We start from the raw sequence: 211,517 nt of genomic DNA, 5'->3' as shown, positions 1-211,517 counted from the left end.
AAATTCTTGTTACTTGAATCCCCAGTCTGAAATAAATGCTGATTCAAGATTTTTAATTGCATTTGAGACTCGAGCTGCTAGCTACCGCCTGCCAAAGAAATCTTGTTTATAGAAGACAAAGAATCATGAGGGAACGGAGAGCATGAAAGTCATAAATACATGAACCTGAAACTGGTTTCTTCACGTTAAAAGTCTGAAGAGGAACAACGATAGCTTCTGCGCATGTTCCTTCCCAGACACAGGTTTCCAGCCATGTCAGTGGCACTTCAATTGCAATTACAGATTATATGTATAAATAAAGACTGCCAGGATCAAGGTTTTCATTTAAACTTACTTTTCTGGTGTTAGAAGTAATTTAACAACACAGGATTTTATTGGCATTTTAAAATACATAGGGAAGATGTATTTTCTCCGTTGACCTCCATTTAGTATGTAAATCACCTGCCCAGCGAGCCGGGCGCTGAAATGCCAGAGCCTCCCGCGATGCTGGCAGGGCGGCGTGCTGACCACGGCAGACAGCGAACCTTCAAAAACCGCTACGCTGCCATACTTCAGACCAATCTGCAAGTCCCTTTTTTGCCTTTGGTTCTAACAGAATAACGAAACGGGGCAAAACTGAGCAGTTACTGTGACAACTGTCTATCATGTCCTCCACAGCACAGATGGATTCTCACTCTATGTTACTATTTTGTATTATTTACAAAGCACAGCTCCAATCAATTCACTTAATAAGTGTTATCAAAATAATAACAACTTTCTGGTGCCGCAAATACAACATTTGCTGTCCTCTTCACTGACATACATGCGCTGGAACAGAAAACAGCTGAGGGCTTGCTTCTAGTCCCACTTGTTTACCATCCTGCCTCTACCAATGGCTGCTGCCTTGATGCCCCAGAGAAAAAAACAAAAATATATGTTCATATGTATTTGGCACTACCTTAGAGATGGTGCCCCTGGCTAAAGGTATGCCGTTATTGCTCGGAGGAAAAATGCCTTCGCTTTCCTCTAGTTCAGAAAACAAACTAAGAAAAACAGAACAGTGGTAAAACATATATTTTTTAAAAAGGCCTTCTATAAATTGCTTAGGCATAATTCGTGGGGTCCACTTCCCAGCATGGCTTTCCTGCCGGCAGTGGCACAGGGACAGCCCCGAGAGCAAGTCCCGGAGAGCGCCGGCGCGGCCCTGCGCCCGGGAGAGGCTCTTTGCAGGGAAGAGCTTTGCGAGGGGCTGGGAGGACTGACGTGCTCTCTTGCCTCTAAAAAGGTCTTCTGTTGGTCTGTTTTCTTCCCCTCCTATGCGGTTGCAAACCAGCCTTTTGAACACAGGCATCCAGCACCTCAGTCCGACAGCTGAGTGCCTGAGCCTGGTCGCGGGATAAGGCGCGAGTACTTCACAGCCGGAGGAGAATAATGCCATTAATACCGCACAGGGATCTGGATGCATTAGCTACACCCAGGAGAGGGCTCGCACTGCCGAGCTTACGGATCTGAGACAGCAGATGGAAAAGCAGGACAGGGACGGGTTTGACAAGCATGTCTCTGGTCTCTGCTCCACTTAGAAAAGCTTTGCATCACGTAGGCACAAAAACGAGGGAGATGTCTCAGCCCCAAGTAGCACTCCCCCGGCGAGGCAGGGCTGCGCGAGCTGGCCTCCCCGGCCGGCGCTAGCTGAGAGAACATTATTCCTTCAACGGTGGAAGTAACAGAGATTGTCCAGCCCGACAATGGTGGCCCCGTCCTTGCACAGCAGCTATTCAGCACGAGCGCTGCAAAAAAGCTAACAGGAAGGATTTTACCTGCCAGGTGCAAAGCCCAGTAGTGCAGGCCAGAGGGAAACTCTGAAGAAGAGATATGCTCTCAGACAAACAGCCAGGTTGAACCTCCATCCTGCCCTGACCTTGTCCTCCTGCAGGAGATCTGAGCAAAACGTGAGGAATTGCCCAGTGCAACACGCACACCCAGAGGCCGCCCAGCCCTGCAAGCAGTCCCTGCCGCGGACAGCCGTGCTCCGGCACCTTCCTGCTCTATCACAGATGTTGGCAACCCCACGTAATTCTTCCCTTCTGGAGCAATACGCTGAGTCACATAGATGTGGGAAGCAGGAAAACACAGAGTGAGCCATCATCTTCATCATCTTCTATCAAAACGTCAGAATTGAGGCAAGTTGAAACTTTAGGCCTTGCCTCTAAAACGGCTTGTTTCAGGGTTAGAAATCACTGCTTTGTAACGATTCATCTGAAGCTTTGTCGTATTTCCATCCATAGCTGAAGTGAACAATATGTATAAGGAGAATAAATATATTCCATACATGTTACATACCTCACATTTTTGCAGAATACAGGAGCCATTTGCACACTATACATCAGTGTCGTGTATGCGTCATTTGGTTTGCATCTCATCTTGTCTTTAAAGAAGAGAAGCAGCGTACTAGTTATTGCTTGAGAAAGGACCATAAAGAGCATATTGCTAAGAGGTTTCTCATTAGTAGTAGAGAGCTGGAGATTGTATGATTCATCATTCCCTTTTGGAAAGCTTGCAGAGTATCAAAACAGCACAAATACAATTCCAGTTGCAACAAAACACCATGTCTTTAAACATTAGCTTTGCTGGGCAGTAATAATCATCTCCATTTATTTTATTTAATCCTTTAAGTGCACAAATGTAAAATGGTTCTGTAAGTAGCTAAAGCATAAATGAGGTTAAAACACTCATAGGCTGTAGAATCAAGTGAGGCTCACGCTGGTGTTTCGTACATTCAGCCCCTATCATTTTTGCCAGAACCATTACTAAGCAATCAGCTTTAAACATTTCAGACCTCGGTGGCAGGGCTTCTGCGTAAATTGTCTGTCTGCTTTTACTAAAATCCAACTCTTCGTTATGAAAGAGCTGCACAGAAAAGATAAATGTAACAAACATACCTCACTGTGGTATAATTGCCCTAGAGTGGCAGGTTTTTGGGAAAGAGACTTATTTTCTCAGAGCTCAGGAACGACAGATCTGCACTCAACTGCAAGCCTCTCTGGGTCGCAGCTGCAGCTGGTTTAAGTCACCATGGCTTCAAATCAGATATATGTGTACAGCAAGAGATGCCGGAGATGCGTGCACAGACAGTTACAGAGAGCTAGAACTGACTGATATGATGCTGGCCTGCAAATGCTGAACATCTCAGAAGAGCTGAAGAGGGGAAACTGAAGGCATAATATGGAGGAAGAAAAGAGACGCAGTGATTTCGGTTACTCTTTCTCCCTGGTTGCAGGAGAGTTGTTAGGCCTGGACCGCTGCCACTGTGAAGGAGAGATCTGAAACCTCAGAAAGTTTTTAAACACACACAGACACCCACATAGATTCATTGCAGTCACCCTCTTAATGTAAATGTACAATATGAAAACTAGGAATAATTTAACTTCTAGAAAAGGAAAAGATGAAATAAAAGCTTAAAATCCTTGGCAGTCACTTTGAAAGCAAAGGAAACGTCACAGCTCTTTTTAACTGCATCTTTATTTTTGCAGGCAAATTGGAAGTGCGCAGGTTCAGAAGCGTTTTTGTTCTGCCATTCTGCTGTGACAGCGTGTGCTGGCAACCCCTAATTCATTCAGCAAAATCCACAATAGAAGTGAAGAAGAGAAAATGACACAGTTTTGTGCAGCTCCTGTCTTCAACTTGCCCAGCAATGGGAAACGATGGCTTTCGTTATGAAGGAACTCAAGGACTTCTTGGTCCATCTTCCCTTCTCCGCAGACTCCTGCTGCTGCGGTTCCCCCCGGCCAGGCAGGACACCAGCTCTGAGCTCTCCTTCGGATGCCCTCATTTCCAGGGGTCCCCCCGGTTTCCTCCCGGTGATCCAAATCTGAGGCATCTTGAACTCATTGATTTCCCTGTCAGCTTTTTGTTTATCTGACAGACTCCTCTGGTTAATTAGTCCACAGATAAAAGGTAAATAAAATGCACGATAATTAACATAGGAGATCTGTGCCGTTCCTGTAGATTAATACCATAAATTTGGGAGCCCCCAGGGAGATAGATTCTGGAAGTTTGATATATACTTATAAATCTTTAAAAGGAAACAGATATACCTAATTTACAATTAGATCTGATGGTGGAAGAAGGAATTTGATTTTTTTTTTTGGTTAAGTACACTATTCAGCTGGAACTTTTCTATAACACCTATTAATCTGAGCTTTTAGGGTAAATTTTGCCCATCCATCGTCTTGTGACAATCTTAATTCCCTAAGTGCTTCCAAAAAGGAGAAATGGATTTAATGGATTTCCTCATACTAGCATCTCACGCCTTCAAAAAATCCAAGTGCAAGCTCTCCAGGGAATTTACTCCCTGGCTATGGAAAAGAAAACGTATCTGTGGAGGCTGGCGTTGTGGGGAATCACTACAGATCATTTATAAAGCATTCCCATGGGAAAGTTGAAATTCTCCAGGTTCCCTCTCTCTCTCCAATCGCTTATGTAGACAGAGACACTATTCAAAATTCTTCTATTCAAAAGCATCAGGGAAAGAACATCTGTTGAAAAATAAATTCAGTACTAATTATATATGATTGAGGATTTTAAACTGCTATTTTTAGCTTTGCATTAAAAAGATTTGATGAATCAAACGTTTGTGCTCGGCTTTTTCAATGGGAAGAGGAGAAAAGTGTTGACTGCATGACCCACAGAGATGCAGCAGGAGGCCCAGAGGTGCATTGGTGCTCACTGTAGCAAGCCTTGAAATAATGCATTTGTCAGAGCTTGGGCAGATTGAATGAAACCAGTGATTTATTTGAATATGAAAGTCTTTATTTCTTCCTCCAGCATGAGCTGTAACAGGTGAACATCACAGCTCTTTTCATTATCAAGTTTACTGCAGCTTGTTCTGCTGGGCAGGATCCAAACAGCTCGTTGCAGTGACACATCTGAAGCCATGCAGGAAAACGCGAGCGTGCAGCATCCTAAAGGTGGGCAGATCCCACAGACTGGTTCCTGGGCTTTGCTGGGCTCTGATCCTGCATCCGTGCAATGATGTATTTGGCAGAGAATCACAAGAAGATCTTGACAGAATGCTTTTTTCATCTGCTGCATTAAAAAGTAAATGGACTCTGTGGAGATATTTTAAAGAGGCAATAAATAGACCAAAGGCGAGGCTGCAGTAAGTGCTCGCAGACACACGACTGAGCGCTCAGCTGCAGTACGAGAGACAGGCTGGATATTTAGCCCAGGAAGCAGTATGTTTAAAGAACAAAGCTGGAGAAGCGAAAGGGAGATGCACACAGTTCCGGTTTCTGCCAAGAGAGCCATAAACCCCCAGTAGAAATACATTTGCTTGAGCAGTGGGATTGCTTTTATTGCCAGTCTCTTGAGCCTCAGGACAAGCCGGGGGTCCAGCCTGGCCTGGGGTGGCCGTGGCTGCAGAGATGGGTGCTGGGAGGCCACCGAATGGAAACGCCTCGTAACGGAGGGAAGAGCAAGTAACATGAAATCAGGAGAAGGCTGTTATTCACACTTATTGCTCTTGAACTGGCAGAGTGAGACATCGTGTTTTATTTTAACTTCATAATAATTACAGTTATTACTGAATTCATGTATACCAAAGAGGTTACTGCTCCTTAGGAAAGCTCATAATATTATTAATTCATATGCCATTCCACTGATGTTATTATGTAATAAGCTAATTCCAACATTTCGATATTAAACAGCATACTTCCAAAAATACACGTGTCTCTCAGTGGTCATTGGGAGTACTGTCAGATACACAGATCTGGCACAGAAGCAATGGTCTTTTGAAACTATAATTTCACTAAGCACTAGGAACAACCTAACAACAGTAATAAATACTGTCTTTACTTAATGGAGTGCAATTAATACTAAAAATTTTTAATACAGAGGAACGGCATGACAAATTAAAGAAACATTGCTAGCTGTGGAGTACCAAGGAAATGGAAGCTCTTGTCTTAAAAGAAGAGATAAAAAAGAAATCACCTAGTCAGTTCTCATACTTTTCACATGATTAATTGCAGACATATCATTGCTGTAGGCATGTGCAGATGAGCAGAAAACCTCTTCCATCAGATGAGAAGAGCTGACCCATCTGCAGAGCACCTGCTATTGTGGCTTAAAGATCTGGAGAGTGGCTAAAGAAGCCAGAAAAGGTCCTATTCACACCAGACGGCTGCGGGATGGACTGCAAAGGAAAGCAGGCAGCTGGCACAAGCAGGGGAAATGCTGATAAAAGGAAAAAAATTCTTTACAATGACCATTGGGAGCAGAGGGAGGCTGCGAGCCCGGTGACGTCCGGCTCCATCCGCACAGAGGGCACAAGCCAGGAGCTGTGAGGATGACGGAAATGACGGGGGAAGAGGCGCATGATAAGATGATTCGATCGAGGTCCCCAGCAGCTCGCTGCTGGCTACAAGCAATGCTTCAACACCCGTGCAATGCCACCGAAGGGCAAACCAACACCCCTCCATGCCAGGCAAATATGGCTTTCACTGCCGGCAGATAGGACTTGCTGTGGGACTGCAGCGTGGGCCCAGGCGAACCCGCTCCCCTCGGCCTGAGCCCCAGCTCTGGATCAGACCCAGGCCACCGATGAGGGACGTGGAGGAGCAGCGGATGCGCCCGTCACTGACCCCACATGCCAAATGGGGACAAGGATCCCCGTTACAGCTTGTCCCAGCGCTGCTGAGTGACACGCAGCACTGGAAGGCCTCCAGCCTGCCGTACAGCCAGGTCATTGCTGGACTCCACATACAGATAATTAGCAGGTTATGGAAGCAGAAATTCAGGCTCACGTGTGCCATGTCAAAGTGACATGAATTCAGACTGGGCCTGTAACCTTGCATTGATTTTTACTGTAAATCTGGTACTTGGAGTCTACCATCAAATGAATTGCTGCACATAAAATCCAACCATACGCATGACAGGAGCAAAATTAGACAGCAGAACTATTCCAGGACTGTTGCAATTTCCTCCATAATGTCAGACTATAGCAACACATACATATTTCAAAAAAATTAAATTGCTATTAAACTTTCTGACCATCTTTGTAAATTAACCTCTCTTTCATCTGGGCAAGAGCTAGCTGTTGATTTAGCAGGAAATAATTTTTTGAGCAGTTTCCAGACTACCTCCATTAGACACTTTGGCTGTGGTCAACAAGCTTGAGGTAATTACCTGCTTAAAACAGATCATGCTTCTGTACGAACTGGTTGCTTGTCTGCATTGGAAACACTGGCTCTTCCCCGTTCTGCTTAAAGGTGAAGCCAACCCTGACAGACGGTGCTAGCGGGAGGTCCATGCACAATTTGCTCTGCACTGTTTGCAGCGCAGAACATGGATTTGCAGCCTTTGGTTGCTGTGTGTCAGCAAAGCAGCTGAGTCCATCTCGACTGCATTTGTCGCAAGGGACAGCAAAGGTGAGCAGAGCTGTACTGCAGTCCCATGCAGAGCCTGGTCAGCACTATAAATCACCAGAGAGCTTCAGGATGTGGCTCTTCTGCAAATAAATACTCTTTCTCACGAAAACTAATGCAACAGTTGCATCTCCTATCTCACTGGTGCTAGGCACAACCCTCTGAACTGATGTCGAACACTCTCTGTCACACACAGCTTTGGGGAGACAGCAGCAAGTAAAAAGTCTCTAAAGCAGCTTTTCGAAGATAGCCTTTTTCTGGCTTTCGCCAGAGGAAGCCCTTTCCACAAAGAAATATAGTCTGTGACAAAAAGTACAAATGCAAATACTAAAAACTAGATCACCGTAATCTGATGTTATAGGGTTAATTAAGCCTTATCCAAGAGAAGAAAACAAGATCTACTGAATTGAAACCAGATGATGCTGTATTTGGCTGTTTGTGAACACATGAATAAACGGACTCATGGTTTCTCATGGCAGGGAGCTCTTTGAAGCCCAGGCAGATTTTGATAAATTACTGCAACACAATATAAATGACGTGACCTAAAGCAAAAGATCCACCAACTGCAATGCCCGAAGTGAGATTCTTATAACATTTCATTACATCATTATTTCAAGAGATGCAACAAATGTGTGCTCAGGGGACACAGACACTTGCAGCTTCCATAGCAAGTGGCAGGTATTTAATAGCATTTAAAAACCCAGTGTGCCTATCTGGGAACCCTTTATCTACATACTGAAACACCACCGATACCTGCACAAAGCGGGAGAAGAGGAGGCTGTTTCACAGTTAGAACAGGAAAGTGGCTTCATGGTTCTTGAATACATTTCACCACGCACCAGGTTTTCAGAGGAGCTCTGGGTGCGTGTCAAGAGCTAAGAGCTGTACAACAGCACCCAAAGCAGGATGGGGAGGCAAAAGGACTTCTCAAAAACTTTAGAGAAGTCATGCTGGCTTTTTGAGTTTTCTCTTATCTTCCTCAAAAGCTGAATGAGAAGATCTGATTGTTGATGTGCTAATTTCATGATATAATTTGCTCTGGTATTATGCATGAATGTTTGCTTTTATGTTCATGTATTCATGCCTTCAATCATGAACAAACATGAATAAACAGCCAATGTGCAAACATGGGACGCAAAGGCCACAACTGAGAGGCATTTTTTTCTTTTTGTGGGTTTTCACTTGAAAGCCTTGGCCCTTGAGCAGACAAGGCTGCATCCAAATCAGGTGAACCCTCATTTATCCAATATCAACAAAGCTCTAATTGAGAGATCAATTGGAAACCTGCCTCTTCATGCGCAATTTGGAGAGCTGACAAAGCCACCTGTAGGGGCTGGAAAATAAGTTCTGCCTCATTACAAAAGAAATTGCATCTAAATGAAAAACAACATATAATAAGAGCTCTAAAATGCCTGCAAAACGCTGCCAACCAGACAGGTAATCCAATGATATATAGCATACACTACGTCTTTGACAAGGGTCACCCTTAATTATTCAGCAGTTGAAGAAGCTGAATTCATTTCCTCACAGGCTTAAATGTTGGCTTTTCTTATTATGATGATGTGTGAATTCTAGGGCAGAGAATTAGCTGGCCAGAACCTAAAAATTGCATCTGTTTGATAGATTGAAATCTAAATTAAAATATATATTTATATAGCAAAGCAAAGGCATGTTAACCAGGCTTTTCGCTAATATTTTGAAAAGACTTCTAAGTCAGGACATCCTTCAAATATTCCTCTCCCGTTCTGTTTGGTTGTAGCTGTTATTAAAATTCAAATAGCCTAAACTGCAAAAAACGTATTAAATCTGCTGAAGACCAGGCTAACAAACATTCCAAGCTCTGCAGATGGAGCTCACGACAATGTTTCCTCATTGCAGCAGGTCGTCAGTCTGGACATGCAGAGAACCTGCATTTTTCAATCACTGCAATAAAAGCCAAGGGCTCATCATCAGGAACGCTGAGAAACGGACGTTCTGGGCGCAGAGAGAGAAAACGTGTTTGGACTGAACACATTGTTAAAGGCTATTTTAAATTAAGAATAAATGAAACAAGTATACGTACTTTTGACATCTAGGAGCTGTGGAGTGCATTTCACCCCAAAATTTGATCTTCTTTTACTGGAAAATATACTCTTTAGTAATTACTTCCTAATCTTGCCATGCCTGCTTTACGCGTGATTCACATTCCCTTTACTTTTTAAAAACACCTACCACAATCCTGCGCAGACAGGCGCAAGTGCAGCGGGAAAGGGGAGCCGGTCAACATGGGATTGCCCAAGTGTTTCAGTGGAGCACCGGGCACACATGAGTGACGCTGGCTGAGGAGAGCAAGAAAGGCTGTTTTCTCTTGCTGCAGTCCTTCATAAATCTGAGGGAACGTGCTCAGCCCGTGCCAATTTCTGGGCTGCAAAACGAGAACAGGATAATAAAAGACGTTCTGGAAATAGACAATAATGGTAAAATGATGTTTTGACATGGAGGCCATATACGGTTGATGGGAAAAAATGAACAGAGGAGATGATAGAAGAGGTGCTGGAAAAATAGACTCTAACAGCTGATTAGGCTCCTATTCAGTAGATCTCAGACAAACGTGATAGATTTCGTAGAATAAATCCCTAGCTGCCTAGGTTTATCTCCATGCTTCTCCGCTTTCTTTCCTTGAGACATAATCTCCTCTCTTTTGGGAGCGGGGGGAAGGTTGTCCATTGCCGCCTTCGCGGGCAAGCGCCGGGGCAGTATCCCATTTGGTGGCAGGCAGAGTCCAGCAGCAGAGCTGCACCGGGATGCCGTGGCCGTTGGCGCTCCCGCGGGAGCGGAGGAGCTGCCGGCTCGGCTCAGACCCCGGTCCGCTGAGCCGCCCTGCCTGCCCCCAGCGCCGGCCAGGAGCCGGCCGACCCTCCAGTGCGCATCTGGGCATGCCCACTGCAGAACAACCTCGTTGCAAGATTAATGAACACGGAGGTACATTGCCCGTTATGACAAGTCAGAACTATTGTAGGCAGAAGTACCACAAGGTGCATCAAGATCTGTATTACTTAATAATTTGCATCAAATTGTTACAGAATATTATTTAAACCTGACCATGATCTCAGATACACCAAGGAAAGGCTACTGTGACTTCATTATAATCCTCAGCCCCCTTTTTCTTTTCCTCTACCTGCGCATTTCTGTGTAGTATCAAAGGACTCAGCAAAGCATCAGTTTGGGTGACAGCACCCTGACGTCCCGAGATTCACTTCCCGTTTCGTAACGCCTGAGGAATTAACACCTTACAAAACCGAGCCAAGCCCATGACCAGAAAGGCGATGCTGAAGTCGATGCTAACTGAAACCGGACACCAGAGAATTATTCAGTCTTACGACAGAAATTAAGTGGTACAAACACGGTGTTCTGGCTCAACAGGTCTGGAGTAACTGATTTTTTGTTCGCTGACTAAAATAGTGGGAAAAGTAGTAGTTTGAATCAACCTGAAAAATACTACGTTTTCTACCAGAACTGAACATCACCCCAAAACTGAGTTGCATATACTGCTGATTTTCAATCTAAGCAAAATATTGGTTCATTTCTCAGGTGTTAGTCTTATTTTAGAGTAATATAAATATATTTCATAATATAAAATGTTATTTCAGACCTACAAAAGGTAGACATTGTATTCAATAAACATCAATAGTAAATGTTTTGACTTTTTAAAAAATGGGTTTTCATAATGCTGAAACACTTTTACAAACGCAACATGAATTCACAAGTATTTTCAGCTGACTCAAAACTGCACTTTTTCAACAAATAAAATATTCAGCTGAAATGCTTTGCCCAACTCTAACGTTTGTCCTGTGCCTAAGGGTAAATCTCATTCTGTGTGAATAATAACGTAGTGCAGACAAGATCAATAAAATTCATATTTCATTTTATTCACTGTCATGTTTCAAGCTAACCTGGCAAACAGCTGTGGAAATATCGTACAACATACACAACATATCTTTAATTTCACTGGACTGAGGATCAAATTGCCTTTCAAATCTTAGCTATACCAGATTTTATAGTGAGCCCAGAGAATGATTAGACTGCACCTACGTGAGCGTGCGCTCAGCCTGGGTCACTGCGGGAGGCAAAGCTGAAACGCCAGGAGCCACGCCACCGCCTTGGCTGGGAGAGCAGGGCCCCCGCAGCTCCGTTCTGCTCAGGCGACGCGCGCCTGAAGGGCCACTTTCTAAGAGACGGTTTAAGACTAAGTTGCATCAGTCTGAGACCATTTCACATCTCTCTCACGCAAGAGACACAGGTAACCCAGCGTGCGGGCAACGCAAAGCGCATCGGAAACACGTAGTCCTGCAGACCTTAGCCGCTGAAGTTCCTAGAAACCTGCTGCTCCCCGATAACTTGCAAAAGCCGTAACGGGGTGGCTGTCCCCCGCCGTATACCTTGCTCTCTGCTCAGGGTCCCAGCAAGTCCCAACCTTTTCCCTCTGCTTTCTTCTTAATACAGACTCATTAAACAAATAAGCTAGCCAGTGTGCTCAGACCCAGCAGCTTTCCACGAGCAAAGGGCCCTTTTATGGCAGACCCCTAAAACGCGCATGCCTGTTTGAAGCGCCTGCCGCGCTCGTCTTTGCAGCGCTGATGCGGGCGCAGAGCTACCATGGAGACTGCAGCTCGCGCGCTGCTGCTCAGATAGCATCAGCCTAGCGAAAGAAAGGTCGCTGGCAATGCACTGTGATTTATTATTTTTAGTATCGCAAAGCCGAGGACCAATTAAGCACCTTTGTCTTTCCGAACAACACTCTCACAATTTATTTTTATCTTCTAAATCCAGAACAACAAGGACAAGGCTGGGTAATGGAGAGGACCAGTTTCTGCGGGTTACTCCCTGGGACACACGTTTCCAGTTGCTCCAGTAACACACAGCATCACCCAGCAAAAGCAGTTTGGGGAGAGCAGGAGAGATCAGAGGAGGCCAGGCAGGGGCTGGCGAAACACTCGGCCGTTGCCCAGGCCGGGCTGAACCACCGGCGAGGAAGGGCTTTCAGAGGTGACTTTATTCTTTCCCATGTCTGTGATCATCTATCTCCAGGAAAGCCAAAATCCAAGCTTTCACTATTCCTTAGATGGCACAAGCTGGGGTTTGTTTTCCTTTGTGACAATTAGAGACCTCTATCATTTATTCTCATCAAATGACGGATATTTTCAGAGTCTCTCATCTCCACAGGCTGCTTTGGGCGACAAGCAGCACAGCCAGGGAGAATGAGCTAAACTACTGTCAAAGACGAAAAGAAATTTGCGACACCTGTCCTCCGAGGCAAAATCAGTCTCTGTGAAGAGGGCTAACACAAGGCCACTGATGTTCTTTGCAAAGCTTAAAACAGGCCTAAAACCGAGCTTCACGTCCTGCCCTGCACAGAGGTGCGTTTCTGCAGGGGCAGCGGGTGCCCGGTGCGCGGTGGCAGTGCTCCCCGCTGCAGCGCCCGGACTGCCCGGCGGGCCGCCGCCGCACCCTCGCCTCCCCTTCTCACCTCCTCCTGGAGGATAAGTGAAATTCTTTATACCAGCACTATTTTCTAGCCTTTTGCTTCCTCCCTTTGCTGCTTTCAGTGTTCCCTGGCGTGCTGCCCTAAACAGTTACAGGGCTTTTCTAACATGAGCTACAAAGGCAGCTCACAGATCGGCAAATTTAGCAATTCTCATTCAGAAAACACTTCAGATAAAACAAACGTCAAGGGGAGGGGTTGCCTGGAGATTATTTATAATAAGGTCAGAAAGTCATTTAGGACTCTTGCTTCACAGGGACAAGCCACGGCTGTGGGACATCGGTTGTTCAGTGACTTGTGCCCAACGAACCCACGGGGGTCACGAACACCGTCGCGTCCAGACCCACCGCCATACTGTCACCTTGGGACCTGTTTCAGCAGCAAACGCCCAGAGGCTAAGGAATGAACAGGGCTTGGACGCTGAGCTGGCCTTGCCTCCTACCAGCCATTTCCCCCGACGACGCTGGAAGCAGCTCATCGCGGGATACGGGCTAGGCTGTACGGTGCCCGGTCCAAGGAAAAGGTTGCCAGATACTGCAACATCTCTTTGCCAATAACTGCCTCACGGACAAGGAGGGTAGGTCTATCTCCAGCACTGTCAGTTCAACACCTTTCTTCGGCAATTAAATAAAACAAATCAGAACGGTTCTCACGCTATTTTCCCTTCTTCTTTCCACAGTGGAAAAACCTGGCTAACTGGCATGCACAGGATGCTGTAGTGGTATTTACACCTTTATTTCATTTATCATCTTTAAATTGCCTCCCTTCCCCTCATCACAGCTGTAAACATTTATCAAAGAGCCAATATTTACATTTCAAATGAAAACTGACTACATCTGGGATGAGTTTACCCTAGTCTGCTCTCTCCTCCATTATTCATCCTCATGTAAGCTGTGATAGGGGCAGATACAGCGGGAGTTCAGACGCAGATGCTGTTCACAGTGTCCAGCAATGCAAAGGGAAGATGCAAAACACCAATTTCTGCTTCACTATGGAAAGTTTTTTACAATGATGCAATGCTATTAAGGAATGCTGAGGAAAATTCATATGTTGGCCACATTACAAAAATATGTTTGGGTGATTAGCTCATAAAAGGGGAAATCAATCCACTGGAGTGAAATAATTGTGGGTTCATTTTGCTACATGCTCTGCTCTGCATTTGATGACTAATTATCAGCACCTAATAGGTGAACATTCCTATCGTCAAATAATGCAAAGTTTAAATGCAGTGCTTTTACATGATGCTAGCCTGCCCATATGAGAAGGCTGCGTATTTCTTTCAGAGACAGGTTTGCTTGGTTTTATCTGTGTTGAGTAGAATATACTCTGCTTTAAAAATACACTATGGCTTCTTTGATTTCCAAAATAGATTTATAATTATTTCAAAAATGAACACACTCAGTTTCTGTATAAATTATCACTCACTGTCCTTCCCAGAAAGCACAACCTTTTGCATGTTTTCACTGCTCTATTATAACGTGGCAAATGAGGTGGGATAAACTAGCAGTTTTCTATGTGCCTGGAGGAGGGTGAGAGCAAGCGCATGGACGCCCATCTGTGTCTAACTCCAGCTGTGCCCCTCGAGCAGTCCCGGCATTTCTGCTCTGGCCTGACTCTTACTGTTAGGAAAAAAAGGAGCCCGGACTAGACAGAGCTGGAAGAAAGAACATGGAAAAAAGACATACCGAGAATCTTCAAGGGTTATCCCTATTGGCTTTTCTTTTCAATACCATCTGCAAGGTACTGATCGCATTGCATTTCTTTTCCTACAAAGTTTTTGCACCAAGAACCGTTAACTAAGCCACTTGCACAGTGACACGTATCTGCTGTAGAATAGCTTTTTTATGCCTATGTGAGGACATTATTACATACAGAAGTTGCCTCCTAAATAATCTTTTCCATGAAGACATTTATTATCAATACACATAGAGAAGAGAGGAGGAGGAAAAAAGAAATGAAATTTATCTGGATTCCTCTTGAAACTCTGAGCGTTTGTCTTTTAAATTTGAGATCAGGCACAGTCTGGTTTAGGCCAAGGATGCCTCTCCCTGCCCTTCAGATCCCATTAAGCGCTGGTGCACTCCCACCCCTCTCCTGCTCCTGCACAGAAAACAGGGCTCCAGCCAGCAGCCAAGCTGCAGCAGGGGCTCGCACAAGCTGCACCGCAGAGGGGAACCTTCCCCTCTTTCCCTGCCGCCGACGTGGACATCCCCGCCGCAGAGAAGCAGGCTAGCCCACGCTGGCGAGTGCCCCAGCACGCCGGCCGACTCATGCTTCCTCAGCAACAGCATGCCAGAGCAGACCCAGCTCCGCAGTTTCGACCCTGGGGGCTCTGAGATTGGTCTGCACCAGCTCCGACAGCAAACCTAGGGAGTTAAAGTGTGCTCAGATGTAGATGTGGCCACACTGATGGTGACGCAGCAGCTGGCTCGTTCAGAGCCAAGCCTGGACTTCACTACTCAGTGGCTATTCCTGAATTTCCAAAGAATCATCCTCTTATTTGGAATATAATTTATACAAGCCTCCTCTGCAGCCCATGGGGAAAGACAAGCACCTCCAGGGTATAATTCAGACACTGTAAGCTATGACTCAGGCTCCTGCTCCGAGTTACCTTCTCAGAGTCTCCCTCTTGCCGCTGGCTAGACACAGAGCCAGGAGCAAACACCCTCTGATGGCACCAGAGCTAGATGCTGCAGTTAGGCAGGATAAAACTGAGCCCATGACTACAGCATGAGCCTATCCCAAACCTCATTCAAGGTCCAGACCTTGAACTATCACACAAGTCTGGTCACCACACAAAATATCTCACTTTTCATTTCACACCAGCAAGGGGACAGAAAACATAAATGCGGGGGGGGGGGGGGGGGGGGGATTTTTGGGCCTGATCCAGGAGGGAAGATCTGAGGCTCCTGGAAGACATCCTCTTCTCTGGACTGAGCCAGTGTCACAGGTCCAGGTTAATCGAATCTTTCAGCGCTTTTCTGAGCTATTCGATCTCTCTTTTTTTTTTTTTTAAATACAGTCTAAGGTTTAATCCACCAGCACATACAGAACTCAACCTCCAATTCAGGTTTAGAAATAATTTGTATAATTATTGCAACTTAGTAAAGTGATTGTTGCTTGCCTATCCTTGAAAGAAATTAAAATAATTACTAGATAGGCCAAAAAAGGTGAGCATGCTTTAAATCCCCACAAAATCTGAAGAATTTAAACTTTTATTTCTAAATGGCACTCAGTGCCATAAATTAAAAGACACACATGCTAAAGTGTATCTGTCCAGCATGCTACTAAAGAAGCGATCTTCTGAAAGTGAAGGAATAAGTACAGAAGGATGGCTACAAGAAATGACTTCACATTCAAGTCTTCTGCAGAGCCCCAATGTTTTACTGTCACCTTTCAAAGAGCTGGCATTTTTAGAGTTGGGAGACAGCTAGCAGGGGTGTCAATAAGTTAATTTGTGGCTTGTTAGAGTGGTCCACTTGTTTACTGGTGTTTAAGTAGAAAAGACATTGATGCTAAGAAAGTGGGAGGGAAATGGTCTGAGCCAATAGATTGTCTTGTTGGAAAATTAATTTGACTCCAGCCTTCTTTCTGCCCCCAACTGCAGAGATAATCCGTTACTGAAGTACTAGCACTCTGCTGAAAATGAAATCAGTAACATGGAGGAGTCAGCAGCTCCTTCAGCAGAGATCCAGTTTAGTTTTAATTTACAGCTCACATTGGACATCTCACAAGTGCCTTTTATCACAGAAAATTTTAAAAGGAACAACGATTTCTGACATAAACGACTCTGCTAATGACAAAGACCAGAAGTAGCTTGTGGCCAAAGAATAAATGTTGTTCAAAAGCTTAGCAACAGCTCATGCAGCACTGAATGTCATCACCCGCCTCTGAAGGATAGCACTGTATTGTCAAGATTATGTGAAATTATCCTGAGTACTGTACGCAACGGTTTTTTAGCTGTACATCTTACCACTCTCTCTGAAGGTCAATTGGGAATTATCCATCCCTATTTTTGTTCATGAATGCAGGCTATGATTAAAAGTCAGTAAGTGCTGACTATTATTCTTCATTATTAATATTACTAATTATTATTATCATAGCAGGTACTTTTGAAAAGCAATGCCAACACATGGGATGTAACCTGATGTACAGAAAACACTGCATTTTGCAGAACCGATTAATGCTGGATGTTAGCAATATTGACTGGCTCATGGGCCAAATTCTCTTCTCCTCTGCATTAGCTGGAAATGTGATTATTCTGGATTTCCATGGAAGATAAAGCAGAAGCTGGCTCAACGTCAACAGTTGATCTTGTAACACAAGTCATCCCTGCTAAAATGTTATTTTTGTAAAACTATTTCATACATGCACCTAATGTCTTACTAGCAGAGTAGCACAAAACAGTCCCGTATCCCAAGAGCAACAAACATGGGTTCCCCACCACAGGTGAACCTCAGACCAGGCTGCCAGCCTTCAAGTTTCAGAGTTAGGAAGGACAGGACACATTACAGCTCGTTTCAGACCAGCTGGACACTCAAGCAAACATAATTCAGTTAGCAATTTCAAGCTTCTCCTCAATCTGTGAGAGCAGAATACAAGCTTTAAACAGAAGTGGGAAACCTAACCTCAGCCTGTGCTCTCAGTCACCCGGTTTCAGATTCTCAGAGGTATAATTCAAACAGATTTCAACGCTGCTGGAGGAATGTGGTCCTTGGTGCCTTTGCACAATTCTCTACCCTGTGTACCTTAATGCAGCCCAAATGTGTGGCCGTAGCTGCAAAGAACAAACAAATATGGTTAGAGAGGGAGATTTATACTACCCAAACCAAGATATCAAGAGTGTACCCTATATCATGGTATCCTCACCATACACTTCCACAGCATTTCATAACTTTGAAGCCTCAGCAAGCATTTCTATCTTGGGACAGGTAGCAGTAGTGCAGGAGAGGATGCTGGAGGCCAGGGGTCTGGTTCCAGCCTCCCATGGGACAGGAGACACTACCTGGCTGCTCTGCACTTCGGGACCCCAGCTGAGAAAGGGAGTAACGATGCCATTCGTCCTTGCAAAGCACTGAAAGCACAGCAGGGAAAAAGCACTATAGGTTACTATCGCTGCTGCTTTTGTTGACGATGATGACACAAACAACAATCGGCAGCAATGCTCTTTCTTTTTTTAATATCTTTTAACTCCTCTTCAAGTGACACAGAAGTGGCTTTACAGATTTATTCTGATATTATATGTGTGCATATTTGCAAAGTGCTACATTATAAGATTATGATTTGAGACTTGGCCCAGTGCTTTGAGCAGTCTTCATCAGAGGCTCAGAGAGGTGATAGATACATTGGTTTTCATTATTTTGACATCTTTCCAGTGCTAATTAAAACCTGAAACACTGTTGCATTCATTATTTCATTTTCTTATTTAGAAAAGTAGATATTTGCAATCCTAACAGCAGACACTGTTTTTGCAGCCCTGGTTATCCTGAAGGGTCCCTCAGACTGGAGTCAAGAGAAAGGCCTCAGTGGCATGCAATGGTCCAGACTCACATTTGCACCCATGAACTAGCATGAATTTTAAATGAACATCTATTCATACATCCATTTGTACTGGATTATTTAGCAAATAATCATAACCATTGCCTTCTCTTCGTTGCTGTTCTTACCGATTGAAGTGCTAAGCTGTTTCAAAATGGTTGTCTGAAAAGCCTTACAGCAGAAAAGCTCTCCATCGAGCAGCACGTCTGAATGCCATGTGACAACATTCATTACCAATGGGGTTGAAAAATCCCCTTTTTAACAGGGGTTGGGATTCTATAGAGTAAGGCCCTTGGCTACAGACCAGCAGAGCACTTAGAGTATGCTTCCCTTCATGCACATTAGCAGGCCCCGCACTTCACTGGGCTGTTTGGATCTTAAAATTAAAAATGCGCTTAAATATTTCTGAATTGGCACCAGAATGCTCTGAAGAGCCAGCACCGTGCAGGATTGAAGGTTCAGAGCTTAAACATGGATTTACACATTATCCCCCAATAGCTCTGATCAGATCCAGAGTGCACCATTTCACTATGAGGATGCAGTGTCTGCACAGCTGGGATTAATCTGCACTCAGGAGCCATGGATCAAGCCACCTCCAGTCATTCCCATGAGAGCAGCTTCCCAGAAGGGACTCCTGAAAATAAGTAATCACAGGAGTTCAGCTAGCAGATTTACCAGTTCCTTTGCCTGCATGTTTGAGCGCTTTAGATTATTTATCTGCTCAGGAAAGGATTATTTTTGAGCCTCCCTTTGCCAAAAAAACTGTAAGCCTTATCAAATGGAAATCAGAATCCATTCTTCGGATCAGCAGCCTGGATCAAAGCTGAGGTGGAAAAGAGGTCACATAAGATGCAGGCACTTTGATGAATATTTGCCTTGCTTTTTTAAGGCTTTACATCTGAAGTCTGATCTTGAACAAACCGAGTGCCTTTGCATGCTGCTGCATGCTTCCAACTCCTAATAAAGTCAGTAAAACAGCTAACGTAATAAGGTACAGTTTTATTCAGCTTCTCTGATACATCACCCTGAAAGCATTGAAAAATTGTTCACTTCCCTGTCCTTTCTTTCTGCTAACACACACACACACACAATCAATATACAGCTGGTGTTTATAAAAGCAACAAATGAATTGTCAGATCAAAACTCCTAATTATCTGTGTAACCTCTAACCCAAAATAATTCAACTCTGTTCCTCAGCTAACCTCTTCATGCAGTTGAGGGCAGTATTTCAGGCAGTAGATCTTTGCAACAAATAAACAAGATGTGGAAAAGATTCTTCAAAGTTTTGGATGTTATTGAGGGGAAAAAAGGGAATTTTATATGTCCTCTTTTCTCAGCAGAAATACAAAGAGATGGTCCTCTCTGCTGGGTGTTTTGAGGAACTTGGCAACGTCTGCAAATTCAGAGTTATCCACATAAAAGGTTCTATAAAGTTGTGAGGTTTCATTAATGCCATAGTCCTCATTTGATTGTACTCTGTTTGAATGCTTGTTTAAATGGCAAGTGATAAATCCATTTCCTATGTTCATATTGAAGCTGGCTTTTATCATGCCCTGCTATGTCATTCTAGGCTGTGCTAATTTTTGCACACATGTATTTCTCTATGCAAGAAATAACATGTAGCATTAGAAAATGCATTATCTAAGTATTTAACTGCCCCAGCAGTAAACGTCAGCTTTTCCACTAACTTATACAATGAGTTTGCGTAACCTCACTCCTGGGTGAACAATATGAGTTTCACTCTGAAAGGCTTCCTGGTCAGAGACACATGCTCAGTGATAAAAAATTTCATTTGACAGCTAGTCACCTAATACAAAGCCATCAGAATTGCTAACCATTTCTGGAGATTTTGGCCTTGAATCTTGGTACGAGCAAAACAAGCCATGTTTAAAAAGATGTGTTAACGTGTCTTGATTAACCTTACCTATAATAGAAGTAAAATTGTGTTCAGCACCATTTAAGTTAACATATATTGTCATATCACACATTTTCCTCTTGTACGTAAAAGCTCAGTAGTTGCTACCTTTCCACGCTGCAGAGCAAGTGGAATCATGTTTTCCACATGCGCACAGCCCACAGCCTGGTAAGCACTTTGACATGTTAAGTGAGTGAAACTTGGTTTGTGGTCAGAGCTGGGGAAAGCACTGCTCTCTTTGGTTTTGTTTTCCGGTCAGAGAACATCTCCAACACCAAACTAAGGTGCTGTTTTTGTAAGCTATAGAGTATATTGCCAGTTGGGATAGAGTTATAGAACTAGCTTACAGTTTAGCCAAGAGGAGATTTTTAATTGTAATAAACCAGCAAAACTAAAATAAAGACCAAGTCCATTTTCTGTTTTTCTTTCAGACAGTGAGCGTCTTACAAACAAGCAAAGATCAGCTGTGGCATTTGCCTGAGCATCCCAAAAATCCCATTTGTAAGCTGATCTCCAGCCTGTTCAGATGTGAGATCTGTCGTGTGCACATGCTCTAAGACAGGGCAAGAACCTCCTGCTCAAAAGACATTAGCACAAGTATCCCTCCTGAGCTTCTTGAGGAGCTCAGATGAGAGATTTTCCATTCCTGAAGAACTCCACTTAATACTGGGCTATCCAAAAATACTAACTTAATTTGCTTTCAATATATCAGACATTGCTTCTGCTGTGAGCAAACTTAAGTTAATGCAATAATAAATTCCCTCTTTCTGTTTCAAATGTCTCATTGAGGATTAGCTGTTAACAACACACACCTGCACACAGAGACCTTGCCCTTTCACTGGAGACTACACCCAGCTACAGCAAGACAAATAGTGATATGAGTGGATAAAAAAACAAAACACACACACAGATTAAGCATGAATTCTAGTTACAGAATTTGTCTGTAGATAAAATTATTTTTGATCTATTTCAAGAGAAAAAGAGTAAATCTATTACTGCTTATTAGCATTTTTATATGTAGTGGAGTCTCGGTATGATAAATTGGTTGGGGGTTGGCATCGGTCACTGGAACGTGTCTTTTGTGGTTGGGTTTTTCTGTTGTTTTCTTTTTAGGCCATGAATAGGGAACTGTCTCCTTCTCTCCCCTAGGAGAGGCTCTGAAAAAGACCCCCGAACTGAAGGTCTTACACCTTACACGAACACAAAACTCGCAGTGAGTCCATGTTTTTCTAAGCGAGTTTAGCGGTGGTGTGAGATGCCAGACTAATTGCCTTGTCGACTAACATGTTTAATTTGCCCAGGCTGAGGAAGGTGGCAGCAGGCTCGCAGCCAGCTGGCTGTCCTGCTGCAGCCCTGCCACAAAGAGGCCAGGTTTAGGTCTGGGAGGTTAAAATTGTTCTCCACGCTCTCAGCTAAGACAACCTCAGTTACAGAAAACCCCACAGGACGGATATCAAACATTTGTCATCTTATTTACCCGCATCCTACCTTCAGCAAAGCTCTGCTGGGCTCGTTTCGTGTTTGCACCAGGCTGCCAGAGACCAAGGTGGCTCATAGCCGGCAGCAGCTCCCTTCTCACTGCTGCAGTCGTGCGTGTTACCCAGGTCTCAACCAGGTAAATTTCAGAGATGTCACACAAAGAGTCATATAGAGGTCACATTTCTCTGGAAGGACAAGCAAGTGCCATAGACCCAGCTGTGTCCTGGATCTCCACCCTAGCTTGAAAGGAAAGGAGGAGCCAGATGCAAAGTGGACAAGGTTTGCTGCAGAAAACATTCCTCTCCTCTTCAGTGATTTTTCAGCTATTTTTATCCTCAATGTGATAATTAAGGAGTAGGAAAAGGAAAGGGGGAAAAAAAAAAAAGAGTTTGCAAGAAGTAGTACCTTTCATTTTTATTTTCAGTGTTTGTCTGTCTCATTAAAAGTTTCACCAGGGAAGAGAGAGAGCCATCTCTTCAGTGATTTCATTGTCATAGAAACCAAAATTCACCCTTGTATAAATCACAGCCAAAGTTTTGCATGAAATCATCAGGCTCAGGAACAAACGGAAGCCTCAGAGATCAAATTCTCATCACAAGGCCAGAACTCTGCAGTTATATTTAAGAAGCAGAGAGAATGGTGAACCACAGCCCCAGCCCTGCTCCCTGGGACACACCAGCAGCCCTCCAAAATCAACACGTGCTGTCCTCAGGCCACACACATGGGCAATGCTCATCTGCTTGTGCCAGCCCAGCCCGAGCAAGCTGCACGGGGAGCACAGCCCTGTGCGCGCCAAGGGCAGCGCAGGGACTAGCCAGCACACCGCAGGAGCCTGGCTCAGCCTCTGAAGGAGAAAGGCAGCTTTCACCAACCCCTTCCTGACCCCCCTGGCAAAGCAGGGGAGCAAGCACATCTCTTCTCCCAACAGCTTAACTAGGGCTGCTCTCCCAGCTCCTAGGCATATTTTCCTGTGTGCTGCATCAAACCCCAAATGGAAAACAAATACAGGTTTTCCTCCAGAAAAGAGAATTCACTGAGGAGCAGAGGTTTGCACCTAGGAAAACAGAGCAAGAAAATAAAAGAAAAAAAGAGATAAGAAAAAGCAGCAGCTCTCCAGACCCCTTCAGCTAGCAGTCCTGAGCAAAGGCCCTCACTGGGCTCTTTTGAGCCCTCAGGCAGGCACCCCCTCAGCTGCAGCCGGGCCGGGATCAGCAATCAGGGATCTGCAATCAGTGCAGCCCAGCTGGCTCACAGCCCCTTCGGCGGCTTAACTCCTGCTGGCCTGGGGCTGGGCAAGGGCATGAGAGCCACAGAGGGCAGCCTAGGCAGGTACCTAGGATCTTTCCACCTATAGACCGTTTCTATACTTTCTTTTAATGTTTTAATGTTTATATTAATGTTTATGTTGTTTCTAATTCAAAAGAAATCTAAAGTTTTCCAAGAGTGGCAGAAATATGTAAATTTTTGTCCTAATTTCAAATTTATAACCTCACTAATGCAGACCCATGACCACTGGCCCTGAATGCCGGCGTGTGACAAGGGAGCGCAGTGCCACACGCGGGCCAGCGACAGGCAGCGGGTGGTTACGGTGCAAGTACAGCGCTGTACCATTAAATCTAATATGCCACAGAGCCGCAGTAACGCAATTAGCTGCTCGTCCTGCCTGGCCCGGTCGGGCCGCCCGACACTCATTTCCTGGGACCGGAGGGGCCTTCGCTGCAACGAGGGAAAGCAAGCGCATACACGGATGCCAAGGAAGCTGCGTTACAGCTCACAAAAGGAAGCTGGAGGTCTCGGCCGTTTACCGTCTGCCTTCCCAACCCAGATCACACTGACTGATGCTGTAACCTAACGTGCTCACACGCAGAATAGCTTATAGCATGTACGTGAGCATAAAAATATAAAAGCAATGCTGCTGGCTCTTAATGGCCACCCATACTGTGCTGCAATACACACCTGTGTAAAGCACTAATAAACCAGAGCAGAAGTCTTCTATTCCACTTTCCCAAAAATGAGTAACCAAAGTGCAGGCCTTGGGTAGAGCTGACCCCAACTCTTTTGATGTAACTATGTACTCTGAATATCAGTCAGCTGAACAGGGATAATCTCTCTCTCAGATTTCTCCTCCCTGCCCCCATATCTAATAATAATAAAAAAGAATCATGATAGTGCAGGATTCATTCCCCGGACAATAGCTAGGCAGGCTGTATATTGCTTTATGGCTGTTGACTTGATTTAAAATGCACTCTTAAAAATGAAAGAACAACTCCTTAAATTTGCAGTAAATGTATAGTTCCACAGATCTGATTTACTAGTTACGAGCCACCAAAGAATAGCAATTGCAATTTATTGTATTGTTGACACTAGCATAGAAACCCTCAGCATCACGCTAGGTCTGGTAGCCATTAAAAAAAATTGTAATTTTAAGATTAATCATTTACTTCAGGTTGGTTTGTTTTTCGGTTTTTCTTTAATTGGTTTCTCAACTTCCTGGAGATAATGATGATTGCTTTGATGGTGACTGTTTAGCCCAAAGTGTCTGAGATCAAAGGAGTGCAGCTGGCTTGCGCTTTGCTCAGTTCAGACCATTTTAGCCTTGGTTGACTCATAATTGCAAGAATTCCCAACTGGCTGGAGGCAGATCATTGCAAAAGAAACTTGCTGCAGAACAGTCAGATAAAGAAAGATGTGTGAAGTCTTGCCTAGACCGTAAGACACTAAAGCATTACCTGTAAAGAGTACAACAGTAGCAGCAAAGAATTCATGCACTTTTACAGAGCTTCTAGCTTTAAGCCAATTGTCCTTATTTTCCTCTCATTGACATTGTGCTACTCTAACTCCCTTGTCTTCAGTGAATTTGCCACTCATTTACACAGCACAAGCAAGAGGCACATCAGGCCTATTGTACAGATAATGATGGAATTGGAAAGGCTTCTGCTTTCTACTTCCCCCCCTTTTTTTTCACTTTTGAAATCTCATTTTATTTTCTAAGAACTACGTATCTGGAAAAAGAGAGTGAAGTAACACTTTCCTACTGGCTGCAGAGTCAGCTCTTTGCGAGGCTTACCTCCTCGGATCCACCAAAGGGCACATGAGGGGCTGAGATGAAAGAGTTACACGTAAGAAGTGCAAAGCCACAGTCCTTCTGGAGGGCTTGTCTGGTCGCAGTTACGTGGAAAGGGCACATCTCAGGGGTGATAACTGTCCTGGTTCTGCCGGCCACTTTGACCTATGGCACACGGGACATTTCACATCTCCTACTGAGTTCTTTTGCTTTCAGTTGGTGCTGAAAAGCTGACACAGAGCAGACAAATTCTAGCACTACAATTGCTCTGGTTCCCTTGCAATCCCTTGTGGAACGGACAAAGGCAAAAAAACCACTGCTAATTCAGGATGGAAAAACTGAGCTTCTCTGGCACTGTTCTCTTGAAGGCATAAAAAAAGGCAAATCACATGCAGTATTGTCTCGCAAGCCGACATGGAGTATCCAGGCACACTAATTCATTTCTCTGCTAATTGATCTAGCAGCATTGCCTTATTCCAGCTAACACATCTCTCTGCTCCCGAACAGCCCTGTGTTCCCTGCTCACTGCAGCTATGCTTTCCAATTTGCCCTTCTCTACCTGCCTCATGCGGCACACACCGCCTCATCTGTAATCAGGAATGTTAACACTACACTCTCATTACTTAAATGTTTGGATGTTGATAATGTGGAATATGGCCAATTAAGCACAATCCCTGATGAGCTGCTGCAGTGAGGAGCATTTCAAACTAGCATTTTTATTTTACTCACTGTGTGAAATGAGATTGTGGAAGAGCACGGCATGGTACGCTATGCTCAGGGGAGAGAAAGAGAACAGTGGACAATAAATCAAAACACTGATTCAGTATCACTACTGTCCTTCAAGGGTCTTTTCCCTCTACTATCATTTGTGATCTTTTCTTGATTCATTCAGGTCAGCTGAGCAGAAAATTTTGCAGCTGCTGGCTAGATAGCAGAGCTGCTGGACAACGTCCATGGCTCTTTCCTCTTTCCTTTTGGAAAGAAGTGGCAGAATGCAGCTGCCTATGAGGCTTTATTTCAGGCTGGAAAATCTCCAAACACACCGGGGAAAAAAAATGAACACGCTGTAAATCAGAGATGGCCTTAAACCAAATCCCATGGTTTCCAAGTACCAACATACAGCAAAAAATTGCAGACTGAGACAAGGATATGGACTGTGCACTGTAGGTCCATGTCGTTGACAGGCAGCTGGAACCCCAAAACCTCACAAGGATGCAAAACACTACCCAGGAGGGTCTGCAATGTTCCCAAAAGTGAAGCTAATGCAATTCCCAGTCATCCTAAATAGGTGCCCCACTGCTTAAAATCTCTTTCATATCGAGCCTTCTTCAGAAGTTGCTTCAAAATTAGTCCCTGTTCCTGCAGGATTTTCTTAAGCCACTAACAATATCTCCTTAAAAATTTCTGATGGATGCTGACATAATTTTGGGTTTGAAAATTGTTTTCACTTTTAACAAATCTCTCTAAAATGTTTCAAATATTGGTTTCACAAAAAGCCTAAAGCAGTGACAATTTTCAATTTAATAGTCTGGTTTCCATTACAAAAAGGCTTGTAAAATTTCAATCCAATTTTTGGCATTTTTTTTCTGAGTCAAAATCAAATTTTCACTGGAAGTGTGCTGATAGAAAGACAATTTAGATTAGCCCTAGTGAAGACCGTTTCTGTCCCTAAAGTAAACATAGTATTTTTTCAGTCTGTACAAACTTAAAGAAACTCAGTGATCTCTTAGGAATTTCATATATATCAGCTGTTTTTTAAATTATTTTTTTAACTAACAAACCCTTTCATTTTATACCCTTTCCAGCCTACGAAAGCAGTGAAACCAGGTTTGCCTGAAGTACAATCACACCTTACATGGTAAATAATAGTAAACATGGTTGAGAATGTGGAGCAAATTTATATCTGAAATGTCTGAGTAGGGTACCTCAAAAGAAGACATGAAGAAAAATCAGTGTATTCATTAGCAGTTGGCTGCAGACTGCTACCACAGTACCAGCCAATTGGCTCTGCAATGTGTTGTCCACTTTATCACAGAGTGAGACCTACAGACAGGATACATTGCTCAGCACCTTGATCAGGGCTGAATGTTATCAGCTCCACGGCCACTGCCTCGACAATGATAAAATATATACATGAGACAGACATACAAGTGAGTCCTTATTCTGCCAGGCCTATGGCATTAAGGCATCTTACTTGAAGAACATGACAGATATTTTTTATTAGATTCATAGGACAAGAGAGAGAAACTGCCTTGTGCCGTTCTCCATTTATTCATGTTTAGGACTTCCTATCTTGTGTACTTCTGAACCATGATGAGAACCCCATTAGAAATCTTGTAGGGTAGAGAGCTGGAGAGATGGATGGATGAATTTTTGGAGAAGCACAGTAGCAGTTTACCTTATTACCCCAGTGTGATGGATAGCCAGGCGGACAAAGAAATAATCAGATTACTTTTTATGCTCTTATACAACTTATTTCCTCCACAAATCACATAACAATTTGTAAAAATTTATACATTCCGATAACATAATTTTTGTCAGTAAATTTTTTGTCAGTTTATTCTTTCTATATATGGAAAGAAAGAAAGAAGAAAGTTTATTCTTTCTATATATGGAAACTAGGAACACAGACCTTAAGAGAGTTAGTCAAAGTCTGGAAGAGTTTTTGAGAGAAGCACAGAGCTCTTCAAGCAGCAGTATTTTTCCAGGCTCTTTCAATCACTAGACCACATATATAATTTTAAGGTTACAAAGCATAATCATATTAATGATCTTTCTTTAATTTATGCAGACATTTTCACAAGCTTGGATCCAAAGCAAGGAAACTGCTGGCACAGTCCATAGCACATAATCAGACTACAAAGCTATGATGTTATGGCAAGCTGTAATTTCAAGCAACCAAGCTAGCTTTATTACTGCAACAACCATTACAGAATGCTTATACAGCATGGCCATGAAGTCAATGGGATGTTTAGCTGTAGAATTAATGCAGGATAGTGCCCAGTGTAAAGAACAAACACAATAAATAAAATACACTGTAGAGGCATAGAATACAGATACTAAAGAAAATTGCAAAGCAAAAAATCAAGTGAACTACATTTAATAATGATATTAACCATACATAGTTTATTTCAGTTGTTTCTCTGGATATGCAAGTTGTTTTAATGCTAGTAGGTTCAACTTTTCAGTAAAAGAATGAGAAAAAGTTCTTCAAAATGTTTTAATAAAAACTGTAATTGATGCTAAGGAGATGGTCCTAAAAAGAGAGAAAGACACAAAGTAAGAAAAAGAGAGAAAGAAGAGGAAAAAAAAAAGAAAGAGGCAGGAAAAAAAGGGAGAGAAGAAAAGAAAAGAAAAGAAAAGAAAAGAAAAGAAAAGAAAAGAAAAGAAAAGAAAAGAAAAGAAAAGAAAAGAAAAGAAAAGAAAAGAAAAGAAAAGAAAAGAAAAGAAAAGAAAAGAAAAGAAATATTTTCACATTATAACTGTTTGCAGCTAGCTTGCTTTTGACTTTCATATTCTATTTAAAAATACAAAATTGAGAGCATTAAAAAAGAGTTCCCAAATTAGCTTTTTAATAGAGATTGAAAGTTAAAAGGGGGTCGAGTCATGGGGGAAAAGCTATTCAGAACCACAGCCAGGCCAGAGCTATCAGGACACTTTGATATGCTTAAATTCACATAGCCACTGAAAGTTTCTCATGAAAGTTTTAGGATGCACTTTGTACACAGCTATTCATGTGTCCATAATACAACTAATAGTATCTAGATTCTAAAGACAGTAACATGTGGCACTTGCATAGCCTCATGAACTAATACACAAACATTGTAATGCAGCTTTTCAAAGCTTGCAAGTGTTGTTGTTCGGGGGGGAGGGGGCATTGTTTTGGGGGAGGATTACCCATGACCTGACACTTAGAGATGATTTTTTAACAATCATGCTGAATTATCAGGGATTAGACAATGTTGAGACACTGGACTGGATTGATGAGGGTTCTGGTACAGTGTGACAAACCCAGAGGTTCCAGACTAATGTTTCCAAACTAGTCAATCTGAGCATTTAAGTGTCTCAGTTCTGGCATATGCTGGCTCCTCCCTCCCCATTTTTCTGAAGATAAGGCCTTGGTTTAAGAGCTCTCAGAAAAAGGGCATGTTATAATACAGGCCCACAAAATAATCTTATAGAACTGATCCTGCTTAGCAATGGTTTTGAGAAGTTCCTGTGTCTCCTGCCTAATGCAAAACAACAGAAGCACATCACATTTTCCACCTCCCCCCTCTTCTTTCCTTTTGCCACAAATGACAACTCTAGGTGAGCACCTGCTTGTCCTTACAAATGGAAATACGGGAAGCCCGCCCCGAACTCGGCACCGCCGTGACCCGGCGCCCGCGGCGCTCGCTCCGGGTGACACCTGCCGGCGGCCCCGCCGGCCGAAGCGCCGCGCCGCTCCCCGGCGCCGGGGGGCTCTGCCCGCTGCGGCCGCCGAGGTGTGCGAGGAGCCCCCCCGGGCTCAGAGCGACCCCCTCGGCTCGGCCCGGCCCAAATCCCCGGCTCAACGCGGACCCCCCCCAGCTCCGACTAACCCGCCGCTCCGCGCCCCCCCCCCGCGGTGCCCCCGCGGCGGAGCTGTCCCCGCGCCGGCGGTGCTGATCTGGCCGCCGCCCCGCGCCCCCGCGGCGGAGCTGTCCCCGCGCCGGCGGTGCTGATCTGGCCGCCGGCCGGCGCCGCCCGCCGCCCCGCGCTCCGCTCCGCTCCGCGCCGCCCCGCGCCCGCCCCCGCGGCCCGCGGCGCGCCGCTCCGCGCTCCCGGCAGCTCGATGGCAGCGGCGGCGCTCGGCGGGGGGCCGCGGCCGGGCGGGCAGGGCGAGGCGGCGGGCCGACGCACCCTGCGGAGGTGAGGGGGGGTCCGCCGGGAGGGCGGGGGAGCCCCAGCCCCCGCGCGGGGGGCTCACCTGCGGGGCGGGGAGAGGACGCGCCGGCAGCCGCGGGGAAAGAAGCCAGGGGAAGGAGCGGCGCTCCCCTCCCTGCTCTCCCACACGCTCTTTCGCCTTCCCTCTCTCGCATTCTTCGCTTCTCCCTCTCTCCTTGCCTTTCCCTGCTTCCCCTCCCTCCCCCTTTTTTCCATTTGGTGGCTACACAGACCATTCCAGCCCCTGAACTCCCGGCACTAGATTAAAGTGTAATACTGAGCTGTGGAAGGACGCGAGGCAATGGCGAGGCAGCTGAGCTCCTGTATTTCACGTATGTATTTGTCTTACTTTATGGAAGTCATTAACTATTGCTGCGGCACATCAGTCATTCCTGGGAGTTGCCTGGCAGAGCAGGGCATGACTTGTTCACTCTGATTTGGGCTGATAGTTATTTATTTAATGGAGATTCTCCTGGAAATAGATAAATGAGCAAGGACACCAGCTACTGAAGCGTGTGGAGTCCAACTTCTGACCGCGGATGAAAGAGGGATGCTGAGGTTTTTTGGAGACAGGACTGGTAAGAGCTGCCAATGAGCAGGCAAGTGAGAACAGCCGGACAAGGTGGGAAGGGGATAAGTGGTGGGAAGAAGGCAGAAGGAGAGAGAGAAAGATCATTTTAAGCCTGAACTATTTATTTCTGTTCCTAAATACAGCCTCCTGCCCTGGCTAAGGTGCTGGTTGTAGGTGTGTGAAGCTGGAGGAATAGTTCAGTTTCCCTTGCACGAGAATTGACATTTTCTGCAGGGAGATCCCTGCCTGCCTAAGACTCGGGGACACAGAGACAGCTCCCAGACAGACTGGGGAAGTTCACCACATACTTTGCCCCTTCTCTCCTCCCCCCAACCTTGCCAGTGCTGGGCACATTAGCATGCAGTGTAGGCTCTGGTGTGTATTTAATGACTCCATTTGCTGCTGTCTCTGTTAGCTCACACTGCCTTTCTTCACAGTCTCATTTTACGGTCTGCCTCACTGGGACTGAGAGGAAAAGGGACACCCAGCTCAGTGCATCCTCCTTGCTATGTCCGTAGCAGTGGACTCCTTGGGACCTGGATGCCGCTGACAGCTTGGTTAGACAGCAAGAGCAGAGCTCCAAGCAGTAGTGAAGGGGAGGGCGCGAACCAACCAAGCTTAGGCGAGAGAGGCAGGGAGAGACTCCGTCTCAGCGTAATGAGGGAGAAGCTGTTTAGTCATCTCTCTATATATACTTTCTCACTGATGATCATATTTTCTGATTGCTTCTGACTGCATTTAGAGAGGGAGTCTAGAAGCAGGCAGCGCAGCTCACCTTTTATCCTGAGGACTGACTGACTGTTCCCCCTTCCTTCCCATTCCCCAGATTTAGCCTTACTTTGGGCGCTGAGAGTGTCTTTCCTTGCCAGGTAAGGCATAGCTGCAAGCCTACAAGATGGGGCTCTCTGGGCTGTCTGGGACGGAGGGGAGAAGTTTGCATGCATTTATCCTAAGCCTGTTGCTTTTGAGCCCAAATCTCTCCAACTGACTGAGGAAGTGATTGTTTTGCAGAACGTTTTATTATCCGATTTGATCGCAAAGGGAAAGACTGAAAGAGGATATTGCAGCTTTGACTGATACAGTTCACTTTTAAGTGAAAATATCTTTGCTGTCTGAGCCTGACAAAATAAAGCATAGACAATCGGAGAATGACTGATCTCAGGGCTCTTCACTCCCATTGGCAGCATCTCACCAAGAAACTCACAATATGCTTAATCAGTCTTATTTTAAATTATCCCTCTCTGCTTCCAGAAAGGGAAACACCATGAGATTTTTGTTTTGTTTCTATTTGCATGCAAAAATATGAAGAGACGTTTATTAAGTACGATATTGCCTGTGGAAGCTATTGTGGTAAGAATCCATCATTTATTTCTTGACCCTTTAGGTAAATAGAAATAACTGCGTGTTCTCTAAAGTTTTCCTCCGATGCTTTATTGATCTAACGGTGCATATTAGTTTTATGTTTTGAAACTCGACTCAAATTCTTGTGTCAGTAAAGCAAGCTGTAGCAAAGATGACCAGAGATAGCTAGATAGATGGTCAGGCCAGCATTCAAATAGGGCTGGAAATCCTGGGGAGGGGAGGAAGTAAGGAGTCGTGCCACAGGATTTTTAATAAAATTTGATTGCACCACTTTGCTGTCCTCATAATTATCTAAAGAAAATAGTTTATTTGTTCCACAGATATTGACATTTGCTTAAGTCAGAGCCAAATTGTTTCATTTTGTGTACTAGTTCTTCTAAGTATCATCAACAGGCTAATGATCTTCTAACTAGATCCTTTTAAATTATATGTGCAAATTAGTTAAAATTAGAAATATGTGCATCAGTAAATATATGCTTGTATGAATTAATATGCATCTCTTTCACATTCTAGCTTAAGAGATAGGCAATTGTACAATATATTTTACCCCGCCTATTGCTTTGCAGCCTAAAAAGAATGGTTAGCAGAGTCACCAGAACTGAGGCTTAGTGTGCAGAAAAGGAGGGTGCTTTTCATACTATTTAGATAAACTAGTTACTTTTTTTTTTTCACCGTAAACTTAGTTTGTGCAGCTCCAAATTACAAATTCAATCCTATCTCTCTCTTAATTTTCTGTCTCTTATTTCGGGGTGGGGTGGAATTCCAAAAATTCATGGACAAGAAGCAGTAAACCCCCTGTGCTGAGGATATTGAGTTGTTCTTCTCCCCTTCAGAAATCCCTCGCAGTCCCAGGCCACAAAAGGAGACACACAATTTACGGCTGCCTGCTTTGAGAAAGTCTCTCTTTTAAAGTATTTTGAGGATCAAATGGGACAGATTTAATGCCACTTTGAAAATCAAGCTGTGTGCACATGCTGGAGGAAGTTTTCTCAACCAGCCGCGTCTCTGCCACAGAGAAATAGCAATTGAACTTCCACGGACAGAACGCACCACTCTCTCTGTTCTCATCTCTTGTCCATTTCATAGCTAAGATATTTATAGCTTCCTCACATATACTGTCAGCATGGAAGGACCCATTTTATCCTTAAAAATTGATTTAAAAACGTGGAAGTCACTTATGAGTTACCAGTGCTTTATTAAAACAATTATATGTGAAGTATTTATAGTGCCTCCGCAGCTAATGTAGGTAACCTGGAATTTACAGCCAAAGTTATAAGTACAGAAGAGATTTCTAATAAGGTTCCCCAGAGAAATCTGGGGAGATGAGGATCCAGTGTACTGTAGCTGCTCAGGTCACTGTACATCACCAATCAGTCTTGGTAGAATGACTATGGTGGTGTCTCTAATTGAAATTAGAAAGCACAGAAGACAGTTTACCAGCAGGGAGATTAGGAATACGACGCATTTATCTTGGCCTCTTGATTATTTGCGTATCTATATTTGGTAATTAAGAAACGAAATGGCTGTCATTTTTCTGCCTCTTCTTTTATAGTCTTGTTTTCAACTATGGTGTTTCATAAAAGTTAAAAGATCCACCACTGCTGCTAACAGAAATTGGCAGCTCTGCTGTCTGAGCCCACTAAGTCCCCGGAGACAGTCTTTCAGCTAAAGACTGTGGAGCATTTTCAAAATAGCACAGAGAAAGTTTGCAATGCTGTGCTCTGTCTCTTCCAAGGAAAAACAAAAGCATTCTTGTCTCCAGAGCTGTCAGTTTGGCGCTATTAACGCAATAAATTCACTCTTTAGGGGGAGAGAAAAGCTAATGCATAGTACCAGTGAACAATCCTTCATAGTAAAATATTGCAGAATATTGGCCCCAGTGCCATGTATACAAGAAAAGTGTCTCTTTGGGCTAAGCATCACTATGGAATATTATATGTTTCATAATTACAAAACCTCTTCCAGCAGCAGTAAGATGCTTGCGCTAGGGATTCCAATTGTTCTTTAGAGAGTAAAATTGCATAGCAAGATACTCCACATTAAGGTGATGAATGTTAATGTGCCCTGAACAGGAAGCGCATTTCTGTGAACAGTTTAGTCATTTTCACTACAGATTGATCCCATCATTTTTTATTCAGTATTTTGATGGCCTGTTGAAATCAATAATGCTGTAGCCTTACTGGCTGGAATGGCAGCTTTCATATAATTAAAAAAGTTCGGAATAAAATTGCATAGAAGGATACCACGTAGAGGAAATAATTAGGCTTTGAGGGCCTGAGCCATGGAATCATTGGAAGTCTTTCTACTGATAAATTAACTTTTGATAGGGCCCTAATGCATCTTATATGATAATGGTTCTCTTCTCCAGATAATTGTACGGTAGAGTTAGAAAAACATTAGGGAAGTGAAAGTAAATAAAAGTTAAAACAAAAGTTAAACATTGTAAGACATCTAACCAAAAGCCAACAAGAACAAGAAAATTCCTGGCTAGATCAGAACCACAATAACTACTAGAATTTCAAGATAGCAGTGTTGATTTCCAGTGTCTGAGGATCTGGACAACTTAGGGTATTTTTCATTTTGAAATGAATAGTGCAGTGAACTTATTTCACTTCAGTCTAACAGTGCTTCACCTATTAGGCTGAAGGACTTCTGCCTCTGATAGCTAGGAAACAACAAGGTATCTTCCTGCAGGAAGAAAGTTGTCCAAGTTTGGAGGCTTCCCCATTCTGATGGTCTTGGTCCTCAGTTTGTAGCTTAATCTGCTGTGTGCTTCCCTCACCTAACAATGTATCTACTAGAACATCCATAAGCAGCCACACTTGTGATTCAGGTCACTGCTGTTCAGATATTCTGAGCAATGTTCTCCCAAAAGCCAGAATTTTCCTCCGGTCTATTAAAGTGATGCAATATTTCACAACAGTGAAACTTGTCTTTAAATCCAGGAGACCAGAAAATATCTGCTGCCTAGCCCAGGTCTTCAATTAAAAGAGAAGATTTTAAAATAAAAGCCAGAGAAGATTTTAATGTGTTTCTTCCCACTAACATTGTTCTTGGTGCAAAGTTCATTGCATTTTGCATTGGAAACCCAGCTTAGTCCAGTTATGGCTTTTCATGATGTACAGTTTTCCTTGGTGAACTGCAAGCTGTTTACACTGGAGCTCCCAGCTCTTTCTTGACAGCTGTAGTTAAACTGATGAGCACATGAGGCTTACACCTGGAGAATTATGGATTAGTCTTGTTTGTAAGGAAGCAAATATAAATTAGTGTGTTTATGCTACTTTTAAAATGCTTTTAATGAGGAATCATTTGCTATTCAAAATTTCAATCTGTAATAATGCCATAACCTTGCTGAGCTGATCATGTGCCTTGTTTAACATCACTCTTCAAATGGGAGATGAGCACAAGCCAGTTGTTTAAGTTCTTGAGCATATACTGATCTATAACTCTTTAACACAATGGGGCGAGACATTCCACTTGACTTAGTGTTGCATTTCTGTTTTGTTCTGTATTTTAGATGGAACTGAACTGACTTCCGACAAGTCTCAGAAGCAGCTAAACTGTCTTCTCCAGTAATAAGGCCTGGAGTCATCATGGCAGCAGGAGTAGCAGCATGGTTGCCCTTTGCCAGGGCAGCTGCCATAGGATGGATGCCGGTGGCCAACTGTCCTATGCCACTGGCTCCAACGGAGAAAAACAAGAGGCAGGATGAGCTGATCATTCTCAATGTGAGTGGAAGGCGTTTCCAGACCTGGAGGACTACACTTGAGAGATACCCCGACACTCTCCTGGGCAGCACCGAGAAGGAGTTCTTCTTCAATGAAGACACTAAGGAGTACTTCTTTGACCGGGACCCTGAAGTCTTTAGGTGCATCTTAAATTTTTATAGAACTGGCAAGCTGCACTATCCAAGGTATGAGTGCATTTCTGCTTACGACGAAGAGCTTGCCTTTTATGGGATCCTCCCTGAAATCATCGGGGACTGCTGCTATGAAGAGTACAAAGACAGAAAGCGGGAAAACGCAGAGCGGCTGATGGATGACAATGACTCAGAAAACAACCAAGAAGGGTCCATGCCATCGCTGAGCTTCCGGCAGACCATGTGGCGAGCCTTCGAGAACCCCCACACCAGCACCTTAGCCTTAGTCTTTTACTACGTCACCGGTTTCTTTATTGCTGTCTCTGTGATCACTAATGTTGTGGAAACTGTCCCTTGCGGCACGGTGCCTGGAAACAAGGAGCTTTCATGTGGGGAGAGATATGCTGTGGCTTTCTTTTGCTTAGACACAGCTTGTGTGATGATTTTCACAGTTGAGTATCTGTTGAGACTCTTTGCGGCCCCAAGTCGCTACAGATTCATCAGAAGCGTGATGAGCATCATTGATGTGGTGGCCATCATGCCATACTACATTGGCTTGGTGATGACCAACAATGAGGACGTCAGCGGAGCCTTTGTGACACTAAGGGTTTTTAGGGTTTTCAGGATTTTCAAGTTTTCTCGCCACTCCCAAGGCTTAAGAATCTTGGGCTACACTTTGAAGAGCTGTGCCTCTGAGCTTGGCTTTCTCCTCTTTTCCCTCACTATGGCAATCATCATCTTTGCAACTGTGATGTTTTATGCAGAGAAAGGATCCTCAGCTAGCAAATTCACCAGTATTCCTGCTTCCTTTTGGTACACTATTGTAACCATGACAACACTCGGGTGAGTATTACTTTTTCTTCTACTGAGCAGCAGGCAAACATAGCCTAAGAAGCTTCACTCTGGTTACTCTTTGAGGCTAAGCATGTTTCTGGGTGCATGTTCCAAAAGGGACTGGAATTGTTACAGGCTTGATTCTTCTTTGCCTGACAGCTTCTGGAATTTATGCCTAAGCAAAGTTGTATAAAACACAAAATGCACTTACACCTACTTGACAAATGCTTGGCACAAACGTAGTTGAATGCAGGAGGAGCAAGGCTGTGGAGCAGCAGGTCATGTTTTGCACTCCTTCTGAGTGCAATGACTCCAGTGACTCGAGCGCAAAGCAGTTGGCAACCACAACTTGTGTTTTTTCAGACATTCATTCAAGCCATAGATTTTACAAAAAGTCACTGACGTATATTTTTGCCTCTTTTTGCAACATTGGTCATTGTCTGCTTGATTGCTTGCCATGCCAGCAATTATAGGTTTGCTGAATTCAAATGCGGGTTGTGGGCAGCTATACTCCTGAAAATATCCAGTGATTGCCACAGTATGATGTGTTTTTACTTAACTGAGCAGGGTACGGGTTATTGTCTGTGTCTATTTGTGAGTTTATAAAATAATAAGAACATGCTGTAGCAGTTGCAGTAGAATTTCAAACACTCCTATGGACAGGTACAAAGGTAATGCTATAATCAAAGCAAAGGAAATGCAGCCTGGCAGACACTTCCTTTTTTTCTTCTCTTATATTTCACTTCTGTCTTAGAGATGTTTCCACTGAGATTATAGATTTGAATTTCTGTTGCTCTGAACTAAAACCTTTGTAAGAAGAATGACCAAACCCTTACCCTGACAGGATAATATATAAGAAAGTAGGCTTTATAGGTTGCTGCTTCAGGCACTTACAAAGTTACAACCTAATGCAATCCCTGAATTCCATACATTAGAATAATATACTAAGTTTATAGTTACTTTGCAAGAGTCTTCCCACTGGAGAGTTCACATAGTTTAATATTCAGATTTAGACAATTCTCATTCTTGTAATATGGTGGCCACTTTTTCTCTAAACTGCTTTTGATTTTAAGCACTTCTCTGTGCCTATTATGCATGAACAGGCTCACAGTAGCGCTTTTAAATTATTAAAATCATAATTCAGCTGTCAGAAAGGCACAGAATCTCTGTGTATGAAAATTGTAAGCTCTGAATTTCTTCATTAAGTGAAAATGTAAAATGTTTGCCATAGTAACTAAAAGGTCTTTTTTTCCTCCTGTTTCAGTATCTAAACAAAGCTTGCAAGTTTGACTCACGACTAAGTGGCAAAAGCTAAGTTCCTTGCCCCTGGAAAAGCAGTCAGTGCTCACTTAGAAATCTAAGTTTGGACTTTGGATCCTAGCACTTCCCTGATCTGAGATTCAGCTTTCCATGTTCTGGCTCTCTCCATCATGGTCCGTCCCCACCTTCCAGGCCCCATTATAGCATCTGAGTAACTTCAGCGGGGTGTAATGTCCTGCAGTATCATGCCACGGGTGGCTTGTCTGCACATCCTCTCCCCATGAGGGAAATGCACGAAAGTACAGTTCTATCTCCTGGTTTCTGTTTAATGAGGATCACATCTATCTTTCTGTCTTCACACACATGCACATCCATCCATACGTTACTATATGTTTGTGAGAGGGAAGTTAAAGTCGAAGAAACATTTGGTGCTACTTGGGAACAAATCTACTTTGTCAAATGTATGCAGCATGTGCTGTAGCTCAATTAATTCTCTGTTCCCGTCAGTGACTTGGTCTTGTTCTCTTTCTTTTCCTTCCTGAATACATGGATAGACAAAACAGAGTGCTGCTGAGCACTTTAAAGTGTCCTCAATCTGTTGTAATCACAGAAATTACAGATGAATGAGTGCTTTAAATGGGTTGAAAAGAATTTTAAAAATTAGACATTTAAACATGGCTTTATGAGATTTCATTGGAAAGCGACCTATAAAGTGTTATCAAAGCATTAAAGCTTAAACATCTAGTACTACTGATTTGGCACTTTTTGTTAGAGGATTTTAATTAAAATAGGTGTCTTCAGCAAATAGTCTATTAGCTAAGATTGCTGTCAGATCACGGAGTTATAAGAAACTCAGAAACTTAGATAATACCAGTCGCTGAAGATATATATATGCATGCTCTCTGTCATGTAGCTACCTAGGATCTCATCCATCGGGTATCCAGCACTTTCTTATCCCAGCAGCAAAACCCAAACACTCTTCACTGGCTTGCCTAAAACCTATACTAGAAAGAGAAGCCATTACTACGAGCTCTACTGGGCTTTTATGCCTTATGAACCCGACGTGGCTTATGAACCCTATTGCGTTTTTAACTCGATTTCCATCAGATGAGCTCTGCAGAGCTCCTGCTGGATCCCTTCAGAAAGGCACTTTTGGGGCTCGCTGGCTGAGCTGCTGTTGGGATGCTGCTGCATCCCAGCTGTGGCGGTGTGCTGGACCCACCGATAGTGCAGAGAGAAACAAGGAGCTGCGGGTGTGCCGGCACCAGCCCTCGGCACATGCAGCAGCTCTGATACAGTGGTTAACATAACTGCACAAAAGTGAAGGAACTGCAGAAATGAAACGTTTGGCCCCAGCTCATTTCCATCTTCCTGTCTCATCCCATGTAGGCACTCAATATCCCCTGGCCCCCCTTCTCCCTACAACATCTTTCAGTTTTGATGAACTGGCATTTTCATGAGAAATTTCATGTACATCTCTCCTCAGAAGTCATTTAAATATGTTTGGAAGGATCTTGTTACTAACGAGAGTACTGGCAATTCCTATCTCACAGATGCTGCCAAAAATGCCACCAAAATCTCTAACATGCTTCTTAGTACATTAGACTTTGCCTTTTTAGGGGTTGCCAGTTAGCTGCTTGCATTTCAGCAGAGCTCAGAGCTTTTATAAATATCTTAAATGTTATCTCCTTATTTGCCTTTAAAAATTTAGCAAGTATTTAGAATAAGAAACTATTAAGTACATTGGTTTTTAACTCAGAAGTATATATGTATGTATATACTTTTTCTTTTGAAGGCTGTAACATTTTAATCCAAATAATTGAGCTCTTTCCTGATACTGGAATTTCATTGTTTGTAATAGGTTGGTTTATAAAAGTGAATTGGAATATGCAGAATAAGTTTTTCCACGCTGTTAAAGCATTTAAAAACTAGCTCAGATAACAGAAAAAGTTTACTAACAACAGATAAACAGATCTAGCCTTAGAAGAGCATTATCAGATGTTCCAGTTGACTAACATTAATAATAAAAAAATCTAAACCAGATATTTGCTGGTGTAAATTAAATTAATTCAACTGAAACCTAGAAGCTGTACCAGCCAGTATCTGCCCTTTAGCCTTGTACGCAGTAATAACACAGGAGGTCCCCAAATGGTTTTTCCTTTTAGCAAATGACAAAGAAGCAAGAACAAAAATGAAAATCCTCCAAAATTTTACACAGAGTTTTGTCTCTTTTGCTCAGAATTTCACTTTCAGGTTTGTTCTCCTGTCGCCCCCAAAGATAAGCATTACTTTGACTGTTCTGGTTCTTTGCAGTTTTGCATCACTTATTTTGGTGAGGGTCTATTTATTTTAATGGAGCCCCACTAGTTTACACTGACTGAAGGTTTTGCCCATGCCCACTGCTGAAATACATTGGAGTGTAGAGCTGTTTGGCGGCCGAGGAAACGCTGCGGCCCTTCCACGCACGGCACAACAGCCGCGAGGCAGAACGGCTCCGAGGCACCCAAACAAACCCCCAGCTTCATACAGGGCATCCGCAGAACCTCTGCAGTGCACGATCCTCTCCTGCCCGTTCCCTACCAGAACAAACTGGCTGCGAGAGTGAATATCTTAGTCAGGCTTCATATTAAATATATAACCAGTGATTTTGATGGAGTGCCTCTTTCTGAAAGGTGCATGACCATGGTCTTTCCATGAACATCAAAAAGTAGGGTTGGATCTTGAAACTTACTGCTGTAAAACTCTCCTACTGCACTCTAAGTCAGTTATTCCAGATTCGTAAAGATACAATTGAATTTCCAGATTGACCCATAAAGAAAAGCAGTAAAAAGGCATTTCCTACTGAAGATGAAGCACTGCGTAAAATAGAGTAAGTGCTACTTTTGGTGGGGTTACTATGCAAATTAGGCACCAGAGTTTTGAGAAAACTAGGATGACTTGCAAGCTCCTTAGGTAGCTAACAACCCAAGGAGAAAGGTGCAACAATTTTCCTGGAATGGGAAACAAAGCAAAGGAATTAAATTATACTGACCCTGCATCTCTGATCCCTCTGCTATGCTCATCAGTCCTAGTTTAACAGAGGCTGTTTTTAATTTAGCACGATTTAAATTTTGCTCAGGAGGTTTTATAATGAAAGCATTATTCTTGGGTGCATCTTAAATCAATCTGAATTACTGAAACAACTATTCAAAATTAATTCAAAATCAGCTATCCAATTCATGCAGAAACATTTTTCTCAAGAGGCCAACAGCTACCCATCCTCTCTCTTGCCCTTCTGTAAATGCCAATAAGACAAATATTAGTTTTGCCACCACCCTTTCTTTTTCCTGCAGGAGGTGCTGACCTCCTTGCCCCCCACTGCAGTAATGTGAGCCCTGCCAAAAGGAGCTGACGAATACGGTGATCGCTCCCATCATTAGCATGCATGTCTCTCTCTTGACTTTTAGTTACCTTGATATGCAATAGCCATCAGTTTTCTATCTATATTGAGAGAGTTTAATTACCACAGATTCTGTTACTTTCTTACCAGAATACCATTTTTATTTACTTTTAAATAACGTTTGATTTTAGATGGGGCAGCCACATGTTTACACGCCTGTCAACATGCATTACAAACAAGGCTGCAGTGCTAGACCTCTCTCATGCAACTAAAACCCACGCCATTTCCACCCAAAGAGCATGTTTTTCTAAGCTTTTTATAGCTGTTTTCATTTCACCTGACAATAGCAGTATGTTTGAGACTCTCAGGCAGTATCTGTGACCTGCAATGTAGGCACCGAATTTTAGGTGTGAAAACCAAGCGTCACATTTGCCTGAACAATCACTGGAGAGAGGAAGGTTGGCAAGGGCAATTCAGAGCATCGCGGCTGGCTCCTCTGCCATACCCTGTCCTGGAGGAAGTCAGGGTCCCGACAGAGGCACCGAAAGCAGGCAGCCTGAATACCCCCCTTCCTACCCTTGCCATTGCTGCATTTTAGAGCATTTTGGAACTAAAGGAGAGAAGGCTGAAAAACGTGTAGTATTTTCTGGAGGGGATTGGCACTGAAATCTATGAGCTATTTGTGTCAAGAGACTAGTAGTTCTGTGGACCGAAGAATAGAAGGTTTTGATGGATTTTGTCTGGGTTTGAGCCTGAGGATGTTGTCTGATTTTCTAGTGTCTCACAAAGGCTACGCGCCCACAGGGGTGGTCCCAGGAGAACCTTTGTCTTCTCCCTATCTTACTTACAACTTACAAGAACATGCTGGTTTGGAGATCACTATCCCTCTTTCAGATTCGGCTGCACTTGCTCAATGGGTTCGAAAGACACACATCAGTGCACTTGGACAACACAATCGTATCTATGTTATTTATTTAAGGAACAAAGTTAACACTAGCAAGTCAAGAAAATAGCTCTGCCAGCCTGGCTGTGTCAACAGCCTGATCTAGAGTAAGATCTGAAATTTCTTACAGTTTTTATTGTTGAAGTGTTTAGAGAGTAGGATTTTTTTTTTCTATTTTGATTTACCTTCATTTGAGCTGATACCCTGTGGTTCTGAAGACTGTGGGTGAGAGAAAGGGAACTGACACTTGATCAACCTTTTCTGAAAAAAATGCCATTATTCATTACGTTTATTTCTTGGACTTTCTTTTTTATTGGTATTCAATCACAGGGAAGAAATAGGAAGAAATTTAAGTAGTGAAACAGCGTGTGAAATAGTTACTGCCAAACTGTTGACAGCTGGACTAGCATAAAGCTATTGAATATTGACCACGTTACTTGCAAATGCTGCCAGCTACCTTGTGAACAGAGATTTTTTTGCAGTTATTTCTCCAATGGAAAGTACTGAAAACACTCAAGTTCATAGTAACCTTCATTCACCCTGCTTCATGCAAACTAAGAGGCACTTGCAAAGTAAGGAAAATAATAAATCATCTCTGGAGCCCTGCTACTCTGTGGGTTCTCCTGAAAGATTGCAGTTTGGCCCAGTAATCATATTTTGTGTGTCAGTACTTCAGTAACTGCCATTAAACTGAATCAGAAAAATTGCTTTAATAGAAATGCTACTTTGCATATTTAACATCAGCAATGGAAAGATGGATGAGATGTGGGATGTTTCCTTTGTAACGTGAGGCTCTAAAATTGCGTCACTCTCACTATTTCCTACATAGTCAACTATTCTTATTTCCACAGGCCAAAGAATAGCTTGAATTTAATATACAGAAAGTCCAATCAAACAACGAATTGCTAGAGCTATACAAAGAAGCCATTTTCTTGAGCTTTCATTCTCTTGACTCCAGCTTCATCTTCTATGAAATGTGTATCAATTTTCTTCCTCTAATGGATTTACAGATATTGTGAGCAAAATGTATCTCAAACTACAGATGGAACCTTCCCCTTCACTATCGTGATGTAAATCTGAGACAAGCATCTCATTTTTGAGCTATTTCTATTCACCAGAACCCCAGAAGTATTAAAATACCCTTATCCATTCCCAAAACAAGTGGAATCCACTGGATTTTTCTCCATCTTAAAGAAAATATTTATCTGTCTTTTTGTGGTTTTGGATATTTGTAATGACTGTACATATGTGCAAACAAAACATTTTAAACAGGCAAGACAAAATAACTTTTCTTTAAGCTAAATTTGTTGTGTGAGAAAGCTATTTTGAATAAGGCCAAGGAAAGGTAGTGACTAAAATTATAATGTGACTACTAAATTTACCAGTGGGAACTTTGGCAAAGATGCATCTATAGCAACTGATTCAAGAACTTTTCCTAAGCTTCTCTTCCTTTTTTTTTTCCACTTGCTTTCTGGCCTGCATCATAGTAAGTGCCTGAGAAATGTAGATTAGAGATAACATTGTATTTTCACTGGAGATGAAGGGAAGTGATTGGCTTGCTGACTGGACCTGAGCTATTTTTAGTCTCATAAACTGATAATTTCATAACAGCACTGACCCAGTAAAAAGTAATTAGTTTACAGAGATCAGTAGAAAATAAGGGACACGGTAGCCACTGTCAGTATGAAAGCAGTGAAAGGGGAAGTGAAGTTAAAGGCCCTGCATCAAATTAGCCAAAACTAATTATGTCTCTTAGCTGATTACAGTTCATACAGTTGAAATCAGTTTTAAGTGTAAATTGCATAGCACAGCCATAGCTTTCGCTTACAAGTACAGAGGGAATATCTGAGACCTGTGTCTTTGCAACCCTTATGGTTAGACCTCAGCTGAAGTTAATCCTCTTCTGCGATGACTGCCAGTAACTATCCTAAGTCTTTACAGAAGACATCTGTAAATCACATGCTTACTCAGATGCTTTCTCGGCATAGATTTAGTATGGGACTCCCAAAATATGAAATAAAAGTCCCGCCCTACTTTATTATTAGGAAAGCAATACAAAAACAATTTTATTGCTATTTTTTAATGGCTTCCATCTGCTCTGGGCAGCTGAAACCAGAAGAGAGCAAAAGAAGCTTATTTCTAAGTGATAGAAGAGTGTCTCAAGACCTGTAGTGAGACTGCCTACTAAAAAAAAGAAAAAATACAAAAACCTGTGAGATAGTCAAAGCAACTTTTTTCAGCCTAGCCTTAACCAATATTCTTCCCTACATCCATCACACTTACAGCAGGGACTCCAGTCCTGGGGGAGAGGTTCTCAGCTGCCTCCTGGCTTTTACAGTGACTATTACCATTGTTACCAGTGTAATTCAGCACTGATTTCGGGGGAGACTTTGTACTGTCCTCATTTAATGCAGGCCAAGTCTTCATATCCTTCCTACCAATCCATGCAGAAGTACACAGGGACAGAGCTGCCACAGCATGTTTTCAGAGGAGATAGCAGGTTTATTTATTTCTCATGTAGCACAAGCCTCAGAGATGGAGATATCTGAACCTAGCCGTTGCTTTCCCTATTACCCATGGAAGTACTTGGAGCACGTGCTTTTGTGCCTTACTCTGGTAGCTTGAGGACCCATCGGTCAGCTCTGGCAGCATCTCCAGGCCAGCAGAAGGGCTCTGGCATTACAAAGCCATCCCATGGTGAGCAGCACCGCCCCACAGAAGTTGAAGAAGAAAAGGACTACAGTGAGGTCCTTTATCCATTGCCATCCCACCTCCAGCTGCTGTGGTACCCAGCACAGACTTTTTTTTCTGTCAAATTCCACCACTTCTGCCGTGAATTTACTAATATTTTTCTTCAGGGCAGGTAGACTGCTGCATGTTTTCCTAGCTTAGTGCCTTTCCCTCATTGCTTTCCTACCATCTCACAGCAAAATACTGTCACTGGGCTTCCTACGGAGTACACAATGGCATCCTGCACAAAAGGGAAGCAAGACACTACCAGAACAGATATCAGGTCCACATCATGATTTGACTGTTACCTGTCAAATTAGCTCACAGCAACGTGTGTGAAGGACAGAGGGAAGGCAGCCACTGCGCCGCGCTGCTCCCGGCAGCGCAGGTGCTTCATCGCCGGAGCTGCACGCAGCGGAAGGTACTGACAGACAGACAGGGCTTAACCAGGACTGACAAAGCTGACCGGGCCCCTGTACACCGGGAGTCGGGCTGGGTGGCTGCGTTCACTGCTCCTGTTTACAGCAGCAGCCCAGAGGCAGCAGCAGTCCTCTGTTGCTTGACCATGAGGTGCAGAAAGTGTTTGTATATGCCCTGAAATAGGCTCCTTAAGGAATCGATGGATTTCCTCACTGCACCGCACAGGTTTCACCACAGCCAAGACACAGTAACAGACAGTCCCTGTCTGGGCAAGGGCTTTTGGTCTGAACAGATAAATCAAAGAGCAGGAGAACTGGAGGCAGAAAAGTAGTTCACCCAAGTTTTTGAGAAGAAAGCTGCAGCGAGAACAGAGCTCGTCCTTCTCCTAGACGGACAATACCCGCTGGGACAGATTGCTGTCTGTTTAACTACTTACCACTGCTACATTAGAACACTTTCAAGGGCTGTAATTCACCTCTTAAGGCTACGAGCAAGTGTGGAAGAGTTATTTTAAAATCAATATCTAACAGAACGCTATTGTTCCAACATTAAAAACCTGCTGGGAAATTACTTGGAGGCATGTGGAAGTCAAATCACTGCCTGCCAGAGAAGGAAACAATTCATTATTTCTCTAAAAGGTGCAAATCTTTACTAGTTTTTCTTTCTAGTTTCAGCCTCAAAAATGATGCTGGAGCATCTGGCTCTTTCCTTCTTTTGTTAGTTCAGGCTTTCATTCTGTTGTTCTATCTCTCCGTTAAGGACTTTTCCCCACTTCCTGCCCGGCGCTGCGAGGAGCTTGGATCTGGGGACTAACACTAACTGTGTTGTCAGCTCTGTTCTTCTCCCTGATGGAGGCTGGCACTTTGCGTATGAATTATCTCTCACCTATAAAAGCATCTGCAACAACAACAAAACCAAAACGGGCAGCCACTCAAAGTCATTTTATGAGCAGGCTCTTCACTGCGAGAATTCGAGACAGCCATTGAGTAGATCGCCTGGGGAAGCCTGCTGCTTTAATCTTGGCCTGCCATCTGTGGCAAAATTAAAACACAGATCAGCTTTAGCTTTTTGCCTTCAGGACTTTGGGAAATTTGGCTGATGTACGTCCCCAGAAAGCCCTTGAGAAGGATTGTTCGCTTCTGAAGAGAGCAGTCCTGCAGAATCAAGCTACAGCCCCTGAAACCTAAGCTTAAACAGAGAAACGTAGAGGTTTCAGTGCAGCGGTGCTGTGGAGTCACCTAATAACAAGGTGGAATAATTCAAGTAATAAGTCTTACACTTACAGAATGTACCAGCGTAAGGGTTTGCTGAATGCTCCTGTGCTAACACTAGAGAAACGTCGCCTCGTCACGGACGAACCTCGCCAACCTTCCTTGCAATAGGCATGAATCAGTGCTGTCAGGTTCACTTTTTAACTGTTCCTGTTAATCAGACCTCAAAATCACCCTCCACATTTTGCAGTACGCTTACTTTTCTGTTACTGGTGGTTATTTTTCACACGCTTATTGCTTTATCCTTTCTGTACCTGTGATTTTCCTTTGCCATTTGTAAGATACAGATTGCTGCTGCTTTTTCTCATCTTGCCTGTAGATAAAGGCTCTAACATCAGATGTGAAAACAGCACAGGATAAAATCTTCAGTCACTCTCAGCCTTGAGTATTCAAATTCACAGCCTTGAAATAACAAGATTTCACCCCACAACCAGACAATCCCTTTATTTCTTCTCTGTATTTAGGAAAACACTTCTTACTATTATTTTATTCTGTGTATTTTCTCAGCCGGTTGCCACAACCCCCACTTCCATCTCTGTATGCTCAGTATGTAATTCATATGTGCAATTTGAAGACAGCAAACCATCAACAGTACAAATTTTTTCTGTATTTGTATGATCTCTAGCAAGGTAGCCTCCTTAACTATGATTTATAGTCACTATGATAAAAACAAAAATAACACATTCTTTTTCAATTGAAAAGGAAAAAGCAAGCCAGCTATTCTTGCAACCTAATACTTGGCAGAAGCAAGCTATCTTCAACAGGAAAGCAAAAATGAGAGAAAGCTGCACTGAGCTGCTGTCTCCTAGAGTGCATATACATTAGTGTCTTAGTTTGGATCAGGAGAGCACTCCGAAAGCAAAACTCTCCATCATTCTGTCCTTAGTGCAGTTTGGCTCACATTGTGAAGAGGTTTCAGGGCATGCAAACTGGATCCCTTCTGGATGAGATACAGCTGAAAGAGGCACTCCAGGAATGCACCTAATGTGCTCTTATTGCTAATGGGTGTTCAAACCATGGAGCAGACTAGAACTCGTCTAAAATTAATCCTCCCTGAGACGCATACAGCACAGATGCTGGGTCCTCTGCACCAGCGGTTTCATTGTAGTTCAGTTCCTACCGAGTCATGCTACTTGCTAATACAGACACAGACTTACTCCTTCTCTGCATTTGATTTCAGAATTCATCCTCAATTTGTCATCTTGTTTTGAGTGTCTTTTGAGGTTTTGATGGTTTCTTGGCCTTTTGTCAACAATATTAAACTGAGAAAAGCTCCCATTGCTTCTCTCTTCCTTTTCAGAGAGAAGATAGCAGTAGGCTGTTGTCAATTTACCAGATTCTGACACCTCTGTTACTCCACGATATGAGAGCCTTTTTCTAGTAATCAGTGTATGACATGAGTAGAAACAGGACTTAAATTTACCACTTTGAACATGAATCAATGAAGCATTATTGCCAGCACACATCCTTCACTGTCACACATTTCGGTTGTTCTGTTGGTTCAGAAAGATTTAAAACCCCGTCTCCCACCTTGCTTCGCATCTCTGAGGTATCCTTTTTATCAAGCTCACTCTCTGATCTCTGCATAATTAACCAAGGTATGAAATCCCTAGCTTCTGCTGTCTATGTATGTGCTTTAAAACTTCCTGCAAGACTACTAGACTGTGTACAGATGGGCAATCACGGTCAGCTCACAGGAGGCAATCACAACTTTTACTTGGTGCCTCTTTCGTTTTCCTGCCTACTTACATCTGCCTAACCGTCTGTTCATCAATCCAGGGAACATCCATCATGTAATAAGATGAGTTCCACTGAATCAGACACTCTGCTTCAGTTCACGAAATGAGCTGGCATGATGTTCTAGCCTTGGCACGCTGCACGCAAAAAACTTCCGCCCTTTTAGATATTTTCTGCTATAGAGGAATAGACCAGATTAAATAATGGAAACATTCATTCAGTAAGACAGCTGTTGAACGAAAATATGCAAATCAGCTCAAATTAGGTAAAAATCACCTTTCTGGCAAAAGGTCAAAATAAGTAGTAAGCTGGGCTGAAGGGATACAAGATTTTGGGCTGCAGAGGGCTGAGCAGGATGAATTCCACCAGTAATGAGCTTAGTGAATAAGCTCATTACTTAATGAGCTCTATTGAATAAGCTTGATTTCCAGTCTAGAGAAAGCCTTCTGAATAGATAAAACGTAGGTAAACAGCTCTATACGTTTACATCCAAAAAAAATATCTGTAACGCAAGACTAAAGTCACCGTCATTGTCAGATTCTTTCTTGAAGGTGCAGATGATAAGACTGCAATACTTGCAGTCATTGCAGGAAGTCATTGCTTGCTTCTCAGCAAGTGAAACATAAGCATACAGCAACCATAAATGGATGGACAGGAAAAGCAATACACAGTAGAAGCTGTTTTCCAGTTTTCACCTTTCTTTTCATGGTCCTCTCCAAATTCAGAGGGAAAGAAGGATGCATGCCAACATGACCTGTTAAAACATACATGTCCTAATAACCTTCCTTTGGCATTATCTTAGAACTGTTCTACTCCCCACATAAGTTAACACTGCGCTGGACCTCCAGAGGTCCTTCCCAACCAAAATTATTCTATGATTCTATGAGCCAGTGCTCCTAAAATGGCACATCTCCATGGAACTCCATCTGAAACCCTAATCTTATTTGCGTGGCCTGGGAAGGTATGTAAGACCAGATGCCAGCCTAAAGGTCCTAAGGAATTTCCCAATGGAAATCTCACATCCGTGCTGTCCTGTGATAGATCCTTTGGCCAATTTATTACAGGCAGCTATGAGTCTTCAAATATCTAGTCTATAAGGAAAGGTCCACTGTATATGCACATGCTGCTCAACATAATTTTCAATTGTGTTGCCTTAGAAAAGAAAGGAAAAAAATGAGAGTTTGGAAAAGGAGAACAGAATTCCAGCTGATGAAAGAAAAATCTGTAAATATTATTTTTGTCTTCCACATAGTAGCATTTGTCTTTATTTCACCCTTCTTTTTAGCCAGCAAAAGATTTTCAGCAGATACTCAAGTACTGTTATAATAACTCAGCTCCCATGGTCATCCCATTCCTAGACACTGCCATCTTTTATCTCGGCTCTTTATCATCTGAGTAGAGCTGCAAAATGTTTGAAGAGGAAAAGGGAAGTTAAAGAAAATGTTTAAGATCTGCAGTAAGAAACAACTCTGGTAAATGGGAGGAAGAAGAATTTTGAGAAAGCAGCTGTTCAGTCTTTAAAAACACAAACATTTACACGTATGCATGCATGTCCTTAAGTGCACATGTCACAGAGTAAGTAAACGTGCACACAGCTCGCTTGTACGTGTCAGTATAGATTCACATGAATGTGGTGTGGAAGTGTGGCACCAAATGTACTGTGAAATGAAAATGAATCTCAGCGGCTTTTTATGATTCATTTTTTGTCAGACACAAAAGAAGAGTCTGTAGCTTCCTCATTAGCTGTGTCCAGGGCGGTCCATTCATTAATGCAGCACATAAAACCTGCTATTCAATAAAACCTGCTATTCAGAACAGCCTGTGGCTGTAGCTATATGCTTCAGTCTAGGACTGTTTTATTGACAGTCTTGACAGTCTCTGGCAATTTCATGCATGTAAATAATTTTTTCATGGTTCTCCCACTCTTATCACAATGTGTATCAGGGTAACTGCATCGCGGTCAGTGAGTTACATCCACGAAAAATGAGCGTAAGCAACAGCTAAACTGGGTTCTGTGGATTTGAATAGAAAGGGCTGTAATTTGGGAGACATGGTACACCACTTTTATAGAAAAGTCATTATGGCAACAGATACCTTCTAACTTTGAGTCCTACACAGAGCTGTATCTCATCTTTCATGTTTACCAATGCTTTCCTCAGATATTCTTCAAATACCAGAGATTTCCAGTCCTCAGTATTAAATACAGGATTGTTAAGGCATTTAAGAAAACCCTTGCAAAGAATCTGTGTGCAGCCACTAGTAACTGCTTCCTTGGCAATATCAAAACAGAGTGGGCAGACAGTGCTCGTACTACCTATAGCGCTTCACTATTCAGTAAATCAAATCCACCCGTTAAATCATCACAAACTGCAAGAAAGGGCATTTGTCTGAATGTGTGTGCATAGCGAATGCTTCATCTGCAATGTGAAGTACTTATAATGAATAGCGCTGGCAACTAAAACCATCTCAGACAAGGATTTGTGGAATTTTGTAGGAAATACGCATAGCTAACGCACCCTCCGCTCGGAGGAGCGGCTTCCCCGAGAACACACAAGCAAACAGATAAATTCAAACACCAGCCATGACAGCCTGCAGAAAGACGCACAAGGAACCGCACCGTTGTTACACAGTAATAGTGCCTTTGCTCAACTTGGCGTACAGTATAACACAGAGCTTAACACAAATGAGTACCAAGAGTGTTACTGCAATACAGTAAAGCAGCAGGAGTTGCAAGGCAGTGCTACTCGGGTTTCTCCAGGAAGAAGTGAGCAGACAGCTTTCCTCTGCCTGGATGTTTTTCATTTAATTGATTACTCTTAACTTGCCTTCAGCCTCACTGCTGGGATTGCAAAGAAAGCATCCACCTCTTTCTCTAAAGCTTATCAGCACATTTGATACAGAATATCATAAAACATATTGTAGAAGTGGGATGTCTTGTGTCCTGCATTTCTGGAGAACGTTTCTCCCTCACAAGCTGTCACAGCGGTTTAGCGTAATGGGCTTCTGAGGACCAGACAGAAATGTCAAGGGACAAGGTGAAGGGGTTTTTTTAGATGGCAGCTATCATTTCCATCATCCAGTCCTCTCACCAGGGAAAGAGACAAATGAAACCACAACAGCATCTCTGCTTTTGTGCAAGCTCTCACTCTGATTCAGAACAAAAAGCTTCTTGTGCCAACTTTGTTCCTCCCGTAGCAACTTTCAGCATATGTTTTGGGAGGATTTGATGGCCACTTGTGAATTAGTTGCATGCATCTCTGTGCAAAGATTCTCAGCATCAAGCGAGATTTCTTAAATTCAGCCTCTGCTGTGAAATGACAGAGGGCCAAAATGTTCTTCAATGTGTTCTGCCCTTTCTGGACGCCTGAAAGCAGGCAGCACTGCAGTCTGAGATGGAGCTAAGTCATGCTCTCTATCCCTTTTTTAGTTTTGGTGGCCTCAGGAATCAAATGTGACCTCCTAGAAGTTTCCTACAAATAGAAAATAACGCCCGTGGGTTCACATATTGCTAGCTGCTGGGCAACAAACTTTACATACGGGGGAAAAAACTCTGATACGCTGAATCCCCAGCCTTCTGGAAGTCAATCACGTAAACGTGCTTAGTCAAATATCCCTCTCATTCCAAATTTGGACATGTTCCAGCTGTAATTCTACTACAAGATAAGCACCATCTCCATCACACAGAAAGAACTGAGAGAACAGGTCCAGAGAGAGAAGGTGACTCGACAGTGGTCATATAGTAAGTATATCAGTAATCAGCTCAGATGGCTTACTTCCAAATTTGCAGTGCAATCTAAATAAAATATCAAAGGACTTGATTTCCCCTCATAGATAAAAGGGCAGATTACTGAAAAAAATCACACAGAATTTCAGATGACAGAATAAAAGATGTTCTACAGCTCTATATTTTCCTGCTTTATAGGGAAATACCAAAAATGATTTAGCCAAATACAAACAGAAGTTGTTGTCTTCCCAGAAGCTGATTTATTATGTAATAATAAAATACTATAAATAATGAATCTGCAATACGATCATGCCAAGAAATGTATGTGTGCATGTAAAGAAATACATACACATCTCACGAGGCTTTGCCAAAAGGTTGTCACTCAATTAAGACTGCAGATGGGCCCTTTTTAATGGAGCAGTTATATCTGTTCCACATCTGCCTTAACTACGATGTGCTCAGAAGTATTTCTTTTACTGTATTGGCCTTTCCTCATGTTAAAGTTTATCTAAGCTTATCTGTTTTAATAGATTATAGCTATACATTCCAACAGAAAACAGCCCCTCTGTGTACAACACTTAATACTTAGAAAAACTGGACTTCAGTGTCTCAGGCAGTTGGGCATTTTTGAACATTTTACCTAAAAACTTACCACAGTGGAATATTTATAACAAATACTGCCACACAGTATGTAAAATGTTAGATAGCAGTAAAACCAATCCATTTCAATTACAGTGCAATGTAAGGTTTTCAGCTTTTACTATATAATACATTTCAAAGTATTCTTGGATATGCTGTTTTATGGTAAAACTAGATTTTTAGCAAAACCTTGCCTACAAAATATAGCCCAAATACTTAGCATAACAAAATGTAACCATAGGGGTCAGTTTGCCATCTAAGATGCAATGCATCCTGTAGATCCACATAATATCTTTTCTTCCACTCATCTTTTAAATGCAATTTTCTGTTCCAGTTTGTTGAAGGCCAGGTTAAATCAATAAAATAAAAATAGCATTGTAATATTATATTTTGTGGCAAAAGACAAATGTCTCTTCTAGTCAGTAGCTGTAGAAGTGATAAACCCAAACCAGATTTCATGTTATCTCGCAAATCTTTGACTATCTTCATCGACACTGCTGTTTGCCTACACAATAAGGCTGTGTATGGAACAAGCTGTGTGCCCTGACACAAGACCAGCTGTTCTAAGGTTTCTTATACTACCTTGTCTCTAAAGAAAAATCTTTTCATTAAGGGAGATCATAACTTCAGATACAGTAATTTAAGCATTAAAGTACCTCCATATCCTTCCCTGGTGTTGTATGTTTCTGATAGATCTAATAAAACAAATGGCAATTTTACTACTACAGTCAATTAAGAGAACTGGTAGAAAATTGTCAGCTATTTCCTTTTGGCTAATTTTAAAGGCTAGTTGTTGCACCTTTGCAATTTTCCATGAAGCAATTTTCTAAGATCAATCACTATTCCTTTGGTTTTTAAGGGAGAGAGAAAGAAGTGAGAAAATGTCAATCAAAAGGTGAATTGTCTGTGAAAAAAAACGCTCCAAAATGTTTTCATTAAAATTATTGTATGAAAATATTTAACTGTCTCTAGTCTTACAGGTTTTGCCTGTAAGAGCTCCGACTTCTTCATTTGCACTTCTCCCTTACATTGCATATGACATCCAGCGCTTTACAAATGGGCCTGAGAAGAATCTCTGGCGTGTCTCGCTGTAGTCTAGCTCTCTAAACACATGCTTAGTTTGGATTTAGGCCTCGGTCTGGCTTTTGATAGTCGGCCTGCAAGACATATCTGCTAAAATAAGTCCAGTTCACTGTATGGCCGATAAATGTTAGTTATATCTTTGGAGACACCAGGGAAAAAGAAATAACATCTAAAGCTGAGATTTCAGCTTTTCAGGCTCTAATGTGTGGTTCTGTAGAGTAAGCAGTGACAGATCAACATCCCAGCTATCATAACAATTCTCTCCCTTATTGCTTTTCTTTCTTTGACATCAGTTGATGGCTAGAGAAAGATTAATTGGGAAATTAATAGCAGACTGGGAGATCCCAATGACCGTAAGACTTTTCTGTTCATTCCGTTACAGTTTCACAAGTCTTCAGTCCTTTTTTGATAAGCAAAGATATTTAGCTAAAACGGTGGTTTCAATGGTAAGCAGCATTTAATATTCTCCATAGCAGTATCTCTGTCCTCATAAACTCCATCCCAGTTTAGTCATTGAGCATCCCTCTGACACAACATAATTTATCTGTTTAACTTGGAAGTTAGAGAAGGTAAAGCTGCTGTGAATTTCTTTTACTGTTGTTCATAAAGCAGCTAGATGAAACAAATCTTTTATGCTTCCCCATGAAAGCTAAGAGCACTCATCTAGGGAAATAATTATTTTTCAGGGAGAGCTGGCCAGGGAACAGGATCCCTTCAGCAAGGGCAGGATGCATAGTGCAGTTCCGATCAGATAATGACTTAGATGCATGAAACACAGTAACAACAGCATGTGCTGTTCTTGTCATCGCTTTGGACAGCGTGACTGCGTGCGCAGGCTACAGAACAGCCAAGTGCTTTGAATGCATGACCAGCCTGTGTTGACAGAATTTACATTTTATCAGGGACACTTTGCCACCTTTCTCACTTAACTGGGTAGACTTCAGGATGCTGAAAAACAGAAAGGACAAGTGCCTAGATGAGGTTCTCAGCTGGCCTTAAATTGCCCAACCAAGAGATGCTCCACTGATTTACACCAGATGAGTATTTGGCTACTCAGTGAAAAAAATACCTTCCAAATGTGTCACTTCAAAGATGTGAAGCCTATATGTCAAGGGAGAATGCTTAAAATAAAGTCAACATGATCTTCCTTTCATTTCCCATGGTAACTCAGCTTAAGTTCAGAAGAGGTAGTTCTATAGTTCTATACATACTACCACATTGGTTTCATCATCAGCATCTTCACTCCTCTCTCCCTCCGTCTCCCATAAAAAAGTCTGGATTAAGTTTACGAACAGAAGCCTTGAATCAGGAGCATGCGCTTAATTCCATCTTGTGTTAGGATTGCACTTAAGCATGTAGTTAAACACTGCTCTGAAGGTGATTCTCTTGTGAATCAGGGCCAACATTTCAGAAAAGAATCTCAAGAAATGACATATTGGGAATTTTCCCTTTTTTTTTCCCCAAGCTAGAGCACTTTTACCCGTGAAGTAAGAGAAATCTTGGGCTAACTAATTATTCTAAATTCACATATGCATAACGAGTTGTTTTCAATCACAAGAGTATAGAGCACAGCGATCTTAAAACATGCATTAAGATATACAGAAGACTGAACAACATTTGTGCAGCTCTGCTCAAGCCACCTGCAAGCACAGGAGAAAAAAATAACAAACCTCAAATTGATTGAAAAGACTTTTCCTGTGCGACGCTTGTGCACCTTACGAACATGCCAGCTTTTCAGCTGACAACGCGTCTGGGCTGTGCTGCTCTTTGAGAATCAGAGTTAATAATAACAAATGCAACAAATTATCTACTTAGTCAGTGGACAGAGTCCAGCCTTGGAATTTAAAAACAATCACTCTGCCTAATCGTTATTCACTGCATATTTTTTACTTGTACAGATCTGTCACTGGTTAGTAAAACAGCACAAGATGACTGTCAACTTTAAGCCCTTTCATGCAAGATTCATAATGACATAGTTGGATACCACAGCATAAAAAAGCACAGAAATAGCAGGTAAATTCATGACTCTTCTATGGAAACATGCTGAAGAACAGAAATTGAGTAGAAGACACAAGCCACAGTCCAATGCATACAGAGGGCTCAAAGGACATCTTAAAATCTGCCATGCATAGTTTTGAAGTCCCATGAATGCAGTGAGTGTATTCTTAGCAATAATCCTGCATGTATCCAGCCAGGAGCAAAAGAGAGCAAGTGGGTATGAATAAGATTCCTGAAGATTATGCGTAAAATGTGAAAAGCAGTCACATCACTATATATGATAAAACATAACCATAAAAGAAGAGATTGAAGGTTTTAATCACTAGGCAGTCATCTACGCCAATGCAAAATGATTTTAAAATGTTACCATTCAGATATACCTCCTATAATATACATACGTTACACATTATACCTCTTGGAAAAACAGTGTTATTGGGTAGAAAACAAGGACCACTGCACGAAAGGCAGCCCTGAGGAAAGACGTGGCAGAAGCTTGGGTCTCTGTCTAGCAAAGCTCATCATTTCCAAACTGTTTTTCCTTTCTAGATGCTCTAACTTCTACATAATTCAAAAGGAATTCAGTATGTGCAGTTAGATAGATCTGTGTCTAATAAGTTGCAGTGGAAGATGTGCACCCACAGTCAAAGGTACAATATGATTTTTACATATGTTGCCTTAATTTATTTAGCAACTGTATCAAATATAGGGTTTTTACAATAGAACTATTGTAAATTTAGTGCATATACATGTCAAAAGACTGCTCTTCATGCATTCAAAGTTCATCTATGACCAGTCAGCATAAGAAAGAAGGAAGAGAAGAATACAACACCCTTTTTGAGATACGCATGCTTGGCAATATTTTTCTCGTCTGTGCATGGGTCTGTGTAAGAGCAAACAATTTAAATTCTGATCTAACATACACATGAAACATGTAAAGCATCACAAGGAGAGTGGTGGGAAATGAAGCCTAAAATATCAGAGATTAGATTGATGAAGAGATTGTACGCAGCTGTCAATATAAAAATTCCTCTTCCTTCTTAACAAGTGCACCCTGTGGTCACAGATTACTTACTGAGCGCACTACACCTGACAGCAGAGTTGCAAGGAATATTCTATGAACTTAAGGGATATCGGCTTTATGCCTATTGTGAGTAATGGGCTTTGTCAAGAATGATCTATTTAAAAACTAAGCACTACTCATGCTTGTCTTTCAGACATAGGTGATCATTTGCAAGGTATCACATTAGCAGGGCTGAGGGCTGTGGCTCCTAGCTGACTTGCAGTCCCATGCAGGCTGAGACACTGAAGTCTGGCCTCAGCTTGCGGCCATGGTCCACAGCAGCCTGGGAGCAGCTGAGGGGCAGAAGGCTGGACGTGCCACCCCGGAGACTGCTCTTCGCATGAGATAGACACATGCATGTATCTGCGTGGCAAAACCTGCAAGCCAGCTGCATTGCAACCCATTTTCCTAGTGGACAGTCTTTCATGGAGAAAGGATGCACAGTAAAGGCAGCATAAGTCAAGTATAGCTGATAAATATAAATTACTTATTTGTTTCCCAAATACCTTTTCCTACAGTGACAACCAGTATCATACGTAGTCCTCACTCATCTCATCCTTATGACAGATACGCAAGCTACCAAGTAGGGAGGGGTAAGGGAAGCACAGTTTAAAAACACCTATCTTTTATCCCATTTAGAGATTCGTTACTGCCAGTGCAAGCTTGTGGGTAAATCACTAAGACTAAAAGACTGTCCTTTCTTAGGGATCTAGGGAAGAAGAGAGCCTATAAGGACCAGATATGTCTACCGCTTCTCTTGTTGCTTTTCTTTATATCATGCCATCCTCCCAAAATGTCATATTTTTCTTCTGAGTCACAGACTGCTTTTCTCTCCCTTATCAGAACAGTGATCTCGTGCTTCTCTTTAGCAATTGTTTTTAAAAGAAGGGAAATGTCTGTGCCGCAGCCATGGAAGGTTATCTGAGCGCAAAGCTGTCTTACAACTTAAGCACTACAGCAGTTGTAGCGCTGCCGAGCCTGTAACCCTGTGACGGCTCTACGGAATGAACAGCTGGTGTCTGGGACCAGTGACGTGAGATGATTTCAGAGACTAATGTTCTCCCAACTCACTATTGACACATGGGATGGGTAAAGGAGATTTACTTTGGCATCTCATTCACTTCTCAATCCATCTTCTCAAGTACTTTTCTTTTCCTCCCCTCCAGCCTGTACATGGAAAGGTCACTCAGTTTAATTACAGATGTTAGACACATGTGCGATTTGCAGATCTGTTCGGCACGCTCAGGCAACGGGAACTTAGCCGCACACTCCTACTGGTTTTGTCACTGAATATAATAGCAATGGGTTTCTTACTGCAGCAAAGAAACCTCCCCATGTGGTCCCTGGATTAGTAACAAAATAAATAACTGACCTGTACTGAGTTTTAATGACATTTCTGCAGCTTCACCAAGACTGTCAGAATATATTACAAACATTTATTAAAGTTCACTGCCGTCCTAAATAAACATTGACATCTCCACCTTACAGAGAGAAAATCCAAGTCAACAGACAACTGAACTTCTATGCAAATTATACAATAAATACATGGGTGCAACTCCAAATTCCCTGCTCCCATTTCTCTGCTTGGGGCAGTCGCCCACCTTTCCTTCAGTGGAGCAAGGGAACCTATGCAATCACTTGGAATATCCTCTATACCACATCGACTATAGCAGATCAATCCCACGGCAGCTTTGATCAAGTTATTCCTTCTTTCTTTGAAGAACCTGCCTTCTGTAGGAAGTGAGCAGTCTGACAGGGAATGGATGGCATTGAGAGTTTCTGCCATTTGTTAAGAGAATCAATCCAGCACTTCTCCACCTATAGTTTTCTTGCTAAACATTGTAACATCACCACAGAAGGACATCCTTCTGACAATACAGGCAGTTTGGAGACCTATCATTACTCTCCACATCACCGTTCTGTTTGGTTCTCCTACTTTCCAGACCTTTTGAAAAGAGGAGGCCAAAAACCATTGAGGGCCTATAAATGGCCTATTGAGACTATAATGTTGTTGCTATCTTTCTAGAAAAACACACAAAATTCTGTAAGGGGTCAAGAAAAACAAACAGTAGATGCCTTAGTCTTTGAAAACAATTTCGTACAGCGTGCTCCAGGAACTCATGCTGCAATATAAACTTCACTTTGGAAAAAAGGACACTTGAAGATTTTTAATTGCTTCCTAACCTTTCATTAATTGGGCTTTATGGAGCGAGCAACATCACTATAATAGGTCTGCAACCTCTGCACCGAATGCAAACGGGCTCCAGTCAGGGAAGAGCACCTGAGGACGCCGGCCCCAGTCTCTGGTGGAACCGCGGAGCACAGCAGCGAGCTTCTAATTATCCAGTGGCCTTTGTTTCACTGGAATTACTTTCAAACCAAGCAACGTCTGAAAAGCATTCCCCACACACCACAAATTCTGGCATTCACACACCAGGGAGGCATACAACAGCTCTAGAAAGTTATGGTTTTCAACAGCTCTGAAAAGTCACATTTCAAATTTATTTCCATAATAATGAATCTAGCAAATAATTTTGTCAGAAAGATTTACTTGCATACCTCACATTTATGTTTTCATGGCATTTCTGAGCTTCCCATACGCAACGGATTTTACGGCTAATAAAAGTAATAACCCCAAGGGCAGTAACTTTGTTTATGGTTGCGGTTGTGTGCGTGCTGTCTGGGTCTGCATCAGCGCCAAACACGTGGGGGGCTGATTCTGCAGGCGGCTTGGCACATCGCCGGGCAGGTCGCGGGCTCCCCTGCCACCTGCAAAGCACAGGACGCGCAGGAGGAGGCCACGCTCTACCAGCGCCAGGCTCCAAAGGGAAACGCCTCCCTTCGGTGAGAAGAGAGCGAGCAGACGCCAGAAGGGAACCGCAGGCGCAGCCTCGGCAAGGACAGGCAGAGCCCAGAGGAACAGCTAAGCACAGGCTGCAAACGCGATTCCCGCTCCTCCTCTCCCCGAGCCCAGGCTTCTCAACCCCAAGTCCAGGCCCTCCTCCTGACCGCCTCCGTCTTCCTCCTCCTCGCGCCTTACCCTTCGCAAGGCTTCCCCGCGCCGCTGGGGGCGGCGGGGCCCCGGCTCCAAAAGCAGCAGCGTGGGGAGCTCTGCCGCCGCAGGAGGAACCTGAACGAAATCCAAATTCCCTCTGCGCCCTGAGCGCAGCGGCAAATTCACGCTCCGGTTTTAAGGCCGAGCTGACCAAAGCCTCCAGGGGAGCGCAGCTCTGCCGGGCAGCGCCGAGCCCCGTCCCAGCGAGCGAGGGCCGCCAGCTGCGCCGAGGCGGCTGCCGAGCGGCACCTGAGCCCTCTCCCCTCCTCTCCCCCAGCGCCCTGGCTGCAAATATTTCCCAGCAGAAACTTCTTGTCTCTTGGGCGTTACAACGCCATTTGTTTTAATTCCTGTTGACGTTTCATTTCACACACTATTAAATGAACCTCCTCAGAAGGATGAAATGGGAATTTGCTTTAGAAGGGAGAAAAATAATGTGTGCTTTAGTATAAAACAAGCTCATGATTTATTCTTCTGATGATACTTAACATATATGGTGCAAAGCATCCAGCCAACCTTAAACAATACTGCTGTATTTCATGTACTCCTGTACTTGGGGACTCCAGCAGCCAACTCACTAATATAATGCAGTATGTTTAGGTGCTTCTATTATTGTTATTGTCGGCATTTTAAAACCAGTCATAGTATTTCTAACTAAATTAATTTTTCCCTTTATTTGTAAATAGTTGAAATGCTTTCGGTAAATATTGTATATGGACTAATTCAATAATCAGTAATGGAAGAACTAGTGTAAGGAAACCTAAACGAATCATTTTTTGTTTGAGGAATTTAGCGATGATGTATTATATCAATCCCCTCCGTGCTGTGTCTGTGCAGGAAGCAGACACCCTGGCACATTTTGCACCTTTCACTGAACAGTATAAAATGACCTTAGGAGGTAGAACAAGTTGCTGAAGGTGACAAGTTGCTAAAAGCACCAGTGAATCTCTCTCACTGGCGAAACGGAGCAAGGAGCGAACGGCACGTCCTGCCGGCGGCAGCCCGGGCACGGGGGCTCTCGAGCCCACCGCTCTCAGACGGGATTGCAACACCAGAATTCACGTGAGGTCACGTCCACCATGGGAAAAATGCTTTTGAAATAAGGCAGAATTGTGAGGGTGATGTGAACTTCTACTGTCTTCATTTTTGAATTATGTCATAAAATATCCTTAAAGATATTCCTCAGGGCCAGCCACTTTTACAGCGACAGTATCTAATCACCCATTTCTTCCCATATAAAACACTACCACCTTCTAAATTTAGCCATCTAATTAGCTCTTTCTCCATACACTCAGTATGATTAAACCTGTACTAAAACTTTCTGCACAGCACAAGAGCAGACACACCTGAGCATTTACTAAATTTAGCAGAGGACAATATTTAATGGGTTATTTTTAATGGATGCTGGAATCGCTGCATAAATGAATTCTGATTTGAAATTCCTCAGCCTCCTTATTTTTTCTTCAGCTCCTTTAAATTGTGCATCAAGCAGATTAGAAAGAATAATGGAGAGCCCTACCTGCTACCATCCATCAAGGATCTTTCAAAACTAAATTAACAACGAGCACTTTATGCAAAAAGAGGTGTAAGAAACTGGGTTTCTTTATACTTCAGCTTCATCGTTTTATAAGATGTGTCAGACTAGACACATATGACCTCATCTTGCAGTTTCCACGCAGTTTAAACAGGGTGAGCATAAGGGTTGGATAACAATTTCTACTGATTTTCATAACTTGCATTCGATCTGCATTTTAGGAAGATTTGCACATGTGTATTTGGGGTAATTAAAAGGCCTCTCCCCTATACGTGGTGAAGCAATGACCTGATCATGTTTTCACAGAATGTGTCAAAGTTACTGTGGATAGGAAACAGCAGTAGACCACAAACTATTAAATTTTTGAGCCTGCGCCGGTGCTCTGCTGACTGCTCCATGCACAAGCGAGAAGACATACCCTCTGCCCTGGGAGCCTCGCCAGCCTTCCAGAAGAGCGGAGCAAAACCTCCCTCTGCACTGCATCAGCTCCACTGGCTGGCAGGGAAAAATTGCATTCTCTTCTGCAGAGCTCATGAGATGCTGAAATTTCCCCTAAAGCTACAAGCTCGGGAAGTGAGACTTGGGGGGTTACCTGAGTCACACGGAAGCACAGCGTAAGAGGGCTGTGGCAGATGTCCCCCACTAGGAGAGCCCCTGTCAGAGCAACCAGCGCTTCGTCCGATGCAACAGCCGAGCTGTCTCAGCCTCTGCGAACAGGAGCGTCTCAGGGATGTTTCTGAAGCTTAACAGAGAATTAAATTGCTCAGTGCAACTCGTGACCAAAGAGGCAAAGCAGGAAGGACGGAAGAAGAGAATATTAGCTCCAAAGAAAAGGGGGTAAAAGTCTGTCATGGGCTCTTTTCCCAATCCTTTCACTGTCATTCACTAGGCAGGCAGATAGGGAACCATGCCAACGTTGCTGGGGGCTCTCGACTGCCTTCAGAAAACCTCACGGAAGTCTTTGCGTGCCCCTAATTGGAACACTTTCTGTTGTCTGCCCAGGAATTGATCTGAATCGTGTTGTGAAGGTTCTTGGCCCATGTTACTGTACAGCCACCTCTTTCATTAGAGTCCACTGGCAGAAAGATAACCAATTCCATCTTCATAATTACAAAGACATCCACAGCAGGAGACAATAAGGTTTTTTCTTATGGAGGATTTGAATTACTTCAATTACCGTGTCTGAAGCCTCCCATTCAGGAAAGTGTGAGGTTTGGGAATACTTCAGAGCAATCAATTGTGCCTGATTGCTTATAGTCAATAAAACTAGATGGGAGAATTTTTTTTCCCTTTAGGCAATACAAGCTCAAAGACTTGGAAAATTTCTGTGCCCCCCTTCAGGGCGGTCACCTGAACACAACAAAGGCACAAGCTGGGGAAGGAGAATCTAATATTCTGGGTGTATTTTAAGCTGCTTCTTTCTGAAAGAACTGTTTCACCTCCTATTTCATCCACAAAGTGCTTTGCTAAGGGCGTCAGTGCCGTGACGCTCTGCAGATGAAGAAACTGAGGCACACAATGGTAAATAAGCTTTTCCTAAGCCAGACAGTTCAGAGGCATACAAGGCAGATCTCTTGGCACGCACCCAAAGGTTTTGCTATTTCCATTTCACAGACAGAGAGACCCGCAAAGAGAAGTGCTTTTCCTTCAGTCGCCCAAGGAGTCTGCCACAGGGCTAGAAGGAGAACTCCCTCCTCTCGGTAAAGAGCTCACCCCACTCTTGTGTTGCTCTCGAGACAGGGAAGCTAGTGTCAGGAGAGCTGCATTACTACTCCACTTTCAGCAGCCTCGATTTTTGGTTGAGAGCCAGTATCAAATTTCAACCAACAGTTTTATTTTTCTTCAACACGGGAACAATGCTCATTTCTATTAAATGTAAAAATCATCAGGAAAAACTATTAATCTTTTGATGTAAGATAAACCTGAGATTTGCACATAATCTCATGTAATCCTCCATTTGCCTTGCAAACCTTTCAGGCAAATTGTCACAGATGTGAGGAGCCTTGGCATGCAGAGGAGGTGTTGAGCAAGTCCTCACTGCTGCCTGTAGTTCTCTGAATTGCAGAGCAAGGAAGAATGGCCTGATGGCTGAAAGATCAGGGAAGGCAGTCAGATAAGCCATGGTTTTATGCTCTCCTGCATGTCCTTATCAGCGTATTTTGCAAAATTTGTGTTACCAAAAAGACAGAAAAGGACCTCTGCATAGATGGCAATAAGAATTCTAGAAGCCTTTCTCCTTTTCACTGCTGATTCACTGCATGACTTTGGACAAATCACAGTGCCCTCTGGCTGCCTCCCGTGTGCACAGATGCTGTGGAGCACCATTGATCTTTGCAGTGTGCACTGGGGATCTTACATGATCTAGGAAAAGGATGTATTTCTGTTCACATCGTAAAGGCAAAAGGAAAGGAGATTCAATATGTTAGTAACCTGTGCAAGTCTGGCTTTCAATAGAATTCAGAAGTAGAGCAGGAAAATGTCATGACCCCATCCCTGATCAAAGGGCAAATCCATTCCCAGAGTAGATTCACTCTGCAAGCAAAATCCAACCAAGCTGAAGTTTGACCTCGAGTAATAATGAAGTTCTCATGACTCTAATTAAAATGCACTTTTTCTTCCTCTTCTCTCCACTAGTCAATAACGTAAACAATAGGCCAGTGGAATACAAAGAACTTGCTTTGTGCATTGTGGATTCTCTGAGCTGCTTTACAGCATTAGATAGTGAACACAAAAGCAGAGCTGATGATGTGATTATTCCTGTATAAATATGTTTTCCTCTGGTGTCACTCTTAGCATGAAGGAAAAGAAACATGTTCCCTCCTAAACTTTCAATATGGCCAGAGGATTTTAAATGGATCTTCATTAAAAGGTTTGGGTTTTTTCCTTCACTTCCACCTCAGATCAAACCCCCAACAACTGGTGGGATCACCTGTTTAACTAAAATCAAATAATATTTTCAGCACATTTCTGTTAGTCCTAAAATCTCTTCTCAGGAAAATAGGAGAGCTGTTCTTTCCGAGTGAAACATGTATTTAGGAAAGCTACAATTGCTCTGCTCATGAGAACAATGTGCCAGTTCAGCACCCCATTCTGGATCAACAAAGCACTTAAGCACGTATTTCATTTAAGCAGCAGCTCAAATCCTATTGCCTTAAGCAAAGCACATATCTAAGCAAGTTACCATGCAGACTCGTGTAAGCATCAGCTTTGCTGTACTCTGCCCTACAGCTTAGCCCCGGCCTGGTAAAGCTGCCTAAGACAGCACGGCTTCTTTCAGCAGCTAGACAGAGAAAGTTACAGAAAGTGTATCCTGCACTCCCCAAGGAAATTAAAGCAGCCATGTTAGAGCCAGTTTCTACACTGGAGAATGAAAGTCGCTCGCATTGTCAGTGAAGTCTACAATATTGTGAAACAGGGCTGGGCTTTTGCAGTTCATGCCCAAGTTGAAGCTCTATCTTATCTCAGCACAACCATGCAGCCTGCTCCTTGGTTTGCTTTGCAAAGACATTCTCAAAAGGAGGATATAAAAAGGCTTTTCTTCTAAAGTTTCACCTGAAACTTTAAACCTACTAATTAAAAGTCCCTCTATGCTTCTGCATGTATTTTTAAATGTAGTCATTAAAAATAAAATAAACCCTTAGCATGATCCACCTTACATAACTTCCTCCACAATTTAAAAATAACCTGTACAACTTTCTAGTACTCAGTGTGCATCACAGCAATTATAGAAGAGGCAGGTACTCTGATTGCAGCACGCACACAGAACTCACACCTCATCTCAAATCTATTCTAGATGATCCTTTAGAAGAGCTTTAATCTTCAGGTAGAGAGAGAAGCCCTACTGCGAAAAGATTAGGACAGCCTCCCCCTGACAAAGCCCAACCTCACTGCTCCCACTCAGCCTTGGGAGGGGAAGCATCACCCAACCTCTACAGGCACAGCCTGGACCCCTCCCTCTCCCCAGCTAGTCCTAATAACTGAGCAAGTCTGCTGGGCCTCAGGTGTGCTGGATTAGCTCAGAGGTGGCTCTACGTGTACTTTCTGCACCGTGAGGATCTCTTCTTTCTACACGTGGTGTTTCTACACTTACTGCAAGCACACACAACCTTTTAAAGACCTTTTTATGCCTGGAACTAAGAAAGTGTGATACTCTGCATTGCAGATCAGTTCCTGGTTAACTACATTATCAGAGAATCCTAGATCTATGTTATCCTGGTCTAACAAATACTAAAGGCAGGGGAAAGAGAAAAGCTCATTAAAAGTCTCACGAGCATAAATACAAAACAGAGCTATCTTTGTATTTGTGCTGCACTCAAATGATACATGAACAGTGCTTCATAGAGTCTTCAGTGTATTGGTCTATACAACCCTGGAGCTGAATCCTGCACTGTTTAGCCAGGGAGGACCATGTATGAATGCTCCTCTGTTCCAGGACTGACTCTTCTGTCAGTAGATATGAAAATGCAGTGTTTGAAAATGCCTAACGAAGTAGAGAAAAAAAAATCCAAGCAGAGTTTTAATAGTCTCTTGGGACTGAGCTGGGATCAGCCCTTACTCTGTCTTTGGCACAACAACATTTTTCTCTATTTACTAGCTTTCGAAATTAAAACCTAAATCCCTGTTAAGTTCATGGATGCTCTTGCATGGCTTAAATGTTATGGCTGATGTATTTAAGTGGTGGAGGTTTGAAGAAAGGGGGCAGGGTGGCAGGAATGTATTTAAGAAACACCCAAAGCCGGTATAATCAAATCCGTTTTGTAGCTGGACAAAAAATCTTAGCTGCAGCATAGCCATGCTGTGACACATTAATACACAGCAGCAATGGGTAAGTCTGCACATGTGGTACTTAAAACTAGAGAAAAATGAATAAGTTTCAGATATTGCACTGCAACTTGGCTATGACTCAACATTTACACCCATTTATACTTTTTTCAAGCTTTCCAGATTCTCTTCTCTTTCAACATACATCCGTAAGAGAGTGGCTGTCTCTTGCAGACAAACTAGGAGGAAGAATAAACATAAAACACTGAGGTCTTGCTTTGCCCCTTAGTTGCAACACGCAACAGGTAGCATTAGTTTGGAGTCTTTCTCCTACCCATGTTCCTTCAGGTTAAGCTGTTCCCAGAAAGGTCTCAGGTGAAGTTCCTGAGAAGTTTTCGGAAGCAGCCAAAGAACTGGAAATCAGTAAAAGTTGCAGAGTAGAAAGAAACGACGATGTGAGAATGATAAATGCACTGGAAAATAGGAGGGCAAGGATATATATCATGTAGATGCATGATGAATTCATTATGCCAGCTATCCCTATTCAGCTGTTAAAGCAGTATTAAAATATGAGGCCCATGTGAGAAATTCTAGACAAATCTCCCAGGTCTTTATCCCTGTCTGGAGCAAATTACTATAGCTCCACTCATCTAAGTTGACATTAAATTAGGATCTAGCTCATGTTAGCTGCAGTGAGAATTATCACTGAGTATACCGCAGACAAAACATCATCATGTAGGCAAGCACGTGTTTGTTTTCCATTTCCCAGGGTATATTGTCCCTGTTCTGTGCACTACTTCAAGCTTTCTTCTCTCAAACACACATGAACCTGTTTGTGTGTGTGCAAGAAAAATCCTTCAGATGAACTTATCTCATAGGTTGATCTTGAACCAAATCCTGAGGCTTGAACGCCGCAGTCAGGAACCAGCAGTGCAGACAGGCTAGAAGCTGGAGAGGGAGCTAGGTAAGAGAAGGGCAGAGCACCTTGCAAACTTCCTGGAGGAGGAAACTGCAAACCTTGGCACCTGGATCTTGCACATGCTGACCCTGTAACCCTGCTGTGGTTATTGGAGCTGGCTCTGGCCTTTGGACCTGGCTTCACATTTGTTTTTGAGCAATGAGCCAGGTAGGACAAAACCCAAGGAAGTCTGTATGTCCTCGGCATGGGGAGAGCATTCTGCTGCCAGGCTGCTGTGACACTGTTTGCAGTCCACATGCCCGTTTGCTGTGTCATTGCATAGCTATTTATAGACTCACAGTTGTATCCAGGAAACCAGAACATGTTGACTATTTTTCTTCTATGAATAAAACATGGATATTTTCCTGGCTTGAGAAGCTAAGAGCTGCTTTAAATTTAACGTTTTTCTCTCTGATTGGACTGAGCAGCTGAGCTAGTCACTTGTATTTAGACACAGAAAAGGGATTTCACATTGGGTCTAGGAGAATACGTTACAGCCACTAGGTCAATATGTCCTTTGCTGGGATGGAATAGCTATATTCTATCGATATTATGGAAAAAAGATAAAACTTCCCTTTCCCCAGCTTTTTTCTGAAGTCAAAAGATATTCCTTCTTGGGAATTCGGCATAAGACATCTCACACGTGTGTGTACCCATTTCAACCATCCAAATTCTTTGTATTATACAGACCCATACAGGAATTTCTTATCTGTAACTACAAATGGAATTTAAACAAAGGGAGTGTCCAAGTTTTTTCCTAATACTACACTACATCATGATGATTGCGTAAGAGGAAGTTTCCGATGTCCAAGCGGAAGCTGCCTTTGAAGGGGAGGACCTGCTCAGCCTGTCCTGAATTCTCTACTTTGACAAAGTCAAGCATTCAAAACTGCCACAAAGCTTCACTAGCCATGCAAGTGTGTTGACTATCGAGTAAATCTTCCGCTGAAATCAGTGGAAATCTAACGAGGACCAGATCAATCTCATAACAAACATGGCTGGCCCATGAGCCTCCCTGCCCAAAGGGCCATGCCTGATGACTTCCAAGATGGACGTAAGGTATCTATAACTCGGGGTACTGCAACAACCCTAGTAAAGAAACATTTCTGTTCACATGCTGTCCTCCAAAAGCAGCTGAGGGAAAAGTTTTGAATACATCCAGCTGTGTGAATACATCCCTGTGCAAAGCACCCGCGCCTGGCGCAGTCACCCCTGAAGTGCCACCTGGCTCCCTTCAGAGGACCTGCCTGTGGCTCGCTCCAGGCTGCCAGCTGCAGAAAGCTGACTTTCACCACAGATGCTGTTGCTGACTTCTGAGTGGAAGTGAGTTGGTTAAAACATAGAATGACAAAGTTGTTACTATATAAGGTCCCTCACAAAGGCTGAGACTCTTCTTAAAAACGTATTCAGGAAAAGGGCAGGATTATCCTCTACTGATGTGCTTTTATACTACTCTGGCTTTGTAGGGGTGAAAGGGGGAGTCTTAAACTGAACGTAATGTGATTTATTCCTACCTACAACCTCTTTAAACATCAGCTTAGTGACGGGAAGGAAGGTAGGGTGCCTGGATATTTAGCTTTCAGCAACCTAGCTTAGGTATTGAAAGCAGTGAAGGCGCTAAAGCGCAAAGCTCAGCATGCAGCTTTTCAGTGGGTTAAATGAATCTAAACGGAGCTCTGTGCTGTTCCAGCCAGGCTGTTTCTGGTACCTCCCAGTTTGCCGGCTCCAAATCTGCTTAGAGATCTCTACATTACACGGAAGTCTGCACTGTCAGTGTATCCTTAATGTCAGCAAACGAGGTCTAGAATGCACCCAACTATACAAGGAATGGCCCAAATATTTCACTCTCTTCTGAGTAAGCAGCCAAGTATTCAATCTGTTTCCTACTGCAAGGTTCATATCTTGCCCCTCTTTGTTATCCTCACACATTTGTTAGAGGACATTAGACCTGATGCATACTGCATTAATCCAGCTTCATACCATCCTCATACCACATAAAAACACCTGGTTATTGCAGATCTTCTACATCAGATCAACAGAGAGATTGACAGAAAAAATAGGAGATCCACTGTCTCTCAAGCACAACATGTGTCCTGTATTAATCAACGAGAACGCGTATCCCATTACCTGCAAATTACCATGAATACCCCCATCCCTCTCCCCCTGTTGAGGAACTAATACCAAGTTTCCTACATTGGCATAAGATGTGAAATGACAAAAAGGTCAGTTTGATGGATACATTGCTCCATATAGTTTTGAAGTAGGTCAAGTAATATAGGACTTGGCATCATTCTCAAAGTAATCATAACTGGAATTAAATTTAGATCTTAATAATGAAGGTGCTTGAAAAAGTCAAAACTCAAGGCCTGTTTCTGTGGGCCCTCTATAAAAGCAGTCCCTCTGTCTTGCAAGAGCAACCCCATGGCTCTGTATTCATCTCAAAGGATCAATATATACAGATATTGCATATTCACTCAAAAGAAACTCTTACATTTTTTGCTGCTGTTTTTGTCAACTTCCCTGACCCAGTCATCATATGGTTAAGCATTTCACTTTCGTGGCAATGTTCATCCTAGAATTTCAGCTTTATTTAAGAGCTTCTATAATGAACATAACTTTATAACCATCTCTGCAAGACAAATACATACCGTTAACTTCTCCTTTTACAATGGAGAATAGCGCAACACGGAAAGATGAAAGAAAGTGAGCCGCCCAGGTTGGTACCACAATTATGGGACCAACTCAGGAAAAGAGCCTAGATTTTCCTGATACCTCATCTACATCAGTCACTGAAGCATTCTTTTAAGACTTGAAAAGGCTTGGGTTCGATGTATAATTTTTATGGCTCACTAAACTGCTTGGTTTGAGTTGGATTCAAAAGAAAAATACCAAAACAGTGCGAGAAGCATGTTTCCTCAGTGTTTTCAAACTATCCTACATTTGAAACCTTATAAGAAGAAAGCCTGACCTAATGAGATTATCCAGTCTACAATTTTCATCACTAACCAGAGTAAGGGGGAACAAAAAGGAAAGCACATTACTGTCTGACAAACAAAATAAAACTCATTTTCTGATTTATTCTGTAAACCAAAATGCTAGAAGAACCTCTAAGGCTATATTAAAGCTGAGAAAAATGTAACACCAAATCAATGCTAAAGGCCATCTCAGTGTCCTTTTATCTAAGCAGAATTGTAAACACACTGCTAAATTCCCAAATCACAAAATCCATTTACACTTTGCATACTTGAAAAGAAGTCTAATGCATTTTGAAAGCCACAGACTTAACTGCATGCTTCTCCCATTTAATACAACAGAACTTAATAAGATTTGCAGGAGGCATAAAAGGCAAATTGAACCCTATAGTTGAACAAGCAATTTCAGGTTCCCAGAGGAGAAGCAAACCTAGTGACAGGGAAAAGCTAACACCAGATGGGATCAAGGCAGGGTAACAAATGACCAGAAAATACAGGAAAGAGTCATGAAATGTATACTCAGCGCTCAACTTCTTGCAATACTTCTCTGAACTCTTAGCAGATAATTCATAACAATGATTTGGATGGGACAAAGAATCACTTTCCAAACCCAGTTCCCAGAAGGATTGTACTTTCTGTGGATAACTGCTTTATAGAGCTATCCAGAGGTTTTGTTAACTTGGAGCAATCGCTTATCCACAAGTGATCTAAATGATGGCGCAAACTCAAATGACTCAGCACAACAGATGTTCTTCACACCTGTCTGACTTTCTGCACAACGTGTGCTTTGATCCAGAAGCTTTTATGATAGCACTTGAGCCAAAGATCGCTGAAGAAAACAGAAAGACTCCTGTTGACTTCAGTAAGCTCTGGATCAGGTTGTCAGAAGGAGGAAGTGAACATCAGCTTTGGAAGCGGTAATGTAAAATATGCATGCACAGAAACAAAAATATGGTCATTGGCTCCTGCACAATCACTGTGGTAACTTATGTTAATTCTTCTCCCCATTTCCAACCCCGCTCCAAAAATACCTTGAAGCAGTGGTCTGGGAACAAAGTATCACTCTAGGAATTATTGCCCGGCTGCTGAGTCCTGCTCTCTTCAGATAGCAGGTGTTGCCAAGACAACACGCAGGAGCGGGTACACGTGCTGCAGCAAGCGCGGGTATCCTGAGGAAAGGGGCAAAGCATCGAGCAGGTGGGGAATGGATTTCCACGGAAAATTGAATACTTGCTGTGCAGGGGCCTCATGAAATTACCAGGGAAAACGATTGTCCTTTTTCCCTTACTGCCTGTGTTAGAGCACACCAAATTCCCTAGATCTAAAACTAGGTTCTAAACTCTGCAAATAAATCTAGAAAAAACTGGGATCCCGGCTGCAAGCTACCTTGCAAAGGAAATGAACCTCGTGGAGTTTCTGTGCCTTCCCTTTTCAGCCTCTGAATCATTTCCTTTTTTCTCCCTGTCCTCTCCCATCTCTCTCCCCGTGTATCCTAGGGTGGCAGCAGGTGTTTCCACGGCAACATAATATAAAGCAATCGTTTTCTCTTACATGGTAGAAATGCTCAATGGCTGAAAAGAACTGGCTTGGGAAAACCTGGAAATTCAGCTAAGAACAGGAAAGATAATAATGGAAAGTAACAGTGGAAAGCTGCTTGGGGACTTCAGCGGTACTGAAGGTCTCATTACAGGCTGAATATAATTTGGTGTCTCTTTTTTCACTCTGATGAGAAGACGGACAGATTTTGTTTTCTGGTAAGATATGAAGCATCTCTAGCTGTACAGTCCGTTCATTCAAACCTATTATTAGCAGTAATTTTCCTAATTCTATTTTATGCAAAAGAAATGATTCCGAGGGACCTAGAGAGCAAGGACTGAGTAGAGCCCCACACTTCCCCCTAAGGAATGGATTCACTTGAAAGCATATGCTGTTACAGTAAATCAGTGTAATTTGTGCTCTGATGTCCTGTCTGGCTTTACAACAAGTGACAAATCAATCATTATACAAACATCCTTTGATAATCAGTGTGCTTACATTAATTATGATAAATGCTTTTAGCAGCTGCAGTATGTGGATGCTACGCGTAATTTCATAGGAATCATATTATCCTACTTTTCTATTCATGTCCTGGAGTGCAAAGTCTCTCAAAAATTGTATTAGTTTAAAAGCTGAATCCAGAGTTTACAATCTATTCTTCCAAGTGTTTAATTGCAGAAAATGCAGAGTCCATTTGTACTATTGTTATTAAATATTAAATAATACTCTTAGAAAAAGAACCATTACCACTTTACAAATTACAAATATACAGAAGGACTGTATCAATTTCCTGACTCAGGGGATTAATTGTAGCAGTTGCTGCACAGCAACACTGTACAACAGATTAGGACCTCACCTAACGAGTAACACTATGTCCAATTGAAATTGCAAGGAAATTTAGCTCAGCTGAGTGCAATTACCAAAGTTTAAATCTGATTGGATTGCAATATTTCTTTACTCTTAAAAAGTGCATCAATAATGAATGGTAGAGAGTAATAGATAACGAACATTTATTTCTCATTGGTCTTAAAATAAGAAAAAAATGGGAGTCTGAAAATTTTCAAATTAAAGTGACAAATTAAAAAACCTGACCAGTGAATACATCTTCACATAATTAGCCTTTGGAATTCATTGCCACGAGATATCATGGAGAATAAGAGCTTAGCTTACTTCTCAGAAAGAGTGGACATTTTTATCAAAAACAGGAATTGATGGTCAAAATAATAAAATATGAATTTAAGAAAGGTTGTAATTCTTGTAATTCAAAAGAAAAATGTCCTTGGTGGTAAGTTTCCCCCTCGCTGCCTGCTCAAGGTCTCTTTTTTCAGAAGCAATTCACATTTGTCACTGTGAATGACAAGATGCTGAACTGGATGGATTTCTGCAGGGACTGCTCACAACAGTTCCCTGTTTTTTATATTCCCTCACATTCTAATGATCACAAGGGGTCAGACCCTGAGTTTTATGTCTTATCATCATGGAGCTTTAGGAGAGTCTTTTCGGGGGATTTTGGTAAAGCAGGACAGCTATATTAATTGTATAGGAAACGGAAAGCACGTGCTTCAGCATTTGGCGCAGCATCTGCGTTATTTCTGCAGTAAAGCCTATTACTGTGACAAGGATTTTAAGTTCATTTCTATGCGAGAAAGAACTTGGGTGTTCAGATGGTTAAAAAAAAGTGGGCATGGCATAAATATTTGGATAGACTATAAACTAACACACACAAAAAAGGGAACCCTGCAGGGATACAACCTTCTGAAGGTAGCAGAATGGCTCCTTAGGGCTTGATCTGCAATTTCTCATCTGGTATGGGCAGTGCAGTCTAGATGATGGAGCAATTTGACAACAGCCTTGATATTTTTGTGCTATGGGAAATCAAAATGAACGAATGAGCGGGAAGCCTCCAGTTGAATTACAACCTGGCCTTCCTGAAATAGAGAGGAGTTGTTATCTAGACCACACAACTAGCCAACTCGGAGCACAAGGCCTCAACAAGGAAACTCCTGTTCTACCACCCAGCTGGCAGTTAGCATGATAATAGCCCTGCAGCATCTTGAAGTCTAGGAAGAAAGCAGAGAAAGGATTAGCAAAAGAGCAATATTTAAAACAAAAATATGTGAAAATTCTGCTTAAAGGACTACTTAGAGAAGATTTTTCTCCCTGGAATTAGACTTCATGAGACACAGAACTTTCATAAAAATAATGAGGCCTGTAATAAATTCTGAGCCTAAACAACCTTTTCTCAAAGCTTTATGTTTGGAGACATCCAGTTTATAGGTTAAGGGATCTATCTTATTCGAAGCATATAGAGAAAGACTTTGCAGAAGGATTTAGAAAAACACAAGTATTTGTGCTTTTAGAGAAACAAAACAAAACACCACACCACTTCAGAATAAAAGGAAACTGAATGGATACAAGTCTAAGCAGAATCCTGAAGCACTTCCTTGAGATCCCTACTGCCACTTTTTCTGCCTTGTTCCTTAGGATTTCAACGTAGCCTTTTCTTATCTTGCGTACATGACTTCTGAGGAACGTGTCCTCAGGTCCTCACTGATTCAGTGGTCGACATGGTTTGTCCCTACCTTCCCCTTTGCGTCTTTCAGAGATGTAAATCAGCACAGTTCTAACAGTTGCATCACTTTATACCAAAGAGGGGTTTAACCCCGTAATTTCATCAATTTTCCTTAAACCTCTTGGCACTAGAAGATCCGAAAATAAACCCTCTTTCATATTTGGTTTAGTTTTGGAGTCTGATTTAGAAATGGTTTGGGAAGAACTTTTTTTTTCTTCCTTTTCATCCTTTGTATCAGTCATTTCATCTGATATATGATAAGCTCAGATGAGTTTAAACTGATTCATCTCATTTTTAATGTTTAAATGTACTTTGCTGAAGCTCCATCATAATGTCACACACTTTTAAAATGAATAATTCATCCTGCCCACCTCTTCTGAAATGCCAAAAGGATACTACGCCTTATCAGATCAGAGGCAGACACCTTTACCAAGAAGTACACAAGGAAACAATATTATTTAAGAAACGAGATCAACCCAAATTGCACCACTGCAAATCTCAATGCCAAGACCTTATGTCAGAGAGCAGGGATGAAAGCCTTGAAAGGCGTGCAAAGGCTCTTTTCCACAGAAGGTTCAGCACAAGGGATCCAGTTGTTCTCTGCATTAGGCCCCGACGGCTCCGTGTTTTATTAGGGGATTCAAGAAGTATCTGAGACTCAGTGGCAGGTGCAGATAAGATTCTTCTAGCAAATGCCTGTCAAGGAACTGTGTAAGAAATGACATTGATTTTATCCCCATGCTGCTGCTATTTCAGGGAGAGCCTTTTGTCAGTTCTATATTTAGCTGTTATATTATGTACCTTGCTAATAGTCAGGTAGAGTTTTGTCAATTTTGAACCCAGCAGGGATCAGGTTAAGACTCTGGAATGAATGCCACTTTGTGTGAAACTGATGTTTGCCAACAGGAATAAAACACAGGTATAATGAAAGAAACCAGAGAATTTTGAATAACAGGCAGAGGAATTTCCCACAGCTGTATAGCATGATGGCTTTCCGCAGTCATTGTGTAACGGTACATTTACACTCTGGGGTCAGCATGGTGAAATCTTTCAACCAGCACTACCCTTCTGAGCGCAGGATGTAGATAGTTCGTGTGACATTCACGCCTCACAAAAACACACTGCAGCACTCCTCAGTAATACCCTTACGTGTGAAGAGCAGCAAATGCCCAGCCACTGGCAGGGGAGGGGTGGGGGGTTATGGACTAGGATGAAGGAAGATGAAGATAGCAGCCATTCCCAGGAGAACAATCAGCCTCCCAGAAACCCCAGGCTAGGCCTTCGACTGGGAAAAGAAGACTTGCTAGAAGAGATGGGTGTTTATAAGCCCATGCTCACTTGGAATACTATTTTTTGTCCTAATCCAGAGCACAAAGCAGCAATCTCAGCCATTCATCATCGACTAGTTTCACTTCAGAAGTTGCCCCATGCTTTGGAATATCCATTCATCTACCCAGCAGAGATCAAGAAGCAATTTTCTGAAGATGCGAAGTAGGTCATTTTGCCATATCATAGCACTGATGGAAGGGAATCTGCAACTTGAAGTATAGGCTTTGTCACAGCTTAGATATGTTCTGCCTGCGTGTCACATAACTGGCCAATATATACTGTTTCAGGGTGCATAGATCATGAAAACTCTTGGCTGAAGACTAGATTACAGGGAAACATGAAAGAGGCTAAATGATGTGTGAGCAAGAACAACAAAGGAAGCAAAGCCAGCAAATGCCAGGCATGATAACTAACTGCATGTTCACCACCTGGAGACTTTGAACCGAGTCATCTTTGAAACTGAAGGAAACTGCAGGGGAGCTCAAGGACCGGCCTTTTGGAAGGAGCACAGCTGGCAGGCAGGTAGCTAAGCAAACAGACCCGTTTGCCAGAACTGCTTGGTCCCCAGCAGCCTCCAGCATGGCACGCACAGACAGGTTTCCAGCGCACTCAGCATCCCCTGGCACTGCCAGGACTGAGCCACTGACCCCAGAAGCAGCGAGCTCCTCTCAAAATGTGGCCTCGTGGGCAGAAGAGCGCTCGTCCTCTGGTAATACTGAACTAACACAGCTGATGATTCACCAACCTCTTAACTTGTTTTTAAACTACGCAAAGACAATGGCTGACTTTAACCATCTTTCTCTCCTCCTTATTCCCCACTCTCAAGGATTACCTGGTTCATAGCACAGCATGTCCTACAAATTATGTATCAAAAGGCACATTATCAGGCCACAGAGCACTCCATAATGCCAGTTGATGCATCATTACCCAGCCCGAGATATGAGGGCCTAAATCTTCATTTGTACTTCATGAATGTTTTATGCATACTTCAAAGGAAATTTTTTCTGCATCGCGGACATGACATGAGACAAACTCTCCACTGGAGATGCTAAGGGCATCTGGTCACTTCTGTTAAACACTTGGAGCATTACTGCGAGTGCTGAATGCTGTCACTCAGGGCACACCATTGCAGACGCTGTCAGGGAGTAAGACAAGGACAGGAACGCAGGTTAGCACCGCACGTATCATGCATTCTGTTTTTTCTAGAGGCAGGCTTTCAGAAAGCCAAGAGAAGCTCTCCATACACCTTATGAGTCTCAAATAAATAAAAATTAAAGCACATTAAAAAACCTGCAAAACTCCATAGTCATTTTTCATCAAGTGCCCCATGCTGCTCATCAAACATTGAAGAGCAGTCTGTGAATATCTGAAGAAATGACCTCATTGTCATTCTTCAAATCTTTCCTTCAAGCCTGAGAGTGTAGTCATGCTTGCAAAAGAACATGAGATGACTCTGGAGTGCTATAGTCAGGTTTTCACATTCATAGGGTTGAAAAGCAAAAACAAAACAAAACAAAAAACTTGTATGAAGAAAGAGAACAATGAGCCTAAAACAAGGGTTTTAGCACTGCTTGCAAGTCTTCTAGAGTCTTAGCTACAAACCCAAGCACCTAAACCACATAAAGTGTCATGTTGCTATGGACATTTCCCAGACAGTCCTACTTATCAGTGCTTTGGGGCAAAAACTAAGTGAGACGTGCTCAGACCCCAGTTGAGAACTATGTCTATAACACCTTATAAATGACTGAATCTTAACTGGTGTCTAATCTCAGAGGGCTAACGACAAGCTTTCCAAATGCTGATCAGAAACTAATCTGTGTGGCACCCCCTCCACTGTGGGGTAGGAAGAAACAAAACCGTAAAACAAAAGGCATGGCCTGCAATCTAGGCAGAGAGAACTGAGGAGGGTAAACAGAGGCATGTGACAAACAACTGTGGTAACACACAGCTCTGAGCAGGACCTCCAGCGACAACTCCCAAGGGGTTGTGCTGTTTCTAACACAGATCTATGGCCAAAACAATACCTGTCCACGTTTTCAGCTCCTAGTAAGTCTGGATCACATTTATCCCTTTCAGACACTGGACGGTTCCTTGGGGAGCCAGTCCCTGTCAGAGCCCTGTGGCCTGATCAGAGGTGCATAAAGAGAGAGAGGATTGCCTTGTGGCTAGACACTGGTGGAGTGGGGCAAAGTCCATTCTGTGTTGGAGAGTCAAGTGTGCTGGCAGCATGGGCTGGATACAGACGGGTCAAGTTATCAGGGAGGAAAAGTAGCTCCAAGAGCTGAAGAGCTCATAGCTCACCCTCCGGTTAGGCTTCAGATCACAAAGACTAGAGGGACTGTGGCAGTTACTGAGGATTTGCAAGACACCTATGTTTTGTGAATGCACCTGACAGCTGCTGTAAACATAGGTGCATCTCCTGCTGGGTGACTTTTCTAAATCCAGTACTAGCACTGATTTAAAGGAAGAAAAGTTTGGAAAACATCTTCAGAGCATGCCATCATCAGCAAAGTGTATCTCTGCATCCTCCAGAGGGAAGGGGCATGACATTGCATCTCAACATCAGGGTCTTTAGTAAATGATGGGAAGTGGAAATAACTGCCTCAAACAAGATATTCAATGCTATATGTCATGCTGTTCCAGGTAGTATACCTGGTGCTAACCCTTCTCTAAATGAAAAATGAGCCTGCCTCTTTCATCCCTCACAGGGCTGAAAGGAGCTGGGGCCTTTCATTTCAGAAGTGTAGCCTGTGGCCTCATCAAGACCAGGGTGGCTCCTGTTTATATGACTGATGGATTCTGGGGGTGGAGGGGAGAATAATTTTTCCCTTTCCCATATAACCCATCACTCAGCTGTGTCTTTTATTGCTGAATATAAAAGAAAGTTGCTCATTTCAGAAATCTTGCCAGACTCTGGGCACCTAAACGCCTAATGGAAGAAGCAAGGCAGAATGCTCCAGTAAATAAACACTGGATGGGACACAGGAGATCAGGGGTTCATTAATAGCTTTTAAGAAAGGAAGGGAACATTATGGTCCTCTCTAGCGTTGGCTGCTCAATGCTGTTTTGCAAAGGCAAAAAACCCTTCTACTTGTGGACATATCATAACTAGAAAGGACTCATGACCTATTCAGTTAGCTCTGAAAAAAAGCAGTGTTTTCTATCAAGATCTGTACCCTCTTTTTACTATTATTATTTATGTGACTCAGTTTACTCTTTTTTCTTCTTTTCCCCTGATACCAAGCTGCTAGGGAAGCTCCCAATAGTTGCTAGAAGATATTCTCTGCTCCAAAATCCTCACAATTCAAGAGGAGATAACTGAAAAGTGGAAGGGAACTACTGTGCACATGAAAAATAGGGGCATACATACTAATTTCTGAACTATACTGAATTCTATTCCCAATCCAGCAAAGCAAATCAGCATTGATTTAAGCAGCGCTTACAGTAAAGCAAATGCTTAAGTGGTTTGTTGGATCATGACTGGGACACTGAGTCTTGATGGATTCAGCCCAGCGTTTCTCTGTAGTAGTAAAGTCATTTTGGTTACATTTTGCTATATTTCTATCACTTCAAGGAGAATATCGAGCTTTGTCTCCTACTAGCCTTCTGCAAAAAGAAGTCTAACCACACTCTATAATGAGTTCTCACTGCAGAAAAGCTTTCCCACCGTCCACATTTTGGGCACCTTTCACCTCATATCCCCACAGAAAATGACCTTTCCAACATCTCACGGCTATGATCTGTTAACACCGCGTTTTACATTGCATTCACATCCCTAGTGACATGACTTAAATGTGAACCAAGACAAGGGTAAAAGATGTGAAAAAAAAAAATCCAGATTTAGCTTTTTTTTTTTAATATATATATAAATGATGATTCCATTTAAGAAAGAGAAAGTACTGTTCAAGAGAGGATAAAAGATACTTTCTATGGGAACACATATATTTAGAAAGGGACACACTGCTTTCATGACTCACAGAAGGATTTATTCCCTCTATTGTCTTTTATCATGACAGCTTAACACTCATCTGTTGCAAATGGCTTGAAACTACATTCCGGCAGCACAAACATGCGGGAAAAGGATCCACTGATTAAAACACTAACTTAGGGTTTTGGCTGTGTGGATTCAAGGTGTTCTTCTGCTCCAAAGCCTATGTGACCACAGTATCTTTGTGCCTCAGTTCGTCATTAAAGATTGTGCAACAGTTGTTGCAGTTATATGGGTGAAGTTAGTTAATAAAAGAGACAGGACAAACATCCTGTTCTGTTCTTGATTCATATCATTGACTAACATGTAGCTTAATTAACCAACCTTTTCTCCCCATAGGACATCCTGACTGTCATCACTTACCATATGTAAAACACTATACAAAGTGCCACTATGTACAGTTCTTTATATGAAAAAGCCATACCACAATGTCACCATAATAACTGAACCTACTAGCAGCAGTCTAGATAGAAATGCCAATGATGTAATGGACCACAGAGACTTAAATACCCTCTCAGCTTTGCAGCTGATGACTTTCGCACTAATACACATTAATGGGACTGTATGTGGAACAGAGCTAATTCTTGCTGAATCATTTATAGGCCTTTTCCTGCTTGTAAATTACCCTCAGACTGGCTGCTGTTCTTACCACGAGCATTAGCACGTAACAGTCTCATCTCAAATATCAAACAGGCAAATTCTAGCCTATGAATTGCTCTTCCCTTGTAATATTCCTCTCATTTCTGAAGTCTGTGGTTCAAGCTAAAGGCCCGGTACTCTCAGGCACAGGGGAACTGTTCTGCCTTCGGAGACTCCTAGCATTTAGTCACTTCCGCACTAACTCTTCAGACAGGGACACATACACAAGTATTTGCAAGACTTCCACTTTTCTCAGACGCTCTCATCTCAGTAGCCTGGATGCGGGTGAAAGCATCTCAAAAGCACCTCAAAAGATGTCACACCCAAGGAGAACATCTCAGCTACCACAGTAGTGTCAAATGCTTTGTCTACTTTTCTCTTTTCCTCCTGCTTGACACATGCAGTCATGTATCTGGGAAAAAGAGGCTCTTCTTTTCCTTCCCTGCTCCTCCTTTGCAAGGCAGCTCTAAGGAACGCATCATGTTTATCTGTGCACCAGAGTCTGTCCTGCTATTCATGCCAGGGATAACGATTCGATGTGATAAATGCCTCATAGCAACAATAGTAAGAGAAGGAAGGAGAACGTTGTGTTTGACAACTAGATGAGTAATCACCCTGAATTCCCTGCTTCTCCCTAATTCTCAACTGAGTCACTAGGTCCTTGTTGATACCCAGGGCTGGGTGACTCCTGCCTTGGAGGCTGCCACAAGATTTTTGCCATACAGTAACAAGATTTGATTAGCTGACTTTTTCTTGCTTGTTTTAATTAGCAATTTATTAGTTATGTGTTAAAATGCACATCTCAACTATGCAACAGTGTTGCTGGAATTCAGAAAGTGTCTGGATGTGGATTCTGTTGCCTTGTGAGCCATGTGGGTATTGGCTTTGAACATAATGTCCCACGGTGGGAGTGCATGCCTCCAGGAGCGCTCTCCCATGTCTCATCCTGTCTTATCTCATCTCATCTGCCACCTTTGGCAGCACTGCAGAGGGTTAGACCTCTGACTGCCTATTAGAGCTGCCTGTCACTTGGGTGGATGCAATAGGCCTTGGCGTTCACAAGTACTGGGAGGTTTGTTGTAGGACATCCAGTGATCTCCAGTGAGATCTTCCCTGAGGATTAATCCGGTGTTTTTCCCCTGTCTGGGTAACAGATTCAAATGAGCTTGAAACCTCTGCATTAACCACACTGTAGTGTTTGCTTCTCATTCTTTCTGCATTCACATCAATCAGTCAGATAAAAATTTATGGGAAATGGATAAAGAACGTCATAAATAGCACCAGAGTAGGTTCGGTTTAAAACTCACTACAATGTCCATAGTGACCTGAGAGAGGTTTTCACTCATGTCTAGTGCATCTCTAGCTTTTACTGCAGAGGGATTCTGGCAAAAAGAACTGCTAATTTTGTACTTTACCAGCACACAGCTCCTTCTAAGTGTATGCAGCTAGTTATTACACAAATCCTGTACATTACTCCAATTGTTGTCAGCAAGTCACTGGGAAAGTATTTGCAGCATGTGACTAACACCACCATCAGAAAGTATTAGTCAACTTACGAAATATTCTAGACAAGCGTGGGACCTCTGTGGGACCTTAGCAGTGACCTTTGTGTGACGGTTGACAGATCATCTGCGCGAAACGTGCCTGACCTGTTAATTCCTATTATTCATTTGACCACTGGACATTCCTCATGGTGGTGGGTATAAAGCACGTGTCTTTTGCCTTTAGGGAGAAGGTTGCCTTTTCTCAGCCTTGTAAGTTTTCACATGATCATAGGATTTCTCCAATGATTTGCCCAGGGCTTTTCCAGTTCCTCAAAGTTCTGACCAAAGTCAATTGCATTTACAGACTTGTATCAAAGTTCCATTTGCCAGTGTTACAACTTCAGGTTTTACTACTTCTGCACACAGAAATGCATTAATGTTTTATAATTTTTTTCTCTTGACTACTCTTATATATTCTCTGATATAGTATATATTACTCATACACTCTTACCCATTCTGATAATCTTTCTCCATTACAACCTTAGATGTCAAATAATTGCATAGAATTAAACACAAAATTCTGGTTTATTGGCTAGGCTAATTTGTTTAAATTCATTTTCCTTTTTCTGAGAGAATTGTGAACATCAGCACTTTACAGAATCATTCTGATGGCCTCTCTCCATGCCTCTTTTCCTCCTTCACAGGAACACTAAATTGTTGTTTTACTTGCACCTCCTCTTGCAAAACATCTTTAAATTAGGTTATCTTGTTTCAAACAAAGTTTAGGTATGCAGATTCCCAGATGTCGGGATAGATTTTTGTATTCTAGTTGTTCCACCAGTTCATGGGTGGTAATGGTGTAAAATGCAGTAACTTCACTCTCCAAGATGCTACCTTTAATCAACATGTTATTCTGATTCACTCTTATGCACTTGCTCCCTGTGTGGGCTCAGATTAATTTTTATACTCCTATGACTGACACATTTTTAAAATACATTTCAGTTGCATGCTTACAATAGATCCCAAGTGCAATTTTGCAAGTGCACGCGATTACAGCCCTAAACTCTCTTTCTTTGCAACCTGAAGGTATGATAAGGTGGGGGTGGAAGTGTTCATAGCCATGCTCCTGATGGCCTTTACTGACGGTCAGTGCAGGTGTGGAGACTCATTCCATAACCTCTGCACTGACACTCCCGGGCTGCTTCTGGTAGCAGTGGAGCTGCCTCCTCCCCAGAGCCCAGCACACTGCCTGCATGCATGTCCTGCCTGCTCTGTGCTGACAACAGCTCTGAAATCAATCTCAAGTCCCTCTTCCTCCAGCTGCACAGGCACACAGAGATGCTTTCCAAGAGCCCAGGATTGATAATGTTGTTCTGACTTTACTAAACAACCCAGAGCAGACCAGTAACACTGCTTTCTGTGGCTCAATAATACAGTTTCTCAAGCTATCATGTTCCACTGCATGCAAAATGATTAGTACATCAACCTATTAATACTCTGTGTCCTCTCCCCAGCATGGGGTTTATGCTCTCAGTAACTGTCAACGGGAGAGATGAAAACAGAGGAGCATGCTTATTCTAAGTGTGGCATGGAACCTGAGACTATGCAGATGTCCACCTAAAAAGAACCAGCAGCAGCAGCCCCCCCTCCCTTGGCCTCACGCCAAATTCATGAAGATTTTGTCAGCTCTGCTGTGACAAAACATAGGTGATCACTACAAGAGTATTACGAAGAGTTCCTAATGGAAGGGGGTTTTGATTAGCAGATTCTGCACCAAATCTGGAGTGAATTCACCCATAAATGACTCTTGGAGCTTTTTCATATCATTCTTCCCTTGCTCACATTAATCCAGTATGCTCTAGTCTGCACATATAGAAAGACAGGCATTTCCCTATCTCCAGGAGCAACTTCCTGGTCCTTTTCAGCCACAAACATTTTTTTTCACATCCCTAAACCTCTGCAGCTCCTGTGTTTTTCTGGAGAGCATTGATCTGATTGTTTCCGAGACACTGTGGAGTCACAGTCTTTGTGACACCTGGTAAATGAGTTCTACCAGAGATGGAGGAGGAAGGACATTTACCATGACACTCTTGATGGCTGCGGAGCCTATGCCACACATAGCATCTTGAACCCCTTCATATTGAATTTCCTAATAATCAGTGAAGAAGGCTGCTGCATTTCCCCAACTCTGCTGATATTCTCTCTCCATTAAATGAATCATGCACATCCAGCCCAGCTCATCCACTTTGCAGGGTAAATCACTGACATCCTCTTCCTGAGGCACAAGATGCCTGTTCATGTACATAAGCAGTGAGAGAAACCTCCCTCTAAGAAGAGATAAGTAGTTTTATATTTGGTCTCCCTGGTACATGGGAGATTATAATGTCACTGGCCATGTTGGTAAACACTGACAAATGTGACAAAACATGGAGTTAATCCTTGCTGACTGCTGAAACTGAATGTTCTGTCCGATTTGGTAACGAGTACAGACAGAAACATGCTCTGTGGCCTCAGCGTAGTCATATTAAATATTTAAAGTTACTTACTGAATACATGAAAGGTCTAAACTTCCAGCTGATCCTTGTAACATGCAGATACTGGGAAAGAATACGGAAAACCAGGCACATCAGCAGCTCAGACTGGATATGAATAGCTGGAAGTTATTCTTTATCTGAAAAGATAAATGGGCAGTATTAAAGCATCAGATAAGAAAAGATATTCCCTTTATTAAAAAAACAGTAGATCCTTTACATTTAGCATAAAATCTGCTGTAATTACCTAGCAGTTGGAAAGCAATTTGCAACAGGCTTTATTGTTCAGCATCTGTACCAAATTTTCAGGGAAACATCCACCAGGGAATAAAGTAAAATGAGATGTGCCACAGTAACTACAACATTTAAATGTTTGCACAATGGAAATTTCAGCTTAAATGAACTATAATGCAATTCTACTTTTGTGTTGCTGTTTTTATTTATTGCTTAAGAAGCTATGGGTTTGACTCTAGCTTCTCCTTCTCCTGTATACACACACATACACCAGGGATGCTATGAACTACATGTGAACTGGTAAGGTTATATTACAAATAAAAGTCATTGTCAAAAGAAAAATCAAGTGTGTTGCAGTCATAGACCAGAGAAATTACATCAAATACCACTAGAACTTCATATTTTATCAATGCACATATTTCTTTGGTTTTAATCTCCACAATAAAGAGACAAAGTAGAAAAGCTAATTTGTAATTTAACCAATGATTCGTAAATTCATCACAGCATCCCAGACTATTTCTGCCAGTGAAGAAAATTAGGGGTTCATACAGGATTTTGAGGATGCTTAAATGAAGAAGCAGTTAAATTTTACTTTTGGTTACCCTGGTATAAATCTAGCCTAACTTCATCACAATCAAGATAGTTGGTAGAGATGTGATGGAAATACAGGACGACTTTAAGTTTATGCCAGCTAAAAAATAAAAATAAAAAATAAAAATAAGTCTTATTGTGCATCTCCCTGAGGCAGGGATCATACATGGGAAGTCACTCAGGAGTTCTCTTTTGTTTCAGGTGTTTCAACACCTGTGCCTCACAGGAAGAGAAGAGGAACTTGTCTCCCCAAAATGTTAAGTTTTCAGAGGACCTCATATGTTATACAATGAAGGTCACAAAGTTATGGGATGTCTGTTTATTTTTTCTTTCTTTTCCCACTGATTAAATAACATTCCTTCCGATTTAACTTCAGACCATCAAATAACATAGCGATGCCTCTTTGCAAGGAAACGTATCTTACATTCAGTTTCAGCTCGAAGCTAAACAATATAAACAAATTTGTCCCTTTTGGTAATGAGGTTTTGATTGCAAGAGTGGTTGAAATTAAGGAATATTAACACATTCCTTATGTTTTTCTCCCATCCAGAATTATGTTTCAGAATTCTAGCCCATGTTTTGTTACCCTACATCATCCTGTCCAATCAGGCTGTGTGCCCTCAAGCCTCCAAGCAGGTTATTAGTCTTACAAAATGCATAGGATTAAAAGTGCACGTCTTTAAGCTCTACGGGCTGACTTTTACTCAGAGTGATTGCATGGATACAAATGAGAACAGAGTTTGATTCTAGATGTTTACAGTACCATGCAATTTGATTTAATACACTGACTTCTGATATAAGGTGAGTTCCATGAGGAGGAAATTAATGTCTACGTTCCCTTTCTGATCAGGAGCAAAGCACACTTGAATAGGGAAATCAAAGTCTTACTAGGTAAAAATAATTCCCTCATTCAACAGAAAAAGGAAAAATTCAGCCAACGCTCACAGAAATGTGATGATCTGTGAGTGAAAGGAGGCAATGTAGACTTGATGAGAGGAAGGATATGACTGCATGCTCTATGGGCTGGCAGGAAAGCCAGAAATAATAGAGAGCAAGGAGAATCAGACAGACATTCACAGAAATCCTAGACTTTATTCAATGAATAATTTAAAGTCTATTTCTGATCTGCACAGGAGGTCACTTGATCTCCAGAAGGGAGCAATGGGAGCCCCATCACCTCTCCCATTCAAAATTCAAATGGACAAAGTGATAGAAAATACACAGCACAGACCAATCATACATCGGCTGCAGGGGAAAGGACTATTTGACCTTATTAGACTTCCAGTCTTTCTAGTATTTTTGACTTGTTTGTAGCCCTGGGAATCTAAACTAGCAGCACCGGGTAAATGCTGACACTACACATCAGTATATGCAGATCAAAGCCATGGTTGCCCGCTTTTTCATATCTAATGGTTTGGTTGTACTTCTCCCAGGCTTCGTAGCAAAAGGCATACCTTTTAGTCCTTCAAAGGTCAGATTCTTGTCACACCGTGCATCAGACAGACAGATTGCAAGGAATATGCTTTCTTACACCCCCTTCAAAGGACGAAGGAGAGTTAATATCCACTGTTCTGACGAGGCTGACAGCTTCTCTCTTCCCTTTCCTGCCTACCCATCCCATTCACAAAGGACTGAGAAGAGACAGGTTGTTATGCTCATCTTCTCTCTGATCTCTCCTGAATGGTATGGCACGCAGAGCGGAGCTAACTACACAGTGGAGAACAGCACGGACATGTTTCTCCTGACCACAGGGAGCTCAGAGAAGAAATACTAAGCATTGTTTCTACCCATTCCTCTGAACCACATCTTCCTTTCAGAAAACGACTGTTCTTCCTCCCAGTATTACATCGGACCTCTAATAACACCAATCATTCTGTCTAAGAAGAATGCTGCTGCTGTTTCACAGGAAAGCAGAGAGAAACGGAGGACGTGGTTTGTCTGGTTATTTTTTACATCCCCAGAATGCACAGAACTCATGTGCATAGCCTAGACTGCAATAAAAAGGGAATTACCACTTTGCTGGAAATTGAATGGGTCATCTTCTGCATCAGAAAGCCCTTCGGGACATGAACTGTCATTTACCAGGCCTTCTACAAACAAGTACCATCAAACTGGATGAAGCCTTTCAGATCTACCAGATGATAGCATTACAGAATCACAGAATGGTTGAGATTGGAAGGGACCTCTGGAGATCATCTACTCCAACCCCCCTGCTCAAGCAGGGTCACCTAGAGCATATTTCCCAGGATCGCGTCTATGCAGGTTTTGAATATCTCCAGGGAAGGAGACTCCACAACCTAAATTACAACAACCTAATCTTGAAACTCATTTTAGTATGACAATATCAAGTACTGAAGAGGAAGATCAGCTGCTATCCAACAAAGCCCCTGAGCCACTAAGGAGGCTCAAGAACTTACCCCCAACTACTGCCCTGAAGCATGTGAACACAGCAACAGACAAACCTTTTCTTTCTTACAGCCTCAAAAGTTGGAGAAAGGGATAAAAATATGAGCTAAAGGTGAAGAACTAAATCACATCAAGGTTAATGACGTTAATGACCTAGCCAAGGTCTCACATAGTATTCAGCAGCTGTAATTGGGAATACTCCTGTCCCAACCCAGTCCTACAGTCATCCTTCCTACCTTGCTTCAGAGGCAGTGGAGGCACTAACAAAACACACGTTTCCCCTGCCACAAGAGCTTCTGCAGATCTGACATCTCCAGCAAGAGCTCTATTCTCAAGATTCGAGGGATCACAGAACATTTGTAGAAAACGGAAAGAGCATCTTAAAACCAAAGATATTATCAACAGCCCAATTCTTCTGGTCCATTAGGTGAGAATGCACTTCTGTCTCAGGTGCAAGTCACTCATTCGTTTGCTCAAATAGTCCTTTTATTCCTCCACCTCTGTGGAAATCATGCAGGTTTATTCTTCACTTTCTAAACTATCTTTGGGTGTCTGTCTCAGAAATATTCTTGACAATAGGGTCCATGGTCAGGAAAGAACGTATGCTCAGTTTACCTTGTTCAGCACATTCACAGTGGCTGGGTTTGCTCATAAATAACCATACTACAAAAGGTGAACACAAACAACTTCTATGTAGACACATGCAGAGAGAATTTTTGAGTTCTGAGCAAAAGCTCGGATACAGTTTCTCTCACTCCTATTCAGCTGCAGTAATTTCATGTCCCTGGGAAGAAGGGGGGAAAAAAAAAGCTTCAAGCGTGAGATTATTACATTTTGCACATTACACCCTGATAGAAACTAAAAATAGACTCTGATGGTTGCTAAGTGCATTTCAAATGGCTCTCCTTAGAGGTAAAAATGGGATTTTATTTGAAAAAGCAGAAGGTAGGATTTATAACTTCTTGGGAAAGAACTGAACAGAAAATTGCCAGTTGTTAGGATGGAAGAAGCAGGGAGTTTGCTATCCCTTTTCTTCTCAGGCAGGAATACAAGGGATGTTTATTCCAAGATTACTTAGGCCTTCCTCAGTGCAATATTTAAAGAATACAAAAGCAAATTCATAGTACTTCTTGTCCTCATCCTTTACACAAAACCCCAGCGTTCCTATGGGTCCTATCAGACTACAGGGCACATCTACACTGAAGACAGCAGCTTAATGGAAGAGTCCAGGTATACTAGCTTTAGGTGATTTCATTTAGCTAGAGCAGCACAGAGCTCTGTGTGAGCTGATCTCCCTGCTTCACAGCGTATGCCTGTCAAGGGACAGTCTAGAGACTACTGGGAAGAAGACAGAGAAACCTTCAGCTTTAGCTCAGTAATTAGCAGCAAGTCTTAATCCAGTGCTCTAACTACCAGGTAATGCTAAATACACCAAGCACAGAGGATGTTAACTGCTTTCAAGCTTCCACCCAGATTAAATTTCACTTTGTAACTGCTTTCTTTTTAACCATTTGGCATCGCACAGTTCATGTAAAAGAGCCTGTGTAAAATAAATGCATGTTTTTTATTGTAGTTAAGACTGCGCTAAGAGTGAAGTCTGTTTGTCTTTAGTCTGACTCACACAATTCTTCTAAGGTCTGAAATACTGAAACACAGAGACTGACGGCCATTCCCATTAAAACCATAGTGATTATCATTTTGTAATAAAGAAAATGAACCATTAAAATACAGATTTATAGTTATAATTGAAAGTCACCTTACGTCAGAACAATTTCTGAGACACGCTCCAGGTATTATAAGAGCCATTTCCTGCAGTAGTAGCTACTTGAGGACTAGACACCTTGTTAACATGCCTACTTGGCAGAAAATGATCTCTAGATAATTAGAATTATGGTCATGCAAATAATAGGAACAAACTAGCCAAAATATTTAGATGCTGTTAAAGGTTATGCAGAAATAGTTGCAAGTGGACAGAGAAAGATCAGGTTGGCTAGGACAGTAACCACAAACTCAAGCATCCTAGGCATAATCTTCAAACTGTCAAAGACTTTCCCTGTGACCCCCTATCCTCTCCACTATTTGGGGGGAGGTGGGGTTTAAGGTGGGATTACATTTAAAAAAAAAAAAACAAAACAGGAGGAAAGTAAATTAATGGTTCTAAGAAAATAGGTGTTAAAATAACGGAGAATCATGCACTGATGTGGAAGGAGATATTGTAACAAAACCTAATGAAGAGGAACCGCATTTTATGGCATAACTTTTTTCTTATAAAAATTCATTGTGTCTTTATCAAGGCACCATAGAAAATAGCATTATAATGGCTGAAAAATAAAAGCTTTTTTAAAAATTAATTCTGTCAAGGGAGACAAGCTTAGATTTTTATTTTTTCATGCACTGTCAAGCCCAAGATCTGGGCTGTACGCATTTGTAGGCAGCAATTGTATCCAAATAAACGTCCTAGACTTATTCTGAACGCTCAGTATGGTTTCTCTGTCCCAGCTTTCAAATGATGTGGATTTGCAGACTGTTGATCCTCAGTGGCATCTGCGTTTAATACGAGAATATAGATTGCTCCGTTTCTGCATTTTACAGGAAATCATATGTAAATGTACAGCATGCCCAACGCACTTAGTGTAACTTGAGTGAATCACACTCCCTTTGGGTTCATAATAAAATGGAAGAGATAGAGCTATTTCAACAAAATGAATTTACCTCTAAAACTTCAATTATCAGGTTAGATCTTAAAAGAAAAGCAGACTATTAATCCTGTCTCACTGTTTCACAAACAAAATCACTGAGGTTAAGAATCTGCATCAATATGACAAAAACAGGAAATTGCAGACTTGTGACTGACAATTTATCCCCAACCAAGTCTGTACAAAGACCTCTGGGCACTATTAATGACCCACTTTGTCTACAACTTCCTTGACTTTAATACAGCTTTTTTGCCTTTTACTAGAGAATTTAGGGAATTTTTTGTCAAGCACTAGATAAGTCTTAATCATGATGAAGGTTATAGAGCGTATAGGGAAAGTACGAATGTTCTTCTGATGCGCTGATTAATAACCTGATGACAGGTTTTTCTCCACTGAATTCAAAAGACACACTGAAAACCTCATTACAGCAAAACCCAGGTAGTTTGAGTAATGTCTGCTTTTATTTTTTTTTTAAATGAAAACTACTGTTAGTTTTCATTTCTGAAAAGTTTTATGCTTACTATGCAAGTCAGTTTATGATGAAATAGCAGAATATTCTCCAGTGTCAGAGAGGATTTTAGAAATAAGCTTCAGTGCAATGTGAAATATTGCAACAATTATTCTTTGTGATCAGTATGTTCATCTTTCTTCCTCAAATAAAATACAAGGTTATTAATATAATCTATCAGTTTCTCACAACAGTCCAAAACTTTGTCTTTAATTACAAAATGCTAATTTTGTGTACCTGAGCTCCGTAAGAAAAGTGAAGATTTAAAACAGACTGATGTCCAGAAACAAATATAGATGAAAACTAACATTTTTACTGAGAATGCCCTGTGTATCTGGATTTAATAGCCTGGATAATGTGATGAGTGTTATTAACATGCTAACATAAGTGTAATCACATCTCATGACTCAAGTGTACAGGAATCACCATGGGATATAAATAATTAAATGTTAAACTCTCAAGTACCGATTCAGCTGAAGGTAGCACATATCAGGCTGGATGAAACGGCCACATGATCTTTCCTGCTGCGGCAAGCCATTGCACTGCGCTGCTCGAGCTTCCCCTCGCCTCCCAACCCCTGCCATAAACACCATCCTTTTCACCCAGACCGTCGTCCTCACTTCGAGGAGCAGCGTCAGTCCAAGGGTGCCCATGAGAGAATATCTTTGTATCACAGATCCCCTTAGCTCAATTCTGCCATTTTTAGCCTGGGTGTGGAAAGCAGCAAGATCAGGGTCCGCATCTGCAGGGTAAGTTTGGGTGTACTTCAATGGATGACAGTATGCAAAACACACATTACATAAACTGGTTTTGCAGAAAGAAAGGAATTTAAATCACTAGCTGCCATCTGCCTACAACAGGTTCAATGCAGCGGAACTGGGCAGAATAAGGGCAAACGCTGCCATGAAATGTGGCACTGCCAGGGACTGACAGCTGGCGCAGTAGGTAATAGAGCACTGACCTTTTTCCTTCTCTCATGAAACGGGCAACTAAATCAAGATGCTGCATACTACAGTGCATCTACCCTTACAATACCTTTTAACTAAACCACAACAGTGCACAAGTTTTACACTGCCCTGAAAATAAAGGCTTCTCGCTAAAGACCGCAGATAGAGCACACCACAGTATGAAAGCAAACTCCACTTTCATTCCAGTACAAATGGAAAATCCAAGACGAGTCTATACAGCAGACCATGGCACAGGCATGGAGCTGTCCATGGATTTTGGCCAGGTGATATAACCTGAATAACAAAGTGGAAGACATTTTCTAGTCTCAGTTCCAGCTTTTATTAATACAACCTTTCTTATGTTTTTGTTGCCTTTCAATTTTATTTGCAACAATCCTGTGACATCAAATTAGCCGAACAGCAGCAAAGTGAAAACAAACTTTGTCACATTTGAATTGCTGAGAGCAATACACATTTATATTCTAGTTGATGGATGACGCTCAAGAGAAGTCCTTGTTCTTTTGTAATCTCTGTGTTCTTCATCAATTATACCTCTCAGATTCATCCCTAGCACTGCAGGCACGAACCTCAGCAGCTCCTCCTGCCATTGACCCTTTGCTGAGCCAGTGTAATTCGAAAAGCTTTGGTGGGCAGGAGGTATGATGTGGAGAAACAGAAAACAAATGTATGCAGCATCGATTTTTCATTCTGCAAACATTTCCCAAGCCTACGCAGAGGACGTTAGAAGGAAAATAACACCTGTGTCATTAAACCCAATACCCATCCTACTACATGCAATCATTTCATATCCTATCATTCCCCTCATAAATGTAACAGGCTGCATCCGATGCAGCAGCATTAATATTTCCCTGCCTCTATCGGGTATGCTCCATCTGATGCAACTTACACTGACTTTATGTCGTTAACTTATTTCAACTGCTAAAAAAAAAAAACAAACAAAAAAACCCCACACACCCTGGCTAAATATTTGGTTTCCAGAGCCTTTTATGACCCATTTCTCTCCACTTTAAAGGTTTTGGCACCAAAATAGCATCAAAGAGCTAAACAGAACTTGTTACTCATAATATCCCTTTAATCTTATAAACAGCGTTCAGTAGATACAGATCTCGGCCATGCTGTAAGATTAATGTTTAGAGTTCAGCTCTCAAGGAAAGCAGTGCTGGGTGAGCAGCTCTGTGTAGCAAAGCTTATTTCTCAAGGTGACATGACCCCACAAAATTATTTGTCAGTGACATGCTATGCATGGTGAGAGCTGGAGGGTCACCCTAAGGACATAAACACTGTTCACTGCAGAAAAGGTAAGAAAATCTGCACTTACATCATCATCGTGGGGATGTTTTTCCCTGAACTTTTAGAGTGCTGCCAGGCACTGGTAGCTGTGTGGCAAGTTCTGGGGCCATGGAGGACTCGCGCAACGGTCCCGAGTCCACCAAGATTTGTGTCCTGTCTCTTGTTATGGTGTAACAGAGCACAGGGTCTTTCCTCATCACACAGACATCAAATCTGGGAGGGGAATTGAGGAAAACCCAGGAGAGGATTCCACATCTCTTAGCACATCCCTGCATAATCTGGCAGCATCCAGACTCCAGTTTCTTTCTCCATCATGCTTGCAATTTGCAGTACTTACCAGGCAAGGGAGGAGATGAGCTGGAAGCAGCTGAGATTTCATCTGCCTCCTCCCCCAAATTTTCCACAGCCCTGAAGTTTGCCAGTGACCTGCATTACAGAGGCAAACTGAAATCTCTCCTGCTCTCTTGTGTGATGCAGGCAGAACTGGTGGTAGGAGATGACTCTCCCTTTGCTGAGGCGAGGGCAGATGAACCACCCAGCAAGGATTGGGAAGCAGAGATGCAACTCCTAGCTCTTCCACAGGACACCAGCGCGTTTTTCTGCATTCTTCTCCAACCAGCAGCTTTCTCAGCCATATGATGCTGATAACAGCCAACATTTTCTCACCTCAGACAGGGACTATGAGACTAATGTGACTAACGCCTGAAAAGAGCAGCTGAAAAGGCAGCTGGATAGCAGTGCTAGCATTATGATTAATTCCATAGACTCATGTGGATTACAATAAGCATGAAACCAAACCATTGCGCAGAGGAAGTACGAGATTATACCGCTGTGCCTTTGTGGGGTTCTATCCTTTCAGCATCAACTCACAATCATAAAGAGAAGGCTATGTATCACTTGTCTAGGATACTCCTGGGAAGGGTCAGCAACAGCCCTCTGGACGCTCCGAAGGAAGGGTGTATAGCAAGAGCTCGTAGCAGCCACTGCAGAAGCCCACCACACAAGGCAGTACACAGCCAGACTGAGGCTGGGGCCTGAAATAACAGTAAGAGTCCAAAGACAGTCCTGCCAGCCTTTGACACGTGCATATCACTGCTTCTCAACCTGCGAGCCCCCGTTTGGCCCTTTCAGAGCAGTGTTTACCTCAAATCCAAAAGGTCCCTAGAGGATCAGTGGCAGCACATCAAAGCAGTATGATGACAACATACATGGTGCTTCACAGTTAATGCAGTCTTCGGCATAAATGATATAAGAGTAGGATGGTTCAGCGAGAGAAGGTTCTCAGCAATATGCAAAACTTTTCCTCGAAAATAACGTTATACTAAGCAGTCAGCCTTCGTTCATCAATAAGCAAATATATTTCTTTTCCTCACATTTAATACTCTTCATGGAAGGCTGCAGTAAGTGCTGACTTTCACTTAGTTTTTGTTGTGTGAGGGTTTTTCGTTTTTTTAAAAAAAACATGCAATCTTCAGATTAGCTCTCTGGCAGCAAAACAGGTTGTCTACCAGGTACTGCTGCCTATGTGTATGCCCTTCACAGCAAAATCAGATTGCAACAATGGTAAAGATGAGAAGGTTATGAACACAAACAAAATACAGTGTTTACAACATCCACCAGTAATCCCACACTCCGTCCTGCCTGGCTACAAATTCGGTGAAACGGAGCCAGAACTCTCCTCCTCGTCAGAACTACTTCCTTCCCGTGAAGCACAAAGATACAGTACACCTTGCAAGGGAGGTGAAACAGAGCTTTAAATAAGTAGTTACAAACTTTTCTTGCAAAGAAAATTGCAAGCCAGTTAGTGCCATGAAATCCCAAGCTAAGATTGATAAAACAGGACTGCCTTCTGCATTTGTGTGAAAGGAATTAACGACTCATGTGAAAGTTTTTAGCACAGCAGCCAAGAGGAGAGGGAATTCTTACTTCTGGTTTTTACTAAAAATACCTGTTTCCAAAAAAAAAAAAAAAGGGCTGCGAATCATTCCTACTATAAAATAAACATAGTTTGATTAGGGTCAAAGGTGTTGCATCCATTTGCAACAGGGAGAGTTTAGCCCAGGAACTTTACATCTAAAGACTTCACCAGAAGTCCTTTAAGAAGCAAATTTTCCTGCTGGGTTACAGCAAAGCTGGAGTCAGCCAGACTTCAGGGTTCAAACCAGGTATTCTCAGACTGCTAAGACATTTCACCACTCTTTGGCCAGTTAATTTAAAATAGGATTAATAATTCCTGCATGATTAGGATTTTATGAAGCTTAATTAATTAAAGGTTATAAAATGCAATGAGACCCTTAGATGACAGATACCAGATAAATTCAGACCATTAGTATTTAAGTCATGCTGTGTTTGAGAAGTATAAGCAGCTCTGCAGCACGGCTATAAAGTTCAGCCAAAACGTGTTCCTTCCCTCCTCCCTGCGTAAGGGCTGCAAGCTGGTGTGCTTGGCTCAAGGGTCTCATCCCAGGCAGAAATAGAGAACCCTGTGAAAAAGTGGTGAAGACAGAAAGGGGAAAAGGAAACCCATAAACGTAGAAATGTAGATTCTACATTTGGCCGTCAGCTTTCTGCACTAGTCATTTACACGGCGTAAACCCTACCTACCTAAGTCACCACTCGGGCGCTGCACACACGCATCCTAGCTGCACATAACAGCTGCTCCAGTAACACTTCATAGGCCCAAAGTTTATGAAGAATCTGCTGTGGAAATGTAAGACACGAGACCTCAGAGACCAACATGTTTGATCAGCTACTGCCTGGATTTACATGGAATGTATAGTCTTAATTATGGGACTTGGTATGAATCATAGCAGGCTGTAATCTGAGGGTGGAACCATCTCAGGTTCTGGTTTGCTACTACCATTTCCCCGCCCCCATCTGAGTAAAAGCTTAAAATGTGTATAATCTTTGCCTGGACACAGAGAGCAATCAAAGCTAAGGAAAATAGAGGAAAAAAATAAGTCTTCTCTGTGACTTGGGGTGTGGAGGAAAGAAGAATCTGACCTCCAGCCCAAAGACCTGAGAGTTTATTTTAAAAGATCTTAAGGAAAATAGTGTCCTTTAGACCCACAGCCAAACTAATGAAAGAAAGATTTAAAAACCTGATTGCGAGACTCATGGTAAAAGCAGCCTCTAGGACCCCAGTATTCCTGAATTTTCTTGTTAGTCCACTAACAACCCTCAGCTGCTTATAAGCAGTTTCCTTTTACTGCTCTGAAATCAGTGCAACTTGCCTACTCCAGAGAAGGCTGCTACAAACACTGCGGAGGAGACAGGATGTTCAGCTGCTGGCAAATAAGTTTTTTAATACTGCACTTTTTTTTTCTAGCATGTTTACCCTTCTGGCCGATAATGGAATAGTAACGAAAACAGATATGTCCTAGCACAGCCCAGCATCATTGGGTTTGGATTCTAGATTATTCATTAAAGACGTTTTATGGGGCAAAGAGGGAAGGTATATCACATCTGGTTCCTTCTAGGCAAAAAATTCCAACATAAAACTATCATGATGATCATTTGACAAAGGCATTTCGGATTTCTACCTTAAAGTGACTTAAAAAAAAATCTGATTGGAATTTCATTCTTTAGAAACAGCTCAAGATTCAGAGCAGGTTTGGGTTGCTATGAAAAATAACAGAGTAATATATGCACATTTGCATGTGCCTGAGCGTACAGGAGTATCGGCAGACTGAAGTAAGTATATGTGCATGCACAAATACTTGCACGAATGTGTACAAGCACCTATGTGTGGGGTGTGTACATTCAGGTGTGTGTACACATTTGGACATGTAGGCGTGTGCACATATAAGTCTGAGTATGTATACATATCATTCAATTCAATGAGCTCACTGGGACCTTTAATTACTAAAAATGCAGCAAATCGCCTTAAATATGCCAAACTAGGGTGGGCAGAAGGGGCTGTTCAGGATTGAAGTAGGATAAAGAGAATAAAATGTAAATCTCTCTGCAGTTTGTACTTATGACTAATACCTATCACAACAGATTCATTTGGAAACACGCTTATGACGTTAAACTTGTCAATCCCCCCCACCTCTCAAAGCCTTCGCTCTGTGACACGCCTGTATCAGCTTCTCAAGGCCAGCACAACAGCTGCTCGGAAAGTGCTGCATCTCCCCAGCCCACCAGCCCCCTTGCTTGTTCTCTCACTTTGTAACTTTGGATCCTGCTGCTAAGAGTCAATGCTTGAGCAGAAAACCAAAAGTTTTCAGTGCATGAGTTGACGGCATCCTGAGAAACAAAAATCCAAGCCATGTAAGGGTTTATAAATAAACATGGCACATCCTTAATCTTCAGTTGCGTTCACTGATCTTGAGTAAACCGTGTAGACAGTTTGCAGCTGCTCCTCCTGGGTTAGCTAACTTGCTCACATTCAAGTCATTTCGGTGGTTCTCTCCAGCTTCCCTCAGAGCTCCAGTTGGTGGCTACGGGACGCTGAAACATGGGGGTGGCAGGCAGGGTTGGTGCTGTACTAAGCGCCAGATGTCTAGCAGCACCTCAGTGTTTAGCCAGACAGATCTCCCCTTTCATGAATGAACACCTACAAACATCTCCAGTGGGCCAAAGCTAGAGAAGCAGCAGGTCTGATCTGATGGGGTAGTATGGTATCCTGTCTAACTGGATGGTACTCATGGCCTTGGACCTCAGCAAAACAAACCCAAGCCACAAGAGCATACGGGAGCAGGAAGGAGAGGAACACCAAACGAACCTAAGAGAGAAGGCAGATTATTCACAGAGGGAAAGGTTAAAGCTGCAGTGTGTTAAATATAAAAAACAGAGATACTAGCATATGAGTAGCCCATTTGCAGTTCTTAAGCAAGAATGTGACAAGCAGGCCAAAAAAAGCAAATCATATACAAGGAACCTAAGGACCTGCAGCATAGGCGTAAACTGCCCTCAATCACTGCACACTTGGTTAAGTCCTTTAGAAAATCCTGAGCCTTCCTCTAGGCATCAAGCACTGAGGGCAAGGTACAGCTAAGAGAGGTGGCTTGGCCAGGGCTAGTCAAATCACCTAATTCAAATTAAGCTCCTTCTAGGGGGAAAAATCCAACCACCTAAGAAAAGTATTTGCCCTGAATGAGGTGCCAGAACCCCCCCCCACCACCACCCATGTAATCTAGATCAAATGAGAGAGATTCACCCAAGTGTTAAAAACTGAGTAGGGCGACTGTCTCCCTAGGTGCTGGTGGGAGCACCTAAATAGAGAAAATAGAACTGGGGGTGACCAAGGGGATGGTAGTTTGGCCTTTCTTCTGGAAACCGTGGGCTAGATCCTAGGAGAAATTACTAAATAATTTGAGAGCCTTAGTCCTATTGATTTTTTTCAATGGGAATTAGAATCCTAAATCCAGTACGTAACACTGCCCACCATCCTGCTGGGTGATCAATATGCTACAGCACAAGGCACTTCTCTACCTCTGTTTCCATAGAGCAACCCTGACACTGTCTCCAGCTTTAAAGCACTAGTGTCTGCCTGTACCCTATTTAAAGGAGTTTGTTGGTTGGGAAAGGCTCCAAATCTCTTAGCAGACCACTTTTATCTCAGTAAAATTATCAGAAAGGATAAGAGTGCAATTTCTAGCTATAAAAAGCTTCCCCTGAATTTGAATAAAGCCACTGCAAATCCATATATGTCTGGATTCACTGTGTGAGGCCAGGTAGCGATGGTCATTTAGGCATCCTGCTTCACTAAGAACCCAGTACAAAAAAGCTTATACCCTGTGAATCTATATAAATACATTACATGGAGAATGAAAACCACATTGAGATTAGATTTCCATCTCTTAACATCTACATACATGACAGATGGGATTAGTAAACGAACAGACCACTGAAGGAAGGAGGGAGGATTAACAATGGAAAATAAAAAAAGGTAGATAATCAGTAGCAGCTCTTTGAAAAAGAGTCTTAGGGCAAATGGCACAAGCCGCTTCAATTTATTTGCTTCAGCAAATGAGTGATGCAGAATATGAAAATGAAAGAACAATCTTCCTTTAATCTGCAGGGAAGGTGGGGCTGGGTATCGCTGGTACAGGACATCATAGCCCACTAACGAGAAGAGTTTTCTCTGAGAACATGCTCCGACAGCTCTAATCACCCCATGGCCTAGGAAGCTTAGAATCCAATTTCAGCTCCAGCCATTATTGCAGAAGTTTTAATCTCCATTCTTATGCAAACAATTGGAGAGAATGATAGATAAATAAATGAACAAATGAAAGAAAGTCAGGCTCACACACCAATGCAATGAAACTATTGCTCACTGATAAAAGCATCAGATGTGGGTGCAAGTTTGTGAATGACGGTCAATATGAAAATGAAAACAACAGGCAGAGGTTATCCTCCTGCTTATGCTGGCTTTAGATCAAGTCCAAATGTCATATTCCAAATACAGTAACAAGGAAGCAGCAACTGCTGTAACAGTGAGTGCAAATGCAAGAGAAGAGAACATTGTTCTTCATTTATGTCCAGACAAAAAAAGATCTGACCTATAAAGCAGAAATTTATGAGACACAAATAAGCAGGCAGTATTTGATTGTACCAGACCTGGAAAGCATAACATAAAACCATGCTCACTGCACAAAAGTCCATCTGAACACGTACTGGGCTCCAGCACTGACCTACAACAGATGCTCTTATCCTCCCAAGGAACAGGGTGGTTGCAGAGCGATTCTTCCACTAGCAAACCCTCCCAGTCTCTAGCAAACGACAGCTTAGGGATTTCCTGATCGACGGGTTGCATGAAACCATGGTATTTAATCCATCAATGACCCACAAATTTGTCTAACCTCTTTTTTAGATACATTCACAGTTTGTGCATTCACAATTCCAGCAACAAGCTCCACAATATATTTATGCACTGTGTGACAAAGTGCTAGCTATTGCTTTACGTTTTATGGTGCCTATATCAGTATGCTGTTTCAGTGAAGCAAACATATTTTAGATTCACACTGGACTCAATATTTCTTTGTTCAGGAAGATTTTTGAGGGGGAAGAGACACTCCCACCCTGCCTCCAATCCTGGAGGCAGAAGTCCGATCCTGCTCTGAAGCCACCAAGAGAGAGACTGCACTCTAACGTTTGTATTCGCTCTCCCACCTCCTCAGCTTGCGTCTCACACACCTGGCTGCCCCCGTGCACTCTGCAGTCACAAGTTCCATCGGAAAAAACATAATTGGCACAATTCCACTTTCACCAAAAAGGCTAGGTTTTGCTTTAAAGGAGAATGAAACTGCACTGTCACCCTCTGTTCAGTGCTACACTTCGTATTGGATTGTATGCAGTTCTTAAGTCAAAGACATTCTGCCCTCTGGCTCCTGAAAATACAAACCACTTTTCATTTCAGAGAGAGAGCAGTGCCCTCGGAGCTAAGATGAGAACCAGTCCAGAGTGAGAAATACTGACAGATCTGGTTAGCGTTCTTCAAAATGCATGCATTTTACTGCTTTTAAAATGTTGATTTGAAAGAAAAAACACACAAAAGTCAACAAGTGTACAATCTGTGCTTCAATCAGCTAGGATTTTTATCATCTGAATTTCAAGGATTCACAGTGAAAAACAAAAATTGTCATCAAAACCTCAGGGGTTCTGTACAGTGCAGGAAGCTTAGAAAAATAAAAGGCTCTAACTAGCAGGGTTTCTGATCATATTATATCCTGCGGGTATGTTAATCCAAGTTCTGTCAGAAGGGGATCCATTTTTACAATCTTTCCCTGCTCCTGACACAGCCACTTCAGGACAACTCCCCACTAAACTACCACACAGTGGATGGTACAGATACTGCCTTCTGCAGTAACAGGTACCTCCTATATAGTAGATCTAAAAGAAACCCCTCCCCCCTTTTCTTTTTTGGCAGCCTCATGGAAGACACTCCAGAGCCATAAATCTGGTGCCCTTCACTTCTACTAAATCATTTAACTAGTAGCAAAAGGTGATTTTATACAATCAGCTTTTAGACTATTTACAGTTTTCTGCATTACTATTATTTTCAAGATACACATACACTTACTTTTGTCCAGACTGTATAAAACACATGAATTAAAGATACCTGAAAGGTTAAGACTTGTGCCCTCTGAACAGCTTCCTCAGAAGATGGACCATCAGGTCTTGGCCTCACATCTGGGGCTGACTAAAACACACTTGCTGCTTGTTAGCAGACTAACAGATGAGACAGGGGGGAGTTAAACATAGCCAAGGTGTGAAAAGTAATTATAGGCTGTTACATCCGGCTGGGAATAAGAAAAGCCAGTGCTAAGCATCCTCTCTAAGACGTGATGCCTATCTTTACCGGAATAAGAACAAGGCACAGCTGAACCTGTTTGTATCTTCAGTAATTGACCCTGAATCTCATTCTGGCATCTTCACTGTGCAGACCAATTACAGCTGGATAAATTTTACTGTTGCAAAGTCTCTGGTTCAGAGTCACCTATTTGGAGGGTCAGACTCTGCAGCTGTCTGACTGAGTCAACAGGTACTATTAGCAAAAAGGGCTGTATTGCAAGTCCAGTAAAATCAGCAGTAAACCAACAACGATATCAAAGGACGATGAACTTTCCGTGAAACAGATTTTTTTCCTTTAATCAAGGAAGAGACAAACTTTTTTTTTTCCCCCAGAAGAGATCAACATTCTCCAAACTTCATGCAAGTAAAAGCCAGACAGTATGATTTGCCCAGCTTTAAGAATAAATACCTAGGAATTACAATCCAAAGTGAAGAGAATTGAAATTCCCCCACTCCCCTCCCTGCCCCCCGAAAAGGGGAGATATGAAACAATGAGCATATTAATCTGAAGTTTAGCAGAAATATAAGGAGATCTTCTCAGGAGACCACTGCCAATTACCATTGCAAACTCAAGAACAAGCCAAGTAAGGTTTTACTAGGAATGATGAAAAGAACCATTTGTGGAGTACTGGCTCCCACTGTCCTTAAGTCATCTTTTAATCAAAATTGTCTTAGTGTTTTTCCTTGCCTCCCATATCTTATTCACCTGTCTTTTGCCTTGTATCAGGATTGTAAACTCTTTGAGGCAGCACCTACAGCTTTGTTATAAGTGAAATCCAGGTGTCACCAAAGTCAAGGGTGATTTGTCACTTACATCAACAGAAGCAGCTTTTCATCACATGCGATTTTGCAGTGTCCATCACAATAGAGCCAAGGCATCAAGGATTGCTGTAGCACAAATAACAATGAATTATACAATATTATATGCTCTAGCAGCTGCTATTATTTGATTGTATTATTCACTGATTGGACCAAAATTTTCTTTTGTTCTGAACCTTTTGCATCTTGATGCAAATATATATCAAGAACATGAGTGAGACCACATCAGAAAGTAACATTTTACACCAACTTGTCATCAATTTTAAACCTGTATAAGTGACTGCAAAAGTTGCAGGGAACAGAATATCATTCCCCCTGGGGTTGTATTTCTCTAGGCCATTCCTCTAGCTCCTCAGGAGCAAAGCTATAATATGGGATTTGTATAGCAAAGATGATCAGAAACAGAATAATGTATTTTTTTAAACATCAAACCTCACCAGCATTCCAATGACTAGATAAATGTTTCTGCAATGTAAGTGAAATAGTTTAGCACCAGTAATTTCATCAGTCAGAGGTTAAGGTGGTTTTTTTTTTTTTTGGGGGGGGGGGGGGTACATGACTGATTCTTTATGCATGCACAGAGCTAATTGCATCCAAGAGAGTTCTGTGCCTGTTGGTTTGGAGGTGTATTGCCATATGTTTGGTGTATACTTAATTAACACAGTGCAGCTGCACTCCTTTCCATCTGTATTATAGATTAGATTTCTATTACACATCTAGGCAGGAGTCCCACAATTCATATTTATTAAAATAATTACCCCAAGATTTAGATGGTTGGAAGCACTCAGTCAAGCAGCCCAGCATTACTTTGTACAAGGAATATTATTTAGCTGTGAAGCAAAACTGAATAGCATGAGTACTTAAGTGGTTGACACGCACACAGTCAGAACATCAGACTTGCAGACAGAGGTTAAAACAGAGCCTGCTGAGCATTTTTTCAGGTACTGGTTCTTAACAGATGAAGATTGTTGAAGTGCGACTTCCTGGTACATTCATATTCAACATCAAACTCAGATCTTTTTAGCCTCCTCCAATCTCTTTCTCTAGGCACCAGAAACTGAATTTAATAAATTCAATTTGGACAATGGGCTCATTGGTCTTTAGTATCAGTTTATGAAGCACCTAAGGTCCAACACATACACATGCCTATGCAAGTTTTTACAGGTGCGGAAGCTTGAGTAAGAATGCAAACTGTATGTGCGCGTTTCAGTCAGGTTTACCTTTAATAACTTTTTTTTTTTCCTCTGCACAAAATTAGTTCGCATGCAAATATACTAAGACCACAAAAACAGAACAAATCCAGAACGTGAACACATGAATTAAATGTGACCTAATCATAATGTTTGGATCCATAATCTAATTCCCACTTCAAACATATTTCAAAAGTCTGGAGTACTAGCATCCAGAGCTTTGGTGTGGTTTGATAAGAAGGGGACATTCAGCATTTTATGGGAATGTTGCTGTGTTGTTTAATTCTGGATGGAGGAAGTAATCCGACTAATTAAAGTCTAAATCTATGCAATTATAGACAGCAATGCATGGCTGAGAAATAATCAAATTTACTTTTTTTGTCCATTCATAAAGTCATCAATATAATTTTATAAGCTAGTTAAGATCTGCCTGTAGGAAAACAAGGATCTCAAATTACCTAGAGAGCACAGAGGGTAAAGCACAGTAGCTAAAGCTGTTCTCACGCTACACCTTGCTTGCATACTGCTTGTCTCAAAATGATGTTTCTGATCCCATGTCAGGCAATGCCAGCTGCCTACTAGAAGCAGAGCTGAGACCGACTACCATTTCGGATAGGCCAATAAAGAGATATGCACTGGCACCTGGTAAATATTGCGTCAAATGGTACTGGCATGAAAGATCTCGTGAGTTAAGTTTCCCAGTGAAGTTGATCTGGCCCCGAAACAGAAGCTCTAATTTTACAAGCTGGACTGGATTTACTTTGTTCCCATTCACTGATACCCATCACACTCTCTGCATATGTATTTACTTTTTCAGGTCAGCTGGTTTTTAGGTCTCCTAATACTGGGGCTGAAAAGTACCTTGCATCTGTTCAGTGTAGCTTTTGTACACAGAAAGGTAGATTATAAAACAATCCACGTGCAAAGAGCTGTATGTACATAGAAAAGGGGCATAAAGTCTCACAACTACCGTCCTGTGCTAGGCCCTTCAGCAGTACAAGCTCTTCTTCTCATGCGGCCAACAGAGCTTTACCCTGAGGACCTGACCACGACTAGAATAAAACAAAACAAAACAAAACGCTGGGGGATAAGGGGGTACAGTACTAGCTATAATGGCATAATCTGAGGTTTTCTGCTATTAGCCAGTATAAGGGTTCCCAGCAAAGAACAGGCAACAGAGAATGACTGATTGTTTCCAATTTTCTTGTGCAACATGCCAGATGCCTTTGCACTGATTAGAAAAAAGTTAAGACATTGAGCTTTCCTAATGCTGTAACAGGCCCTCAGAGGAGAAGGTTTTGACATGTCTAGACAGTACCAAACCAGATCAATAACATTCAGATCTTCCAGTGCCATACTTGCGCTCAGAATAGATAAACAAGCTGTTTGGCTTGACATTTCTTGTGCAGCGGTACCTGCCCAGTAACAAAGAGGGGAATAGTATATCTAGGATCCAGTTCTGGGGATTAGCTAAAGCATGTGCATGGGGTGGGTGAGGAGGGAGGTTGGTTGTTTTTTTCTAAATGAGAGCAGTGACTTGGGGGAAGGAAACTCACACGCTACTTCACATCCAGATGATATTTTGGAACAAAAGTTAACGGTGCTGTAAATTTAGGAGACAGAGGCAGAATTACCAGGTCACTTTGAACCTGCTGCTTCCACAGCCCTTCTGTTAGGCTTATTAGCATAGAAATTTCCAACTTTATCAGCTGAAGCATTTTGGCTGTTTTACGTTTAGATTTGAATTATAATAGCGTTGCTAAGACTGGAAGGCGCAGATAGGCAGAAGCCTAGGAAATATGCTTAAACAGCTCATTGCTCATTTGTTTGTTTGTTTGTTTGTTTTCCCAAGGAATTTTTGCCTGCTTTAAAGAAGCTGTTGTTTGACAACAACAGCAACAGTATCGTTAAATATTAAATAGAAATTCCAGGAGAGGAGGCAAAAGAAGGAACATCGCAGATTTTGCCTGAGAAGTTAAATGTACTTTCATTGATCCATCTAGCAGCCACAGCTCAGAGGCCGCTTTGTGCATTTGAGCTTTACAAAAAAATCTCCAAGTCCTCAGGAGCAGGTTTAAGGGACTTAATCTGTGTGTCAAGTCCTCAACTGAAGCAACATACTGATAGGCCTCAGCTGCAATCAGGTTATCCTAAATGACAAGGAAGGTGGTTACTGTCACCCCGGAGGGGAAAAAACAGACTTTCTAAGAATAGCTTCAAAGTCTTCCCCCATTCTTTGTGTTCCCTGTGTCCTTTGCGATGGCATCAGCAGTATCAAGCACTGGGAGCATCGTGATCTTTGGCTACACAAGCAACTATTGCTCGCTAGGCAATATGACTGGTGGTTTGGCAGAGGGATCTGCTGAGAGAGCGCATTCAATGAACCACTGTGTCCCTCACAACCATGGGACAAAACATTTAAGCTATAATCATGCACCAAAAGTAAGCGTGCTCCTCAGGAGATCTTCAGACACAGTCCAGCTGCTTCTAAGCTCCCTGTCAAAAGTCTTTTGGTCTTTTGAACTGTTTGGGGTTTCTGTTTTCATTAAAGGCCACATACCTCAGTGTATGTCAGAGACAGATCAGTAAAAGACCAGGAGCTTGACACGCCTACAGTACAGATGCTGCCCACTCTTCTGGTCACGGGTTTGGCTGGTGAGGAGAGCCCGGCTCCTCCAAATAACCTCCAAAGTGGCTGAACCAAAGCTGCCGTGTCCAGCCTTTTACATGACATTTAAGGCTTCTCAAAACACATCTTGAAGGCTTCTTGGCTCAGAACAGCCAGTTTCCGCATTACCTGGTTTGAGTCTCATGCTGTCCAGCACCATTGGCACACCTGGGCACGTGCAGAAGGGCTGACACTGCAGAATTTCAGGGTGAAAATACTGAGGCATCAGTGACACTAACTTCATGCCAGGGCGGGATAGCATGTGCCTGGTGCCTTTCAGAGTAACAGCTTTGGACCTATTAGACATAAGCACTACGCTGCACTGGGCTTCATACTTTCCATTTCTCCAGGTGCTTACAGAAAGGTCCTAGAGCACTCAATAAGGAAGGACTACCACTTTTCAGTAGCTTTTCTGCATCATGCTATGATGTTTAATCGGCAGTTCTAACCTTATGAGAAGGAGACCTAAATTTGCCAAAGCAACTCACAGTAACTTAAAGTACAAAACTAAAATCTTCCCTTAGGTGCAAGTTTCTACTCTCAGGTCTCCTACAGATAAGGAACTAGAAATGACTGTTTCACCCCTTTCCCTCTTAACTTTCCATTTTAATTAACATTACTACATTCAACCAAAGTAGCATTTCTGACATACTGTACATTGACAGAAAAAGCAGGATCACATCTCTTAGAGAAAAACAATATTTTTGCAAATGAATCTAGTCCTTTACAAAGATCCAGCACACCGACCACACTTTTCTTGCTGGCTGTTGGTTAATTTTGTACCTGTAATTCTCAAGCAACTCAGAATCATGGTAGAAAATTTCATGCTGCACAAAGCTGCTTATCGGCATCAAAAGAAACATATTAAGTAAGATGGTAGGGGGGAAGAGAAATAAAGATTTTTAAAGCAATGTTTATGTTATACCACAAGAGCATATAAGGTGGGTTTGCTTTATAACTTCAGGAGAAAAATGTTTCCCTTTTCTTGTCCCTTTGAAGTACATCGCACTCTAAAAAGCGATATAAAAATAACTAGGCTGTTTGTACATAAAGGAGTGAAAGGGAAACTTTATAGCACTGTAATAACCAGCTCTCCATCCAACAGTATCCTCAGCAAAGGAACGTTAACAAACATTAAAAAAGAGGGTAAGCTAGGCATCTTTCTAATTAACAGCAGAATAGCTTGCCAAAGGAGGTCAGTCCCCAGATGGGGTTGAAGGGCAGTGTAGACATGACAGAATAAATTCAACGTAAAGGTCATCTATATGGATTAAATGATCTGAGCAGTCATTTCCAGAGCCATCTTCTCCGATTAATATTTAATTAAAAATAGCAACACTATAAAGTTTAGCTTTTAGCCAGCAAAATTATTTCATGTCCCATAAAACCTTTAAATACAAGGCCACACATTCTCTCTCTCCATATACAAAGTAGGCTTCCGTGATTGTAAGTGACCCAACAACGGGCATTTCAAGGACAGTCAGCCTTTGGATCTTAAAAACAGCTTGAAATTTGAAGCGAGATTCCAATTGTCTGAGAAATCTTCCAACTACTGACCAAAGACAGCATTTAATAGGGTTTTTGTTTGTTTGTTCCCTCCCCCACATTCAAGCCAGAATTAAATCTCATTTGTAATAAAAATTTATCAAAATATGTGATGCTTTCACAAGAACTGAATCACCCTACAGTCATCACCAATACCATGTTTTAGAGTAGAAGGTGATGGGGCGGGGGGAGGGAGAAGCGCTTCAGGGTGTTTCAAGTGCAACTCTGATGGCTTCACGGAGGCCTTTGCTACATTAGACCTGGAACGAGCTGTCCCTCTCTTCAAGGGAGCCTGTTAAGCAGTTCAGAACCAGCAGTTCCTGAAGAATTAATAGTAGTTTTTCCACTCTTCCTTGCACATCTCATCGAATCTCTCCTGAAAACTCCCTCCAGCATTTGTTTAGTGTGATTTGAAATGTTCTGTCTCTCATGACTTTGCTGCCCAAGAACTAGGCCACTGAGCAAGTCACCAGAGGAATATCTGTTCTTCAGCACTCCAGAGCCCCTTGTGACCTACTTTCAAGTTTTTAACCTACACCATCAGAAAGAAGTTGAAAAAAAGAAGTTCAGAGTCATCAGATGAATCCTCATGTTTGGAAAATGCAACAAAAAGACAGTTTGCCTCTACTAGTATGCATGTCCTAGAGTCTGGTCTGAAAAGTCTAGGGCTAGTTCCCAAATCCATCATGTATTTCCTGTTTGACTTTCAGAAAGGCACACACTCTGAGCCTCAGTTCCCTGTGAGTGGAGATAATACTAAATTATTTTCATGTGAGCTGGAGATGGTTTTCATAGCACTATCAAAAACCAGAAATAATCTAGTTCAAAAGCTTGTTTTTACATCCCTCAAAGTCAACCATAAAATTCCCTTTACTTCAGCGATGCAGGATCAATGCTTTTTTCTTGAAACCATGGGTAGAACTTCCTTTCTTTTTTCTTGGAATTTGTGATTTTGCTCTATTTATTTTTAGTTATTACAGGGACAAGACATATCATTGTTTTCAAGGGTATCAAAAACGTAAGTCAAAACTTCTGCATGTCTGACTTCTAAAAGCTGTGAGCCTTTCTCCTCACTGGTTTTAAATAATGCTCTTGGGAGGTGTGACCTTCTCCAGTCAGCCCTCCTCTTTTGCCCGCTCCTTTGCTCAGGGAGATTTCTCAGCAGAGCCTGAGATATTCTCCCTCGGCTATCACCTCGCTTTGGAAAATTGGCATTAAATCTAATTGAGTTTGCCTCAGCACCCAGGTGCAGGAAGAGGTTGGTATCCCTCCTGTAGAAGGGGGCAGAATCCTCAACATTCACATGAGCATTCATCGATCAGAAAATGAGAACAGGCAAGGAAAGGCAATCAGCATTTCTGAGATGCTAATAAGAAGGCACAATTAATATTTCCATCTCTTACTCACCCCCTGCTACATATATAAATTAAATTAGCAGGCTAAAAAAGATATATATAGCTAGATACACACATGTATATAAAATACTTCTTGGTTTAAATGGCATTTCTAACTTGGAAATAAAAGGCAGCAGCTAAAACTGTTAAAGTAAGCAAGAGATACCACATGCAATACCACCTCTGCATCTCTCCCCACTTCTCACATGATCCATGAGGCCCAAATATCATGCACTTTAGATTGCCAGTGCTTAAAAAAGGACTTCTGAAATATCAAATATTACTTGTTGCTAATTCTGGTTTGCAAACAACTTCCTACTGTTTCTGTTAAAATATGTCAGAGCTGTTAAATGCCTGAATAAATAATAAATGGGAAGGGCATGTACTAAGACTAAGGTCTCTGCATCAAGACAGACAGCACTATGTTTTATTAATAACAACTTGAAAACCACAATGAAGTAGGAAAGTGGCTTCTCTGCCGAAATCTTAAATCCCTAGTTCACAACCAAGCACATTTCAGAGGTTAACAGTTCCATCATTATCATAAGGATTTTACCAGAACATTTAGCCTTGTACACATAGATTTAGTAACATTGTATTTATTTTTGGTCATGTATTCTCTTACAATTCCATCTATAAGGACCTCTGACGGATGGTTAATCAAATGTTGCTGGGTGTAGCAGAGCAATAAGTTACCTGCAATCTTTTTTTGTAATCACTCAGAACACCTTCTAATTATGTGCTTTTCTGGAAGATTAAAATATTTTCTATAATATGCTATTAAAGTTTACCCACACTTTAAAAAAAATCGGTAAAGAGGAAAAAAAAGTTTTTTTAAGCTCCATATCTAACTTTGCTCCTTTGCATATTCTTTCAATTTGTTCTCTGCACAAACTTTGGGTGGTTTTACACCTTGAAACCAGCTTTCATAGGGTACTTTCCCTTAGGAGATAGTGCAATACCTTTAGTGATTGCACTGTCATGACAATGCTAATAGCCATCAAATTCTGCTGGTGTGTATGCCACCTTGACTAGGTCATTGGTTTTATCAAGCATGCCAGGTCCCATGTTAACATTCTATACTCCATTAAATACTTAGAATGGGAGAAGAGTTCTGCCTTTAAGATGTTAACTGTTCCACAGCATCTTTGGGACAGCTGTAAAAGTCTTCCTCCAATTTCTATCCATAGTTAATTATGCAATGATTATGGAAAAATATACAGAAAAAAGTCTAAAACCCTTCAGGTACATTAGGATGGATCTCAATTTACATAAAATGACACAAGCATCAAGTTATTTTGAAGTCAGTCAAAAATTCAAAAACAGCAATATATAATACTTCCAGCCCTAAAAAGTATGTGTATTCAGCTGTAAAATCTCTGGTGATGGATTACAATTTTTTCTACTTCTGTACTTCAAAAATTACTTGTTGGTATACCGTTAGTATACAACTTTTCACAGTTGGGTTTGAAGAACAATCAAATTCTTCAAAAGAAGAACTTAAGCTTAATTAATTATAAAATAAGTCTTCAGTTTGTTTTTTTCCACAACTTCAGAATTAAAAGATTCCCTTACACTTAAACTTGCAACTGAAGGAAAGAACTTTACAGCTCCTTTATCTAAAGCATCTTTGTGCTTTACAGTCACAAAATAAAAGTTTCAGAAGTGCTTAGGTCCCATTTAGATGACCAAATATGGCCTAGATTTCCAGAACATTCCCTAAATTGTGAGAATACACAGAATAGCTACAGAAGAATAGGTACCATAAGCCACATTGCCTAAACCTGTGTTGGCAGACAAGACAGTGAATAGAACAGTACTCTCAGAGAAAGTCCATGGCCCGACAGAGATGTTGTTGAACAAAGTTCTGACATTCTGCATGGGACATATTGCAGTTATGCCTCAGCAGTTGTTCATCTTTTCAGTCCACGATCATAGTACTGGAAAGTCAGCAAGGAAAAAACTGTAGTGAGATGAGCTGCAGGGTATTCACAGCCAGACTGAACAGTCTAACAAATAAGACCAGCCATTGATCTTGGTAGAAAACATCTTGAAGATGCATTGCGTAGAAATGACTTATGAGAACACTGGGGCCAAAAAATTTGAGCACAGCTCCAAGTCTGTTCTCTTTCTGTCTGTCTGTCTGTCTCTCTCTCTCTCTCTCTCTCCATTTTTACATATAAACACTATCTTAAGGTTTTTGAACAGTGACTGCCAAATAACTCATGAATATAAATACACCTTTTAAAATCACCCAGCTGAAGACCAAACTTTATTTATCTACAGAGGTGTGTTGTACATGAAAATCACTGACAGTTAAACTAGCTCATTTCCTCACCCAGAGGACCATATAAAAATCTAGGTCTGAAGCAACAGTGGCCTAATACCTTACAAATATTAATGAACTTTCCAAACAGCTCATTCTCCCCCTGGTGTAAACTGGACAAGTGAAATGTCGAAGTGGTCTCTAAAGACTGAAGTTCATTGACATTTTGCTTAGTTAAAAACTGATCTTTGTTAAGTCAAACCTAATGCTGAGGTACCGGTGTCCAGAGCCGGGGAACACTACGCTGGCATACAGAAGGTGCCTGATTGCTTCTGCAGAAGTATCAGAGTTTTAAACTTCATTTAACATCCTACCACACCTGCCCTCCATTAGAGTTTAGAGTCAGGTAAGCCACGCTCCTCCAATTCAGCAAGCCAGAAATCAGAACCCGTGTTTCATCTGGAATCAAAGTTGTACAAACACCACTTCTTTGAGATGGAGACACTGCAGAAACCCAAAACTCACCAAGCACTGGTGGAGGCGAGAGTAGGGACATAGAGCAACAGTGGTTCCTTGCAATTGCCTGATTTGCTATCTTTATATTTCAGGAATGACATAAGTAGAGTAAATCAGTGGTACTCTGATTGTTACTATTGCAACTGCCACGTTACAGCTACCAAGACCTTTGCAAACATTAACCTCTGCACCAGACTTGTGATAGAGAAATATTTTATACCTAAGACCTACACTGATACCTAAAAGTTAAACAAAGTTTAACTTCGGCTCAGCCTTAAAATGACAATCTTACTCAGCAGACCATCATTTGGACTGCAAGTGTTCAATTGTATTTAGTAAAAATAATCTGTTCCTTGAAGTTGTTTGTTAATTAGAGAACAGGCATTTCACTATTAACACAGGATCTATCTGCTCAGCGTGCAGAGTACGCTCTTCACTATACCACACACACAAAAAAGGCTTTCATTTCAAAGGGAAAATTCAGAACAGCTTCAGAGAAACGTGGAAGGGCCATACTCTAATTTGCCCTGTAAAGTACACAGGCAGAGAACAGCAACAGAGAGAGGAGGGAGTTACTGCAACAGTCTGGATTCACAGAGATGCAAAAACTATTTCTATAATGCCATAAAAGCATCAACAACATCAAGCACTAAACAAGGCAAGATTTCAGCATTTCACTTCACTCATTCCCTTAGCATAATCTACTGCTCTCTTCTCCATCGTGTCTCTATTACCCTCCCCCCGCAAAGGCTCAGTCTAACTGTCCTTCACCGGTTTTGGAGGAGCGAAGGGTAAATTTAATTATAAAGCAACAAGGTTGGTGTCAGGCTCTTGCTTATGACCATGTTAGGGAATTCCCAGTGTCCCAGCTCAGGATGCCTTCTCAGAAGCAATCAGCATCTGGGAGAAGTACTCTCTGGCAGCGACAGGGGGGGAACCAGGAACCAGTCCCAGTGTCCTATTTTGGCCTTGACACTGGGTCTTCAGGTCATGCTTTCTACCAGCTGACACAACTTGTCTGTCCGTGAATTATAATGTACATTTAGAAATAAGTCCAAAAATAGTAACCTGAATGCAAATGACCGCAGGCCCTGAGGGAGCACAGGACCAGACTGCCCAGATTGTTCCCGTAACTACCATTACGATATGCCTGCCTACCTGTGGGGTTGCACAGGACTAGTCACTGCCTCGGAGGTGCTCTGAGGAATCTCACATCCACTGTGCCATGGAGAACGTGCCAGGCAATAACAGCGGTATGCACCAAAGGCTTGCATCTACTTCCTGGGAGGCAGGAGCAGGGCTAATAAGGTGAGCTAGAAGGTTATCACCACAGGAGTCAGGAAGCATCCCTCCTCCATCACAGCGCTCCCACTTCTTTTTTCCTCTCCTGTTCAAATAAGCAGTTGCCTCTAACTAGCTCAGGAGGAAATAGTTTGCATGTGCTTCATATATAGACCCCCAGGGTCCCAATCCAGCTGGGTATTTAGGTCAGCCTCTCCTCTGATTTCTACAGCTGCTGAGCCTAGCTCACCGAGTCAATGAGCCTGTTGACACACTCATCATTTAACACTGGCTTTACCTGCTTTGCTGGATTATATCAGTGTCTTCTAGGATAGATTACAGCAGCCTTTTGTCGCATGGTAAAGGACTTTTCTCGAAGAAACAATGCCCTATGGGGTCAATGAGCAAATCTGTTTCCTATGACCTTTTGTCACCTCCAAGGCTTGTGTGAGAAATACATCTAACCATATATGTTTGTTTTGCATCTCAACCAAACAGATGGCTTGGGAGAACTGAGGGGATATTAAATTAAGCTAAGGTGAACCTTCTGGGAAAATTCAAAGGAACTTAATTGTGTAGTATTAACTTTTACCTATTCCTCCTTTTTTATTTGGTAAATATTTATGAGCAAACTCCACATTTAATGAGGAAGAGAGCACTGATGAAAGGATATTTTTTAACATCTTTAATCTGAATTCCTGCTGGTGCTGCATATTCCCCCACGAGTGCTTACAGGTGGATGAGGTTACACTGTAATTTTTACTGGTTACACCCCAGGCTAAATTAGGTACAGAATATATATAGATAGAAAGTCAAGAAAAACATAAGATTTTAAACTCATCAAACAGCTCTAATCCCTCTGCAATTTGAAAGCGCAAATCTTATGTATCATATGCAACGTATACAGTTTTACTACAGAACAAAGAGACACTCACATAAACCTTTATGTGCAGCGGCACTGATCATCTGACATACTACCTCTGTCTCTAAACTTGTCTTGGAAAAACTGAGGTGCAGAGGTGTTAAATAATTTCCTAGAGAATAAGTCATCAGTAGGACTAGGAATAGAATCAAGAGTTCTCTCCCCCTGACCCAGCTTTGGCTAGCCGATAAAGTTGTATTTCTGAACAAATCTACTCCAGTAGGGAATTGCTCAGTCACCTTGAATCATGTAGGACTTGAGAAGGAACAAACCTTTGAAGTTAATGGAATGTCTTGTATAAGCTGTGAAGTTTGATGACACAATAATCCACAGGAGGGATCTGTTAATGGAAGATGGGATCTCTCATCTCCAAATTTCTGGTTTAAATCTAAACCACACTGGTAAAGACTAAAAGTCATCCACATCTGCCAGCTAACTGGTTGCCTATGAGAAGAGTATTATAGAATTCTGTATAAACCATAAACAGACAGATCAGCACAGCATCTTTTATCAGCACTGATAAATATAGATACTTCTTATATAACAAGTGACGTTCAGGTCATTGATTTTTAGAAAAACTTCCTCATTGATTTCCAATAGGAAATTCTGCTTTTAAAAATTGTACAAAATGGCATTTTGTTATTATTGTCACCTACTGAATAACATGAATTTTTAATCAAAATGCAAATAATGATTATGAAAGTACATACTGGACACTGTGTAAATGCAGAGAACAAAGTCCCTTACATAAATAGCAGGGAAAAAGACCAAACGTTAGAAGGAAGGAGATAGTATCTCCCAATTTTAGGAAGAGAAACAAAGGTAAAAACAGGTTACTTAGGTTGTCCAAGATCAATAAAGAGTCAGAAGTCACACCCCTTAGAGCCTCTGCCTACAGTTTTAACATCTTGTAGGTAACGTCTCTGTATTTCCTGTATCAATAAAACCTCGGTAAAAGAAGCTTAAACTAGAGTGGTAATAGATGGGAGTCCAACTTTGGGGATAAGCACATGCTACAGATGACAAATAAAGGACAAACACGTGAAGTTTATCAACTAAATAAATCTTAAAACAAAAGGATTTAGGAACACTAATGATCTCACGGCTTACATCAAGCACAAGCTGTGCATATCTTCATATTATATTTAATGTTACAAAAACATAAACTGGATTACTAGGGCTTAGTGCTTAAGCAGGCTGCTTCATTAGGAAGGCAAGGAACTTTGTCTGTTCTGATATTAATGACGAGATTTAGACAGAACAGAGAAAAGGCAAGGACCTGGATATTTTCCTGTTCAAAGCACAATTATATTAAGTAAGTAAAATACGTATCAAAATAACTTACTGGCTCATACATGGAAATCCAAACAAGGCAGGAAATTCTGAACCAAGCAGCCTCGTCCCTATACGGACACCCATACGCTCTATGAAGTCACTTAGAGTTTGGACATAAGTTTCTTGAGGCAATACGAAACCTATGCCGCTCTCACTGAAGGCTAGAGAAATTTTACCACTGTCTTCAGGGCACAATACTATCATCTGAGGTTACCGTTACTAAGTGCAGTGATGTGAATCAGGCTTATTTCACTGGGTAAAAATCTGGTTCCACTGAAATCTGAAAATGCCCATTCATTTTAACAGTGAAAACGTTTCATGTTAAAAATAAAAGCACTGCCCAGTTTTCTTTAGTAACATCCATTATTTCCCTTTCTCTTGACTCATGATGACATTAAGTTTTATATCAGCTTTATGCCAAAGTCTGCAAGAAAGAGAGGGAGTAAAACAAAGCTAGTGTGGTTATCTGCCTCCACCACGGCCCGGAAAGTTCTGAGGAGTTTAGTGAAAATACTTTTAATCGGCTCTATTTCCTTTTAAAAATGCTATATGAAGAGGCACCGGTTATTCCAGAGGGGTCACACTTCTCTGAGACAGGCAAACTCCCAACACGACCGAAAGCACGCACAGTTGACCCGGATGCGCTGGTCCGTCAGCGGCCGCAGCTTCCTGCAGAGGCGCTAAGCGGTCAGAGAGAGGCAGGCCACGAGCAGGGCATGGCACCGCTTCAGCCAGCCCAACTAAATCCACCTGCAACTGTGAGTCAGAGCTTCAAGTGATCTTTATTCTCCAAGTCCCTACAGGACGAAAACAAAAGCATTGCAGATTCAAGTAATTACAGTGTATTTCCACTGTGGTGAAAGGGTCTGCCGCAGTGCACAGCAAACGAATGCAAAATTTAAACACTATTTCATTCAGATTTACACCCAGATTTATTACCTAATAGGTTTATCATACCTACATCTCCACTGAGCCACGCTTGAACAGCCCTACTGTAATTGTACAGCTTTAATTGCAATCCTTTGCAGTTTGCTTCATTGGATTTAAAGTAATACTAAAGCAAGTATTCCCTATGTTACAGCTCTTCAGTATTTGCGTTCTAAACTTAAGTATCTCAGCAGTCTGAAGACTGATGCCTTCGATCCCTCCTGCCTGTCCTCCTCAAAAGACAGCAAAGGTCTGTGCCCCTAAGAAATATGCAAATAGGAGATATTTTTAGAGGATGCTTTTGATCTGGCAACTGGACAAAAGAGCTGAAATCTTACTGCTGCTGTTTTTGACTTGCAGGGCTTTCGCTGCCCTGTGAATACAAAAGGACTACAACATAGCTCAGAATCTGCAGAAGTCAGAGGAAATCCGGATATTGAATCCAGTAAGCTTATAGGTCAGCCACAAATTTTCCTAAATCGGGATGAGCTAAAAATCAGGTTTGTTTCCCGTTTATGCAAGATCTGCCAAAAAACACCCAAAGAAGCAAATCTATGGCGTGCAGTTTTCCCTTACCTGATTCCTTGGCCAGTCTGGTAAAGAACTCTTTGTAACTTAGGTCACTTTGTATGGCTCTTACAGCTGTTGCACTAATCTGCAGGGAAAAGGTACAGCAGCTCCGTTGCCAGTCACAATATAAAATGTTGACAGATCCAAATGGCATGCTGCACTGCTTGTGCAGAACATACTGTGAGACATTTGAATTCTGACATCTCTCCTTTTTATACGAGAAAGACAAGAATAAAAGTGCATGCTGCAGATATGGGCCTTTGGTTCTTTGTTTTAGGGGGTTTTATGTTTTGTTTTGGATTGTTTGTTTATTCTGAAATCACCTTGGGAAATAAGCCTGCTGTGTATCACTCCCACAGATGAATCCAAATCATGTTATCTATGGTGGTTTGCACCTGCAGGAAGGATGGTAAATCAGTAAGTGCAAAAGAGGACGAATACAGGCAAATGTTTTTATGAAGGCATGAACTCAGATTCTGCATTCAAAGTGTAAGATCTACATGGAAAAGCTCAACTTTTCCAGGTGCATATGTGGCAACAAGAAAAAAAAGATATCACAAGTAGCAAACTCAAAAATGCTTGCTTTTCTCTGGGCATCTTCCTATAATATCCTAGAGAAAATAAAGACTGAGGGGAAGTACAATGTTCCTATAACTTGTAGGAAAGTTATAAGGAAAGAGGAATAAGGAAAGAGGATTCTTCACAGCAGAAGTAGGAAAGAAGTACTAGACGATGGTTTGAATCTCAGATTGTGTACATGATGGGGAAGAATCCTCTAAGAGAGAAAGGAAAATAGAAAATAAAATCTGCTGACAGGGAAGCTGTGGACTTATCAACCCTGCAAGTAGTGACAGGAAGGGCTAGACAGAGGATTTAGGACTAGACAAAGGATTTACTGGTAGACACTGTAAAATGGTAATTCACTATGTAATAGTGATGCTAGAAAATGAATGAGACAATCCACTGTTTTGTTTTTCCTGAAATGCTTATAAATGTGCATAAAGATCTGGCTGCTCACGTTTATGAAATATAAAGAAAAGGACCCAGTACTGAGACAAGAACCATCTTTCAGCTTGTTCCGAAGGTGCAGAGCACAAATGATTTATTCTCATAATCTGTTTCCATTCATGCAATACTTAAAACACACTTAGGGAAACAAAGCAGGGTTTCATTTTGGTGATTGTCCCTTTGTGTGCTAATTATTTTTATTAGCAAGTTAATTTTCATTGCAAGCCTTCTGCTTTCTCATCTAGGAGAAACAGATTTATAAGGCCAAAAGTTCAGAATCAACTTTCTGAGCATCACCAGACAAAGAGAGAATTGTGCATGTTATATAATCTTGCAGCAAATACGTTATAACATAATTCTGCAAATCAAAACTAAAATAGGTAAGATCAGATTCAGGTCGTATGTAATGCGAACACATACACACACTTAATGGTATATGATACTATTAGGATCTGCCTATGACTCACAATATAGGAAAAGGAAGAGAGATTTCTGTACTAAACGAGCAGGTATTTCAGGAGAAGCTGCCCAGTTGCACTGTGCCTGCATGGTGCAGGTAGGTTCCTGCAAGGCTCCCTCGAAGCCGTACCCAGGCTCAAGGGCGCCTGTCCCAAAGCCTCCCTAAACAACACGTGCGATGAGCGTTCCAGTTCCACTGCTGACGGCAGCTTTTCTGCAACTCCAGGAAAACACAGCCTGCGCGTCTAATCGGCTTCATATGCTCTGGTAGATTGTGGCAAAAAGCAAATCGTTCTTTCCTGCCAACATATGATACCCATCTAGGGAGAGAGCACGAGCTGCAGAAAAACACAGGCTGCAGCAGCCTGTGCCCTGTGGGCAGAGAGAGGCCATCAGACAGGATCACCATAAGCAAAAACAGATTCCTGAAGTCTTTTCTAGCTTAGTATCTCCCTTCCCAGCTTGCAAGTAGTACTGAGTCATATCCTTTGGCGTCTTCACAGTTAACGTTGACACAGGGTAGGAAAGCGTGCTGCTCCTCCAGTCTGCTCCGCACCCCACCAAACTCCTCAGAAAAGGCTCCCATCCCCACTGCAACAAGACTTACAGAGCTTTGCTAACCGCTATTTCTTTCTGCAAAGAATTGTCCCTCACAGCCAGCCAGTAGCTTGCTGTAGCTTGCTTTGTTTAGCTACACGTACTACCTGGGCTGGGGAATTTGTCCCTGTTTTCCAATCTGATATGACGTGATGTGCAGAGAGACAACAGGGCTGGCACAGCTGACTTTTCAAATTGCACAAAAGGGAATTTTACTCTTTGGCAAACTGCCTACCTGAATTCTGGAGGAGTGAAAAAGGAGAAAACAAGTTTTGACTAGTAACATTTAAGGTGACACTATCAATCATTGGCAAACTTGGACAACTCCAGTTAATTTTTGCTCAGAATGATAAAATACTCCTTTGGTGAAGAGAATAAGAGGGAGCTTCATGCAGGGCTATTTTTCTTGTTGTTTTTCTTTCTATTCAGAAGAAAGATCATGTTAAATCTGCAGCATTTTAATCAAATACAGACAAGGGAAATTGGAGTATGCACAAATAACCCTATGTTTTCAATTGGCTTTTGCCGCTTTCAGTTAAAAGTTTATGGTTTGGATTTTTTTTTTTTTTAAATCCAAAACATTTCAAAAGAAATTGATATTTGGAGCATGCTCCTTTAGTCTCTCTTTGCAGAAAGAAGAGTTTGAAATAGAACAGACTTATTCAGCCAGCTCTAGACTCAGAACCCTTTTCTTCCTGGAGGCGTAGATCTGGCAGTATGTAGGTGAATTTGATTTCTTACTCAGAAAAATTGTCTGTTATTAATATTAACACATGCTTAGAGGAATAAACGTATAAGGTATTCTAAAATACAGATAGAGGTGGATCCTGTACCCTGACCTTCTGGTACTCCAAGTTAAGCTGGCCAACCATCTTAACTGCCGAGGCGCAGAGAGGAGGAAAGACATCAGAAAGATGGTTTACGGCTTCCAGGTGATGAGTTATGCTAACTCTCAAGACTACCGGCCATCACTGAAACAACTGCTGCGTTTCATCATCTCACATTTCTGTGCTGGGTAACAGCATGTGGGTATGCATGTCTGTGCAGTCCTGCAAAGGCTTCATAGAGAACAACCATGTAAAGTGTATGCTAATAGTCTCTGCAGGATCATTTTCATCAGGGTCTGGCATGTCAGGTTAGTTTTATGCAGCCACTGACGTCACCAACACCTTTAAATAGCCGTAATGATGACCGAAGGAGTGAAACTGGTTTCTGCTGTGAGTTCAGATCAATCCAAAAGCTGCTTTGGAACTGACAATAGACATATCCATATATATGTGATGCACAGTGCTAGAAGGGTAAATCCAGGTCTCTAAGATATGAATCCATAAGACTGCAGCTCACTAAGGGTAAATCCTCTCAGATTTTCTAGAAGACACTGCTGTGCCTTCATTGTGGCTGTTTTCAAAGCACATAGAAGAAAAGCAGGTTCATAGCACTGGTCTTTCAACAATATAGGAAAGGAAATAAAGATTCTTTCTCAGATTTGTCTATGTCATGCACTTAGCAGAATAAAATTCACATTGCAGTGTGATGTTTAAAGCTTAACAATTCTTTTTTTTAATAAGGTGCTAATTAAAAGGAGATAGAAGAGTAGCTAATGTAAGAAAAAGCTATTTGTGCTCACCTTCTTTTCTGACAACCTTTTGCTGTCCTGTGCTAAGCATGTTCACAGAGGGGCATTCACATTTCTTGGGGTTTTACTATTTATTTTACCTTCTGCTATACACAGTCATGAAATAAGGAAAAAAGTTATTTCAAGGCTTCAAAAAATCAAAATTTATTCATAGAAAAGAAAGCAGAAGGAACACAGTTATGAGTAAGAAACACTGAAGTCATCTAGCTTGTAATAAAGTCTACAGCTAGCTAACCACAGGTGCTCTTTACATCCCAGGAGCAGATGAGAGTATGATTGATAGGGACAGGATAATGGTTCTGCAACCATAATGCAGTCTTTCTGGAGTAGAGGTTTGCACCTGCTCGAAGACTAGGCATTAATATTTATTTAAGCAACAGTATTCTGGGGCATTGCAAGCCCATTAAAAGGTTGGGGGGGGGGGGGAATAATTAAGTATCTAAAACAAGGTAGAACAAGGCAAACCCATGCCAAAAGAGTGTTCTGCATTGCAGAGGAAACACCTAAGCTTTGGTTAGCAGAGTTAGGCATAAGTTCTGGATACTACCTCCCACTTTTTCAAGGTATATAACATTCAGACTGTGCCTCTGCTGCAGAGTAGACCTGTTCTTTCTGGTTAGGTTGCCTCATGTGATCTCAAATCAGACTGGATTTCAGAGTCATATATAGTGTCTACAGCCAGATTTACAAAATTATTTAGCAGCATAAAGATGCAAATAGTATTAGGCCTGCATCAGTGAACCCCCTTATGAGTCTCACTAACTTTGTAAATCTAACCCCATGTCAATTCCGATTTTGCTCACAAGTTAGGAGAGTTTACAGATGAGACTCTATCCACCAGAAGTCAGCCAATACAAGACTGAGAAGATACACTCAAGCACTGTATGTTTGCCGCATGGGAAAGCATTGAAAGACGTATCTCCAGGGTCCTCAGTTTACCTCGATGCTGTTTTGCTTAGAAAGTAAACTCTGAGACAGGAATATGCGTCATCTCTTCCCGTCCAGCTCCTCACATCTGAGCTCCTGTACTCTTTCAGAGAGGTCCAGAAATCTGTGCCATCTTTCCACACTGTGACAGCGTTTTATCACGTTTGCAATATTATTCGTCATTATACTGAAGGGAAATACAGAAAACTGGTTCCAAATCTTTCTGATCTCAGTAGCATCCTGTACCTATCCTGTATCCTGTATCTCAGTCATATCAAGGACCAGTTCAAGGACCAGTTTCACACTTGAATTTCCTGACTGCCTTTTAAATCATTATTACGAGGATTTGTCCCTTATGTTTTCAGCACTCAAATACCCTGCATTGAAATAACTTCTGCAGAGCTTACAAGTACTCTTTGAAACTTGGTCACTTTGATGCTCATGTAATTCTTCCTATCACTGACATATGTCTTTCAGCTACAATGTATGCCTGGTCCAAATAAATTCTTAATTCCTTTCATATGTCACTATTTGATTAGAAATGCTAAATTATCAGTTCACTTTCCCTGTGAAGAGACAGAAGTGTAGATTTAAATAACAATATCCAGCACTTGTATAGCATTTTACATCTGCAAGCCAAGCAAACATTAATAAATTACGAGACTGGTCTAAAATTGACTGGAATTCATATAAAACTTTCCATTGACTTCAATGAACTTAACTTTCCTATGCCATTACTTTAAAAAGATTTTTGAATTTGTTTTTATTAGGGTCCATATTTTATACATAGGAGGTAGAGAGAAGTGTATAGTTCACATTATTTTTAGACATGAAATACATCTTTCATTTATGGCACGTCTCTCATTCCAATAAATCTGACATGCTTTACACACGTTACTATTTGATGGTAATTGTTAGACTACTGAAATAGAACTTCTGATCAGGAAAGGTAATTCTACGCAAATTTACAGAATTACAGCTATTCTTAAATGTAAAATATTTCAAACTATTATTTAAAGAGGGGCATAGGTGCTTAAATATAATTAAAGGAAGCAAGCTTCCAAGAACATGATCAAAATTAAAACACCTTTACTAGTCTAATAAACCAGTCAGAAAGCCATTCTGTAGGAACCATTGAAAAATACACTAGTTGTTGTGCATCTATGGGTTACTTTACCCAGTACTAAAGTGCAGCTACCTCCATGTGGAGACAAAACTTCTAATATTGTAGCAACCAAAACACTACTCTAGGATAACTGCCTTCAAATTAAACCACACAAGGGTATTCACCATTTGCACCTCTTGCTGCAAACTGGACAGTAGTGCATGGGGCACTGCTGCACCCCGGTGAGCACTGTTGACATTCAGTGATATAACACACTGATGATCACCACCATCAGTGTTCAGTGATATGCCAGTGAAAGGTTCTGCCTGTAAACAGAGAGATGTATGCTGACTATTCCTACAGCTTGTTAGTATTTATTGTCAGCAGCAAAACAGAATTTAAACAAACAAGCAAAAAAGCTAACAACAACATCCCTTTCTGAATTCGCTTGTATGTAGCTTGATATGTAATGTATCAATGATGGTACGGCTGTGACTTTGCCATAATCCTCCTAGGATGGCAGTATGCACCTAATCTGCCCTAGAAGCAATCTGGAGAGACTGTAGTCCAAGAGTCCTCTGCTTCAGGGAGAAGGGACTAGAGTTCAAGAAGCAAATGTGCCCGTGCACCTTTGCAGCAAAGAAGGCCACTAGCACCCTGGGCTGCATCAAACACTGGAACAGGTTGCCCAGAGAGGTTGTGGAGTCCCCACAAAGCCCAACTGGACACAGCCCTAGGCAACCTGCTCTAGATGACCCTGTTTGAGCAGGGGGTTGGCCTAGACGCTCTCCAGAGGTCCCTGCCATCATCAGCTATTCTGCAATTCTGCAACTTAGCCCTATGTCCAGAGGAGACTTTTTCTAAATCTGCTGTCATGAACACTGCGGACAGAAACAGCCAATGCTTGAATGGTTTTGTCCCTCTCCACTCGTCCACACAGAAAGGCTACAGAAATCCTGCAGATGATCCCTGCATTGCATTCCTTACTCTCTTAGAACAGAAATGTGAAAAAAGAATTTATGTATACATATATATATACATAAATGTACATATATGCAAACATATATATGTATTTATGTATGTGTGTGTGTACATATGTACACATATACACACAGCCTCCAGTGCATTTTCTGACCAGTGCAGAGATGTCTGGGATGTGTAACACTCCGTTACAACTCATGCCTGTGTCCTGCGTTCTCTTCTTTAACTCCTCTGAAACTGCTTCCGATTCCAAGTTCAACTTTTCCAAAATCTGAGGCTTTCAAAAAGCCAATTCTTAAAAAGCTAATTAATTCCCCATAGGCTTTTTTCTTTTTTGACTTAGTAAATATTTCTGAGATTGGTTTTTGTATAATCAGTGTTAGCAGCTCATTAAAATGCACAGTATGTGCATCATTTTGAATGTGACATGGCTCAGCATGGACGCTCAAGCTGCTTAAAAGACAGAAAATAAAGAGATGAGGATAAAGTGAAGGCAAAAACCCAGCATTTGCTATAAGCTGACACCACAGTTAAGAAATTAAAACAGGGAAAGGAGCCTTCAATCCTGCTATTAGGTGACACACTGACCATCCTCTCCAGCCTGTATGTTTTCCAGAGAGATTTCTTTTACAGAGAACTTTAAGATGCTGGAAAAAAAATCCACTATCAGGTAATTGACTAAGTTTTTTTCACTATATGTAAGACGAAGATTCTTCTTGAATTCATAGTGAATGAAATAATTTAAAAGGTCTTCAGCGTATACAGTCAGAAGTAAATAATGCCTTAAACTGGGACATTTTATTGTCTACTAAAATAAATGAACACTTTTTAAAAAGTGCATGCTGTTGAGCAGTGCAACATTCAAATGCTAATGTGCCAGGTGCCTATATAAGACTATGGACAGATGGATTCTATTCTGGACATTTTCTTATAATAAGAAGATATTCATTCACCTAATAATATTTCCTGAGTATCTGTTATGCTTGATGGTTGTAGAAAATATGAAGGTTAAAAATATTACTTTGGGTCACAACAAGAAAACATAAGAAGGGCCCATTCATCAGTAAAAGGCTGCAAAAAATGACGTTCCATTTTAATTAGCCTTATTTCAGTTAGTGTGTATTTTGTATTGGATAAAATACACCTCCATTTGTTTACGGACAAATTATAATGACTGACATACTAGCGAAACTATAACAATGCTAAATTGTCAACTAATTAGTAAATGTGTATACAGTAATTTCTCTAAGCATGTTATAATCACAAGCTGTTAGTTAAGATACCTCTGAGCATCAGAATTGACACTGCAAGCTTCCCCTCGCCTGCATACATAGGAACAGCAGTACATCTAAGGGTAATTGAAATAAAATAAATAAATAAATAAGATCAAAGCAAGGTGCCTCATTACAACTTTGTAAGCATGCAACAGCTGCATGGTTTAAGGGCCAAAGAGAACCAGCAGACGGCAACTGCCCCACAACACTGCAAGACCTAATTCTTACAAATGGATTTAAGTCTTAGTGCCCACATTAGAATTTAAATTACATTAAAAATTGACTGAGAAGAATTTGCTGTCAGTTTTAGGTAAAAAGCTTCAATTACCAAAGAAACAGGAATCCTTGAAAATAACATCATACTTGCATCTTCAGGAAAAAATAAAAGCCACAATAGGGAGATGCAGAGCAAGGGGTGAACCTTTTGTCGGGAAAGAAGAGTCAAATAGATTATCTCTCTACTAAAGAGAGAAAACCAATAACAACTTTCCTGGTCCGGGAAACTCAGGACCTTTGCAATTTTCCAAATAGATGTGGAGGAAATGGATTCTCATTTATATCTTGTTGGATTCTTGAGTGTTCTGCAGCTTGCCCTGCAACACACACACACTGCAAATGTGTGACTAGTATTGCTGGAGAGTTTGAGATACATCCAAAGGTAACAGTTGTTCTTCACTTGAAATTCTTCACTGCAGAGAAGTTTAGAATGATGTGAAATTATCACCATCACACACTGGTCCCTGAGTCCATTGGCATGTTTTCTTTTTACAATCTTGTTCTGCTCAGAAAAATAACACCTAACATAACATTTCTGGTGCTTCCTGCTAATTCTTCTCAATGAATTTGAAATACAAATTAACTCTGGGAATTGGAGAAAGATGTGGCTAACCAACAATGCTGAAAATTCAACTTGCTATACAAAAAAAAAAAAACTAAGAAAGCTTTTTATGCCACATCTATCATGACTGAAACTAAGATTTAAGGATCAAAAACTTAGTCAACAGCTTAGCTGCTTGGTGACGTATGAGGCAAAAGAAAACTAGAGTTCTCTTTTTGCTAGACATATCAGCTTTGCAAGACCTAAAAGGAACAGAGTTTCCTCTGAAGAGCTGAATGAATAAACATTAGGAATAAAAGAGAGTAAGGTGTGGAGGTTAAGACTGAAGGTATTTTCTCCAAAAGGAAATTCAGCTTTTCTTATATTGATTCTACACTGAAGTCAATTCCTCTTTTTCTTTGTATAATTGTTAAATCAACAGTTTAAAATCTTACCTTCTGTGAAAAACTAGTTAACGTTTTATTAAGTGGCGTCATGGAGAAACCTAAGATATTATAAAACAAAAAACATCTATTCATCTTTAGTGAGATTTGTATGACATAGTAAACTCTTATTTCTGTTAAGCTGAAGACAGTTACCCTGAGCATGATTTCTGAGTCATGCAGACTGATGGGATGTTTCAGATTTCAGAACATACTTTTGTTACCTACTACTGGGATTGTGATAGGCAAAGCTCAAGGCGGATGGTCCACATCCTCCATTAAAGGAGAGGAAACAGGAGGTCTCCAACACTACCTCTAAAAATGCATTTGCTGGCAGAGCTGAAATGCAAGCAATTCTCCATTTAGAGAAATGTAATTTCCAGCAGCAGTTTGAGGGTAAAGGGAGAGGACTAATGATAGTGTATTAGCTTGGATTGGTAAAATGTAAAGAAAAAATGTTCAACTTAGTCCCGTTTCAAAAAAATATTTAACAAGTATATTATCTTTTTAGTGAACAGGAATTAAGTATGTGCTTAATATTAAGCTAGGGCTGAAGTAACGTGCTGAACTGGGACTGTCATCTTAACTGATACAGGTTCCTCATCTGCTTTGAACAACCACTGTTGGCTGCAATGAAAAAAGGTTTCTAATAGTTGGCACATGACTGAAAATAATGAAGAGCAAAGAAATAAGTGACTGAAAACCTGAGATACAGTGCAAGTCAGAATTTGCAGAGGCGATGAAATTACAGAACCTGAGTCAGGTGGATGATAGAATTAGCATGGAAAATATCGTTAGTGTGAAAGGTATTAATAGAGAATATGCAAAGAGGCTCTTCTCTCAGCACTTCTGTTACTGAAGCAGAAGATAAAGTTGCTTAAGTTCCACTGAAGAAAAATATTCTCATAATGTTGTGGCTCTAGCATTGGCAGAAGGACTAAGGAAGCAATATTCAATGGTCGTCCCATTTCTCGCCCCACAACACATTTGCAAATGCAGACATCTCCTTGCAGGAGGAAGGGTGCTTGCACACTCGTCGTAAACCCTTCTGCAAGCTCTCTAATAATATTTCTTCCTCTGCTTCTTTTAATGAATGGTAATAAAGAAGACTTGATTAGAAGCCTTTCATCATTTTAGGACTGGGGGCTTTAGCTTTCTGACCTACTTTCCTTGCCAATGAAATTCCATTTTTAGCTGCAACTCAAGGTCTGAATGTTACCCAAATTCAGACCATCTGTTTTAACAGCCTACAGGCTGAGAAGTTGATCCAAGCCAGGAAGACTAAATGGAACCAGTGTGTGCATATATTAAGCATTCTCAGCCTTCAGTGTATAAAATAACTTACTCAGTTTATTTCTGAGTCTACATAAACATTCCCGTTTCTTTAGGCAGTGCATGCTGTTATTTTAAGAAATATTTATGGTACCAGTTGCTATCAGAGGCCTTCAGTTAAGCCACCTTTCTTGTAAAAGCGTAGGAAGGACTAGAGCGCAACCTGACCCTGAGTCCACCTTGTCCCCTAATCTGGCTTTGGTGAGGGTTTGTACAGGCTGCCCAAAAGAAGTGCAACCCCCCCACCCCCACCCCAGCAAGTCCGTAGGGAACAACCTAGCTCTCTTTCTGATTCTTGCTGTTGGAGAAGCAGGAGACATTATTTCTAATCCTGTGTGATGGAAGTGCACGGTCTCAATGCTTATAAAAGCGCATCTGGCTAGTCATTTCTTGACTCTCTAGCAAGTTCTCCACGGTGTCTTGAAACAGTGGGTTCCATGAACTAACTTCTTGCTCTATAAAAACATCCCTCTCTCAGTTTTAAATGTCCTATCTCTCTTTTTCATTGCACAATCACTTCTGCTAATATGAGAAAAAGGCCTAACAGCCCTTCCTTCTGGATTTCAGATATAATTCTCAGTCCTTTTATTACATAAAACTCATTAACACATATGAAATTATAAAACTGAGCAAAATCAAAAAGCAAAAAGCAATGTTACCTGGAAAATCACTACTAAGGAACTGCTGACCATAGCTTTCAAAAAATCAAAACATCTGAGCACCAAAAGATAAGCTTCTGTTGCTGGCACTGATACACATCTACTGCACTCATTCCCTCGCAGCTTCGCTGATGGATGTAATTTCAACAGAATATCTAGGGAGGATGAGTGTGTCCATGTAAATATTAACAAATAAAATACGCTGGGAAAAAAGAAAACAGCATTGCAAAACCAAGCCAAACATTGCAGAAGCTGAATACCCAGCTGGGGAGCCACCCAGCTGAAAACAAGGCAGAAAATAAGTACATGCAATGTAAAGGAATCCTAGCATGAAATAGGCTCTGCACTTCCGAAGACACAGCTGATTCGCTGTTTAAGTTTGGCATTTGACAGCCTCTTTATAGATTCTTTCGCTTCAAATACATTACGGATCTGTTTACAGCACGCTCTTTCAGAAGGCACCACAACTCTCCTCCCGTGTCAAGTTTCTCAGGCACTCATCAGTGCATCGTACTCTTTCTAAGATCAGTATATATTTTAAAAGGTGACATAACATACCAAACTATCCTTACAGACTTGGATTATGGAGTCTGTGTTTGCAAACTATTTCAAAAATCTACTCTATTTTCAAAATAGCATGCCAGCATTTCCTAATTAATCCCCACAATACTTGTCTAGTACAGATATGAAAATACCTTGATCTCCCTAATGAACATGGGAAAAATAGATAGAAAGTGGACCTGTCTTTCCTGAGGCCAGAAAACACATCTTTGACAAAGCAAGCTTTCAGAACTGAGGAGCACTCCATCTTTAATTCCATATCGTATGCCTGAATTCAATCCATTAGACAATATCATTTCCTCAGTAGCTCCAGACCTCCCTCCGCCTTCCCAGAATACATGAATAAAATGAATTATAGGTGAAAGTTTGTATGCCTCTGCTGAAGAAATCAATAGCATCTGCCGAATACCTGGAGGTAAGAATATGTGACAGGATAAAAGCCAAACGGGGAGGAAAACGGCACATACAAGCAGCAGCTAGCTGTGTGCCACAGGGAGCAAGATTTGTTGACGGGACAAGTCCAGTAAGGCTGATGAAACAGGCAATGTGGCAGAGGGACACATCCTAAACAAAATCCTAAACAAAAGAACTAACTATCCCCTGTTCCCATATTGTAGCTTTTAATCCCCAGTCCATTTCTCATGTGCAAGAACAAGAAAGGAATGTGTAATATTTGCCTTTGTTTTCACTTTATTCTTGGAAGTGACACGATCATTATTTCACTGGAGGCTCAAAGACACATCAGCATGATTACATTGGACTTGTCCCTATTAAATGGAGGGACATTAGCTCCTCTGAGCTGTCATATGCAACACACACAGCCTTGCAATACAAATGAAACACTCTGGTTGAATTTTAAACTTTCTTTTTCCTTTGTGTAAATCAAAACATTGCATAGTGATTTACTACAGTGTAAAAAAGGACATCTTGCACCTGGAAAGCTACATGCTAATTCCATACTTAAGTCTGTCTCTTTCATGCAAAAGGCTTTCAAAATCATAGTCTGTTGGACAGTACATAATGTTATTATTCTGTCCTTATTGTCCTAAAAGTAGAAGCTTAAAAGCTGTAGGGAAATCTTCTTTTGACTCTACTGTGCTGGGCAAAAGGTTAGAGAGAGAAAGAAACTCTCAAAGCGCTGTTAATGCCAGCATGAGGCAGTAATACTAAATCATCTGAAGTAACATTGTTTCTGTTTCCATCCTCCATTAGATGTTTCGGCTCTTATATGCTGCATGTGAAAACCACAAGGTTTTGCATCACTAGGCAGGAAATGTCCCTTGACAACTTAAACGTAGTCAAGTAGCTGTCTAGAAAAGGCATGGTCCTCTTATGACCATTTGAATCCAAGAGCCTGTTGTCTCCGAGTTCTCGTGATGGCTCTGTGACATTAAGCATACAGGACCATTTTCAAGACTCCCTGAGTAGTGTGCTATTCCATGAGGATTTATTGCCCTCCCTTGAGCTAGCTCTGGAAAAGAGGAAAGGTAGTGGACTTGGCACTCTGTGCTCATTCACTGGGGTCCTCGCCCTACCCAAATACTTTCAGGCCAAAGAGGGATTGTAAGAAGCATTCTCAAGAATTTAAGAGCAGGGATACGGTCTGCTTTTAACTGTAGTGCAGGCTTTCAAAAGAGTTATCATTTACATGGCATTTGTAAGGCTATAAGTGACTTTTTCTTTAAAGCCTGGAGGATTCATGAATTAATGTTTTTCTGACTGAAAACACAAAACTGCATGACCATGATTTCCTTCAAAAAGACACTTCCTTTTTGATCGATAGTGTAGCACCTCCAGTCTTGGTCCAGCTGAGGCCCAGAGGGTGTTAATTATTAAACAGTGATAGATATTGTGCCATTCCCAGGACAATCTGAGGGTCTTTTACTGATAAGGAAGGTGCTGGGATACAAGTTTATCAACTGTCAATTGCACTCTTACCTCCTCTGCACCTAGAGAAAACAATGGAGACAGCAATGGTACAGCAATGATAATTTATTAATCTTAAATCCCTTGCCAGGTGCATGCCTTAGACTGGCACTGGCTGAAAAGTTGGCACATATAAAGGTTGCCGGAAAAGAGCATCCTCTGCAAAGGATCCTCTCTGCCCCTAGAGAGTTGCCATTGCTGTAGCACCTCCTAATAATCCTACGCTATAGGATCTTTCAGCTTTCTTACTACAATTCACTATTTGTAGGGTTGTGAATGTCGCACAGAGAGACAGGACCATCAAAGATGCTGCCGAGAGTCTGTTTTTAGAATGAGTCATTTGATGAGCTCTTCAGCACCTTATTTATTGCTGTCTCCAGCTGGAGGAGCAAAGCAATGTCCAGACACCTCTACTGCTAAAACCAGAAATCAGAAGCAGTGACCCCTATTTGATAAAATTTTCTGTACTGACAGAAAGAGAAGAACAACAGCACATTAGGCTGTCAAGACTAATAGCTGCTAATTAGGGTGAATGACATATGACCCCTTTTATAGACAAAGAACAAAGATGTCCTAGTACAAGTTAAAAAATGTTCAAATTCTACATTCACAGCCTTTTCAAGCCTAAAGAATGACTACTTAAGGGTAATTTTCTTTTTTTATTTGTTTGTATCTGGTGTGGTTTTTTTCAGGCTTTACATTAACTTTAGATTATTTGTATGGTGGCTAGGAGTCTCAGTGTTCACAGCATTTCCTTGGTAGGAAACTGGGCTTTGAAGGGATAGCAGGAGAAGAAAAGGGGAGAAAACGCAGCTATGTCATTTTAAATGTGGAATAAACTTGTAGAGGCTCTCGAGCCAGTGCATAAGGCACTGAAGGAGCTGACAGCCAGGGCAGCTACGATTCCTCCTGAAGGTCATATGTCCTCACATGCACCAATATGTGCTGCTTTTGTCTGGAAGCAGGTGTGTCTCACAAAATACAACAAGTAAGTGGAACAATAAATTCAGCAACTGAAAACTGGCTGAATCTGCTGCCATCTACCTGGACTGCTGGCAAAATGTATATAAAATATGTTTATCTCTAGGCATGTTCCACATTTAACCTAGCCAATTCTCAGCATTCATCTCTCAACGTTCCTGGAGCCACACACAGGCTGTGTTCACCCTAGATTTCTAGATAAACACCTTACACTATTAATATTTGTACTGCAGTAACATTCAGGAGTCACTGTGCTGCGTGTTGAGTATATTCAGAACCCAAGACAGTTCTTGCTCTAAAGAGCTTATCACTATTTTAACCAAGCAGACAAAGAGTAAATAATCAATTGCCTTTTCATAAAGGGGGAACTGAGGTACAGAAAGCTGATATGATTTACTAAAAGTCACATAAAAAGTCTGTGCTAGATGCAAGTTATCAACCCATGTCTACAGATCTTCAAATTCAAAACAAGATCCGCTCCATCTACGACAATAATTCTCTATGTGACCATGCTGAATTCACAACGCCCTGTTCTTTGTATTACAGCCTCAATCATATCATTAGACCCTCTGAATGTTAACCTTTATCTAACTCTTTTATCTTCTTGATGCTCTGATGAGATTATTGATGAATTACTTAAAATGCACTTTCTGTAGAAGAAATATTTTAGGTGACAAGTTGCCTTTTGCTAAACAAATTAATGGGAAGATCAGGTTCTCTCATTCCAGTCTGAAAAAAAGATTTGCGTTTAAAATGTCCAATTAGTACTAACTGAAATACAATATTTGAGATTATTTGGCACTGTATCTCTTATGCTCTGTGGCCATTCGTACCTTTTGGTGTCATTCGGGACAAAAACAAGTTGTCACTTCCACAATTAATATTGCAGTAGCCACCACACATGTCAATACAGGAGTAGAACAATTATAACTTTATCGGTTCAGCCTAAAATCCATCAAAGTCAAAGGGGGGGGCTTCTCATAAAGTGCCTGGGCCTTGAGACTACTGTGTAAGCACTGACCAACCCACAACTTCCTTGATGCTGAACTGGACATTTTGGCTTGAGCAGATACCATCTTCATTAAACTGGCACCTCATTCAAAGTGGACAGAGAGCTCAGGTGACTAAAATTCCTTTACAAGGCAGTGGGTTAAGCACATACTATAGAGCAAGCTTCCTTATAATGTCACTTGGAGTCCACTTTGTCATTTGTTCTTCTACTAACAACTGGCCCGCACTGCTATGGCAGAAGAGTTTATGCAAACTTTTATCCTCCTGTCTGCTCTCAGGCCACAGTTCTTCTAGCATCAAAATTAGTGCAGCATACAGACAAAATGTCTTCTTCCAGTCACAGTGCAATGTACCAGGTTCTTCTTTCACTGCTGTAATCAGCTGACTAGTATTTGTAAGAGTAACTTGGCTATTTGAAATTTCCCCAGGTAGATCACACAATGACATATATATTTTATTGCCATCTTTAATCTTCATCTTCAGCAGATCTTAATGACCATCTGCATTTGAGACAAGGGTTAAAGCTCATCAAGGCTTGGATGTCTCTATTAGACATTAAAGCTATCCAAAGTGAACTTGTGAAGGCTTTACGTTTTCATGTGGATTGAATCAACTTGTTGCAGGCCCAGAGACTGCTCAGAATCTGACGCCAAAAGGTAGAAGTGGTCAAGAAAAATATTAAATACTTTTTAATTACAGAGAATGCTTTCCTCTGGTCTTAATTTCAGAGATTCTAATTGAACGGATGAGGGCGTGGGCATAACATAATACAGAATTATCCAGGATTGAGAATAGACCAAGAAAGATTAAACCAAGGGCGTTATGAAGCTCCAACATCCAAGTCCTTTGGTCTGTCCTACCAGTATAGGTTACCCAACGCTGGAGGGCACGCAAAGCGTTACGATTTGCACCTAGCCCACCCAGAAATAATATCGATCACCATGGAGGAGCACGTGCATATCATGCTGCGCCCCCCCAGCCTATTCCTGAGACAATTCATCAGCCTCTGCCCTGTTAGTGCCTCCTTAAGCACAACAATGTCCCCTTTAATTTACACCAGATACCTTGAGAGGACCACGGAAAATGTAAAAGTATAGCATGAGTATTTCCAAAAGGGAAAAGCCAACCAATATACGAAATTTGAAAAACTTTCACTTAAGGCCTGTGTTAGAGGCTGCACCACATGTGCAGTTTTCCTAAGAATACAAGCCCTACATGTTTTTAATAAAAGAATGTGTCAGAGATGTCATGCCCATACAGCACTTACACAGAGTTAGGCTGCATGATACTGTGGGAGGTCTTGCAGACTCATAGGCACAAATTAACCTTAGTCCCTAAGCTGTGTGGTTTTGCCATGGAGACCATAACGTATTCATTGTTGTCGGTCTGGAATAAGGGAACATCAGTTTACAATAGACATTTAGTAAGTATTTTGCTTCTGCTGAATTTTGAATAGAGTAATGAGAAGCCAGTATCGTGTGGAACACCTGAGGTGCCATCACTAAATTGCAGCGTAAAACCAAGTCTCAGAGAAAGTGGTAACTGACAATTGTTTGACACTTCTCTACAGGATATATTACAAATAATTGTACTGCCTGGCCAAATTCCAGCTCAAGAGATTTTTTTTCTTCTCCTAAATTCCTCTATCACTTTTACATGGAGACATAGCCAGCCAGGGTCCCAGACCTTCTAGCTTGTGCCTTCTGCAAATATTAAATATATATGAATTAAAAATACACCAATTTTTAAGGGCACCATTCCATTACCACTGTTTACTGTACATAACCCTGTGTTGTCTTCAGGAGCTTTGTTTGCCTCATTTAGACGTTTCAGTTGCTATGAGGTTTCTGAGCACTCAGAGATTTCAAATCAGAGCTCAGGCTTCTCACAGCCCTCTGGAGTCTTGTAACTTGCAGAGCAACTATTGCAACATATCTTAATATTTAAATAGTGATTCATTGCTGGCTGCCTCATGGAACAAGCTTATCAGTGCATGACTGCAAACTGAACTGTCCCTGTTTCCTTTAGAGCCCACCTCACCTCCTCGAAGAACACAAATTATACCAAAATACACAGTGTCCTGGCTGTTTAATCCATGCCTCTAAGTAACGCATGCTGCATCATTAATATGCACCCTATGTCACTGCCCCAAAGCATGAGTGCTGGACATAATGCTCTACAAAAAGCACGTACAGGCTTGAGTCATTCCGAACAAAAACTCCACATTCATATCAGCAGGATGGGAGAAACTGGCACAGCCAAAACGAAATGGTACAAAAGGAAGACTTCCCACTTCCCCTCCAGGGTAAGACACTGTACAATGAAAGGAACCACGTGAATTCTCTATTCATACACTTAACTTTTACTAAACATAAAAAGATTCATCAAGAATGAGTTAAAGCACAGAGTCACTGTACCAGCTTCCCTAAAGCGCTTTGCCTGGAATCTCCCCAAGAACTGCTGTTCCTCGTGCTAACGAAATGCAGTTCAGGCCTGAACACTGTCAATGCTTTGTATTTCTGCTTGTTCTTCTTCCCACATGCTTATAGTAAGACCTCCAGGAGATACCAATAGAGAGGAAAAATTGCTCTCTAGTCATTAGATTAACCTACATGCTCTTCAGTGTGCAAATCTAGCAGTCCCCTGGGCTACACTGGGTATCCCAGGGGTATCAAAAGGGACACACACACGGATGAAACCCAGAATTTTAAAAGCAGGAATTAATTTTTCTTTTTAAGACTAGAGCATCTAAAAATGGTTCAAGTTCCGCTGAAGCTTAGCTGGCTTTTACTCTGAGCAAAAAGCTAGGGCTTTTTCAAATATCGGTACCACTTCATATTGCAGGTCAGCGCCCAATAATACCAGAAAACATGGCTGCAAGTGCATGAAATACCATCTAAACCCAGAGGATTGAATTCAACACTCTCTCCACAAATAATCCTGCAGTAGATTCACAGGAGTCAGTGCTGGAGTAGAAGTTTTAGGTCTCATTCTTGTGCAGCCTGCTCTAGCTAGCGCAAAATTTCTCATCACAGTTATCTCACACTGGTTTTGCAAATCAGGTTCTACATCTCTCCAGCAAAATCCTTCCCCAAACTCTAAGACGGCTGATAGTCTGATCTTTTCTTATGGTGTTCTAAAACACTTTCTCTGAAGTTCCAAGTGACAAGGTGACTCTTAGTCTGGGTGTAAAAACCAAAGTCATCACGACAGACTGTGAGCCAGACAGCTGTTATACTTTCTACAAACGCACTGAAGGACTCGCTCTCAGTACTCCAGGTCACTGAGATCATGTTTGAGGCATATGATTAATTTTCAGCCCTTGTGTGTTAAAGGGCAGCAAGGGAAAAACGAAAAAGAATTTCTTTAGAACAGTGTTAAATGAGGCAGAAGAGCTTGTCACTTAACAAGAGCTTTTAAACTATCTTTGCATAAGGTAACATCTAGAAGGTTAACAGGCATGAATAGCATTTTATTGATTTGAGGCATTCCAAAGGGTCTTACTGCACTGATTGTAGATGAATGCAGGGGAAGGATTTTGCATGTGATTATCAAGCTTTAGCTGGCGATGTTTGAAGCATTTATTAAAAAAAAAAAAAAAGCAGAAAAAAGAAAATGCCAAAGAAAGGCTGTCACTTAGCCTGAAAACTGAGCCTGTCTTGGGACTCAAATGAGTGTCTTAGCCCACAGAAAATTTTATTTTATCCATTTATTTGGCCATATCATCTAGCCACCTAGCCTAGAAGGAAAGCACATGAGAGACTCCCAGGAGTAACCTGTTATGTGTAACGTGCAAAGAGTTATGTTTTCATTCAGAAATTCTCACACCAATGAGTTCTTGGAGTGGGGAAAGAAGTTCAGCTGATTAAAAAAATGTTTTGCAATATTTGATTTTCCCCTTGGAAGGAAATTATGCTTACTTCAACTCTGCTCCCATGAAAGCTCTGTTTGTCATAAGCAGATATCAAAGCTAAAAATAAAGCCTCCACTGTAAATCATTTTACTTTTCAATATTTGCTCATTAAATACAAGAATATCCCAAAGAAGAACACAGAAAATCCAAATACCATCTGACAGTAACTAGAGACCTCTCCAGATTTCAAGTACCCTGGACAAGGGACTTCTTCCCTACATCCAGACTTTAATTTTAGCACCATTTCTCTCTGTCTACTACAAAAAAATCTGCAGGTTGCAGTGTCCAGGTCCTCTCTTCTACTCCAGGGTTGTAGACTCGGCTACACTTTGTAGCCAAGTCACAAAAACCTGCTTGTGTTAGAATTTCACAGGGTAGGACGTGTCCTCCTGCATCACAGAGGCACTTTGGGAATTCATATATCCCAGTGGTTTGTACACAGTCATTTCAACATCACAGCCTTTTTAAAAAAAATCTGCTGTTATTTGTCTGCTTGCCTTTCCCTTTCCTCCAGCTCAAAATTACTTCAATCAATATTGATATTAATACACATTTCGACACAAGAATGTAATAAATGGCTCACTGAAACAATGCCTGTAAATTCAGCCAGTTGCTGTGCTAATCATGTTCCTACCATACTCCAGGGGCGTTATCTACAAACAAGCTTTTAGTTACATGATCAGAACATGCTCCAGTCCACATCCAGCTTACTGGATGGGTTTTTGGTTGTCAACCATTTGCAGAAGAAAGCACTGAAGTCACTTCTAGAGGACAAACCGCAGGGGAGAATGAACCTCCTATGAAGCTTACCACTGCATCTGCTGAACAGAGCGCAGCAACATTTGCATTACAACATCTGGTGCCTGACTGGAATTCAGACTCCTGATACGTTGTGCTGTGATACGAGGGAGTCACGAGGGATGGGGCAGTCAGTCAGAATTAAGAGGCTCAATCATCTCAGATGCAATATATGGATTGTATCAGGCCAAACTGTACATCAGACTTCAAAATCCCAATTACCTGCACTACAACATAGGACTGAGTGAGCCAGTGCTGTCAATCACATGCCTGAGTCCCAAAGCCGTTTCAGTACCGTCTATTCCACTATGTACATATGCACAGCCATCCCTAGTGCGCTGGTGAGAAGCCCCACAAGACAAGGCATATAGGAAGTCTTTACAGAAGGACAGTGTTAAAGCTTAAGTATAAAACTGCTGCAGAAAGCTTTTGCAATATGCAAAGTAAAAACACAAACAGCAAATAAGCACTCAACAGAGTAGCAGTTTCTGTCATGTGGAATCTAAAGAAGCTAAACCAACATGAGTTTCCATCTGCATAAAACAGATTATTTCATCTCTGATTCTACTGGTATTATTTAACATACAAACTACAATTGTTAATGAAAAGATTGCTGGGTAGAATCCAGTACAGAGGTTTGAACACTTTTCAGCTGGTCTCACATTCCTGAGAATTCGCCCTTTAGTGAATTCAGATTTGAATGAATCCAAAATTTCTGAATGTACGGATGGGAAGGAAACTGCTTGGTTTTGAAATGGAATGGTAAATCAGTCCTCATTTGCAGACGCATACAAGGGGAACTGAAGGTATATGAACCTGGTCACAAGTAGCCACATGGTTTTAGGTTTGTTAGAGCTCATCTGCACAGACAGGGAGGTGCTAGATGAATGAGGGTGGGAATTTAAAATACTCACCAGCTGCCTTAACTGACACATCTGTTCTGCAACAAGAGCGCCTTTCTTTGGTTTAGCTTAACTCTTTGCCAAAGCGGTGGTGTAATTTACAGGTCGTCTTTACAGTGAAAGCACTGTGTGAATTGTTGTTTATATGGTGGATTTCTAAACTTTCCTGTCTGACCTGGACACCGATTTTGCTGCTCACTCAGGGAACTTGAATGGGCTTTTGGTGCCATTGCACTCGTCTGAAGGAGGGGCTTCTCTTTTTTTCTTTTTTTCCTACTAGCTATGGTGACATGGTGCCCAAGACAATTGCTGGGAAGATATTTGGCTCCATTTGCTCCCTGAGCGGGGTGCTGGTCATTGCTCTGCCGGTTCCAGTCATTGTTTCCAACTTCAGCCGTATTTACCACCAGAACCAGAGAGCAGACAAGCGGAGAGCTCAGAAGGTAAGCCAGCCCCGTGCAGTGCCACCGCACTGCCTCCTCTCCCAAAAGCTCAGCCACTGCAGGGCTCATGACACCATGAGCAGTTCCCATTCTGAGCCTCTTCCCAGAGGGTGGCCTACCTTCACCTCTCCAGGTACCTGCATCTGCGCAGATTAACACTTACACACAGTTAACTCCTTGCACCCATACAGACACCAGCTAGCGCACTGGCAGTATCCTAGGTACTGTTATATCTTAAGTGTCAGAAGCAATGGGGCTTTTACTGCTTGCCTTTATTACACACCAGACCAAAATAAACAAACAACTATGTACCCTTATATCATTACCGGAATCATTTACTTTTCTGGCTGCATGGTTCCTCTGTCATCTTGCTGCCCTAAAGTTTTGAAAACACCTGTCTAGACACAAATGCTTATGCACACATACCCCCCTCAAAGCTGTTGACTATAATATAGACAAAATACTGAGAACATGCAACAGCCTCTGGAAATTTCAAAGGATTGTTGAATATTCCAAAATCTGAACAGTTTTCACATGTGTGTGTGTATATGTATGTACATGCATATACATATATATACACACACACACGAGGAACAACTATAATGAGTAGAATTTCTTTTGCATTACCAAGCAAAGAGCAACATATTAATAAAAACAAGCTTTACTAATGCATAAGGAAAAGGCACAATACATAGCAATTAATAAAATGTAGGCAGAACAGTAGGTAAAACACACAAACATGCACATGCTCCAGCAGCAGACTTACAATCAGAGATAATTTTAGAGAAGATCTGATTTTGTATGGAGCTTCTAATATTCAAGGGATGTCTAAGTAATATAAAAATCACTGCTATGTGAAAAGACGGATAGGAAGCTATGGCTGGATTTTTGCAGATTGGAAGGAACCGATTAAGAAATTCAGTAGTAACTAGATGTCTCATCCCTCTCAAATTCCTCGTCCTACTTATTCCAAACTCCAGATCATGACAAGGACATATTGGAAGTTTGGAAAGTTCACTTCTGTAAGGCTGCCCTAAATCCTTTTTGTCAAAAGGTCACCAGCTGTTCCATCATACTATCTACCTTCTCTCATGTGCAAAGAAATATACTGTGAATTTGTAAAGCTACCTTCTGTGTTGCACCTGCTGTGCTCCTCACTTTCCAGTCTCCAGCTGTGTCAGTCCTCTATCTTTCACCAGTGCTTACAATCACTTTTAAATACGAAAACCCTTTGAACAATTCAAAAACAGACAGCGCTCTCCACTAGAATGTTAGTTACAGAAATGTAATCCGATGGGTAATGAGCAGGACTGTACTATAAGCATTATAGCAGCATTACATTTCTTCCGTGTTAATACCTAATTTAACATTGGTTCACTAGAAGACAGACGTGCTCTTCATCCTATCTACATTTAGCAACTTAAATTTCAAACTTCGGAGCACAATAGAACACGCAACAAAACTTTAGCCAATTAACAACCGACTTCTTAGTGCAGTGAACTTGTAAGTCACTGCAATAACTTCTAAGGAACTGTAAGCACAATTCACTCATTGCTAATCTGTAACATCTCTCGCACCTTCAAACATATAATTTAAGAAAAACAAATCAACAGAAAAAAAACCCCAACTGCCTTCACTTAAAACAATATTTCAAATTACATATTAAGTAAAAGGAAGTGTTTTAAAAGAGAAATACGCACTTAGAAGTCTGCTTTAGAAGGGGCCAGTGCACGATAATCCATTTATATAACTGAAGATTTTGAGGGGATGTACATTTCTATTGAAATGGTGCATAAACACAAGAGAAAGAACCTGCTTTACAGAGTAGTCTAAGAAGGAAAAAAAATACAGAAGAGAAATACAAACAAGATTTGTGCACAACCATGGACTGAGATGCAAAGAAACTCCAGAACTGAACCCACATGTGTGCCTTAAGAGACTATCCTGTCCTGGCAGCCAGCGGTCTGAAGCTTCTTGTTGTGATTCACTTTTACCTTCATTTCTTGGACTATGATCCACTTGGTGACAAGGAAATATACCACCATCCTTGATGCTAATGTGATTGACTGCAGCTTTTATACGGTTTGCTGTATTGACACAGCAATGTATAATTCCTCCCCTCCCCCTCCCTCCCATTTGAATTTCTAATTCCCTTGATATGGGATGAATTTCTGGGCTAAGAAAGTTTTCTCAAGTCAGAAGCGTGAGTAATTCTCACATGCTCATCACTGCATGAATACTAAACAGAACGAGAGAGAGAGACAGAGAGACAGAGAAAGAGAAAGAGAGAAGTACATTAACGACAGTCTCTCTGGAGATGGCCGGGGACGTACAAATCTACTCTGAATGACGTCCTTGTTCCAGCACCACACTCCAGTCAATTGAATTCCTTCTTCAGGAATAGGATAAATCCTAGTAATAGTTAAAGCTTTCCCCAACCAAATTGAAGATACAGAGACGTCTGCACTGGTCTTTCAAGAATGCGGGATAAAGCTTTTCGCACTGTCCTAGTCCTTGAATATCTAGAAGAGTCCACCAGTATCAGGTCCTCATAGGCAGAGTTTAGAAGACACAGCTTCGTTGAAATAACACAAATGTCTTTCCAGAGTTTCTAGTGTGCTAAATAAATTCTTTTCCTCTTTTAATTGAAGAGTAAATTTTTAGTGTGTGCATTATTATCAATGTTTTAAAAGAAATTCAGTTTATTTCAAGAATCATAACTATTATAAAATATAGTAGGTTTGAAGGGCAGAATCTAGACTATATTTATCTTTTCTTTATGAACTCATGCTGAAATTGTCCAATGAGAAATAATAAAGACAAAAATAACGTAAGAGTGTTAAACTGTCTGGACTTGACACTCAAAAGATGTAAAGGGAAGGGAAGGAAAGTCAGTGAACCTGGACTCTCCAGCTTGGTATGAATTTCTTAGCGGCTCCATTTCTTCAGAAAATAGGAAAACACTGCATAGCTCTGATTCCTCTGTGTTATTATATGCTCACCCTCAACTTTTTCTCACTGTTAAGGAGGCACTGGCTTAGGAGGGAAAGGTGTTTAAATAGCATAAATAAAATACTGGGAGGTGTGCCAACCAGCACCTATTCTTTCAACTGAGGAAAACGTTCTTTAAAATGGAAAAAAAAAACTACCAGTGATTTAATCCCCTTGAAGATAAATTATTCTTCTTCAAACCTGCATTGCAAGAGAATTAATTACAAGGAGATCTGGCAATCTTAATTTATTGCGCTGTGTCATCAAGTTTTGTCCTCTGGCATGCAGCAAGGACCAGGTCAATCTGAATGGAAGATGAATTGATCATTTCTGACAAGATTCATTTTGGTAAAGTTGTTTTTTTCCCAAAGATTTTTTTTTCTTTTTGAGTGATGTGCTAAGAAGTGACCTTCCTGACATTGAAACGATGCTGCTCTTGAGTGAATGTCACAGCCTTTGGTTTTAAACAGAATGTGACACTTAAAAGGCTTGACAGTAGAATGACTCTCTAATTCAGACATGTGCTGGAGTCTCTCTCTTGCTGTACTCAGTTTGCAGTGTAGGTGCAACGTGAGGAAGAGGGAGAAAAGTATCTGACGCTGTCTCTGAGGCAGCAAGGATGCAGCCTGCCAGTGTTTTACCCCTCACTTTTCAGCCCTAGAAAGAGAAAGCAGAGGCAGCTAGTAATAAGTTTTGAACATGCTGCTCCTTTAAAAGCAGCAGAAAGAGTAAAATTAGTATACTGCTTGAAAGTTAGATTCTGTGTGAATACAACACCAAGCTACCACGTTATTCCTACCTGAGTAGGGTAGGAGAGAAATACATGGCCGAAAGATTGTCAGATAATAGGGTAGTGAAAAGAATAGACACAGTCTCTGACCTCAATGCAATAAACATCCGAGGAGTGCAGATTGCTTTCTCAAGGTTTCCTGGAATGTTGTAGACCTCTCAACTCTGTCAGACTGGTCAAAACTCCTGTCGAGTATTTCAAACAATAACAAAACAATGAAGAAACAGGGGAGGAGAAAAATATTAGACCTCTTAGTAGAACTATTTCTAGTCAGGTGTTTTTCAAAGTGTTATAGGATGCTTTCTTTGTCCTTAATCTCCCAGCTACACTGACACTTGTCTTTGTACTACTTGGACTGTCCAGCTTTAAAAATAACCAGCCCAGGTGCCTCAGCTGGAAAGATTTTGCTAAGGGCAGCAAAGTTCATTTATTCCGTTGGTCTTTTTACTACTGGAATAATGCTTCAAAAAAAGGACAACTATAGGCCCTTTAGTGGTGCAAAGCTACTGGAGAGAGTTGGAGGAGAAGATTCTGCCACTAAGTGAGATGGGCTATGTGCACATCAAATGTAAAAAATTGTCTGTGTGCATTAAACTGAACGGATACAGCGTGGAGTAAATACAGGAGGCCCCTCTTGCTGCAAGGTAATGGTGCTAGCAGATGTCATGTTAATGAAAAAGAATTAAAAGGCTTTGTGCTTTAAAATGTTTTGAAAAGAGCTGATTAATTCTGCACAGGCCTCTCCTCCCTTTTATGAGCAAAGATCTTCCCAAGCTGCTGCAGTATGGTCCAACTAATTATGGCAGTAATGATCCCGTTGGCTCCAACATGATATGCCCAGGGGAAGAGGTGTTGGCAATAAACTGTACCAGGAACTCTCAGAAATGTGAGTTTGCTCAGGTGCATCCATGACTGCAAAATACTAAGTGCACTAGCAGCTTTTTGGTCACAAAAAAAGTACAGTAGGACAGAAAAAATACCGTGCAACACCTAAATAGAGCAGTAATGATTAACCCTATTTTGTCATTAGCCACGCCTTCCTACAAACATGAATGTATGTGCAGATGAAGATGCTGAAGTCCTCAAAAGCATATTTAAAGCAGTTTTGAACATTCTTGGAAGGCATTTGGAAGTAGAGCAGTAGCAGGAACGCCTGGAAATATCAACAACAGCCTAAAGCAAAATGGCCTCTAGAACAGTCTCTTTACAGCTAAAATTTAATGAACTAAGTTGTCCTAGATCTTCTCAGTTTGCAGAAAAAATGTACAAAAAGGGGCTCCTTACAGAGTGCATTATGTCTCCTCACATTTGCACAACAGAAGAGGGAGAAATGTAGATGTTCGAATGCTGTGAAAATCCTGTTTAAAGTGCATTTATCATTTAATGGTTAGATTTGCTAAATGAGCCAAGATATTGAAATGGCTGATAATCTCAGAGGGATTAGCATGGTTTTACTGGTGCATTTTACCGGGGATAAACTGAAACTGTCCAGCTCTATGAATATAAAACTTCAGTAATCACAGCACTTGATTTCAGGTCTGTAGTAAACATGCTTTTGAGGACTATAGCTTCTTAGTCTCCTCAGTTCATTTCCTTTACTATCTGGTGGCTTTTGACTGTATGAGAACAAGGAGTGCACTCCAAAAGCTTTGAAAAAGACTTCTCACCTCATCCTGTAGGTTATGAGTTTCCAGCAAAGAACCAAACACCCAAATTCAGGCAAGAAAAGGACTACACAGGAGAAGTTCATTTCTTAGAGCACCTCTTACATAGAGCTTTACAGGAGTGAAAAATCACAGGCCATCAAAGAGTATATGGTATAAATTAGGTGAAGCAGAGGAGTGGATACATTGCCTGGTGGAAGCATTCAATCACAGAACCAATATGACCAGGAGAAAGGAATGAAGGAGCAAGAGAGAAGTGGTATCTGTTCAGATGGAGGTCAATGAGAGGAAACATACAGAGGAAGGCTACTGCAGACCAGAAGAACTACTCATGAGATGGTTGTGCACAGGCAGCTATGACTGTGCAGAAAGATGAAGAGGTAACTATGGAGATGCTTAAAAGGGGCTTAAGCCAAAGGCAGAAAGAGTAAGAACACAAATGTCTTTCTGATTGTTCCGTAAGAGGCACGTTAGAAACATCCTGTTCCAGTCCAGCCATCATCCCCAGAGGCACAGAAAACAGGACTGCGCTCAGAGAAGATGGGGATGAAGAGAATGCTTAACACTAGATTTATGGCTTCATCTTACCCATGAGAACGACAGCCCACACACCCGTCAATAACAAGACCATTATAATAATTGATTTGCCACAAAGCAGGGGAGTCAGCTTTGAAATGTTCTGTTTTTCAGCTGACACCCCAAATTCTGGAGGTGGGTTAGTGAACTTTAGAATGTGGAACAGAATGGCCAGAAAAAGCTACTCTAGCAAAGCTGTGAGCTGTCTACGGAGAGCTCAGCAACAGAACATGACTCAGTTCCCAGCAGGGGATGGGGTTGGGAACTTAAGGAGAGAGAGAAACAATAAGGTTAAAACTGGAGCTGGCTGACATTTAAAAAATGTGGTTTTTTTCCAACCACAATAAGTCTGTTTTTGCTATTGTTGATATTTAACAATTTGACAAGGAAAAAAGCTGCTGTTTTTTGAAGAGAGAGGAAAAAAAAAAGGATTTCAGTTTTGCCGGGTAGGTACCTCTTTTCTCTTCCTCCTCTTTTTCCTGTTTGCTGTTTGTCATATCCCCTAACACATTTCAGAGGAGAAAATAAACAAACCAGGAATCTTTCCTCTTTTTCTTTCATATTGCTCAGGAAAGCAAATGGCATTTTTAATCAGTTCAGCTAGTTTAAATTCTCTGGATCCCAAATTGCATACGACAATTAGATGTCTCCAACCATCTTGTAAAAGGATTGAAATCAGTGAGCTACAGCTTATAGGTTCAGTCTCCAAAGCAAACCTACATATGTAAAATATTGAGCCTGTTGTCACTAGTGGCCTAATGCCCAATTAAAATAATTTCCACACATATCCAGAAGCCACTCTACGTTTACTGCATGCCTTGAGGCCCTTTCATGTTCTCAGTCATAACTGGGTAACAGTCTGTGATGCATAAGAACCTAACTAATCCATGCTCAGGGTTGTCCCTTGGTCATCTCAGCAAGTCTCCCCTTTCCTCACCTGTTGGAAGTCCAGATTGTGTGTGGCAAGCTCTGTCCAGATGGCTCGTTATGTAGCGCAGTTGGTAGGATTTGTAATGGCTGATGTTGCCTGCTTCATCCCAGATGTCTAAACAAACAGAATCTGAAACTGCCTTGTCAAGGAGACCTGCATGCAAAACGCTCAGCCAAAAACGCTGGGAAGTCTTCTACTACTTTGGAACTGGGTTCTCGTAATTAGATTCCTTTCTATTATCATTATTAACCAGTTATTTTGCCATTGTGCCTATATAATGCAGAAATGAGTAGGCCGGGTGCAGTTTAGATTCCTTGCAGTTCTCAAAGTACTGAATACAGTTCAGAAACACCCCTGCACCAGCTGGAACACATAGTTATGTTTAGATTCATGGATAAGGATATAGCCATTGGGTCAGCAAAAGCATAGCTTAAAGTGGGTGGAAGTGGTTGTAAAGCTTATTGCTGTTACTAATTTGTACCATGACAGTGATTTAACAGCCAAAGAGTAAGATCTGTCCCTGATGCATGCGGGGCTGGGATGGCAATTCAGGTCTCCATGGGTCTTCTAATTGCATATGTCAGAGATGGGAAAACTCCATAGCCTACAAGCAGATCTCTCCAGGGCCACTGCAAAATTTCACTGCTAACACACTCCCAGATGTCTTATACAACCCAATTTGAAAAGTCCTAGAGTCTCATTATTTCTCTCCTCCCACTCCACCCAGCAGCCATGGTCTGCAAAGTCTGACTCAGAACAAAGTCTTTGTTATTCGAAGGTCATGAAAATCCAATCAAAAAATAACTACTGATAACTTCAACATCAGATCAGGCTCTAAACCAGCAGGAGACAGACCCTCTCTGGGCATAAATAGGAGCCTGCCTTCCTCTTTTGTCGCCCCACTACAGCCATCCTCATTGTTTTGACAAGCAAGGATGTTTGTAGCAGCATGAACCTTCCTGCTTCCCCTCACCATGACTCAGGTTTTCTCAAGCATAAAATTGGGATAAACCCTCTTCTTTTCCTGGCTCAGTGGCTTCTTGCAGAGTTAGTTCATGTACATGTACAAGGCTATAAAGTGAAACTGTCTTTTAGTAATATTCTTCATATCCGGGATTTTAAATTCATACGTGAGCCTTTGCACTAGCAGTTTCTGCTGACTCACCAAACACGGCAGCAGAAACAACAGCAAGTGTTTTTCCTGACCAGACACTGGTAACAAGCAGAGCAACAGCAAACGCTGGCAGAGAGTTGTTCATGAGCAAGCAAGGGAATCAAGAGCGTGCGTAAAACTTATCAGTAAGTTTTCAAAAAACATGTATATGGGAAAAATTACGGTCTGCCTGTGAGCAGTCTGTAGGCAGAAAAAAAGTTCAATTCACCAGACAAATTGCTCCTTAGGAAATAGTTACTCTTTTCTCCTCTTTTTCACAGTAAAGCAGAACTCTTCTGTTTACTATGCAGAGCACTGTCTGATGCTAATTTGAGCCACCTGTTCTCCATGTAAGTGTAGCCATTTAGACCAAACTCAGCATTAACTCTGAACAAATACAATAATAAAGTGCAATTCTGCATATTGTCCATGAGCCCCAGTATGAAGCTGCCAGGGCATTTTAGTCCACGTATGAAACATAGCTTCCTTAGCTATTGAGTCGGGACAATTAGGAGCCATTCCAGTAAGAGCGTGGAACAATGCTGGAATGCAAAAACAAGGGCCAGGGAAACAAGTAACCATGACAACTCCCGAGCTTTCTGCTGACAAATCAGGGAGCGCTTTCAGCGCCCAGTATAGTATGTGAGGCAGGTTTTTCCCTTGATAGTCACCAAATCAAGGCATGTAGCCAATGTTCTGTGGCTGTCATTGTAAGGACATGAGCTGTGACACACATTCTTCTGAGTCTTCACTTCTCATCAAACATGATAATGGCATGGATTTGTGATGATCTTTTTTTTCAGAAGCCTAATGCAAGAAACTTGTCCCCAGGGACCCTAAGAACAAGAGGAACAACTCAGAGCAGCTTAAATAACACAGCTATTTGCGCTCCACAATGACTTTATTGTTACCTAGTGACTTTCAAACAATTTTCATTTGCCAGCAAGCAACACTTCTCTCAATTAATGCTGAAAGGTTTAAGCATAGAGAAGTGAGATGGAGCACAGCTCCTGTCTTTACCCTGGCTTGAGTAACCGCTGCCTGCACCCATGCAAGGAAAGCTTAATGCCGTTCGCTCTACTTGCTGCCAGCGGGTGCCTGTGATGCTGAGACGATACACGCTCAGTGAGCAGGCAGGGAGGCACAGAAATAGCTCCACCATCTTTTCTCTTCCCTTTGGGCTTTCTCTTGATGCAGCGCTCCACTGGGAAGAATGAAGGACATACATTTTACAAATTTGCTTAGCTTTCCTTAACTTTTTTAAAAAAGGATTTTTTCTGTGTTTTCACTATCTTCCCATGAAAGGTGTGAGCAGACTTCAGCACTACATGATGTGAGTGCCTCCATTTTTTGTAACTAATCAGAAGCCTGCATAAAACCAACACTGCTAATTAGCGTTCCTATATCAGGTCTAATAGGTAGGCATGTGACACTAGATCAAATTCTGTTAATTTCTCCATCCCCTGAATGGTTTATAGCTATTAATTAGGGGTGTGATTTGTGTGAAAGAGGTTATAAAAGTGAGATCTAGAAATACAGACAGACAGATAGATAAATCACGGGCAGACAGATATTCATCACAGCTTGCTTTCAGTGAACACAGAACCTACATTTATAATAATGGGGAACAGCAACCTCTCTATTAATAATGCAGGAAAATATAAAGCTCTTTGCTTGAGAAGATGTTTGTTAAGTAAAAGTGGCATTAGTTTCTGGACAGATTCTGACACCCTAATTCACATTTTGTACTCCTGGAGAATGTTATCCTGGTTTTTTTTTTTTTTTTTTTTTTTTACAAAACTTACAAAAGCCTGTTTTAACAGAATGAATTAATGATCTCTAGACAGAGATCGGTTATTTTCTATAGCCAGCTCTTACGTAGTATCCTTCTTACTACTTACTGGTTCAATGACTGCCGAAGAATTCTGCTAGCTCTCACAGTTGAGAATATTAGAGCCCACAATTGAGAATATTAGAGAGAATATTTGTAATAATATTTGTTTTACAATTTATATCTGGGAAATAACAGTCTTCCGTAAAGCTACAATTCGACTCTAACAGCACTACAGAGATTTTCATCTATATACATCTCTAAGGAACTATACCAGAGTCCCACTACAATTGGAACTGAACCTCTTTTGCCAGGCTTTCCTGAACTGATTTTGACCCAAGCTATAAAACCTAGCCCAATGTTAAGAATAATCAAAAAACTGTATGTAAGGGGTTTTTTAATTATTATTTCAAGAGGTAAACTGAAGAAATCAGGAGAGCTAGTTATGGAAGTCAGGTGGACTAGTTGTGTGGGAACCCGAGCGTAGAGGAGGCTTTGACTTTCAGCCAAGACGGAATAAGTATGTGTAGCTATTTTAGGCAAGGAAAAACTGTCCATTAGGGTTGTATCTCTTACTGGATGGATGATAACTGAAAAAAAAAAAATGGTATTAGGAATAAGCACGGCATCTACAAATAATGACAATATGAAATGTTAAGCAAAGGGATAAACTGAGAATTGTCAAACCCTAAGAGAAATGAAGTTTATTCGGTTCTTTGCTGTAGAGAGAATAAGGAACAAACGCCAGAAAGGGAACTGTCTAAGTAAAAAGAAAATGTCAATACAATGGCAAATGAGTAGAATTGGCAACAAATACATGCAGGCTGGAAATAAGAAGAATATTTCTAAACAGAAGAATACTGAGATTGTAAAACAGATGCCCAGTATGAGTGACTGCTAAACCTTCACTAATTTTAAGCCAGAGCTTGTCAAGTTCATGATGAAAAAGGAAATTTGCAACAGAAGGGGACTGACCACCAAGTTCCAGTGGCTTCTCAGCAGTCCTGCACCCCCCGGCTCAAATTTTGCATATTAAGACACTTTTTCAAAGTTCTCTGTTTAATCAGCCAGGATATTTATGACTAGCAGAGAAGTCGAGATCCATTAAATTCCATATTCTGTGCATTGTTCTATAAATAGATTGAACATCATGTACTTCAGTGTTGGAAAAGATTAAACGATATACTGCATTTGAAATGATGTTCTGTTGCTTTAATGGTGCCAAGTGTAAGGTAAGATTAAAAGGAGAGCCACAAAGGAGTGGACGGGAATCTTTCATCTCTGGAAAGTAATGAAGAGGCCCAAAATAAGATCAAGGTCTGACTGTAAGTGGTTCTATCAAATCATATAGGATTTTAATGAGTTCTACACTATCTAATTTCCATATGCCGCTCTACATCTCCCCCAAAGCAATGAAGACAGAATATTTAAACTTGGCTCAAAAGTTGTTTAATGTAAAGATTTGAGAGGAAAGCAAAGTCCAAATGTGCACTCTTTATTTCTTAGAAAAAAGGTTAGAATGACAGAAAGATGATCTACAGAAATGAACTTTTCCAACTCTTTGCTGTAACTCTACTGCCTGCCTATTGCAATAGTCAGATGGAAGTAGGGCTAGCAGAAGAATAACTAGTACTTATTATATGTGTCATTTGCTTTTTAAATAGCTATTATTTCACCTAATTTTGAAATGCATGTAATAACCTCAAGCCCTAATTTGGCAGTCTAGCCTGTTTCCAAGCTTTGTTAAAGATGGCACATCAGCTCCTCAGAGTCATAAGTAGGACAGACGATTGGGGTTGCATGTTCCTGTTGAGGAAAGCGTGCCACAAAAAGTACGTACATTTAATTCCTTGTCCACTCTATTATTCTTGAATGCTTAAAAAAAAGGAAAAAGAAAAAAATGTTTTCCATTTGGCAAGGAAAAATTACCACAATAGGTCAGGAGAGCTAATTTATTTTCTTCTAGATAAAGGTTTCACCCATTTCCTTTTCGAGTTACGTATGTGCACTGAGGTCCTAGTAAGAAGTACAAATGTAAGTCTTTGCCGAATTCCTTTCTGAATTAAATGTTAAAATTAGTCAAAGGTGTCACAGACAAGATCATTTTAGGAAGTGCTGAAGATAACTAAAAGAAAATACTTCCTGTCATTCCATACTCCAAGCCCTGTTGTTATTTCTCCAGAAACTCCCATTTAAATATGCAATCTGCTTGTTTTCAATATGCAAAAAATCAACCATGTTCCTTCCATCTAGAATTTAAGTGCAAACCCAAACTAGCAACAGGTGCAGACAAGTTCTAAAGATCAAGAAAATCCAGCACTTAGTGAATGGTTGTGATATTGTATCTTGGAGCTAAAAAAACAGAGCAGAAGTATTCTGTTCGTTATATTTAAAAATAACTTCATTTCAGACATGCAAACATTAAAAGATCAGTAGCGTACACATATTCCACCACTGGACTCACTGAATTCATCACCAGTAGCGCTACTGATATTGAAACTGCTAATTATTTAGCAATAAAAAAAAAAGAGAAGTATCTGTTCATTATCTCATGTAGTTGCACTTTCTGCCAAGAATGCTCTTAGTGTGATTTTAACAGATTAAAATTAGATAGGAAGGATAACGTTCCTAACAGCTCCCAGCCCAAAGAAAGAGCAGAATTGGACACAGGACCTGTACATGTAATACCTGACATATGCAGGCACTCCAGTCTACCCCTTTGCTCAACAGGACAGAAGATCTGGAAATCTGAAGATGTCTGGCAAATATGAAATTGTGTCCTAAGTTGTAACTTAATAGTTTATTACACCACATAAATCAAGAGTGAATATTATCTCCATAAGAACTAGATGCAAATCATTAATAAATAATAATTAGCTGTTTCCTGGGCCTGCCATCTGGTAAGCATTTTTCCTAGCCTGTAACTCCTGCTCGTTGCACTTCTCCAAAGCAGCTAAATGATGAAGACAGACTATTCCCTTTCTCCTTTGTTTGTGAAATGTAGATACCCTAGATGCTGGTATCCACTTACATCATCTTTGTTACCATATCTCAGCATTCCCCATGTACAGCTGGCTTCACTGCCCTTTCCAGTTTCTCTGTCTTCATACCTTAAAAAGCTGCAAGGAGCCAGAAGTTACTGAGACCTGCCTTCCTTCCATCCTGCTCTCAGAAACACGTGGGCACTAAGATAACCAAATTAGTCATTCTAACCTGTAAGTGGCTTTCATTAGTATTATTATTTTCATCATATAAATTATCTTCCAGATTAGGTCATACGAATTTTGAGATCCTGTGGTTTCCTAGCAACTCCTCTTACCACTCTACATGCAGACACAGTGTGCCGTTTTCTTTTCCTTTTTTAGACTATCTGTGCAGGGTTATATCCAGTAACAATGATCTCAGGCCTGGCCCTAATGACCTTTAGTCACATTTGTGGGATAAGATGCAAAAGTCAGGTATTCCTCTCCCAAAGACATTTGCAGCAGATGGCCAGAAAAACACGGCCCTGTGCTTGCCTGTGTCTTCTGTCCTAGAGACCAGAAATATTGATTTCTGTAAATACAGGTCTAAGATCACAAAAATATACCCACAAGTGTTAAAAAAAAGACAGCATTGGGAAGACCCCACCAGCCTAAATCTCTAGGTTTCTGACACTGAAGTATGTGATAGTACATAGTGTAGGGTTCTCTGCAAAAAACTGGGCCTTCAAAGCTTGTGTGGGTCGTTCCAAGTGTAAAGCTTTTGCTTCTGTAGTTTACTCCTCACCTGATCTGTAAAAGCACACCAATTTTAATTAACTTCTCTAGCTAAGTTAATCAAGATATCTACCAAATTTAATCATGATGAGGACACAGAGTTGGGTGGTGTGACTATCCTAGACAGTCTTTTGTGTAGGAAAATAGGATTAATTCCTATCCTTCCCCACTGACATTTTTTAAAATAACAATGTCTGTTCTAAACTACAAAAGCTGTGGGGCTTAATTATTTAGATAGCTAGTGGCCCTGTTTCAAAGAAGAAAAGAGAACAGATCTCGGAGACGAACTATCTCCAGTCCATGTGGAGTACAGCTATTAATATTTGATCTCCTGCTAGCCTGGAGGCAAAGGGAATGATGTTCATTACGAGAGCCTAGGACTGAATCCACTTTAACAATTAACTGAACTGATGATGATAGCAACTGAAGATGACGATGAAATCTTTCCTGCTATATGTGAGGTTGGTATGTTGGGGGACTCTTGTACTTCCTGCAGCAAAGAGCTGATATTTTGTCAATCACAGAAAGGACATAAAAGCCTTCTGTGGTTGCCATCAGAGCATCACTATATCCAATATCCAGTCCTGATAACAGGAAGAGATAAGATAATTGTGAAAAGTGAGGAACAGAGACACAAAGGCTTACAGTTTGAAAAGAGATGAAATAACTTAGTGGAAATGCAATTAACAGGAATAGGGGACTATTCCATCTCCCCGTTACATGCCATTGTCTTTCAGTCTCTAACCCTCTGCTCCCTGCCTCTACCTCACCTTCACATTTGCCTCAGAGAAACTCCACTAGTGTCAATAAATACCTTGTTCAGCACAGGTTGTGACTTGGCTCTTACCCATAATTCCTGGCTTCTAATCTCTTTTGGGGGCATGTAGAATCTTTATTTCACAAAACAGTTCCAGACAGGACTTGCAGACAGTAATTCATTTTTTCCATTTTGGATACTTCTCTGGATTGTCCCCTGTGGTCCCTCTCATTCATTTATGGAGAGAGCACCTGAAAAAGCCTAGCAGTCTAACAGCTAATAGAGGCAGCTACTCTTTGGGTGGTATCCATCTCACCTACATATTCATTTAAGAGCATATGGCAACTTTTCCTTGCTCCTTTGCTGTAGGAAACCACTAATGGCCATAAGAAATGTACTTCACATTGTGTCTGCTGCCAAACAGCTGTTCCTCAGGCTCCCAATCATATTTTGAAGGTGGGAAGGAATCAAACTGAGACTTATTAGGTCTTTTTTCATCCAGTACTGACTTTGGCATCAGAGTTACAGACCTCCTCTAACAGCAGAAGTTTTAATCTGGTCTGTGTCACCTGTCCAACTTGGGGAACGTTAACTGCTTTGTTTGGGGCTAAGGTAGAGTCTACCACTGCCTATGTAGTCTTTGAATTTTTTGTTCCAGATTCCAGTCTCCGGCCAGTTTTTACTGAGGGCACAGAACACTCAGCGGTTTGGGAAGACCTAAAACTGAAGATCCAATTTCATTTTCTTTTTGTATCCTCAGTCTAATCCTTCCAAATACAACTCACGAACCTTTCACAGGGTCACCATAGAGCCCTGTAAAATACTTTGGACCCGTACAAAGTAAGCTTCATCAGAGATTTCATGCTCATATATTGACTTGGAGTCCTAATGTGAAAATGAGTCAATGAAATCTAGGCCAAATACAGAAGAGAAATTCTATTGTGGATGTCCACATTTTGGGGTGACAAAAGTGGGCCTATTTTTCCAGACTGGTCACTGTCTGTGCCTCCTAAGTAAAGCTGCAAAACTGTATCCTGCACATGTTTTTGCCTGGGAAACTGCATGCTTAAGCAGAAGCTCTTGAGGTTAAATATGGAGGGGCAGAGAAACTCACGCATGTACAGTAATAGAGCTCCTAGAATTATTACACTCTCCAGACCCACTACAGATATTTGCCTCTTGGCTTTACCCTTCCTACAGTGTATACCCATTAGCACCTCTAATTAGAGAGGAAAATCACGAGTTCCATGTTATTTAAAAGATTATGCATTTTAAAATACAGCACAATGTAATTATTTTTTAATAGCCACAGCTATTTCATGTATTTACTTTTAATGGTGTTTGAGTCATAAATTAACAGTGAAAAATAAAAAGGCAAATCAGCTCTTGACAGAAAAGCAGGCAGCATTTGAAAGGACAAAGTGGAAAGCTAAAAACTGTATGAACAAAAGGGAAGAGGGTCTTATTAGTTTTTCTTCCTTGCCTTATTCAGGACCATTTTTTAGAATTTAATTTGTCTTTCTAGGGGTCAAGAAGGTGAGGGATAAATATTTGAGAAGAGTGGTTTGTTCTTTTGGAGTTGAGACTCCATGTTGTTGCTGAGTAACTTATGTCTGTCTGTCAAGAGATGTGTATCTTTGGATAAACATAGGCTTATATTATCAGATACCAAAGCTAATAAACTACTACTGCCACTGCAGAGGACAGAGGAACAAGTAAGGTACCTTTCCCTACTGCAGAATGATATATGTAGACTTTTTCATTAGTATTTTCCAATTTTAAATTAACATTCTATGTTACTCGGCTGGTAAGCGGAGTAAAGTACCAAATCTCTGTCTGAGAGGCTCTCATTAGCCGCTTGCATTGCAGCAGCATCTACAGCATCACTAAGGCCCAGGTGTCACTGTGCTAGACGCTGACCAAGCAGACCCACAGGCCTCAGAGCACAGAGCTGAAAGATAAAGACAGACAGATAAAAAGATACATAGTCAAGCACATTAGACAGAAGGTCAGTCATGAGCACAACATGCATGCAGACCACGTGTATGCTGCTACATCACACAGTCTTCCTTCTCATACAGTCCTCTCATGCCAAGGACACATCTAAGACAAGTGTCTTTAGTTGCTATACATCTCACTCTCCAAAAATGAACAACACATGAAAGGATAAACAAACAGGCAGGGTCCCTATTTCCTACCTCTGGAAAGAGCATTAACACATTGTGGCAGACACTGTTCTTCAGATATACGTAGTCATCTGAGTCCTACAGACAAACTGGGAACAGACCTATGTTAGCTGTTCTTGACATCAGACTTGTCCTGCCTGTGTACTCCTTGTATTTCACCCCCAGGGTTTTTCTGGTATGATGAGAACCATAAATAACCATAAATTTCCTTCTCTGGCATAGACAGCACAGGACTGATTACTCGATGTGCCAAAGTATAAATTCAGCTTGCTTGTCTTCACAGAAAGCTCGACTGGCAAGGATTCGAGTGGCCAAAACGGGTAGTTCCAACGCTTATCTTCACAGCAAGCGCAACGGCCTCCTGAATGAAGCCTTGGAGCTGACGGTGAGTGCAGAGAAAATAATTCCTTCCACATAAGAGTTTGAAAATTTCCCTATTCCCAACCCTCTTTCTGGTCTCCCTCCCCCTCTCTCTGTTGTCACCTAATTGCTCGTTATTCAGTGTGGCAGCCTCACACACTGAATAGTGCCATGCTATAATTATGCCCTAATGTACTGTACGTAGGGATAGCTGGAATCCAGCTGCGAGACTGGATGGGAGGAAAAAACTTTCTTAAGCTCCTTCTTGAACTAGGAGATGATCCAGCCTTCATCATTAATGGACCAGCTTCACAGTTCTGTCTGGTAACAGTCTGCCCTTACTATAAATACCTACAATCTTTTAACAAATAGTTGTTTATTTTTAAGAGCTTCTCCCTAATATACACATTGTACCACAGTTACTAAAGAACAGCGTACTGTTCAGAAATAGCTCAGTAAAACCTAACTGCTTTCTACTTTTCTAAGAGATGATTGTGTGCACACATCATGAGTCATGTATGAAAGCACACACATACATGCAAACTGAATGCACTCTCCTCTGCTTCTCACCAAGAGACAGCCCACAAGCATACTTCCATCGCCTCCACATCGACAGGTTTCAACAGCTGAAATCAAATATGGAGAGGAACAGGAAAGTAAGAGGAAAATATAAGGAAGTCATTGTCTGATGTATGATTCCTGGCAGCAATAACTCTGGAATTACTACAAGCTCCTCATTGCTAATTTGTGGTAGAATAAGACCATCTGATCACACCCAACAGGGGAAGAAAATAATTCCTGTTTCAGGCAGTTTGATGGTGGTTCACGTCTAACAAAAAAAGGCATCTGTAGGCTAATATTAGCTATTCATGAGACATAAAAGTTTTAAGTGTGTCAAATTGCTCAGCAAAATCAGTGGAAACAAGATGAGGTTATTACATTAAACCTGATCAAGACCAAAGCAGGTATTAGCACATTTCATGGATTTCGTTTCAAATAAATCAGCCCTTGGCGCACACGAGGAGCAAAGCATGAGATGAAGAATGCTTAGCTGAGCGACCAGAGCTGCCTAGTATTTGTTCATGCATCTTTACTTGGGGCCTAATCCTTCCAAAGTCTGCTGTTTCGCCTAGTATACTTCAGTGCAGGACAATGTTTGCCTTTGTAAAAGCAAAGCTGAAAAGCCTTTTCAGCTCATGGAGTTACAAGTTGCTCACTAGTACCTGACCCCATTCCTATTCAAGTTCAGTGGTTAAATTAGCACCAGATTGCTCTGTCAGCCAGGTACATATCCCATTCTTGATACCTTGCCCAGGACTCATGCTAAATTTAATGGACTTCACGTGGCCAGATTGCCATAGGATGGGTTTGTTATCCAGCAGTAATTCTAACTGTAATTACTGCACAGCAATTACTAGATATTATCACTTTCATCAATGTATCACTGTGATCAATGTGTAATTGCTTACAAGTGCCCAGCAGACTGCCCTTGTGACTGACACCTTGTGGCTTTATCCAAGACAAGAATTGCCCCAAAACATGTCCTGGCTGTCTCTCAGTAGTTAAACTAACAAACTGGGAATGAAGAACTGTTCAGGATCCAGAAATATGTGCCAGAATTTCCTCTCATTAGCACCAGAATTAATACACTGAAATCATCTTTTGAGGGAACAGCATATCTTCAGCCTGAAGCCTTGCACCAAAGTAAAGATAAAAGGGAAGGAAAGGATTCATCCAAGGAGAGCAGCAGGAAGAATTTTTGCTCCTAGAGAAAATATAGACTCTTGCTTTAGAAACACGTGGATTTGTCGCATTTTGCATTCACCATCTAGACACCAAGTACTCAGAGCTTTTTCTTCTCGTTTAGAGAGATGAAGGGAGTGTTGTTAGTGGGTTTTATGTCAGAAGCGCTCAAGGGATGGTGAGCTTCTTCCCATGGCAGCAGCCTACATATCCTCTTAGTGTTAATCTCCTTGTATAGCTAGCCAAAATTACCTTTTTGCTAAAATGCTAGGAGGCGTATATCCTGGGAACGGTAGGTTGTGAGGTCTTGTCCCTTTTCACAAGCAGAATCTGCTTAGCCATAAAATAGAGAAGCATTATAGCCATTCTTATAGGAAGGGACAGCTTACCACTGAACCAGTTCATCTCAGTTCACCAACATCCAATTTTGTGTGCTGTACCACTAAGCAGAAGAGGTAAAGTAGAAGTACTTCAGATTTCAGAACTGAATGCTACGGCGTGTTTCAGTCTTCCTCCAAGCAACCAGCAGCTTATCGAATGCCTTCCAAGAACAAACTGAATGGTAGCTGGCATCAAACCTTTGCAAAACTGGCATCCCAGCTCAAATAGCCATCCATCCCCTCACTTCCCCCCTACCGGGCTTTTTATTACAGGCAGACTCTTCTAATGAGGACACAGATTTTGTTTGCCTGTAGGTACCACTGATGCAATTTTTACAGATAGGCATTCTTCAGTAGTAAAATCAAAGTGCCAAGCATTTGTGTGATGTTGGCACTCTTACTGTTCTAGGTGCAGTAGTTCCTGCAGCTCTCATTTTCTGTTTGCAGGCCAGGATGTTCTAGGTGACTATATGCTTTTTGTTTCTGAAAGCCCAGAGCTGGCTGAAGAAAAGGTGAAAGGAAGATGAGGTAGGAGTCAGACTCACTGGTGGTACCTTTTATTCCTGATTACTGCCATCCCTTGATCTGCTCACATCAGCTGCAAGTGAATCCTCTTGATGGAATGCAGAAGGACAGATTAAACTGTGCTGCCAAAATTTTACCTTTGATTCAGGTCTTTAGACAGAGGTAGAGAAGGCTTGTTTTCCAATTCCACTTATATCTGCTCTGAAACATGGCTACGCAGGAAAGAGTTGTGAACTCTTCTCCTGAGCCCTTATATAAAGATACTGTTTGCAGTATCTGCTCTTTCTCTGTCCTTTTTCAGAGTGTTTATAGCGTAGCATCTTACTTGTTTTAGGGCATGTAAGGAAAATGTTCCAACACAGACTTCAGCAGAGTGAGTAATCTCTGCAGGGTAGGAGCAGGACCTGCCTGATGCGTTGGTTCACTGAGAAGACTGTTAATAAGAAAAATGGAACTGACCTTTTTTAGGCCACTTCTAAAAATACTTCTGGGAATGCTCATCTTCCAAAACAACAACAACAAAAATTCATAACCTGCCTAAGAAGCATTCCAATAAGAATATATTAACTCTTTGTACAGTAAGCCAGCTTTCTTAATGTATCAGTTCAGCTACATTTTGGCATCTGTTAGAGATACAGAGTTATTCCACCATTTAAGAATTACAGAACCATGTGTAAATAGCATCCAGAAAGCAAATTTTCAGTGAATAACTGGGACACATGAGTGTATTTAAAATCAGTGCTTAAAGCATACCTGCATTTGACACCACCCCCCCCCCCCCCGTAAGAGCAAAGGACAAAATCCTGGCACTTCTGCCAAGATGTTCCACTGTCTCTCCCATCCCACCCTTTTTTCCTCCTGAACAGTCAGATACTGCAGTTTTGTGTCTAAGCAGATATTCAAGCAATACACACCAATTTTTGATTTTTTGGATTTAGGCATTATAGAAGATACCAAGCACCCTTTACTCAGAGGGCACAGTTTCTAACCCCTAATTGCCATTTTAATACATCTAACTGTCTTTGAAATGCTAATCACCAAAGACACACAGATTAACACATCTGATTCTAGAAAACGTGTCATGAAATTATGGTGAGTTTCAAGATCAGCGAGTTTAATCAGTAAAAGAATATCCTTAACGATCTAGATTTTAAGTTTGCCACCACAGAATAGAGAAAAACCTAGAAAACCTAGAAAAATAAACCTAGAATAGCATACAGACTCTTTAAACAACCCCTACTGGTTCTTTTCCTTCCGTTTCTGAGGTGCATCTGATCATCCTATCATACAGTAAGTGACAGATGCTGTATTTTGAGGAAAGTAAGCATACGATTCATTAATACAGCGTGGCGATCAAAAATACAGAGTACTGGATTCTACCACCAAGTTCACTAAGCTGGCCTAACATCATTCTGATGAATGCTTAACAGCAAGCTTTCTGCATGAACTAAGCACAATGCATATACTGAACTCAAGTTCCTAACCTCTTATCCATTTCTATTTCAGCTGTTCCTAGCAGATCAAGACCCATAGCTTTACAAAAGCACAACAATTAGTCTGAGATCTGTAGCTTATCCTAATGTTATGCCATATTGATATTTGAACAATTTCAGTACACAGGGAAAATAAAGGAAAGCTGGTTCCTGACTGAGGCTGTCGGGTGTGCCTGTACAATGAATACATTTGAAAATATTTGAACATTCAAAATACTTGGATCACGAGCTCCTTGGGACAGGCCTGCCTTGCTCTGTTATTGTGCTAAGTGATGTACAGAGGGTTCCTGGTCAATTTTCAGGGCTCCTAGGCACTGTGTTAATAAAACACAAATCACAGTAAGCCAGCCTACTGAGTGAAAGCCATACCTTCATCGGGAGGTAACGCAGATAGGGCCTCCTTCTCCTAGGACACTGCCACCACATTTTCTGTGATCGTAAACCCTTTGCCACTGCTGCACGATGCTTCTTCATTTCAAGTATGCTTGAATAGGATAATGTATATATATTAATTCTTATGTCCCTAGTGCCTGCCTGTTCCTCGCCTTGCACTTCACACTGCCTTGCAAAATGGGCTTGACCTCAGAAGGGGTTAAATACTTTCAGTTCTTGCTGAACCCAGTTCAGCCCGGTGGATTCAGGGTCTGTTATAAACTCCCCACCAACAGCCACACACAAAACCACAGAGGGAAAGGGCAGCTCCATTTTAACGCACTGCAGGTATAAAGTATGAAAAACAGATAGCTATGTGTTCACAAAGAGAGGAGGTAGATCCAGGAGTCCTGTCACTTCAAACAGCATTACAAACAGGTGACATCCAAAACACAAAACTCAGGTTCATATTCTCTGATCTAGCCTTCAACTATGACTCGAGGTTTTGGCAACGACACATGCAAGTTCCAACAGGCCCAGCTCTGCATAGCACTAAAGGTCAGATAGAGCCAGCGCTTCCAGCTCAGCACAACCGAGACAACTTCGGCTTTGTCTCCTAACAGATGCTAGAGTTCAGGGTACATCCGTTGGCATTCAAAGGTCACATTAAGCTTAAAAGTCTGAACAATTTTTGCAAAAATAAAACATCGTGAGTTCTTTTCTTTTACCTTCTGGTTCCTGAACCTTCACACCACGTAAACAGTATTTCCCAGGTCTCTACCACAGCTACAAAATAGCTGGAAACATACAGTTTTTGAATCAAAGCTGAGATCCTCACCAGAGTTTACAAGCCACAGCATTAAAAAAAACGAGGAAACCTAAGAATTACGGTAAGAACTTGAGAGCCACCAACACTGAAATTGTTGTCTTTCTGCTGTGAAAGCTATCTTGGGTAGTTTTGTTTGTTTACTCCTGGTTTGGGATTTTTTTTCTCCTTTCTCTGGCTATTTAGGGATCTACTGAAGATGAGCAGCACATGACTAAAGGCACCTCCTTAATTGAAAGCCAACATCACCACCTGCTGCACTGCCTGGAAAAAACAACTGTAAGTAGAAACACAGCCCTTCTACATCTTGCTAAGTTTTTGTGCCTGGCCCAGGCTTCATAAGGAAAAGACGCGTGCACAGTATGCCCTAAACTGGCACTCGGTCGTACATACCCAGTGGACCCACAAACTGTGCCAGAAGGGTCTGACACCCAAATTCCCAAGAATGTGCTGCAATGGGACAAATATACTTTTATTTCATTATGACTTTTTTTAAAAAAGAATCACAATGCAAAGGGATAAAGGGTGTGATTGTCTGCTACTCCACAGTCATCTGCACCAGTTCCAAGTACGAAGCAGGTTGCTCAGTTCACTTGAATGCAAATAAGATGTCAGCAGGCAAAGAGCTAGGGAGATCCTATAAACAAGATGTATACTAAGTTTAATTTCTCCAGAACTCATGAAAAAGAGCTAAGCTGCGTTTGTCTTGTGTTGTCAGTCACACATCATACATCCTCACTGCTTGTGCCAATTAGTAACACTGAACAGTTGTGCTGTCTTAGAGGAGGAAGCTGATGTCAGTGACTCCAAACTGTGACCTAGACCCTAATGCAAATCAGCTGGCAAAAATAACCTTTAGCACTTCATAAGGAACAGAGCAGATGAACTCTCTTAATGGGTTTAAAGGTTGCATACATCTTTTCTCACTACAGTTCTGGTTTTCAAGAGCAGGTAGTTTCTCTCAGAGCTAGTCAAGCAGCTTCCGCTATGATGACTTTCCTGTTTATGCCACACAAGGTGTTGGATTAAGAGTTTTATTTTTCATTATTGAGTGTTTCTGTATGCAGAATTCTCTTGGAAAATTTCAGATAGTTATCTCACGAATCTGTGATGTTCCAGGTTTATATAAGAGGTTTTGCAGTAGGAGAATACATGATCTATACCATGGAGCGTATTATTTATATCATGGCTCATTCTAGAAAGAGCAAAGAGAGTTTAACCCTTGAAATATTCATGCCTCTTTCTATCTGCATCCACCATCAAACGTACTTCTGATTTCCGACTTGCAAGAGCTTTCTTTTAAGATTAATCACCTCCACTTTCATAGTTCAGTTTATGCTGGAATAACACCATTTAGGCGTCAGCAATACACTGGAAGAAGATGACTTGTTAATCACACTGACCTGCTGAAGAGAGCTGGTTTATCACAATGAATGATGAAGGTCACCACTCCAAGGAGAGTGAACTGATTCTTCCTGTATCAATAACTACCGAGTTTATTTTATAAGACTCATCTTGCCTTTGCTTCTAGTCATTTTGGATGCTACATAACAAGCAGACATTTCACAATATAGTTCTTTAGTTTAGAACTCCACGCTTAAAAGCTTCACTACTATGACCCACGTTTCACAAGTAATACTTCCATTTGTAAACTTTATTTTGCACTGGGAGCTGCATGAGTCGCTCCATTATTAACGAGCCAGTTTGGGTGCCGGAAGTAATGCAGCCATATCATATCCTCATTTGTAGATGTATTAGCCTACCACACAAATAAATCTAGATTGCCTCCAGCACCCAAGGCTACTCAAAGGGTGAGTCTCAGTGGTTGAAAACGTTCCAAATGTTGTTATTTTTCTTTAAAGAACAGCAATAGTAATGATACTTTGAATTTTGATGAAAACCTAGAGGGAGAATCTACAGAATACTTAAGGCATTTTCCCTCCATTTTCCAGCCAACTGTTACGATTATGTTGCATTAAACCATATAGCAAGTTTTGATTTTGGTCTGAAGTTATCAATCAAAATAGTTCAATCAGCTTGTGTGGAAATTCTTTTCAATGCACATAATCTATCAAAATACTATGCAGCACCTCTCCCTCCAAAGCATTAAAACATAGTACAAGAATTTTTAAACACTGCAGAGTCATTTTTTTGATGATACAAAGTTGCAGGTGGAATGCAATGAGGAATGTACCATGGTTGCAAACTTGTTTCAATGGGCAATTCACCTTTCCTTAAACTAGGCAGAAGGATTCTGAAAATACAGTATTTATTTTCGCAGTATCTGCAATTGTCACTAGAATAAAGTCTTACAATCAAATGGCTGTGAACGGCTCACAGATCTGGTGCTTCAGAAGACAAAGTGACCCTGAGGTACCTGCAGCTGCTCTAACAAAGGCTACTCTGCCATATTAACACAACACATGGAGTTGGTACAAACAAAAGGAGTTTCTGCACTCCGCCTTCCAGATTGAGTATGGACATTCACATGCTATATTTTCTCCCATTGCTATGTCCACTGAATCCAATCCTTCAGCCCAAACCTTTCTTCTGTGTTTCCAGTGTATGATCAAAAACCATAGCCATTGGTGATCCAATGACAATAAAATTCAGATTTGTTTACTCGTGAATCAGCAGCTCAAACTTTGTTTTCCTTTGCATTCTGGCTCTCAAAAGAACAAAGTAATAAAGTTGTCACAAGTCTTATGTTCAAGAAAAGAACATTAAAAAGCTAAAGTATAAGAACGAAGGAACAAAGGAGTCTGATTCAAGCAAGGTTTGGTAAAGAGAAGGTCCAGTTGCCCATTCAAACTTGAGCAAGACAGCTGCAATGCTGAGACCAAAGGACACAATGCTGGGACTAAATTTTTGAATGCCGGAACGGACAATCAAATGTGTTTTTATCTTTTGTTGGCATGTTGTCCTGTAGGGATTGTCCTATCTTGTGGATGATCCCCTGTTATCTGTACGAACTTCCACCATCAAGGTATTTCCCTTTTAATTCAATTTGTTCTTCTATGATCTCTGTGATGTGTCTCAAGTGTTTGGTTCCTTTCTTGTTCCTGGTCTTGTCCTTGGGAGTTTGTGCACGTGGTTCTTTTTTTGCTACCCAGTGCTTTTATTTTACAGTAAGAGTTATTTGTTCCAATGAAAATCAATGGCTGCCTTCACCCTGGTTGTTTTTGTTACCCATCCTTTCTGATGCTGACGGACTGGATGAAGTATGTGCATTACAACTATTGGGGCATTCATACATGCGCACAAAAGTTCTTCCTTTCAGGATATTTTGTTTCTTTAGCATAAAAATGCTTTAAAGATTCAGTTTTCTGGATTTCCTTCCCCCATCACTTCCCTCTGTCAGCTGCCATTTTTATTTCTACCAGCTGTAACTCATCTAATTGCAGCACCCAGTGTATTCCAGGTATGCTTTGCACCCAACAGCAAATACAAGTAACATCCTGTAATTAAATTATCTGACAAGACAATCCTCCAGATATATTACAATCCTGTCCCCAAGAATAATGGAAAAAGGAGCCTGAATCTCCTCTCCTGTGGGGTTTAACAACCATGTGGCATCGCAGACGTTTTGAAGCCACTTCTGGGATCCAGACATATGAGTGAAAGGAAAATCAGACACAATATATTAACCATCTCAGATTGTGTAAGCAAGGCAGTATTGACAGATTATCATGCTTTTGTCACTGCAACAGCTTCTCTTATTCCCATATTGATTCAGGACAGCAAAACCTCTTGGCTGTAGCGAGTGGAAGGGCAAAGTCATCTCTTTCTCTGTTCTTGTCTGCATTTCTTTCTTTAGATCTGCCTAGTGCAAACATTTTCAGGTGCAAGGGCAGAAAGCATCTTACACAGACAAGGGGCTAACACTTCCCACCAGACTAGCAAAATACACTATTGAAAATAAACTGCTGTTGGGTCATAGCTGTTGCTGTTGCCACAGAGAGTAACGACGTTGTTCTTTTTCCTGCCAGAACCATGAGTTCATAGATGAGCAGCTGTTCGAACAAAACTGCATGGAGAGCTCAATGCAAAACTACCCATCTTCTCGGAGCCCCTCCTTGTCAAGTCACCATGGTTTGACCACCTCCTGCTGTTCTCGCCGTAACAAGAAGACCACTCACCTCCCCAACTCCAGTGTGCCAGCCACTCGCCTGCGGAGTATGCAGGAGCTCAGCACTATCCACATCCAGTGCAGTGAGCAGCCCTCACTTACAACAAGGTACAGTAAGTAGGCTCTTGCTGCTAACTACTGCATGCAAACCCCTAAAAGGGCATTATCCAATTGAAATGGGTTTGCTGCAACTTCTCGCAGGCATATTCTCCAGCCAGAGAGAGAGAGAGATACAGAGCTGGGAGGATCCAGGCCTCCCTCCTTCTAGTAGAATCCCAAGAATAGTGACTCCTAGCTGCTGTGTGCAACACAGGGGACTGGGGGAGAACCAAGTCAAAGCTAGACTCTAACGTAGCTCTTCTCTGACCAGACTGGACTTAGAAGAATGAAGTCCAGCTGAAATCTGCCTATAAAGCTCTTAATGGCACAGGCAGGAGGCCAGCAGTCCCCAGCTGTAAGCCAGTCACCAAAGCTTGCACAGTGTCACTCTACCACCCATACCACACACCTCCCACATAGCCCAGTACTTGCAAGTTTTTACTGGGCCCAGGCAGACAGAGACAAAGGAAACTGGTTCATCAGTGTCTACATGCAAAAGCCGGTAGAGAGCTGTACATGCTGACCTGATCCACCAGGAAAACTCATTTTACTGGTTTTCACTATCCAAAAGTTTGAATTACAACTGTAAGCAACAAGCATCACTGGGGAACAAAGGAGGAATTTCACAATGGTGTCTCAATAGCTCTCACATAAAGAGCCATTAGTTCCATAGGAGAAGAAATGTCTCTTTCAATAGACAATTCTGAAATTGGGTGTGTCATTTTATACATAGCTTGCTGAAAAATCATTTCCTCACCACATCTTGCTTGCAAGTATTAAATGACTTTCTAAATTCCCCTCAGCCCATTAAGCCTCTTGTACACTGGGCTGTTTCTGAAACTAGCATTCCTCTCCTCCCCACTCCTATCAAAAGGCTCTGGAAACTGAAACAAAGCTGCCCCTAGCACAGCACAGGACTACTCTGTGCCAGGGTGAAGTCAGAAGAGCATTTCAGAGGACAAATTATGAATGAATAAGCACAAAACAAATTTCTGGCTATTGCAGTTTCAAGATGATAGAAGTTTAAACCAGCACCTGAAATAGTAATCCAGGGGGAATGTGAACTATCCTATTTCAGCAGTGCTAAATCAGATGTCAGCCATGGTATTTTAACTGTCACCACTGTTAGTTATTTCACTTACTACCAAACTGTGTAAGAACAGAGAATATATTATGAGGATCAGCATCATCTACTCTGAATAATCGCTCATTTGGAGCTGGTCTGTAACAGTGCTTACAGAGGCTGCAGAAGGGCAAGAGATGCTGAGATTTCATAATTTTTACAGAAGCAGGATGCAGCTTCCCAGACTTTTGGAAACTCTGCCTTAGGTCTTTCTGCTGAGTCTGCCGATGCAGGAGGACGTTTATTGTGACAGCTCCAAATCACTGGCAAAAGAAAAGGCTTTTAAGTTACTTTTTATATGGAATGCAACTAACTGGGGGAACTTTTTTATGGGGAATGCAACTCACTGGGTGAATCTCAGACTCTGCCCATGAGGACTCAGCTTGTGACTGAGATAGCTGGGGAAACAGAATGGGTTCCATGGTGTTTCTTGGGATGCTTGAGAGGTCAAGAAAAATCCTCTTGGTAAGTCACTCTGAGATAACCACAGCAAGAGCTTTCCAATTGGGAGCTTTACATTTTAAAAGAGCAGGCCTTGTGTTTAAAATGAACATGTTGGGCTGGTAATAGCAGACTCCTGCAGCTATGCAGATGCACAGAAATCAACCCATCATTTTCCCCTCTGTAATTAATTATAGGATGCAATTGATGCAGATCTAATAAAAATGCTCCCAGCTGCCAGATCCCTGAGACTACTGCAGGGGGATGAAAAAATAGAAAAGATCAAGGGATAGTGAAAAAAGAGGCATTAAAACTGCAAGGAAGACAAAAATCTTTCTCAGGAAGACCTACCTGTGCTCTGAAAAGATGCAGTACACAGTACAGTATATTTAAGTGCCCTCTTAATTATACCAGATTTATGCAAGAATGAAACAGAAAATGTAAAATGATCTGCCCTATGCAAGGCTGTATCCTAACAGGAATTACATTAAAAAAGGTTAGTGTAAACTGGGGAAAGCAATTAAGTAGATTCTTCTGTAATATTTCAGTGCCCCTAATTTAGGGGAATAAGATATTGCTGAAGAGCAATTACCATTCCCAGCCTTCCTACTCTCAGTTAAAAAAAAAAAACAAAACTAAATTTGTTTTCTAGTCGTTCCAGTCTCAACATGAAGTCAGATGATGGGCTGCGACCGAACTGCAAAACTGCGCAGATAACTACAGCCATCATCAGCATCCCCACACCACCGGCACTAACGCCAGAAGGCGAGAGTAGGCCTCCACCCAACAGCCCTGGCCATTCCACGAACATTTCTACCACTACCACAAGCAACATAGTCAAGGTCTCTGCCTTGTAAGATGTCTCATGCACAGAAAGAGGCTGGAAGACCAGTGTCCCTCTCCCTCCACACCTCCACGTTCCTTTTTTGCTGCAAATTGTGCCTGGACGGACCAACCTGACATTTTGTCATTGAATTAGCAATGGAGACCTAACAAGGCAGCTTTCTTCAGACTCGCATTCATGCTGTGGACTGAGGAAGGATTAGGAGGAGGAAGAGGCTGGTTAAAGGAAAAATCTGCATGGAGAGGGTGTTGTGCCACAGTACGGAGCAGAAATTGCCTGTGGAGGCTGGAGAGAAAGAATCATCATGGCAACAAGAGAGTCAATAAAGAAAACAGAAATATAACACTGTGTATCGCAGCACCTTTTTAAAGGTTTTTAATGGATAATATTTATTCATGAGGAAATGACTGAAAAAGGTGAAAAACAATGGATTTTGTGAATTTTTTTTCTTCATGGAGCAGAACCTTTAAACCAACCAAAATTTCACATTTTTTTCTTTTATAGGAAAAGATTTAGACAAAGAAGCCACCTGTCACAGAAATCTGTTTCCATTCCCCTGTGTGTGTGCGTGTGCGAGTGTGCAACAGAACCACATCAGAGCAACACTGAATTACAAAGAATAGAGCATATTTTCATGATTGAGTGCACAGTAGGAAAATGCAAGCATGTGTCAGCGCATATGTGTGCACACGCGCACACACACACACACACAACTATTTCACCCTGGATGGCATTCTTTATTTAGACAATTTTGTATCCGCCTTTTAAGTCAATACAGTGCAATTGCAAACAGTGTGTTTGTCTGCTAATTATTGTCTGTGAAAACATATTTGTGGAAAAAAAAAGACAGGCTTTAGTAGAGTTTTAGTCCCTCATGGATATCTGCTTTCTATTTTTGTTATCACTTACTTGTAAGACTGTGACTAGACTATCAGTTCTGTATTTTTAAAAAGGAAAAAAAGTAGGATTCTTTTTTAATACTGTACACAAAAATGGTAAAGAATGAGAAAGCACTGAACTCAGCTACAACAAGCATTCATAAGTCTGACAGATGTTCTCTGTAACATATGCCCATGCCTTTTTGTTTTTGTTTTCTATCCATGAATTTCTTTGCTAGCGTTGGACATACAACCCATTGTAAATAGTAGCCAAATAACGTCTGGATCTATATTTGGTAATAATTAACCCTAGAGCCAAATACCTTGCATGGACAGCGAAGAATTTGGCTTTTTCACAGTCCTGGGGCTCCAGTTGTCTCATCAATGGCTTCTGGGTTGCACTGATTTTGGGGGTAGACTAGATTAGTAATTTTAGTTCTCCAGTCCTAGCACAGGATCTACAGTGTGCATCCACCTGAGAAGGGGGAGCAGTACTGGAGTCTGGAAAACATTTGATAAGGTGTGGTACAGACAGCATTTTCTTTTTTCAGTTTACACATTGATTTTGGGAAAAGTCACACATTTCTAGTAAACCAAAACCTGTAAGTAACACTGTGGTACTGCCAGGAAGCTAGTCCTTCTAACTAGGCTGTGGTCAGTCCTACCACTCTTTCTGAAATCTTCCTAGGAACAATCCATTGTCAGGAAAGACAAAGTCCTGAAACGTAACTGATTTTTCCCCTCTAAGAAGAATAATCTTTTTCTTCCATTCTGCCTCTCTCAAGTCCCCTTCTCATTACAGATGCAATCCACAACGGGCACAGAGTGATGAACAATGTCACCCACCTCTTGCTTCCAGAGCCTCTCACATCATATATACTGTCCGGCTAATTATTGTGGGCACACACAAATGCCCGTTCAAGACTCTGTTGTGCTAGGCCCTACACACCCCTGTGAAAAGCTTTGAACCTTGCCTCCAGGAGCTTGCAATGGAATAGATAATAAGGAAACGTTTGAAGTGTCCCTTTTCTGAACAGGGATTTACCAACACTACACAACTAACAATTACTCAAAGCTTGTTTGAGACTGATTCAGCAAGGGGATGACTTTTTTGTTAACATCTTTCATAATCTATCCTGATGTAATATTTATATATGCACAAACACATATAAACACACACACACGTATAGATAAATAAATGCACATGCTGACTTAAACATATGAGCTAGCAATCTGCTTTGTTAGCATTCTGAACGTAGTAGTCTATAAAATGGACTCAAAAGCTGATGTACTAACTCAATACCTTCCTTAGAACCCTACAACATTCTAGAAACATTAGGGCTATGGCTAAGCCTTCAGTAGCTGCACCAGCTTATACTCATTTATTCCAATGCTATACTATGTTACCCAAAACTATGTTTAGTCCTGTTTTAAATGACTAAAATACTCTGCCTTTGCTGCTTCCTGTAGGAGGTTATTCTGCAGTTAATCTTGCCATTATTGAGTTTTTCTTGATGTTTAATTTAGTCTTTCCTTTGCTCTAAGTTCATTACTTGTCATGATATCTGCTGCCCATTTGAAAACCCTCAGCCTTATAGATCAGAGGCCTTGTTCTCCACCACCTTCCACCCTTCTTTACACTAGCATAGAATGAGGGGTAAATGCTATCATGCTGGTACACCGTGTTCCTTCTAATGCACAGGATTAAGTGATTACAAAGAGCCAGGGACTCAAAATGGACTCTCAGTGCTGCCTTTCTTTTTCATGATTTACCGTGGAGTGGTAAACAAGCCACTTCATCTCTCTGCGCCCATGTCTCTATCTGTAAATAGCAATCATGGCAGCCCATCTAAAGTACATTTAGTGCATTTTATTACTATCAATCAAAACGCTTCCTGAAAGAATTCAACATTTTTATGAGACAAAAGCATAAATAAGGAGGACAACCAATCCTTAGGGCTTCTGGCTGGTTGGGATCAGATTGTCAGGGTAGCCCTGGTCTTTGTTTTGTCCCAGAGAAGAAGAATCATTTTTATCCTTGCTCAAAAATATGTGGCTTGCCTCTTCTACCATTAACTTAGCAGGTGCTGCCCCATACAGTCACTGGCTCAGCACAGACTTTCAGAGGATAAAGACAGAGAAAATTAAGGAAGTCTAAGCCTAGAGGAACAAGGCTAGAAATATTTTTAATGGTGACATTGACTCCCTTTAAATGCTGACTTGAAGTAGACCAAGTAACGTTTCTGAAAGTGCTTGAAACTATGCTTGTACAAAACCTCCCTGGATTGCCAAACGCAACAACATCCTTATAATGAAAGCACTGCACGTTCATTCAACAGCAAAGACAAGAATCTTATCGACAACATATCAATGGTCAGTAGGGAATAACATATCAGCCTTCAGATGAAATCTTGGCAGGGAGGGAAAGCATTTACAAAGAGCATGGGAACTGCTGCTCACTGCTGCTCACTATAGCTACTTATTCCTACAGTAAATGGAGGCAGTTAGCTTTATTAAACAGCACGGTTGCTTTAAATAGCAACTTTTAAACCGTTAATGAGATAAGACCAAGTCAATCCTAGAAATTCCTAGACCAGAACTTTAATTGAAGGACTTGGACCATTTTCTCCAGAGGTCCTCAGTATCACCCAGTCCTACCAACGTACCTCTCCCTTTTCCCCGTTGTCATGCATGCCCAAGACAACACCTGTGCTATTACGGACACAAAAACCAGCAGATACCCCTGCAGCCCCAGTCATACCTGATGCATATGGAAGGGGGCTTCTTCAGATATGAGCTGCATCCAGGAGAAGAAGCATGCAGAAGCATACATAGGTAGGTTCTGCTCCTGATAAGTTTCTGAAAGGCAGATGGTGCAAAACAACCTGATTAGTAAGACTGCTCCCAAAAAAAGTCCATTGTGTGTACAATTCATTTCAAAAGGCTTCCCCTTCCCCCTAATTCCTCGCAACGTTTGGTAGCGCAGTTCGTTTTCTTCATGAAAAAAAGATAAAATGGATTGCTTGTACAGAAAGCAAGTAGAAGGGGCTTATTTTTCAGTTTTTCATAAAACAATATTAAAACATCAAAGGAGCAACACCTTTCTCTGAGCATTTTGTTCGCTCCGAAGACCCTTCTTGGGAGAAAAATATATTCTCAAATTCTCAGCATGTTCTACTGACATATGTACTCTCTCCTCACCTGGCATTAGGTTGCTAATAGAACTGCACATCTTCTGTGAAGAAACACACCCAACTGGCAAAGTAACTTGATGACAAATACCTTTCCCAGCTAGGTTTTCACTTCCATCTACTCTTTTGAAATCTAATTCTTTATTTTTCTTTTCCTTAAAAATCTTGGCATACACGTGAAGAAGAGGCCACAGAAAACAAAAATTAAAAACAACAAAAAGTCCAATCCACCACACGCTAGCAACAAGATTCTTCACTTCAATATACTGCACTGCTTTCTCTAGATCAGATTTAAAAATCTCCAGGGAAAAGACTCCCACGGCTTCCCTTAAAAGCTTATTCCAGACTAATAGAACTTAATGTCAAGGAGTTTCCCCCTGATGTTCAGCCATAATTCTTTCCTTATTTTCCTTCCCTTGTTGTCATTATACTCTCTTGCATCATGTTAAATTACTCTCCTTCCCACACGGCAAGTTAGCTGCCTACAAACATTAGAAGAATATAAAGCATTCTACAGCAAATCCTTATACCAGAGACTACTTCTGTATGTCAAATAATTATCACTGTAAAAGTGAACTAGGGAAAATGGTAAATTAAGCAACACAAAAGGCTTTAGCATGGACTAAAGTGAACCTATAATTCAAAAGGAAATGCTGGAAAATTACATCCATTTTTACAGTTCCCAGAAATACTAAATTTGAATTAACGCTGCTTGTTTAACCTGAAATATAACATACTGGTACTGCAAACCAGTGTTCACCATTTTAAATTAAATAGCTTTAGGAGTTATGTATGAAACCCAAATTAATACCATGTAAAAAAGGCAGTGTTTTTTAAAATATTTTGCTTTTGTAAGTAAAGAAGGTATAAACATGTTGTATCTTATAGATACTATAAAGTAGATTCAGTACATTGAAACAAGATCAAAGGAATGTTGCAGTTTTTAATGTATTATCTACACTGGACTGTAGCAGTTACAAGCAAGGATCCATGGATAGCTTAAGAACGTGCCTCAAAACGTCACAGCTTTGAACTGAAGAACTTATTCTGCCTTTAGAGTTAGGTGAATAATACACCTTTTCCATGCAACTTCTCAGTCAAATATGTCTTAATTGATTCAAAAATTACTTGTTTTTCTCCCACACTTTGATCAACTGCACTAAATATATGATTTCTGAACTCAAATCTTTAGGCTTCACATTTAATGATGCCATAAATGCCTTTCATAATGGTTCTATCCTTCTAAAATATTAGAAGTAATCCCAAGCCAGTGTGCAGACTGACTACAGCAAAGAAAATTAGTATCAGGAACTTATGTTCTACTGCTGATTGTCTTGATGAATCACTAAGTGACCTCAAAGAGGTCATTTCACCTCTTTGCCAGTTATACAAATTTAATACCTCTCCTTTTCAGTAAGTTTAATTCATGAACATTTACAAAATACTCTGGAGAACTTTGAAGAAAGGGTAGTAGAGAAGCACTACTACTCACACTTAGAATCCAAAAACTGTGCCAGAAAGATTTTGGGTGGATCAAAAGACCAGATGACAGAGTTTGTGAAAATTCCTTCTCAAGTTTTGTTTTCAGTCAATAGTCTGTTACTTTTGTGTGTATATGTGTGCACGTGTTTCTTTTTATTATGATTTTAACTAGTGCTAATCATAGGAAGTCACACAGCTGCGTGGGTAAGTTGTTAATAACCACATCGAATGTTCTTCTCAGTTCTGTTGCAACTATGACCAGAGCTCCCGCTAGCTCCTTGGACCAATGAAATACCTTACAAAATGCGTGTGATGGAATATTTTTGATAATTAGTAAGGCATTCCAATGCAATGGTGTTTTCTTTAGGAATTTTATGTCATAAGAAGCTCTCAACCTTATTTTCTATTTTCGTACTATAAATGGGCTTTGCTTACAAACATAAAAAAGGACAGATACAAAACATACTGCATAAAACTGCAGGTAGCTTCATTTAAGAACAACTTTCTAGAAGAACTGAGTTTCCTGTTGTCTTCTTTTGGAGTTGTAGTGCATATGTTGAAACTTGTATATCATTTACAGTATCGAGTCTTGTGCCACTGCTGTACCTGATGTATCCAATCTGGATTAAACAGAGTGTGTGCCACAAATACCAAGATGATGCTGTAGATTTCTTCTAAAAAAATCTGGGAGTTTTTTTTGAGCATTTTGAGTTTTGGCCTAAGTTACTTGCATTAAATTTAAAATATTAAGAACTTTCAATTAAGCAATCATTAATGAAAAGAGTATGATGATTACTAAAAACAGACATTAGAATATATGCATTACTGCTTTTAGTGTATCCCTTACAGCAACCTTCTTTTCAAGGACAGAGATGCAAAATTCACCTTGGAAACACAATCACACCATCCTGGCCTTTTCAAGCTTTACAGACATAATGTAGGAGAACCCCTTCCCTTCACTAATTTGTTATGACACAAGGAGTGGGGGGAAATAAGGCAGGGAAGAAAAGGCACAGGAAAAAAAACACTTTTCCTAAAGTGATATTTATTAAACTTAAAGAGCACACCTTACATCTTTAAGAGGCAGTCTGGTCCTACAAATTCTTTTTACACCAAAGTCTTGCGTTCTACACTGCAGGTAGTCAGCTTGCTTCAACTGCAAAACAAATTAAATTGATTTCATGTTTAAGCATATTATAGAAAGCATCACTTGAAAAGGCTTTGTTTAAAACTGTCAAAATTCTCTTAACAAACTAAAATCTATTAGATGAGCTCTAGCATCCACTGACAATTCCAGCTGAACATAACAGCTTATGTTACTGCCTTTTTATTACTTGCAGCAAAGCCTGACACCCACTAGGTGACACCATTTCCCTACCTAAAAGGGGGGAGAGAAGAAAAACCACCATACCCCAAAACAGAGGGGAATAAACTTCTTACTGGCCAATTTTATGCTAAATTTCTATGCTACTGTTGTGCTAACTAATGTTATAGTTGTCCTGCACAGTGAAGAGAGTTAAGTTTAAGAATTTAAAATTTGGAGCCACTATTCCACAAAAAGTCCTAAAAGTACTACCAGGGCCACCACAGGATTTATACAGAGAACACTGCAACAACATTTAAAACACTCATACAAGAAAGTGATTTTTATTTAAATAACCTGAGTGAAAGTCTACTACATTTCTCAAAATGAATTTCAAGGTAGCTGAAGGTGGGCAATCAAGCACCCTCGAAACCTGCCATCTCAAATTAAACTAAACACTCCCCTTGGAAGTACAGTTCATACTAAGTAGGAAGCAGTGCTTTCACTAAGGGAATTCTAGCCTTATTTTCTGCCCATAAAAAAAGCAGAGCACAGATCAGCTCTTTCTTTCTCGATTTTGAGAAAACAAAGGAATTAACCTAAAATCTGCTTCAGTGATCGCAATCATCCTGAAGTTAGGGAATAAATTTTGAAGGTCAGTGAGAAGAGTCAGTCCAGTGTAAATACTCTAAAGCCAGCCAGTACTCCTTAACCTTTTCCTGCTCCAAGACAGCTAGATACAAAATAGTGCAACCCAAACAGGAGATACCAATTAGTATTAACACATAATTTCATTTATAATTAAAGCTTTCTTGTAAGTGTGGGAAGTCTGATATTGCTGCACCCAGAGGGACAGACCAATTACAGTAGCTACACATTTTATACATAATTAAACCATCCTCTACTGCATAGCTTGTGATACATCTAGCTATAGAAGTGTTATTTATACCATGTTAATTACCTTGACTTAAGTTAGCAACACATGCCTTGACTGAGATGCAAGATGCCTGCCACTGTTAACTGGCATAGAACCATTGCCTGATGTTTGAGAGAACCACAGAAAAAGGAATCATCTTTAACTACATACAGCAACTTTTGTGGTGAATTCACTTTCCACCCAAAAGTTACAGAAAATCAAGGAAAATTGAGATCAGTTGGTTCTTTCCTTGCCTAATGAGACTTCTTACATGTAAGTGGCTGCCTTTCATCTTCATTTACTTCATATTTTAAAGACTGCAACTGAACATCCAGCTGTATCACTCATTTCCTTTTATTGACAACTTGTTGCAACACCACCACTGGAATGCATATAAAACATTTGCCTAGAAATAATTTGCTTCTGAAAAGACAACATTTTCTCTTCAATCTTAAACAACGTTTATGTCAGTCAGTGTAGTTGTAGCCCAGCAGTTATGTTTTCACAGGTATGTCCATTCATTGTACCAGCCAGCCCTTTCCGAACAGCAATGCCATTCCATCAACCATCACTTTTCAGCAGTTCTTGAAGATAGACTGAGTTGACATGATAAGCATTCACCCAATTAAAGTGTCTGTAACTTTTCCTGTAGTGCATATGAGACACTGCAGCATAGTAGTTTTGCCATGCTTGATAGTAAGACTTCCAGTAGTTTTTGTAGCTCCAAGCCTCATATGGAAAGCCAGGAACACTATCACCCCAAGGGCTGCAGGAGCAGTCTTCTGCAGCTTCTCTCATAGGAGGACTAGGGAATTGGTGGTAATGACTTCTCTTTTGTTTAGTATTTTGTTTCTGAACTTTCTTTTTCACTTGACTTTGCTTTGGCACTTGCGATAGCTCCTGAGGCTGCTCTGGTGTAGAAGAGAAGCTTGTAAGACCTTGATCCATGGCGGGAACAGCATTTTTCTCCTGTGTATCTGAAAATGCTTCAGAGCACGAGTTATTTTCCTTGCTACTGGAGGAAGCCCTGGAATTGTATGAACTATCACTATCCACAGACGCGACACCATTTGCTACTGCCTCTGTAGCATCTTCCACATCTTTAGACTCTACAGCACCATTTCTGGGGAGCTCACATTGTTCTCCCAGGCCTGAATAACCTCTTACAATTTCAACATCCCTCTCCAACCCTTCTCTAATGAAATACTCATAGTCTTCAACAAACTCCACAAAGTTCCAGGGATGACTGTTCTGTTGGTTTTTGAAAGATGACAAGCATGGAATTCTGGGAAGATTTTTTTTCAAGGCTTCCTCATCTGGAGCTTTAGTGATATTTTGTCTGTCCATTTCGGAGGCAGCTCCTACTTGATTCCTCTGTTTCGTGTTGCAGTTGAAAGTTTTGGGGCTACCTTTTTCTGCGTTTGCAGAATTTGTGCATCTTTTTATCAGTTTTTGCTTCAGAGTCTTTTTTGGCCCATCTACAGAATTATCAGCTGGAAGATTAGAAGGAGGTCGAGGTATCTCTGCAAAGTTATTTCGGGCTGGCTGCTGTACTGGTTCTTCTGGTCTAAGAAACACAGTGTTGGAATTCACTGAAGCATGTGTATGTGCAGCAGCTTTGACTTCTACCTCCCAATCTTCAAACTGATCCATCATTCCAGGAGGTATAGGCTCTGCACGAAAGGGAAAAAGCAGGCACTCAGTAAGTGTGGCCTTCCTTCTAGAACTCAAATGAATAATGAAGTAAAGCTTCACAGAATCATAAATAATCTGGTAAGAGATGTTAAGTCAAGACTATAAACTGACCTTTTTACTTCTTGAAAGAGCTCAAATAGCTAGAACATTTTCTCCACTGAAGACATTGAGAAGTTCTACTAATACAGTAAGTGCTGCATTACTCACCAATTTTTTGGGCATTTTGTACTAAATCAGGTGAAAAACAGAAATAAGGAAGGGTAAATGCTAAATCTCTAGCAGAACACCTGGCCTTCTGAAAAGCAAGGGTAGCAAGTCGTCTGCTGTTCCATTCGTTTCTTCCTTACTTCCACTACCGCATCCTAAGAAAGGCTTAATACTAGACAACTGCTGTTCTGTAACTTGCTTTGGTTTCAACTGTTTCTGGAAATCCAAGTATAGCTATGTAGCTGCCTAAACAGCAGCTGGATGCTGAGTTCCTCTCTCTACCCACAGGCATGCACTGAAGTTCTTCATGTTCTATCGCTTTGTACAACTGTGGCAGGTACACATTCACAGCAGAGGTCATCAGCACTGTGTACAAATGACCTGACTGTACTAAGCTCAGGGTAGCTACCTTCAGCCGAGAAGGTGTATGTCAGTTCACTGTAGACTTCTCTGAAGCATTGACTTAGCAGCAGAAAACAACCAACACCACCACAGAGCTGCATTCACAGGACAGAGCATACCTGGTAAGGGAAGAAGCCGAAGATTACATTTCTGTGCAATTTGCATCATCATGTTTTCCTCCTGTCCACGGCAGCAGTATGTCACAGATAAGCCTAAAGTTCCTACGATACACAACAGAAAGTATAATTACCTAACCAGACCCAGGGAAGCTAGCTCAAGCTTGATAAATCCACATGACACTATTTTACCAAAGCGTCCAGCTCTGCCAATACGATGCATGTATGTTTCCCAGTCCACAGGCACATCCAGATTGATGACCAGATTCACTTTTTCAGCATCAATTCCACGAGATGTCTTGGAAAAAGGAGTTAAGTAAATATACAGAACAGATCTTTAAAAGATACCACAGCACATTTGGGAGTTAACTGCTTGTACAGTAACCTCTATTCATCACAATACATTGCAGATAAAGCATCTACAATTGTCCAATCAGCTTATGGTATTAACATGTAGAACAAGCATATCACACTGGGGCCATGCAACACCAGGATCATTTTGCTTATCCCTTCTGTATAGGCAACACGAGCAAGTGTATTTCTTCAACATCAAAAACTCAACCCCACAGCATGACAGAACCTTAAGCTAGCAATTAAAGACAAGAACCACTGACCACAAAAAAGCTGCAGAAATCTCAGACAAGAAACATAACCACTGCTCTCCCTAAAGCTGTTTGAGGTGTTACTGTTTTGAGCTTACTATACTAAAACATACTCCTTCTCACAGTGTCTACTCAAAGTAAGCACCTCCACTCTGCTGAAACTGTGATTTTTGAAACAGATGAGAAAAAGGGTACAACTTCTCAATCTCGCAGTGAAAACAAGTCGCATTGAGTGCTCTTCAGTCACATACTTTATCAGTATGTTTAAGATCCATTCAATTCCAAGTCAAGTTTAACACCCTGAAACAATATATATGCAATTCTTGCATATGTTATAAAATACTAACTCACCAAGTCTGTGGAAATAAGAACTCTACAATGGAATTGCTTTAATTTAGCCATAGCATCAAGTCGTTGATTTTGATTCATGCCACCTAGACAGACAAAAATTTATACTTAGAAACTGAAATAAACATTAGAAACAGATTATCTTCTTCAGTTTCTTGCTCCTCAAATTCTGGAAAACACTGCTTTGTAAAGCATAGATGAGATTAGAGATAAAGTTGAGAGAAACTTCCCCAAACGTTAGTTGTAAATGAGTTAGCAAGAAGCAAACAAAATAAACTTGAAAATAAGGAAATCCATTACAAAAATTCCTACTTTTTTTACATATATACTTGACTCACTTGAATAACATTGACTTTAGAAAAGTTTTACTTGAACAAAAGCACATGTAGCCATGAAAACCACTGTGGAAGGAGAAATTCAAAGGAAGGCTTCTAACAACCGTAAGAGCTAGCTATCAGCCGTTAATAGAGAAGTTGGGGGGGGGGATTTAAATGCAACAACAGCTTTCCAAACAGACACTGCTTGAAGATGCAAGTGTAATAAACTTTCTCTTTAAAAATAAATCAATGCACTTGTCTAGATATTCATATAATGACTGTCAGCAACAGATTAAAAAGTAGAAAAGCTGATCAATGGAAAAATTAGATTAATAACATGCAAGTCTTTAAAGACCTGTGAAGATTCAAATACTATTCTTTGCTATCCAAACAGAAGTCTTACAAACCAAGCTTTTAAGCTGAATATTCCCATTTTAGATCAGATGTATGCACAAACTTCAGCCTAGAGAATCACAAAGTTCTGAACAGACTTACCTGAAATGCACTCAGCAGGAAAGCCTTTGGATGTCAGTATCTCAGCTAGATGTTGAGCCCTAACAGGACATACACAATGAAAACTAAATAAAACTACATGCTTAGCAGTACCAAGACAGTGCTAGGCATAACAGTCAATGTGTCCTTTTTAACAACATGCTGTTCTTTACAGGCAAGGATTACATTCCAAAATTGTCAGTCTCATCTTATGTCCAAACTAGTCAGTCACCTTACAGATTTTGCATCTGTCAGACCAGACTGGGAAAGTACGACAGGATATTAGTTCTCACTGCAGTCTAAACAACGTATGAGGTAACTTCATGCCAAAACATTCCTTTCTTTTCAATACTTCACACTGCTATATTTTACATGTTGTGACTGTATTTCAGATCTGAAATTTGCATTTGGCTTCAGCTGTGTTTTGAGACCTTTATAAAAGATGCTACATGACTGCATATTATAGCCACTGTTTTCAAGCATAGTTTTCTTCAGATTTCATTTCAGATTTATTACCTGCTATGCAAATTTGAGAAGACTAAGGCTTGATTAAATGGAATCTTGCTGAAGAGCTCCTGTAAGTGCTGGACTTTTTCCTCAAATGTCTTATGAGGAAGTGGATGGGAATTGACGATTTTGTAATACTGCTTCAGCCCTGGGCAAGGGGGAAAAAAAAAAGGCCATCAGATTAATGGCTTCAGTAAAAACATGCAATGTGCTATATTGTTGTCAACTTAAATGTAATTGCAGCTAGAAGAAAGACTAAGTTAGAACAAAAACACAGGTACCAAATAAGAACCTACAGGACAATTTTTCTTAAAAGAATGGAACATTTTTGAAGTATAGGAAAACCAAAAAAGTAACTTTATCACTGGTGTTTTAAATACAGCAATATTGCGAATAAACACTTAGTGAACTAACCAACTTATCTATAAAGGGAAATGATAAGGCACTGCAAGTGTTAAGGCATATATTTTGGTTTTATTATACTCCTAATAATCTATTTCATATAAATGTAAATGAGTTTCTTACACTTACCAACGAGACTTGGCTCAGTAGGGTTCAACCTCACAAATGTTGGCTCTCTCATATACCTGGTCAAAGCACTAGCTAATGATTCAGGATAAGTGGCTGAAACAGCCAGCATCTGCTTATTGGCCGGCAGCGAAGAGTAAATCCAACTACAAGAGAAGGACATTTACAAGAAAGACTCATAAATATGCATCTAATCTGCTAAGTGTGGGGGATAAACATTTTTCTTACTTAATTTGTTCCTGAAAGCTGCCTTCTTCTAGAAGCTTGTCTGCTTCATCAAGAATGAAGAGCCGGATACTGGCTGTATTTAAGTAATCCAACTCTATGAGTTGTTTTATCCGACCTACAAAAGATAAAAAAGTAATCTAGGCTTCACAAATATTAACTGAATGATTCTAATCAGGAGACTTATAATATTTAATTTTTTTAATATTAATTTCAATAAATTCTTTTTAAAAGGTTTATTTAAAATAATGTCTCAATAAAAACATTTGGCCTAATTTTTTTTTTAGCAGTGGCCTTTGAGATTGGCCCCATTAGTTAAAAAAAAAAATCAAGATTTCAAAAGCACCAATTATTGTAGTGTGAAAAGTGCGTCAGACTGTATCTGAAGTACACTGAAGCATGTCCATACCTGGAGAGCCAACAGCTATGTGGCATTTCCTTAGCCTTATTTTGTCCTGGTTCAAAGGAGTTCCTCCAATGAAGACATGGCACTCCAAACCTTCCATTTTTATTCCGATGGCTGTGACGACAGCATGAATCTGCACAGCAATCTCTCTTGTCGGAGCCAAGATCAGAATCTTTAAGGGACAAAGAATTAGCCTTGAAAGCAGCAGAATGGTTTAGAAGACAGAAGTACAGCAACCAGTCTTGACGCTACCAGCTTCATGATTTCAAACACCACGTTCTATATAAAAACCTACTAAGAGTTCAAACTCGTTCCTAACTACTAAACTCACACAGCAGCGGTAAAAACTGAAGTAACTTTTTACCACAGCACATGTCACTCATGAGGCAAACTAAAGGATGGCACGTTACAGTAGGGGTGGAAGCAGGAGTTTCACAGATGCGAACGCGCCATCTTCCAAGGCCACCTCAGCGGTTCCCGCTCCCGAGGTGGAGGGAAGGCCCGACCCCGGCAAGGGCCCCGGGGCCGGGGCTCACCTGCGTCGCGGGGTTCTCCAGCAGCAGGGCGTCCAGAGCGATGGCGGAGAACACGCAGGTTTTGCCGGTGCCGGACTTGGCCTGCACGATGAGATCTGGAAGAAAGCGGCCCGAGGGGGTCAGCAGCGCCGCCCCAACGCCCCCTCTCCCCCCCGCTGCCGGCTCGACGCCCCGGCCCGGCCCCGGCCCCTCACCCAGGCCGCAGCGCCCCAGCGGGATGGCCTTCAGCTGGACCGGCGAGGGCCTGTGGAAGCCAGCCGCCTCCAGCCCCGCCAGCACCGGCGCCGACAGCAGCAAGGAGCCGAAGTCGCTGGGGCCCCCGGGCACCAGGACGTCGCGCGTGCGGAACCGGCCCTCAGGAGGCGGAGGCGAGCCCGCGGGCGCCGCCATCTTGCGAGGCGGGACGGCGAAGAGGCAGCGCGGCCCCAGACGCGCCTTTACGCGCCGCCCGGGCCTGCGCACGCGCCGCGGGGGGAGAGGGGCGGGGCCGCCGGGCGCCAGGGGGCGGCGCGGATTGGCCGCCGGGGCCCGTTTGAGGGCGGGGCCGTTAACGGTCGCGGCGCGCCGCGCGCCCCCTCACGGAGCGCGGCCCGGGCCTGGCGGCGGTGCGGGGAGCGCGGAGGCTCCGCCGTGGGGCCCCGCAGCCTCCCGTGCCCACGGCTGCCAGGCCCGGGCCGGTTAGCGGTACCCGCCGCGGCCCCGTGGCAGAGCGGGGGCGGCCGCCCCCTCGGAGCACCCAGGCAGTGCACGCTGCCGCCGGCGAGGTTTTTGGCGTAAAAAACCCTCCAGAATTAAAATTCTACGAACTGCAAAAACAAATACAAAAAAAAAAATCGTTCTCCGTGTGGCCACGTGACAGAAATGATTGATTACACAATTTAGCCATGTGGCGTGATCCCTCGGGGCAAAAGCTGCGTTTGCTTTGCTCCGTCTGAAATCGCAGGCTCTTCATTACTATCCAAAGCAAGGCAATAAATAATGCGCTCGGCCTGGCGTACAGTTTATTTCAGGCTGATAGGCGCTTTACCAAAAATTTGACTCTTGTGATTGATGTGGTGGAAAAGGATATTGCCTTCTTAAAGACGAGTGGGTGGGATTTAGATCTTAGAACAGTCCCTGTAGGAAAACTCGAAATGCCCCGAGTTACCTGCCACAGCAGATGTTCCCCTCGGCTGGCAGGTACGTCAAATGGGACCTGGAACAATCTGTATGCAGTTTTAAATGACTTACCTTGAATTTTCAGTAGAGTAAACCACAGATGAATTTCTGGTTTACCAAAATCAGCAGAAAACGATCCCACTGATTTTGACTGAATTTCACATTCCAAGCGCGAATACTAATTCTCACCATGGCTCTATCTGTGCAGCATGTTTGTATCCTGTTTTTCTAAGGCCATTCTCCACTAACTTTTTCTTATCTAGTACCACTGCTTGCTCTCAGTAGGGATATCTCTTTCCTTCTTTTTTAAGACTTCAGAATCCACTCCTTATTCCTTAACGTCGTTGCTCCCTCCTCTGCCTCAGCTTCCCTATATGATGCTGCACGCTGTCATCTTTTCCTCCAGCAGCATTTTCTTCCTCATTTTTTCCCCCATTCTGTCTACAAGTGATCTTAGTATCTGATTCTGTCTACAAGTGATCTTTAGAAAAATTGTTTCTTGCTTATAGGTGAAGCTATGAGATAACCTTCAAACCCTTCTAACACCACTGCATTTCAGAGTTATCCTAACACGCAATATGAAGCTTCGTGGTCTGTACAATATTTGAAATAGACTTTGTGCAGTAAAATCTTACTGACTGGTGTATTTTCACATATTCCCATAACACAGGTAACCCACCCATCTCTGACTCTGATGAACATGCCATTCCACAGGTAGCTGGTCACCGACACAGCATATCTAGTTGAGTTTTTCCTAAACCTCGTAGTTCAGTCATAATAAGGAATAAGGTACCTTAAAACAGATGGAAACAGATACACGCTCCAAGAGAGGACAAGGTGCTTGCAAACGAGTTATCTGTAAAAGATCAGGATAGGGGACAGATTATGCCTCCCTGCCAGTCTACGGCAGGTTTGATGCGTTTAGTCCAGAAGCAGACTGTCTGCTTTGGGGGCTAATAATTACAACAAATCTTTGCAGCTAGCTTCCTGTTTTCATTTTGTTTTGTTTTGTTTTCTCCATTGACATTAGCATTTCCTGTTTACTGCAATAATTAGGGCTGTGACTCCCCGCTGTGTATCTCGTAGGTGCATTTAGCCACATAGAGGCAATTAATGATTATGTCTAGGAAAAAGTGATGCTTTAGATGGAGACAGATAAACCTATTCAGCTAAGCAACCTTTCATCCACTCCTGAGATCATTTGTCTTAGGAACAGCACAACAGCTTAACCTTACAAATATTACAGAGGATGAAACCTCTATAATACCTGAGCAGACACACTACAGTGAGATCTGGAGGCCTTGCTGCAAGACCAGTGCAGGAGCTTTAATTAGCCAATGAGTCTGAACCATAGAGAGAAAACGTGGCCCAAGGCATGTAGGAGGATGAACTGAGCACAGGGCGGAGTGAAAGAAGGCACCAGGCCAGAAATGGGAGGAGGAGGACACACGAGAATAGTCAGAAGAGAGGAGTGAGCATAGAGCGAGAGGGAGTCATAAGAGGAAATGAAGGCAGATGGGTCAGCAAAGGAATGATGTAGAAGGCTGCGTAAGAGGATGAGAAGTACAAAACTGATCGCAGTGCCAAAACAGCTTCAGCAAGCTTCTTGACAGGAGGTGCCCTGAGTATCCATAGCTGTATTAGTTGGGGGAGAAAGCAGTCACCAGTAATCTCTAAGCTATCCTACTGTAAGAAAATGGCACGAACATTGTGTTCTGACCCCTCTAGTTTCAGCCTTTGTTCTACCACCCTGACAACAGAAATGAGTTTCTTGTTAAACACTCTAAGTCTGGGATGCAGTTATATTGTGTACAAAAACAAGATCTAAAAGTCAAAGTGCTAGGAAAAATTAATAGTACAGCATTAACTTCAGCAAAGGCCAAATCTATTAATCTCTTGTATATGCATTACTTACTACCTTCTGTAGACTGCTTATTTTAAATTGTGTGTGGTTTCATTATACATATCAGTTTTTATTGTCATAGCCCTTCAGAGGATCTGGACATGCAGCTCCCATTCGTTGTAAGGGGATGTGAAAAATCTCAACAGTGGCTTCCAGTGTATGAGTACATACACTGGTTCATTATTCCTACATTGCCAGGCAGCCTAAATGAATTTTAAAGGCTCTTAGCGTAGTACACTCTCTGCGACTCCTTTGCAATTCCATCATATTACTGATGGGGAAAAAAAGTCTGTTTTTTTTTAATGATCTTTTTACATGAATATTTGAGTACCAACCAAGACTGGGGCCCCATTGTGTCAAGCACAATACAAAAAAGAATATACAGTTTCTGCTTTGGAGAGCTTATCTCTACGAGGTCAGGACAAACCAGATGGTAGGGAGGAGAACTCTGCCACAGAGCAGAGGTAACAGGATAGCTATTCACAAGCATTCTGTTAGTTCCAATTATTTTTCAATTTTTAGGTGGATATTCCCAGTTGGTCCTAAAGGGGAAACAAGTCTCTAACATGAGAGAATTGTCTCCGGATAAATCTGGGAATGGAGACAGACAAGGAGACCTGGACATAACAAATGGTTTGATTAGAGACAGCCTCTCATAACCCTTTTAAATTGATCTGATTTGAACAGACAATGAAGAGCAGTGGGAAGTATCTGCACCCTACCTGGGGGAAGGACAGGGAAGAAGTGATAAAGCAACTGCAGCAGGCATGGATATAGCAGCAAGGATAGCAGGCATGTTGTAATGCAACTCAGGTGATTTGGTTACAGAAGTCATCGTTCTCTGAGATGCATTGTTAATAGGACATTGAGATGCACTACCTTAATTCCAAAGATGCTGCTGTTTATTTAATTTTCTCAATCTCCGTCAGATGCAGGAGGGAGAGGTTCCAAACCATCTCAATGTCTATGCTGAGTAGCACTATGACACCACGACTGGCAGATTTATTGTTCCTCTCCCTTTGTTTTTGGCCCTCACTGGTTGTGCTGTGTCAAATTGAGGACATGCTCCTCATGCATGAGGGGGACATGCAGTCCCCCTCATTCCCCGCAATGTGCATACAGCCTGTAGCTCAAAGTTGGCAGATAGGCTCTTTTGCATGATTTCTCAAGTAAATCTGTGGACAGTTGCTAATTCACATTAATAAGCCCTCCCAGCCATTTCATGTGGTCTACTGTGTTCCGCAGCACCTGATGTTTCACATAAGCTCCAGCTCCAGAAGCGTCTGCAGGTCATGCGTACCTGCTCAGGTACAAAAACGAGCTTAACTCTGCCTCTATACCATGCCAGGAGCCCTGGTAGATGATGATGTTATCGAGGCATGACTCAGGATGAGACTAGACTGTCTGTGTCTGATAGACCAGATGCTCAGATCCTAAAAGCTTTCCCTCTTGAGCTATCTCAGTTCATCTAACGAAAGGTTTTGCTTCTCCCTTAAACCTTACACCTGTAGAAGATTATGACTCTACTGCTACTAACTTTGTTTTAAAATCTCTGAATATATATATTCTGCCATGAGTCAAAGGAGTGCCTTTGCCTCTGGGTTTCAGATCCAGAAAATACACACGGTGTCTCACAGTAAAATGCGAGTTATCAGGTGCATTTTGATTTAATCAAATAGTTTTGTAGAACAAATAACTCACAGTCAAAACTACAGAGTGGTGCAAACTGAGATACTTCCAGTCTCTCTGTACAACCATGCAAATGTGCTAAGGGCTCACTATCTGACCTCTGAGGCCCCAGCTCAGTTTGCTGCCCTGTACTCGTACATCGCACAAAGCTCCATGCAAGAGGGCACTGCCTGTGTGCAGCAGCTGGCAGGATTATTGCCTGGTTCGCGAGTCACAGCATGTGCACCGTGACAGTCTTTTGCTGCATTTGAAATGGAGACAAATGCTAATTCCCAGGAACTTGCTCTTCTTCCTGCAGGGAAGACGACTGCTTTCTGTCCCAATTCTATCAGAAACTTTGCTCTCTAGATGAGGGGGCCTGAAAGGTTCCAAAAATCATAAAGAGTTTCTCCCATCCTGGGCACAGACAGGTAGATATAGACAGAGTGCATCATAAGGAGGTTTTCCATTCCTCTTTCAGGAGAAATTCTGGCAATGTTTGGGTGCAGAATGATGCTACTGCACTATACAGAAATGATATACACAGTTAAAAGAGCAATGTGTAATGTAGTTGTTGAAGGGGGAAAAAGTGTGGGCTTCACTCCAGATAAATAAATAACAGCCCTTTATAATCTTAGATAAGTTTTTATACCAAGATTTGCTAAATTATTTTCAGTTAGTATAAACAGGATCTAGGTCACCAAAATGCAGCCAACTGAGAGGTAATACAACAGTTCTTTAACACCATATAGCACAGTGAATGACGTAAGGTGTTTTCTTCTCCTAGTACAGGGAATATTCTTACCCAGTGCAAGAGCCAGAGGAATGTCATGGGTTGGAATCTGGCTGGAGCAAAGTTAAGTTTTACTCTGAGGAGGGGTGAGTGAGGTAAGGGCATAATAGGATCTTTAAAGACCACAAACGCAAACAGTGCACGCAACGAGCAGCCTATTGGAATAAATGGTCAAATTCCGAGCGGTAGTTTACCTCCTCATGCACAAATGAAAAGAATAGAATTACATTTTTGACATTATATTCTTACCTATCTCTTGGCTGGTTGTTTGTGCCTCAGTGGACTTAAACAAAGATGGATGCAATTCAGGTCACGCCACAGCCTCAGTGGGAAGCAATTCTGAAAAGTTTACCTTCAGTGTGCAAGCAAGTAAAAAATGAAAGAAAATTCAGAAATATCCGTGGATGTTGGTTCAACAAAGAACAGTCAAGTGAAAGCACTGCGAAACAAGATCAATGAACTGAAAGACAACAAATGAGATAAAGAAACCCATCAGCTGTACAGGGACGGATGTTTTCTGAAATAGGAAGGAATGAGGCATTTTACGTAAGCTGAATACACCGCTCTGAAGGCATATTCTATTTTTTGCCCAAAGGTCTCAGTTTTTCTTTTTATGTTGAAATAAGCCATGTAGGTTTCTGCTTAAGGGAGTTCTATTCTCAACTCTTTTTTTTCCTCAGAGACCTGATTTTCCATTGCACTGCGCCATCTGCTCATCATTTACACCGCTGCAGAGGGAGTATAAAGTAGAAGGGAGTGGAGGGCCTGGCATGAAGTGTCACTGTTGCTTTGAACCAGTTGTCTAAGCAGAAGAGAAAAATGTTGCTTAATGGGGAAAGTCTACTGAGAAAAAAATTCAGATTTTTCTCTTCTGCCAGCAGTTTTGAGCACATGAATGTTCAGGTCTCTCTTCTTTATTCCACACTTGGAAACTCCTTCATCAGCCTCATTGGATAGGAGCAAAATCTGAGGCTGAAAAACTGATGAAACCAACAGCCATTAACAGAAGCCAAACAGAGGCTAAAAACTTTTCCTTGTTCATATGCTGGCAGATCACACGGTTCATTGTCTCACAAATGTTACAGAAGTTCTCTGGGACACAGCAACTGCCAATTGCCATGTAAATGTGAAGCTGAATGCTATACGTGCTGGACAATATAATATTGTTTAACCAAGATTTAATGCTTCAAATAACCACATCTGTCTTTTTGTATTAGAATATTCAAAGCACTGTGACAAGCATCACTTAAAACAAATTCAGGAAGAACATGATTTACAAAAAAGAAATTTTAAAGAAAACCCTTGGGAGAGCATCCTCTGCATAGGATAATCTGTGGTCTGATTTCATGCACTTTTTCAAGATGCCAAAACCATAGCACTCTCTAGCAGTCTACTTTGTCTAGACATGGTAACCCCGGGAGGACGGAAGTGATTCCCTCTTCATGCGCATTCTCAGTCTATTCCACACCAAATGTAAAAAAGAACACCTGAAAATGCTATTGTTTTCAAAACTGGCTTGGATAAGTTAAGCTTACAGTCACTGTTCAGCTCAGAACCTAGGTTCACGTGTTACAAACGTGAAGACAAAAGGTCAGCGTGTTTCAGCTATGGTGCCATGCCACAAGGAAGAAGGCATAGTATCTAAATATTACTTTACAGAACTGACATAATGCACAATACATTATAAAAAAATGGTACCAGTGAAAGAAAGGAAATAAAGGTCTTGATTCACCCAAACAATACAGAAAGCTAGAGTCTGAAACTGTGGCTTTTCTTGAAAACAAATCCTTGTAGGAGGCACAGGAAAAGAAAAGTTAGGTCATTCAGTGTCCCATTAATAATTGTCAGAGGCAGGCTTTCCAGCTTGTCTTCTCCACACGATGCCATCTTTCTGATTTTTTACCACTGACTGGCTGTTCAAACCTGCCATATGATACTTGATATGCCTGGGTAGGCTAGGGAAATACATACTCCGACCTGAACAGGTCCATGGGGAACATCCAGCTGGCCAACAAAAACAGGCAGATTTCAAGAAAAAGTTTATAACTTGGCCAGTTCTTGGCTTAGACTTTTAAAAATACTTGAGATTGGCAGGTATCCCACTCACAGCACAACATACTCTGTTGGATTCACTGTTAGATAAGGTCATTCCTTCAATACGTTACTATGTTTACTGCCCAAAGTTTTACAAAGCCTTGGAAAGAGATGTAACTTTCATGCTTCCTTAACATAGGAAATGGAAACCCTGAAACAAGGGAAGAGACAGGAAATTTTCACCAGTACTAACAGAGATGCTGGAAGGATCAATGAATGTTAACTCTAGAGCATTTCCCAAATATACGTGAAGAGCCAGATCACAAATTTCTGGTTTCAATTGGATTTTGACAGGAAAGTCAGTTTTGACAAATAACCAAGGTTGGTTTCCACAAGCGAACAAACAAACAGCCATTACCAACAGTAAAAAACTGTTTTTCTTCAAAAAATAAAGGCCTGAAAATGAAAAGATTTTATTCAGACTTTGTCAATATTCAAATTTACAGCGAAAAGCAAGTAATTTATTTTTTCTTTGCAAATCTGAAAACGCAGATTCTCATACTATCAAATTCTTTCCCACTGGAGGCCAATTTAACCAAGCACCAAACGGTGGTCTTGATAACCCATTACAGGGGACTCAGCATTCTTCATGTAAACAATGCATTTTGCACGTAAGCTGGGAGTGGGATAGATAGATAGACAGACAGATAGATGAGAAATGTACTTAAAAATTCAAATCCTTTCAAATTCAGTGCAGTTATAAAGCCTGATGATACAGCAGGGCTTCTATTTTTTCCTAGCTCATGTGTCTGATTTCTTGTGGTAACAAGCAATATCAGAGGTTGTTAATTTGAGGTAAAAAAGACTACCCTTAGGCAAGAGCATTTTTACCAGAGATAACATCCACCCATATCCGGGAAGTTTCAAATTGCTGCTGTGCCTTAACTTCTGTGATTTGAGGAATACTGGGGGCCAAAACACTGCTCCTAAAACAGAGTGAGTAAAAAACTGCTGTTCTGAAAATAAATTCATGCTGAGAATTGTCACACCTGTTTCTCGCGGCTCTCTGAGCCTGTGCTGTTCCTGACCCAGGGCATTTTGATCATAGGACCGTTCCTTAGAAGAAAGCCAAAGTCGTGTGCTCAGGTATGATGTTAAGCCTCTGCAGTACTGACACCTTGCAGTAGAAAACTGCAACACTCCTAACTGTTAATAAAGTGCAGTTTGATCTAGTAGTTGACGTTCTTTTACTCAGCAGTCCAGGCTCCAGTTAAAACAAAGTGTGTGTGTGTGGGGGGGGAACCCCACAATTGGAGAGCTTTGCAAGGTCTTGCGATTGAGGCTTGGAAGAGGTAGGTTAATCCACGCTTTTGTTGGGGGGTTCTGTCTCCACGGAGCAATTTGCAGCATCTAGCGCACGACGAACCCAAGCCACCGAAGTTCCCCCCGGTTTAACCCAGACACCGAAGTTCTCTCCCCCGGTTTAACCCAAACACCGGCGCTCCCTCCCGGCTGGAAGCACCCACGCTCTCGCCCGGGACAAAGAGCGGCGCCGGGCACAAGCCGCCGGCTCACGGCGCGGCTGCCTCGGGCAGCGGTGGCCGGACCCGGGAGCCAGGCGGGGGCGCGGCAGCCCCGTCGCCGCCCCGCGCCGGGGACGCCCCGAGGCGCTGCGAGGACACCCACGGGCAACGGGGCGCGCCAGCCCCGACGTCCCGCCGCGGAGCACCGTCACGCGGGGCGGGGGCAGCCCGGCCGCCTGCGCGACGCCGCCCGAAGCAGCCCCCGGGGCCGCCGCTGCCGTGGCCCGCATGGCGCGGCGGCGCTGAGCCCGCCGCGGACATGGACCGCCAGCTGCGCCGGCTGCGGCAGGAGCTGGTAAGGGGGCCGGGGCGGCGGGGGCTCGGCGCGGGGGGCTGCGCGGCGCCGGCCTTTGTGCCCCATCCCGGCCTTTCCCACGGGCCGCGCCGCCTGGAAATGGCTGCGGAGGGCCGCGCCGCGGGGGGCTCCGCGGGACGCCTGCCGGGGGGCGACACCGCCCGCCGAGAGGGTCCCGACGGCGCCACAACAAGCCCTTGAGCGGCTCGGGCCAAATTCAGCCGCCACCTTCCTGGGGAAGTTTGGAGGCTCTCCATCAGTGACTGCGGATTTGCATCTCTGCAAATCGGACAGCGGGCTCCAGCCTCCTGGCTGAGGTGGGTCGGATGCTGCTCGTCCAGGCATCTGCGCAAAAAAAGACAACTCACGGCAAGCGGAGTGCCAGTCCTGGGCTGCTGCTTTAAGAAAAAGACGCAAGCCAAGATCAGAAATCAAAGAAACACCTACCGATATCCCTGATAGGCATAAGTTTGCAGGAATGGAAGTGATTTAAGGGGAATGTGCGATTGTCACCTCTAATACCCTATGACAAATATTTCTTCTTTAGTAGGGAACCCTTTGTCATAAATCAACACAGTCTGTTTCTCCCTTCCTCCCTCTCTGTTCAGATTCAAACCTCGCTCACAGAACTTGCTTGGGCTTGTCCTACAAGCCAGAAGATATTGTTGATACGCCGGGGTTCGTGAGTGATGGATTAGTAGGAAGAACTGATACTTTAAAAAATTGTGTTCCAGTGCTGAGTAGGCTTGGGTGGGGAGAAACGCATGTCATACAAATAAATAGTGAGATAGCGAGAACAAAAGGGGAAGACAAGGCAAAGCAAAAGGGGTGGGCGAAGTTTCTGAATGCACAAAAACCTTCCTGGTTTAGGACTTAATAGGATGTCGGTTTCAGCTGATATTTGTGCTAACTAGAGTTTTATAACATGGACTAATACACAGTATTCCTATCCCGCACACATTTCAGGAAATGTACGTTTCTCATGTAAGCAAAATCATACAGAGACATGCTAAGTTACAGCTGTGCAGAGTACAGCGATCTGGGACTTATTGTTCTAGGGAGATAGCGCCACTTCTCCAGACTGAACAGCATCTTACGAAAGGCTCGTTTGGGCGGCATGCTTTTACTCATGCTGAATAAACCTGGCAGAAAACAGTGACATTGAAGTTGTTAGCATTATCAATTTTGCCCTAGCTAACAGATGAACAAGAAGACAAACTAAAAGTGAGAGTCACGGGTATACTTCGCATTGGCCATAATGAATGAAGCGCAAACTGTAAATCAGGATGTGCACGTTATAATCTGGAAGAACATTAAAATCTGAACGAGTTGGGAGCGTACAGCACATGCTCTGAAACAATTACTTTCATCAGCAGCTTAAGTGAGCTGCAGATTACATTTACTAAAGGTAGGAGGATTGTATTAATTAAAGTAACCATAGATGATATCCTCAACAATAACGTTTAAAAAATCAAGACTGTCAAGATAGCCTGGAATTAAAATAGATTAACGTTTCCTTAAAGACCAGCAAGCAATGTAACAGACAGCTGGGACCACCTGCATTTAATGGTGAGTGAGAACCGAACCTCTTAACCCTGCCTTCTTTACCGCTTTCTTCATTACTGGGCAGGTCATGCCTCCAGATTTAAATGCACCAGAACTAAGAATCCTGTGGGAGGAATGGTGGGAAGGACTTGGTCTGTTTGTGCTCCCAGATAAAGGCAGTGAGCAACCCTATGTGCGGTTAAACCGGAGTCCAGGTCTAGGCACTGTTCCGACTTCAGTAACATAGGGATTTGTCTTATGCGCAACAAGCACCATAGTCACCCGGAGGGACTGCTATGCTGCGGGGAAGGGATGTTGTACGGGGATGTTCTCCAGAAACGACCCATTTAGGGAACCAGGCTTTTGGGGCTGGTTGGTATAACATGAGGGAGTTAGAGTCCCTTGGATCTGCAGAAGTTTAGTTTGTCTCAGTTTAAACCACTTGCAGCCTTTGACTCAGTCTGAGGGAGACTTTTTTTTTAAAAAGAGTGGGTGTTGGCATAGCTCCCAGTTCGCAAGGCAAGGTTATCTTCAAGTGCAATCTATCCCCCACCAGCGTGGGGTTCAAGGATTCCAGTTCTGATTTTTATTTTTCCTGTTTTGCATATTAAAAACATATTTAAATAATTGCACACTTGGTGTGAGTTGCTATGTGCCCAGATATTTCAGCACACAGCCTATGTATTGAGATCAAGTCGCAGACGAGCGTGAGTCTGGCCATGCTTGTACCAGTCTTCATGTTAGCCTCTGGGAAAGCTGTGTCAAACCTCCCACAATGGCTCCCAAAGATAAATCTGACCCATTTCAGTCGCTGAGAAAGCTCATGTTCCGATTGCATGTTTTCCATTGTAAGCTGATAGTTTCTGGCATGTGTGGTGTCCCTTTGATTGGAATTCATTCAGAAGCTTCCACATGCAAATGTTTTAAAGCCAGGAGAGTCTCAGCTGACACAGCCATTCATTATAACTGAATATGCGAACCGAGTACAGCACTGAAGTAGGATTTCCTAAGCCTGGGTCCTTGTCCCTGCGCTGACACCAGCCTGTGGTGCAGATTTTGACAAGCCATGTCAGCTTTCTGCACCTCAGTCTCTTTGTGTGCAAAGACTTATCTGCCTCCTCGGGGAAGTATGTTGAGATTTATGGACAGAATGTGGTATGTGAGAATACATATTGTTGGTTTATAGGCCTGGCATGGACTACGTTGTGCTTCTCCATTCGTTCTGTCATCTGGCCTTCATATGGCAATCTTGAAGTATGCCATTGAGCCTATGAATCTTCCATTAATGCAATTAAATTGAATTCTAAAAGTCCTCTTGACTTTATCAGCTGCATTCTAAGTCTGCAAACATCCTTCTGAGGCACAGAAATATGATCTCTGCTTTCTGAGTTACAGAACATTATCTCAGCTAAAAGATCAGATTTAACAAGAATTGTCTTGCTCAGGGATTATAACAGAGGAGTTTAATTTCCGTGGCTCATGCTGTAGATGGCATTACCTCTGTAAACACTCTGACACAGGGATTGTTTGCATTTATACATAGAAACATCAGCATCCATACAATGGGATTGGGTTTTCAAGGCTCTTCTGCAACAGGAAGAATAAATAACTTATTTATCTAGGGACTGGTAAGACTTTGGCATAGATTTATCTTGCACGTAGGGTTTGTATGGCTATAAAGGGTGAGGGGTTATAGCAAGTTAACCATAGTTGTAACTTTACTTTGCATATTTTGATCTTTCTTGAGGAATCTAAGGAAAATCTAGGCTGCTTGTTGCTTTTTTAGGAGGAAAAGTATTAAAGTAAGGATTTTTATTCAAAAACACCACTCTGACTTCAACTTTTGAATGTTCTCTCTGCACATTCATCATGCATCAAGCTGTTGAATTTTATAGTCTGACTCCTTTCTTATAATAATTCCTGTCCTGGTAGACAATCTAATAGTTTCTTGCAATGAACATTTTATAGGAATAGAACATTTGGTCCGAGTCAAAAAAATACAGCGCCTTTATTTTTAACCTCCATCTCACATTGGCTTCTCTTCTGGTAACTGTGCATCATGCTTGAAGAGTTCTGCCGTCCTTTCCTTATTGCTGTTCCTGAAGGAGCAGCTCTTGTGGTTCCTGTTAGACCAGGCATAAATGATAAGGCCTCAAGGGCTAACATAGCCACTCACTACTCCAACAGGTGGCAACATGCAGCTTCATTTGTATCTCTGCTGATAAACTGGTCCCTTTCAGCGCGGATTTACCCATTTCTGCTTGTGATAGCATTAGAAATCTTGGGGGGTTATCACAGTCTCTTTCCTTGGTGCTGCCTGGAGGGAAGGTGCTATGGAGCAACTTACAGTGGATTTGCTGTAACCTGGGGAGAGAAAAAGCAATTATAGGCTTTTGTTTGCTTGTTCATTCCTAGAGAAGACTCTTTAGGAAGAGCGTGGATTATTTTGGAATTGCAGCTGCATATATTCAAGAAACTCAAAGACCACATATTCCAGTGAAAGCAGACTGCAGGGCTGAAACCTCAAATTTTTAACCATCGCTTTCAATGGTCAATCTGTGCATTCAAGCTTGTGGTCTTTCTCGCGTCTGTGGTGTGAGGAAAAGTCTGAAAGTTGGAGTTACTACCAAGTAACACCTGATCAGTTACTGGCTGTAGAAAACTGATTTTCTCATTTGGCTTTAAATGTGTCATGTGTGATTGGGAAGCACAGAACAATGAGAGCACAACAGAAAGAAAGGTAAACAACTGTGCAAGGAAAAGCGCTAACCGAGTGACAGGAACCATGCCTTTTGTGGTTAACATCTGTTTCAGATCTATTTCACCTACTGGGAAAAGAAATCTTTGGTAAAGTTTTAATATCCTTCCTCTTTCACAGAAATTGTGAGCTCACAGTAACCCTCCTTATGCGCTCCTACTAGAAAGACAAGAGGTAAAAAAGGAACTCAAAATTCTTATGATAAAACGCAAGGACAAAAAGAACATTGCAGGCCTTTGGCATCCATCAAGCGAAAGCAAAGCAAGGTGCAACAGCAAGCTGGAAGGAAGTTCTCTGAGCCGTGAAACACTCTCGCTGAAGAGTTATGCCTGGCTACAAACACAGGCTTGTTAAAGATTAATCTCATCAGTGACCCAAAGGAAAACACAGCAACAATATGATCAGCTCAGCAGTTCTAAAATAATTTTGGTCTCTATTATGTCATCCTCTTTAAATACCAATTGTTTGTTGCTGGTTCTGTTGCCTATCAGCACTATTATTAAGAATTGCTATTTGCCATTTGCTCCTTCCTGTTCTCTTAGCAATAACTTCCTCTCATTGCATTTCTTTTACCTAAGAACTGGACATCTGTCTTCCTCCTCATTACCACAAACACACTCAGAGCTCATCTTTTCAGGTCTCTGCGCTCAGCTGGAAGCTATGATGCGTTCGCTGGGATTTTTTTTTCTTTTCTCCAGACAGCATCAAAAAGCTGATGTAGTCCCAGGCAGGCCAGATGTGCAGATGGACCGGGAATAAAAACAACTGTGGCTTGAGGGGACTGGTTGGAACTGAATTTTGAGGACTCGGTGAATGTAGATGCTAGTAGGAAAACATTAGTTCCTGAAGTGTGTTAAAAATGTATTTATTTAACTCTTAAATAGAAAGTGGCTAGTGAAATCTCCCTTGTTTGTACAGCTCAGGCATTTGGTTCTGAATTTGATAAAATGCTAGTGCATTTCGGGAAGTAAATACCACATTGTGCAGCTCTCCCAACTGTGCACCAAGGCATCAAAGGTTTATGTCTGAGCAGCACTTTGGTGTGTTTGCATGCCGATGCCTTCGTACAAAGCTCTTCTAGTTCAGAATGTTTTATTTTTGCACTGAAAGTGCATTTGTGACTCTTTTTCTCCCTGCCGTGGGAAAGAAAACTGCAATCATTATGGGTCAAATGCTGCTCATGCTGCCCAGGCAGATAGTTCTGGTGACCTCAGTGGCTCTGGCAGACAGAAGCTGGCCCTGTGTGAGTAGATTAAGTCATAGTGCAATTTTGGATGGCTCAAGGCTATTCAGTGGCTTTTCTTGGAAGAAGAGGTGCCAAGCAGCTACTTGTATTGAAGCCCAAAATATTTCAAATTAGGCATCTAGAGCTGACTTACTTGCTGACTTATTTGCACACCTGGAGCAGGAGACCACCAATATATGAAGGGAAGATGCTGATGGACACGATACGATCTCTGATAAAGCCAAAGTCTCATAGTGAATGACATTTCCCCTGCACTCTACTCTGCAGCTCGGCTGGATGCTGGGTTCGTTCAACAATAGGTTTGGGATTTACAGCTCACAAGCATCCACAAGATGTTCTGACATCTCCTCGTGGCCCGTGGTGGCTGGGTTATATAATGTCACTTGCATAACTTCAGCATGTGCAGTCCATGTCTCTCTCACATTAAGGCTCTCTGGGGTTTGGTGTCACATTCATGCTCTGTTTGAAATTGCAGTTTAGTTTATCACAAATTCTGATTCCTTCTATACAAAGCGTGCGACCAAAGATCAGCAAGGCTGCAAGAGTTGTTCATTTAGCCTTGCGTACCCATCACCTTGCAGTCAAAGCTGCTACTGGATTTCCTGCTCAGTCTGCAGGATTATTTGCAGTAACTTTTCCCCACTAACAGAGCAGATAATTTAATCCTGACCCTTTGCAGGGGTGGTGGTCTCCTTTCTGCGGGAACTTGTTCCTTTTCTCAGTTGTTATAGTGTGCAGTGTATCAAAGAAGCCACTCTGAGCTTGGGAAAACTGGTACCTTCCCAGCAAACAGGAGAGAATGGCTGTTAGACCCTGGGGAAGAAACTTTTTTTTTTCAGAGTCTGCTCTCCAGGGTGAGTACTCTTAATTACCCCAGAATAATTACTCATGGATGAAATCCAAGCCCCTGCAGACTGTTTGGTCACTGAGCAGTCAGTGACTTCACCTTGGGCTGGGTTTCATTCACACTGTTTAATTCTGCAAAAGACTAAACAGCTATCATGAATGGCAAAAGATAAAGCAGAGGTTTATTTACGTTCATAACCCGAAGTGTTAGTAGTACAGGTGGAGGAGCTGGGCAGGAAGCAGGGGTCAGCTAACATCATGCCTGTTCCTGGCATCAGGGCTTCATTTCATGCCCTCACTCCCCCCTTAGCCTTTGCTTAGTCTCCTCCCTATTTCGCCTGTAAAATGGTGACAACATCCCTGGCCTCCCTTCAAGGCATAGCATGAGGAGAAGCAGTGACTGTGCAGTGCCACAGCCAGGAACGGGGGACACAGGAGGCCCCATGGTGCCAAGAACTTGCTCATCACTGTATTCCTGCAGCCCTACATACAATAGCAAGGTTAAAAACCTCAGGACCTTCAAAACTCTTTTGCTGATGGTTGGCAGTCACATTACCAGAGGGTCACTGAGGCTGAATCCAGAGGGTAGGTTTTCTCTCACCCAAAAGCAGGTTGCCAAGACAGGTCACACGGATCATGCCCTAAAAGTGCCTGTTCCTCTCCCTTGGCTGTACAGGCAACAGTAGTGGCCTAGTTCAGCCCAGGCATCTGTGCCGTCAGCACTGCAGATCGGTGAGAAGTGGCCAAACCTCAGAGTCATTGATGGGAACATGGTTTCACAAATGAAGCCGTCTCTCCTGCTTGCCAGGGGCTGGGGCTCCGCAGCTGCCCGGGCTGCTGCTGGCTTGGGGTCGACAGAGGCAGCGGCCAGGGCAACGTCCCGTAGGAAGGGGCCACCAGGAACCGAGCTTTTGGGCTTGTCGGAAGGGAAGACTTTGAGAAACGAACACGTTGATGATAAATGCTGCCTATGAAATATTAATGCTTAACAGAGCCTTGTTGGATGAGGCATGCATTGTAATGATACCACCCATCATGGGCGAGTTAATTGAATCAATGAGGTGAAGAGCGGAGCCGGCCAGCATATGCCGACTCTCTGATCAGCCTAGTCATTACTAACGGGCCCTTGTCACTCAGCACGGCTTGATTACACCGCATTGCCTGCGAGGGGATTTGATGAGAAGTGTCCAATGAGGGGCCAAGCTGACTCCAAATCCAGCTTTTTGCAAAGCCCCAGATAAAACAGACTTCCATTAATAAGGCGAGAAAGGTTAGGACGAGAAGCATTACTGCAAATCTGGAGAGGTAAGGTGATAGTTTTGTCTGAGGCTTGTAGAACATATGGCCTCAGCTTTTGTACCGGTAACCTGAGAGCTCTGTTACTGTGTAAGTGGGGCATTATTTGCATATGTGCAGATGTAGAGGTTTATTTGCTGATGTTAATAAAAGTAGATAGTTGGAAAGACTTGATAATGTAATCAGAGAGCTAAACACAGATCTTTTCCATATTGTCATAGCTGGTGTGTTCGTTCAGGGAAATGAATCAGTTTCTTGGGAGCGAAGCTTTGAAAATCAGTGTAATCTGCCTGCTAGTTTTAGGTTCTCAGTTTTGAAATGGAGCTGGGGATTTGTGTTCAGAAACTGCCGAGAGGCTTTCCACTTTCGGAGCAAGCTTGTTACAGAGGATCAAATTTTTTGATTACTGCTCTTTCTCACTGGCCAGACCTTGGTAAAGAAATGGACAAATAACAAATAACTGAAATAATTTAGCAGAAATGAAGGAGAGGGAAAAATAGAAGGCTTGATAATGTAGGGCAGAACATAAGATGCTTCTGTCCTTTTCCACTGTAAACTAAAGAGATCTATCATTATACAAAATTTGTGATAAGGCTTTTAAACTGTTTGTTTGTGACAAGGCAGGCTGAAGCTTTTCCTAGGCAGTGGTAATCTCTTCTGCAAACCACCTTCATCAATGTGACATATCTTCACCTCCAGCCCTGCCATCGCCTGCTGTTCTTCCCCCTTTCCTTCCCATTCCCCCCCACCGCCTGCTAAAAAAAAAAAGGGGGGGGCAGCTGTTGGAAAGTATAGCCCATTTGTTTTATGATGCCGCTTTGGGAATATGATCCAGATCCTACATAAGAAAGTGAGAAAGCAACAGAGTGAAAGAGAAGAGAGGGGCACTTAGAAGCTTTGGAAAATAACTAGCATAGTTGGAGTCTAACATAGAAAGTTAAAGCCTTACAGCAAATTTTAGGGATAAAGCAGAACTGGTATTAATGGTCTTAGCTGAGAATCAAAGAGATTGCTTTTTAATTAAAATAATTTTAGAGGTTTGTGATGGTTTTTTGAAAAAATTTCAAGTGCATTCAAATTTATTTGATTGTCCTCTAGTGAGAGGTGCCTGTAAATTAGGCTATTGTAATCTTAAGATATATTGCATAGTAATATAATGTGATTTTTATTAGTGTTGATTTTTATTTTATTCTAGCGTTTTAGTGCTAAACTGGAGAACGAGATTCCCAGTGACAGGCATGGTCTGTTCATTATTCTGACTCCTGATTTCAGTTAGTTACATAGCACAAAAGAAACAAAAGCAGCAGAATACGCTAAACTGGAGGCAGCCAAAACCATTCACAATTATATGCCTTGGGTTTCTGCCAAGCAATTAATGGAAACTCAAATAAACAATTTATATTTTTGTTGTTAGGTCAGAAAATCCACTACTTCTATCAGCTCCTCTTATTCCTAAAGGGTCCAGAATATTTTTAAACCCAACACAGCTAAAGAATCTAAGAAATATCCAATTGCCACCCTATTAAGTGGTTGTAATACAGGTACGATGTATCTAAAATGTGATAATTCAGGAAGAGGCCGTGTTTCAAAAGAGAACTGCTTTTTCTGCAGTGATAAAGCTTACAAAATGAGACGGAGCCGAGCCCAGCTCTACTGCCCTTTTGCCAACGTTTGCTTATTCTCTCTTGGTGTCTCCAACAGTGACTCAATGTCTTCTCTTCCTCCCCAGCTATCCATGAAGGAGGTTGGGGACGGGCTGCACGAGCAGATGAACTGCATGATGGGGGCACTGCAGGAGCTGAAACTCCTCCAAGTCCAGACAGCTTTGGAGCAGTTGGAGATATCAGGGAGTCAAAACACAGTTTCTAGCGTTGAGCAGCACCAGCGCTCCCGCAGTGGCAGGGAGGTGCCCCGCGCCGGGCTGGAAGCCGGCCAGCAGAACGAGCGATTGCTGGGGAAGGTACTGGCGGACAAACGCAGCCCCACGTCCTTCACTGCCTCTGCACCGGCGCTGCGGTCTGCCAGCTTGCTGGGTCCTGCCACTCTCCCTGAGGGTGGCTGCCTTAGAGACACAACCTCCTCCTCCTCCCAAAGCATCTGCGATGAAGAAGTTTATCGCGCTAACGGCCCTTCCCCAACTTTGAGCAGAGCCAAGCGCTTCCCCGCAGGGACACCAGAGCCGGGCAGAGGGAGTATGGCCAGGAATCAGCCTAGCAGAGCTGCCACCAGCGTCCGCTCTGTCAGGGCTGTGGGGACACTAGGTCGTGGGGATTGCCAGGGATGTGACGATGGCAATGACTGGACCTCCTCCTTGATGTCCCAGAGCAGGAACCGGCAACCGCTGGTCCTGGGGGATAACATCTTTGCAGACTTGGTTGGAAACTGGCTGGATCTGCCAGAGCTGGATAAAAAGGGGGAGAAGAGTGAAGCGTCCTTGTCTGTTAGCAGATCCCAAGAACTCTACAGGAAATTCTCCCTCACTGCCAACATCTTCAAGAAGTTTTTGAGGAGCGTTCGACCAGATCGAGACAGGCTTCTCAAGGAGAAACCGTGCTGGCTACCACATGAAGACAAACAGCTGGAAATTTCAAAGAGACCCAAAAAAATGAACAAACTCAAGGGGACATTTTACTTTCCGCTTCATGGGAACACGCAGAACAATCACAGCAAAGTAGAGAGGTGCCCAAAGGTGGAGAGCAATAGTGACAAACCTAAAATTGGCACCAAGAAAGTCCATGATACCATAGACTACCCCCAGTCCAGCTTTGATATTAACACAGCTGTATGGGTCTGAGTTGGGCAGTGCCCACTGCTCTGCCAAGCACTTCTGTTTCACACTGGAGACAAGCTAGAGGCCGCACGCTGCTCTTCAGGACCCCCCGAGCTCTTGACCTGGATTGAGGTGTGAGAGGCTTCTCTGTGAAACACGCCATGAGCATCGGCTGCCTGCAAGCAGCGTTTTCTGGAGAAGGGCAGCTTGGGGGCAGTCCAAGCAGCCGCCAGCAGCCCCGGGTGCTGAGGTGGGCCAGGCCGATGCTTGCAAAAATCATCAGCATCTTTGGCAGCTTTTAGGGCACTGCTGCCACCAGCTATGAGCTCCTAAAGTTTGGCTTATGATAAGGACTTCAGGCCCATCCAGGCCATCTCTAGTTAAAATAGCTGCAGCACATGAAATTCACTGTGTGCGTGTGTGTGTGTGTATGTGTGTTCAAATATATATAGATATATATAAATTTTTTAAATCTACTCCTACTGATGTGCACTTAAAATTGTGTTACAAAACAGGCAATTTGAACGTTGACCTTGAAGCACTTGTTATTTAAATTGAAAGAAAAAAAGTAGGAATTTATGAGACTGCAGGACTTGAATGATTGCTAACTGCAGGTGCTGAATCCCAGCTTTGTTGAATTTCAACTATTCTTGTTTTTGCTAAACTGCATCTCCACGGCGCTAACAGCGCCTCTCCTTCTCCAGGCAGGTCCACCTGGAGCGTGACGCTCCTTTCACTGAATTTTGTGATTTTCAGAAATTCCCTGCTGGTTTGGCTTCCCCCTTCCACGGCCTGGTCCCCAGATGTCGCACTGAGATACGAAGCTGCAACAGACTTCTATCGTTGTTCTCGCTCATATGCTGTTGTGTACAAATGTAGTCTTAAAAGAACAAAGTTCTTCAGTGTTAAGCTCTCTAAGAGTTACAAATAAAGTGACGTCAGTCTCTGGAGGTGTTGTCACATAGTCTCTATGACGGTGGCAACTGTGAAAAAGCCCCTTTCAGTCCCGACAGTATTTTCTCAAATGCAGAAGCTTCTGGACTGGTGTCTGCCACGAAAAGCAGTCCGAGCAAACGCAGCGTTTAGCTCGTCGGCTGCGGTCCGTTGTTGCAGCTCTGCAGAAGTTACGGGTGGGGAGGTGGCTGGAGAAAGGTTTGGGTGAGAAACTGCTCGGGGAGGGAAGGCCCTGGAGCGATGTGCTCGCTTGGTCCTGGAGAAGGGAGGTGAGGAAGTGCAGCAGGGGCGGCTGCACCCAGGGCCGGGTCGCGTCGCTGCGTGCTCGTCCCAGGCTGGGCGAGGGGAGCACGGCTCCCTCCGGGACAGACGTCGGTGCCCAGACGCTCCCTCGCCTGCGCGCGGTCCGGTTACTGCTCGTGAGCCAAGGGAGGGGGAGAGGTCTCCCATCGGGGGCTGCCCTCACGTTTTCATCAGCTCTGATTCCAGCCAGATGGTTCACGCGAACAGCAGAGTGTTACGTTGCAAAAACCTGCTCAGCTCACTCCAAGTTTAGGAAGGGCTTGTGTGCACATATTGGTGGGTTTTTTTTTTTGTTTTTTGTTTTTTTTAAAACATATGCAACTCCACTCCTGTTTTAACTTCCTAAGGCAGAGAGGCCAGCAGAGCAGAGGCATGGAGGGAGAATTTTTTTTTCTTGGAAATTAAATATAGGCGCAAGGCAAGCCCTGTTTGTGCCCATACAAGGAGAGGAGAGTGGGTCAGCATCTGGCAGCTGTGCTCAGCACTTTTTCAGGAACTTGAGTTGCAAGCAAGCTTTTGTTTTCCCTCCACACAGGATTTAGGTTCAGTTGTTTTCTCTCTGCTTCATTTTTCTGAAGGCTGTTTCTACAGGATTTTTTTTTAAATCAGTAGTTCATCCTGTTTGCTGCAAATGGGCCCTTCCAAGCCCCCAGCAAACCCTTCTGTAGGATTTGTGAACGGGGAAAGAGCAGTAGCACAAAGCAGTGCCCCAGCTTTTTCCTGCGCGGTTAGCCTAATTTCCCTCCTTCCCCAGCCAGCGTCCCCACGGCCTTTCCCTTCGCCTCTGCGTAGGACGGGCCCTGCTTGGGAGCAGCCACCACCGGGCTGTGGCCTGCAGGACTCCCACTCTTGCTTCCTTTGGGCTCCAGAGCAGGACCTGCTCATGGATTTGGGCTGGATTTGTGCATTACCATTTCACTTCTCCAGTGTCTTTTCCTGAAATGATCATGTCTTTTTCTCCTCTCTTTTCTGTGAGACTGCCACGAGATAGTTCTCCATTATTAAGTACGAAACCTACCTAATTAGCACAATGACTGTCTTTAATGAGGCCCTAGCTGTGTTCTGCATCTTTGATAGGAGCGGTTAATACCAAACACAGCACCATAATTATACAACACATTCCCTCATGAACTTGCCCTGTAGAAGAGAGCAATGACAAACGAAGCCGGGGTATTCAGATTGACAGAAACTTCTATTCTTGGGCAGTGTTAAGTCCAGACAGGATCAAGCACACTGGAGTTCATTTGACACCAATAACATCCACTCATACACCAGGGATTAATAAAGGGGGAAAGGAAAGTTTCTATTCACTGCACACCTGCTACTTGCGCCCAACAGCAGAAGGTTATTCCCAGGTGCCGGCTCTGCCTCCTGCGGGAACCCGGAAGCCTCTGCTGCAAGTCAGGGGTACGAGGTACCATCAAGCTCGGAGGACTGCCTCCCCTTTCTTCAGTAATTCATCCCTTTCCTTGCATATATCACTTGAAAACCTTTGGATACTGTCTGGGACCGGCTGCTTGGACTCATGGTCTTTGTCTGTCAGTCCTTCTTGGAAAAAAAAAAAAATCTATATGTCATATAATGACCTCTCTGCACCGCACACCTGGGAAGGGCTCCAGTGCTTCCGGGATTTGGGGCCTGTCACCTCCACTTCCCAGTCCAGAGACAAGCTTATATGTTCAGTATTTTACCAGAAGGAAGAAACGTGGCCAGTCATCTGTGTAAAAATAAAGAATAAAACAGTCTCGGGAGGCTCGGGGGGGGGGGGGGGGGGGGGATAGCTGTTGTGCATGGAATGAGAAATCTGCTCCCTCACAGAAGTGGGCATGCAAACAGTTAAAGCTCCTTGCTCATTACCCAAATTACATCAAGGCAGTCATTTTCATGTGCTCCTGGGTGGAAGTAAGTGAATGAATCAAAGACATAATCGGTAAGATCGCATAAAATTCACTCCCTAGAGTGCACCCGGTGCTCTGCAAAGGCCACGATGGCCCAGGATCGCTTCACAGCCCTTCCTCCCCACCTCCGGCTGAGGACAAACGTCTCAAGGAAAATCCTGCAGCCTCCACATCCACAGCACTTGCAGACCAGATCTGCAAACTGTGCTGAAAGCTCCTGCCCTTCCACTCTCCATCCTAACACTGGTGAGCAGATCCGGCACTACTGAAATGGATAGGCACTGCATCCAGCCCGCATATCTTAAAGCGCAGAGAGGATCTGGCTCTTAAAAGTTAATAGTGTGCTTCTCCAGGAACTGCTCTTCACCCTGCCTCTCCGGGCTTCCCCTTCACAGCCAGAGCCAATGTTAGCAACACGTTTTCCTCCAGCCAGATGGCCTCCAGAAGGCTCACAAATGTGCCTGTAATTAAAAAGCCTTTATTTTCAAAACCATTTCACAGCTTCTGACAATGGGATGGGGCTTCACAGGCTAGCGATGGGCAACAGGAAAGGAAAACACAGGCCAATTCCTGCCCATTTTGTTTTCCTGTCAGATGGATACAGGTTGTGTTTATCCACCTCCAGGGAAGCCGAGAAACCCACACGACCACCTCCGAAGCCGGCAGCGGGAGACGACCCCTGCAAGAGCTGCCTGCTCTCTCGCCCATCAGGAGGAGCTGGCTGAAAGCCTTCCCCAGGCCAGCGCTCGCCCTTCCTGTTTTGATCTATCGCAGTTAAAGGTTGATGTTGATGCACTTAACTACCCCAACCTTTTCAACTGGAAACTGAACAAATTGATAAAATTCCCCTCAAACTGAGTCTGGCGGCAAGAAAGAAACCAATTACCACATCACTGCTGAAAGAAGAGCACTTTTGTTCAAAGTCCAATACTGTTTCACTCACTCCAACACATTCCCCATCACCTTCACCACATTATCAATCATCAGCATTTCTAAAAACTGAATGGCACTTCTTTTTTTAATATCGCTGCAGAAAGAGTGTGTATTTCTCCTCCCTTTTGTTTAAACTCCTTTGCTTCCCCTTTCTAATCAAGGAATGATTCCCTTCTTGCTGGCAGGCAGTCTCATGGGCTGATTTTAAAGAATAAATAAAACTCAGTTTTCTGCAACAGCTTGTCTCGGCAGAGGCTAGGCTGGGCCACGACTGCACCGGGAACGCTGTTAGCACGGCTCAGGTTGACTCCGCTGCCAACCGATCCAAGTCACCACCTCCCTGGTGGAGACGGTTTCTGTAGCCTCCTTGTTTGCCTCCTGCAGCTGGGGACTCGCTGCCCAGCCACGATGCTCATGGTCTCCAGCAAGCTCTTCGTATGCACATTTCCCAGGGCATTTCCTGCAATAGCTACGCTGAGTAAAGCCTCACAACTGGCTCAGGTTTCTCAGCTTTCACTGAACAGGAAAGTGAAAGGGGGAAATCAGTATCACCAAAAGAAAAAAGCCTGATTCTCCAGTGGCCTTCACCTTGGGCAGGCACATAGAGGTTAACTCGGAAAAGCACTTTCAAAACATGCTGAAGTTCAGATGTGTGTGTAAGTCCCGTGATGGTCAACAGGACACACGCTCAGGACGATCCTGCAGGGATTTTGAACAGTTGCCATCCCAGGCACCTCCCTAAAAGAGGATTTTGGTGGCCTCCATTGCCCAGGCATGGGGTTATCCTCACAGCCAAGGTGGCTCCTGCCTGGCTGTGGGAGACGAGGCAGTTTTGGGGAAACTCAGCAGTGCTGCTGGAGGGGCTGTGAAGATCTCACCGCTCAGGCAATTAGGAGAGCAAGGTCTCCACCCTTGTTAAGGGAATAAGCTGGTGATCCGGGCTGGACGTTCCTGGGGGCTGTGCTACGTCTATAGCACCTGTCTGTCACTAGTGATGTGACATTTGGAAGCTAGAGATAACGTGACTTTCTGTCAGGTTTAATTAGTCCCTTTGCTCTGCCCTTGTCAACCTCTGCAGAGGCAAAAGCTGGCTCCCAGACTGCAGGAATATAGTGGTGTTGTCTCTGGTAGCTGTACCACTGGCAGAAAGTGCTGTGAGGGAACAGGCATGGAGAACGGTCCCCAGGACTGGGGTGAGCCTTTGCCCAGTGAAGCTGTTGCTTTACTCCTAACTGGGTGTGCTACCAGCAACTGCACCTGCCCAGGCAGGGCAATGACAGGTCATTCCAGGCCCCTTGGCATCGTTTCTGCTGGTCTCTGTGGTCTATAGCAGCCTTCTGGGGACTAAAGAAGTTACTAAGAGACTGATGGACCTCTCAAGAGAGCAAGAGTGTTGCAGAATATCTGTCACTTCTGGTCCAGACTGGAGGTGTTGCAGCACCAGGTCTCCTCTGTGGGTCAGTGCGAAATGAGTTCCCTTGCTGGCTTGTCATCTGGAAGCAGTTTTGTCAGCTGTGTGGGCAGAGGTTGCAGCAGTGTTGCAACCCGGCATGGAGGAAGCTCCCTCAGCACATCCATATGCCCAACGATGCCAGGGCAGAGTCTGCCCCACCAGCCCTCCAGAGCCAGTCGGTGCAGGCAGCCAAGTAAGCCTACGCCAAGTGTCCTGGGGATCTGGTCCCCCCAGCAGCCACATCACATCCGTCCAGCCCTGCTCCTGGGAGCTGCAGCCACTGCACCAAAGCCACCAACAGCATCCTTGCAGACCCAATGACGTTCCCTAGCTGAGGGCTGCAAAACGCTCAACCCTGGATCACACAGGGGACGTGTTAATATTCGAAGGGGCAGAGCAGACCTGAGAGAAGTCAGCAGCTCCTCCTGCAAGCTTGCTTTCACGCAGTCCTGTCCTGGGCTCAGTAGCTGCAGCTCTTCCAAGCGGCCTCCTCACACGTTCCCCATTCTCTGCTTTTCAGTACGCATCCAAAGGCGGCCAGCCAGGCACTTATGCATGCAGCTGCATGGTCCAAACTCAGTCATGGTAATCGTGTGGAAATTACTCATGTTCAGTTTTCTACCAAGCTTCCTGTACACTGAATTTCCTGTACGTGTAAAAAGCACAGATCAGATCCTCTGGATTTAAGAGAAATCAAGAGAGGATCCTTCTACTTACTGCTCACGTGGTTTTCAAACACCTCCTTGACATTAGCAGTGCTGTTAGCAAGCGTATCTGAATCTTTCACAGAATTTGTGTGTTATATGCATTTTTAAGGTGTCTCCTAAGATGAATGAGAACAAACACTCCACCTGCAGCTATAAAAAGAATCTCAGGAAATCCACTGGAAATATGATGTATTGCTGGGAAAAGTCAAGTAAAAGCCTTCCTTCCAGAGGGGTTTTATGAGACCTCTAAAATCACTCTAGAGATTAATAGGATAAAACATTTATCCTGCCTGTAAAGCAGCAAACCCTGCAGTTTCTTACAAATAGAGAGCTCAGACGCACTCATCACAGCTGGCCACAGCAGCAGGGTGACCATGCGGAGAAGCATCGTGGACCAGGTCTCCTCGCCTGGCCCGTGCAGGCGACGCGTTGCACTCTATGCCGTGCGGTACCGTGTGCACCAGTGAGCATATTACCAGCTAATGCACATGCAAAACTAGACATTAGTTTGTCCCCGGGTGCATCAGGGGCCACATGCTTGGGAGAGGCCTCAAATCCGCTGAACAGCTACACATCCCAGGATGGAAGGGACAAATCAAAGCAGACAAGCGACACTCGCCGTCGAGATGAACATCCAGCAGCTTGCTCAGTGCCAAGGACCTCCCGTTGCTGAAAGAAAGCGCTTCCAGGCCTTGGCTGCTATTGCTTTTTTTAGTGCCACATATTGTTGTTACAAGAAAGGCTGCTCAATAAGTGCGTACTCGTGCCCTTTACATGTGTGCTTAAATCTCTTTTAAAGCAACCTGTCATTCCTGTAGCATGTCAAAGGTAAATTTCCCCATATCCCTACCAGGGGGATTACGTTCCCAGTGGGGGTTCAGGTTTTTTGCCATAATATGACTTAATGTGACAAGTGTAATTAGATATGACATCTCTACAACAATTCACTACCTTGGAAAAAAAAAAATCACAAACAAGTCACAAATACAACAGAATGCAGAGAACCACATCTCTGCCCACTGCAGCTGGAAAAAATCAACACCACGTTAAGGACTTCTCAGTGCTTCCTTTGGGAGATGGCAAAGTCATGAACATGATACTATGAATCAATAATCTAGATCCCAGCCCTGCAATGAGAGCCATCTGGCCAGATGCCTTCACCCCTACCAGAGCCCCCTCAGAGGTAATAGGGCTACATGCGAACCAAAGTCTATCTGCTGGCGTCCCTCAACAGACTGAGCCTTCAGTCCTCGCCCTGAAACAAGCAGAAATAGAACAAAACGCACTTGTTTTTCCAAGCCATTGAGCTTCCTCTGAAAGCAAGGTAACAAATGGAACCTACAGTGGCTTTGTACATACATACATATATGTATTATATATGTATGTACACCAAGATGTGCATTTCCCAAGCATCGTAATGGCATTAATTAATCTTCAAGCCCTCAATCAGTGGTGGATGCGGCTTTTCTCGGAGCAGCAGCATCTCAGTGTCACTGGGCTCAGTCAGCCGCAAAAGCAGCTCTCTGGCCCCACTTCTATGCCGCCCGCTCACCAGCGTGACTGAAATGAAAGCGTTTTCAAACTAGTATTAGCCAAAAATCTCAGCCTAGGAGTAAGGCGACGTTATGCTGATGCAGGCTGCCCGAGAGCCGCGAGCTGGCACCGGGGCCCGTCCGGACCCAACGCACGCTGTCGGCAGAGCCTCTCGCTGCTGCCAGCCCACAGCGACCTGGCACCCGCTGCCAGCAAACCCGCACCGGCACCGCTGAGACCCACCAAGGCGCCGCAGCCCAGCCCTCGCTCACAGCCAAAAGCAGGGGCTCGTGCCGGCACGCAGCTCTTTCCTACCCCAAATCTTCGTTCATGCAGCGGAAGATGGCTCGAGTTAGAGGCTCCGTTTGAGGCATTTATCTACTGCAGTACCTCATCTGCAGCAACGAGGGAGAAGTGCTGAGACAATTCATTATGCACATAAAAATTAATTCTCATTTCCACCCTGTGGGGCCCTTCATTTGCAATTCAGTTTCTAGAAAAGAGCATTGCCTATTTGCACGAGCCTCTGTCTCAAATTAAAGCAGACAGTCAATTACATTTTTCGTTAAGTGAGTTTTTTACTTCATACCTATGTATTAAGTCTCTCTCGAGCAAGAAGGATGAAAGAAACTTTGATCTATATTTTAAGCAGTGAAGGAATTAAAGCAACACCAAGCGGTCAACAGACATATACCACTCAACACAAGGGGCGACAAATACAGCTACTAAACTTGCAACAGCTCTGCCGCAGCCGAGGAATCCCGAATACTGCCTTTACGCTTTTGCTCGTTTTGCTGTTTCTCGGGAGCTCTGAGTTTTAGATGTTCCTGTGGGCCTCGCTGCCGCTCGAATAAAGCGCCCGTTCGCATCTGCGGCATCACCTGGATCTCCCTCGCATAACGCTCCTGGGGATGGAGACTTGGGGAAAGGGATTTTTGTTTGGCAGAAGCACAGAGGGAAACGGGGAGACAGATGAGCTCAGCGACCTGGCAGAGAGGAGCGTGCAGACAGGCACGGCCTCCGGCACGTAAAACCCTCCGTGTTTCCCAAGGAGGATACAGCAGAGTTAAACGCTATCTCTAGGCAGGAGAACAAAAATGCTAGTGCACTCATCTTGCTCGCTGTGTTCATCTAATTACATTGTTTAACAGGATACTCTCTCATTGATTTTAACTACTCACATAATTTGGGAAGTAACTCACAGCACATCCCTGCAGGGCGCAGAGCCCCACCTGAGAGCAAGGCTCTCGAGTCTTCCTCGCTCCCTGAAAGGAGAGGACGGAGGGACGAGCCCCGCCGCAGCAGGGCGGGCAGTGGAAAGCCTGCCTGCTATTCACCACCTCTCCCTTCGGGGGGATTTCTCCCAGCTGGGCAGCGCCCCAGGTTGGTGTTTGGGCCAGCACAAGCCCGTTACAGAAGGCAATGCCTTATGACCCACGTGGACAGGCACCAAAATTACCATTTATTTAGGGTGTTTATGCAGGGCTATCTCCCTATGGATGTATCTGCACTCACAGCTGCACAGCGTTCTCAGTAGCCCGGCTGTTTATCCAGGACTTCTGCCCTTTTCCATGGGGTGCGGAGGAGCCCGCGGCCGGCGTTCCCGGCGCGCGGCCCTGGCTCCCAGCTGCCGCCGCCTGCCTGTCCCGGGGCTTCGGGACATTTTCCAAGCAGCTCCTTGTCTCTCTCCAGCCCCCGTCCCCCCTTCAGAGCAGCTGCGGATTAATTGGCCCTTTGATATGGTGGTTTTCTGCCAACGACGACTCACTCTTGTCTAGCTGAAAGGGGGGAGAAACCGCGAGTCCCTTCCAGCCAGGCCCAAGCAGCTTCTCGCTTCCTACAGCTCTTCCTCCAAAAAATCCCAGAGCCAACAGCCGCTCCTGATCCCCAGGGACTGTTACTCAAACAGTCCCTGTCTTTGTTGACTATTAAAAATGCTTTTAATCACAATCTTCCTTCTTTTTTTTTTTTTTTTGAATACTATCGCACACTGCTCAGCAAAACTGGGTTGTGCATCCCCCGACATACACTTGTTTGGTTTCTTCACAGGCTTCTGTAAGCTCCTCATTTAATTAGGATGTGAACAATCCCAGAGGAATGTTTAATTAATATTATAAAGCAACAATGGGATGATTAGGCAAGTCTAGGCAGCTGCTATTTATACACAGGGCATGTGGCACTTGTTGGGGGCGAGCGTGTCAAGGAAAAAAATAATTCCTCAGACCTCTCTATGCAATTTTATTTCTTGTTTTAATTGTCTGGTTCAGTCCTTTCTCCTCTTTGTGTTCACCCAAGCAGAGCAAGAGAAACAGAGATTTAGCTCAGTCTCTTGTTCAGCTTAATTATAGAGTTAAAGCTTCCAAATGAGGAACCGCTCTCCCACCCCTTCTCCTCCATCCCCAACCACCAGGTCTCTAGACACAACCGAGGAGAAGCCTCGGACAACGAGCACCCTACAACTGCCCAGGAA

The 211,517-nt window shown here is 42.1% G+C and overlaps 3 protein-coding genes across 10 annotated transcripts; 2 read left to right on the top strand and 1 right to left on the bottom strand.

The window, feature by feature from the left end:
- Positions 1-29,740: 29,740 nt before the first annotated feature.
- Positions 29,741-170,242, top strand: KCND3 (potassium voltage-gated channel subfamily D member 3). Of its 6 annotated transcripts, none has more exons than XM_068918154.1 (9): positions 29,792-29,807; positions 31,220-31,262; positions 35,273-36,457; positions 138,086-138,248; positions 155,169-155,270; positions 160,771-160,863; positions 163,514-163,570; positions 164,574-164,821; positions 167,029-170,242. In XM_068918154.1, the coding sequence occupies exons 3-9, from the start codon at positions 35,349-35,351 to the stop codon at positions 167,231-167,233; spliced, it is 1,977 nt and encodes a 658-aa protein (XP_068774255.1). In that variant the 5' UTR covers positions 29,792-29,807; positions 31,220-31,262; positions 35,273-35,348; the 3' UTR covers positions 167,234-170,242. The 6 variants fall into 6 exon arrangements, with proteins under 6 accessions (XP_068774254.1, XP_068774255.1, XP_009670457.1 ...); XM_009672162.2 differs by lacking the exon at positions 29,792-29,807 and adding an exon at positions 29,910-30,154; XM_068918153.1 differs by lacking the exon at positions 31,220-31,262 and having other exon boundaries at positions 29,741-29,807.
- A 5,084-nt stretch (positions 170,243-175,326) lies between these two features.
- On the bottom strand, positions 175,327-181,841 carry DDX20 (DEAD-box helicase 20). The gene is made up of 11 exons (XM_068918151.1): positions 181,566-181,841; positions 181,372-181,466; positions 180,839-181,007; positions 180,433-180,547; positions 180,208-180,350; positions 179,686-179,824; positions 179,173-179,231; positions 178,364-178,446; positions 177,603-177,708; positions 177,414-177,515; positions 175,327-176,663 (listed from the first exon to the last, which is right to left on the bottom strand). Exons 1-11 carry the CDS (start codon positions 181,759-181,761, stop codon positions 175,552-175,554), a joined length of 2,319 nt encoding a protein of 772 aa, XP_068774252.1. The 5' UTR covers positions 181,762-181,841; the 3' UTR covers positions 175,327-175,551.
- An 8,825-nt stretch (positions 181,842-190,666) lies between these two features.
- INKA2 (inka box actin regulator 2) lies at positions 190,667-202,216 on the top strand. 3 transcript variants are annotated; one of them, XM_068918517.1, is made up of 2 exons: positions 190,667-190,805; positions 200,226-202,216. In XM_068918517.1, exons 1-2 carry the CDS (start codon positions 190,770-190,772, stop codon positions 201,288-201,290), a joined length of 1,101 nt encoding a protein of 366 aa, XP_068774618.1. In that variant the 5' UTR covers positions 190,667-190,769; the 3' UTR covers positions 201,291-202,216. The 3 variants fall into 3 exon arrangements, with proteins under 3 accessions (XP_068774618.1, XP_068774620.1, XP_068774619.1); XM_068918519.1 differs by lacking the exon at positions 190,667-190,805 and adding an exon at positions 191,022-191,122; XM_068918518.1 differs by lacking the exon at positions 190,667-190,805 and adding an exon at positions 191,132-192,374.
- The last annotated feature ends 9,301 nt before the right edge of the window (positions 202,217-211,517 follow it).

Source organism: Struthio camelus, chromosome 24 (assembly GCF_040807025.1).
Source record: "Struthio camelus isolate bStrCam1 chromosome 24, bStrCam1.hap1, whole genome shotgun sequence".
NCBI classification, from domain to species: domain Eukaryota; kingdom Metazoa; phylum Chordata; class Aves; order Struthioniformes; family Struthionidae; genus Struthio; species Struthio camelus.
Note: the sequence above shows the minus strand (reverse complement) of the source record. Positions and strands in the feature narration are given on the sequence as shown.

Bases quoted from the DNA above. Each gene is read 5' to 3' on its own strand.
- KCND3 (XM_068918153.1), top strand. From the start codon at position 35,349: ATGGCAGCAGGAGTAGCAGCATGGTTGCCCTTTGCCAGGGCAGCTGCC. The intron at 36,458-138,085 runs GTGAGTATTACT...TTTTCCTACTAG, and splicing joins GTAACCATGACAACACTCGG to CTATGGTGACATGGTGCCCA. The intron at 155,271-160,770 runs GTGAGTGCAGAG...CTGGCTATTTAG, and splicing joins ATGAAGCCTTGGAGCTGACG to GGATCTACTGAAGATGAGCA.
- INKA2 (XM_068918517.1), top strand. From the start codon at position 190,770: ATGGACCGCCAGCTGCGCCGGCTGCGGCAGGAGCTG. The intron at 190,806-200,225 runs GTAAGGGGGCCG...CTTCCTCCCCAG, and splicing joins GCCGGCTGCGGCAGGAGCTG to CTATCCATGAAGGAGGTTGG.
- DDX20 (XM_068918151.1), bottom strand. From the start codon at position 181,761: ATGGCGGCGCCCGCGGGCTCGCCTCCGCCTCCTGAGGGCCGGTTCCGC. The intron at 181,008-181,371 runs GTGAGCCCCGGC...TGTCCCTTAAAG, and splicing joins TGGAGAACCCCGCGACGCAG to ATTCTGATCTTGGCTCCGAC. The intron at 180,351-180,432 runs GTAAGAAAAATG...CTTCTCTTGTAG, and splicing joins AGCTTTCAGGAACAAATTAA to TTGGATTTACTCTTCGCTGC.